This window comes from Ornithorhynchus anatinus, chromosome 2, assembly GCF_004115215.2.
Source record: "Ornithorhynchus anatinus isolate Pmale09 chromosome 2, mOrnAna1.pri.v4, whole genome shotgun sequence".
NCBI lineage: Eukaryota > Metazoa > Chordata > Mammalia > Monotremata > Ornithorhynchidae > Ornithorhynchus > Ornithorhynchus anatinus.
The window spans coordinates 132,481,744-132,764,283 of record NC_041729.1 but is presented as its reverse complement, the minus strand read 5'-3'; the positions used below and the strand labels follow the sequence as shown (position 1 = coordinate 132,764,283).

At 43.2% G+C, this 282,540-nt stretch overlaps 2 protein-coding genes, 1 long non-coding RNA gene and 3 other non-coding genes across 7 annotated transcripts; 2 read left to right on the top strand and 4 right to left on the bottom strand.

Moving 5' to 3' along the window:
• Positions 1-2,828: 2,828 nt before the first annotated feature.
• Positions 2,829-2,917, bottom strand: TRNAY-GUA. Its single transcript is given in 2 exon segments — positions 2,829-2,864; positions 2,881-2,917. It is a non-coding gene; the product is annotated as a tRNA-Tyr (tRNA).
• A 3,200-nt stretch (positions 2,918-6,117) lies between these two features.
• COMMD6 (COMM domain containing 6) lies at positions 6,118-21,365 on the top strand. Its single transcript, XM_029048523.2, has 3 exons — positions 6,118-6,253; positions 19,922-20,074; positions 21,076-21,365. The coding sequence occupies exons 1-3, from the start codon at positions 6,170-6,172 to the stop codon at positions 21,124-21,126; spliced, it is 288 nt and encodes a 95-aa protein (XP_028904356.1). The 5' UTR covers positions 6,118-6,169; the 3' UTR covers positions 21,127-21,365.
• A 31,446-nt stretch (positions 21,366-52,811) lies between these two features.
• TBC1D4 (TBC1 domain family member 4) lies at positions 52,812-271,969 on the top strand. Of its 2 annotated transcripts, XM_029058003.2 has the most exons (21): positions 166,197-166,294; positions 169,238-169,834; positions 170,881-170,970; positions 176,630-176,734; positions 180,478-180,610; positions 187,088-187,179; positions 188,253-188,363; positions 189,208-189,327; positions 203,604-203,678; positions 206,433-206,659; positions 208,611-208,778; positions 227,492-227,652; positions 232,113-232,322; positions 233,385-233,387; positions 240,703-240,861; positions 242,268-242,426; positions 249,987-250,231; positions 253,023-253,182; positions 259,528-259,697; positions 268,112-268,288; positions 271,198-271,969. In XM_029058003.2, the coding sequence occupies exons 1-21, from the start codon at positions 166,259-166,261 to the stop codon at positions 271,429-271,431; spliced, it is 3,432 nt and encodes a 1,143-aa protein (XP_028913836.1). In that variant the 5' UTR covers positions 166,197-166,258; the 3' UTR covers positions 271,432-271,969. The 2 variants fall into 2 exon arrangements, with proteins under 2 accessions (XP_028913835.1, XP_028913836.1); XM_029058002.1 differs by lacking the exons at positions 166,197-166,294; positions 208,611-208,778 and adding an exon at positions 52,812-53,187.
• On the bottom strand, positions 245,877-246,014 carry LOC114809633. The gene has a single exon (XR_003757409.1). It is a non-coding gene; the product is annotated as a small nucleolar RNA SNORA7 (small nucleolar RNA).
• LOC114809912 lies at positions 263,279-263,416 on the bottom strand. The gene has a single exon (XR_003757683.1). It is a non-coding gene; the product is annotated as a small nucleolar RNA SNORA7 (small nucleolar RNA).
• Positions 271,970-274,752: 2,783 nt separating the features above from the next.
• LOC114809058 lies at positions 274,753-275,664 on the bottom strand. Its single transcript, XR_003756816.1, has 2 exons — positions 275,286-275,664; positions 274,753-274,933 (listed from the first exon to the last, which is right to left on the bottom strand). It is a non-coding gene; the product is annotated as an uncharacterized LOC114809058 (long non-coding RNA).
• Between the last annotated feature and the right edge of the window lie 6,876 nt (positions 275,665-282,540).

Below are 282,540 nucleotides of genomic sequence, written 5' to 3'. Positions count from 1 at the left end.
AGGAGAGTACAACACAACAATATAATAGACACGTTTTGTGCCTACAACGAGCTTACAGTCCAGAGGGGGAGATAGACATCAATATTCATTTAATTGTGTTTATTAAGCGCTTACTGTGGCAGAGCACTGAACAAAGAGCTTGGGAAAGTACAATACAACAATAAAGACTGACAATCCCTGCCCACAGAGAGCTCAAATATATAAATTAATTGCGATTCTGTATGCACGTGCCATGGGGCTGGGCGAGGGTGGTGAATAAAGGGAGCAAGTGAGGGTGACACAGAAGGGAGTGGGAAAAGAGGAAATGAGGGAAGGCCTCTTGGAGAAGATGGGCCTTCAGTAAGTCTTTAAAGGTGGGGGAGAGTCATTGTCTGTCGGATTTGAGGAGGGAGGGCGTTCCAGGCCAGAGGCAGCACGTGGGCCAGGGGGCGGCTGGGAGACTGGCGAGATGGAGGCCCAGTGAGAAATTTAACACCAGAGGAGCAAAGTGTGCAGCCTGGGTTGTAGAAGGAGAAGAGCTAAGTGAGGTAGGAGGGGACAAGGTGATGGACTGCTTTAAAGGCTATGGTCAGAAATTTCAGTTTGATGTCAAAGGGGATGGGCAACCACTGGAGTTTTTTGAGGAGTGGGGAAATATGTCTTGAACGTTTTTGTAGAAAAATGATCCTGGCAGTTATGGATTCCCCTTCCCCTTCCAGTTTCATCCTATCTCCCTCACTCCTAGAACGAGTCTACACTCACTGCCTCGAATTCCTCAACTCCAGCTCTCTCCGGACCCCCTCCGATCTGGCTTCCGTCCCCTCCACTCTCCCGAGACTGCTCTCTCAAAGGTCACCCATGACCTCCTTCTTGCCAAATCCAGTGGCTCCTATTCAATACTAATCCTACTTGACCTCTCAGCCGCCTTTGACCCTGTAGACCATCCCCTGCTCCTCCACACCTTATCTCAACTTGGCTTCACGGACTCCGTCCTCTCCTGGTTCTCCTCTTACCTTTCTGGCCGTTCATTCTCAGTCTCCTTCGCGGGTTCCTCCTCCCCCTCCCATCCTCTAACTGTTGGAGTTCCTCAAGGGTCAGTTCTTGGCCCTCTTCTGTTCTCCATATACACTCACTCCCTTGGTGAACTCACTCGCTCCCACAGCTTCAACTATCATCTCTACGCAGATGACACACAGATCTACATCTCCTCCCCGGTTCTCTCCTCCTCCCTCCAGGCTCGTATCTCCTCCTGCCTCCAGGATGTCTCTGCCTGGATGTCTGCCCGCCACCTAAAACTCAACATGTCTAAAACTGACCTCCTTATCTTCCCTCCCAAACCATGTTCTCTCCCTGACTTCCCTGTCACTGTGGACAACACTACCATTCTTCCCATCTTACATGCCCGCAACCTTAGGATCGTCCTTGACTCAGCTCTCTCATTCACCCTCCACATCCAATCCGTCACCAACACCTGCCGGTCTCACCTTCACAATATCTCCAAGACCCGCCCTTTCCTCTCCATCCAAACGGCTACCATGCTGGTACAAGATCTCATAACATCCCGACTGGATTATTGCATCAGCCTTCTCTCTGATCTCCCTTTCTCCTGTCTCTCACCACTCCAGTCTATTCTTCATTCCGCTGCCCGGATCATCTTCCTGCAGAAACGCTCTGGGCATGTCACTCCCCAACTTAAAAACCTCCAGTGGTTGCCTATCGACCTCCGCTCCAAACAAAAACTCCTCACTCTAGGCTTCAAGGCTCTCCATCACCTTGCCCCTTCCTACCTCTCCTCCCTTCTCTCTTTCTACCGCCCACCCCGCACGCTCCGCTCCTCTGCCGCCCACCTCCTCACCGTCCCTCGGTCTCGCCTATCCCGCCGTCGACCCCGGGTCACGTCCTCCCGCGGTCCTGGAACGCCCTCCCTCCTCACCTCCGCCAAACTCTCTTCCCCTCTTCAAAGCCCTACTGAAAGCTCACCTCCTCCAGGAGGCCTTCCCAGACTGAGCCCCTCTTTCCCTCTGCTTCCCCTCCCCAACCTCCCTCCCCCCACCCTCTGCTCTTCCCCCTCCCCTCAGCATTGTGCTCATTTGTATATATTATTTATTACTCTATTCATTTGGTTAATGAGGTGTATATCTCCTTGATTCTATTGATCTTGATGATGTTGTCTTGTTTTTGTTTTGTTCTGTTCTGCTTTGCTGTCTGTCTGTCTCCCCTGTTTAGACTGTGAGCCCATCACTGGGCAGGGATTGTCTCTATCTGTTGCCGAATTGAACATTAGAGTGCTTAGTACAGTGCTCTGCACATAGAAAGCGCTCAATAAATACTACTGAATGAATGAATGTATATATGAATATATCTATAATTCTATTTATTTATATTGATGCCTGTTTACTCATTTTGATGTCTATCTTTCCCCTTCTAGACTATAAACCTGGTGTGGGCAGGGATTGTCTCTCTTTATTGCTGAATTGTACTTTCCAAGCGCTTAGAACAGTGCTCTGCACACAGTAAGAGCTCAATAAACACGATTGATTGATTGAATGAATGAATAAATATGGTTGAATGAATAATAATAATAATGTTGGTATTTGTTAAGCGCTTACTATGTGCAGAGCACTGTTCTAAGCGCTGGGGGAGATACAGGGTAATCAGGTCATCCCACGTGAGGCTCACAGTTAATCCCCATTTTACAGATGAGGTAACGGAGGCACAGAGAAGTGAAGTGACTTGCCCACAGTCACACAGCTCCCAAGTGGCAGAGCCGGGAGTTGAACCCATGACCTCTGACTCCGAAGCCCAGGCTCTTTCCACTGAGCCACGCTGCTTCCCAAAATACTCCGAAGTCCTTCGAGCCGGAATCAAACCAGCGACCTAAGGATGACCGAGAGGCAACCACTACAGTCCTCCGCTCTACCAACTGAGCTATCGAAGGCTCCTGGTACAGGGTACATGTACATGCACATGGTAAGTGCTCCACAAATACCAATGATTAATTGATTGATATGTAAAATTGGAAGTGAAATCGCTAGCCCAAGCACACAGAGGAGTGACGGAGCCAGGAATCCCCTCATTGTACCTCGATCTCGACAGATAATTACTTTGCCCCACTTCAAAGCCAATCGTGAGGCACATCTCCTCCAAGAAGCCTTCCCTGACTCAGCCCTCCTTTCCTCTTCTCCCCCTCCCTTCTGCACTGCTCTTGCTTCTTCATTCATCCTCCCTCCCATCTCTGCTGCACATATATATATATATATATATATATATATATATATATATATATTCTTTCTTTATTCATCTCTTTGTTTATATTAGTGTCTGTTTCCCCTTTCAGACCGTGAGCTTGCTGTAGGCAGGAATGTGTTTGTCATTATATTGTACTCTCCCAAGCGCTTAGTACAGGGTTCTGCACACGGTTAGTGCTCAATAAATACTATTGAATGAATGAAAGAAGAGAAAGAAAGATTAGAAAGAATAGAAAGAGAACAATAATAATAATAATGTTGGCATTTGTTAAGCGCTTACTATGTGCCAAATACTGTTCTAAGCATTGCGGTAGATTCAAAGTAATTAGGTTGTCCCACATAGGGCTCACGGTCTTCATCCCCATTTTAGAGATGAGGAAACTGAGGCCCAGAGAAGTTAAGTGACTTGCTTAAGGTCACACAGCTGGCAAGCGGTGGAGTTGAGATTAGAACCCATGATCTCTACTGCCAAGCCCGGGCTCTTTCCACTGAGCCACGCTGCCACCCCAAGGAAAAGAAAAGGAAAAGAAAAAAAAAAGAAAAGGATAAAAAACGGAAAAGAGAGAAAGAAAGAATAAAAAGAACAGAAGGAAAGAATGTAAAGAGAAAGAAAGAGAAAATGAATGAATGAATGAATGAATTAGTGAATGAATGATGGAATTAATAATGAATGAATAATAATAATGTTGGTATTTGTTAAGCGCTTACTATGTGCCGAGCACTGTTCTAAGCGCTGGGGTAGACATAGGGGAATTGGGTTGTCCCACGTGGGGCTCACAGTCTTAATCCCCATTTTACAGATGAGGGAACTGAGGCACAGAGAAGTTAAGTGACTTGCCCATAGTCACACAGCCGACAAGTGGCAGAGCTGGGATTCGAACTCATGAGCCCTGACTCCAAAGCCCGTGCTCTTTCCACTGAGCCACGCTGCTTCTCCACATAGTAAGCGCTCAATAAATACTATTGAATGAATGAATAGGCCACTGCCTGAATAATGAATGAATGGATGGATGGATGGATGAGTGAATGAATGATGGAATGAATAATGAATGAATGGATGGATGGATGGATGGATGGATGGATAGATGGATGGATAGATGAGTGACTGACTCAATGAATAATGAATGAATGGATGGATGGATGGATGAATGAGTGAATGAATGATGGAATGAATGAATAATGAATGGATGGATGGATGGATGACTGACTGACTGATTCAATGAATCATGAATGAATGAATGAATGGATGAATGAATGAATGAATGAGTGAATGAATGATGGAATGAATAAATAATGAATGGATGGATGGATGGATGAGTGACTGACTCAACGAATAATGAATGAATGGATGGATGAATGAATGAGTGAGTGAATGAATGAATGAATAATGAGTGAATAATGAATGAATGGATGAATGTTGGTTGGTATTTGTTAAGCGCTTACTATGTGCAGAGCACTGTTCTAAGCGCTGGGGTAGATACAGGGTATTCAGGTTGTCCCACGTGAGGCTCACAGTCTTAATCCCCATTTTACAGATGAGGTAATGGAGGCACAGAGAAGTTAAGTGACTTGCCCACAGACACACAGCTGACAAATGGCAGAGCCGGGATTCGAACCCGTGATCTCTGACTCCCAAGCCCGGGCTCTTTCCACTGAGCCACGCTGCTTCTGGGTGAATGAATGAGTGAATAACTGACTGACTGAATGAATCATGATGGATGGATGGATGGATGGATGGATGGATGGATGGATGGATGGATGGATGGATGAGTGAATGAATGACTCACTGACTGATTGACTGAATAATGAATGAATGGATGGATGAGTGAATGAATGAATGATGGAATAAATGAATGAATAATGAATGGATGGATGAGTGAATGAATGAGTGAATAATGAATGAATGGATGGATGAGTGAGTGAATGAATGAACATTGAATGAATGGATGAATGAATGAGTGAATGACTGACTGAATAATGAATGAATGGATGCATGAGTGAGTGAATGAATGAATAATGAATGAATGGATGAATGAATGAGTGAATGACTGACTGAAAAATGAATGGATGGATGGATGGATGGATGGATGGATGGATGGATGGATGAATGAGTGAATGAACGACTCACTGACTGATTGACTGAATAATGAATGAATGGATGGATGAGTGAGTGAATGAATGAATGATGGAATAAATGAATGAATAATGAATGGATGGATGAGTGAATGAATGAGTGAATAATGAATGAATGGATGGATGGATGAGTGAGTGAATGAATGAACAATGAATGAATGGATGAATGAATGAGTGAATGACTGACTGAATAATGAATGGATGGATGGATGGATGGATGGATGGATGGATGGATGGATGGATGGATGGATGGATGGATGGATGGATGAGTGACTGACGGACTGACTGACTTGCTAACTGACTGAATGACTGACTGACTGACTGACTGAATGAATGAATGAATGAGTAGAAAGGCCGGTCCTTCTGGCTCCGAGGCCCGGACTGGGCGGGGCTCTGCGCGCGGGCGGGGCACGGGCAGCGCGGCGAGCGAGCGCCCCCTGGCGCGGCGGGCGGGCAGCGCGGGCGGGGCCGGGGTGGGGGGGCGGGCGGGCGGAGGCTGCGCCCCGGGCCGCGGTTCGGACGAGTCCACCGCGCGGCGGGGGCGGGGGGGGGGCGGGAAAGCGGGCCGTGGGCACGGGGAGGCCGGAGTGGCCGGCGGGCCGCCGGACCCGCCGACGCGGCCTCCGTCCTCCTGTCGTGCGCTCTCGCCTCTGCGCGCGGGGGCCGGGCGGGCGGGGCGCGGGCGGCCCGGCGGGTCCGGCTCCCCCCGCGGCTGCCGGGCCGGTGGAGGGGCCCGTGCGGAAGGAGCGGCGGGGGAGGGAGGGGAAGGGGGGCGGACGGACGGGCCCAGGGAGTCGCGGCCCGCAGCCATGGATGCGCACAGCCCCGCACACGGCCCCGCACACGGCCCCGCACACGGCCCCGCACGGACCCCGCCCGGGGCCGGGAACCAGGTCAGCGCCGCCCGGGGGAGGGGCCGGGCCGGCGGGGTGGGGGGGGGGGGAGGAGGAGGGGAGGGCGCCGGTCTCCATGGCGACGGGCGGCTCCGCATCCCCCCCGGCTGGCTGACCCCGCTGACCCCGGGGGGGGACGGGGGGGAACGGGACGGGACGGGACGGGGGCAGGTTGGTGTCCCTGTGGGTGTCCGTCCGTTCCTTCTGTCCGGTCCTTCTTGTCCGCCTGTCGTGTCCTTCTGCCCGTCCGGTCCTTCTGTCCGGTCCCTTCTGTCCGCCCGTCCGGCCCCTCTGTCCGCCCGTCATGGCCTTCTGCCCGTCCGTCGGTCCTTCTGTCCGTCTGTCATGTCCTTCTGTCTCTCTGCCCGTCTCTGTCCGCCTGTCAAGTTGTTCTGTCCGTCCGTCCGGTCCTTCTGCCCGTCCCTCTGTCCTTCTGTCCGCCCGTCCGGTCCTTGTGTCCTGCTGTCACGTCCTTCTGTCCGTCCGTCGGTCCTTCTGTGCTTGCGTCCGTCCGTCCGTCCGTCCGGCCCTTCTTTCCATCCGTCTGTCCGGCCCCACTGTCCGCCTGTCAAGTTGTTCTGTCCGTCCGTCCGTCCGTCCGTCCGGTCCTTCTGCCCGTCCCTCCGTCCCTCTGTCCGTCCGCCCGGTCCTTCTGTCCGTCCCTAGGTTCGGCCTTTCTGTCCGTCTGCCCCATCTTTCCGTCCTCCCGTCCATACGGCCTTTCTGTCCGTCGGTCAGGGCCTTCTGTCCGATCCTTTGGTCCGTCCGTCCGCCTGTCCGGTCCGTTTGTCAGTCCGGCCCTTCGTCCGTCCATCCGTCCGGCCTTCCTCTCCGTCTGTCAGGTCCTTCTGTCCGATCCTTTGGTCCGTCCGTCAGTCGGGTCCTTCTGTCCGTCTCTCCGGTCCTTCTCTCCGTCTGTCATGTCCTTCTGTCCGTCTGTCGGGTCCTTCTGCCTTTCTGTCCGTCCGGCCGGCCCCCTGTCTGCCTGTCAAGTTCTTCTGTCCGTCCGGTCCTTCAGCCCATCCCTCTGGCCCTCTGTCCACCCGATCCTCCTGTCTGTCCGTGCGCCCGGTCCTTCTGTCCGTCCATAGGTTCGGTCTTTCTGTCTGTCTGCCCATCTGTACGGCCTTTCTGTCCATCTGTCCGGTCCTTCTGCCCATCCCTCTGTCCCTCTGTCCGCCCGGTCCTTCTGTCCGTCCGTAGATTCGGCCTTTCTGTCTGTCCGTCTGTACGGCCTTTCTGTCGGTCGGTCAGGTCCTTCCATCCGATCCTTTAGTCCGTCCCGTCTGTCCTGTCCGATTGTCGGTCCGGTCCGTCTGTCGGTCCGTCCGGCCTTCCTCTCCATCTGTCAGGCCCTTCTGTCCGATCTTTTGTCAGTCCGGTCCTTCTGTCGGTCCGGCTGGCCGGCCGCCTTCTCCATCTGTCAGGTCCTTCTGTCCCATCCTTTTGTCCGACCGTCTGTCCGTCGAGGCCTTCTCTCCGTTTCCCCGGCCCTTCTGCCCACCCGTCCGTCCGCTGGAGGTTGGGTCCCCCCCGCCGGGGCCAGCGGCACAGACCCCCAGGAGCAGAGCAGAGCAGAGGGAAGGCGGTGCATCCTCTGGCTGTTGTAGTGTGCTCTCCCAAGCGCCCAGTGCGGTGCCTCGCACACAGTAAGCACCCGGTGACTATGATGGAAGGGAATGGATAATAATAATAATGATAATAATGTTGGTATGTGTTAAGCGCTTACTATGTGCAGAGCACTGTTGTAAGCGCTGGGGGAGATAGAGGGTCATCAGGTCGTCCCACCTGAGGCTCACAGTTTTAATCCCCATTTTACAGATGAGGTGACTGAGGCCCAGAGAAGTTAAGTGGCTTGCCCACAGTCACACAGCTGACAAGTGGCAGAGCCGGGATTCGAACCCATGACCTCCGACTCTCAAGCCTGGGCTTTTTCCACTCAGCCATGCTGCTTCTCTATGAGAGGGAGGGGGCCGGTGCCGTCCGGCCGGGTCCCGCCCGGCTGCCCATGGCCTGGGTGGAGGAGCCCCCAGGGGTCCCGGCCTGGTCCGGTCCATCCCAATCTCCCCACTTGGGGGTCCCCGGCCCGGAGGGGGCGGCCCTCGGCTTGCCGAATTTAGGGGGCCGCGGGGACTCGTTCCAGAAGCCTCAAGGAACAAGGTGGGGCTCCAGAGGTTGCCCATGCCCGGTCATTTTGGACTGCAGGTGGGGTCCGGCCGAGGCGGCAGGCTGGCTCCAGAAGGGGCATGAACTATTCCCGTGGGAAGCAACGAGGCAAAGTGGCGAGAGCCCAGACTTGAGAGTCTGCTATGTGACCTTGGACAAGCCCCTCAACTTCTCTGTGCCTCAGTTACCTCTTCTGTACAATGGGGATTAAGACCGCAAGCCCCACGGGGGACAACCTGATAGCCTTGTATCTACCCCAGTGCTTAGAAAAGTGCTTGGCATATAGGAAGCGCTTAACAAATACCATTACTATTCCCCTTTAAGCCGTGGGGAGACGTCCTCCATCCCACCAGACGTTCACCACACACATGTGGTTTTTGGGGATCACGGCCGGGCTGAATCATGGAGTACATTGCTGTGTCACTAATATTTTCCAGCTGCCTTCCTGCTCCAAGACTGGAGCTGCTACTGGCAGGAAAGAGAAAACCCAGGAGGTCATAGAGCATCGTCTTCCAATTAAACGACAATTTTGCTCCGTCACTGTGAGCCACGATTTTTTGGCCAAAAGGACAATCTTGCTTTCATTTCTGGACTCGGGGCCCTAAATCAGAAAGGGAACAGCTCCGGCAACTAACGGGAACGGGGTATTGTTGGCACAGCCCGTCCACCATCCTAAGGCGCAAAACAGTCATTCGGTTGTGTTTATTGACCGCATACTGTGCGGAGCACTGTACTAAGTGCTTGGGAGAGGATATCACAGCACATTCCGTGCCCACAGTGATCTTAATGGTCTCGAGGAAATCTTGGGGTCTGTTTCTGATGCAGGCTTCAGGTTGGAGAGGTTCATTCAATTGTATTTATTGAGCACTTGCCATTTGCCGAAAGAATACTGTACTAAGCACTTGGGAGAGCACATTATAGCAATAAACAGGAAACATTCCCTGCCCACAAGGAGCTTACAGTCTAGAGGAGGTTTTCTGGTCTCAACTCAGGGTCAGAAGCAGACCCCGTTGTCCCCAGTTTCTCTAGCAGTTCCAGACTCAGAGTGGGTACTCACTATTTTTGACTCAGCTCTCTCATTCACCCCACATATCCAATCCGTCACCAAGGCCTGCCAGTCTCACCTTTACAATATCGCCAAGATCCACTCTTTCCTCTCCATCCAAATAGCTATCGTACTGGCACAAGCTCTCATATTATCCCAGCTGGATTATTGTGTCAGCCTTCTCTCTGATCTCCCTTCCTCCTGTCTCTCCCCACTCCAGTCTATTCTTCATTCTGCTACCCTGATCATCTTCCTGCAGAAACGCTCTGGGCATGTCACTCCCCTCCTTAAAAACCTCCAGTGGTTCCCCATCAACCTCCGCACGAAACCAAAACTTCTCATTCTGGGTTTCAAGGCTCTCCCTCACCTTGCCCCCTCCTACTTCTCCTCCCTTCTCTCTTTCTGCTGCCCACCCCGCAAACGCTCTGCTCCTCTGCCGCCCACCTCCTCATTCGCGCCTATCCCGCCGTCGACCCCTGGGCCACGTCCTCCCGCTGTCCTGGAATGTCGTTCCTCCTCACCTCCGCCAAACTAACTCTCTTCCCCTCTTCAAAGCCCTACTGAGAGCTCACCTCCTCCAAGAGGCCCTCCCAGACTGAGCTTCCCCTTCTTCCTCTGCTCTCTCTGCTCTCTCTCCCTTCCCCCCTTCACCTCCCCTCAGCTAAGCCCCCTTTCCCTCTGCTCCCCCCCTTCCCCTACCCTCAGCACTGTGCTCATTTGTATATATTTTTATTACCGTATTTATTTTGTTAATGAGGTCTACATCCCCTTGGTTCTATGTATCGTCATTATGTTGTCTTGTTTTTGTCCGTCTGTCTCCCCCGATTAGACTGTAAGCCTGTCATTGGGCAGGGATTGTCTCTATCTGTTGCCGAATGGTACATTCCAAGTGCTTAGTACAGTGCTCTGCACATAGTAAGCGCTCAATAAATACTAATGAATGAATGAATGAATGAATGAATACTTTTAATCTGGCTCTCCTTTCTGAGTACGCTCGTTGTGGGCAGGGAACGTGTCTACCAACTCTTGCCATATTGTTATATGGTACTCTCCCAAACGATTAGTACGATGTTCTGCACACAGGAAGCACTCAATAAATACAACTGACCACTACAAAATGCAAGTGGAAATTAGAAAGCTAAAATAATCCTATAACCCATTGGCAGTAAAAACCAGTATAAACAGGAATCATAAAGTGGTGGTCAGGCTTCCAATACTGTCTAGCTCTTACAGAAGGAGTAAGGAACATGGACATTTTGATTTTTCTTTTTCCTAATATGATTGGTGAATTTTCTTTTTCCTGGGTCTATCTCAGATCAGTAAGTGGATTAAGCTGGTAAAGGTTATCCCTGAAGCAATTTCTGAACCCAATTTAAATACCTCCCAATAAAGGTGATCTGATACAATTATATTAAATCATGACAATTAAATATTATTTATAAATCATGTCAAGGAACATGGCAGGAGATTGTCCTATGCAAAACAATATAAGGAAGATCTAGGTACCTATTTTGAAATGGACTGTGGGCTGGACAATCACCAAATGAAGCACAAATGAAAATAAATTCAAGGTGGAGGCAGTATTATGGCATCAATGTAAATAAATACTTGCATCATGCATTCTCTTTCTCTCTGGTTCTCTTGTGTTGGGGAAGGAGTAGAGCATCCTCTCTTAATTTGATTTATTCTTCATTTATTAATGTAAATAAATACTTCCATCATGTATTCTCTCTCTCTCTGTATCTTGTTCTCTTTCTTGTGTTGGGGAAGGAGTAGAGCATCCTCAGTTGTGTTTAGACAGGAAAGGTCATGGAGAAGGCGGGTTGTCAAAAAATGTTGATGTGGGGGGAGAGGGGGAGGGTAGAAGGAGTTCCTGACCGAAAAGAAGAGTCTAGATACTGAGGAATTGAAGGTAGGAAGGACAGTGTTTCTAGGGAGAAGTTGCAAGTCAAGCCAGAATCAGCTGCAACTCAGCTCCAGGGCATGAAAAAATCCCAGGAGGGCTGTTGCGGGGAGGTGGCAGAGGGTGTTGTTCCCTATCCAAGGGGAACTGGCCCCTGCTGGAGGATATCTGCTGGAGAAGCAGTGTGGCTCAGTGGAAAGAGCCTGGGCTTGGGAGTCCGAGGTCACGGGTTCGAATCCCAGCTCTGCCACTTGTCAGCTGTGTGACTGTGGACAAGTCACTTCACTTCTCTGTGCCTCAGTTAAGTCATCTGGAAGATGGGGATTAACTGTGAGCCTCATGTGGGACAACCTGATGACCCTGTATCTCCTCCAGCGCTTAGAACAGTGCTCCGCACATAGTAAGTGCTTAACAAATACCAACATTGTTATTATTATCTCCTTGGTCATTCTCTCACGATCCCAGACGGGGAGCCTGGCATCATCGGTGGCTGGTTGCCAGCCCCTTCCCTAATGAAGGGGTGGTGGCTGTGGTTCTGGCTAGAAAAAACAGAGTGGTCTAGTGGATAGAGCATGGACCTGGGAGTCAGAAGGACCTGAATTCTAATCCTGCCTCCACCACTTGTCTGCTGTGTGACCATGGGCAAGTCACTTCACATCTCTGGGCTTCAGTTACCTTGACTGTAAAAACGGGAATTAAAGACTGTGAGCCCCAGGTGGGACGTGAACTGTGTCCAACCTAATTAGCTTGTATCAACCCCAGTGCTTAGTACTGTGCCTGACACATAGTAAGTGCTTAACAAATAATACCATTTTTTAAAAAATCTTTTCTGACTTTCAGTATTGGGTGCATGGACACGGGATGGCAGCTGGAGTCAGCAGATCCAAAGCGGTGTTTCTGTGAACAGCCTGGATATTGCAGTTAGTAAGAGACTTTAGAAGGTTTGATAGCAAGATTAGAAAAAAGGAAAATTGACACTAGTCCCAATCCTTAAGATAGGGGAGTAGCAAGGAGGTCAGGGAAGAGATTGTAAAGGTCCGCGCTAAAGATCACCTGGGTCAAGACCAAAGGTTGTGTGTGAGAGGGGAGAAAGGGCTGGGATTGGGAATAGTTGGTGATAGACAGCTGGGGGAGAATACGGGTAAGTGAAAAAGACAAATGTTACTTTTGGGTGAAAAGGTAGCCTTTAAGCAATTTATATGAACAACAAGGAGAGAATTTGAAGTGGGAAATAATTTCTGTCTTCATAAATCATTGACCTTTTTTCTAGGATTGGAAAATCTTTGTGGTTATTAATTGTAACAATATGTTACACTCAGGCAAACAAGACCTTTAGGAAGGTTTTTAAAAATTATTTTAGATTTGGGTTGAACGGCCCCTCCTTTTCCCCACACTAATTCCTCAAAAGTCTATTTCCAGAGCTGTACTGCAGTAGGGGCTTGGGATAAACAGAATAAGGGCATGACATGTTCGGTGCCCAAAAAGAGCTTGCACTCTAACAAGAGAGATAGACAAAAAGATTTTCAACTCAAGCGGTCAACCTAAATAATTAAGTCCACTTGCAATCATGAGGGCACTTGGATCTGTGACCTGTTTTGCCTTCCCCTCAACCCCGCAGCACTTATATCCCCCTCTTTCCCTCTGCTCCCCCTCTCCTCCCTCCCCCCCTGCTCTTCCCCCTTCCCCTCCCCTCAGCACTGTGCTTCTTTGTAGATATTATTTATTACCCTATTTATTTTCTTAATGAGGTGTATATCTCCTTGATTCTATTTATCTTGATGATGTCTTGTTTTTGTTTGGTTCTGTTTTGCTTTGCCATCTGTCTCCTCTGGTTAGACTGTGAGCCCGTCATTGGGCAGGGATTGTCTCTATCTGTTGCCGAATTGAATATTTCAAGCGCTTAGTTCAGTGCTTTGCACATAGTAAGTGCTCAATAAGTTCTATTGAATGAATGAATGAATATCTTTAAAGTTTGTATTTTCAATTATTTATTTCTATTAATGTCTGTCTCCCCCTCTACACTGTATGCTCATTTTGGGCAGGGAACATGTCTGTACTTTCCCAAGTGGTTAGTACAGTGCTCTGCCCATGATGAGTGCTCGGTAAACACCATTGATTGATTTGAGGAAGGATGGAAATTTCAAAAGTTCCAAAGTGCTAGAGTTGCCTCTTTACTTAAATATTATGCTGTCTTATACTGAAACTTGAGCTTTTAAATATTAACAGTGTGCATTTGGACATAAGCACAGAGTCTGCTTCTTTGCCACTGATCTCAAGAGATTTCAGTAAATATTTGTAAAAATCAGATAACTGCAGAACCATCAATGGTATTTATCGAGCATTTATCCTGGGCAGAGAACTGCACTAAATGCTTGTGAGCATACAAAAGGGTTAGCAGATATGACCCCATCCTCCAGGAACTTACAGTGTAAGGCAGAAGACATCATCTCTGTGCCTACTTTCACAGACCTGATTGATATTTCGTATCACTTCAAAACCCTTAAAGACTTCTATGTCATTTTATAAAACTATGCAGAACCATCAAAGTGGGGATCCGTGTATTCCACTACAATTTCATTTCAACTCTCTTCTCTTTAGCTTTAAATAGTAATAATAGGCAGTGAAGGAAGTAAAGGCCCTCTGTGCCTTTATCATTAAGGAGCTTATACCCCTCCTAAGCACCAAGTCGAAGTCCAAGTTTTCTGTGTGGAAATAGTGCAGAGGAATCCGCTGAGGGACCAACTCCCCAGGATATCCTGCCAAATGGACAGACTGGTGGGGGCAGACAGGGATCATTTTTCTCAAGACCATTCAGTCTGCATCTCTCCACTTGTTTTATGCTGTCGAGACATGTCTTACCCATCGCGACTCCATGGACACGTCTCTCCCAGAGCTCCTCACCTCAATCTGCAGTCGTTCTGGTAGTGTGCCTGTAGAGTTTTCTTAGTTAAAATACAGAAAGCGTTTACCGTTCCCTTCTTCCGCCCTTTCAACTTGAGTGTCCGCCCTCGACTCTCTCCCATGTGGCTGCCGCCCAGCACAGGTGAGTTTTGACTCGTAGCAGATTGCCTTCCACTTGCTAGCCTCTGGCCAAGTTAGGAATGGAATGGGTAGGCCTCTGCATGACTCTCCCTCCCGAAGCCAAGACTTGGAGAGTACTGCAAGGATCCTGAGAGGATCCCCACTACTCAGGAACCTCCAGTGGTTGCCCATCCACCTCCGTACCAAACAGAAACTTCTTACCATAGACTTTAAAGCACTCAGTCACTCAACCTCTTACTCTACCTCCCTAACTTCCTACTATAACTCAGCTTGCACACTTCACTCCTCTTAACATCGACCTACTGTCCGTTCAGTCTCATCTGTCTCACTGCCGACCCCTTGCCTGCGCCCTCCCTTCAAAGCCCTCCTAAAATCATACCTCTAATCAATCTATAAGTGATATTTATTGAGCACTTACTGTGTGCAGAGTACTGAACTAAGCTCCTGGGAGAGCATTCATTCAATCATATTTATTGAGCGCTTACTCTGTGCAGAGAACTGTATTGAGCGCTTAGCACTGTACCAAGCGCCTGACAATACAGCAGAGTTGGTATATGCAATCCCTGCACACAAGATGTTTATACAGTCTACAGGGAGAGACAGACATTATAATGAATTGGGAATAGGAATAATGGTATAGGAATATTTACATAAGTACTGTGGGGCTGAGGTAAGTTTCAAGATGTGGCTACACAGCCACATTCAAAGTTGACACAGAGGGGAGGGTAGATAGAGAAAATAAAGCGGTTAGCGTGGGAAGGCCTCTTGGAGGAGATGTGACTTAGGAGGAGGATTATTAATAATGATGGCATTTGTCAAGCTCTTACTATGTGCCAAACACTTTTCTAAGCGCTGGGGTAGATACAGGTATTTGTTAAGTCCTTACTATGTGCAAAGCACTGTTCTAAGCACTGGGGGGATACAAGGTGATCAGGTTGTCCCACGTGGGGCTCACAGTCTTCATCCCCATTTTACAGATGAGGGAACTGAGGCACAGAGAAGTGAAGTGACTTGCCCAAAGTCACACAGCTGACAAGCGGTGGAGCCGGGATTCGAACCCATGACCTCTGACTTCCAAGCCTGGGCTCTTTCCACTGAGCCACACTCCTTCTTTAGGGGTAATCAGGTTGTCCCACGTGAGGCTCACAGCCTTAATCCCCATTTTACAGATGAGGTAACTGAGGCCCAAAGTCACACAGCTAAAAAGTGGCGGAGCTGGGTTGAGACCCCATGACCTCTGACTCTCAAGCCCATGCTCTTTCCACTAAGACACACTGCTTCTTTAGGAGGGTTTTAAAGGTGGGGGCGAGTGGTGGAGAGGTCCTTTCTGACTAAGCCCTCATTTCCCCTTTTCCTCCTCCCATGAGCAACACCCCCCTTATTAATAATAATAATAATAATGGCATTTGTTAAGTGCTTACTGTGTGCCAAGCACTGTTCTAAGCACTAGGGTAGATAAAAGCTAATCAGATTGTCCCACGTGAGGCTCACAGACTTAATCCCCATTTTATAATAATAATAATAGTAAAAATTATGGTATTAATAAGCACTTACCATGTGCCAAGCACTGTTCTAAGCACCAGGGTAGATACAAGGTAATTGAGTTGTCCTACGTGGGGCTCACAGTCTTTATCCCCATTTTACAGATGAGGTAACTGAAGCCCAGAGAAGTTAAGTGGCTTGCCCAAGGCCACACAGCTGAGCAGTGACGGAGTCGGGATTATTCATTCAGTAATATTTATTGAGCGCTTGCTATGTGCAGAACACTGTACTAAGCGCTTGGAATGTACAGGTCGACAACAGATAGAGACAATTCCTGCCCAATAACGGGTTCAACTCATGACCTCTGACTCCCAAGCCCGGGATCTCTCTACTAAGCCATGCACTTTATATTCATCCCATCTCCATCTGCACAGCACATAATAATAATAATTATGGTATGTTCATTCATTCATTCATTCAATAGTATTTATTGAGCGCTTACTATGTGCAGAGCACTGTACTAAGCGCTTGGGATGAACAAGTCGGCAACAGATAGAGACAGTCCCTGCCGTTTGACGGGCTTACAGTCTAATCGGGGGAGACGGACAGACAAGAACAATGGCACTAAACAGCGTCAAGGGGAAGAACATCTCGTAAAAACAATGGCAACTAAATAGAATCAAGGCGATGTACAATTCATTAACAAAATAAATAGGGTAACGAAAATATATACAGTTGAGCGGACGGGTACAGTGCTGTGGGGATGGGAAGGGAGAGGTGGAGGAGCAGAGGGAAAAGGGGAAAATGAGGCTTTAGCTGCGGAGAGGTAAAGGGGGGATGGCAGAGGGAGTAGAGGGGGAAGAGGAGCTCAGTCTGGGAAGGCCTCTTGGAGGAGGTGATTTTTAAGTAAGGTTTTGAAGAGGGAAAGAGAATCAGTTTGGCGGAGGTGAGGAGGGAGGGCGTTCCGGGACCGCGGGAGGACGTGGCCCAGGGGTCGACGGCGGGATAGGCGAGACCGAGGGACGGCGAGGAGGTGGGCGGCAGAAGAGCGGAGCGTGCGGGGTGGGCGGTAGAAAGAGAGAAGGGAGGAGAGGTAGGAAGGGGCAAGGTGATGGAGAGCCTTGAAGCCTAGAGTGAGGAGTTTTTGTTTGGAGCGGAGGTCGATAGGCAACCACTGGAGTTGTTTAAGAAGGGGAGTGACATGCCCAGATCGTTTCTGCAGGAAGATGAGCCGGGCAGCGGAGTGAAGAATAGACCGGAGCGGGGCGAGAGAGGAGGAAGGGAGGTCAGAGAGAAGGCTGACACAGTAGTCTAGCCGGGATATAACGAGAGCCCGTAATAGTAAGGTAGCCGTTTGGGTGGAGAGGAAAGGGCGGATCTTGGCGATATTGTAGAGGTGAAACCGGCAGGTCTCGGTAACGGATAGGATGTGTGGGGTGAACGAGAGGGACGAGTCAAGGATGACACCGAGATTGCGGGCCTGCGGGACGGGAAGGATGGTCGTGCCATCCACGGTGATGGAGAAGTCTGGGAGCGGACCGGGCTTGGGAGGGAAGATGAGGAGCTCAGTCTTGCTCATGTTGAGTTTTAGGTGGCGGGCAGACATCCAGGTGGAGACGTCCCGGAGGCAGGAGGAGATGCGAGCCTGAAGGGAGGGGGAGAGGACAGGGGCGGAGATGTAGATCTGCATGTCATCTGCGTAGAGATGGTAGTCAAAGCCGTGAGAGCGAATGAGTTCACCGAGGGAGTGAGTGTAAATGGAGAACAGAAGAGGGCCAAGAACTGACCCTTGAGGAACTCCAACAGTTAAAGGATGGGAGGGGGAGGAGGCTCCAGCGTAGGAGACCGAGAATGATCGGCCAGAGAGGTAAGAGGAGAACCAGGAGAGGACAGAGTCCGTGAAGCCAAGGTGAGATAAGGTACGGAGGAGGAGGGGATGGTCGACAGTGTCAAAGGCAGCAGAGAGGTCAAGGAGGATCAGAATGGAGTAGGAGCCATTGGATTTGGCAAGAAGGAGGTCATGGGTGACCTTAGAGAGAGCAGTCTCGGTAGAGTGGAGGGGACGGAAGCCAGATTGGAGGGAGTCTAGGAGAGAATGGGAGTTAAGGAATTCTAGGCATCGATTGTAGACGACTCGTTCTAAGATTTTGGAAAGGAAGGGTAGTAGGGAGATAGGACGATAACTGGAGGGGGAAGTGGGGTCAAGAGCGGGTTTTTTTAGGATGGGGGAGACGTGGGCGTGTTTGAAGGCAGAGGGGAAGGAGCCCTTGGAGATTGAGTGGTTAAAATAGAAGTTAAGGAAGGGAGGAGGGCAGGGGCGATGGTTTTAAGAAGGTGAGAGGGAATGGGGTCCGAGGCGCAGGTGGAGGGGGTGGCACTTGCGAGGAGGGAGGAGATCTCCTCTGAGGATACTGCAGATACTGTATCTGGATACTGTATAGGATACTGTATGTGTTAAGCACTTACTGTGTGCCAAGCACTGTTCTAAGCATTGGGGTAGCTGTAAGGTAATTAAGTTGGACAGAGTCCCTGTCACACATGGGGCTCACAGTCTCAATCCCTATTTTACAGATGAGGTAACTGAGGCCCAGAGAAGTGAATTGACTTGCCCAGGGTCACTCAGCAGACAAGGGTTGGAGCCGGGATTAGAACCCACAACTTCTGGCTCCCAAACCCATGCTCTTGCCACTAGGCCACGCCACTTCTCTATGTACATAGATACATAGCCTGTTGCTCTGCCATTCTCCTATATGTCACTGATTTTAATTTCAATGTCTGTCTTCCTAACCCTCTAATAATAATAATAATAATAATAATAATGATGATGGCATTTGTTAAGCGCTTACTATGTGCAAAGCACTGTTCTAAGCACTGGGTGGGGGGAATACAAGGTGATCAGGTTGTCCCACGTGGGGCTCACAGTTTTAACCCCCATTTTCCAGATGAGGTATCTGAGGCACAGAGAAGAGAAGTGACTTGCCCAAAGTCACAGCTGACAAGCGTCAGAGCTGGGGTTAGAACCCATGACCTCTGACTCCCAAGCCCAGGCTCTTTTCACTGAGCCACGCTGCTTCTCTCGTGGGCAGGGTTTGGATCTACCAACTCTATTGCATGGTACTTTCCCAGTAATTTAGTAAATACCATTGACTGATTGATTAATATGTCTTCCCCTCTAGACTGTAAACTCCCTGTGGGTAGGGATCATATCTATCGACTTTATTGAATCATTCGCTCCCAAGCTCTCAGTACAATGTCCTGCACCTAGCAAGGGCTCAGTAAATTCCGTTGCTTGATCGATTGACTGCTCAGTTGATGAAATATCAGTCTCTGTGCCACCGGACCTCTACAAAGCCCAGCTACACTGACCCGATGGATCAGATTGCAGCACCGACCTCAGATCGGTCTGTCCCAGGTGCCCTAGAGGACCAACGTCCGCAAACCAGATTCATTTGTGTTCCCCTGCAGCTTCATTGTGCTTTGCTCTCCGGGGGTGGGATCCGTGACCCAGCTGTGCCCGAGTTTATTGAATTTCTCATCTTCTGCCTCTTCATTCAAAAATGACAATAATCAGCAACCTAACGAGGTTTTGTACCCTAGGTGACAGTTTAGCCTGGGGGAAAAAGCACGGAACTGAGAGTGAGTGGACTTGGGTTCTAGCCACTGCCACTGGTCTGCTGCGTGACCTTGAGCAAGTCGCTTAACCTCTCTGGGCTTCGGCTTCCTCATCTGCAAAACAGAGATGAGAAAGAGTGTAAATCCCGAGTGAGATAAGGATTGGGTCTGTTTTTGTTAACTTTGTACCTGTCTCAGCATTGAGCATATAGCGCTTAATAAATGGCAAAATTAAACCTCAGACGAGGTTATCGCTACAGTGACAAGAGAGAACAAAAACCATTTGTAGGCCTGAGAGTCGAGCCAAACATTCTTGGAAAGCCATCGCGGCTCTGTGGAATCGATGAGATGATTAAAGCAATGTTATTGATCTCGGTCCTCTTTTATTCTCTGTTTGTGTGTCTGTGTTTTGTTCCAGCTGATAGATATTCAATGGAAACTGGGTATGGCTGTGAGTTCAGACAGCTGCAGGTCCCTTAAGTACCCTTACGTCTCAGTGACGCTAAAGGTAGCGGATCAGTCCGGCCAGATAGTAAACAAGTCCTTTGAAATGACAGTTCCACAGTTTCAGGTTTGTAATTCTAACATCGGTTTCTCCGTTTCCTGTAGAACAATGTTGCTAAGCAGACTAGAGCAGACAGGGAGAAAGAGAGGAATGCCCTCGCCACCATCCCCTCCCTCCACACCCCCTTTACTCCCCCGGGCTCACGTTCACTTGTGTGTGGCAGCGGTGCAGTCAGGGGAGCGTGAAGAGGTGATCGTCGACCTCTTGGGTCTGCCCTCGTTGGGCCGTGAAGCCCGTCAGGAAGCTGGATCTTTCTGCCCTGTCTGAGCTTAGCTCCCAGAGGGGCTTCTCTGTCCCCAGGGCCCAAGTGGAAGGTAGAGAACACACTGCCGCTCCAGCGAGCGGCAGCAGGCACGATCACCCACGGCTGCCTGGGGCTTGCCTTTCCGAAGCCAGCAAGGGAAGCAGAGCCGTAGATTTTGGAACTTAAATTCCCTTAGGTATTTCTTCAGAGGGTCCCATGCTGACATTTTCCTGTCCTCCTTCCTACTTAGACCGTGAGCCCCATGTGGGGCAGCGACCAGGTCTGACCTGAGAATCTTGTAACTACCCCCGTGCTTAGCACATAATAAGCACTTAACAAATATCTCTTTTTGCTTTCTTTTTTTTATCTGCCCAGCAAGAGATTTCACATCCCCGTTCGTGCTATACATTTTTGTTCACCCCCTATTCCTGTTGGAATTTTGGTTGACTGCAGTTTCAAGGGGCTTTTTTGGAGTGGGCCTTTTTTTTATTTGTTTTATTGTTTTGGGATATTTTTTTCCTTATACAAATCTTGAAGCCTACCCACTCAACTAGAACCCTTGATGCAACCGCAGACTGAATCAAGGATGGTCTGTTTATAGACTATTTAAATCAGAATCTGGAAGGAAAACTTACATTTAGCGCTAGAGTTAACCTTTGAACCTTTTCACCAGTTGGGATATTAGGAAACTTAAAAATTTAATTGCTCAATGATTGCAAATTATAACTAGCTAATTCAATTTCTCTTTCTTTTAATCCCTCAGAATTTCTTCACCCAATTTAAGGAAATGGCTGCTATTCTTGAGACAGTGTGAGAACAACTGGCTTTGGTTTAATCTCTGTAACATTTTACAAATGAACTGCTTCATTTGATGAAAAGAAGCTCTTGTAGGATGAAAGGCTATTAGCTTCATGAAAAATGTATTTTTTTTAAATTACAACAGATTCTTCTAATGAAGGCTGATCAAAAAGTCCAGCCTACTAATGATATAGCCACCTTAGTGTAACCCAATTTTATCCTTGAATAAATGTTGGAATTGCCTTGTCTGCTTTAGGTGGGTGATCGCAACAACTCCTACAATTCCCTTTTTTATTTCAGATACAATGGAGTGTTGATTTCAGATACATTTTTGGAGCTTGGTTTTGATTGGACAGGTGTTCTGTGGTAAGGGTATTATGTGCTGAAGACGGTCAACTGAAATTTGCCACAGGGCGTTAGGTCCCAGGCCTAGCAAGTGGTCCAGATCGCCCAGCCTCCCTGACCAGGGTCAATTGAGAGAGGAATGGCTTCCTTTGCCAACAGAGGTGCCACCCACCCACCCATGCCCTCCTAAGAGCAGAGCGAGAGGAAACAACCCATGGAAACCAGCGTTGAGCCATGCAACTGCCCCTTGCCAGTTCTCTCTGAGGTTCAGCCGGAAGCATCTTCGTGTGGTAATGTATTTCTCTCTGTTGGAGCTCTACCAGGGACCTAAAGGAAGCTAAACTGTGTTAATTTGATCTTATTTGGGGGTATTATACCACGCACTTTTTTTCCTACCTATTCCAATAGCAAAGTCCTCAAGGCAGCACGCGGTCTGATCTCACCACGTGGCGTGTAATTAGATCCTCAGCCTGGTCCTGACCATCTTGAACCTAGAACAGCACTTATTAAAGTGCCCGGCACATAGTAAGCACTTAACAGATTCCATTTAAATCATTCATTCAGTTGTAGTTTTTGAGCACTTACTGTGTGCAAAGCACTGTAATAAGCACTTGGGATAGTACAATACAACAACAGATACATTCCCTGCTTACAAAACAAAATCCTCAGGGGCTGTTAAAAATACCTTGAAAACCTATCAATCAATGATATTTATTCAGTGTATACTGTGTGCAGAGCACTGTACTAAGCACTTGGGAGAGGGTGTAGTGCAATAGATTTGGTAGACATGATCCTTGCCCACAAGGATTTTACAGTCTAGAGGGGGAGATAGACATTGAAATAATTTACAGGTAGAGCATATTCTCTCTTGTGAAGCAGAGTGGCTCAGTGGAAAGAGCACGAGCTTGGGAGTCAGAGGTCATGGGTTCTAATCCCAGTGCCGCCACTTGTCAGCTGTGTGACTTTGGGCAAGTCACTTCACTTCTCTGTGCCTCAGTGACCTCATCTGGAAAATGAGGATTAAGACTGTGAGCCCCACGTGGGACAACCTGATCACCTTGAATCCTCCCAGCACTTAGAATAGTGCTTTGCACATAGTAAGCGCTTAACAAATGCCATCATTATTATTACTATCTTTTCCCATTGAGATTACTGATTGACTCCCAACTTTGCTTCTGCCTGATATGGGAGTTTGGTTCAGTCATGCCTGCTGAGGCTGGTGGGAGTTTATATCAAGTCCAAGGTGGTCATCAATTTTAGCCTTATTCTGGAGGTTTTCAACAGAACTGTCCTAATTTCCCTCCAGCAAAGAAAAAGATGCTGTGGAGTCTACGATGTTTACCTTAAGCTAGACATGTCTGAAACAGAACTCCTTATCTCCCCACACAAACCCTGTCCTCCCCTGACTCTCCCATCACTGTAGATGACCCCACCATCCTTTCCGTCTCACAGGCCCGTAACTTTGGCACCATCCTTGACTCCGCTCTCTCATTCAACCTGCATATTCACTAAATCTTGTCAGTTCCACCTTCACAACGTTGCTAAAATCCATCCTTTCCAACCAAACTGCTACCACATTAATCCAAGCAATTCTCCTATCCCGCCTTGATTGCTGTATCAGCCTCCTTGCTGACCTCCCAGCCGCCTGTCTCTCCCCACTCCAGTCCATATTTCACTCTGCTGCCCGGATCATTTTTCTACCAAAACGTTCAGTACATGCTTCCCCACTCCTCAGGAACCTCCAGTGGTTGCCCATCCTCCTTTGCATCAAACAAAAACTCCTCACTATTGGTTTTCAAGTACTCAGTCACCTTGCCCTCTCATACCTCACTTCGCTACTCGCTTACTTCAGTGGAGCTCATACACTTCCCCCCCGTATTGCTAACCATCTCACTCTACCTCGCTTTTGTCTGTCTCGCTGCCGACCCCTTGCCCACGTCCAGCCTCTGGCCTGAGACACCCTCCTGCCTCAAATCCAACAGACAATTACTCTGCCCCTCTTCAAAGCCTTACTGAAGGCATATCTCCTCGAAAAGGCCTTTTTTCCCTAAGTCCCCCTTTCCTCTTTTCCCACTCCCTTCTGCATCGCCCTGGCTTGCTCCCCTTAATAATAATGTTGGTATTTGTTAAGCGCTTACTATGTGCAGAGCACTGTTCTAAATGCTGGGGTAGATACAGGGTAATCAGGTTGTCCCACATGAGGCTCACAGTCTTAATCCCCATTTTACAGATGAGGTAACTGAGGCACAGAGAAGTGAAGTGACTTGCCCACAGTCACACAGCTGACAAGTGGTGGAGCCGGGATTTGAACCCATGACCTCTGACTCCCAACCCCGGACTCTTTCCACTGAGCCACGCTGTTTCTCTATTCAGCCCCCCTCCCAGACCCACAGCACTTAAATATATTGCTGTCTCCCCTTTTTGACTGTAAGCTGATTGTGGGCAGAGAATGTGTCTGATTATTGTTACATTGTACTCTCTCAAGTGCTTAGTACAAGGTTGTGCAAACAGTAAGTGCTCAGTAAGTATGATTGAATGAATGAATATAAAAATTCCTGTAACATATGGCAGTACAGTGAGTAGTGCAATTAACTGCCAAATATCTGTAACTGGATAATAATAATGATATTTAAGTGTCAAGTCCTTTTCCAACCTCTGGGATAAACACATGTTTTTCAATTTGGATGCAGTCCTTTTCCCCACAGTCTGAGAGAGAGAACAGGTATCTAACCCTCATTTTACAGATGAGGAAACTGAAGCACAGAGAAGTGAAGCGACTCATCCAAGATCACACAGCAAGCAACTGGCCGAGCCAGAATTAGAACCCTGGTCCTCTGACCCCCAGGTCCGTGCTCTTTCCACTGGGTCACGCTGGATCAGTGGCCAGTGTTCACACTCAGATTTGCCGTAATTGATGTTTTCAGTTGTGCATTTTGGCTAGACTGTGGTTAGGGAACTGGGGAACATTCTGTCGACAGCGGGAGTCTGTCCAAGCCCGGCAAGTTCGCGGTATTGGAGATGCAATGTATGCAAAAGCAGTCGGCAGCAGCACAGGTGAGTATTGTAGCGGGAGTTTTCCTAAATGTGGGGTTCTGCCAGAACATAACCCTCCTGTTACAGAAGAAATTGGTGTCCTGAAGATTTCCAAGCAGTTCTTACAACTGCTCAGAGCAGATAGGCTTCTCCTGACGGCAGGCAGATGGTTCACTAAGGAAGGATTTGCACCCGCATCCCCCACAGAACTATTGTTGTGTTTGAAGTGATAGAAAGTCACAGCCATGTGCAGCCTCTTCCACAGTATTTAGTGAGTAGCTAGCATGTGCACTATGTGCTGGTTGGTCTTGCCCTTAGAAGCTTACAGTCGGATTCTAGAGATCGGCAGGTACAGTGTCATATAATAAGTAAAAGTATAGGAGTTAATAATAACGATTATTATTATTATGGTATTTGTTATGCATTAAGTATGTGTCGAGCACAGTTTCAAGCGTTGGGATAGATCCAAGTTAAGTAGGTCAGACACAGTCCCTGTCTAGTGGGGCCTTCAGGTCAGACACAGTCCCTGTCTAGTGGGGCCTTCAGTCCAATGAAGACTGAACAGGTATTGAATCCCCCTTTTATTGTTGAAAAAACTGAGGGCCAGAGAAGTTAAGTGACTTGCCCAAGGTCACACAGAGGGCAAGTGGCAGAGCCAGGGTTAGAACCAGGTCCTCTGACTCCGAGGCCCATGATCTTTCCGCTATGATAAACCCAAAACTAGGCAAGTAGTAAATAAAATTGATAACCCTGAGTGCTAAGTTATGATGTGGGATGTGCTCAGGAGAATGGGGATTCAGCAGAGAATGGAGAAAATGACCTTTTTAAGGAGGGTTTTCAAGGTAGAGTAGGATGCGGTTCGGTGGCTTGATTGATGAATATGAAAAAAAGGATACTTGCTTCATGTTCACAAAGTTGCCGTTTACTGTGGTTGTGCCATTTTGGGTATGTTTGGTGGGTCGTGTCTGTTGGTCATTTGTCTGTTTTTTAGACAGATTGTTGTCTGCGGGGTACCAAAATGATAATGGAGGCTTTGACATCCCATCCGATTTTCAAGACTGAGCCTCCCAGCATCACAGCTCCACTGCTAGTTCTGTGACTCAAGCACAGTGAATCTGTAGGTTTGGGTTGCCAGTGTTCATATGGACTGGGAGGAGAACAAAAAGGCCCTGGAGCAGGTTGGGGGGTGTCCAGGAGTCCCACCAGGGAAAGGCTCACGGATCGCTCGCAATCGGCGAACTTCCCCAAAATGACGTATCGTGGGCTATCCTGAGTTCATTAATCATAGGCAACATATTTTTCAAGGAAACCTTCATTTTAGAAAACTTATTGGTCAATTCTCCCTTCGGTGGCTATTGAATGAGGATTTTATTACCCGTGTTGGATAGTTACTAAAGGCCATCTCTTTTGTAATCATTGCGCGTGTCCGACCCTGCTGCACAGTATGCTTGAGATCTGATTTCAAAGGTCAATGAGGTTACCTTTCATGCCAATTGTTTTGGGGGTGGGGGGTGGGGAGGACAGTAATATATTAGGGACATTCTACAGATGGCGATCCTAACAGTCTCCCAGAGTTGAAGGAAACCAAAGGAATTTTTCTTATGAACATCTCAGTTGAGTTGATATGTGTCTTCAGAAACCAATTAAATGATTGATAAATGCTATTTGCCCATTTGGCCATTTCCATCCTTTGTAAGAGATTGTTTAAAGTGATTGAACAAGGACTTTTGTATATTTTTTCTTATCTACTATTCTTTAACCAACTTGCCTTTAAAAAAAACACAATCAAAAGCCACTGGGTTAAAATTACTGTAAAGGTGCATGCTTTCCTCCTTTTGATGAACTGATAATCCCACCAATATTCCTAGAAACATACTATGCTAAATTTCACCTTCCACTACTAAAAGTAAACTGAAGTGTGATTTTGTAGAAACAGCAGCCACCAGGTTAAGTTGACATAGGATAATGAAGATAGTGGTAATAATAACAGTAATAATATTTGTTAAGCGCTTACAATGTCCCAAGAACTGTACTAAGATAATAAGTTGGTATTTGTTAAGCGCTTACTATGTGCAGAGCACTGTTCTAAGCGCTGGGGTAGACACAGGGGAATCAGGTTGTCCCACGTGGAGCTCACAGTCTTCATCCCCATTTTACAGATGAGGTAACTGAGGCCCAGAGAAGTTAAGTGACTTGCCCATAGTCACACAGCTGACAAGTGGCAGAGCTGGAATTCGAACTCATGACCTCTGACTCCAAAGCCCAGGATCTTTCCACTGAGCCACGCTGCTAATCAGGTAGATAATCAGGTCAGGCACTGTCCTATCCCACATGGGACTCACAGTCTCCATAGGAGGGAGTACAGATGTTTAATACCAATTTTAATCAGAGATGGGGTTATTAAAGCCTAATGAGGCTTTTTCCTTGGAGCATCAACTTTGGGGCTGTTTATATAATCCCAGAGTTGGGCCAACTTCAGCCATCTGGAATTTAGGACAAACAAAGGCAGATATAGGGTTCAATACTCACACCAAGATGAAGTTGAAAGTTCTGTGGAGGCCCCGGCTACTATGGCAGAACCAAATTTCCAAACCAGACATGATGAAAGTTGAGATTTGATACCTAAAATTGAGAAAAGATTACAACAGAAAGTGCTACACTTAAGATTTACAAGGTCTTAGTTAAAGCCAATGAGGGTCAAGGCCATCAGGGCCAAGCTGAAGATTTGACTGACAGATGCAAAGTTCCTGCCCAAGCTTTGCAGGAGAGAAAAGTTGGAAAGGGGAGTTTGCCCTTAAATACCCCACCAGTTGAGTTACTAATCAAATTCACTTACTCCAGCTTCCATTTTACGCCAGATGTAGCTTAAGTAGTAATAAATAAATTACCATATGAAGATCTCTTCTGTCTGGGTCTCGGAGAGCTGGCATGAGCACACATCCATCAAGAGCCGACTCCCTAACTTCCCTTCTCCCTGTCCCGTTTTCCCTCTCCCTCTCCCTTACCACCCACTCCCATTCCAGGTGGGGCACAGCTTTCCACAACTTGCAGATGAGCCTCCTCCTCCCAGAGCAGTCCAACAACTTCAGTGTCAGCGACCTCGTGGTCTTATGGGGATTGTCCATTTTCGAGTAAGGGCATCTGCCCTTCACCGTCCCTCCCTCCCCACTCCTACCCTCATGAGGAAAAGAGGAATAACAGCAAACCAAGAAGACCTATAAACAGAAGTGACTGCTAAAAGCTGTAGAACAAGGGAGACCAATAGGAGGAAGAAAGAGAGAAGCAGCGTGGACCAGTGTAAAAAGCAGAGGCCTAGGCATCAGAGGACCTGGGTTCTAATTCCTATTCTACCGTTTCTCTGCTATATTTTTGCTGGGCAAATCATTTCACTTCTCTGTTCCTCAGTAATCTCATCAGTAAAAAGGGAATTAAGACTGTGAGCCCTGTGTGGTATAGAGACTGTCCAACCTGATGAACCTGATTTTACCCTAGCACTTAGTACAGTATCCGGCAGAAAGTGCTTGACAAGTACGATTAAAAAAAAAAGACTCCTCCTCTGAACTCAGCATGGAAAGAATTGTGTCTGTGTACATACATCCACATCCTTAGGCTACGGGACTAGAGGATACACATATATGAATAAAAAACACATACATGTATATCCACAGACAGAGATCTCAGACTGGAACACCTAGAAAAGCAACCACAAGGAATATTCATCAGACACCTGCACAAAGCCATAATGATACCTTGACTGCAGCGCTTTCACATTACTTATTTCATTTTTGTCCTCACAGCATTCTTGCAAGGTAGGGAAAGGCAAGGATTATCCCCATTTTGCCGATGAGAAAACTGGCACATAGGTTAAACGATTTGCCCAAGGTCGTAAAGAAGGTCATTAGTTGAACTCCAGATCCCTCTGGACTGTGAGCTCGTTGTGGACAGGGAATGTGTCTGCTATATTGTGCTCTCCCAAGCACTTAGTACAGTGCTCTGCACCCAATAAGTGCTCAATTGTCTCCAAATCCCAGACTCATTCTCTTTCCACTGCATCCCCCATGCCTCGCATTGGCTCAGCAGTAGGGCCAGGGCAGGTAAGAGAACAGAAGGCAGACTGCAAAGAGCACACATGGGAGAAAATCCGGAAAGAGGAAGAGAAAACAAAAGGGAAAGAAGAGAAGAAACTCATCATCTTTTCCAGGCAAAAAAATGTATATTCTGAAGGTAAGAGTTATAACTGCAACCCAAGCATTGAGCATTTTGTCGGCTACATGGTGGTAGTCCAATAGCGTTGGACTGCTGGGTCCTTTGAGTTCCACACATAAAAAAGTGCACATCTAAAAAGCTGTCCTATTTTCAGACACCTAATATACAAGTGTATTGTCTAATTGTGGACTTTGGTCTCTTCCCTTAAAGTCCCTTAAACCTTGGACTTGAAACAAATAGGCTACTAATAATCTACTCCAACTGGTACCCTGAACTGCATAGAAAGGCTGGGGTGGTTTGGGGTTGGGGCGGAAGTCTGTGCCCCAGTCTGACATGGGAGGCATCTTCTTAGCTTTCCAGCCCAACTCCTTTCGGAGTCCAGAGCTGCAAGGGAAGTAGAAGATGTTTGGACCCCTTCACTGAACTTGGAATAGGGTTCAGGGGAGCCCTCTCCATCCCATTTGCAGTTGATAAAGGCGACAGTCACATTCCCCACTTGTCTAAAATTTTGTCAATTCCTGCACGAGTATTTGCCGATCGATTCATCTGTCTCATTCAGTGATAATAATAATGATATTTGTTAAGCGCTTACTATGTGCCAAGGACTGTTGGATGCACTGACCCACATATTCAATCTGTCTCCAAATCCTGTATGTTTGACCCGTAAAACATTCTAAAGTCTGCCCTTTCTTCTCCATTGAAATCAATCAATCAATGGTATTTATTGAGTGCTTACTGTGTGCAGCATATGGAACTAATCACTTGGTTTGGAGTCGGGGCCCGGGGGTGGGGGTGGGTGGCAGTAGGAAGGTACAATGTAACTGAGTTGGTAGACATGTTCCCTGCCCACAGGGAGTTTTACAGTGTAAAGTGGGGGGCAGGCATTAAGTTGCAGATATGTACATAGGATATCACTCCTCAACTCCGCTAACCTCATGCTCCACCTCACCTCATCCACTCACCAACTCAGACACACATTTGATCTCATCATCTCTAACCACTGCACATCTCTACCCTCACCAACTCTAAAATCCATCTGACCATAACCTCCTCACTTGCCTCCTCTCCCATACAACTCCTCACTGTAAGTCTGTATTATTTCCCCACAGAGATCTCCTATCCCTTGACCCCATCCAATTTTCTCAACTCATCATGCCCCACTTAGCCTCCATACCCAAACTACCTTCCCTTGATGACTAAATTGATGCTCCCGACACCACCCTCTCTGCTGAACTCAACTCACTGGTTCCCCTGTCCCTTCATCAATCTTGTATGCTAACCCACAGCCCTGGATCACCTGCATCGTCCACCGCCTTCACTCTTGTGCTCTAGCTGCAGGGTGCTGCTGGCTGAAATCTAAGTATCGGGCTGACTTTGTCCACTTTAAGTTTATCCTTGCATGCTTAAACCGTGCCCTTTCCTCTTACTGGCAAAATTATTTCTCCACCCTTATTGACACTCATGCCCATTGTTCTCACCAATTCCAGACATTTAATTCCTTCCTCAGGCCCCTTGTTCCCCCGCCTCCCACTTCCCTTGCCACCAGTGATCTGGCCACTTACTTTATTAAGAAAATTGACACTATCAGTCATGAACTTCCTAAAATCGCCCGTTGGTCCTCAGTCGCTCCCCACTCTAGCCTCCTCTTCAACTCTCCCATCCTTCCCAGCAGTTTATAGGAGATCTCCTGCCTCCTCTCAAAATCCACCCCCTCCACCTACACATCCGACCCCATTGCTTTGCACCTTATCAAAACTCTTGTCCCCTCCCTTCTTCTATCCCTAACAGCCATCCTCAACTGTTCTCTCCCCTATGGCTTCTTCCCCACTGCTTTCAGCATGGTATTATGGATAGAGCATAGTCCTGGGAGTCAGAAGGTCATGGGTTCTAATCCAGGCTCCTCCGCTTGTCTGCTCTGTGACCTTGGACAAGTCACTTAATTTCTCTGGGCCTCAGTTATCTCATCTGTAAAATGGGGATGGAAACTGTGAGCCCCATGTGGGGCAGATATTTTGTCCAACCCAATTTGCTTGTACCCACCCAGCGCTTAGTACAGTGCCTGGTACATAATAAGCACTTAAATGCCATTATTATTAATTAATGCCCATGTCTCTCCTATCTGAAAATAAAAACCTCCCTTAACCCCATGGCTCCCTCCATTTATGGCTGCATATCCCTCCTCCCATTCCTCTCCAAACTCTTTCAGCAAGTCTCAAATTCCTCTCCCCCAATACTTTCCTTGAACCCCTCCAATCTGGTTTCTGTCCCCTTCACTCCACGGAAACCATCCTCTAAAAGGTCACCAAAGATTTCCTCCTTACCAAATCCAATGGCTTCTAGTCTATCCTAATCCTCCTCGACCTCTCAGCTGCCTTTGACACTGTGGACCACCTCCTTCTCCTGGAAATATCCAAGTTTGGCTTCACTGACACTGTCCTCTCCTGATTCTTTTCTTATCTCTCTAACCTCTCATTCTCAGCCTCTTTCACTGGCTCCTCCTCTGCCTCCACCTCCCCACCCCCGCAACTTTGGGGATCCTTCGAGGTTCAGTTCTGGGTCCCCCTTCTAGTGTAGATGGAGACTCCCTTGGAGAACTCATTCACTCCCATGACTTCAACTACCACCTCTATGCGGTTGACACCCAAATCTACATCTCCAGTCCTGATCCCTCTCCCTTTCTGCAGTCTCACAATTTCTCTTGCCTTCAAAACATCTCTACCTGGATGTCTTCCCATCATTTCTAGCTTAACATGCCGGAATCAGAACTCTTTATCTTCCCACCCAAACCCTGTCCTCCCCGTGACTTTCCCATCTCTGTAGAAGGCACCACCATCCTTCCTGTCTCACAACCCATAACCTTGGCATTATCCTTGACTCCTCCCTCTCATTCAACCCACATATTTAATCCATCACCTTCACAACATCACTTAAATCCACCCTTTTCTCTCCACTCAAACTGCTACCATGTTAATACAATCACTTATCGCAACTCTGCCTGGATTACTGCATCAGTCTCCTTGTTGACCTCCCAGCCTCCTGTCTCTCTACACTCTAGTCCACATTTCACTCTGCTGCCCAGATAATTTTTCTTTAAAAACGGTCAGGATGTATCTCCCCACTCCTCAAAAAACTCGAGTGGTTGCCCATCCACCTCTTGCATCAAACAAAAACTCCTCAGCTTTGGCTTTAAAACAGTCAATCACCTTGCCCTCTCCTATCTCATCTTGCTACTCTCCTACTACAACCCAGCCCCCACACTTTGCTCCTCTAATGCCAACCTTCTCATTGTACCTCCATCTCACCTACCTCACCACCAACCTCTCACCCACATCCTTCCTCTGGCCTGAAATTCCCTCCTGATACAAATCTGACTATTGCTCTCCCCCCCTTCAAAGTCTTACTGAAGGCATATTTCCTCCAAGAGGTCTTCCCTGACCAAGCTCTCCTTTCCTCTTCTCCCTCTCCCTTCTGTGTTGCCCTGACTTGCTCCCTTTATTCATTTCCCTTATCCCAGCCCCACAGCACTTAGGTACCTATCTATGATTTATTTATTAATATTAATGTCTGCCTCCCCATCTAGACTGTAAACTCGTTGTGAGCAGGGAATGTGTCTCTTAATTGTTATACTGCACTCTTTCAAATGCTCAATGTGGAGCTCTGCACATAGTAAGTGTTCAATAAAAAATATTGAATAAAGGAAAGGGGCTTGGGGTGGGGTGACTAGCAAGTGCTTAAAGGGTACAGATGCAAGTACACAGGTGTTGCAGAAGGGAGAGGGAGAATAAATCAGCTGTTCACTGACACTCCCCCACCCCCATGTCCTTCTCCCCACTACAACTCTTCACTCTGCCGCCCAGATCATTTTTCTAAAAAAATGTAAATTCACATCTCCCAACTCCTCAAGAATCTCTAGTGGTTGCCCATTCATCTCCACGTCAAGAAGAAACTCCTTACCATCACCCAATCAGCTCAGCCCCTCCTACCTTAACTCACTGCTTTCCTGCTACAACCCAGCATGCTCATTTAGCTCCTATAATGGCAACCTACTTGAAATACCTTGATCTTGTCTATCTCACCACTGATCCATTGCCCATGTCCTGTCTCTGGCCAGGAACATCCCCTTCATATCTGGCAGACTATTGCTCTACCCACTTCAAAGCCCTATTAAAATCACATCTCTTCCAAGAGGACTTCCCCAACTAAGTCCTCATTTCTCTTATCCCCCCTCCCTTCAACACCACCTCTGCACTTGGAGGTGTACCCTTTAAACACTTGACATTCACCTCCCCCTCAACCCCACAGCACCTACTTGCATATCCATAACTTCTTTCCCTGTCTTCTCCCCCCTCTAGACTGTAGTCTCTTGTTTTTTAATGGTATCTTTTAAGCACTCACTATTTGCGAGGCACTGTACTACATGCTGTGGTAGACACAAGATAATCACACTGGACACAGTCCCTGTCCTACACTGGACTCACAATCTTAATCCCCATTTTACATATGAGATTACTGAGGCCCAGCAAAGTTAGAGAAGCAGTGTGACTTAGTGGAAAGAGCATGGGCTTGGGAGGTCATGGATTCTAATCCCAACTCCACCACTTCTCAGCTGTGTGACTTTGGGCAAGTCACTTCACTTCTCTGTGTCTCAGTTACCTCATCTGTAAAATGGGGATGAAGACTGTGAGCCCCACGTGGGACAACCTGATTACCTTGTATCTACCCCAGCAATTAAAACAGTGCTTGGTATATAGTAAGCGCTTAACAAATATTATTAATATTATTATTATTATTGTCATTATTAAGAGACTTGCCCTGGGTCACACAGCAGACAAGTGGTCGAGTCAGATTTAGAACCCAAGTCCTCTGACTCAAAGGCTCATGTGTGGTCTTTTCATGCGGCTATCTACGTTCCTTGTGGGCAAGGGGGGACATGTATACTAACTGAGAAGCAGCGTGGCTCAGTGGAAAGAGCATGGGCTTTGGAGTCAGAGGTCATGAGTTCGAATCCCAGCTCTGCCACTTGTCAGCTGTGTGACTGTGGGCAAGTCACTTAACTTCTCTGGGCCTCAGTTACCTCATCTGTAAAATGGGGATTAAGATTGTGAGCCCCATGGGGGACAACCTGATTCCCCCGTGTCTCCCCCAGCGCTTAGAACAGTGCTCTGCACATAGTAAGCGCTTAACAAATACCAACATTATTATTATTATTACTCTCAATTGCTTAGTACAGTGCTCTGCACACAGCAAGTGCCCAATAAATGCTATTCATAGATCAGCTGATTTGCCAGATATTGGACAATTCGATATTTTTGGAGTGGCTAGATAGTTGATGCTTTAATAACAATAGTAATAGTGATATTTGCTAAGTGCATTACTCTGCACCAAACACATCCTGCAAAATGAAGCTTAAATATCTGCTCTTCCCACCCCTTAGACTATTAGCCCTTTTGGGAAATAGACGGTGCCCAATCTGATTGTCTTTTATCTAACCCATTACTTGTTACAGCAGTTGGCATGTAGTAAGTGCTTAACAAATACCATTATCTTCATTGTTGTTGTTAATATTATTATCATTGTGTTGTTGTTTAGAGAATCAGGAAAAGTTAGAGATGAGGGCAATAGCTATAATGACATCATCCATTCCTTTGCTTTATAGTTGCTTGGTATCAATCTTTCCTCTCCACTTCTGATGGCATCCTTCTCTGACCTCAAACACACCCTATTAAATAATAATAACTGTGCTATAGTTTTTTGATAGTATTTATTAAGCACCTACTATGTGTCAGGCAATGTAGAAGGATTTGGGTAAATTTCTTCAGCACTTACGATATGCCCAACTACTGTACTAAGCACTGTAGTAGGTACAAGATCATCAGGTAGAGGGCCAGGGATCAGGTCTTCCAAGGGGAGGGCAACGAGATCAGCCATCATCTCAACACTGGGCAAGGAGATCAACCCTCAACTTGGCAGGGGGCAAGGAGGTCAGCTGCCATCTTGGCAGAAGGTAAGGAGAGCAGCCACCATCTTGACTCATTCCTGGTTCCAAGGGTCAGGCAAGATAATTATGGCTATCTTCCCAACCCAAAAGCTGTAGAGGTCAACCTAATGGCATCACTCCCATGGTTTGAATTCTGTGGAGACCATTGCCTCCCTCTTCCCTACCCCCACCAGAGCTTCCCATGGAATGGGCACCTAGGATCTCGACTTTGGTAGGCTGAGATTCCCTGGAGATCAATCAAGGGTATTTCAAGAAGTAGTGTGGCTCAGTGGAAAGATCCCAGGCCTGGGAGACAGTGGTCGTGGGTTCTAATCCCAGCCCCCACCACTTGTCAGCTGTGTGACTTTGGGTAAGTCACTTAACTTCTCTGTGCCTCAGTAACCTCATCTAGAAAATGGGGATGAAGACTGCGAGCCCCACAGAGGACAACCTGATTACCTTGTATCCCCCCCCAGCATTTAGAACAGTGCTTGGCACATAGTAAGCACCTAATAAATACCATTTTTATCATTATTCTACTGAGCATTTAGTATGTGACTTCAACTAAGCACTTGGTAGAGTACAATGCAACAGAGTTGGTAGACATGATCCCTGCCACAAGGAGGTTCCAGTATAGAGAGGAGTTTACAGTCTAGAGATGAGTAGTCTTGCATAAAAGCTTCAACTTCAAGGATCTCTTTGCTTAGCTCATTCCAGGTTTTCCAAATCTGCTTTGGAACAATTCATGTTGGCAGATAAATTGCAATCTTCCTTTATTATTCTGCAAGATTGGCTTTGATTTCAGCTCTCTAAAGATTGTGATTTTTGTCATTCTTACTTTAGTTTTTTCTGTGTAAACTCAAGTCAGTGAGAAGGTGTTCATTAACATGTAGCCGAGGGAAAAGGAAATAACCAGATTCATTGAAAGACTGTCATTCATTTCTAAAGTAAAAAAAAAAAATCATATGCTAATCAACAGAGGACATAGTCAGCCTACTGTCTTCCAAGAGGAGTGAGCCTTAAAAGCAATTTTTACCTTGCAACATTCATTCATTCAATCATATTTATTGAGCACTTACTGTGTGCAAAACACTGTACTATGCGCTTGGGAGAGTACGATATAACACCAAACACATTCCTGCCCACACGAGTTCATGTGAATGCAACAGTCTAGAATGTGGTCCTGAGAGTCAGAGAACCTGGTTCTAATCCTGGCTCTGAGACCTGGCCGCTGTTTGACCCTGGGCAAGTCACTTTACTACTCAGCACCTCAGTTTCCTCATCTGAAAAATGAGGATTCAATACCTGTTCTTCCTTCTGCTTAGATTGTGGGCAGGCGCAAGGCCCGGACTGATAGTCTTGTATACACCCCAACATGTGACCCATAGTAAGAACCTAACAAATACCACTAGTAGTATTATTATTAGGTGTCCCCAGAAGCAGAATGTAACTTACAAGAAAAGGAAAAGCCAGTACAAAAGAATATGCATGGTGGTTGCCAGAAAGAAAATTTGGCACCTGTTCATTTTCACATCTCATAAAATTAAAGAATTTTATTATTACTCCAAACACAATTAGATGCTTCAGATATAGAAAAGAGGGTGATATGCTTTTCAGTCACATGATTTTCCTGAGACTATGATATATAATTTATAATGGAGAATATTATATTACAGAGAATAGGATAGAATGTTCCTGGATACCATGAACAAAGAGATGAAGCTCTAAAGGGTCATATTTCAAGAGGACTTATTAGAATGATAGTTTGAAGGATAGATTAATGTACTAGCCATTACATTAAATCCATACTCATTCATTAATTGAAGGAGAATTATAATACTGACAGTTGAGAAAGGAGTAGATATTTGGTGTGAGAAGAATTATCATTTTTGTTAAGCACTTCCAATGTGCCAAGCACTGTTCTAAATCTTGGGGTAGAGACAAGACAATCAATCAGTTGTACTGTTCACTAACCATATGCAGAGCACTGTACTAAGTATTTGGAAGAGTACAATATAACAGAGTTGGTAGATATGTTCCTTGCTCCCAACGAGCTAAATCCCAAACAATTCCTGCCCACACGGTGCTCACAGTCTAAGTAGGAGGGAGAACAGGTATTGAATCCCTGTTTTACAGTTGAAGAAACTGAGGCACATAGAATTTAAGTGACTTGCCCAAGGTCACGCAGCAGGTAAATGGCAGAGTCAGGATTAGAACCCAGGACGTCTGATTCAGAGAGTTTCTCCCACTCTTTTGCCCCTTTCATAAAGGCCATTTTATTCTGCTACTGGACAGTGTGCAATATACAGACTTTGCTAGTTAGAATGAGTCTTCCTGGTCTAAGGGGAAGCTTTTTTCTCATCCACGCCCAGGAAACCATATGTCCCCAGGGCAACAGGAAGAATGAGAGCTGCATTTATAAAGTATTGTTAAGTCTTTGATAGAAGAGATGCACAAAATATAACACTCTTTACGTCCATCCGTGCATCCCCTACCACTGCTAATCGCATATCAGCCAATAGTGATCATCTAATTTCAAGGCAAGACATTGCTCATTATGGCACCTAGGAATTTTAATGATACACTTATCCCTCCGTGTTTCTAAGGCATTTGTCCTGATAGAAGAAAATGTGCTTTCATTTATTTCAACAAAGCCCAGAAAATGTGAAATATTTCAAGATTCATTAACTCCTCAGAAGTCAACTTAATTGTAACAATAATATTTACAAAATATTAAAAATATCAAACAATGCTATCATTCCTCAGAATGTAGCATAGAAAACACCTAAAGAGCAACTTGTTCCAGGCCAACACCTTTACTCCCACTCCCTCCTGGGAGGTCCCAGCACACGTCTACACGTCCAGGGGCTGATCATATGTTGCCTGTAAAACTGACCTTTTATAGCATTTATCTAATCCCTCCTCCTCCATGTCCTTGGTTCCTGGGCTGTCAGTCAGTTCCCTCAGCCAATCAGTTGTCCTCTCCATTATTCAATTGTATTTATTTGAGCACTTACTGTGTGCAGAGCACTACACTAAGGGCTTATTAGCATCCTCTCCTCCTCCTCCAAATGGAGCACACAGTCACTCTCCTTCCTGGGATTCTGCTCTCATCTAGCTGGGGTCCGTAGTTTTTGCTCTAAGCAGAGCAGAAGGGCTGGGCTCAGTTGCCCACCAGATTCCTGAATGCGGGGGGCTTAGAGATGGGGAGCTAGAGGGTATGGTAGGCCCCTGGGTAGGGTGGGGCTGAGCTCTGTTTGTTTTATGGTATTTGTTAAGCACTTACTTTGTGCCAAGAACTGTACTAAGCGCTGGGGTATTTACAAGCTATCAAATTGGACACACTGTCCCTCTCCCACATGGGGCTCGCAGTCTTAACCCCCATTTTACAGATGAGGTAACTGAAGCTCAGAGAAGGGAAGTGACTTGCCCATGGTCCCACAGCAAGCAAGTGATGGAGCCAGGATGAGAAGCCAGGTTCTTCTGACTCCCAGGCCTATGCTCTATCGATATCGTTGCTTCTCTGCCCACCACTTGACTCCAAAAGGTGTGGGGCAGGGGAGAAGGAAGTTAAGGGGGAGTTGAAACTGGGGCTCCAGTCTCACTGTACTCCAGTCTCCAAGGAGAAGAGGCCAGGGGATGCCAGCCCCCTAGATGCCAAGGCTCCCCGCGTGTTTCCACCCATGTCACAAACACAGGTCAGCCCAGCCCCACCCCTGGCATGACATCCTGAGTTCTAAGCACAGGGACAAAAGCACCATCATTCCTGCTAGAGTCCCAGACCTTGCGCTGTCCACTGACATCATTCGGACGCATCCCAGGATGGCCAGATTACCCCACTTCTCCCCTTGGCCATCACGGGCACACTCTGGGCCAGACTCTTGGACTCTGCCCCGCAATGAGACTAGCACAATTCAGGTAGATAATAATGTTGGTATTTGTTAAGTGCTTACTATGTGCAGAGCACTGTTCTAAGCGCTGGGGTAGATACAGGGTAATCAGGTTGTCCCACGTGAGGCTCACAGTTAATCCCCATTTTACAGATGAGGTAACTGAGGCACAGAGAAGTTAAGTGACTTGCCCACAGTCACACAGCTGACAAGTGACAGAGCCGGGAGTCGAACCCATGACCTCTGACTCCGAAGCCCAGGCTCTTCTCACTGAGCCACGCTGCTTCCCCAGCCACGTGCCCTGACCCCTCCACCCTCAATAACAGGCAGGGGCATCATCCAGACAGAAACTATCAGCTTGGGTAACAATTAATAATATTTATACTTGAGAGAGTACAGTGAGATTAGACATTGATCAATCAATCAATGGTATTTACTGAGCACCTACTATGAGCAGAGCACTATACTACGCACTTGGAAGATTACAATGGAAGAGAGTTGGTAGACATGTTCTCTGCCCACAGCAAGCTAGCAGTTTGTTTTAGAAAAGTGATCCAGGCAGCAGAGAGAAGCACAGGCTGGAGTGCAGAGTGATAGGAGGCCGGGAGGTCAGCGAGGAGCAGATGTAGTAGTCAAGGCAGGATAGGATAAGTGCTAGGATCTGCATTGTAGCAGTTTGGATGGAGAAGAAAGGGCAGATTTTGACAATTGTGTAGTTAGAGCTGGCAGGAATTGGTGACATTGACATTGTGTATGTGGGTTGCATGAGAGAAACGAGTTGAATCGAGGATAATGCAGTGGTTACAGATTTCTGAGATAGGGAAATAAGTAATATCATCTGAGGGTAGGGTTTGGGTGGGAAGATAAGTGGTTCTGTTTTGGACACGTTTAGTTTGAAGTGCAGGCAGGATGTACAGGTAGAGATGTCCTGAAGGCAGGAGGAAATGCAAGACTCTAGAGGAGACTGGGGAGGTAAACTTGGGAATCATTTGCATAAAATTGGTGGTTGAAGCCATGGGAGAGAGCCATAGAATGAGTTTTCCAAGGGAGAGGGCGTAGCTTGAGAATAGAAGGGGACCCGGAAATGAGCCTTGAGGGACCCTTCCACTGTCAGGAAGTGTATGGCAGAGGAGTCTGCGAAAGAGAATGAGAAAGGAAGGAGCAGTCAGAGAGGTAGGAGGAGAACCAGGAGAGGACAGTGACAGTAAAGCCAAGGTTGAATAATGTTTCAAAGAGAAGGGAATGGTCTAGGATGAATAGGATGGAGAGGAGATCATTGGATTGGGCATGAAAAAGGTCACTGGTGATCTTAGAGAGAGCAGTTTCTATGGAGTGAAGGGGCTGGAAACTAGATTGGAGGGGATTGAGGAAAGAATGGAGGAGAGAAAGTGGAGACAGCAGGTATAGAAAAGTCTCTGAAGGAGTTTGGAGAGGAATGGTAGGAGAGAAATAGGGCAATAACTGGAGGAAGTCACTGGGTCAAAGGAGGGGCTTTTTTAGGAGAACATTTTTGAAAACAGTGGGAAAGAAGCCATAGGAAAGTGAACTGTTGAAGATGACAGTCAGGGAAGGGAAGGGGCAAGCGTTTTAAAAAGGTGCGAAGGGATGGGGTCAGAGGAACAGGTGGAGGGGGTAAATTTTAAGAGAAAGTGGGAGATCTCTTCTTGAGGTACTGAATTTTGAAGGTGGGGGTCAGAGTCCGGAGGTCTCTGTGGGGGAACAGGACAGATTTGCAGGGGGTGGGTATATGGGGAAGAGAGCAGGTAAGGAGAATGTGATCTGATAGAAGAATTTCAGAATTAGTGAGGGGAGTGATTATACAGTGATTAAAGTTGCCGGACATCAAGCATGTTGGTGGGTGGGTGAGGTGGGGTGAAGAAGGAGGTCACTGGAGTTGAAGAGTGAGAGGAAGTCGGTGATGGAAGGGTAGTCAGGGACATCACATGAATATTGAAGCTCCCAAGGATCAGTGTAGGAATGGAGACAGTGAGAACAATAATAATTATAATAATAATAAAAAATTGTGGTATTTGTTAAATGCTGACTATTTGCCAGGCACTGCCTCAGCTTGGGCTGACAATCGAATGAGGAGGGAGGAAAGTTATTGAATCCCATTTTACAGATCAGATAACTGAGGCACAGAGAAGTTAGGTTACTTGCCCAAGGTTACATAGCAGACAGGTGGCAGAATCAGGATTAGAATCCCTTTTATTTCAGGCCTGTGCACTTTCCATTAGGTCATGCTGCTTCTCATATCATATCTCCCAAGAATTTAGTACATTGCTCTAAACACAGTAGGTGCAAAATAAACACTGCCGATCGATCAACCAGGAATCAAATTTTGCTCACCCTCTCTTCATAACCACTTTCTCCCTTTTCTCCTTTTTCCCCCAAATTTGAAAGGCTACAGGCCTCTGCCAGGTGGATAGTAGTTTTGGTCTCCCTTTTGCTCCTCTCTCCTCCTCCTCCCCCAACTCTCTTTCTTGTCCTTTGTTAAATCTCAGAACCTCAGCCTTACTGCCCCTCCCTTCACCTACTAGTTTTAAAATGCAACTGTTCCCAAGCTCTTATTAGACCTCATCTCCCTGCCATCATTCCCCAATTATAAGGATCAAGGTTCTTTGTCACTGCAAGTAAAAACTGTTTTCTCTCTCCCTCTCTCTCTCTTTCTCCCTTTCTCTTTTTCATTCTCTCTCCCTTCCTTTCTCTGTCTTTCATTTTTCTCCTCCTCCTTCTTTCTTCCTTTCATTGTTCTTTCTTCTTTCTCTCTTCCCTCCACCCCCTTCTCTCTCTTTTACTGCTGGCCGTCTTCTTACAGAGTTCTCTTTCTGCTTGGGAGGTTGGGGTAGAGTTAGAGACTATAGCTGGACTGTCCAATACTTGATGCATTTGCACCAGAAAATTTTCTGGTCAACAGAATTAATCTCATGGCCCAGGGGGTTCAAGGAATAACACGTTTAGGGAACAACTAACATTCTGGAAGAGGAAGAGTGATGAGGGAAGAAGAATGTCTTTGAAGTATATTAGAAAAAGAGGGTAGTCTCAAAAAACAGGTGTCATAAGGGACTTCTAAAGACCTGTGTACTTAAACTATAAAAAAGAGTAGCCTCTCCAAGCCTTCAGAGAAGAGTCTAGAAAGATTAGGAAAGCAGAATAGCCCAATAGAAAGATCACAGACATAGAAGTGGAGGACCTGGGTTCTAGTCCTGGCTCCACCACTTGCCTGCTATGTGATCTTGGACAAGTCACTTCACTTCTCAGTGCTTCAGTTCATTCACCTTTTGAATGGGGATTCAATACCTGTTGTCCCTCCTCCCTAATCTGTGAGTCTCGCTTAACTCAGGAACTGTGTCCAAACTGATTATCTTGGATCTACTCCAGTGCTTGACACACTGTGAGCATTTAACAAATCCCACTATTATTAGTAGTAAGAGGTTTATTGGATTATGGGTGAGCAATTTGCTTTAAACAAATCAAAGTTTTATAGAATAGCATTAGCTATCTGAAGTTTTCCCCCTGGAATCCACCCACCACCCACCCCAGCTCCCAAAGACCCACCAAATGCTATTATAGAGGAAATTTGAGAGAGATGCACCCACTGCCCCCAAAATGAGAAACAGAGATAGACTGTAAGCTCATAGTGGGCAGGGAACTTGTGGTATTCTACTCTCCCAAGTGCTTAGTATATTGCTCTGCACACAGTGAGTGCTAATAAATGCCACTGATTGATTGAGAGGAGACACAAGACAAAGAGCAGGGGTTAAGGTCAGAAGTCCCAATAAGGTTTGCAACCTAAAAAAAAAGTAAGTAGAAATAGGTGTAGATAAAGAGAGAGCATAACATTAGCCTCAAAGATACCATTGAAGGGAAGTTGAGGAATGAATCCAATCATATGGTACCAAAGAGGGTAAATGAAGGAAAAATTCATGGGCAGAGAGAATACTCAGGCCTGGGGTTTCAGAAAGGTATATAATTCAGTGGATCAGTAGGAATGGATATGAAATTGGTGGCTTTGAAAAACATAGACTATTAGAGTTTTGGTAGGTAGTTAGTTTTCTGAAATTCTGAAAGGTGGATCAATTGAAATTTCCATAAAGTCTTGCTGCTTGGAACCCAGTTAAACACTCTGGTTTTCTTGAAAATTGTCTGTTTATGGGTAAAATACAAGGTTAGGAAGAGAGCTGTTTTGTCCTACATCTCTTTGAGGTCTACTTCTCTATTTAACACAGCAGGATCTGAGCATCACCTCATAGGGAAGAGATAATCAATCAATCCATCAGTGGTATTAGGATTAGTATAAAGTGGAAGTCATTGGATTTTGCAAGAAGGACTTCATTGGTGACTTTTGGTAGCTGTTTAGATGGAAAGAAAGAGGTAGATTTTCTCTCTCTCTCTGTCTCTATTACTATTATAAAAGGAACAACTGAGGAGCAGCATGGCCTAGTGGAAAAAATGAATAAGCCTGGGAGACAGAGATCCTGGTTTTTAGTCCTGGCTCTGCCACGTACCTGCTGTGTGACCTTGGGCAAGTCACCTTACTTCTATGTGCCTCAGTTCCCTTAACTACAAAATGGAGGTCCAATTTTTGTTCTCCCTCCTACTTAGACTGTGAGCCCCATGTGGGACCTGATAATTTTGTATCTACCCCAGCACTTAGTACAGTGTGTGGCACAGAATTAGCTCTTAACAAATACCACAATTAGCTCATTGTAGGCAGGGAAAATATCTACTGACTCCATTATTTTGCACTCCCCCAAGCATTCAGTACAGTGCAGAGTAGTCAGCACACAGTAAATGCTCAATAAATACAATTGCTTGAATTATTATTATAATTATTTTATTCATATGTATGCAGGGCATATAAATCTATCTTTCATATTAGAAGGTGACACAACTGACTCATTCATTCAACTATATTTACTGAATGCTTACTGCATGCAGAGCATTATACTATGTGCCTGGAAAGCACAATTCATCAATAGAGGCACCAGCACCTCTCTGGCCACACCGCGCTTACCATCTGACCATCTCTGCCCACACTGGGCTTACAAGTCTGGGGGGGGGGGGAGACAGACATCCAAACAAGTAAACAGGAATCAATATAAATAAATAGAATTATAGATATATTTGTATATGCCTAGGTGCTGTGGGGCAGGGAGAGGGGGAAGAGCAAAGGGAGCAAGTTGAGGTGATGTGGAAGGTGGGGGGAACTGAGGAAAAGGGGGGCTTAGTTTGGGAAGGCCTCTTGGAGGAGGTGAGCCTTCAGTAGGATTTTGAAGGTGGGAAGAGTGATTTGCAGATTTGAGGAGGGAGGACGTTCCAGGCCAGAGGTAGGACTTGGACCAGGAGTCCAAGGCGGGACAGATGAGAACGAGGCACAGGGAGAAAGTTAGCACCAGAGGAGCGGAGTGTGAGATGTAGGAAAGAAGGGAGGTGAGGTAAGAAGGGGCAAGGTGATGGAGAGCTTTGAAGGCCATCATGAGGAGTTTTTGTTTGATACCAAAGTTGATAGGCAACCACTGGAGGTTTTTGAGGTAGGGGCTGACATGCCCAGAACGCTTCTGTAGAAATATAATCTGGGCATGAGACTGAAGTATGGACTGCAGTGGGGAGAGGAAGGAAGTTGGGAGGTCTGAAAGGAGGCTGATGCAGTAATCCAATTGGGATAGGATCAATGACTATGATTTGGATGGAGAGGAAAAGGCGGATCTTGGCGATGTTGTGAAGGTGAGACCGGATTTGGTGACAGATCAGAGTTAAGGATGACACCTAGTTTGCAGACTTGTGAGACGGGTGTGTCGGACCATCTATGTATGCAGATGTAGCCGAAAAGGCAGAAGTGAAAGTTGATTACTCTGCCAAATCATTTCTAAACAAACTGTCTTTTAACTGCAGGATTAGGCATGGTCCTCTGGTAGGCCAGTTGTGACGCAGCCAATGTTTGGCTCTTCGTCTAGTTAGAGTGAGCAGTGGATCTTCAAATCGGGCTGCTCAGGCACTTGTGTTGTCCCCAAAGGAAGCTGGTGCCTCATCAATAGCAGTGGCAATAATATTTATTAAGCACACACTGTGTGTAGACCACTATAGTAGGTGCTGGGGAAGGAGACATGAGTGAGAATTAGACATGGGGCCTCCCGGGGCTCAAGATCTAAAAAAGCTGGGGAATGGTTTGGTGATAGACACACTAGGAGAGATAAAATCAAACATAAATATAAATACAAATTTGTTCTTATAAATACAAATATAAAATATAAAATATTTTATATATAAATATAAATACAAATTTGTCTGTCTCCCCCTATAGACTCTAACCTCCTTTTTATGGTATTTATTAAGTATTTACTGATTAGATACACGTTAATCAGGTTGGCTATTATTTAGCAGTAATTATTTAGTAATTTTTTATATTAATGTCTCTCTCCCCCTCTAGATTGTAAGATCACTGTGGTCAGGAAATGTGTTATAGTATTAAATTGTACTTGAGAAGCAGCGTGGCTCAGTGGAAAGAGCACGGGCTTTGGAGTCAGAGGTCATGAGTTCAAATCCCGGCTCGGCCACTTGTCAGCTGTGGGACTTTGGGCAAGTCACTTAACTTCTCGGTGCCTCAGTTCCCTCATCTGTAAAATGGGGATTAAGACTGTGAGCCCCATGTGGGACAACCTGATTCCCCTGTGTCTACCCCAGCACTTAGAACAGTGCTCGGCACATAGTAAGCGCTTAACAAATACCAACATTATTATTATTATTACTTTCCCAAGTGCCTAGTACAGTGTTCTGCACACTGTAAGTGCTCAATAAATATGATTGATTGATAGATTCTCTGTGTCTATGGCTGTATGTTTGTGTCCATCTCTTACCTCCCCCAGGCTCCCCACTATTTTTTTTTTTTGAATGGTATTTGAAAAGCACTTACAGTGTGCCAGTCACTCTTCTAAACATTGGGACTGATCCAAGTTAATCAAGCCGGATGCAGTCTCTGTCCCATAGACCATTTTATAGATGAGGTAACTGAAGCACAGAGAATTTAAGTGACTCACTCAAGGTCACACAGCAGACAAGTGGCGGAGGCGGGATAAGAACCCAGGTCCTTCTGACTCCCAGGCCCAGGCTCTATCCATTAGACCACACTGCTTCTCTAACCAAAGGGAGACAAGTACAATTGATTGATCCGTGTCTTGAGATGCCTATTTGTATAAATAAGACTTGTTTAGTGGTAGGAAGGAGAATCCCGTCAGTAGATTGTGCTTCAGTTGTTTTTTTCCAATGGTGGTGATGGAATGAGCAGAACCATGTATACTTTCTCTCCCAGCCGACCTCTGATTAGCTGTGAACATAGCAAGACAAGTGGTCTAAGTTAGGGGTGCAATCTGCAGAAGTAGGACAGGGTATTATTATCATTAGAAGGACTTAGTTAAACACAGCGTTTGGAAGCCCATTCAAGTCACAGGCAGAAAGAGCTAAGAGTTAAGGATGTAGATTCCACTTTTCTGAGTCATGCTGGGAATACTTACATTTGATTTGTGTTGGAACTTAACATCTTAGTCCTAAAATCTGAGGTGATTTTAGATTATATTGATTATATGTTCAGGAGTATTTTTGTGAATTTTATGACCTTTCTCTCTACCTGTATTAAAACTGCAGCTTGAAAAACCCTCTCGAGCCTTAACCTAGTTATTTTTGCTTTTCTTTAGCCTGTCAAAACCTGAAGATATAAATGCTCCATAATTGCCTAGAAGCCAAAAAGTGCCTGAATTTGTTTTAAAAAAAATGATCAAATCTAGAACATAAGTGAAGTCTTGGTAAATGGGATTGTGAAAAGTTATGTAATAATATTTAGAAAAGAAAATGAGGCAATAGTAAAGGTAATGGATTCTTAGCTCTCCCACGCTATGGAGCAAGACAAATAAACCCAGAACACTTGGTGAGTTTTCATTTATCTAATCAAAATGGTCTCAGCAGGATATCAGATAGATGTGATTTTCAATGGAGGGTGAAAACCCTTGCTCTTTCTATCAGCTTGGCAGGGAATCAGTCTGTTATATTGTTATAGTGTTATAGTGTATTCTCCCAGACAGTACAGTACACTGCACACAGTAAGTATAGTTGATTGCTATAGTAATAATAATTATGGTATTTGTTAAGCACTTACTATGTGCCAACATTCCAAGTGCTTAATACAGTGCTCTGCACATAGTAAGCACTCAATAAATACTATTGAATGAATGAAAGCACTGTTCTAAGCGCTGGGGTAGATACAAGGTAATCAGGTTGTCCCACATGGGGCTCACAGTCTTAAGCCCCATTTTACAGATAACTGAGGCACAGAGAAGTGAAGTGGCTTGCCCAAGGTCAGACAGCAGACAAGTGGCAGAAATGGGATTAGAACCCAAGTCCTCTGACTCCATATCACTGATCCGGAGCCAATTTAAACATTACAAAGTCCCTGTAGACGGTAAGCTCCTTGTGGGCAGGGAATAATAATAATTGTAGTATTTGTTAAGCGCTTATCATGTGCCAAGCACTATTCTAAGCGCTGGGATAGATACGGGGTAATCAGGATGTCCCACATAGGGCTCACACTCTTAATTCCCATTTTACAGATGAGGTAACTGAGGCACAGAGAAGTGATGTGGCTTGCCCAAGGTCACACAGCAGACAAGTAAGTCGCGGAACTGGGATTAGAACCCAAGTCCTCTGACTCCCTATCACTGATCTGGAGCCAATTTGAACATTACAAAGTTCCTGTGGGCAGGGAAAATGCCTACCAACTCTGTTATACTGCTATATTGTACTCTCCCAAGAGTTTAGTACAGTGTCTGCACACAGTAAGTGCTCAGTAAATATGATTGATTGATTGATGCAGATTAGAGGGTTTAAAATCATAGACTGTAAGTTCCTTGTGGGCAAGAAATGTGTTTTCCAATGTTTAGTACACTTCTCTGCACAAAGGAAGTGTTCGATAAGTACCACTGATGGGCTGATTTGATAGAGCAAAGTCTATATGGGAATGAACTCCACCAATCCTGCTTTCCAGGATTTAGAGAGGTGAATCAAGCAGCGTCTTCCCAATGGGTTTAACAGAAGATAACTTCTAGTCATTTTGATTGGCATTCCGTCAATCACTTGGAGACAGACACTCTTCTTGCCTGTCCCAGTGGTTCCTAATAATTCCTTGAAAACGTTAACAACACAGGGCTGATCCTTGGAGCTTCTTGGATGGTATCCCGATCTTCCTAAAGTCTTTGTTGAAAGTGAGCAACCCCTCTCCTGTTCTCTGTCTGCTGAGCAGGTCCTAAGAGCCCTCTCCTACACTACAGAGTTTAAGATTGTACTTTGCAATGCCTTCGACGTGTCCGGTCTGCTCACCCTACTGGAAAATAACCCCTTTACAGGTGGCAGCTACGTAAGCGTCCCATTACCTGTTCTGTTCCGTATTTTGCCTGGTGAAGGTGGGTTGCTCCAGACGGTGCCACAAAACAGGTCGTCTGTCTTCAATCCAGGACTTCATGTCAGTTATACTGCCTGCTCTTTGATGTTGAGAGTAGCTTATAAAAGTTGCTGATGAAAGTGCTAGAGAAGCCAGTTGTGCCTTCTCTGGTGGATCCATATCTTGTAGCCACAGAAGAGGTTACTCAGCTTTCTGGGAGCTTGGACATTAACTTAGCTTTAAAGACCTGAAGTTTGGTGTGATGCTTAAAACACAGTTTGGCCAAATGTTGTTTAACATTCTGGTCTCCTGGATTCAGTTTTATTATTAATCATCAGCATCAGCATCATCTTGTCATGTCTGATGTTGTTGAGTCGCGTCCGACCCACAGTGTCACCATGGGCACATCTCTCCCAGATCGCCCCACCTCCATCTGCAATCATTCTGGTAGTGTATCCGTAGAATTTTCTTGGTAAAAAATACGAAAGTGGTTTACCATCGTCTCCTTCCGGGCAGTCAACTTGAGACTCCGCCCTCGACTTGCTCCCATGCCGCTGCTGCCCAGAAGAGGTTGTGATATTTGTTAAGCACTTACTATGTGGTAAGATCTGCGTTGTTGGATAGTAATAGTATTAAGTGCTTACTGTGTGCAGAACAAAGTATTAAGCAGTGGGAAGGAGTATCAGGTGGATGGGGCTTACCATCTAAAGTTTGTTATTTCTCTGCCTACTCAGGCATCATTCGCTAAGGGACCCACTGGAAGGGACGGTTTAATGTAGCATTTGGAAAACTGTGCTTCTGGCTAGAAATGCTGTCATGCTTATAGCTGTGGTCTCTATGGAGATTGGTAACACTCGGTCAAGCATGAGATTTGCTCAGCTCATAGGATGGGGAACCGAGGCCCAGAGCCCTTCCCAGACTAAGCCCCACTTTTCCTCATTTCCCACTCCCTTCTGCTTCATCCTTTGCATTTCCAACTTCCCAGCACCACAGCACTTATGTACCTAACTGTGATTGTATTTATTTGTATTGAAGTCTGTCTCCTCCACTCTAGACCGTAAGCCCATTATCGGCAGGGAATGTGACTGTTTATTGCTGAATAGTACTCACTGAAGCACTCAGTACAGTGCTCTGCATACATAAGCACTCAGTAAATATGATTGAATGAATTTGGGTATTTACCATCCACACAACCTTCATTTGGTCATATTTAATCATTCAATCGTGCTTATTGAGCACTTACTGTGTGCAGAGCACTGTACTAGGCGCTTGGGAGAGTACAATATAACAAATACAGACACATTCCCTGCCCACAGTGAGCTTACAGTCTAGGGAACAGACATTAATAGTAATAAATAAATTACAGATAGGTATCTAAGTGCTGTGGGGCTGGGAGGGGAGAATGAATAAAGAGAGCAAGTCAGGGCAACGCAGAAGGGAGTGGGAGAAGAAAGGAGGGCTTAGTCAGGGAAGGCCTCTTGGAGGAGATACACCTGCAGTAAGGCTTTGAAGGCAGGGGAGAGTAATTGTCTGTCAGACTTGAGGCGGGAGGGCATTCTAGGCCAGAGGCAGGGTGTGGGTGAGGGGTCGGCGGTGAGACAGGAGAGATCAAGGTAGAGTGAGAAAGTTGGCATTAGAGGAGCAAAGTGTGTGGGTTGGGTTGTAGTGAGGTGAGGTAGGAAGGGGCAAGGTTGTAGCGAGGTGAGATAAGAGGGGCCAAGGTGACAGAGTGTTCTAAAGCCAATGGTGAGGAGTTTTTGTTCGATGTGCAGGTTGATGGGCAACCCCTGAAGTTTCTCGAGGAGTGGAGAAACCTGTCTTCAACGTTTTTGTAGAAAAATGATCCGGGCTGCAGAGTGAAGTATGGACTGGAGTGCTTAGTACAGTGCTCTGCTCTAAGAGCTCAATGCATATTGATTGATTGATCGATCTATCTGCACCAATCGACTCTCAGTTTTCAGCTGTTGCACCACTTCCCGAGGCTTTGTTTTCTTGTATTCTTAAAATGCTTCCTTCGTCTACTTTGACTTCAGTTTTGGAATTTCAACTGAGCACACAGCAGCTTTTGGGTTTCCTAGTGTTGTCTATTTTCTTCACAAGTCACTCCTAGCACAGGTATGTTGAAGTGAGCATAGCTTCACTGCTGTTTATCAGACCAGACCTCTCCCCATTTTAAAGCCCACCTAAAAGCTCCTCGCCTCCAGGAAAGGTTCCACTACTAATTCACCACACCCTAGCTGTGTCTTCCTAACACACTTATTAATTCTGTATTTTTTCTTTCCTCAATTTACATACTTATGTATATTTGTTTATTCAATTGTCAGTCCGGGTATTTCATCGTGACATAAATCATCCTTTCAGATTTGCAGGTGGAGGTGTCCGGTGGGGACTCCCAGCATTTCAGTATCTGGGTGTAGATACTGATCCCCAAGATCCCCAAGGGTTTAAGCCCCCAGGACCCAATCTAACTGCTAAAGAAAAAGCCCAGTAGAATAATAACAACAGGAAATGAGCCATCAAATAATATTAACCAGCGACAGTATGAATCGTCCTTTATTTTTGTCACCTACATTTCGTCCATTCATTGTTCGATATTTCTATTCCGCCCACGAGTCGGGGGCGGTGCCTCCTGGCAAGAGATATGAGAAGCAGCACGGCCGAGTGGAAAGAGCACAGGCCCGGGAGTCGGGAGACCCGGGTTCTAATGAGGACTCTGCTGCTTGTCTGCTGCGTGACCTTGGGCAAGTGCTCTGCACATAGTAAGCCCTCAATAAATACGATTGAATGAATTTAACTTCTCTGTGCCTCAGTTATCTCGTATCAGATGGAGATTAACGCCTCCTCCCCCTGACAGACTTGCGAGCCCTATGTGGGGCAGGGATGGTGTCCAACCTGATTATTTTGGATCGGTGCTTGACACCACGTAAGCGCTTCACATAGACTATTCAACATATATGATATAGAATACATAGGGTTATAGGCGGTCACTGGATTGAAAAGTGAAAATCGACAGCACAGATCATAGTTTCATTTTGCTAAAATAACCCCACAGGTCGGAAATACCCTGTCCGGGAAGGGGGAGTGCGCCGGGGGGCACTGGGTACCGGCAAGGACCGAGTGGATCCGTAGGTGTCACACTGGGGAGGAGGACGCCCCCGAAGGGCCCGGGCCTGGGCCCTGGGCGCGATGCTCCCCCGGTGAGCGAGCGGACGGACGTTTTGGGCTCCAGGGGGCAGCAGAGGAGCCCGCCAGGGCCCAGACTCCCTCCGGCTTCACTCCCCACGGGGGCCGGGACCGGCCCACCCGGGACAGCCACCCGCCGGCCGGGGGGCCCCTCCTGGCACCCCACCACCCCCATCGGGAGGAGCAGGAGGAGAAGCAGGAGGAGAGGAAAAGCAGGAGGAAAAGCAGGAGGAGGAAAAAGCGGAGGAAAAGGAGGACGAAGAGGAGAAAAAGGAGGACGAAAAGGAGGAAGAGGAGGATAGAGAAAAAGGAGGAGGAAAAGGAGGGGAGGAGAAAAAAGAGGAGGAAAAGGAGGAGGAGGAGGAAAAGGAAGAGGATAGAGAAAAAGGAAAAGGAGGAGGGAAAGGAGGAGGATAGAGGAAAAGGAGGAGGAGAAAAAGGAGGAGGAGAGGAAAAGGAGGTAAAGGAGGAGGAGGAAGAGGAGGAGGAAAAAGAAAAAGGAGGAAAAGGAGGAGAAGGAGGAGGAGAAGGAGGAGGAAAAGGAAGAAGAGGAGGAGAAGGAGGAGGAAAAGGAAGAAGAGGAGGAGAAGGAGGAGAAGGAAAAGGAGAAGGAGGAGGAGGAGGAAAAGGGGGAGGAAGAAGAGGAAAAGGAAGAGGAAGAGGAGGAGGAGGAGGAGGAGGAGGAGGAGGAGGAGGAGGAGGAGAAGGTGGCTCTCCCTGCTGCAGAAGCCGTTTCTCTGGTGTCAGATCCCTCCCTGCTCCTGGACAGGAGAGCAGGAGGCAAAGAAGGAGGGGGCAGGGGAGGAGGAGGAGGAAGAAAAGGAGGAGGAGGAGAAAGAGGAAGAGAAGGAGGAGGAGGAGGAGAAAGAGGAAGAGAAAGGAGGAGGAGGAGGAGGAGGAGCGTGGGCCCGGCCACGTTTTATTTTGTTATTTTCCATCGGGAGAGTTTTCGCAGTCCTCCCTTCCCCGAAGGGCTGTCAGCGCGGCGGGCAGGCTGCCCGGTGCCCGGTGCCCGACCTCCCCGGGGAAAAGGCTATCCCGGAGGAAAATCCCGCCCGGCTCCTCTCCTCCGCCCGCACCGCGCCGTGCACGGAGGAGTGGAAGGAGCGGCAGCTGTAACGGGAGCCGCAGCCGGAGGTGCAGGAGGGTCTGGAGCTGCAGAGGTGCAGAGGGTCTGGGGACAAGTTAGGTGGTCGGGCAGACGCGGGAGGCGCGCCGGACCCGGGGCCCGGGAGGCCGAGGGCCAGAGGAGGCGGAGGGCAGAGCTCCAGAGCTCCCGGGCCCAGGAGGAGAAGGAGGAAGAGGAGGAGGGCCGCAGGACCGGCCGGGCTCAGCGAGGGTCCGGGCAGGGGATCGCGGCCGGCAGCCAGCGGGGCCATGGAGAGAAGGAGCGGTGCACACCCGCTGGAGCCCGAGGCAGCCCCGCAGCAGCAGCAGCAGGAGGAGCAGGAGGCAGTCCTGCAGCAGCAGCAGCAGCAGCAGGAGCAGGCAGTCCTGCAGCAGCAGCAGCGGCAGCGGCAGGAGCAGGCAGTCCTGCAGCAGCAGCAGCGGCAGGAGCAGGCAGTCCTGCAGCAGCAGCAGCAGCAACAGCAGCAGCAGCAGCAGCAGCAGCAGCAGCAGCAGCAGCAGGCGGCCCCTCCGTCGGAGAAGCGGTTCTGGCTGTGGTACGTGGGCTGGTCCTGTCTGGACCGGCGGACGACGCTGCCCATGCTGCCCTGGCTGGTGTCCGACATCCGCCGGCGCAGCCAGAGGCCCGAGGCCGGGGCCCGGCGGGTCCTGCTGCTGCTGGCCGCCCCAAACCTGCGCTGCGTCCCCGCGGAGCCCCGCGGAGGAGGAGGGGACCCCCCGCCCCACGGGCCCGCCGTCTTCATCTTCGACCACAAGGCCCAGCACATCGCCCGCTTCATCCACAACAGCCACGACCTCACCTACTTCGCCTACCTCATCAAAGCCCAGCCGGACAACCCCGACTCTCCGATGGCCTGCCACGTCTTCAGGGCCACCGACCCCAGCCAGGCCAGTGCCGGGGGCCTCCGGGGAGGGCACCGGGGAGGGCACCGGGGAGGGCACCGGGGAGGGCACGGGGCTGGGGCCGGGGCTGCTGCCCCATCCCTCCGGGGAGGGGGCCCGCAGGGAAGCCCATCCCTCCACCTGTCTCCAAAGTGCCCCCGACCTCCCTGTGCGGCGGCGGCGGCAGGTGCCGTACCAGCGGCTGCAGCTGCAGCACCAGCCGTGTGGAGCGAAGACAGCGAAGAGCTGTCAAAGCTGGCAACTTCACACCTCCTCGGGAGCGCACGTGGTCTACCGGGCATAGCCCCCAGTGGAACCCGGAATCCCCAGTACAGGGGACCCTGGGAGGGGCAGGGGGTTGGGGCCAGGGTGGGGAGACGGAGAGGGGGCCCGCAGGTAAGGCCAGGTGCCTCCACGTGCCTCCCAAGTGCCCCCGACCTCCCTTTGCAATAGCTGCAGCTGCAGTAGCTGCAGCACCAGCCGCGTGGAGCAAAGACAGCGAAGGGCTGTCAACTTCACACCTCCCCAGCAGCGCACGTGGTCTACAAGGCATAGCCCCCAGCGGAACTCAGACTCCCCAGTACGGTAGACCTTTGGAGGGGGACGGGATTGGGGCCGGGGCGGGGAGACAGGAGAAGCACCCCAACCCTCTGGCGAGGGGGGCCGCAGGTAAGGCCATCCCTCTACGTGCCTCCAAAGTGCCCCCGACCTCCCTTTGCAGCAGCTGCGGCAGCTGCAGCACCGGCTGCGTGGAGCAAAGACAGTGAAGGGCCGTCAACTTCACACCACCCCAGGTAGCACACGTGGTCTACAAAGCATAGCCCCCAGCGGAACTCGGACTCCCCAGTACATTAGACCCTTGGAGGGGCACGGGATTGGGGCCAAGGCAGGGAGACGGGGGAAGCGCCCCAACCCTCTGGCTTGGGGGCCTCAGTTGAGGTCACCCCTCCATGTGTCTCCAAAGTTCCCCTGACCTCCTTTTGCAGCAGCTGCAAGAGATGCAATAACAGCAGATTCAGCTGCAGCACATGCAGCAGCTGTAGCACCAGCTGCGTGGAGCAAAGACAGCGAAGGGCTGTCAACTTCACACCTCCCTGGGTGTGCACATGGTCTACAGGGCATAACCCCCAGCGGAACCCAGACTCCCCAGTACAGTGGACCTCTGGGGAGGGGCCCGCAGGTAAGGCCATCCCTCCACATGCCTCCAAAGTGCCCTCGAGCTCCCCTTGCAGTAGCTGCAGGAGGTGCAGTAACAGCAGCTGCAGCAGCAGCACATGCAGCAGCTTGGAGCAAAGACAGCGAAGAGCTGTCAACCTCACACCTCCCCGAGAACGCTCGTGGTCTACAGGGCATAGCCCTCAGCAGAACCCGGATTCCCCAGTACCATGGACCCCACCCTGCTTCCTTTAGGGTTAAAGAGGAGGGCAGGGCAGGGGATGAGAGAAGAGGCTGAGGAGCCGGTCCTTACTGTGGAGTCTTCTTTTGGTGGCAGCAGTGATTGTTACCTAAACTGGGAATTGCAGGCTGCCGTCATTCAGGACTGAGGGGTCTGTACCCAAAGTTTCCCCCGCCCCGGGAGGGAAAGTGATAGTGTCAACTCAGATCAGGAAACCCGGGGCTTCTGTTTTCATGTTGCAGAGAGCAAAAGTTGGCCGTGTATTCACCATCAGTTTCACACGTCGCAGTATCAGAGTTCATGTCCCACACAAGTAATAATTATAATAATGATGGTATTTGTTAAACGCTTACTGTGCCAAGAACTGTTCTAAGCTCTGGGTTGGATACAAGATAATCAGGTTGCCCCACGTGGGGCTCCCAGTAACTGAGGCACAGAGAAGTGAAGTGACTTGCCTAAGATGTCACACAGCTGACAACTAGCAGAGCTGGTATTAGAACCCACCACCTCTGACTCCCAAGCCTGGGCTCTTTCCACTAAGCCACTCTGCTTCTCTGAAACATGGTCAGTTTCTTCCAACATTCATAAAGGACTGGGATGCTCTGAAACGAAAGATGTTTGTTTTCCCCGATCTTAATTAAGGTCGTTAATGAAAGAGATCAGACCAGTAAAGAGATAGTAAAGGTAAGGATTTTTCTTTTCTTGAAATGCAGGTTCATCTTGAGGCGTGTAAGATTTGCAGGATGTAGTGGCAAGCATTTCATTTCTTTGAAATAATTAATTATTTAAGCTATTCAAAGGGCTGCCAACTCCTTGGAGGCCTCATGCAATATAAGTATTTATAAATAACTAAAATCTTGCACCTGTGGTCCCACGTGTCACTGGGAAATGATACTGAGATGAAAAGGATATAGTTAAGCAATGTATTGGCCGATTGTTGTTTTGTCCTTCTCTTCCTTCTAAAGACTTGGTCAGCCTTTCTTAGGAAAGTCCTGATGCTTTATTGAAGACATTAAATAGATTGCTTTTACCTTCTAAAAAAGTTTACCCGGTTTTAAAATGTAAAGCAATTCTGTTGCCCACCTCATAAATTACAGTGGAATTGCAGTGAACAAACAAAGTGGGGATATAATTTTATTCCAAAATTCACATTCTTTAGTCCATTTGGGAAGGGATTGAACAGTATGTCTATTATATTAATGCAGGAAGGATGGTCGTTGTTTATCAGAAACTCTTGAATGTGGTTAAGGGTTTCTGACCAATCAGTATTCATCCACTGCAGTTCTCCCCCCAACCAAAGGAGGACAGAAGGCTTAAGGAGGCCAGGATAGACTTTGGGGAAAAAGAAATCATGGTATTTGTTAAGCGCTTACTATGTGCTGTGCACTGTACTAAGGAGAACTCTGGTCCCCATAGCTGGATCCTTCTTTTCCACAGGCTTTCTTGGTTGGGCTCTCTCTGGCCACCCTCTCTCCCTAAATGCCACTCCCCCACGTCACCTCTCTTTCCCCCTTCTAAACCTGCCCATTAGATTGTAAACTCCTCAAGGGCAGGGATCAAGTGGTCCTTTCCTTAGGGCATTCAAGATACACTTCTCTGCACAAGTAAGCCATCAAAAAATGCTGTTGATTGATTCTGACTTCTCAGAGCCGCCACCCTAATTCCCTAACACTACCTCTGTGATCCTCAAGGCCCGGCTGACCATTACAGGACCGATTCGAATAACAAACTTTTCACACTTTGCAACTGATTTTTCTGAAGCTGTTCTTTTTGTGGTGTTTCACACATGTTGCAGTTATTTTTAATTTCTTTCCTGTTGATTATAGGAGCTAGGGCAAAAGGGGAGGGTGGATTAAGAACGTGAAGGACAAGTGTATACGTTTGGCCCTTTAGGTGTGATACATTAAATTGAAGGCAGTGCCGGGGTTTTTTTGCCCACATAAATCTCTTCAAATGCAGTCGAGTCATTTCCGACCCTCAGTGACTCCATGGACACACCCTCTATAGAATGTCCCATCTTCTATCCAAAAGTCATTCTGGTATGTGTAACGATAGAGTTTTCTTGGTAAAGTTACGGAAGAGGTTTACTGTTGCCTTCTTCCACACAGATCGATGTTTTGATCCCTTGATCGTCTGCCTTTGTCTCTTTCCCATTCCGTAGCTGCCCAGCACAGCTGAATCGACTTTGTCTGATGCTTCACCTTAGACCTTTTCATTATGTGTACCCCTATACGGCAGAGCTCTAATCCTACGCAAACTCTCCTGCCACAAAAAGGGGTCGATTCATGGGAGAGTACATAAATCTACATGAAACACTATTTATTTTATTCTTATAAGGAGAAAGCGCTGATTTGTTCATATTTCACATGCATAGTTAAATTACTGTTATGAAGCAGTTAATGACGATTAAATATATAATCGTAATCAGTTAGATATTGAGAGCCTATTAGTCACATGGCACTCTACAAAACTTAAGCTCGAAGTACATATTCCTTGCCCACCTCAAATATTATATTTACCATCTAAAACTGTAGGCCGCCTAGACAACATTGATGCCTGCTGTGTCTCTATGACTGCAGTTAAACGTGGCTCTCTAACAATTCCTCATTGGAAATTATGTTCCCCTCTCCTCCAGAACCTCCAGAGGTTGCCCATCCACCTCCACATCACAAAGAAGCTCCTTACTATCAGCTTTAATGCAGTCCATCACCTTGCCCCCTCTTACCTCACCTTGTTATTCTCCTACCACCCAGCATGCACACTTCGCTCCTCTAGTGCTAACCTTCTCACGGTACCTCGATCTCATCTATCTCGCTGCTGACCTCTCCCCTAGTTTCTGTCTTTGGCCTGGAACGCTTTCCCTCCTCATATCCCACAATTACTTTTCCCCTCTTCAGAGCCTTATTCAAGGCACATATCTCTCCCAAGAGGCCTTCCCTCACTAAGTCCTCCTTTCTTCTCCCACTCCCTTCTGCGACACCCTGACTTGCTCCCTTCATTTTTCCTCCCTCCCAGCTCCACGGTATTTATGTACATATATGTAATTTATGTATATTAATCTCTGTCTCCCCCTCTAAACTGTAAGCTCACTGTGATCAGGAAACGTGTTGGTCTATCATTATATGGTACTCTCCCAAGTGCTTAGTACAGTGCTGTGCACACAGTAAGCACTCCATAAATACATTGCCTGACTGATTAGTGATCCCCAGTCATCTCGGGGTTTGGAGTCAATGATGAACCATTGCTTCAAAGATTGATGAATGCCCAGAGTAGGTGACGTCTGGACAGAGGAACCGGCTTTCTTTGCATAGGTTTGCATAGGTTGGAGAAGAAATCACAACCAAACCGGGTGGAGATGGGAAACTGGAGAGGCTTCCTTGGAACAAAAACTGTTATTCTGCCTCCCCCAGCAACCCAGACAAACCTTGAAAAGCAGCACTTCCTTCCCACCTCCCTCTCACCCCCTCCACCTCTCCTGTGGCCTGGCACTGTCATTGTATGGATGGCCAGGCCCTTGGTGACAATCTGTTTTCAGAATCTTGGTTTAGTCACATGGCCGGATCATGTGCTTACCTAACCCTGGGAATGCCCTTGATCAGTATTCCTTAAATCATAGCCTGGCCCAGAGCCCTGGGCTGTTTAACCTTGCCAGTGGAGACGTGGCCAAGTATTCACCAGCATAAATGTTTAAAAGAAAACCTTATACAGATTTTCCTTTTTTTAAAAAAACCCACCTCATTTGTATATTTCTGGTCTTGCTTAGGGTTGTAGTGATTGTAATATAGATAAAGTCCCTATTAGATGCAAAGAACTGTATTAAACCCTGGGAAAAAGTTGCATGGATTTAAATGAAAGTCACTAGCCCTCAAGGGACTCATAATCTACGAAGGAGGAGGGTCGGTGAGGAAAAGGAGAAACAACAAAAAATAGGAAAACAATGTAAAAAGATAACATATACCCTAGGAGTCGCAGTTTCAAGCTCCTCACCACCCATTTATTCATTCATTCACTCGTATTTATTGAGCACTTACTGTTTGTAGAGCACTGTACTATAAGTGCTTGGAAAATACAATTGGGCAACAGATAGAGACAAACCCTACCCAACAACGGGCTCACAGTCTAGAAGGTGGAGACAGACAACAAAACAAAGCAGGTAGACAGGCATCAATACCATCAAAATAGATTAATAGAACCGTGCATAGAGACACAGCAATAGAGCAGTATATATGTACAAATATATACAAGTTGTATATATAAGTGCTGTGGGGAGGGGAAGGGGGTAGAGCAGAAGGAGGGAGTTGGGGGAATGGGGAGGGGAGGAGGGGCAGAGGGAAAGGGAGGGCTGAGTCTAGGAAGGCCTCCTGGAGGAGGTGAGCTCTCAGGACTTTGAAGAGGGGAAGAGAGATAGTTTGGCAGATGTGAAGAGGGAGGGAATTTCAGGTCAGAGGTAGGACATGGGTCAGGGGTTGACGGTGGGACAGGAGGGAACGAGGCACAGTGAGGAGGGTCGCGGCAGAGGAGTGGAGTGTGTGGGCTGGGCTGTAGAAGGAGAGAAGGGAGGTGAGGTAGAAGGTGGCAAGGTGATGGAGAGCTTTGAAACCTAAAAGGACAGCTCTTGTGTATATATGTACATATTGTTCTATTTATTTTATTAATGCTGTGTGTATATCCATAATTCTATTTATTTATATTGATGTTATCGATGCCTACTTGTTTTGTTTTGTTGCCTGTCTCCCTCCTTCTGGACTGTGAGCCCGTTGTTGGGTAGGGATTGTTTCTATTTGTTGCCGAATTGTACTTTCCAAGCGCTCAGGACAGTGCTCTGCACACAGTCAGCACTCAATAAGTACAATTGAATGAATGAATAACTGTTTCAATCGGGGGCTTTTCCTGAGCACTTACTGTGTGTAGAATACTGTACTAAGCATTTGGGAGATTACAATAGAGTAGGTAGACACAATCTCTGCCCTTGTTCAGAGTCCAACCGTTACCTTAGCCACCGTTGCAAGAATCCCAACACCAGTATTCTGAAATTTCAGAAGGCCTCGGGCACCCTGTCATCAACGCTCTGCCATAGTGGAGAGGAATCACGATGGGGCCTGGAGCATGGTGGCAGTTTATGAGGAGAAATGGTGGAGTTGTAGTGAGAATGGGAATGCTATGATAGCCATCTGTGGGTGTTATTTTTTTAATAGATTGCTGATTAATTCTTTGGGATAAAGTAGAACATTAGGTTAGGGAATTTGGATAAACTTCCCATGAGGAAATGAGATTCCTTGGTAAGTATTGACTTGAGGAGATTGAAAATGGTGAGTCCATATTTAACAATATCCTCTAGGGAAATGTCTCTACACCTTCCCTATCCTTTGAGAGGATCTGTTAGCTCTGCTGGTGCCTTGGTCCTAAGTGGGTCTACCAGCTCTCAATCTAACAATCAATCAAAGGTATTTTTTGAGCACTTTCTGGGTGCTAAGCACCATACTAAGGGCTTAGAAGACTACAATACAAGATGGTTGGTAGATGTGATGATCCCTTCCTTCTAGGAGCTTACATTCCAATCTCATTTAGTTTTCAAATGTTCTGCTAGGAGAGTCCAATCTAGTTCTGGCTCCTGACCCCCTAGGGCTAGCATGGACCAGCGTGGGCCAGCACAAACACAGTTGAGCTCAGTCGGTGGTGCAATTGAAAATCGACTCGTACTGAAATGGGTGGCGGGGTTGAGGAATTGTAAAGAAGTCACTTGTCCTGTCCCCGGGCTGGAGGCTCTACATCCTCAACCAATCAATCAGTGGTATTTGAGTGCTTACTATGTGAGAGCACTATGCTAAGTGCTTGGGAGAGTACGAGGCAACAGAATTAGCGGTCACATTCCCTGCCCTTAGCAAGCTTACAATCTATTCAAAAGAGCGGGAGCAGCCGGAGCCCAGGCTGGATTCCGCGGTGTCGGGGAGAGGTCCACTCCTTGATTCATAGGCACCCAAGGCTGGGCAGGGGCAGTCAAGCGCCGCGTCACCAAGGGTGTCAGGTCCAGGGGGCTCTGCATCTACAACGCCCCCAAAGCAATGTGCACTTGCAAACTGTTCAAATCTGAAAGGGTGGCCAAGCCCTTGTTCTTTTACGAGGCCCTTCCTGGTCCGTTTCTCCTTCCTTCCAGCCCTGCAGCTCTCCCACCCATTTTTGGGGTGGGCATTGTGGGCTGGGAATGTGTCTGTTTATTGTTATATTGTACTTTCTCAAGCTCTTAGTATAGAGCTCTGCACACGGTGAGCACTCAGTAAATACGATTGAATGAATGAATGATGTTGAAGCCACCGGGCAGCCACTGACTGGCTACTGGATTTGTGTGTGTGGTGGTCCCTGGCTGTAACCTCAGGGGGTGCTCCCCAAGTAAGAGTAATAATAATAATAACTGTACTTGGTAAGCTCTTACTATGTGCAAAGCACTGTTCTAAGTGCTGGGGTAGAGAGAGGGTAATCAGGTTGGACACAGTCCCTGTCCTACAAGGGGCTCAAAGTCTGAATCCCTATTTTAAAGATGAGGTAACTGTGGCACAGAGAAGTTAAGTGACTTACCTAAGGTCACACAGAAGATAAGTGCCAGATCTGGGGTGAGAACCCATATCCTCTGACTCCCACGCCCGTGCTCTTTCCAGTAGGCTACGCTGCTCCCTTGTGTGGGGCTGCCCTCTCAAGGAAGGCCATACCAGCTTCCATTTTAATCTGAATTCATGTCATGTTTGGTTCCCTCTTCTTACAGCCCGTGCATGGTCAGAGCTGAGGATTAGGCTGGACTTCACCTACCACCTGGACCACCACCCCAATCCTCATGCCAGTCTAGGCCCCGAAGGTGTGGATTTTGAGTGCATGTAAAAACATGGCCTGAAGTGGCCTATCATTTAGAAAACTTAGCCGCAGGGATGAGTAATACCAGGTCCTCTCAGTAATGCTGAGAAGCTTATTTATTTTTCTCTCATGTTTGTTTTTCATCACTTTTTTTGTATGGCTCGTTTGGAGTGAATATGTAATGTCACTGGTGATACTTTATGAAGCTGGATAGCATTGTTGCTTCACTCTGCTGCCTGGATCATTTTAAAAAAAAGTTCAGCCCACTTTTCCCCACTCCCTAAGAACCTCCAATGATTGCCCATCCACCTCTGCATCAACCAGAAGCTACCTATCATCAGTTCTAAAGTAGTCAATCAGCTCATCACCTCCTACCAACTCTTCTGATTTACTACCACAACCCAGCCCTCTCGTTTCACTCCTATAATGCCACCCTACTCATCGTACCTCCATCTCGTCTGTCTCGCCACCGACCTCTTGCCCATGTCCTCCCTTTGGCATGAAGCCCCCTTCCCCTTGATTCACAACAGACCTATTAAAATCACATCTCCCTTCTTCATCACCTGTACCCCTGGATCTATACCCCTTGAGCACTTGATCTTTGCTCCACAGCACTCATGTATATATCTGTAAATTATTTTAATGCCTGTCTCCTGATCTAGATTATAAATTCTTTCAGGGCAGGGAGCCTGTCTCCTAACTCCATTTGAATTCCATTCTCCCAAGTGAGCACGTTCTCTACAGTACTTTGCCTGCAGTAAGCGTTCAAAAAAATATCATTGATTGATTGGTTGATATAAATCCATTTTATTTCATTAAAAGGAAAAAATGACCTGCTGCATTCTAAGCTTCTCCTCTCTGGAAAATATGGGATAGTTCAGAAGAGATTCCCAGGCCAATATCTGGGTGTTTCAGAAGGTGACAATAACAGTGCTACCTCTGTGTTTATTGCAGGAGCTCTTAGTCTATGTTTATAAGCCTTCGGGGAAATTAAAAGCAATGATGACCATCATTCAACAGTTGACTATGCAAAACCCTAAATTTCTATTTCTAAATGTTAGAATAATGTGGGTACTTTACAAACCACACACACAAACATATCGGTAGTTGTTAAAACATTTACTTTGCTTATACTTCTGTATATAGTTTCTGAAGCTTTCAAGACACTGCTTTCAGAGATCATTTGTAACCAATGTTCACAGAATTACCATCAAGCATTTTCAGTGGCTTAAGCTGCCATTTTAAATCCGTTTTTGGGCAATATGCCCATAGAAAAGGTTTCTGAGTACTGTTCTTCTGCCTCTTGCTAAATATAAATCGTCAGTCACTTTTGACACACATTTCATATTGTTTAGAAGAAGAGGATAAGTTAGGGCCTAGGTTAATGTCCATAGTTGTATCATCCATCACACTGCTTGCTATTTGGTTGGTATCATTCTTTCCTTTCCAGTTCAGTTATCTCACATTCCTCTCTACCTTCAAACACTTCAAACACACCCATATCTCCCCTGTCCTAAAAATAACTGTCCCCCCCCCAAAAAAAACCCTTCCCTGGACCTCACTGAATGTAACAATGATAATAGTATTTTTTAAGCACTTACTAAGTGCCAAGCACTGTGCTAAATTCTGGGATAGATACAATGCAATCAGATCAGGCATAGTCCTTGTCCCACATGGGGCTCTCAATCAAAAGTGGAGGGAGAACAGGCATTTAATTTTCGTTTTACAGATAAGGAAACTGAAGCACAGAAAAGTTAAGTGATTTTCCTAGGTCAAAAAGCAGACAGTTGACAGAGCTGGGATTAGAGCTCAGTCCTGTTCTCTTTCCACTTTACAACACTCTTTTCTAGGTATTGCCCCATTCCCGTCCTCCCTTTCAGTCAGTCAATCAGTGACAGACTGATCCCCACCTCATCCCCTTCTCCTGGAAACACTATTGAGACTTGGTTTTTCTGACACAGTTCTTTCCTGGTTCTCCCCTTACTTCTGGCTGATCTTTGGCATTTTTTTCTGGTTTGTCCTCTGCCTCCCACAGTGGGTGGTCCATCAATATCCTGATCCAGTTCTCCTCTTCTCAATTTTCACTCACTTTCTTGGGGATTTCAGATGCTCCATGACTTCAACTATCACCTCTAGGTGAATAGCACCCAAATCTACCTCACTAGCCTTGATCTCTCTCTTCTTGCATTTCTTTCTCACTCCAGGACAGTTCTTCTTGGATGTCCTCTCAGGACTTTGGTTTCAATATGTCAAAACACTGAATTCCTCATCATCTCTCTTAAATCCCCTTCTTCTCCCAACTTTTCCATTGCAGTCAACAGCCCTACCATTCATTCATTCATTCATTCATTCAGTCATATTTATTGAGCGCTTACTGTGTGCAAAGCACTATAGTAGAGCTTGGAAGAGTACAATATAACAATAAATGGACATATTCCCTATAGTCTAGAGGGAGAGACAGGAATTAATATAAATAAATTACAGATATGTATGTAAGTGTCATGGGGCTGGGAGGGGATGGCAGAAGGGAGTGGGAGAAGAGAAGAGGAGGGCTTAGTCAGGGAAGACTTCTTGGAGGAGGTGTGCCTTCAATAAGGCTTTGAAGGTGGGGAGAACAATTGTCTGTCATATTTGAGGAGGAAGGTCGTATCAGGCCAGAGGTGGCTTGTGGGTGAGATGTTGGTGGTGAGATAGATGAGATCGAGCTACAATGAGAAGGTTAGCATTAGAGGAACAAAGTGTGCGGGCTGGCTTGTAGTAGGAAAGTAGCAAGGTGAGGTAGGAAGGCGCAATAATCTTGACTTTTTCAACTTCCATTTTCAGTCTGTCTCCAAATGAATTCAATTCTTCCTCCAAAGCATTTCTAATTTCCATCCCATCTTCTCCAGCCAAACAAAGTCTATGCTGACACAAGCACTTGTTATATGCTGAATCAGTTTCGTCACAGATTTCCCTACCTTCAGGCCCTCACCACTCCAGTCCATTCTTCAGTTTGCTGACCAGATCGTTTTCCTAAAATATTTTCTGCACATCTCCCACACAACCTGCAATGGTTGCATAGTCCTCTCAGCACCAAATGAAAACTCCTGAACATTGTCCTTAAAGCACTCTATCAGCTCCCTCTCTTTTGCCTATTAATCCATTCTCTAGTCCCACTACACCCAAGACAGCATGCTTTTTTCTCTGAAGTCAACCTACTCACTATCTCTTGTTCCCATCTGTCCCACTACCAACTTCTTGTTCACATTCAGTCCTCCCTGGCACCGTTTCCCCTTTCACCTCTGGCAGACAGCTGCTCTCCCCATTTTTAAAGCCCTACAGAAATCACACCTCCTCCTGGAGGCCTTCTCTAACTCATCTCTCATCTCCCCACTGAAAATACCACTGTACTGTAAATTGTCACATCAGATCTTTCGCATCACCAAAGAATGTGGTTGTTCACCACCCGGCCCCCACCCATAATAGCACTTATCTACATATTGTTGTGTTCTATTACTTTCTACCACCTCTAATTTATACTAGCATTTGTCTTCTCCATGAGATTGTGAAGTTTTCGAGTTCAGGGATCATGTTTCCTAATTCTAATGGATTCATCCAAGGATTTAATTTCATGAGAAGCAGCGTGGCTTAGGGGAAAGAACATGGGCTTGGGAGTCGTAGGTTATGAGTTCTAATCCCAGATCTGCCACTTGTCAGCTGTGTGACTTCGGGTAAGTCACTTCAGTTCTCTGTACCTCAGTTACATCATCTGTAAAATAGGGATTAAGACTGTGAGCCCCACATGGGACTACCTGATTACCTTGTAACTATTGCAGTGCTTAGAACAGTGCTTGGCACATAGTGCTTGACAAATACCATCATCATTATTAGCAGCATGGCTCTGTGGAAAGAGCACGGTTTTGGGAGTCAGAGTTCATGGGTTCGAAACCTGGCTCTGCCACTTGTCAGCTGTGTGACTGTGGGCAAGTCACTTAACTTCTCTGTGCCTCAGTTACCTCATCTATAAAATGGGGATTAAGACTATGAGCCTCATGTGGAACAACCTGATTACCCTGTAGCTACCCCAGCCCTTAGAACAGTGCTCTGCACACAGTAAGTGCTTAACAAATACCAACATTATTATTATTATTATTATTATTATTCATGATCTGCACATAGTAGATAATAAAGACTGTGGATTGATTTCCACTTCCAATCTTCTCCCTTCACTTACCTCCTCCGTTTAATATCCAGAACAATCACAGACCATCCATACACAGCAATGATGGACTATGAGAAGTCCCCGTTCATGCTTTTCTCATTTTGAAGCCCTGGGCAAGACCACAGGGTTAGGATGGGAGTGGAGCTAGGGATCTTAGGAGAGTTTTGGTTGCCCTGCTGACCCTCAGCAGCAGCAGAACAATCATTGATTTCCCCCAGTACTCCCATAGGAACAATTAGAACTTCTCAATCAATTGATCAATCAGGCACTCAATTTATTGAGTACTTACTGTGGTCAAAGCTTTGTTCTAAGCACTTGGGAGAGTACAGTCTGATAGAGGTGGCAGACATGTTCTTTAACCACAAGGAGCTTACAGTCTAGAGGGGAAGTCAGAATTATATATAATATGTGTATATTATATATATATATATATATATATATGTATATGTATGTCCTGTGGGGCTAAGGGTGGGGTAATATCGAGAAGCATGGCTTAGTGGCTATTCATTTATTCATTCAATTGTATTTAATGAGCGCTTACTGTATGCAGAGCACTATACAAGAGCTCTAAGATCTTGTACTAAGCTATTGTACTAAGCACTTTATTAAGTACAATACAACAATAAACACTGACATTTCCTGCCCACAAAGAGCTCAGTCTAGATTGGGGGAGACAGACTCCAATACAAATAAATAGAGCACAGTCTTGGGAGTCAGAATGAGCAGGATTCTAATCCCAGCTCTGCCTCCTGTCTGCTCTGTGACCTTGGGCAAGTCACTTAACTTCTCTGGGCCTCAGTTTCCTCATCGGTAAAATGGGGATTAATAATAATAATAATAATAATGTTGGTATTTGTTAAGCGCTTAACTATGTGCCAGGCACTGTACTAAGCGGTGGGGTGGATACAAGCAGATTGGGTTGCACACAGTCCCTGTCCCACGTGGGGCTCACAGTCTTCATCCCCATTTTACAGATGAGGTAACTAAGGCCCAGAGAAGTGAAGTGACTTGCCCAAAGTCACACAGCTGACAAGTGGTGGAGCTGGAATTAGAACCCATGACCTCTGACTCCCAAGCCTGGGCTCTTTCCACTGAGCCACACTGCTTCTCTCAACAGATTAGAATAGTGAGCCCTATTTGGGGCAGGAACTGTGTCCAACCTGATTAGCTTAAATCTATGCCAGAGTTTAGTAATAAACACTTAACAAATATCATGAAAAAAGTGATTAAGGTATACAGATCCAAGTGCATAGGTGTCACAGAAGGGAGAGTGAGTAAGGGAAATGAGGGCTTAGTTAGGGAAGGCCTCTTGGAGGAGATATTATTTTAAGATGGCTTTGAAGGTGGGAAGAGCAGTGGTCTGTCAGGTATAATAATAGTAATAATAATAAAAATAATAATTTCTTAAGTGCTTATTATGTGCCCAGTCCTGTACTAAACTGTGATAGATAGAAATGAGACACAATCCCTGCCCCCGTATCTCATAGTCTAAGTAGAAGGGAGAACCGTTATTGAATCCCCATTTTACAGCTGAGGAAACTGAGGCAGAGAGCAGTCTTTCATTCACTCATTCATATTTATTGAGTGTTTACTGTGTGTAGAGCATTGTACTAAGCTCTTGGAAAGTACAGTTCAGCAATAAAGAGACAATCCTTGCCCACACCAGGCGTACAGTCTAGAAGGGGAGAGGCAGACATCAAAACAAGTAAACAGGTATCAATATAAATAAATAGAATTATAGATATATACATAAGTTCTATGGGGCAGGGAGAGGGGGCAGAGTAAATGGAGTGAGTTGAGGCGTCGGAGAGGGGGAGCTGAGGAAAAGGGGAGCTTACTTTGGGAAGACCTCTTGGAGGAGGTGAGCCTTCAGTAGTGCTTTGAAGAGAGGAAGAGTGATTGTTTGGAGGATTTGAGGAGAGAGGGCATTTCAGGCCAGAGGTAGGGTGTAGGCCAAAGGTCTCCTGTGGGACAGGCCAGAACAAGGCACAGTGAGAAGGTTAGCACTAGAGGAGCAGAGTGTGTGTGCTGGGCTGTAGAGGGAGAGAACTGAGGTGAGGTAAGAAGGGGCAGGGTGATGGAGAGCTTTGAAGCCTATAGTGAGGAGTTTTTGTTTGATACGGAGGTTGGTAGACAATCACTGGAGATTTTTGAGGAGAGGGGTGACATGCTCTGAATGTTTCTGTAGAAAGATAATCTGGGCAGCAGAGTGAAGTATTGACTGAAGTGGGGAGAGGCAGGAGATTGGGAGGTCAGGAAAGAGGCTGATGCAGTAATCCAGTCGGGATAGGATGAATGATTGTACTAATGTGGTGGCGGTTTGGATTGGGCCAAAAGGGTGAATCTTGGTGATGTTGTCAAGATAAGTCAATAGATTTGCCCAAGGTCATACCGCAGGCAAGTGACAATCAGGACTAGAACCCAAGTCCTCTGACTCCCAGGTCCGAGGTCTTCAGTGTAAAGAACAAATTGTTGAAAAAATATATACATTCAATTTTGACAGAGCAAAATGGCTAATGTTAGCAGATGGAGAACTGAATGTAGACATTTTGAAATAAATCCTTTACAAAATGGGAGTAACCTCCTTCCTGCATATTTAGACACTATAGTATCTAGTTTGAACGTGCAAATTTTACAAATGCCCACAATGGCCAATCACACAAAAAGGAATTTATGCAAAATGAAAAAGGGCTAAACTAGTTACTAGTTACTAGTGTACTAGTAACTAGTAACACTAGTAACTAGTAACTAGTTACTAGTACACTAGTTAAAATGTAACATTCAAAATATTGTATCTCATAGTAAAGAGATACAATATTTTGAAACGGATGGACTAGACTTCTCATTACATATGAGCTAATCCACCCAAAATGCTCCCCCATGTTTATGACAAGCAAAACCTTTTTTGAACAGATAATGCATACTTGGTGATTTTCAACTTCATTAAACAAAGTCTGTAAAAATTTTTTACCTCATCTGTAAAATGGGGATCAAGACTGTGCGCCCTGTGTAGGAAAAGAACTGTGTCCAACCTGATTAACTCTTATCCATCCAATGCTCAGTACTGTGTGCTTGGCACAAATTAAGTGCTTAGTAAATACTATTATGAATAACACAGAAAAACTCCATCAGGTGCTATCGCAAACTCCCCTGGATTTTTCTTTGCTTTTGTAGCTTTGAATGTTGTAGTAGCTAGTTGAATATCTCTGATCCCCATGTATAATTCAAGAAGATCATCTGCCTTTTTTATTAGCTTTATCTTCGGTTTCAGAGGGCAGTCCTTCCACTGGGACATGTGTTTTAGATTTCAGATAAAGCATTGCTTTTCCTTTAGAAATTTTCCCTTCTGAAGAATTTCTACCCTTTGCCTTTGGCTCTATTTCCAAGACTTTCTTAAGTTTTATCAGGTTCAGGGTGAACAACTGCTCCTTGGCCAGAGGGAGGATGTCAGCAAAGAGTTGGTGGTGAGATAGACAAGATGGAGGTAGAGTGAGCAGGTTAGTATTGTTGTTGTTGTCTTATGCTGTCAAGCTGTGCCCGACCCATAGCGATGCCATAGACACCTCTCTCCCAGAACTCGGCACCTTCATCTGCAATTGTTCTGATAGTGCACCTTATCTTCCCTCCCAGACCTTATCCTCTCCCTGACTTCCCTGTCACTGTGGACGTCACTGCCAACCTTCCCGTCTCACAGGCCCGCAACCTTGGTGTCATCCTTGCCTCAGTTCTTTCATTCACCCCACACATCCAATCCTGCCAATGCCTGCCAGTGCCTGCCAGTCTCCCCTTCACAATATCGCCACGGTCTACCCTTTCCTCTCCATCCAAACGGCTACCTTGCTAGTACAAGCTCTCATAATATCCCGACTGGATTGTTGTGTCAGGCTCCTCTCTGATCTCCCTTCCTTCTGTCTCTCCCAGCTCTAGTCTATTCTTCATTCTGCTGCCCGGATCATCTTTCTACAGAAACACTCTGAGCACGTCACTCCCCTCATCAAAAATCTCCAGTGGTTGCCTATCAGCCTTCTCATTTCTCACAGAAATTCCTCACTCTTGGCTTCAAAGCTCTCCATCCCCTTGCCCCCTCCTACCTCTCCTCCCTTATCTCCTACAGCTCACCTCGTACACTCCGCTGTTCTGCCGCTCACCTCCTCATGGTCCTTCGTTCACTCCTGTCCCGCAGTCGACCCCGACCCACATCCTACCGCTGTCCTGGAATGCCCTCCCTCCTTACCTCCGCCAAACTATCTTCCCCTCGACAAAGCCCTATTGAGAGCTCACTTCCTCCAGGTGGTCTTCCCAGACTGCGCCCTCCCTTTCCCTCTGCTTCTCCTCCCCTCCCCGTTCCCCCGTCTCCCGCCCCTTGCTGTTCCTTCTTCCCCTCCCTACAGCACTATGCATATTTGTATATATTATTTATTACTCTTTTTATTTTGTTAATGATGTGTATATATCCATGATTCTATTTATCTTGATGATATTTACACCAGACTACTTGTTTTGTTTTGTTCTGTTTTGTTGTCTGTCTCCCCCACTTAGATTGTGAGCCTGTTGTTGGGCAGGGATTGTCTCTACAGGTTGCCAAATTATATATTTCAAGCACTTAGTATAGTGCTCTGCACATAGTAAGCGCTCAATAAAAATGATTGAATGAATGAATGAGTTTTAGAGGAGCAGAATGTGTAGGCTGGTTATTATAAGAAATCAGCCTGACTGATTTTGAGTCTTGTGGGAGTCTTTTTTTTCATTTTTTTTTTTTTTTGGCAATACTGGGAAGGGAGAGGGTCCGTTTCCTTTTACCCTTCTTTCCCAGTCCTCCTTCTCCACTTCTCCACTCCTCCCACAACCTGAGATAGAGAGATTGTGGAAGGAATGAGGCCTATTTAGATTGTTGCCACACAAGGGAGTTGGAATAAGGACATGTGACATGTACTCCTAGTTCTCTCCCTGCCAAGCTGGGACACTGCCATACCTCCATGCCTGCTATGTCTGCCCCTCTCCTGGCACACTACCACACAACTTCTCTACTTCCACACTCCTTTACCAGCTGAAGAACAGCCTGAATCTCCTCTCTTCACCCCAGTGCTTAGTACAGAGCCTGGTATATAGAAAGCACTTAACAAATACCACATGCAAAGAAACTCAGGGTACATCAGAGAGAATTCAAATAAAAAATCAGGGCTTCCAAGTAGCTAAACTTAATCCCATATTTACTTTGTGCTGTTGGCAGAGATGCCTTATGTGAACACTCCTTTCAACTGGCTGTTGGGTAGTTTCTTTCAATGTTCAAAGTTCAGGGTGGGAGTATTAAAAGAATACTGTCATTACAGAGGCTTGCTTTCATCTTAACCTCTCATATGGAGACTCATTAATTTACATATCTCCCTTCTTCAAGAGATTCCATTCTGATAGGCATCTTTAGAGAACCATATGCTGGAGGAAATATATTATTCTAAACCACAAGTTTTTAATGCTTCTCAGAGAAGTAATACTTCATTGTGTTTGAGGATAATACATTCATTCAGTCGTATTTATGGAGCACTTACTGTGTGAGGATAATCCCATGAGTGAACTAGGGAATACTTTTTTTTTATGGGAAAATAAAATTTTACTTGAGTAGATTCTAAGAAACAGCCACTTTTAATAGGATGGATGTACATGGTTTTAAATTATGAATGTATATTACTAGTTGTTTCTATGGGAGTTTTGACTATTATATGTTGGGAATACTTTTTAGTAGATCATCTGCTTGGTTGATCTGTAGGCCTCTAGTTAGACATAAGTTATAGAAAATTTAAATCCTGGTTATCTGTCACAAAATATTGTATCAAGACTAGACAATTACTGAACAAAGTCAAAGCAAAATAGCAAGTCGAACAATTATCCAATAATGAGGAAAGCCAGCTTGGGAAATAAAGTCATGCTGTCAGAAAAGTAGTTTTTCTTTTAGCCTGAATTATCTGGATAATTGTCTCCCTTGCACAATTAATTCTACCTGGGTGGTCACAGCCTAAAGGAACATAACAGAAATCATTTTCCCCAGGTGTACCCCTTTTAAAATGAGAAACAAGATACTGGGGTTTGTTTCAGTGAAACAGGCAGGATTAGCAGGAAGGAGAGGGAAAGATTTGCTTAAACCATAGTCTTCAGAGTGTAGTAATATGTATCTAATGGCAGTTTAACTGATTGAAGCTGCCTTGCTTACACTTTAATGTGGGTACAATAAAATCCAAAGATCCATTCCTCACAAGTAATTCTGCTGGGTTCTGAATAGACTCTGTAGTTTCTCTGATGACTGGAAGACTCCACAGGCCAGGGGTCCTGTGGAGGGTAGGAGTTGGGAAGGAGCCTCCTTGAACCAAAGTTCCCCAATCCCTAGCCTGGCTCTGCTTCCTATATGGGGCCAGGGGAACAGGGGGCAGCACCCTGGAAACAGCAAAGAGATACAGATGTCAAGACTGGAGCCAGCTGGAACTCCTAGAGAGAAGAGAGAAAAGCAGAAGGCAGAGTTGTTAATAATAATAATAACAATAATTATGGTACTTGTTAAGTGCTTACTATGTGCCAAGCACTGTTCTAAGTGCTGGGGTAGATGCAAGTCAATTAGGTTGGACCCAGTCCCTATTCCACATGGTGTGCACACTCTTAATTCCCATTTTACAGATGAAACTGAGGCACACAAAAGTTGAGGCACACAAAAGTTAAGTTACTTGCCCAAAGTCCCACAGCAGACACAGTCCCTGTCCCACATGGTGCTTACACTCTTGATCCCCATTTTACAGATGCAGGAACTAAGGCACAAAGAAGTTAAATAACTTGCCCCAGATCACACAGCAGACACATGGTGGAGCCGGGATCAGAACCCGGCTCCCGTCTCCCAGACCTGTGCTCTATCCATTAAGCCACACTACTTCTCATAATAACTGTGGTATTTCTTAAGCACTTAGAGAAGCAGCGTGGCTCAGTGGAAAGAGCACGGGCTTTGGAGACAGGGCTCATGAGTTCGAATCCCAGCTCTGCCACTTGTTGGCTGTGTGACTGTGGGCAAGTCACTTAACTTCTCTGTGCCTCCGTTCCCTCATCTGTAAAATGGGGATTAATACTGTGAGCCCCATGTGGGACAACCTGATTACTCTATGTCTACCCCAGCGCTTAGAACAGTGCTTGGCACATAGTAAGCGCTTAACAAATACCAACATTATTACTATCTGAGAAGCACTGTACTAAGCACTGGGGTGGATACAAGCAAATAAGCACAGAGGATGGAATTTAGGTATTGAGCTTTCAGGGAGTGGAGTGGGCTGGGTAGACACAGATTAAGGTAATGAGCATCCCGTTTACTAATTGTGGAATGGTATTGGTCAGGAGAATGGGATGTCAGCGGGGAGCAGAGGAAGATGTAGAGGAATTGTCTATGCTGGCTGGTGGGGGGCGGGGTGTGTGTGTATGTGTATGTGTGTGTGTGTGTATGTGTTGGGGTGCAGGGGTGGATAGGCATGCTAGGCAACTGTGGAACAAATGTCTGTTTCCCCCTCTCATCTATAAGTTGGTTGTGGGCAGGGAATACGTCTGTTTACTGTTGCATCCTTCCAAGAGCTTAATACAGTGTTCTGCACACAGTAAGCACTCAATAAATACAACTGACTAAGTGATGAGATGCCAACTCCCAGAAATCATTAGTGGGAGAGACAGAACTTTGGGATGGACCTTAGGCTGGGATGGACCTTTAGGCTGGTGCATTTTGTTGTTGGAATATTGAATGCTTCATTTTACTTAGTTTTTCAAACCAATCTCTCAAGGCCGGTACTCATTTTAAATGGATTACCCTACTGAAGAGACATTTGGTTTTATGGTTGACACAGCATTCAGACTATGTGTTGTCTTTAACAACTTCAGTCATGGGCAGTTATCAAAGTAATAATAATTGTGGTATTTGTAAAGTACTTACTATATCCTCAGTGCTGGGGTAGATACAAGATCATTAGGTCCCACATGGGGCTCACGTGGGAAGTAGGAGAGTAATTGATTGATTGAATTCCCATTTTACAGGTGAGGGAACTGAGGCCCAGAGAAGTGAAGTGACTTGACTGAGGTCACACAGCAGGCAGGTGGTGGAGCTGGGATTAGAACTCAGGTCCTCTGATTCCCAGGCCTGTGCTCGTTCCACTAGTCAAACGCTGCTTCCCTAAAATGCTATTACGAACGTAAATGCTGGTGTATGTGTGTTCATACTCATGTGCTTAGTTGGGTACATTTTTATGGCCTAGCGGAAAGAATGTGGGGCTGGATGTCCGAAGACCTGGGTTCTAACCACAACCCTGCCAAAGGCCTGCTGTGAGACTTTGGGGAAGTCATTTAATCTCTCTGAGTCTCATTTCTTCCTAGGAGAAATGCAGACCAGATACTTTGTTTTACCTCTTAGATTGTGAATCTTTTTTGGGTCATAAATTATGTTTCATTTGATCATCTTGTATCTCTCTCAGCTTTATTGCATTTTTTAAAAGAGTGAATTTTGAAGGAAGGTGAAACTGCATCTACTGTACTCTCCCAGGAGCTTAGTATGATAATCTGCACACAATAAGTGCTCAGTAAATACCACTGATTGATCATAATGTATGTCAGTAATAAGATAAACCTATATATTTACTTTTTTGTCCTCAGAAACAGGTGTGACTTTTTTCATTTTTTTAAAAAATACTTTTAGAATTAGCTTCACTTCTTAGGAAAATAGCCCCAAAGAATCCAGAGTTCACATTCAAATTTGATTCTCTGGAAGGTATTCTTAGGAAAATAGCCCTAAAGAATCCATAGTTCACATTCAAATTTGAGTCTCTGGAAGGTATTTTATTAACATTTTATAACAAAAAGGGAGTCTTGCTTTTGTTAAATTGAGCAGGGTAGCTACAGAAAAAATCTGATCACCTGCCAGTGGAGAAATAGAAAGCAAACACTAGATTGCTGTTCAACCACCCCAACACCTTTTAGTTGAAAGTCCACTGGAATCAAGGACAAGAGAGCGAATCCGGTCACTGGATGCTTTGTTTGCATGCAGTTCCTTTTTTATAGTGAGCCTTATCGAATGAAATTAAGATATGCCTCCCAGAATCAATGAGCCTGAGGAACGGGTCAGGGCCTTATTGAAGACATTTTGGCAGTGCATGTGGAAGAATTTTATTCTTAGAATCTATTTCCAGGATTAGATATCCTGCATATTTTAGGGTAAGGCTATCTGGGCAAGAGCCTGGGAAAGACAATGGAGCCAAGTATAGACTGTGAGCTCTTCCCTCTAGACTCTGAGTTTCTTGTAGGAAGGGAATGAGTCCATCAACTCTGTTATAGTACACTCCCCCAAGTGCTTAGGAAAGTGTTCGTCGCACAGTAAGCATATGGTAATTATGATTGACTGATCTCTCATTCTGCTCATTCTGTCTCTGTGCATGTTCACGATAATGATGGTGTAAAAGCAGTAGGAGAGGAAAAGGAATTTGCATGCTCTCCCTTCACATTCCATTTACATTAACAAAATCAGGCTATATTCTTTCTTCTAGATTGGTTTTAGTAAAGTTGGGAAATTGCTGTAAAAACCAATAGCAGTACACATACACCCACAGATATACACTTCTACTTCCAGTTGTACATGTACACTGACTTGTTAGGTGAAGCTATGAGTTATTTTCAGAGGAAGATTTTAGCTGACAACAGTCCCACTTGGCTGATGGCCTAGTTAAAACAAGGGGCACCATAGCATTTAGGAGAAGATGTTTTGTCAGCAGGGTTTGTGTAGTTTGGGTGGTAATTATTGGATTTTAAAAAATCATGTGAATAATCAGGTTTGCTTTTAGTTTTTAGAAATACCCTACAATCCCATCTCTTCCAGGAAGGCTTTCCTGACTAACCTCTCATATCACCATCCTATACTCTCTCTCCCTCCTGTGTTGCCTGTTAGACATTTATCCCATCCCCACCGCACTTATGTACGGATCCTTATATTCTGTTGCTTCCCTTGTTGTAATTGATTTTAATGTTGCTCTTCCCCCACTGGATTGTGAGGTCCTTGAAGGAAGATATTATGTGTTATTGTACTTTCCCAAATTCTTAGTTCAGGTCTCTGTACACAATTAAGTGTTGAATAAATGCCACTTTTCGACTAAGTAATTGAACTGCTGAACCATTTTTTTAGTTGGTAGTTCATCTGCCTGAATGTTTCCTTTTGATACTAAGTAAGAAGTGGCAATGATAATAGCTTAAATACCATTATTAAGCACTTACTATGTTCCAAGCATTGGCCTAGCCATTGGAGTAGATGTAATCCAGTCAGATCAGCGACAGTTCCTGGCCCACCAGAGACTCACGGTCGAAGGAAGAAGCGTAACTGGTATTGAATCCCCATTATACAGATGAGGAAACTGAGGCACTGAGGAGTTAAATGACTTGCCCAAGGTCACACCACAGTTAAGTGACAGAGCTGGGGTTGGAACTCAGATCCCTTGGATTCTAGGCCCGTGCTCTTTCCACTAGGTGAGTTTCGAGATTTGGTTAGGAATTCGGCTGTGTTGTCTCTGTGGAAGAGATGGGAGGGAAAGAGAAGGTCATTCCTTGGGATGCTACAAAAAGTCTGATTAGTTTGGACTGGCCTAGCAAGTAGCTGGCCTGTCTACTTGTTTTGTTTTGTTGTTTGTCTCCCTCTTTCTAGACTGTGAGCTCATTGTTGGGTAGGGATTGTCTCTCTCTGTTCCCAAATTGTACTTTCCAAGTGCTTAGTACAGTGCTCTGCACACAGTAAGCACTCAATAAATATGATTGAATGAATGAATAAGACCCCTCATTCTAGTCCACAGATGGTATATTACTTTTATCTACCCCAGCCTTAGTACGGTGCCTGGCACATAGTAAACGCTTAGCAAATACCACAATTATTATTATTATTATATTCGGAGTGCTTACTGCGTGCAGAGCACTGTGCTAAGCACTTGGGAGAGTACAGTATAACAGAAGTGGTAGACATGTTCTCTGCCCACAGTGAGCTAGCTTACAGTCTATAGGGGAAAACAGACAATATAAATAAATAAATTATGGATAGGTAGATAAGTGCTGGTGGAGCCGAGGTAAAGGGTGAATAAAGGGTACAAATCCAAGTTTCTGGGCATATCCCTGCTTGGCTGCTAGTGGGTGGTTAGTTGTGTATCCAACCGTAAAGGCCTTCAGTATAGTTTTTATTTGATAATTGCCTCTTGCTACATTGTCAGATTTGCTACTGCTATTTTCTTTCTCTTGCTTTGTACTATAATCCTTTTTCAGTATCTCTTCCAAGGGTTACAGGGAAACATGTCTTCTCTTCCTATTGTACTTTCCCAAGTGTCTACCGCAGTGTCTTGTGTATCCAGAAGGCTCTCCTTAAATACCATCACTGCTGTTGAATGCTATGTTGACCTGAGTTTAATCCATTACCATGGGAAACTCTGCTTCGGCTGTGAGCTCATCAGAAGCACATATAGCATCGGGTAGGAACCCAAAATTGATCTTCCTCTTTTGCGGGGCCTTCCGCACTATTGTGAGGGGAGCCAATCTCCACCTAGAATGTTCCAATGGCTTCTGGGAAGTTAATGGGACAAAACCAGTCGCTCTTCCTCCCAAATCCTTTTTTTTGAAAGGCTTTTAAAGAACACAGTCTCAGCTGGCTAACAGTCTCCCAATTGTCCATCTTTGCTTCAGTGCGTCTTTTTCAAATGTCTCTGCTATCCATCCTGTTTATAGCTCATCATAGAGCAGTGTAATAAGAATTCTGTGGAGTATGCATTTTTCTTCTGTGTTCCACTTATTCAAGGTGTGATGCGAGGCTGCTGGTCTGATGGTGTTCCACAGTTCCTTACTGTTTGTGCTCCTGTTTTGTCATTTGATAAACATTGCACATCGGTGCCCTGGTGGAGCTGTGACAAAAGTCCGACCAGTGTCAGTGGGGCTGGGAGGGAGGGGAGACCTAACCAGAAGACACTAATCAATCCATTGATGGTATTTATTGAGTGCTTTCTGTGTGCAAGCACTGTATTGCCTACTTGTTTTGTTTTGTTGTCTGTCTCCTCCTTCTAGACTGTGGACCAGTTGTTGGGTAGGGATTGTCTCTATCTGTTGCCGAATTGTATTTTCCAAGCACTTAGTACAGTGCTCTGCACAGAGTAAGCACTCAGTAAATAGGATTGAATGAATGAATGAATATATTAAGTACTTGGGAAAGTACAGTAAAATAGAGTTGGTAGACAGGATCCTTGCCCACAAGGAAATAAGTAAGCATTCACTTGTACCAAAAGGTAAATTATTTGTGAAAATTTATTTTGAGAACAAAAAAAATAATCCTGTTAATGTTTGAGTCAGAGATATATAAGTGAAGGATTTGAGCCAGATTCTTGTTTACCTAGTTCCACCCAGCTGACTGACTTCAAAGGGAACTCCAAGAATACAAAGGATATTGGGGTCTGCTTGAGACCAAAAATCTAGGCCAAGCTGTTTGTTTACTACCTGCTATTGAAATGTAGTTTGCTGATAGGAAACGTGCCTTTGCCAATTGCCATATTGTTCTAGAAATTCGGTCAAACCTTTCTGTAAAATATGGGAATATGAAAAGAGAATGATCTATTTGTGGAAATAAAGGGTGTCAATTAATAGGAATGCATGAATGTATTGATAATTGACAAATGGCTCATATTCCATAGTCAAGGATGGGGTAGGAAATAGGCAGCTTTAATCTAATGGAAATCAATCAATAAGGCAATCATATCTATTGAGTGCTTATTGTGTGTAAAGCACTATACTAAGCAGTTGGGAGAGTACAGTATAACAGAGTTGGTAGACACATTCCCTGCCTACAATGAGCTTACAGTTAGAGGGAGAAACAGACATTAAGGTAAATAAATTATGGATATGTACATAATCATAATTTTGGTACTTTCTGAGTGCTTACTGTGTGCCAGGCACTGTACCAAGGGCTGGGGTGGATACAAACAAATCAGGTTGGAGACAGTACCTGTCCAGGTGGGGCTGAGTCTTAATCCCCATTTTACAGACTAGGTCACTGAGGCACAGAGAAGTTAAGTAACTTGCACAAGGTCACACAACAGGTTTAGAACCCAGGTCCTTCTGACTCCCAGTGCTGTGGGCCTGATAGAGGGATGAATAAAGGATGCAAATTCAAGTGCAAGGGTGAGGCAGGAGGGCTCATCTTGAATATATTACTTGGCTCTCTGTATTTGCATGTGTATTGCTTATTTAAATAAAAGAGGAATTATATGTAAAGTGGCTTATTGCTTCTGACCATTGGTTAAAGTAGGGAATTATTAATGACTGTCTTTTAGATTGTATGAAAGCATTTTTTGAAAGCACTTGATACATTTGAAATTCCTAGAGCTCATGTTGATAGTTTGCCAGAGAGTCAGGTGCTGGGCAAACTCCCTGTCTTGGCAGGATGGATTCCCCCCCCAGGGTGCCTGGACAGAGGTGGGTGGCTGAGCAGCTCCTTCTCAGGGCACCAAGCTGTCTCTGGAGCTGTGGGAGAGCAAATTAAATCCATTACTGATATTTACTAAATGAGCACTTACTCATGCAGAGCACTCTACTGAGCGCTTGGGAGACTATAATAAAACAAAGTAGGTGGACACGTTCCCTGCCCGCCTAGACTGAAAGCTTGCTGTGGGCAGAGAATGTGTCTGTTATACTGTTATATTATACTCTCCCAAGTGCTTAGTACAGTGCTCTGCACACGGTAAGCACTCAATAAATAAGATTAACTGACTTCCCTCAGGGAGTTTACAGTCTAGAGGGTGAGACCCATTTTGTGGAGACAGAAGAGATCGAGGACACAGCGCTGAAGAAAGGTCTTTGTCCTTTTACCTTCTCCCTCCCCACTTCTTCACTTCCTTCTCCCCTTCCTTCCTCTTTCTCTTTCCTGCTCTTCCCCTCTCTCTCTTCCATTTCTTCCACTTTTCTTTCAACCATACCTTTCTCTTGCTCTCTTTTGCCTCTCTCTTAGTCTATCTCAGTCTCTTTCCATATCTGTTTTTGTCACTCTCTGTCTCTTTCTGTAACTCATTTTGCTCTGTCCCAAATTCAACCTCACTACCATTAGTAAAAATTGGCATTCTTTCAAGCTGCAGCCATTTCAGCTGTAACACAAGTTTTTATCATTAAATTTGGATAGAGCGGGATGGGATAATAGGGATGGGATAATAGGGGTACACAGTAATCACTACAGGCATGTGAATTGATTGACTTGTCAGGTACCTGCTTAAGTCAACAGGACAGGATAGTCTGGAAACTATTTTCAGTCTTTCATTATCCTTTTTTGTGGTACTTGTTAAATGTTTATTATATGCCAGGCACTAAACTAAGCTCTGGGGTAGATACAAGACAATCAAGTTGGACATAGTCCCTTTTCCACATAGGGCTCACAGTCTAAATCAGAAGGAGAAGATTTAATCCCTGTTGTACACATGAGGAAAATGAGGCACATAGAAGTTAAAGTGATTTGCCCAGGGCCACATAGCAGACAGGTGGTGGGGCTGGGATTAGAACTCAGGTCTTCTGACTCCCAGGCCATGCTTTTTCTGTTATTTCAAAGTAAGGAATTGCAAGTATTTGAAATTCATTGTTTTTTAGACATTGGTGTCTTTGAAGCAAAAAAGTTCAATAGTTGACACTTCTTATGGTTAAAACTTGAAGTAAATTAAACTCTTTAAAGCCTTTTCACATGCATTCATTCATTCATTCTTATTTATTGAGTGCTTACTGGTTGCTGTGCTGAATTAGGACCTGGGTTCTAATTCTGGCTTCGCCACTTGTCTGCTGTGTGACCTTGAGCAAGTCGTTTAACTTCTCTGTGGCTCAGTTACCTCATCTGTAAAATGGGGATTAAGACTCTGACACTATGTGAAACAGGGACTATGTCCAACCTGATTAATTAATCTTATTAATTTATATTTACCCCAGCACTTAGTACAGTGCTGAGCAATTGGTAAGCGCTTAGTAAAATGCCATTAAAAAAAATCAGAGCGGCGTGGAAGGAAATACTGTCAACTAATTAAACTAATTCAAGTTTAAACTTGAATACTGCTATCTTGATAAAGAGCGTGTTATAACAATATTAATGGACTTAAGCATTTAGTATCCACCGCGAACTGGGGTGGATACACAATCATTTAATCTAATAATAATAATGTTGGTATTTGTTAAGCGCTTACTATGTGCCGAGCACTGTTCTAAGCGCTGGGGTAGACACAGGGGAATCAGGTTGTCCCACGTGGGGCTCACAGTCTTCATCCCCATTTTACAGATGAGGTAACTGAGGCACAGAGAAGTTAAGTGACTTGCCCACAGCCACACAACTGAAAAGTGGCAGAGCCAGGATTCGAACCCATGATCTCTGACTCCAAAGCCCGTGCTCTTTCCACTGAGCCACGCTGCTTCTCTAATAATGTTGGTATTTGTTAAGCGCTTACTATGTGCCGAGCACTGTTCTAAACGCTGGGGTAGACACAGGGGAATCAGGTTGTCCCACGTGGGGCTCACAGTCTTAATCCCCATTTTACAGATGAGGGAACTGAGGCCCAGAGAAGTTAAGTGACTTGCCCACAGTCACACAGCTGACAAGTGGCAGAGCTAATCTGTCTCTGTCCCACCTGGGAGCCATATCATAGTTTGACCTGATTATCTTGTTCTTAGTTCAGTGATTAATACATAATAAGCCCTTAGCAAATGTTATTATTATTATTATTTTTGGGATTGTAATATAAGTGAGGGAGATGTATCTCTCTCCCTTGAGCTTATCCTGAAGATCTTCCACTCCTTCGTGTGCTGACTGAGCTTCTGAGGACTCACAGGCCAGTTTGGAAATGGGCCTGAATTTGAGGGAGCTGGTATGAGTTGGCAGTGCTTTTTTGCCATCAACACAGTCGTCATGGCTTTGTGCCCAGGTGCCATCCTCACCATACAGTTCAAATCGCCAAATTGTTAGTGAGCAGAGTGGAATAGAGAAGGTCAGGACCTAAAGGACTGCTTCTTTTGCAAATATTTCCCCAGTTGGAGCAGGTGCAGGCCTGTTTTAGATGGAGAAAAAGGAAATTGGAAGAGGTTCCCTCAGTTGCTGTGATGAGAATACAGCATGGTGTAGCAGAAGAATGCCCATCTGGAATCTAGGGAACCCAGGTTTAAGTCTAATTTTTTTTTAAAGTATAGGTTAGGGCTGACTGTGTGCCAAACACTGTTCTAAGCACTGGATTGAACACAAGTTTATCAGGCCAGGTACAGTCCCGGTTCCAAATGGGCCTCACAGTCTAAGTAGAGGGAAACCATGTGTTGACTCCTCATTACACTTGAGGAAACTGAGATCCAGAAAAGTTAAGTGACTTGCCCAAGACACAGGCAGGCAAGTGGTGGATTCAGGATTAGAACCCAGATCCTCTGACTCCTAGGCTGATGCTTTATCCACTAGGCCGGGCCACTTCACTGATCCCTACCATCGGGACCACTGTGTGACCTTGGGTGAGTCAATTTCCCTTTCTGTACCTCAGTTTCCTCCTCTGCACAATGCGATGAGAATATCTGCTCATCTGCCTATCCCACAAGGTTTTTGAGGGCAAACGTGAGATAAGAAATTTGAGAATTCTTTAGAAATCAAAGCGCTATTCTGAAATGAAGGTGTTATTCTTCTGCCTTTGGGAGCAGGAGGTTGGTGCTTAGTAAGCATTCATTCTTTGTCTTACCAGGCAGCCTCTGAATCCTGATCCCATTGAGCTCACACCTCTCCCCTCCCACCCCTTAATTCGGGGCGGCTTCTGGGTCAGGTGAGCTGCAGTGCCCGGCAACCTTGAGACTGTAAACTCGTCCTCTAGACTGTAAACTCATTGTGCGCAGGGAATGTGTCTGCTTACTGTTATATTGTATTCTCCCAGGTACTTAGTACAATGCTCTGTGCATAGTAAGTGCTAAATAAATACGATTGACTGATAAGCTCCAAGGGGCCACATTACAGCATGTGAAATATTCACAGGGTGTCAGGGAACTTGCTGAGATTTTGAGTCCTGTGAACTCCCTGTAATGAGAGTACCTTTCTGACACGGATGTTTGAGATGGATAGCAAGGCCAGAAACTGGTGGCTTCAGGAAACAGCATGGCCTTGTGGAGAGAATACAGGCCCAGGAGTCAGAAGACCCGAGTTCTAATTCGGAATCAGCCACTTGTTTGCTCTATGAAAGTGGGCATGACACTCAACTACTCTTTGCCTTTGTTTTCATCTTCTGTTTTTGCCTTTGAATTTGTAAAATGAGGTTTCTATAACTGTTCTCCTTTTATGTGGGACCCGTGTGGGACTGAAACTCTCTTTAACCTGATTAGGCTGTAATTTTTTTATGGGGAGGGCAGTGTGGCCTAGTGAATAGACCATGGGCCTGGGAGTCAGAAGGACCCCGGTTCTAATCCCGGCTCCGCCACTTGTCTGCTGTGTGTGACCTTGGGAAAGCCAGTTCACTTCTCTGGGCCTCAGTCACCTCATCTGAAAAATGAGCATTAAGACTGTGAGCCCCGTGTGGGACATGGACTATGTCTAACCTGAGAATCTTCTATCTACCCCAGTGCTTAGTACAGTGCCTCGTGAATGGTGAGCTGAAATGACAACAGAAGTCCTTTAAAGAAGCAGTAAAGCAAAACCTCAACTAATGTGGCATGTCCCTGGGTATTTGGCCGACATTAGAGGACAGGTCAATCTTGAGTGCAGCAATCAGAAATTTGGTAACTATCTTAGAGCGGGGAGTTGGGGAAGATCAAAATGTGAAGAGGAAGAAACTTAAACACCGCCAGAAGGTGGAAAGGAGTCAGGCTTGGGAAAAGGAAGTAGGAAGCTCATTGTGGTCAGGGAGTGCGTCTCGTCATATTGTACTCTCCCAAGAACCTAATACAGTGCTCTGCCCACAGTAAGTGCTCTATAAATACAATTAAATGAATGAATGAATGGCTGAGGACCATGGGGAGGGGCAGGGAGGGGCACATACAGAAATTCTCTAGCCATTCACCCATAGGAAGTTATTAGGAGCCTTAAGCTTTGTGAATGCATGCTTTTCCCAAGTGGATTTTTGTTTCAGAAATAGGAGTATTGTATTGTACTCTCTCAAGTGCTTATAGTATAGTACTCCGCACATACTCAATCCATCATATTTGTTAAGAGCAAACTGTGTGCAAAGTGGGAAAGTACGATATAACAGATGGTAGTCACATTCCCTGCCCTCCCACATTAAGTGTTTAATAAATACTATTGAGGTGTACCATAGGGTTTTAAAACTTCACTCTTGGGAGACAGGGAGAGTGCCACTGTCTTTTTTTGTATACTCATAGGGTCTTGGTACCCCACTCAGTAGGTACTCAGTTCATGCCACTGATTGATTAAAAGTCCATTTCTGTCTCTCTCCCCCGGCCCCTCCCCAGTTACAAGCATACAGCTTCCCTCAGCATTGCAAATTCCACCAACATTAGAGGGCAGCCTAGTCTAGTGGAAAAAACATGGCTCTAAGATCATTCAGTAGTATTTATTGGGTGCTTACTGAGTGCACAGCAGTGTACTAAGTGTTTGGGAGAGTACAACAGAGTTGATAGACATGTTCACTGCCCAAACTGAGCTTACAGTCTAGAGAGGGAGTCAGAATTCCTAGATTCTAGTCCCAGTTCTTGGGCAAGACACACAACTTCTCTGCCCTCAGTCGCCTCATCTGTAAAAGTGGGATAAGATTGATTGTGAATCCTGGATGGGACAGGGAAGGTATTCACTCTGACAACCTTGAGTCCTCACTAGTGCTGAGCACGTAGAAATCATAATTATATAATTTTCTCAGGCTGCTGAGACCCAGGCAGCATCACTAAAAATTTTGGGGCCATGCTAAATAATTGGAGGAGGTTGGCTCAGGGTTAGGGTATAAGGGCCAAGGTTGATGCTAAGTGCAGTCTGACAAGAAGATTGATATAATCATAATTTTGCTTTCATATATGAAGGAAGCAGCTTGTCCTTGAGGCTGAACAACAGTTGTCCTTGCTTTCTATCCTGTGTTCATGATAAGGGTTGGTGGTAGAATCTGGATATCATTGGTCTTTGGAGCATAAATCAAAGACTATCCAGACCAAATGGTTGGCAGCACATCAAAGTGTTCATCGAGGTCCAAATTTAATGTTAATGAAGAAATAGAAGGAGGGAAATCACTTTGATGCTCTCAAAGAGGGTTTAGAATTGCTCTCCCATATCTTTGTTTTATGTGGAAAGCAGCAAAATTTCATTTTAACAGGATGCCTGTGAACAGAAATACCTTTTTTCACAAAGCAGAGTTGGTAGGTAATAAGTACTGAGGATGCAAAGCTCCTGGATGTAGCTAAAACTGCTTCTCTTTATTACTTATACTGAGAGTGGTTGGTTGTTTTTGGGTGTTTTTTTTTTTGGATTTACAAGAAGCCCAGATTCTGCTACAGTTCTTTTGTTTTTGGAATTACATTGCCATTTTTCATTTCTCTAGGAAACACACAAATTCCCAGTGCTTGGCCTTGTGGGAGTTGAAGAAAGATTTTTACTGTTATTTTTAGCCAGTCATATGCTTGGCCGATAGTCAAAACCACTGTTACTATACAAATATTTAAAATTTGTCAATCACCTTTCCCCCTCCTACCTTGCGTTTCTGAAGTCCTACTCTCCCCCAGCCCACACACTTCATTTCTCTAATGCCAACCTACTTGATATCATGTATTTCACCATTGACCGCTTGCCCACATCCTTTCTCTGGCCCGGAACTCCCTCCTTCTTCATATTTGACAGATGATCCCTCTCCCCACCTTCCAAATCTTATTAAAAGCACATCTCCTCCAAGAGACCTTCCCTGTCTAAGCCCTCATTTACTCTTCTCTCACTCCCTTCTGTTTCTTTCTTGCCCTTGGATTGTGAACCCTTTATTCATCCCCTCCCTCAGCCCCACAGCTCTATGTGCATATTCATAATTTATTTATATTAATGTCTGTCTCCCCCTCTAGACTGTAAGTTTGTTGGGGGCAGGTAACATGTCTACCAACTTCATTACATCGTTCTCTCCCAAGTGCTTAGTAAAGTGCATACAGTAAGTGCTCGGAAGATAAGATTAATTGATTCCTTGATTTAACAGAGAAGATCTGGGAACGTCATCTGCTAGAATGAAATGAAAACTGACACTGTCATTGGTAGCTCCATATTATTGTTATTATTATTATCCATTTTTCAGTAACAGAAATGTGATTGCAACCTGCCTTTGCAATACCACCAAATGAGTGTGGTTTACTGGAGTTTATATTTGTGAGGATTGACTTTGAGCCAGTATTAAATTGCCTAATTTACTGAGTGGCTCAGACTAACCCGTTTTGCAAGCATGTAACCAGCCGGGAGTGGAGGGGGTCTTTTCTTGGAAATCTTGTTTGAACTGGTCTTCCTTCCCTGAGCTCTTGTTGAAAAAACTTGGAAAAACTTGGCATCTCAACCAGTCTTCCATGTGCACAGATAGATGCTCAATTCCCTTAACATTTTATTTTAGACCTAGGAGTCAGAAACTATTCTCTGAGCTCTAGGGTTGGTGTGGGGTCAGATGTGGGGGAGAATTGGAGAGTCGGTTTTCTCTATTATTTATATCAGTTTTCTTATCGTAGTGAGTTGTTTGTGTCTACACCTCCCCTAACCACACAATTTTAGACCTTGAAAGCAGAAACTGTTCTCTGAGCACTCGGGTTAGAGGAGAGAATTGAAGAGTTGTTTAGTTATTTATTTAGTTTTCTCTGTTGTTTACATCAGTCTTCTCACTGTGGTGTATTTGTCGGTTTATGTTTACCCTTCACTGTAGATAGCACCACCATTCTCCTCGTCCTCCGAGCACCTTGACATTATGCTTAACTCATCTCTCTCATTCAATCCACATATTCAGTCTGTCAACAGATCCTGTTGGTTCAGACATCACTAAAATGCGCTCTTTCCTCTCCATCCAAACTGCTTCTATGTTAATCCAAGCATTTATCCCACCTTTATTACTGTGTCAACCTCCTTGCTGACCTCCCTGCCTCCTGTCTCTCCCCACTCCAGTCCATATACTTCACTCTGCTCCCCAGATAATTTCTTCACAGAATCATTCAGGCCACGTTTCTCCATTCCCCAAGAACCTCCAGTGGTTGCCCACCCACCTCTGCATCAAATAGAAACTACTTACCATAGACTTTAAAGCATTCGATCACCTCTCTGATTTCTTACTGCAACCCAGCCCACACACTTCATTCCTTTAATGCCAAACTACCTTGATTTCGTGTATCTTGTCACCAGTCACTCACCCACATCCTGCCTCTGGCCTGGAAAGTGGTTCCCCTTCACATCCGACAGACATTCACTCTTCCCGCCTTCAAAGCCTTTTTAAAAACACATCTCCTTCAGAGACCTTCCCTGACTAAGCCCTCAATTTCCTCTTCTCCCATTCCCTTCTGTGTCACCTTCGCACTTGGATTTTCACCCTTTATTCATCTTTTCCCTCAGACTCACAGAGCCTGTGTTCTTATTTGTAATTTATTTATTTGTGTTACTGTCTCCCACGGAGGTTGTGGGTAATGAATGTGAATTTGTGGTAATTTTTAATTGCTCACTATGTGCTAGGCACTGTTCTAAGTGCTGGGGTGAATACAAGCAAATCGGGTGGAGAACAGTCCCTGTCCCATGTGGGGCTCCCAGTCTCCCTCCCCTTGTTACAGGTGAGGTAACTGAGGCATAGAGAAGTGAAGTGACTTGCCTAAGGTCACACAGCATACAAGTGGCAGAGCCGGGATTAGAACCCATGACCTTCTGACACCCAGGTCCTTGCTGTATCCACTACACCATGCTGCTTCTTGTACTTTCCCAAGTGCTTATTATAGCATGCTGCACACAGTAAGTACTCAATAAGTATGATTGATTGATTGATACCCTTTCCCCCCCTCAAATTTTAAACTACCTAAGGAAACTATTGTATGTTCATTTTCTTCATTTTTGATTTCCACAATTAACCAATAAGTCAGTGGCATCTATTAAGTGCTTACTCTGTGTAGAGCACTGTACTTAGCACAATACAGCAAAGTTTGTAGACATGTTCCTTGCTCCCAGTGAACTTACACTTTAGAGAAGTGTTTAAGCACTTACTATATGCCAGGCACCCTACCAAGTGTTGGGGTAGACTGACAGACAAGTGCTCACGCCGCTCCCCCCGCAAAGCCTTTTTGAAGGCACATCTTCTCCAAGACTGTCTGAAACTAAGCGTCCCCTTTCCTCTTCTCCCACTCCCTTCTGCATCATCCTAACTTGCTTCCTTTGTTCTTCCCGGCTCCCAGCCACACAGCAGTTAGGTACATACCTGTCATTTATTGATTTGTATTGATGTCGGTCTTCCCGCCCACCGCCCCCACCCCCAGACTATAGGCTCATTGTGGACAGGGAACGTATTTGTTTACTGTTGTACTTTCCGGAAGCAATTAGTACAGTGCTCTGCACACAGTAAGTGCTCAAAAACTATGATTGAATGAATACAAGATTGATGAACTGTTCTACACAGTACTCATGGTTTAATAAGGAGGGAAAACAGGTATTTAATCCCCAGTGTACAGATGAAGAAAACGAAGCACAGGGAAGTTAAGTGACTTACCTAAGGACACACATCAGACATAGAGACAGGATTAGAACCCAGAGGTCTTGAGGAGTTTTCACTAGGGCACAAGCTGCTGATAACAGATATGACTAAAAACACCTCAAGCTCCTCTAGAAATACCACTTTCCATTAGAGCACACTGCTGATAAAATATATGACTAAAAACACCTCTGACACCCCTAAAAACACCACATTCCACTAGGGCACATGCTGCTGATAAAAGATATGACTAAAAATGCCTCTAAAGAACCAGCAGTCCCCTCCTTTCTCACTCACTCAATCGTGGTATTTATTGAGTACTGTATGCAGAACACTGTACTAAGTGTTCATTCATAAAGCGTATGTTTCTGTGCATAATAGTAGTTGATACTTTCAGAGTGTGGTGGCATTTTTGACTTGGGCTCTTGGACTCATGGCCTTTCAGAAATATCCACCTCATTTCTGATTGCTGGTTACGAACTTAAGAATGGGTCTTGCTTAAATGGTCCAATTGCCCAGTTGTTTCCACTGAACATCTTGGTTCAATTGGTTATGGCACTATAAGGGTTTCTTACCAATTAAAAATTGCATGGCAAAGCCTTTCCTCCAACTTCTTAACAGTTATCCAACATATTTGATTGTGGGTTCTCAGGAGTTATTGTCTGAGAGGCCAATTTAGCTACACATCTTTATCCAGGCAACTCCATATCTCAGCCGGTAACATATGACCTCACCCGTAATGAGATTTTGGGAGTGCAGCTGTAAAGTGAACGTCAACACCAGTATGAAAAGCAACCCTGCTTTCCTTAGGTTAGATGACACAAGTATTGTGATTCTTCATTGAGAAGCAAACTGGCTATTTGAGATTTTGTTAAATGAATTTCCTCATTCATATAAATTTCCTCATTCATGAATTCATGAATTTCCTCATTCATATAAAGGAATAAGTGACTTATAAAGTGAGTTGTCTTAGCCCTCATCTCTGTGCAGCAGTTCCTGTATGCTCTAATAATAATAATAATATTAATATAATAATAGTAGTATTTGTTAGGTGCTCACCAAGCACTGCAGTAGATAGTAGCTACAAGATAATAAGATTGGACACAGCTCCTGACCTAAATAGTGTTTACAAGAGGTTCACATTTTACAGAGGATAGAGAATAGCACAGATAAGTTAGGTGACTTGGCAAAGGTCATACAGCAAACAAGTGGCGGACCTGGGATTAGAGCCTTGGTCTCCTGAATCCCAATCCTGTGCTTTATCCACTATTCAATAGTATTTATTGAGCGCTGACTATGTGCAAAGCACTGTACTAAGCACTTGGAATGTACAAATCGGCAACAGATACAGTCCCTGCCCATTGATGGGCTTACAGTCTAATCAGGACTTTCCTCAGCTCCCACGCCCTCTGCGTCTCTCTGACTTAATTAATTAATGAAAGTATTTGTTAAGCGCTCACTATGTGCCAAGCTGTTCTAAGCGCTGGGAGAGATCAAGGTGATCGGGTTGTCCCACGTGGGGCTCACACGGTCTTAACCCCCATTTTACAGATGAGGTCGCTGAGGCCCAGAGAAGTGAAGTGACTTGCCCAAAGTCACCTGGCTGACAAGTGGCAGAGCCGGGATCAGAACCCACGACTTCTGACTCCCAAGCCTGGGCTCCTTCCACTGAGCCATGCTGCTTCTCTGACTTGCTCCTTTGCTCTTCCCCCCCCGATCCCCAAAACACTTATGTACATGCGTGTAGTTTTCTTTACAGGTATTGATGTCTTTCTCCTCGACTCCAGATGCTGAGCTCGTTGTGGGCAGGGAATGTCACAGCTTGTTATACTGTACTTTCCCAAGCACTTAGTACAGTGCTCTGCACACAGTAAGTGCTCAATAAATATGACTCAATGAATGAAATCAGTGGAACTTCTTATGCACTTACTGGGTGCAAAGCACTGTAATAAGCCCTTGGGAGAGGACAAGAGGGGGATTAGACATCATCCCTGCCCTCAAGGAGTTTACAATCTAGCGGGACCCGCCAGATGAAAATTTGGTCAGACAAATGCTTTCCTTCACTGCCGAACCCTCGCCCACGTCCTGCCTCTGGCCTGAAGTGCCCTCTCCATATCCGACAGACGATCACTCTTCCCACTTTCAGAGCCTTATTAAAAAAGACCTTTCCTCCGAGGGGCCTTCCCTGACTGAGCCCTGACTTCCTTTTCTCCCAATCCTTTCTGCATCGTCCTTAAACTTGGATTGGCACCATCTATTCACTCCTACTCACCCCTCCCTTAGCTCCCCTGCACTTATGTGCCAGTCCATAATTTAACTTATCATACACTTAGTACAGTGTTCTGCACACAGTAAGCGCTCAATAAATAAAACCGACTACTTGGCTGATATTGTCTGCCTAACACTTCATTACCTATCTGAGAATGAGCAATATGAAACAGTCAAAAAAAGGTCACATTGTTTCTCATTTCTGCCTCAAAAATATACTATTCCAATAACTGGGACACCAGAGCAGCTGCTTTCTGATGAGGGGCAGGAGAGTCGCAGGAAAAAATGGTTCAAGGATACCTTGAAGCGCAATTTGTAGGAAGGTTTCCTGGCCTTTGCTGATTAAAACCGCTTTTCCATGACTCCCTCTCCGCATTGTCCTTGCTGTTAGATCTGTATCCTTTGGGCATTTGGTATTCACTCCACCCTCAGCCCCATAGCACTTCTGTAAATACCCCCAAATTATATGTATATTATATTATAAATTATATATAATTTATGGGTATGTACAGAAGTGTTGTGGGTTTAGACTGTAAGCTTATTGTGGGTAGGGACTGTGTCTCTTCACTCTGTTATATCGTATTCTCCCAAGCATTCAGTACAATGCTCTCCATTCAGTAAAAGCTCAATAAATACCACTGATCGATTGATTGTTGGGAAATAACATCCCTAGTCAGCCTATGCTGTCATTAAGCAGTAAGCTCTCAGTAAATACGATTGAATGAATGAGTATGGTTCAAAGATTATACTAAACTCACAGTGTAAAGATCTTCAGGGAGAAATTATTGCCATCAACCTAATTATACCCCCATATGTCAGGTGTTTTCTCTTTAATACCTTACAGTCCCCTAAAGGCAACCTGGTTCACAGGCACATACCATCTGGTGGCTTTTTGTTTGCATTTTAGGGGTGGAAGGGAAGAAGAAAGAAATGGAATTGTATACCCACACCTTTCCTTTGTGTTCGTGCTCAGGGAAAGTTTCTGCTAATTCTATTGTACTGTACTCTCCAAAGTGCTTAGTACAGTTCTCTGCACATAGAAATCTCTCAATAAATACTATTGATTGATTGATTGGATCATACGTTTTAGATTTAAAATCATACTTGGTAGGTATTGGGGAAAAATGAAAAATAAATGGATTTACTAAAAGTGTACTCTGAGATATACTTTCCAATTGAGAAGTTCTTTGGATAAAACTGCACATTCAAACCCCAAGATTCTTGGGATAATTTGAAAACATAGGTAAAATTTTAAGAAGTTGGGCAAGAGTTGAAAATAGCATTCTGGAATACAGTTCATATCGTATCTGTTAAGGATTGTTGCTATTGCGTAAAACATATGGTTTGCTTATGTCTTGTCCTGGATTAAGGAATATAGTAGAAATCAATAATGAACATTTCCATTTCTCTTAGCCCTTTTTCTCCAGTGAAATTCCAAACCCTCGCTAGATAACTTAATAGCTTAATAGAGAAAATGGAAATCTCAGTAGAAGGATCTCTTATTTTGATTGGCTATGACAAGTAGGGAGTTTTGGAAATATGGAAAGTGGAAACAGCATTGCCTAGTGGATAGAGCATGGGCCTAGGAGTCAAAAGGATTTAAGCTGTAATCCCAGCTCTGCTACCTGTCTGCTGGTTGACCTTGGACAAGTCACTTCACTTCTCTGCGCCTCAGTTACCTGTAAACTGAGGATTAAGACTGCGAGCCCGTTGTGGGACATGAACTGTGTCTAACCTGATTATCTTGTATTTACTCGAAGGAACACATAGTAAGCACTTGAAAAAAAGTTTTTTGCACCGACACTTTTCTAAACAGAAAGTGCCAATTCCTAGTGGGTTAACTATTCTGCAAATATCCAAGAGGCAGACAAAAAAGGAAAAACAAGAAGCACAACACCTGCAAATTTAGCAAATTCAATCACTAAATGATGTAGAATGACTGTTCTTAATTGAGCTCTTTCAGAAACCTGGCAGTATGTTCTGATGATATGGCAAACATACATTAGAAAGTATTATTTTAGAGTGCTCTTATTGTCTTAGAAATGAATCCAAGAGTGGTGATTGACCTGATGGTTGGGGTATGAGGCCTTATGGGTGGGAAGAATGAGGCATGAAGACTTGTGAGTAAGGCGAAATAGATAGCATCAGTTTTCTTAGGCAGATAGCCTCTTCCCGCTGCCATTATCGCTGTTTTGGTCCAGCCCCCTCTACCCAGATTTGCTTTGGGCATGGCAGAGAGCCGCAAACCAGGGGCATGAGTGTGGGGAAACATGGCGACTCAGTAAAAAATTACGAAATAAGCTTTGAAAAAGACAATATTTGGCCCGGTTACAGGAGGTTTGTTGACCTGCTATGTGGTGGAAGGAGCATGGAGAAAGGCTGTGGACTGAGTCAGGGTAAGGGAGTGTATGTTTGGGGTGCAGGGAGGAGGAAAAGGAAAACTGAAGTATATGAGTTGGGATAAAGTGAACCAGGGCAGGAAAGGGGCAGGGAGATTTACTGCAAATCTGCAAGCCCAGACACCAAAGAATAAATATGACGGATTACTCTGCACATTGTAAGCACTGAGTAAATATCACTGATTAATTGAAATCAGCCCTCCTTAAGGTATACTCATTTAATAATTTCCCAACAGATAGCTCATCATCATTGCTATTTGAGTGCTTACTATGTGCAGAGCACTGTACTGAGCGCTCGGGCGAGTATAGTACAATAGAGTTAGCAGACATGTTCCCTGTCCACAACAAGCTTACAGATTAAACAGGAGGATAGAAATTAAGATAAATGAATAATTTATAATAGATCATATCAAAATATGCTTCACTCACAGACTTAAGACAGAGGTCTCGGTATGAGATTTATTTATCATTTTATTGGGGCTAGATTCTTCTTACCGTCTACATTTTGCCTCTTTCCTGTGTAGAAGCTTCCACTATTTGATTTATGTTGTTCTGGCTTGCCCGCCCTTCACCGCACCCCAATATGACAGTGGCTAAAAAAAAATTTCATTTTTAGGATTATAGCGAGTCACCCAAGCAATTGTGTGTAAACTTGAATAGTCCACCGAGACGATTCAGGAACTTAGTTAGGCTTCCCCCTCTGCTCTTTCCTGGGATTGGCACCCCCTTATTGTGGCCATTAGCTCTACCCCCTAGCTTTTTGGACAAGGTGGGCAGCCCTATTTAGCTTGCCCCTCCCAATGAGCCAAATGGGAGTTGGCTGGAAGTGGAGCTGCCAAGATGGTGGTTCTAATGATAGTGGGAATAGCATTGATTAAGCACCTCTGGACAAACCACTGGATTATCAGAATACAAGGGTGGAAATTAGACACTGTCCTTGGCCTTCAGTGGGTTCACACCCAAGAATATAAGGCAGGAAGAGGAAACTGGAGACAGATCGGGGTGTTGAAACAGTACAACACTACAGAACATAAAAGACAAGGACACGTACAAAATAAAGATCAGTAGGATACTATATATTTATGTATTTATTTATATATTTATATTAATGTCTGTCTCCTCCACTAGACTGTGAGCTCGTTGTGAGCAGGAATGTGTCTGTTGTAATATTGTACTCTCCCAAATGCTTAGTACAGTGCTTTGCACACAGTAAGTGCTCAATAAATATGATTGAATGAATGAATGAATATTATGGCTAAGGAAGCAAAATGTGAGAAGCAGCATAACCTAGTGGATAGAGCACAGGTCTAGGAGTCAGAAGGACTTGGGTTCTAATCCCGGTTCTGCCACTTGTCTGCTGCATGACCTTGGGCAAGTCGTTTCACTTCTATGGGCCTCAGTTCCCTCATCAGTAAATTGAGGATTAAGACTGTGAGCCCCATGTAGGACCGGGACTGTGTCCAACCTGATTACTTCATATCTATGCCCCCCCCCATGCTTAGAACAGTTCCTGGCACATGGTAAGCACTTAACAAATACCATAAAGCAAACAAAATTTCAGGCTCCTCCTGGTTTAGAGTCCACCAGTCACAGTTGAGGTCATACCAGCCTTGCTGAGTTTTTTATGGAGGCCTCAAGTTGCTTCTTCAATAATTACATTTTATACATTCATGCGAGCTCGTTGTGGGCAGGAATGTGTTTGTTGTTAAATTGTACTCTTCCAAGCGCTAAGTACAGTGCTTTCCACACAAGAAGCGCTCAATAAATACAACTGAATGAATGAATGCATAGCGCTTAAGACCCTCATTTTAAAGCAGGATGAATAAATTCAGAATCAAAGCAAGAAAGCAAGCACTTTAAAATCAATCATGTGAAACGTTGCCAAAATGCACTAGGATCTGCTCATTCTTGTCAAGTCTCATTTTCTTTGCATCTCGAGCAGTCCTTGTACTGACATGTCAAACCTCATCTCATAAATGATTCCCAGATGCCACAAACATTTTGATTCAGATACTGTTTAGGATCCAGTAAATCTGAGTGTACACATTCTCGATCATCATTTTCAGCAAAAATGTGGCAGACCCAGGGTTGGGGTTATTAAGAGGGATATGAGATGACAAAGTCTTTAGACTGAAGAATTGCTTCTATTTCACCTGTTACAGGGACGGGGATGTGCTCTAGCAAAACCCCATGTTAACCAAAACTCATCCTGAAAATTCACCTGTGCTTGATAATAATAACTTTGGTACTTGTTAAGCACTTTCTATGTGCCAGGCACTGGGCTAAGCCCTGGGTGGATACAAGCAAATTGGGTAGGACACAGTCGATGATGGTGCTCACAGTCTTAATACTCATTTTAATGATGAGGGAACTGAGGCACAGAGAAGTGAAGTGACTTGCCTGTGGTCTCACAGCAGACAAATGGTGGAGCCGGATTAGAACCTAGGTCTGTGTGACTCTCAGGCCTGTGCTCTAACCACTAGGCCATGCCTGCTCACAACTGTTTCTTCCAATATTATGTCACACTGTCCAATATTATGTCAAGCGCTTAGTACAGTGCTCTGCACATAGTAAGTGCTCAATAAATACTATGGAATGAATTGTATCCAAACAAACTCACGTTGTTGGAAGAATCTTCACTAAATCCTTGACAGCATTCTAGCCAAAACTTGTAAGGAAAACATTAATGGAATGCTTTTAATTTCTTTCATATTTACAAAAAAGCAGAACCATTTGCTCATAATTGTTTTGAGTGATTATCAGCTCTATAGTATATTGACAGTAGCGCGGCTTAGTGGAAAGAGCCCGGGCTTGGGAGTCAGAGGTCATGGGTTCGAATCCTGGATCTGCCACTTGTCAGCTGTGTGAATGTGGGCAAGTCACTTCATTTCTTGGTGCCTCAGTTCCCCATCTGTAAAATGAGGATGAAGACTGTGAGCCTCACGTAGGACAACCTGATTACCCTGTATCTACCCCAGCTCGTAGAACAGTGCTCTGCACGTAGTAAGAGCTTAACAAATACCAACATTATAATCATTATTATTACAAACTACTAAATATTGCACTTAATTTGAACTATATGAGGTGATTCTGGGGCTTTTAGTTCTAAATGCTTTTAGTTCAGATGTATTTATTTTTATTTCCTCCGCTTCTTTATCAGACCATCATTGGGCAAGGGGCAGTTTAGGAAGCAGAATTCAGTGACAAGCACTATTTTTATGGTGTGGATGAAAATATTTGGTTGATATAAGCAGACTTAGATTGTGGTTAAAGATTCGCTGGGGCAGGCAAACAGTCATCGGTTTTATTATTAATCCAGAAAGCCATGGTGACTCTGAAAAGTGTTGAAGAATCATCTACATGTCTCTGTCTTTGATCGTGTGCCTCTGAAACATAGTCACCAGTATATCATGGCTCATAAATTTCACAAAGACTTTCAAAGATGATTGCAGCCTATTAGAAGAGTTTTCCAGTGCATCGAAAACCTAATCTAGAGAAACAGCATGGCTAAGTGGAAAGAACATGGGTTTTGGAGTCTATTTTTATGTTATTTCTGCCTCCTTGTTTCGTTTTATTGTCGGTCCTCCCCCCTTCTAGACTGTGAGCCCATTGTTGGGTAGAGATTGTCTCTGTCGCTGAATTGTACTTTCCAAGCGTTTAGTACAATGCTCTGCACAAAGTAATAATAATAATAATGTTGGTATTGGTTAAACCCTTACTATGTGCCGAGCACTGTTCTAAGCGCTGGGGTAGACACAGGGGAATCAGGTTGTCCCACGTGGGGCTCACAGTCTTAATCCCCATTTTACAGATGAGGTATCTGAGGCACCGAGAAGTTAAGTGTCTTGCCCAAAGTCACACAGCTGACAAGTGGCCGAGCCAGGATTCGAACCCATGACCTCTGACTCGAAAGTCCGTGCTCTTTCCACTGAGCCACGCTGCACTCAATAAATACGATTGAATGAATGAATGAGTCAGAGGACTTGGGTTCTAATCCTTGCTCCTCTGTCTGCTGTGTGACCTTGGGCAAGCCACTTAACTTCTCTGTGCCTCAGTTACCTCATCTGTGAAATGGGGAATAAAACTGTGAGTCCCACGAGGGACAACCTGATTACCCTATATTTACCCCAGCATTTAGAATAGTGCTTGGCACATAGTAAGTGCTTAATAAATACCATAATTATTATTATTATTAATATCTACTAAGAGGCAGTGTGGCATGATGGAAAAAGAAAGAATGGACTACGAGTCAGAAGGCTTGAGTTCAGAAGCAGCATGGCTTAGTGGACAGAGAACGGGCCTCAGAGTCAAGGTCATGGGTTCTAATCCCAGCTCCACCCCTTGTCTGCTATGTGACTCTGGTCAAGTCACTTCACTTCTCTGGGCCTCAGTTACCTCATGTGTAAATTGGGGTTTGAGACTATGAGCCCCATGTGGGACAGGGACTGTGTCCACCTCAATTTGCTTGTATACACTCCAGTGCTTAGTACAGTGCCTTGCACATAGTAAACACTCAAATACCATAATATTAATTATAATCATTATAATTAAGACCCAGCTCTGCCATCGACTCAGCCTAAATGACCTTAGGCAAGTCATTTAATTCTCTGAGCCTCGGTGTCCTTATCTGGTAAAATGGGGAATGATAAACTGTGAGAACTAGGTGGGGTGTGGACCATGTCCAATATCATAACCTTACTTCTATTTTAGGATTTAGCAAATAGCACTTAATCAATGCTATAATTATCAGCTGCCTGATTTCTCATCACATCCTAAGCTTATTAACAAAGAATAGGTTGAAATCGACTAAAGGTGCTTTATCCTGATGGTGATGGGAAAACAGTAAGCCAGGATACCTGTCAGCTCTTCTTTCGAGACTGGAAGCTCTTTGCGGGCAGGGAATGTGCCTGTAAGTACTCACTAAATATGGTTGACTGACTGGCTTCACCACTCTTTGCCCATAACCTGGGGAGAAACCTCTGGATCTTGATGAACTTACATAGACAATCAGTCAGTGAATTTGTGCAGAGACTGTGCCAAGCACAGACAAGAGTCTCGTGGTTTGTTGTATTTTCCCAACCACTTAGTCTAACATATTGCATGCAGTGAACATTGATAGATGCCATTACCACTCTATCTGAAATAACACTCACAGTTATCTGAATGATGCCTAACAACTGCCAGGCAACAGAAATACATCATATGTGAAATGTACTAAATTTACATGCTTTATTTAATCATCCTCCAGAATACAATTCATAGTAGACAATTTCCTTCCTTCCCTTCTACTCTAAATCAGGGAGAGAGATACCAACAATATGGAAAATGTAATGAAGAGGAAGTCATGCCTGGATTAATGGACCTTGGTGCCAAGATCCATGTAAACAGATTCACTGATGTGTATTCAACACCTTTTTTAAGGTGTATCTGTTTTCTGCTTCTGCTTTGTGATTCAAGTTATAGCAGCGGGGAGAGGAAGCCAGGAGGAGAAAAAACGTATTCCCATTTTGGATTGAATGAATTGATGCCATTAGTAATAAAGTATTACTCTCTATTTAGAGTAACTGTGGAGAGGACTCAAAAATGCACTTATTCGGCCTTGTTCTTCAGAGTGTTCCCATAATCCTATTTGTACAGTAAATAAACAGGAGAGAGGTGTTGAGAGAAGTTCAACAAAGCCGACTGATGAGCAGAGACAAAGAAGGCCTGAGAAGTGGTGATAAATTAACTAGCCCTCTATTTGTTGATTCCTGGCTAAGGACTTATTGATCTAAGCTATCTGCTTTAAATTGATGAATGAATTTCCTCTGTTTTGAATTTGCAAATATTTATATCAGTAATAACTGTTAATGCCCCTCTCACGGTCGCACCTGGAGAGTTTCCAGTACTCTACCAGTCTCGACTATGGGAGGGAGAGTCAAGCAGAGGCCTGTCCATTCCATTCCTAGCTTGGGCAGTGGCTAGAGAGTGGATGGCTAGAGAGTGGAAGGTGATCAGCTACAAGTCAAAACTCACCCATCCTGGGCAGCAGCGGCATGGCAGAGAGTTGAGCGTGGAGACTCAAGTTTACTGTGCGGAAGGTGGCAATGGTAAACCATTTCTGTATTTTTACCAAGAAAATTCTGTGGATAAACTACCAGAATGATTGCAGATGGAGGTAGGGCGTTCTGGGAGCAATGTGACCATGGTGTTGCTATGGGTCAGAGGTGACTCAACAGCATAAGACAAGAACAACTGTTAATAATTGCGGTACTCATTAAGTGCTTACTATTAGCTTACTATTACTATAAGCCTGGCACTGTTCTAAGCGCTGGGGTAAATATGAGTTAAGCAGGTTGGATAAAGTACCTATCCCATGTGGGACTCACATTCTTAATCACCGTTCTACAGATGAGGTAACAGGCCCAGAGAAGTGAAGTGACTTGCCAATGGTTAATGCCAGACATGTGGCAGAGGCAGGATTAGAACGCACATCCTTGTGACGCGTAGCTCTATCCACTAGGCCATGCTGCTTCTCAGCATGGCCTTATTGAGCTTTTCGGTTGAGTTTTTCACTCTTATTTCTTCAAAAATGGAATTAAAGGCAAAAACTAATGAATATCAAAACTATTCATGTACCCAGGCAGATCCTAAGAACTAGAACATATTTTTCATGTGCTTTTTGCCTGTCTTTGTCACCTTCTTGTCTGTCTGCCTTTCAGCCTTGTCTTCTTTCAACACAGTTTTCTGGGCTCCTTCAGGCCCAGTTTTATTGCTACCTCTCCTGCATCCTCATCCTATGTTTTATTCCATTGACGGAGCTAAGTATATTTGCTGAATTGTTCTCTGATTCCCCCATTCATTGTTCATGTTCCAGCTAGTACAGGCCGTTGGGCGTCTGGCAGCATAACATGTTTGCGGGGGAAGGGGAAGGAAGAGTAGGCCAGCAGCCAGGGGTTTACTTGTTGGGGAGGGGAAAGCGCTTGCACAGTTGGTGTGCAGTCTTTTTTTTATGGTATTTGTTAAGAACTTACCATGTGCCAGGCACTGTACTAAGTGCTGGGGAGGATACAAGCAAATTGAGTCCCTGTCCCACATGGGGCTCACAGTCTCAATCCCCATTTTACAGAGAAGGTCACTGAGGCACAGAGAAGACAAGTGGCTTGCTCAAAATCACAGAGCAGACAAGTGGTAGAGCCGGCTTTAGAACCCATGACCTTCTTACTCCCAGGCCCACGCTCTATCCGCTTCGCCATGCTGCTTCTCTGTGTCCTGAGGGCACGTAGCCTAAAAATGAGGTATGACCAGGGACTGGGCTGAAGATAGTGGCCTCTCACAGTTAGACCTAAAAAAAGGATATCCAGACACCTACATGCATGCAATCATTTTGGAAGGGGATTTTCCAGCAAGTGCTAGTTACAAAGAGTGCATTGATGGTTACGTTATGGCAGTGGCTGTGGACCCAATACACAGTGGAATCAGGGCAGGATTAACTGGGATACGACCGGTTTACTCTTCATGAACACCAAGGGATTTCTCCAATATACTCCCTGCTTCCATTAAGTGCCACAGCTGCTGACACTACTATGACCAAATGACCTCTCAGCCTTCCCCTTAGGATGAAGCTAGGCAGCAAAATTTCACATATTCTCTCTGGTTCTTTCTTTTCTTGAAGTGAGGCCTGTAACTCAATAGGCTGCATCAATACTTCTAACTCTTTTGCTTTGCAGCCTGGTCTTTAGCCTCTTCCTAATCCACCTTTTCCTCTCTCTGCCACGTGTCTGCTGTGTGATCTCGGACAAGTCACTTCACGTATCTATAAAATGAAGATTAAGATGGTGAGTCCCACGTGGGACAAGGACTGTCTCCAACCCGATTTGCTTGTATCCATCCTAGTGCTTAGAACAGTGTCTGGCACACAGTGAGTGCTTAACAAATGCCATAGTTATTATTCTGAACTCTGCCCTGATATCGCTCGCTCGCTTTTCTTTCCTAATGCAATCTGTAACTGTGCCCTATACTGTAAGTGACTGTGCTGGTGGCCAGGTAAGCAGGTAGAGTAGGGCTGAATTATAGCATACATGACAGGGATGTGTGTTGAGGAGCATTCTTCTATGCGCTACTGTGTTTGTTTTGTACTATGGGGTGAACCTGAGTGCCTATGAATGAGGTTTGTAGATGGTCAAAGAGGGGTATGGGAGTATGTGCTTGGGATCAGAGCTCCAGTATTTTTTGTGGACTTACACAAAACTTTGTGTCCCTAAATAATTTTGAGAACTATCTGCAATTTGCCTTATGTACAAGTTAGCAGTCTGTGGCTTAGATAGTAGAAAGTGTAAATTGTTTTGCAGATTTGAAAGGAGGTTAGCAACATTGGGAAAGTCTCTGAGGGGAGGGGAGTTTTGTGCGAATCTTTAAGTGATGGATATCTTTATCCATGTTATTAATTTATATTAAAACTGCTGAGAGAAAGCTAGAAAAAGATTCTCAGAAGATGGAATAGAGCAGTTGATCTTAATTCTCAAGAGTAGACAGATGTGTCAAGAAAACAATGAAGAAGAATTGAGGCTTTTTCCATTCTGTGTTTCTCCCCGCCCCCAAACCCCCTTCTCACTTTAGTATGGGGAAAATGGAATCTAGTTATTGGTTTCTAGCTAGCCTTTCCCTAAGGGAAGTCCTACACTTTGAATTTTATTACTTTCAGATTATGGCAAATTCACAGTTCAAGAGTCCTGAGAATTCTGCAGCTGTGGCTCCACATCCATTTGGGAGCTCTGGGAATGCTGATCAAAATACCAATTAGGGAGGAGATTTGGTAAATGTAATCATCCATTTGATGGGGGCTACAGTCACCAAGTAATGAACCCCAAGTTTTTAAAGGGTGAAAGATAAATTATCCCTAATAAACTGGGCTTAAGTAGAGCCAGGGCTTCAGCGTGAAGGATAGTGATATAAAGCGATCCTGTTTACCTTTTGACCCTGGATGATTTCTCAAATATTGATTGAGATGTGTGCATCAACTCTATACTGAGGATAAAAACATAATTCATCAATACAGTTACACAGATTAGAATTGACCCTGATGGATTTTTTTTTTAATGTGATTGTTAGTGAGTCCTGTAATACACAGTTATATAATGGAGCATAATGGAGTCTGCAGTTTTCTATGGCATGGTGTATTTTTAGATTGGACAGATTACTCGGAGATGATGAATGCTACCATTATGGTGTTTGTGCCAGCTGCAAATAAGAAATGTATTTATTTTTCTTACTCACTGAACCTCGAAATTGTCTGTCCCAGGGTCTATCCCTTGCCCACATCCTCCTTTTGTCCTGGAACTCCCTCTCCCTTCACATGTGACAGATCATCATCCTACCCATCTTCAAAGCCCTACTAAAATCATATCTCCCCCAACAAGACTTTCCTGATGTCCTTTCCATCATCTCCCCACCTACCACCACAGCATTTAGGTACGTATCTTTATACTCTGCCATTTCCCCTATCTGTAATTTGTTTTGATCACTGCCTCCCCTTTAGACTTGTGGGGAGAGTTCATGTTTACCAATTCGTATTGTACTCTCTCAAGTGCTTAGTACATAGCATCAGTAAATACCATCTATTGATTACACTCTTCTTTTAAGTTTGGAGTTAGCCAGTACATTCCGGTATCATGAGGACCTTTTAAAAGCACACACACACACACACACACACAATCAGAGAACTGAGGACTTATGAAGCCCTCTCTGTTTGTTTACAGACTGTATACACCATTAGTATGCTCTGTAGTGAAGAATCCAGGCAATATCAAAACTTCAGTTTACTTAAAACCGAGATATGTTTCCACAAATGCAGAAAACCATACTAAACAGTCGAGAGAGTACCATAGAGTAGGTAGACATGCTTTCTGCCCTCAAGGAGCTCATAATCTAGGAGAGAGACGGACATTATAAATAAATTACAAGTAGGGGTGCACCTGAGATTAAGGGTATATCTTAAAGTGCTGTGGGTGTAGGGTTGAGGTGAGTACTTAAATACTCAGGTGGTACTGTCTCAAATATATGAGTAATGCAGTAGAGTGCAGGGGAAGTAAAATGGGGGAGGTGACACTAATCAGGGATGACTTCCTGGAGGAGATGTAATTTTAGTAGAGTTTTGACTATGTGGTGAGTAGTTGTCCATTGGATGTGAAGGGGAGGGAATTGCAGGTAGCAGGGAGGATGTGAGCAAGGTGTAGACAATAGCGTGGCGCAGTGGAAAGAGCATGGGCTTTGGAGTCAGGGCTCATGAGTTCGAATCCCAGCTCTGCCACTTGTCAGCTGTGTGACTGTGGGCAAGTCACTTAACTTCTCTGTGCCTCAGTTCCCTCATCTGTAAAATGGGGATGAAGACTGTGAGCCCCACGTGGGACAACCTGATTCCCCTGTGTTTACCCCAGCGCTTAGAACAGTGCTCGGCACATAGTAAGCGCTTAACAAATACCAACATTATTATTATTATTATTATATATTATAATTATTATAATAATAATGTTAGTATTTGTTAAGCGCTTACTATGTGCCGAGCACTGTTCTAAGCGCTGGGGTAAACACAGGGGAATCAGGTTGTCCCACGTGGGGCTCACAGTCTTCATCCCCATTTTACAGATGAGGGAACTGAGGCACAGAGAAGTTAAGTGACTTGCCCACAGTCACACAGCTGACAAGTGGCAGATCTGGGATTCGAACCCATGACCTCTGACTCCAAAGCCTGGGCTCTTTCCACTGAGCCATGCTGCTTCTCTAAGACAAGAGAGATGAACCATACCATTGCAGGCTCAGCTAGCTACTTTAGTTTCTGAACCCTGGGCATATTCTGGTCTCCCAGGGGGTTAAGCACTTAGTATAGGGCTCTGCACACAGTAAGCACTCAGTAGATACGATTGAATGAACGAACCTAGGGCCACTTGGCAACCATTATCACTGTTGTCCCACTACTAAATCAAAACTGGAACTAACCACTGGATGGAACTAGGGCTACGGTTCTGGAATCCTGTAGTGTGGGGGAGGACTGGAACACGCAGCAACAACAGTGGGGTGACGACCCAGCCATCAGTGCTCCAGGCATGATTAGAGTTTAGTTGGCCAGCCATGTTGTCTGGAGTGCCACCATCTAGCATGTGTTCTGGAGCTTGCAGGTGCCCATTATATTCTACAGGGCTGGTTCCTGTTGCTTTTCACTAGGCCAGAATTTGGTTCTCATATAGCTTGTTCACTTTCACATAGTTAGCGTTAGTATTGAATGACTGGAGGCAGCTATCAGTGAAACCAGTAGAGGATAGAAAAGCAGGTCATCCACATAGGCCTTATCCTGGACTGTCCTCCAGGTGTGTCTCTCTGGCACTCGCCAGGTTTAAACACCATTAAGGGACCAAAACCGGTTTCCCTGAGCCTTGGGCAAACCCTAACTTTCCTTGTCTCCTTTGAAACCCAATAGCCCGGCCCAGGATTCCTTGCCTGGACGGCTACTGATTCAATCTCTGGTAATCTTACCACTAGTGCCAAGTCCCCAAACCACTTCATCCAGAAATGATCCTTCAGTGAAATTTGGGGATCATTCCTGGATTTCCTACATCTAACACAGGGGTGTAGGGACCAAGCTTTAGACCTATTGGATGGGCTACTAAGGGGGCTGAACGGCTAAGCCGTTTGATCATCCTGAGCACAAGGGAAAGGCCTCCCCTCTGTCCTCAGAGTTCTCCCACCTCTACATATCTTTACAGAGATGTGTCTGTTTTAGAGTAACACTGCTCCTGGGGTGGGCAGGGACTAGTGGTGGTGGTGGTTTTCACTGGCTGAGGCAAATACCCAGTCCCAGGACAGTGAGGACGTATCTTTTGGTGAGGACGTATCTTTTGGTTTTTCTCCTAAAGCTTCTCCCTCCAAAGACTTCATTCCCTGCTCTAGTTGACTGGAGAACCCAACTTCCTTGGCATTTTATTTCATAATAGCCAGTCAAAACTGAGGGCTTGGTGAAGACTTCCAGGTAGTGATTTATTATTGATAGAATTAACAAGCTAGAAGCCTGCCTTCAGCTTCAAGGCTCGCTCTATCATCTATCTATCTATCTATCTATCTATCTATCTATCTATCTATCAATCATCTGTCTATCTATCCTATATATCTAATCTATCTATCATCTATCATCTGTCTATCAGAAGCCCATTGATAAATGTCTCTCTCTCTCTTCATATATATATACATATATAGATATATGTATATATACATATATATACAAAGGAACTTCCTCATGCATGTTGAACTACACATATAAATATGCTTCAACATGCATGAGGAAGTTCCTTGATAATAGTAATAATGATATTGTGATATTTATTAAAGTGTTTACTATGTTATAAGTACTATACTTAGTTCTGGGATAGATATACAAGCTAATCAGGACAGACACAGGCCCTAAGGGGCTCACGGTGTAAAGGGATAAGGAGAACGGGCATTAAACCCCCATTTTACAGATGAGGAGATTAAGCACAGGGAGGTTAAGTGACTCGCCCAAGGCCACACAGTAGGCAAGTGGCAGAGGATTAGAACGCAAGTTCTCTGACTCCCAGTCCCATGTTCTTTCCACTAGGTTGGTGGTCTTCTACTGAGAACATAAATAGTCTTGATTAGGTCTCAGTGACTACCCAAAGGACATTTTGTCAGGCATAACTTGTATAGTAATCTCCCAAGCACTTAGTACAGTGATCTGCACACCATAAGCACTCGATAAGTACCACTGATTGATTGATAGCTTGAGATGGTTATTTTTGTGAACATATATGGTGCAAATTTAGTCTTATATACACAGTGGGAAACTTGTTCTACTTCCCCCTATTATTTCCCGACTGGACTTGCATTTTCCAAAATCAGGGGTCTGGGTGGTAGATGAACCCACAACTCAATACCACCAGGATATGCTGGGCAGTAGAGGAACTGCCCCTCCTATCCTCATGCCAGTGGGACTCACATCGGCCTCTACTGTACCCCAGGAAGGACTGGTGGCAGGAAGAGCCCTGTGTTGGAGAGAAGCTGATCATGCCCTCCCCTGCCCCAATTCCCCCTCTCCCCTCCTTAGGCCCTGGCCTAGCCCAGGAAGGACTCTGACATCAGCAGTATCTCAGGCCCATTAATGGTCCCCTATCACAGTGGCTCCAATCATATAGGAGCGAAGCTGTCCACCTTCCTTCCCTCAGGCCGTCTGGACTTCCATCAGCCCCTGATCCAGCCCCAGAAGGACTCAAACCCACCTTGACTTGTTTATGGTATTTGTTAAGCTCTTAATATGTGCCAGGCACTACTCTAAACGCAGGGGTAGATACGAGGTAATCAGGTTGGAATCAGTCCATGTCCCACATGGGGCTCACAGTTGTAATCCTCATTTTATTCATTCATTCATTCAATAGTATTTATTGAGCGCTTACTATGTGCAGAGCACTGTACTAAGCGCTTGGGATGAACAAGTCGGCAACAGATAGAGACAGTCCCTGCCGTTTGACGGGCTTACAGTCTAATCGGGGGAGACGGACAGACAAGAACAATGGCACTAAACAGCGTCAAGGGGAAGAACATCTCGTAAAAACAATGGCAACTAAATAGAATCAAGGCGATGTACAATTCATTAACAAAATAAATAGGGTAATGAAAATATATACAGTTGAGCGGACGAGTACAGTGCTGTGGGGATGGGAAGGGAGACAGATGAGGTAACTGAGGCCCAGAGAAGTGAAATGACTTGCCCAAAGTCACACATCAGACAAGTGGCGGAGCCGGGGCAGGAAACCTTTCCCCAATTCCCAGGCCTGTGCTTTATCCCCTAGGCTACGCAGCTCCTCCAACTTGCAGAATGTTGCAGAAGTCTAACTTGACTTCTCAACTTACAGAGTGTTGGGAAGAAGATGTTTCTTGCAGTGTCTTTTGAACTGAGCCATGGAGAGACCAAAAGCCTGCTCCTCCAGCCAAAATGCCTTATTACTTATGTTGCATTTTTTTGTCATCATTTCCTCTTATATTTTTGTGTCTTCATCCTTCCTCATGTGCCTTTCTCAGACCACCCTCCCTTCCCCTTACTCTTACGTAGTGAATCTAATGAAGACTGGTATTCCTCCATGTACTTTTTCCTCAGTGTTTAGTGCTTTGCCCATAGATGTAACTTAATAATTAATATTACTACTATTTACTACTACTTTTTACTACTACTTGATTAGTTATAATTTTTCCTTTAACAGTTTCGATCATGTATTGTGAGGGGCAGCATGGCCTAGTGGAAAAATCATGGGTCTGAGAGGCAGAGGACCTGGGTTTTAATATTGGCTCTGCCCTTTGGCAACTGAGTGACCTAGAGCAAGTCACTTAATTTATCTATGTCTCAGTTTCCTCATCTGTAAAATGGGGATTAGATGCCTTTTTTCCCTCCAACTTAGATGTGAGCTCCACATGAGTCAGGGACTGTGTCCAGCCTGATTAGTCTGAATCTATTCCAGTGCTTAGAAAGTGCTTGACCTATAGCAAGCACTTGAGAAATATAATAATAATATATAATGTTAATGGCACTCATGTATAATGTTGCATTTAAAGACGATAAGAAGGTAAGCCCTCATTTCTTCTTCTCTCACTAACTTCTGTGTCAACTTTGTACTTGAATTTACACCCTTTATTCACTCCTCCCTCAGCCCCACAGCACTTATGTTCATATCCTTAATTTATTTGTATTAATGTCTGTGTCCTCCCCTAGACTATAAGCTTGTTGTGGGCAGGGAGCATGTCTACCAACTCTGTTATAGTATGCTCTCCCAGGTTCTTGTAACGGTGCTCTACAGGCAGTAAGTGCTCCATTAATATGATTAATTGAGTGATTACCTTGAGAAGGTGGAGTAGTGATTTATTTAAATCCCAAATCCACATATTTTTCCATTTTGGAACATGGTGAAGTCATTTTCTCTCTTTTTGGGGTCACTGAGGTCCAAATGAGAGGAAATAGGTTTAAGCTAGAGTCAATTGGATTAAGGTGAGTTAAGGAAGGACATGTCACTCTTTCCAACTGTAGGGTTGAATTCCTAACAGTAGCAGTTCAGATAAGGTTCCCACCGCCAATCACGGTGGCCCCCAATTCCCATGAATGCATAAGGAAGAAGTTCCCTACAGCAAGGCTTCTTGAGATTTTGAAAATAGGATAAACTACTTTAGGGCGGTGTAGGAGCAATCCTGCCTCAAGGCAGAGATATAGTCAATGAACTCATAGTGTCTGTTCCAGCCCTATCTTTCTATGATTTAATTACTCTAGTGTCTTTGGCTTTGGCTGTATTTCTAGTTGGATGACTCAGTCGATCATTTGGCAAGTTTTCTTCACTTGTAAACTATGGTCTCTCTTCAAAATAATAAGGAAAAGGAAAGATCTGTGTCTCTTAATAAGATTGTAGTAATTGCTCAAGCTCCATAGAGATACTTCAACAGTTTTAACTAGTGTCAGTCTATTATTAATTAGTTATGGCATTTATTGAGAATTTCCTATATGGCAAGCACTGTGCTAAGTGCTGGAACACATACAAAATAAAAAATTCACACATGGTTCCTCTCCTCCACGGAGAATTCCTGCCCCACCAGGTTGGAGAGGATAAGGACAGTAAAATGATAGATAAGCAGTCACAGACAGTCAGTCAATGAATGGTATTTATTGAGTGTTTTCTACAGAGCACTCTACTAAGTGCTTAAGACAGTGGGAACAATTTAAAAAATGTAAGACTTAAGAAAAAGAAAGGACCCAACTGGTAGATGAACAGGTCAACAGTGCTTGGAGAGGACAGTCTTAATGTTCTTTCACTACAGGCCGGAGCTTTAGTTCCAAACTGTTGACTGCTGCCCTAGCATTTTCACAGTTGGGAATGCAGGCTGCCCCGGAGCGGGTCTGACTCTCGGATCAGGTGGGTGGGAGGGGAAACGACACTTCCAGGCACGGGGCACCTCTGGTAGATCCCCGAGCTCATAGTGGGTCCCGACATCCACCCAATAAGTGCTCACTAAATGCCACTGATTGCTTGGTTTATAGATTGCCCGCCATGGTCAAACATTAGCTACAGTTATTCAGTGAAGGTAGTTTGATTCATTCATTCATTCATTCATTCAATCGTATTTATTGAGCACTTACTGTGTGCAGAGCACTGTAGTAAGCACTTGGCTTTCTCTTGTAGGCTGTAAGCTCCCCGTGGGCAGAAACTGCATCTCCCAACTCTATGATATGCTCCCAAGTGCTTAGTACAGTGCTTATGTGCATATTTTTATACTCTGTTACTTCCAGCTGTTATTTACTTTAGCTTCTCCTTCTCGTGCTAGATTGTAATGTTCTTGAGGTCAGGGATCTAATCTTCTGCTTCTGGTTTATTATCCCAAGCACTTACAACTATCACCCCCAACCTCTGTGTAAAAATCCAACCACACAACTCCCTCCAGACCTTTTTCACAAGAGTGCAGACTTAAGTGCTTTTTAAATATTTTGGCAAATCGGTTGCTCTTGAATAACAATAATGAGTAAATTAGTATTGATAACCAGCTGACATTTTTCCATTTAATTAAAAATGTTGTTCCAGCTCATATTTTGTAAAAAAAAAAAAGAACTGTTCTTTAGAAATTCAAATTAGTCTTTGAAGGCTTTGAGTTTACATTTTTTATGTATTTGCTTCTCTGAAGTCTCCCACAGTTTATCCCCATAATGGGCATACAGGAGACAAAAATATACTGAAATTCACAAAATGGTTCAAAGAGCCCTAAGAGCAGGTATTTATTACTTTAAGTGTTTTTGTCTTATCAAGCCTGCACTTAGCTGCAATTTATTTATTTGTATTGAGGTCTATCTGCCCCCCTCTAGACTGTAAGCTCATTGTGGGCAGGGAAGGTGTCTGTTTATTGTTACTCTCCCAAGTGCTTAGTACAGTGCTCTACACATAGTAAACGCTCAATAAATACGATAGAATGAATCAGTCTGTGCCATTTATAAAAGCAGCAAAGAACTTAGTTGGATTTCTTTTAGAATGGCACTGAACGATGCACACCAGTTTTATGCACTTCCAATTATTTGAACTTCCTTTAACCATCATTGTAGAAATGCTGATAGTCATTCCTCAGATATTTGGAATAAATCTCTTGTTAATCATTCGGCTTCCTTTGGTAGATGCGTTAGTCTTGCATCCATAATTTGACAATCTAGAAGTCATCTCTCTTGGAGATTAAGGCTAGGTGAGGTGAAACTTTGGGTACAGACATGTTTCTGTGAAGTGTGACATTTTCTCCAAAGCATGCCCTATGAACCACTTTTTCAATAGGATTAAGGAGTAGAGGTACGGTGATTAGCTAGCAATTGAAATAGTACCTGGTTTTTATCACAGTGGGTGAAATTCAAGAAGGATCATTGAGAACAAAAAAGCTCTGTAAGGCTAAAATTTGAATTGAACTATTGAACTTCACATCTGTTTGTTCCCAGCAAAGCGGCTACTTGCCATCTGGATGCCAACTCCCAGTCCATCACACAGCAAGGCAGCCCCAGATGGCCACATCTGCTTTTTAGTAGATACAGTTAGAGTCACCAGCACCTGCTTTGTGGCCCATCTCAAACAGGCTTTCCAAGGCAAGACTGTAAATCTTTATTGTAACCCACTTTTTCCATTAGTTGTCAATCTTGGTTAGGTAGACCTAAGAAAGGTAGTAGAATTATTTTTTTAAAAAAGGAATCATTGTTTATCTGTAGGTTCAGTGTAGTAAAGACATTAAACCAGAAGCAGAAGCAGAGTGGCTTAGTGAAAAGCAGCATAGCTTAGTGACAAGAGCACGGGCCTGGGTATCAGAGGACCTGCGTTCTAATCCCGGCTCTGCCACTTGTCTGCTATTTGACCTTGGACAAGTCACTTGACTTCTCTGTGCCTCAGTTACCTTGTCTGTCAAATGGGGATAGAATCTTCCTCACTTTGGGGGCTCTTTGTGGGACAGGGACTGCATTTTTTTTTAATGATATTTGTTAAGTGCTATGTGTCAAACACTGTTCTAAGTGCTGGGGTAGATTATCTTGAATTTTGTACACTAGTTTGGGGTTACAAAGTAGAGCCTAAGCCACAGGTCCACTCTTTGAGGTTCAATATACTGCGATTCTTATGAAGTTCCAATTTCCATTGTGACCAAATGAATGCCAGCAGGTTAAAGGATATCATTTATTAAGATCTCGTGGGTCTTTTGCTCTTACACATTACATTTTAATTTTGGAAACTGTCCCCTTGGCTTTTATCTCCGCTTCACTAGAACCGTCTTTTGTAGACGGTAAACTATGAAACCGTCAAAATAAACTGTTTGTTTTCATTGGTTTAGAACCATGCTTGAGTCTATACCATGCAGCTTTGGGAACAGATTAAGGGCTTTTGGTGATCGTGATGATAGACAGATAAAAGGGGCATTTGTAACTGTCAAAAGTTGGTGTTTTAGATCATTTTGTGTGTGTGTGTGTGTGTGTGTGTGTGTGTGTGGTATTGGTTAAGTGCTTATTCATTCATTCATTCAATGGTATTTATTGAGCGCTATGTGCAGAGCACTGTACTAAGCGCTTGGAATGTACAAATCGGTAACAGATAGAGACAGTCTTTGATGGGCTTACAGTCTAATCAGGGGAGACAGACAGACAAGAACAATGGCAATAAATAGAATCAAGGGGAAGAACATCTCATTAAAACAATAGCAAATAAATGGAATCAGGGTGATGTACATCTCATTAACAAAATAAATAGGGTAATGAAGATATATACAGTTGAGCGGACGAGTACAGTGCTGAGGGGATGGGACGGGAGAAGGGTAGGAACAGAGGGAGGGGGGGAAAATAGGGTTTAGCTGTGGAGAGGTGCAGGGGGGGGTAGAGGGAGCAGAAGGAAAAGGGGAGCTCATTCTGGGAAGGCCTCTTGGAGGAGGTGAGCTTTAAGTAGGGTTTTGAAGAGGGGAAGAAAATTAGTTTTGTGGAGATGAGGAGGGAGGGTGTTCCAGGACCGCAGGAGGACGTGGCCCAGGGGTCGGCGGTGGGATAGGTGAGAATGGAGGACGGTGAGGGGGTGGGCAGCAGAGGAGCGGAGGGTGCGGGGTGGGCAGTAGAAAGAGAGAAGGGAGGAGAGGTAGGAAGGGGGCAAGGTGATGGAGAGCCTAGAAGCCTAGAGTGAGAAGTTTTGTTTTAGTGCGGAGGTCGATAGGCAACCACTGGAGGTTTTTAATAAGAGGAGTGACATGCTCAGAGCGTTTCTGCAGGAAGATGAGCTGGGCAGTGGAGTGAAGAATAGACTGGAGCGGGGAGAGAGAAAGGAAGGGAGATCAGAGAGCAGCTGACACAGTAATCTAGCCGGGATATTACAAGAGCCTGTAGCAGTAAGGTAGCCGTTTGGGTGGAGAGGAAAGGGCAGATCTTGGCAATATTATAAAGGTGAGACCGGCAGGTCTCGGTAAGGGATTGGATGTGTGGGGTGAACGGGAGAGCCGAGTCAAAGATGACACCGAAGTTGCAGGCCTGAGAGACGGCAAGGATGGTCGTACCATCCACGGTGATAGGGAAGTCAGGGAGAGGACCGGGCTTGGGAGGGAAGATGAGGAGCTGCTTACTTTGACCCAGCACTGTACTGAGCGCTGGTGTAGCTACAAGGTATCAGGTTGGACATACAAGGTATCAGGTTGGACACAGTCTACATCTCACATGGGGCTCCTAGTCTTAATCCCCATTTTACAGATGAAGTAACTGAGGCCCAGAGAAGTGAAGTGACTTGCCCAAGATCACACAGCAGACAAGTAGTGGGACTGGGATTAAAATCCAGGCCCCCTTCTGACTCCCAGGTCCGTGATGGATCCACTAGGTCAATAGGCTAATAGGCCACGGGTTTATGACAATTCTCTTTCTCTAATGTTCTCATGGAAATCATTCTAGTTTAAATATTATTTTGGCTATTTATATTAATTCAAAATGACCAGTTTTGAAAGTTTTCTCATCTCTCTTGCACAAATTTGCAAACTGGCTTAAATGAGGATAAAGATCACTCACAGTAACCAGAAAAGACACTAATAGTCCAGAATAAGAATATTTCAGAGCAAGTGGATAAACCCGAAAATCCTATGGCAATCAGAAGTACATGTTAAAATGGATTAAGTGTAGGTACTTAAAGTCCTATGTTCCCAGAATCTCACAAAAGTAAAATAGGCAGTCCTGTCACATGACTTCTGAATTGTGTTCACAGCAGGCAGAGAGAGGTAACAACTGCAGCTGTATGTAAATAACATTGGTTTAATCCTTGATTAAATACACTTCTGCTAATTTAAAAAGCAAAACATTGTAACCAAATAAGTTCAGGTACCAGCTGCCAGAGATAAAATGACTAATATTCCTTTTTGAAACGTAATGATTGTATTAAGCAACAGGAGACGCATAATTGGAGAAATAATAAGAACCCTGACCCAGAATGTTCGGTTATACATTGGCGATTGGCATTTTAGAATACAGAAACATGGGTATGTGTGCACATGCAAGCAGTCTATTACTGTAAAGATGATTAAATTGTTGAGTTTACAAAATATGATAAAGGCATTCTGATACTCTTGCTGAAGAAAATAGAGGCATTTGGTTTCACATTTTGTTACTGCTAACTAATCTTTAGGTTATTATTATTACTATTATTTTTATATTTGTTAAATGCTTACTATGTGCCAGGCACTGTGCTAAGTGCTGGGGTGGATACAAGCAAATCGAATTGGACACGGTCCATGTCCCACATGGGGCTCACAGTCTCAATCCCCATTTTCCAGATGAGGCAACAGAGGCCCAGAGAAGTGAAATGACTTGCCCAAGGTCACACAGCAGGAGAGTGAGGGAGCCAGGATTAGAGCCCATGACCTTCTGACTCTCAGGCCATGAGGTATCCACTACGCCGTGCTGTAATGCATGATGTTATCTGGAAATAGCACTTGATCATGAAGGGACTATTTTAATGGATGTGGTTCAGATGAACTAAGGAAGCACTTGAAGCTAGGTACGTTTTAGTTTGTGCCACTTTGGTGGGAGCTGAGAATTGCTCTGCCGCCAAAATTAAGTTGCTAGGCAACCTTGAAGGATCAATCTCAAACCCTGTTGGTGTCAGGTTACCTCAGTCATGCTGGGGTTTCAGATTGGGCCACAGTGGATTCATAATACTAATAAAGATAATTATCATGGTATTTGTTAAGCGCTTACTATGTGTCAAGCAGTCTTCTAAGCTTTGGGATAGATACAAGCTAATCAGTTGGAGGACCCAGTCCCTGTCCCACATAGGGCTCACAGTCCCCATTTTACAGATGAGATAACTGAGGCCCAGAGAAGTTAAACCCATGGTCACATAGCAGACAAGTAGCAGAGATGGGATTAGAGTCCGGGTCCTTATGATTATTACCAGGCCCATGCTTTATTCACTAGGCCCTGCTTCTTCCCTGGGAATCATGGAGGGATTTAAACTAGTTGGCTTTGGCTCCTAGTTCAGAGTTCCCAGAAATGGCCACGGGGGCCTGGCACCAAGGACAGAGATCCTATTTACAAATGGCCCCATTTAACCTCATTCTCCTGAAATTTCTGCCTCTTACTATTGCTGCGTTCTTTTACAAGCAATGGCAATTATCTGTTGGACCTTTTTTTTTAACGGTACTTGTGAAATGCTTACTGTGTGCCAGGCACTGAACTAAGCCCTGGGGTAGATGCAAGATCATCAGGTTGGGCACATGGGAGTCACAGACTAAGTTGGAAGGAAAATAGTTACAGACTTTAATAATAATAATAATAATAATAATAATAGTGGTATTTCTTAAGTGCTTACTATGTGCCGGGCATTGTACTAAGCACTGGGGTGGTTACAAGCAGATCATGTGGGACACAGTCCCTGTCCCAAGTAGGATTTACAGTCTCAATTCCCATTTTACAGATGAGGTAACTGAGGCCCAGAGAAGTGAAGTGACTTGTTCAAGGTCACCCAGCAGCCAAGTCGCAGAGCTGGGATTAGTACCCATGACCTTCTGACTCACAGGCCCGGGCTCTATCCACTGCAAGGTGAGGGAAATGAGGGACAGAGAAGATAAGTGACTTGCCCAAGGTCACCTAGCAGACAGGTGGGAGAGCCGGAATTAGAACCCAGTCCTCTGACTCCAAGGCCTATGCTCTTTCTACTAGGACTTGCTTCATAGAAGTCAAATTGCATCCTCTCTTTCTCTCTCCCTGACCCACGCTCCCTATTTCCTTCCTCTTTCTCCTCATTAATCTTGGATCACTATCCTTACTGCTGTGGAATTCCTTGCTCCCTTTCTCCATCTCTTAACACTGTTTCTGCAACACATGAAAAAAGATATTTATTTCATCAGTTTTATTTCCTTTTGTTCTCTTTAGTAATGTACTGTTACTAATACTTTTACAAAGAGTTTACTTGTAATCTGCATCTTTTTAAAGTATGCTCTGCATACAAATAAATCTGCAACCACATAAATTGGCTGCTTTTGACTTTGTTTAGCATATCTGGACTTTATGTAATTTAAGTATTCAAGTCACCCTTAAGGTTTACTAACATTTGAAGTTGAGCTTACAGTCTTCAAATTAGGGTTGCAAAATTTTCCCAAGCAGCTTCCATCTTGGATTCTAGGAAGGTAGCATCTTAGACCTTAGGTAATTTACAAATCTCTTATTAGTCTATGAGAAGTTAAAGATAAATATACTACTTGGCAAACTTCTGAATAATTTTCTTTCAACTCTTTTTTGTCATAAGAACTTTGGCAACTTCACACTATCTTCTGGAAAAGTTTGTACAGTCTCTTTCAGAAACATCTTTAAAAGTTTGGCATTGTGCATAAATCCAATTGATTGGGTACACTACAATTTTATTTATGATGAAGTAAGTTGGCCACACTCTTTGAATCCATAAGCCCATTAAAAGTTTTTTGCTTAGAGTTTTAAAGTCAATTTAAGATTATGTTTATGCTTCCAAAATTTCCAAACATGAACTTATAAGAAATTGAAACCATTATCTCTCCTCAGTAGAAATTTGGACCCCAAAATGTATTAGTGGGGATCTCATTAAAAAATGGCATGGTAAAAGTCTCTGAAAGTCTCTGAACATCTCAGTAACAATTCTTCATTTTCCTCATCATCATTATTATTTTGGGGAGGGAGTTTGGTCTATAGAAATACAATGGGATTGAAAATCAGGAGACCTGGGTTTTAGTCCTGGCTCCATCACTTGCCTCATCTGTGACCCTGGGGAATTGGACCTGGGTTCTAATTTCAGTTCCACCACTTGTCTGCTATGTGACCCTGGCAAATCACCTAACTTTTTTATGCCTCAGTTACCTCACCTTTAAAATGAGGATTAAGAATGTGAGTCCCATGTAAGACATGGGACTGTGTCCAACCTGATTACTTTGTATCTACCCCAGTGCTTAACACAGTGCTTGACAAATAGTAAGTGCTTAACAAATACTACAATAGTAATACTATCCATTATTTTTGTTATTCTCTCTCCCTGTTACCCCAACTTCCTCGGCTGTAAAAATGGGGTAAAATCAGTATTCACTCTTTTTGGACTGTGTGCCCCTGCCCTGCTGGGCAGGGAATGTGTTTTATCTGATTATCTTGTATTTATAGCAGTACTTAGAACAGTGCTTGGCACAGAGTTAATGATAAATAAATAAATTGAATACCAGTAATTACTATCATCACTATTGTCATCATTATTATCAAACTGGTTTATTGAGTATTCTTCCATGCAAGGAAAAAACAAACAGCATTAAGCAATTTTGTAGAGTTGCATTTCCTTTTATTTGCTTACTGTTTTGAGTCAAGCTGCCTGGTGCATGATCCAGTTAAACTGACCGAAGCAGTTCCTTCTGGCAAATCTACTTGGCCTAGAAAGGCAAGACATTATGTTGTAATAGCGTTGCATCATAGGACAGAGTTTTTCATGAAAGACAAGTCTCTAGGAACATGCTTTTAATCACAGACTGCAATCAAGAGCAGCCCATCAACAGGAGGCTCATGGGATTTCAGTGCAATGTATTTTGATATTTTATATTTTCTCCTTCGGGCCTGTTCTGCAACTCTGCACAGAAGGATTTATGGAAACTGCTTGACTTTTCTGAAGAGAGTTAGAAAATTAAGATCTGTTTTTTACCAATATCTCTAATCCTGGAAATACAGAACGTCACTGTCTCCTTCTAACAAAGAAGGGTCTGTAAAGGCCAGTATCTTTCCAACTAGAAGTTATAATTTAGGAAAGAAAAATAACAAGCTTGCCTTTGCAACTGAATTGATGAGGGAGGGTAGCAGAAAAGGAAATGGAGAACTGAGAAACAAGTAAAGGGAAACTTCAAAAGAAAGAGGTCAAAATCAGAGGAAAAAATAATTGACAAGCTACAGAAATGTAAATCACTTTACCGATTCTAATAAGTTATGGGTGAAGAAGGAACTCTTGTGAAGTACACTTATGAACTTCTAAAGAGTAATACAATTGATTGTTTTTTGCAAAGTGACTTTTCAGTTGATTAGAAAGCAAAGTCCCCCTTTACATCCAGAGACCCTTCTTCCATATTTAGGTGTTTTTTTTAATCTTTAAGCAGATCATTTATACTTAAAGCAGGAGACACCAGCTCCAAAACTGGAGCTGGGTATCTTGTTTAATTGTGTTTTTTCACTCAAAAGCAAAAGTGACATGAAACTTGGCCATTTTAGGGGAAAGCAGATTAAGGGGGAAGGGTCAGGATTAGAAATAGAATGAGGCCTGAAGGGAGAGAGGAGGAAAGGAAACTGGGGGAAGGACAGAAACAGGAGAAAGGGGAGAATTAGAGAAGGAAAGAGAGGTGGGTTCACACAGGATCAGTGTCATCACATCTGCACCAGTAGCATACTGGTGGATGGCAATGGTGTTCAGGAATAGTGATCCCTCTGGGCAACAGAAGCAACAGCCAAACGTAACAGAGGTGAAAGTAGCATAATAATAATAATAATAATTGTAGTATTTGTTAAGCACTTACTATGTTCCAGCCACCGTACTAAACACTGGGGTAATACAAGCAAACCGGGTTGGACACAGACCCTGTCTATTTAGGGGATCACAGTTTTACACCCCATTTTACAGATGAGGCCCAGAGAAGTGAAGTGACTTGCCCAAGGTCACACAGCCGACAAGTGGCAGAGCTGGGATCAGAGCCCAGGTCCTTCCGACTCCCAGGCCCGTGTTATATCCAGTCGGCCAAACTGCACTGGTGTCCTAATCCACCCTAAAAGACTCTGCAGAAATCTGCAGAACCCCCTGATGCCTCTCTCGTTCAAAGCCATTGTGTTCTCTTCCCCAGCCCCAAGAAGCACGAGACGTGGCAGCTTGAGCCGAAACTGAGGGGACTGGGATTGATAAAATAAAATTTACAGACATGAGTGTCCAGTGCTGGGCATGCACCAGGAAAGTGCAGGCTAGCTGAACACTACACTACCCAATGGAAAACTGGACAAAGGGCAACCTCCGCCCCCCCCTCGAAGACACCTCAGGGACCCTGACATGTTTCCGGTGTCTCGAGCCTCCTAGATCTGGGTAAGGCAAAGAGTAAATGGAGTCGCCAATTCTCAGACAGAGTCCGTAAATTAGGAAGACTTCCAGGCAAGTCAGGGGGCTTGCAGGAGGATCCAAACTGGGATTTATTAAACCCTACTAGGTGCCAAGCACTGTCTTAAACCCTGGGATTGTTACAAAATAATCAGATCAGGCACAGTCTCTGCCCCTCATGGGCCTCACAGTCTAAAATATATTTCTGTTTCAACTCCTGTTGAAAATAGCCCTGTCTGACTGCAAAGAATATCCTCTGATTCATGTACATTATGACAAGAAACAGTCATTATAACGTCCACATTTGTTGCACTGAAGATGAGGAGAAAAACATTTCCACATTATAAAAATGCGACTTTTGAAAGGATGTTTGTTATACCCTGCACAGATACAGCTATTGAATCTGGAGCGACTTTTACGGCTCGCTATCTAAGCGGGTTTTCTAGCTAAAAGAAAACAGGAAAAAGAATAAGCTAATAATGAAACTGGTTGAAGCATGCTATGGAAAATAGCCCCTCTGGCAGTTCTTAATGCTTTTGCACATCTAGATTAAATTGCCAGGAAGATACATAATTAGGGCTAACACCAGCATTTATTACAATACTTTAAGCAGACAAAAAGGCAGGCTTTACTGTGTAAATTATAGTATGCCAACATGTGTTTGGTGTACTAGACCGTAAACTCCTTGTGGGCAGGGACCAAGTCTACCAACTATTTTATGGTACTCTCCCCAACGCGTAGTGCAGTGCTCTGCACACAGTAAGTGCCCAATAAATGCCATTGATTGATTGATGGATTTGACCATATACCATTAATAGATCAGCGATAGGTCTGAAGAAACTGAGTCATTTAACACAGTAAACATAACAGTGCTTAACAGTACAAGGCTCTGAACATAGTAAATGTTTAATAAGTACTACTATATCTTTGACTCATTGCATCTCATCATCGGAAAAATATAGTGTCTTTCTAAAATCTGTTTGTTTGTCCTCCCCAGTATTTCTTGGATCTGCCCTTTCCTCAGCACAGTTACCTCCCCTGCCCTAGTTAAAGTCCATGTCATCAAAAGGACTGTCCATCAGTCATATTTTCTGAACCAGGGCTATTTGATTTGGGGGAAGTGTTTCTCACCTTCTCACCATGCCTCAATCTTCCCATCTCACCGCTGACTCCTGGCCCACATCCCACCTCTGGCCTGGAATGCCCTCCCTCCTCAAATCCACCAGATAATTACTTTCCCCCCTTCAAAGCCTAACTGAAGGCACATCCCCTCCAACAGGCCTTCCCAGACTAAGCCCTACTTTTCCTCATCTCCCAGTCCCTTCTGTGTCACCCTGACTTGCTCCCTTTGCTCTTCTCCTTTCTGTCTCCCTACAGCACTTATGTATGTATATATCTGTAATCTTATGTACCTGTATTGATGTCTGTTTATTTGTATTGATTTGTATTGACGTTTGTCTACCCCCGCCCCCTCCCAACCCCTTCCCAATCCCTGGACTGTGAGCTCATTGTGGGCAGGGATTGTCATTGTTTACTGCTGTATTGTACTTTCCCAAGCGTTTAGTACAGTGCTCTGGACACAGTGAGCATTTAGTAAACATGATTGAATGAATGAATAAATGGTTCAAGGTATGGAGCCACTCATTGAACCAGATCAAAGCCCATGAATTCGCCAATGGAATGTTGCACTGGCTTTCTGGCTAGGTCCAGTAGGGGGGCGTAAAACCCACCGATGTGTGATACCTTGGATAACCCTAAGTGCTAATAATAATAATAATAATGTTGGTATTTCTTAAACACTTACTATGTGCAGAGCACTGTTCTAAGTGCTGGGGTAGATACAGGGTAATCAGTTGTCCCTCGTGAGGCTCACAGTCTTAATCCCCATTTTACAGATGAGGTAACTGAGGCACCGAGAAGTTAAGTGACTTTCCCATAGTCACACAGCTGACAATTTGGGAAATTGGGAAAAGGGCAGAGCCAGGATTCGAACCCATGACCTCTGACTCCCAAGCCCGGGCTTTTTCCACTGAGCCACGCTGCTAAAATGGTATATTGTTGTTCAAGCTCTTTCTTCAGTTCATTATGACTGCCTTGAAAGAAACGTGTAACGTGATCGCAGCAAAAGCCAAAGATGTTTTTATCAACACCTAAGTGCTTTTTTACACAATAATTCTTTTGCTCTACTCATTGTTTACAATATTGATCAAGATGTTTTGGTTCACTGTCTTCATCTGCCTACCTGAGTTCAACCACATACTGTACCAAATCTGTTTAAATCCTTTAAAATAATCCTTGAGTTTAGCAACTCTCTTCATGTACTAGCCAAACAGTAATTTTCTCAAGGCTTAACATAATTATTATATGTATGGCATTTCCCCTGGAATTTTGTGTCTTTCCTATGACATTTTCCTGATTTACTGTTTTCTCAAAAAAGATTCAAATAACGTCTCTGTAATTGAGATAGTTTGCCTCTGATCAAACAGCTTGTTGTGGGCAGGGAATGTGTTTTTTACATCATTATATTGTACTCTCCCAAGTGCTTAGTGGAGTGCTCTGCAAATAGTAAGTTCTCAGTAAATACAATCGACTGACTGACTGACCAATCTATTCCTATCTATTTATTTGCCCTATGTCACTGTAACTGTGGTATCTACATGTTCAGTTAAATCATATAGAGTTCACAGGAGCCACAGCTGATTGGTTCATACAGGGTTATGGTCATTTTCCTGATTTCAGTCCTCTTTTGACCTCTTTTTTGTGCTATTTGTTAAGCTCTTACTATGTGTCAAACATTGTTCTTAATGCTGGGATAGGTACAAGTTAATTAGGTCAGACAGAGTCCCTGTCCCGCATGGGGCTCACAGTCTAAGTAGGAGGGGGAACATGTATTGGATCCCCATTTTATGGTTGAGGAAACTGAGACACAGAGAAGTTAAGTGACTTGCCCAAATTCACACAGCAAGCAATTGACAGTCAGAACTCGAACACAGGCCCTTTTGACTCCAAGGCCCATTTTCTCACCACAAGGCCATGTTGCTCTTCAGTTCTCAAGCATGATTCGCCTTTAAGATGAAAATATTTGATCCCTGTTCCTCCAGGGTGTCAACTTTCTTCCTGATAGGTAGCTAGTTAGAAATTTTTGGAGGAACATTCCTTCTTTAGGACCACTAAGGGAAGATGTAGTTCATTGCTCCATATGGTAGACATACACCCCTGAAATGCACAGTTCTCTCTGGGATCAGAGGGCTGATACTGCACTTAAAGTGCCTAACTAGGAGGACATTAATTTAAATTCTGGGAGAACTGGGCTTATTAATCAGTCAGTCAATTGTATTTCATGAGTGCATCCTGTCTGCTCTAGACTCTAAGCTTCTTCTGGTCAGGGAACATATCTATTAACTCTTTTATATTGTAATCTCCTAAGCATCAAGTTGCTCGTTTCTGCATAAAGTAAGCCCTCAGTAAATACCTTTGATTGATTGATTAACGCAGAGCAAATACTAAGCACTTAGGAAAATCTAACTCAAATGTCTCTCTTTACCATGAGTATTTTAGTTTATTCATCTCACCATTAATAACAGTATTTTCACACCACACTAGCTTCCCAAATATTCAATTACATAGAGGAACATAGAATCTCCTCCAAGAGGAGATGTGCCTTCAATAAGGTTTCGAAGGGAGAGTCAAACCTTTGGGAGAATATAACACAAAAGAGTTGCTAGAGACATTCCCTGCCCACAGTGAGCTTAAAGCCTAGAGGGGAGTTAAATATTAATACAAATAAATACATTGTGGATATGTACATAAGTGCTGTGGGGCTGAGCATGGGGTAGTATAAAGGGTGCAAATCCAAGTGTGAGGGCAGCAGGAAATGAGGGCTTAGTTGGGTGAGGCCTACAGCAGAAGATGTGTATTTAATAAGGTTTGGAAGGTAGGGGAGAGTGTCTGCCAGAAATAAAGTAGAGGAGGGACCCAAGCCAGAAGCAGGACATGGGCGAGGCGTCGGCGTCAAGATAGACAAGATGGAGGTGGAAGTAGGTTGGACAAGATGGATGGATGGAAGTAGGTTGGCATTAGAGGAGCAAAGGGTGCAGATTGGGTTGAAGCAGGAAACCAGAGATAGGCTAGGGTAAAGTGATGGAGTGATTTAAAGCCAATGATAAGAAGTTTCTGTTTGATATGGAGGTGGATGTGGAAGTTCTGGAGGAGTGGGGAAACACGGACTGAATGTTTTTGTAGAAAAATGTTCTGGGCAGCAGGGTGGAGTATGGACTGAAGTTGGGGAGACTGGTGGCAGGGAGGTCAGGAAGGAGGCTGGTGCAGTAATCAAGGTAGGGTAAGGTAAGTGGTAGCAGTTTGAATGAAGAACAAAGGGCGAAAGTTAATGGCTTTAGCAATCTGAAGCACTCTCTCCCCTGAAAGAAAAAATACGTTTTTCAGAACAGTTGGCTTAATGCAGTCTCCCTTCTCCTTTCCAAACCACACTACAGCTGAAACCCACAACTGGTGATGAGAATTCACAGAAACCAGTCCTTTAGAGCTTTTCCTTTAGCTCTTTCTCTGATGTTGGGAATGAATCTATGTAGAAGTCAAGACTTTTTTAGTTAAGAAATTAGTCTCAACAGGCTTTATCCCTTTTTTTTGCCTTAGGAGATGAGTAATCATAATTAACAAGGAGTTGCTGGGAAAATATATTAGTTTCCCTCATAAAATGTCTCTCTTTTCATGGACCACTGAGAAAGTTTTAAGGTTGAAGTGGTAACAAGCCTGTGATCTTAACTAAATGCATGCATTTTTAGGCCAAGGTCCAAGAACCAGGATATAGGAATATTGTGTAAGACTTCAACAGTTTTATGTTTGCCCAGTGGTGGAATGTAAAAGGGCAGACAGGAGCATAGGCCAGATAATGGCTTCATAACGTCACTTATATTGCAACAGAATGTACCCTTAAACTTCAGAACAGTTTCTTAAGCAACTACCAATGGGATCTCTAAAAATTGGTTGCCTACTGATAGGACATTTACCTCCAGTTCAGATGTGTAGACTGTGAGCTCTTCATGGGCAGGGATTGTGTCTGTTGTTGTATTGCACTCTCCCAAGAGCTTATTCATTCATTAATTCATTTAATCATATCTATTGAGTGCTTATTTTGTGCAGAACACTGTACTAAGTTCTTGGAAAGTACAATTGGGCAACAAATAGAGACAATCCCTACCCGTCAATGATCTCACAGTCTAGAAGGGGGGAGACAGACAACAGAACAAAACAAAACAAGTAGATAGGCATCAATAGCATCAATATAAATAAATAGAATTATAGATATATAATAATAATAATAATAATAGTGGTATTTGTTAAGCGCTTACTATGAGCCAAGCACTGTTCTAAGCACTGGCGTAGATAGAGGGTAATCAGGTTGTCCCACGTAGGGCTCACAGTCTTCATTCCCATTTAACAAATGAGGTAACTGAGGCAAAGAGAAGTTAAGTGACTTGCCCAAGGTCACACAGCTGACAAGCGGCAGAGCCGGGATATATGCACATTATTAATAAAATGAATAGAATAATAAAATAATAAATATGTACATATATACACAAGTGCTGGGGGGGTGGGGGGTAGAGCAGAGGGGGGAAGTAGGGTGATGGGGAAGGGAGGAGCAGAGTAAAAGGGGGGCTCAGTCTGGGAAGGCCTCCTGGAGGAGGTGAGCTTTCAGTAGGACTTTGTAGTGGGGGTTAAGTGTGCTAGTTAGTATAGTGCTTTGCACACCGTAAGCACTCAATAAATCTGATTGAAGGAATATATAGTGCTTGCATGTGACTTTTGGGGTAATATAAATTTTGGTAAGATTTTGGTACACATAAGAATCTATGTTATTACCATAGATTATTATGATTGCTAATATAATATTTAATATTGTTAACAAATAAGCACTTAAGACTAATAATGAGGTCGCAATTATTAGAACAGTCTTCTCAAAAAACAGTGTAACACATGGCATAGTGGATAGAGTACAGGCCTGGGAGTCAGAAGGTTGTGGATACTAATCCGGGCTCTGCCACTTGTCTGCCGTGTGACCTTGGGCAAGTTGCTTCACCTCTCTGGGCCTCAGTTACCTCGACTGTAAAATGGGGATTGAGACTGTGAGCCTCATGTGGGAAAGGGACTATGTACAATCCAATTTGCTTGTACCCACTCCAGTGTTTAGTACGGTGCATAATATCATTGTTATTATTATTATTATTCTCTCCTAAAATAATTTGCATTTAGTAACAGTTTAATGAATAATCAATCCATCGATGGTATTTATTGAGCCCTTACTTTGTGCAGAGCACTGTACTATGCACTTGAGCATTGTCCTGAGACAGGGTGGGAGAAAGACTATAATTGATTCACATCCCATTCTACAAAAAGGCACCTTTCCCTAGAATATTGGAAATCTGTCATTATCTAATATTAAGTTGAAGTGGGCTTTAATCACCCTATTCAAGTCCATCAAAGGTGGAGGGAGATAGGAAGAGAGGTGTTTAAGTCAAGGTAAACTGTGTAGTGTTGTCTCAGAAGTGAGAGTCTTCAATAAATTAGCCTTAAAATTAAATAACACTATTGTAAAAGAATCCTGAAAGAAAAGCATTATAATGGGGGTGGTGCTTAATCTATATCTAAATATAATTCTACTGATAGCTACATCCATACACTACATACTCTGGTAACGTGGCAAGGGTGACATTCTTGAAAAATCTTGTGTTAAGGAAAGCTTACATTCTGGTTCTCATGCCTTGACTTCAGAGATAAACATGCACACAGTTGTTTTTTTCCTACGTCACGTTACACTCCCTCCAGGCAGATAGGTGTTGTTTGGAACTGCATTCCCTAATTCTACAGAAGTTTTCTATCTGAACAAATGGTAAGCATCTAGATATAAAACTGCATGTAAGATGGCAATGTGAGGCTTTCCAGAGACTTTCTTACAATAATGAGTACAGTACTTTTTAGTAATTTATTTATTTTAATGTCTGCTTCCCCTCTAGACTGTGAACTCATTGTAGACAGTGAATGTGTCTACCAACTCCACTGTATTGTACTCTCTCAAGCAACTAGTATAGTACTCTGCAAACAGTAAACAATAAATACCATTGATTGATTGATTATTCATTAAACTGTTTATAAATGCAAATCCTTTCAGGAAAAAAATCAACCGTGTTGCACTTTTTTCTTTGGGAAGATGGCATTAATAATTGCTACCTCATTATTAGTCTGGTAGGTTTGAGGAAAGCTAAATACTTTGTTTTGAAATCATTTCTCATGCTCTGAAGCTTTTTTAAGTAAATGTATGATATTTACATTGGCTTGCAGTATTGTTTTTATGTCCTGCTGTGTCAAGTGATTTATTTATTTTTTTGAACAAACCATTTCCATTTTCATTGATAAATTGTTCCTTAGGAATTATACAGTTTGGGTAAACAATAATGCACTTTAAATACTGATATATCCATCTATTTGGAATAGTGGAAGCTCACTGAATGAACCAACCCTACCTATTGGAGTGTCTAGAGCACGAATCTGGGAGTCAGAAGGTCATGGGTTCTAATCCCGGCTCTGCTCGCTGGTCTGCTGTGTGACCTGGGGCGTCACTTCATTTCTTTGGGCCTCAATTACCTCATCTGTAAAATGGGGATTAAGACTGTGAGCCCCACATGTGACTGGGACTGGGTCCAACCTGATTTGTTTGTATCTACTCCCAGCACTTAGTACAGTGCCTGGCACATAATAAGCGCTTAACAAATGCCACAATTATTATTATTATTATTTCTTCACTTTTAACAAGTATTAGAATGATTTTTATACATTTTAAACAGATTACACAGTCTCATATAACTTCTCCCCCATTCAGATCTACAGACTCAGCCGCAATGCTCCCACTGCCCCTGGCCTCCATCCATCTGTGCTGGGCTGACCCCTTGCTCCCTCCTCCCTCCTATGTAACCCAAGCAGTGTGTCCTAGTGGATAGAGTATGGGCCTGAAGGTCAGAAGGAACTGTGTTCTAATCCCAGCTCCGTCATCTGCTGGGTGACCTTGAGCAAGTCACTTCACTTCTCTGGGCCTCAGTTACCTCATTTGTAAAATGGGGATTAAGATTAGAAGCCCCAACAGGGACAGGGATTGTGTCCAACTCGAGGATCTTGTATGTACCCCAGGGCTTAGAACAGTACTTGACATGTAGGAAGAGGAAGTGCTTAACAAATACTGTCGTTAATACCATTCCCCAGTGGCAGTTGATGGTGGCAAAACGCAGGAGGTGGGAGGGAGGTTAGGGGGTGGCAGGGGGGAGTCACATGGCTACAGAAGGGGCGGGATACCTCCAGTGGGCCTTGACAGGGGGTGGTGACAGCTCCTGTGTAGGTGCTCTCATACATTGATGGAGGCAGCATATAGGCTCTGTGCTGAGAAGAGTAAACACTGTCTGCTCCCTGATCCTGGTACCCAATGCTACCTGATGGCAGAGGTCCAGGGGGGCCAGTCAGGCAGTAAGTCAGTCGATTGTATTTTCTGAGTGCTTACTATGTGCAGAACACTGTACTAAGCACTTGGGGAAAGCACAGTACACAAGAATTATCAGACATATTCCCTGCCCACAACGAGCTTACAGTTTAGAGGGAAAGACAGACATTAATCTGTGGAAATAAATTACAGATATGTACGTAAGTGCTGTGGGGCTGGGAAGGGGGTGATGAATAAAGGGAGCAAGTCAGGGCGATGCAGAAGGGAATCAACCGATGGTTTTTAGTGAATGCCTACTATGTGAGGAGTGCTGAACTAAGCATGTGGGAGAGTACAATAGAGAGTAAAGGTAGACATGACCATGACCTTGAGGATCTTACTATTTCCTGTAGGAGCTTACTGTATTAAATACCTGGACGTTCTGATAAGAAGCAACTTATCTTTTCACCCCTGCTGTCTTGTATGTCTTTTCAAGTTGGGTCTTTTGCTCTGTGATTATAACCTGGACTTGTTTTTCTCTCTCTCTTTCTCTCTGTGATTCTCTGCTTCCTTGTCTGTCCTTCTTTTGATTTTCTGCTTCTTCCTTTATCTCTGAATCTTCCTACTCCGTGCATCTAGGGACTAGGCAACAGTGTAGTCTATCTGTGTGTGTCATTGTGCACTTGCCTTTCCAGGATCTAAATTCCTCCTTGGCATGGAGGTAGGCCAGACACTGATGTCTTTGGCTTATTGTTTGTTTGAAGTTGGCTCTGTAGCTCTTTGTCTTTTTGACTGAGGCAAAATGTTCTTTTGCTACTTTGTTTGCTCTTTCTGTGGAGGTTAGAAATGAAGGGATAAGAAGACCGACTCTTTTATTGTGCTTTCCTACACATGCTCAAAAGCTGTTTTATCGATACTTTAAGGTCATATAGAAGGATTTGCTGATCATTTTAAGCGGCATCTACACACACATTTCACAGTCAGTAATACCACCTTCAAACATGAAACAAGGACCACTGTAGGTAGATTGATTCTAAGGATTTCTACATTTAGATTAATATCATTCTCATATTAGGAGAATCCTAGCATTTTTAGGACAAGATAAGCTTTCAATACAGTTCTTTCATGCTAAACTTTTACTTTTTTAAGGTAGGAAATGTATAATTGGAAGCTAAGTCTGAATTTGCTTCTGCATAATCCAATCAATCAATCCATGGTATTTATTGAGTGTTTACTGAGTGCAGAGCACTGGACTAAGGACTCAGAAGAATATAATACAGTGGAGTTGGTAGACAAGAACCCTGCCCATGAGGAGCTCACAGAAAGAGCTGTCGAGAAAGCCAATGCTGAATTTGGGAGGTGGAGGTGAGCCAGGTCTGCAAGCTGCAGGCTAGCCAGCCCATCTTCTGTAGCACCATTTTGGGATTAAGTGACAGTCCTCTCCACATTTTGTACCAATGTATCTGCTACTCTATTCCTTTTTTGACATCTCACTGTTCCTGAAAGTGGCATATTGGAAAATGCAAGAGTAAGTGGCCACTCAGTGATTCTACAAATGAAGTAGGTTAGAACATGCCTCAAGTGGAGAATAAAGAATAGATCAGAGAGAAGTCGTTTCTCCTCTATAATTAGTGGTAATTGTTGTGCCCTTGAGAACTCTGAACTGGAGAGTGATGTTCTGTTTTGTCAGGCTAGAAATTAGACGTTTGACAAAAATTATCGTGTCAGGCTATTGTGACCATCGGCTGCTTGGGGGTGCTCTTCACTGTCTCCGTTGTCTCCGATGTCGACCAAACTCTGTTGTATTGGACTCTTCTAAGTGCTTCATGCAGCACAGAGATATTTGGCGTGCCTTCTTTACCCTAATTCAGCATAGGCTTCTGCTCCAACAGCTCCTTTCCCTCTGAACGCCTTTTAGAATGTTATTTGGTATTTCCACTAGACCAGGAGAAGCAGCACAGTTTAGTGGAAAGAGCACTGGCTTGGGAGTCAGGGGCCATGGGTTCCAATCTCGGCTCTGCCACATGTCTGCTATTTGACCTTGGGCAAGTCGCTTCACTTCTCTGCCTCAATTACTTCAGCTGTAAAATGGGGATTAAGAGTGTGAGCTCCATATGGGACAGAGACCGTGTCCAACCTGATTACCTTGAATCTACCCCAATGCTTAGAATTGTACTTGGCACATGGTAAGTGCTTAACAAATACCACAATTATTATTATCAATATTGTTACTATTAAGTGCTTTCCTGTGTTCCAGAAGTTCTGGGTTAGGGACAAGCTTGTCAGATTAGACACAGTCCGTGTCCTACGGGGAGCTCACAGTCTTAATTTCCATTTTACAGATGAGGTAACTGAGGCACAGAGGAATAACTTGGCCAAGGTCTTGGGCAGGAATTCAGGTTGACCAAATCTATTATATTGTTCTCTTCTAAGTAATTAGTAGAGTGCTCTGCACACAGTAAAACTCAAAACATCCCATTGATTGATTGAAATTTTATGCTTCATTATTCCTTTGATAGTTTGCATGGAGGAAACGAGTGACTGATTCATTCATTCATTGTAGAAGCAGCGTGGCTTAGTGGAAAGAGCCTGGGTTTGGGAGTCAGAGGTCGTGGGTTCTAATCCTGGCTCCACCACTTGTCTGCTGTGACTTGGGCAAGTCACTTAACTTCTGTGCCTCAGTTCTCTCATCTCTAAAAGGGGGATTAAGACTATGAGCCCTACGTGGGACAACTTGATGACCTTGTATCTATCCTCAGTTCTCTCATCTCTAAAAGGGGGATTAAGACTATGAGCCCTACGTGGGACAACTTGATGACCTTGTATCTATCCCAGTGCTTAGAACAGTGCTTGGCACAGAGTAAGTGCTTAACAAATACCCCCATTATTATTATTATTATTTAGTTTTACACCATACATCCTCAGATCTCTCCCAGTGAGCAGAGAAGACTGACCTAGAATAAGGGTGAGTGATTTGCCTTTGCTTTCTCTCTCCATTCTTTCCTTGGTGCCGTGTTTCCTACCACAATCCTTGGATTCATCCCTGGCTGAGGAATCATGAAAGGATGGTCCCAGGAGACAGATTGGTTTGGGAAAATCAGTAAAGGAAGCAGAATATTGTCACCTAGTTAGTGTTCCTTGGAATAGGGATAGAGGAAACCATTTTATCAGCTACTGCCATACACCAAATCCGTTCTCTAGACTGAAAGCTCATTGTGGGCAGAAAATGTGTCTACCAACTCTGTTGCATTGTACTCTTCCAACCATTTAGTACAGTCAGTCAGTTTGGTCAGTCAGTCATATTTATTGAACACTTTATTGTGTGCAGAACACTGTACTAAGTGCTTGGGAGAGTACAGTATAACAACAGACACATTCCCTGCCCTTGGCATGCTCTGCACACAGTAAATGCTCATTAAATACCATTGATTGATTGTCCTAAAGAGAGTGTATTTCAGGTGTGTCCAATCAATTCTCCATCTGTAACTTCAATAAATTTCTGTTTCATCTTGCAGAGTCTGGTCTGCTTTGTGGTCTTGGGCAAGTCACTTAACTTCTCTGTGACTCAGTTCCTCATATGCAAAATGGGGATTCAATTTCAATTTAGCCTGTGAGCCCCATGCGGGAACTGATTATCTTATATCGAGAAGCAGTGTGGTTTAGCGGAAAGAGCACAGGCTTGGAAGTCAGAGGGCGTGGGTTCTAATCCCATCTCCACCACTTGTCTGCTATGTGACCTTGGGCAAGACACTTCACTTCTCTGTGTCTCAGGTCCCTAATCTGTAAACTGGGGATTGATTGTGAGTCCCACTTGAGACCACCTGATTACCTTGTATCTACCACAGCACTTAGAACAGTGCTTGGCACAAAGTAAGCGTCTAACAAATACCATTATTATTATTATCATTATTGTATCCATCCCAGCACTTAGTTCAGTGCTTGGCACATAGTATGCGATTAACAAACACCACTGTCATTATTACTATTATTATTTAGATTGAAAAAGCTTTTCTTGAATATTCTCAACATGAAAATACTGCCCTTAAAATGTCTAACTTCAAAACATGTTGAGATACAATAGGCCTAATCTTCCCCTTCAAATCTGTAAGGGCAGTAGAATCAATGTCAGTCAATTGTATTTACTGGGTGCTAATTGAAAGATGAAGCAGGTATTTCTCATGAAGTTAACTTACAATGTTTATGATACACTGGATCTTTCCAAAGAGGAGACATTCTGGGCCCGGGACCAGTTTCAAATTGTCAGGTAGAGTGTGTACATTGAGACCCCGCTCTCTTTCAGCATGGTGCTCACTGATTTGTGGCTTCTGTATCATCTCTCTACATCAGTGGCATTTATGAAAACTCCCTTTGTTTCATAAATATGAGCTTTGTTTCAGGAAGTAAGGTCCCTTGTTCTGCACTTCAGAGAGCGGTTGTACTTTTCTTTGAATTGGATGGAGACGTACTCTGGGTTTCAAGGACCTTCCTCCTCCTCCTTCAGTCCATGAGGTAACATTGTGTATGGTTGCAAAGAAAAATCCTTTTAGGTCAAGAAGTTCTGTAAAGGGCCATTTAGCCACCAGGTAGTGATCTTTGCCAAGCAAAACAGATCTTCTGCTGATTCACTGCTTTGGGTGAAGAATAAAGCATTGTTTCTAAATCCAACATTTAGCCAACCTCTCCATACTGTCACTTGATTTTTTTTTTTGTGGTATTTGCTAAACACTTACAATATGTCAAGCCTGTTCCAAGCACTGGGGTGGATATGAGCAAATTGGGTTGGACACAGTCCTTGTCCCACAAGGGGCTCACAATCTTAATCCCCATGGCTCAGTGGAAAGAGGCCGGGTTTGGGAGTCAGAGGTCATGGGTTCGAGTCCCTGTTCTGCCACTTGTCAGATGTGTGACTGTGGGCAAATCACTTAACTTCTCTGTGCCTCAGTTCCCTCATCTGTAAAATGGGAATTAAGACTGTGAGTCTCACATGGGGCAACCTGATGACCCTGTATCTAACCCAGCGCTTAGGATAATGCTCTGCACATAATAAGTGCTTAACAAATACCAACATTATTATTATTATTTTACAGATGAGATAATTGAGGAACTTAGAAGTAAAGTGATTTGCCCCAGGTCACATAACAGACACATGGTGGAATCGGGATTTGAATCCTGGTCCTCTGACTCCCAGGCCCGTGCTATTTCCACTAGGCCTGGCTGCTTCCAATGGTACTTGATTGTACCATTGAGGGTGTTATCTAAATCAATGTTTTTCCAACTTGGCATTGAGATTGAGCTCTAGATTGCTTTTTCCAGGTCCTGAGTGGTTATGCAAGCTGCCTGGCACTGTCAGCAGTGAGAGAGAGAAAAAGCTTGTCCACACTGATGAGCCCTGTGACCCCAACAGAAGCCTCAGAGCACAAAGGTTCTGGCCCAAGCTGCTGAGGGAATTTCTCCTCAGCCCCTCCTGCACTGGGGTGAAGCTCTCAGTGAACCAATAAACTTTGGATCTTTGGTGCTGTCTGTTGGCATTCATTCATTCATTCATTCAATAGTATTTATTGAGCGCTTACTATGTGCAGAGCACTGTACTAAGCGCTTGGGATGAACAAGTCGGCAACAGATAGAGACAGTCCCTGCCGTTTGACGGGCTTACAGTCTAATCGGGGGAGACGGACAGACAAGAACAATGGCACTAAACAGCGTCAAGGGGAAGAACATCTCGTAAAAACAATGGCAACTAAATAGAATCAAGGCGATGTACAATTCATTAACAAAATAAATAGGGTAACGAAAATATATATAGTTGAGCGGACGGGTACAGTGCTGTGGGGATGGGAAGGGAGAGGTGGAGGAGCAGAGGGAAAAGGGGAAAATGAGGCTTTAGCTGCGGAGAGGTAAAGGGGGGATGGCAGAGGGAGTAGAGGGGGAAGAGGAGCTCAGTCTGGGAAGGCCTCTTGGAGGAGGTGATTTTTAAGTAAGGTTTTGAAGAGGGAAAGAGAATCAGTTTGGCGGAGGTGAGGAGGGAGGGCGTTCCAGGACCGCGGGAGGACGTGACCCAGGGGTCGACGGCGGGATAGGCGAGACCGAGGGACGGCGAGGAGGTGGGCGGCAGAGGAGCGGAGCGTGCGGGGTGGGCGGTAGAAAGAGAGAAGGGAGGAGAGGTAGGAAGGGGCAACTCCTAGACTGAGGAGTTTTTGTTTGGAGCGGAGGTCGATAGGCAACCACTGGAGTTGTTTAAGAAGGGGAGTGACATGCCCAGATCGTTTCTGCAGGAAGATGAGCCGGGCAGCGGAGTGAAGAATAGACCGGAGCAGGGTGAGAGAGGAGGAAGGGAGGTCAGAGAGAAGGCTGACACAGTAGTCTAGCCGGGATATAACGAGAGCCCGTAATAGTAAGGTAGCCGTTTGGGTGGAGAGGAAAGGGCGGATCTTGGCGATATTGTAGAGGTGAAACCGGCAGGTCTTGGTAACGGATAGGATGTGTGGGGTGAACGAGAGGGACGAGTCAAGGATGACACCGAGATTGCGGGCCTGAGAGACGGGAAGGATGGTCGTGCCATCCACGGTGATGGAGAAGTCTGGGAGCGGACCGGGCTTGGGAGGGAAGATGAAGAGCTCAGTCTTGCTCATGTTGAGTTTTAGGTGGCGGGCCGACATCCAGGTGGAGACGTCCCGGAGGCAGGAGGAGATGCGAGCCCGAAGGGAGGGGGAGAGGACAGGGGCGGAGATGTAGATCTGCGTGTCATCTGCGTAGAGATGGTAGTCAAAGCCGTGAGAGCGGATGAGTTCACCGAGGGAGTGAGTGTAAATGGAGAACAGAAGAGGGCCAAGAATTGACCCTTGAGGAACTCCAACAGTTAAAGGATGGGAGGGGGAGGAGGCTCCGGCGTAGGAGACCGAGAATGATCGGCCAGAGAGGTAAGAGGAGAACCAGGAGAGGACAGAGTCCGTGAAGCCAAGGTGAGATAAGGTATGGAGGAGGAGGGGATGGTCGACAGTGTCAAAGGCAGCAGAGAGGTCAAGGAGGATCAGAATGGAGTAGGAGCCATTGGATTTGGCAAGAAGGAGGTCATGGGTGACCTTAGAGAGAGCAGTCTCGGTAGAGTGGAGGGGACGGAAGCCAGATTGGAGGGGGTCTAGGAGAGAATGGGAGTTAAGGAATTCTAGGCATCGATTGTAGACGACTCGTTCTAAGATTTTGGAAAGGAAGGGTAGTAGGGAGATAGGACGATAACTGGAGGGGGAAGTGGGGTCAAGAGCGGGTTTTTTTAGGATGGGGGAGACGTGGGTGTGTTTGAAGGCAGAGGGGAAGGAGCCCTTGGAGATTGAGTGGTTAAAAATAGAAGTTAAGGAAGGGAGGAGGGCAGGGGCGATGGTTTTAAGAAGGTGAGAGGGAATGGGGTCCGAGGCGCAGGTGGAGGGGGTGGCACTTGCGAGGAGGGAGGAGATCTCCTCTGAGGATACTGCAGGGAAGGATGGGAAAGTAGGGGAGGGGGTCGTTGGGGGGGGAGGGGAGAGGCGGAGGGGTGACTTTGGGGAGCTCAGACCTGATCGTGTTGATTTTCGTGAGGAAATAGGTGGCCAGATCATTAGGGGTGAGAGATGGGGGAGGGGGAGGAACAGGGGGCCTAAGGAGAGAGTTAAAGGTCCGGAACAATCGGCGGGGGTGACGGGCATGGGTGTCGATGAGGGAGGAGAAGAAGCTTTGCCTGGCGGAGGAGAGGGCAGAGTTAAGGTGGGAAAGGATAAATTTGAAGTGTGTGAGGTCGGCTTGGTGCTTGGACTTTCGCCAGCAGCGCTCAGCAGCTCGAGCATAGGAGCGTAGGAGGCGGATGGAGGAGGTGATCCAGGGCTGTGGGTTAGTGGAGCGAGAGCGGCGGAGGGAAAGGGGGGCGAGAGAGTCGAGATGTGTAGAGAGGGTGGAGTTGAGAGCGGAGACCCGATCGTCGAGAGTGGGAAGAGAGGACAGGGCGGCAAGGTGAGGCGAGATGCTATTGGAAAGACGGATGGGATCGAGAGAGCGGAGGTCTCTGTGGGGCAGTAGCGAAGATTTGCAGGGGGAGGGAGTGTGAGAGATGAGGCAGGTGAGAAGGTTATGGTCAGAGAGAGGGATTTCAGAGTTGGTGAGTGAGGAGATAGTGCAGCGGTAGGAGATGACGAGATCGAGGGTGTGACCGAGTCGGTGAGTGGGCGCGGTATGGTGGAGGAGGAGGTCGGCAGAGTCGAGGAGGGATAGCAGGCGGGCGGCAGAGGAGTCGTCGGGTACATCCGTATGGATGTTGAAGTCTCCAAGGATCAGAGTGGGCAGAGAGAAGGAGAGGATGTTGGCATTGATGACTGCTCTTAATTGGACACATAAACATTAGTATTTCCAGTGTCCATAGTGAGACAAGTGCTGTATAGAACACAGAAAATAAATGGCCCCAAGACCAGATGTAGGTTGTGGCCTCAGCACTGTCGTTTTGGGTCGTTTTAAGAGAAGTCAGGGCCCTGGGCTGGCCCTTCTAATAGGGCCCCCTTCTCACTTGTCAGTCTGGCGGCAGAGATGTAGGGAAGCTTTGGACAGCCGCAGCGGAATGGTTCTAGGGGACGTTGAGGGAGAGGGAGAGAGAGTTACTGTAAGCTCCTCCCCTAGGCGGTAAGCTCCTTTTGGGCAAGGAACATGTCTACCGACTCTTATATTGTATTCTCCCCAGCTCTCAGTACAGTGTTCTACACACAGTAAGTGCTCAATAAATACCATTGATTGGTTGATTGATTAAGAAGGGGAGGAGTAAGGTGGACCCCCACCATGATTGTATGACATTTCCTAATGTAACTTTCTTCCCCACTCCCTCTCCATGCTTGGCCTTGTGACTTCCTCTTCTGAAGGCAGTGGTGACAGTAGAGTGGAATGGGGAGGGAGAGGGGTGATGGGGGTAGCTCTCTTCTCCAATCAAAGTGAGGTAAACACACTTAAACAGCTCTCACCTCTACATTGCTTGAACATCAAAGGCACTTTCATTCACTATCAGCTTTATGGACTCCCTTGACCAAGGAAACAGCAAGATTCCTCCAGGATGAGGAGAGCTGGGGCAGGCTAATTAGCACCTATTTGTGTTAATCACCAACCTCTGCTGGATGGCTAGCTGAGAAAAGTGGGGAGCAGCAGAGGCAGCTGGAATTTTAAATGAGCCCCTGGGACATGCAGGCTCCTCAGTTCTGCCATCCCTTTCCCTGAAATTTCCCTTTGAGGGCCGGACAACCAGCCTCTACTGCCTTCCCACAGTCCTTTGAAGAGGAACACCATCTCTGTCTGCTGTGTGACCTTGGGCAAGTCACTTCACTTCTCTGTGCCTCAGTTACTTCATTTTAAAATGGGGATTGAGACTGTGAGCCCCACGTGGGACAGGGACTGTGTTCAACCCGATTTGCTTGTATCCACCCCAGTACTTAAAATAGTGCCTGTCACTGTAAGTGCTTAACAAATACTTTGATGATGATGATGATTACTATAATATGGAGATTATGACTGAGAACCTTGCGGGCCAACTTGATTAGTTTATATCTACCCCAGAGTTTAGTACAGTGCCTGGAACATAGTTGGGAGAGTGATGGTCTGACTTACATGGAGCAGGAGGAAGTTCCAGGCTAGGGGGAGGATGTGGGAAAGAGGTTGGAACAGGAACGGGGCACAGTGAGTTAAGCTGGCGCTAGAGGAGCGAAAGTGTTTTCATTTGACTTTTGGCTTAGAGGGTGAGGCTTCAGAAATCTTTACTTCCCCATTCCTGATTTCTATTGCAGGGGGGACTCCCAGCTCTGCCATTTGCTACCAGTAAGCCAGCTAGTGTCCAGCTGGCTTGATGCAGGTATCCAGGCAGAGTAAACAAATCAGATGCCCTGCATTGGTTGGGACAGTCCTGGATGTTTAGAATCCCATGTTAAAATTCCGGTTTGGGTCGAGGTGGCAGGAGGGCCCCATATGCTTTGGCAGGGACAATGGAAATTAAGGAGTGAATGAGAGGCTATACTGTAAGCTCATTGCCCACCAATTCTAAATAATATTGTATTATTACAATATAATAAGTATTTGTATTGTGCTCCCCCAAGCACAATAAAGTGCACAATAAAGCACAATAAAGCACAGCAAAGTAAAGTGCTCTGCACATAGTAAGTGCTCAGTAAATACCATTGGATGATTGATTAATTGAGGCAGCCTATTGCTGCTCCTACTGCCTCTGCTTCCTCCTTCTACTTCCCCCTCTTTCTGCTTACTAGGATGTTTCTTGGAGATTACCAACCCAGATAATTCCAGTTGTCCCTGAAATCCCAGGATGTAGCCAAAAGTGCTCTTCACCATTCCTTTATCATTATCCCCCTATATCTATTTATTTTGGTATCTTTTTCACTCTATTGCCATATCTCAATATCTCTCAATATCTCTCATCTTTCATCTCTTTCAGTATTACTTCAGACACATGTCTGTCACCACTCCCGTCCTCCACGTTATAGTTTTAGATTGTGAGACCCCAAGGGCTAGGGACCCAGTTTAATTTCCACCTTTGTACTCCTCCCAGGCCTTAGTATATGCTCTGCACACAGCAAGTGCTTAATAAAAATACTATTACTACTATTACTTTCCCTGGCTTTATCTTCTCTTTCTGTTTTTGTGTCTCTGCCTTTCCTATCTTCCACTCCTGTGACCTTGAGGTCTAAATTCCTTGTCCCTTCATCCCCTCTATCCCCCACCTAGTTTCTGAGTATCCTATTTCCCTGTGGTTTTTTGAGCCACCCCAAATATGATCATTTTAGGGTGGTCTTAAGGACCCAAGAAGTGGCATGGCCCTGTAGAAAGAGCAGTGGCTTGGGAGTCAAGAGAGCTGGGATGTAATCCAGACTTTGTTACTCATCTGCTGCTTCTCTGGGCCTCAGTTTCCTCCCTGTAAAACAGGGATTAAATACTTTTTTCCCTCTCCAAATTGAGATGGACTCCAGTATGGGTCAGGGACAAGGAAAAGGCACTAAAAGATGCAAAAATGAGGGACTCCTGTTTTCCACCCCCTGCCCCTTCGTTTGTCCGGGGGCTGTGTGAGAGACTCCCTTTGTCAGTGTTCTGCACATACTAAGCTCTCAATAAATGCTTTTGATGATTTCTATCTGATCCATTCTTAGCCCTTTATCACCCCCATCACAAAAAATTTCATTCCATGAGACCCAAACCCCCTTTAAACTCCAGAAAATATAGTCATTTTCAGTTAGGATTAGTAGGGAAAGTATATTTTGAGTCATGCACTAGGGTGAGCCAGAGCATTGAAATGGGGGCTTGCAGTTCAAGCCAAGGACTTCACTGTTTCTTAAGTTAAGCTAAAACCATCTTCCAGGGTCCAACAGATTCCAAGAGATTAATTTTTTTATCTTTAGGCAACAGTCAGGGTGAAGAAGAGGAAGTAAATAACATGGCAAAGTAGTAAAGTTGTAAAGAGAGAAGGAAATTCTGTTTTTGATGATCACTGTGGGTGTTTTGAATTGTGTTTTCTGGACTGTGGAGCAATCAAACTCTGTGTGTGTGTGTGTGTGTGTGTGTGTGTGTTTGTATCAATCACTAGTATTTGTGAGGACTTACTGCCTGCAGAGCACTACTAAATGTTTGGGAGAGTACAGTACAATGGGAGAGAGAAAGAGAGTGCATGCAAGCTCCATTCAGATGTTCAGATATCAGTTGGACAGAAGCATATCCTGGCACCCATGAAAACTTTTTGATAGGACATGGATTTCAGAGAAAGAGACAAATTCACCTTTTCTATACCATAAGATAGGAAAAAGGTGAAGCAAATATGCAACTGTTCTATTGTCATGATTTTTCAGTGTAGGATTTGTAGGAACTGAATGTGTGGGAGTTTGGCCTATGTGAGAGTCATTGTTACAAAAATGATTTGCTTTGTTGGAAGGGAGGCATTCAGAGCAAAGTGTCAGAGCTGGAGCCAAACTCTGGACTTGTGTATTTTAGCAGATATTGCCCTGATTGCTTCACTGAGCTGCTATTGGGCAAGCCCACGTTTCTCAGGTTCTGTCAGTTTTCAAACCAGGTGTGCATAGGTGTTACTGTTGGATATGTACTCTGAAAAAGATTATGAAAGAGAAAGAGTTCACTGCTTCCTCTAACAAGGAGCTGAAAAACTGAGGTTACGAATGAAGAGAAGTCAAGGGCAGTTGTGAGATATACACGGGCCTGGCTGAGAAATATGTAAATACCTGGTCAGACAGACACAGGGCCTGAGGGAGAAATATGTATACACCTAGTCAGTCAGACACAGGGCCTGAGGAAGAGCTATATCACATCTGTTAGTATAAGAATATATTGAATTGTTAAATGGTGAACTGAATTTTGTACATATTTTGTATTGATTATGCATTGACTAATGCTGAAATAGGGTTATTTTTTCCCAAAAATTGAGATCAGGATTCAGTATTTCTTCTAATGTAATGTAATTCAACTTCATTATGACTATTAAAAATTTTTGAGACATTATATGTAAAAAATTGAATACTAGTAGAATAATCTCTAGAAATTACTGGGAATGGGAAAGAAATAAAGATCCCTAGAAAAACAGTTTGGCTTAGTGGGAAGAGCACAGGCTTGCGAGTCATAATCCCAGCACCTTCACTTGCTAGCTTTGTGACCTTGGGCATGACACTTAACTTCTCTATACCTCAGTTTCCTCATCTGTAAAATGTGTATTAAATTCTGCCTCAGCCTCTTGTCTGCTGTGTGACCTCAGGGAAGTCATTTAACTTCTCTGTGCCTCAGTTTCCTCATCTGTAAAATGGGGATTAAGACTGTGAGCCCCACATGGGACAACCTGCTTACCCTGCATCTACCCCAGCGCTTAGAATAGTGTGTGGCACATAGTAAGCATTTAACAAATACCATTATTATTATTATTATTATTATTATACCTGTTGTACCTTCTTCTTAAACTGTGAGTCCCATGTGGAAAATGGAATGTGTCTCATCTGCTTATAGTGTTTCAACCCCCTTGCAGTGCTTGACACATAGTAAGCATTTAACAATTATTATTATTTTTAGCCCTAGAAAGACACAGGCAAAAAAAAATCAAATTCAAGGAATACCATTTATGAACAGAATCACTCATGCTTCAACTGAGATTAGGAGTAAATAGGAGTCAAGAACAATTGTCACTTGGATTCAGGGCCTGAGGGAGAAATGTGTATTCACCAGTAGTCAGAAAGATACAGGGCCTGATGGAGAGATATGTTTTCATCAGTAGTCAGATGGACACAGGGCCTGAGGGAGAAATAACAATTAATAATAATTATGGTATTCGTTAAGCTCTTACTATGTGCCAAGCACTATTCTAACTGCTGAGTTAGATACAAGTTAATCAGGTTCATTCATTCATTCATTCATTCATTCATTCATTCATTTTGATTGAGAGCCTAGTGTGTGCAGAGCACTTTACTAAGTGATTGAAAAGTTCAACACAGCAATAAAGAGAGACAATCCCTGTCCACAATGGGATTACAGTCTAGACAGAGGCGGAGGTCGGGAGGGAGACAGACAACAATACAAGTAAAATACAAGTAAATAGGCATCAATATAAATAGATTATAGATATATACATATGTACATAAGTGCTCTGGGGTGGGGAGAGGGAAGAGCAAAGGGAGAGAATCGAGGTGACATGGAAGGGAAAGGGAGCTGAGGAAAAGGGAGCTTAGTCTAGGAGGGCCTCTTGGAGGAGGTGCGCCTTCAGGGGTTGGCAGTGAGACAGGTGAGATTAAGGCCCAGTGAGGTTAGCACCAGAGTAGCAGTGTGTGTGGGCTGGGATTCATTCATTCATTCAGTAGTATTTATTGAGCGCTTATTATGTGCAGAGCAGTGTACTAAGTGCTTGGAATGTACAATTCAGCAACAGATAGAGACAATCCTTGCCATTTGATGGGCTTACAGTCTAATGGGGGAGACAGACAAAAACAGTAGCAATAAATAGAATCGGGGGATGCACATCTCATTAACAAAATAAATAGGGTAATAAAAGTATATACAAATGAGCAGATGAGCACAGTGCTGAGGGGAGGGGAAGGGAGGGGGGAGGAGCAGAGGGAAAGGGGGTGAAAGGGGGCTTAGCTGAGGGGAGGTGAAGGGGAGGGCAGAGAGGCAGCCGAGGGAGCAGAGAGAAAAGGGGACGCTCAGTCTGGGAAGGCCTCTTGGAGGAGGTGAGCTCTCAGTAGGTGAGGCTGGGATGTAGAAGGAGAGAAGAGAGGTGAGGTAGGAAGAGGCAAGGTGATGGAGAGCTTTAAAGCCAATAGTGAAGAGTATTTGTTTGATTCAGAGGTTGATAGGCAACCACTGGAGATTTTTGAGGAAGGGGGTGACATGCCCTGAATGTTTCTCTAGAAAGATAATCTGGGCAGTGGAGAGTGAAGTATGGACTGAAATGGAAAGAGGCAGAAAAATATGGAATGCTTCATGAATTTGCGTCGGACTCAGTGGACACAGGTTGGACACAGTGTATACACCAATAGTCAGAGGGACATAGGGCCTGAGAGATATGTACACATCAGTAGTCAAATGGACATAGAGGGTGAGGAAGAGATATATATGGGAGAGGTATGTTTGCACCACTAATCAGCCACATGATCTCACACCATTCACTCTGACTCATACATTCAAACCCACACACCACGCACAGGCAACACTCTCTCTCTTAATCTGACACGCTCTCTCAGCCACATCCCAGGACTCGCGTTCACCCAAGTAAATACCCTGGCTACTAAGCGGCAAGGAGAGAAGTAAGAAAGGGGAAATAAGAATTTAATAGCCGTCACCACTACAATTGCTGACTCTCCAGAGTTTCTTCCTGTGGCCCAAGGCCACGAAGACAAGAAGCTTGCGAAGCCAGGATTGTTGTTGTCCTGGGAGACTATGCTTTCTCGTCTTATCTTCTTATGCCCATTTCTCTCTTATTTTCTGGTCCCCCATTACTGCACCCTTGAGAACTGGAGGTGGGGCTGAAGGAGAAGGTGGTCATTGGTTTGGTTTATCAGACATCTTGGTGTTTGCTTCCTTCCAACAGTCAGTCAGTCAACTGTATTTATTGAGCGCTTACTGTGTGCAGAGCATTGTACTAAGCACTTGGGAGAGTACGGCATAACAATATAACAGAAACATTCCCTGCCCACAAGGAGATTACGGTCTAGAGGGGGAGACAGACCAGCTCCACATTAGTATGAGACTATCTAGCATAAAAGAGGGTGGCTTATTAAGTAGGCAGATTTAGGAATGTTGTTAATTACCTCACTGTGGCCTTCCAAGTGCACCTTCCTTTCCATGCCAAGCCTACCCTAGCACATTCATTTTATTTGAAGAGGCAGAACCAGTGAGATGGTGAGCCTGGCATGATTTTAGATAAAATAGACAAAGATTTGTGTCTTGGTGTTAAAAAGTGAGGACTAAAGGTCAAAGATAAAAAAGCCAGGCCATGCTAAAATATTATCAACAATTACCAGAGTATCTATACACACGCACACACATATAAAAACACTTTTAATTGCGTGATTTAAATTACTGCCAACCCAGACTCCAGCAGGTAGATTTATTCTCTGTTTGCTAGAAACTGATACATTTGTAGATCTCATCCCCGATGACCTTATTTGAGGCAAATAAATATTCAAGCCAACACAAGCCTCTCTAGTTTTCCTATATATTTGAAGGTGACTCTGTAGATAATGAACTGTAGGGGGTAGCTGAAACACATTGTTCCCTGCATGTAAATTTAAAGTTTGTTCCTTGATTTGTAGTTTCAGCTGCTGCTTGTAGAGACAAGTGTTTTTTGCAACTTTGTCTCTTGAACTCATGGTCTTCCTAGCATATTTACTCAAGGATAGTCACATGCAAGTTTTATTTGATGCTGCATGTTTTTTCCCCAGATTTCAAAGCTTTATTGTGGCTGTCCCATTTCAGCTCATTGTAAAGTGGTTGCTTGGGTAGCCCGTCGACATTCAGTCTTCTCACCGTATATATTATAACTGAGCCTTTGATGCATCAAGCTTTGCTTCCATTCTAGCTGTGCTCGTCAGGATCTCTTAGTTGGTGATTTTGCCTTACCATTTAATGTTGAAAATGCCTGATTGGTAGCTGACACTGATGTAACTCGTCAAGCACCTTAATAACTGTGGTATTTGTTAAGTTCTTACTATGCATCTAATACTGTTCTAAGCACTGGGGAAACTACAAGGTCACCAGGTACCACATGGGGCTTATACTGTAAGTAGTAGGGAGAACGCTTATTGAACCCCCATTTTACAGATGAGGGAACTGAGGTATGGAGAAGTTAAGTGATTTTCCAAGGTCACAGAGCAGGCAAGTGGCAGAATCAGGATTAGAACCCAGATCTTCGGACTCCCAGCCCTGTGCTCTTTCCGATAAGCCACATTGTTTCTCTGCACGTTGATATGATGTTTCTAATGGGTCCAGGTCTTGCAGCCCCACAGATTATAGATGTTCAATGTCCTGTCAGATGTTTCCCTGTTGGCCTCAAGATATTCTGATGTGGATTCAGTTTTCTGTTTCTTCATCATTCAGAGCCTCATTATCAGTGTGTGGACTAGGTAGCATAATTGTGGTGAATAATCCTGAAGTTTAGGCCTACTTCATTTTAGAAAACAGAAACATGTTTTAGAAAACGCTCATAAAACTGTCAATGTTTTAGTCTTTTGAGTATACTCTCAATATTCTCATTTAACAATAAATTATATTCTGTGGGTGAACCTGAGCTTTTTTTTTTTAATGGTATTCGTTAAGCACTTATTATGTGCCAGGCACTATACTAAGCATTGGATAGATACAAAATAATCAGATTGGATAAAGTCCCTGTCCCATATGGAGCTCACAGTCTCAAACTCTGTTGTACAGATGGGATAACTGAGGGACAGAGAAGTTAATAATAATGTTGGTATTTGTTAAGCGCTTACTATATGCAGAGCACTGTTCTAAGTGCTGGGGGAGATACAGGGTAATCAAGTTGTCCCACATGAGGCTCACAGTCTTAATCCCCATTTTACAGATGAGGAAACTGAGGCACAGAGAAGTGAAGTGACTTGCCCACAGTCACACAACTGACAAGTGGCAGAGCCGGTTTTTGAACCCATGACTTCTGACTCCCAACCCTGGGCTCTTTCCACTGAGCCATGCTGCTTCTCTAAGTTAAATGAGTTAAGTGACTTACCCTAGGTCACATAGCAGAAACGTGGCTGACCTGGGAATAGTCCTTTGACTCCCAGGCCTGTACTGTGTCCCTGTCTCACACGGAGCTGACAGGCTTAATCTCTGTTGCACAGATGAAATAACTGAGGAACAGAGAAGTTAAGTGATTTGCCCCAGGTCACACAGCAGAAAAGTGGTAGGGTTCTAATCCTCTGGTCCTCTGACTCCCAGGCCTGTACTGTTTCCATGCTGCTCCTCTTTCCTGTTAGTAACTAATCAATCAACAAATTGGTCATATTTTATTAAGCACTTACTGTGTGCAGAGCACTATACTAAGTGGTTGGGAGAGAACAATACAACAGAGTTGGTAGACATATTCCCTGCTTACAATGAGCTTTCAGTCTAGAAGGGATACGGGTAAAATACGGATATGTACAAAAGTGCTGTGGGGCTGGGGCATGGGGGTGGGTTGAGTCAAGGGAGCAAATCCAAGGTAGCGCAGAAGGAAGTAGGAGAAGAGGTAATGATGGCTTAGTTGGATAAGTCCTTTTGGAGGAGTTGTGCCTTCAATTGTTTTGAAGGTGGGGCGAACTATAGTCTATCATTTATGAAAAGGGAGCCCGTTCCATGACAGAGGCAGGATATGGGCAAGAGGTTGGCAGTCAGCTGGATGAGATCAATATACCATGAGTAGGTTGGCATTAGAGGGGCAAAGTAGGTGGGCTGGGTTGTAATAGGAGAGCAGCGAGGTAAGGTTGGAGGGGGCAAGGTCAGAATGAATGAATGAAGTGCTTTAAAGCCTGTAGAAAGGAGCTTCTGTTTGATGCAGAGGTGGATGGGCAACCACTGGAGGTTCTTGACGAGTGGGGAAATATGGACTAAACGTTTTTGTAGAAAAATGATCTGGGTAGCAGAGTGAAGTATACACTGGAGCAGGGAGAGATAGAGGCAGGGAGGTCAGCAAGGAGGCTGATGCAGTAATCAAGGCAGGAAAGGAGAGAAGCAGCATGGCTTAGTGGAAAGAGCATGGGCTTGGGAGTCAGAGGACATGGATTCTAATCTTGGCTCCGCCACTTATCTGCTGTGTGGCCTTGGGCAATTCACTTAACTTCTCTGTGCTTCAGCTACCTCACCTGTAAAATGGGGATTAAAAGTGTGAGCTCTACATGGGGCATCCTGATAACCCAGTATCTACCCCAGTGCTTAGAACAGTGCTTGGCACATAGTAAGCACTTAACAAATACCATGGTTATTATTATTATTATTAAGTGCTTGAATTTACATTATAGCAGTTTAGAAGGGCAGGAAAGGACAGAGTTTTGTGGTTTTTGTGAAGGTTGAACCTACAGGATTTAGTGACAGATTGAATATGTGAATTGAATGAAAGAGAAGAGCTACTAAGCTATTGGAAAATAAAAATACCCTTATTCCCTGGAAAATACTGCACAGTGGTTCTATTATCCTTTCCCTTTCTTTTCCTCCCTCTCCATGGAAATAATCAAAACATAAAAGCAGTTTCGTGGTAAACAGCACCTGTGTCCACTGGAAAGAAATTGCTGCTCTAATGCCTCACCATAAAGAAATGACCTGGTCTGGTGATTGTCTTGGTCAACTTTTGGTGTCGGGATGAGGGACTGGCTATTTATATTTTTCTAACTCAGAAAACTCAATGGAGAATTCACCCTTTGCATGGTCATTAGACTGAAAGCTCCACTAGACTGTAATCTCACTGTGGGCAGAGAATGAGTCTACTAACTCTGTTGTATGTATTCATTCAGTCATTCATTCATTCAGTGGAATTTATTGAGCATTACTGCATGCAGAGCACTATTAATCACATGGGAGAGTACAATACAACAATAAATGGACACATTTCCTGCCCACAGTGAGCTTACAGTGTCTGTGCTGGGGGGAACGATGACAGACATTCATATAAATCATAGATATGTGCATAAGTGCTGTGGGACTGGGAGGGAGGAAGAACAAAGGGAACAGATCAGGGTGATGCAGAAGGGAGTGGAAGAGGAGGAAAGGTGGGGCTTATTCTGGGAAGGCCTCTTGAAGGAGATGTGCCTTCAATAAGGCTTTGAAGCAGGGGACAGTAATTGTCAGATTTGAGGAGGGAGGGCATTCTAGCAGAGGCAGGATGTGGGCTAGGGGTCAGTGGTGAGATAGGTGAGATGGAGGCACAGTGAGATGGTTAGCCCTAGAGGAGCAAAATGTGTGGGTTGGATTGTAGAAGGAGAGAAGCGAGGTGAGGTAGGAGAGGGTGTGATGATGAAATGATTTAAAACCAATAGTAAGAAGTTTTTGTTTGATGCGGAGATGGATGGGCAATCACTGGAGTTTTCTTAGGAGCGGGGTGACATGTTCTGACCATTTTTAAAGAAATATGATCTGGGCAGCAGAGTGAAGTATGGACGGGAGTGGGGAGAGCAGGAGGCTGGAAGGTCAGAAAGGAGACTGAAGCAGTAATCCAGGCAGGGTAGGATGAGTGATTGTGGTCGCAGTTTGGATGAAGAGGAAAGGGAGGAATTTATTGATGTTGTGAAAGTGGGGCTGACAGGATTTAGTGATGGATTGACTATGTAGGTTGAGTAAGAGGGAGGAGTCAAAGATAACGCCAAGGTTAAGGGCTTGTGAGACAGGAAGGATGGTAGTGCCTTCTCCAGTGATGGGAAAGTCAGGGGGACGACAGAGTTGGGTGGAAAGATAAGGAACTCTGTTTTGGATGTGTTAAGTTTGAGGTGATAGGAGAACATCCATGTAGCGATGTCTTGAAGACAGGAGGAGTTGTGATACTGGAGAGGGAGAGAGATCAGGACTGGAGATGTAGATTTGGGTGTCATCCGCAAAAAGGTGGTAATTGAAGCCATGGAAGTGAATGAGTTCTCCAAGGGTGGATGTGGATGGAGAATAGAAGGGGACCCAGAACTGAACCTTAAGGGTCCCCCACAGTTAGGGGGTGGGGGCCAGAGGAGGAGCCTGTGAAGGAGACTGAGAATGAGTGGCCAGAGAGATGAGGAGAACCACTACACACAGTAAGTGCTCATTAAATATCATTGTTTGATCAGAATGGACAAAGCAACCCTTTGAAATTTATTGCTTGAAAGTAGCAGCAGCAGCCATAACACGAGGTCAGAGGAAACAAATGAACACTTAGCTACTGAGAACATGAGCCAGAGAGGTTTAAAAACAACTCAATTTATAAATTAAAATAGGTTAAATACCCTTCCCAATCAAATTAAAGTGCATGCAAAAATAAATGTGCCATTGGCTCACTTACCAAGATTACATTTACTTCTACTGTGGGTGGTAAGCTTCATCCCTTTGATAACCCCACCCCAGGTTCCATTGCTTGCATTGAAATTTCTGATAATTCACGGGAGTATGAAAGGGTTTAAGACACAAAACATTCCCATGTGTCTTATCTACCATTCTAAAGGTATTCTCTATATTTTTTATGTCTTAGACCTCTTATTCATCATGCTTCCTTCCTCATCATTATCTGTTCTTTTCACAACAGTATTCATTCTTTCTGGTTTTCATGATTCTTTTTATTTTACAGAAAATGGAATCATTTTGATTTACATTTCATTCACTTTCCCCTTTTTATGTATGGGTATAATGCTGGAAGCTCTGTAGCATTGCCTATGATAATAACAATCCAGGGAATGAAGAATATTCTCTTTTTTTTTTTAAAAAAAAGATTGATGTAACCTTTAGACATGAGTGATGTACAAAGTAATCCTCAAAGGAGTTGGGAAGCTACATTTTGGGACAAACTAAGTGCCTTTAGCCTTCAAAACAAAATTCTGTTTTAAAACTGTGCACATAAATGCAGTATTATTTATTTTCTGGATTCAGTCCAGTTAAGCCTAGTGTTGTACTGCCAACAACTTGTTTGATTTATCATTGGGTTGAGTAGAGACTATGGATTCAACACAGCAACTATGTACTGTATTTTGTTTTTAAGAGTAGCTCGGGCAAAATAGCTTTCTCCAGGATTTGAAATGTTTAATATAATTGCATTTATTGTATTGTAATTTTAAAGTAAACATGAATGAATGTTCGACGTGTGGGTGGTTTCATTTGCAGTATGCAACTTTAAGCAACCTTAATCTCTGCAGAACTGATTTGTATAGCCCAATTTTGTCACTGTCTTTTCAGGTAAGTCAGTGATAATAATGACGCTATTTGTTAAGCACTTACTATTTATGAAGCACGGTATTAAGTGCTGGAGTGGATACATCATCGGATCCCACGTGGGACGCTCATTCTAAGCAGGAGTGAAGACAGGTACTGCAGATTAGGGACCTGAGGCACAGAAAAACTAAGTGACTTGCTCAAGGTCACACAGCAAGCATGTGGCAGAGCTGGGATTAGAACCCAGGTCCTTTGGCTCCTAGGCCTAGACTCTTTCCATTTGGTCACACTGCCTCTGTCCTGAACTCCCTATTCGGGCACTCTCCTCCACCCCACCCCTTAGGACGTATCTTCAAATGATGTTGCTTCATTTCACCCGTAAATTATTTTACTGTCTGTCTCCCCTGCTGGTTTGTAAACTACCTGAGAGCAGAGATCATGCCTCCATTGAACGCTCACCCATATCTTTTGCTATTCCAGTAGCAACATCCATTGGTATTCCAGGCTTAAACTACCTCCAGTCCTGTTCCCTTTCCTCATTTCCATCCCAGGATTTTTTGTGGTTGTTGTTATTCATTCATTCATTCATTCATTCATTCATTCATATTTATTGAGTGCTTACTGTGTGCAGAGTGCTGTACTAAGTGCTTGGGAAAGTACAATATAACAATAAACAGACACATTCCCTGCCCATAACGAGTTGGTATGATCTCTGGTCTCTCTCTCATTGCTTTGTATCTTTTTAGAAGGCACATACAGCAAAACTGGGGTCAGTTTGGAAGCTCTCATGCTGTCACCAGGTCTTTCAAAGTTGTTTATCACTGGAGAGTTGAAATCCGTAGTCTAGTTTGGTTTGAAGTCTGTCAGGAGAATTTAAAGAGTTACTACTGTGTAGGCAGCACAGCTGTTGACATTCTTCCAGAGGAAGAACAAGATATCATCCCTGCTACCCTTCCATAGAAAGTGGCAACTTGTCAACTGCTCGCAGTTGACAGTTTTAAAAAAGAAAGAGATTAAAAACCCCTGGTTTTTTCAGTCAACTATCAGCTTTCTATGTTTACCCTCCAACACAGGATTGTATATCAGTCTAAACCCAGTCAAATCCTAGTTGCTTTACTGCAGTGAGTAAAGCATTCCCAATAATGAAATAGAAAATGAATAGTATTTGCATTCCCAATAATGAAATAGAAAATGGAAAAATAGGAATATATAAGACAACAGAAATAAAATAGTAGTTATATGATTTAGTAGCAGTGTAAACTTTTTGGTATAAATATATGTGTGAGGCTTTGCTCTAGCTATTTTGTCATTTGCTGATTTTGTATTTTGAGTCCCTATGTATAATCTGTTTACTCTGTGATTATGCTAGGTTGGAGCATGACAACTTTTTTTCTGCAGGCGAGGCAAAAGAAAATGAAATAAATGATCAGTTAGTCTGTAAAAAGCCGAATAATTTATGGCCCTTTTATGCCATGGTATCATTATGCCATGTGGAGTGTGGTGAAGTGTGGTAATGTCATTGATCAGATTGTCTCCTGATCTTCCAAGATGGCCACTGGTTGGGACATTCATATTGACTCCCATACCAGAGAACTCATCAAGATGGTTGCCTCACATACCCAGTCTCCTCTACTCCCTACTCTTCCCAGAGAATGCTCCTTCCTGCAGCTTCTCAAAATGAAGGAATCCTCTAAAAAGATTTGCCATTTTTTTTCTGTCTATTTATGAGCTGGGTAGCTGCAGGGTTTGGGGAGTTGCTTGATTCAAAGAGCCGGGACCTTCGAATGGCTAAGAGCTGTTTTCACCCTGTTATCTGGTGGAACATGGACCTGCCTCATAGGCTCTCCCCAAGGCTCTCCCATTGTAAGGGGCAGAGCAGCTCAGCTACTTCCTCTCCAGCTTCCTACAAAGCTTTTTGCTATGCACAACAAACTAACGGTGTTCTCCTCATGCTGCTGAGTCGAGGGCTGGACATCTCTGTTGGAGTGCCAAATTTGATTCCAAGAAGAGCTATATTCATTCATTCAGTCAGTCATTTATTGAGTGCTTACTGTGTGCAAAGCACTCTACTAAGCACTATATGTGAAGTCATAGGTTCCTGTTCCCTGCCCTAGCATTTGGCATGGTGTTTCGCCCTTGTTAAGTGACTAATGAATTCCATTATTACTACTACTAATAATAATAATTGTGGTATTTGTTAAGTGCTTTCTATGTACTAAGCGCTGAGGTGAATGCAAGTAAATCAGTTTAGACACAGTCCCTGTCCTACATAGAGCTCACAGCCTTAATCCCAATTTTACAGATGAAGGAACTGAGGCCCAGAGAAGTAAGTGATTTGCCCAAGGTTACACAACAGAACAAGTCATGGAGCAGAAATTACTACATCAATAATAAGAGATCTCTGGGCCTATAGCACAAGGTGCCCCTTTGCGGTTTGGAAGATGAAAGTACACTCTGGATAATTAATTACTGGATTTATCCAAAAAATCAAATTTCAAAAGCTTGATAGAAAACAGAAATTTCAATCATAAAAATTTTCACTTTATTTCAGCAGCCGACATTTTCCTTAAGGCCTAGAATTGTATCAATGGTGAGATAGGACTCAGACTAAACCCCCCTTTTCCTCAGCTCTCCCTCCCCTCCCCATTGCCCCGACTCTCTCCTTTTGCTCTACCCCTCCCCGCTGCCCCACAGCACTTGTGTATATATGTATATATCTGTAATTATATTTATATTAATGTCTGTTTACATGTTTTAATGTGTATATATCTATAATTTTATTTATTTATATTAATGCTTTTGATGCCTGTTTACTTGTTTTGATGTCTGCCTCCCCCCTTCTAGATAGTGAGTCTGTTATGGGCAGTTACTCTCTCTGTTTCTGAGTTGTACTTTCCAAACGCGTAGTACAGTGCTCTGCACAGAGTAAGCGTTCAATAAATACAATTGAATGAATGAATGAATTAATTAATGAATAGCAGCAGCATGGTCTATTCGATAGACCAGCCTGGGAGTCAGAAGGACCTGGGTTGTAGTCCCAGCTCTACCACTTTTCTGCTGTGTGACCTAGGGTGAATTGCTTCACTTTACAGGGCCTCAAGTAATGTCATCTGTAAAATGGGGATGAAGGTCGTGAGCTCCATGTGGGACATGAACTTTGTCCAACCTGATTATCTTGATTCTATTCCGGTACTTAGCGCACTGCCTGGCAGATAGTAAGTGCTTAAGAAATACCATTAAATTAAAAAAAAACCAAAAAGGGGCATACTCCAGGTTTTAAAACTGTTGGTGAGTTTGTGGATGGATCTAGGATCGTCCTTAGCCTCTGGGGTTATTGAAGGTCAAAAAAGTGATTACACCCATTAAAGTTAGCACGTATTAAATTAGTACGAAACGATCCTTTCTCAACAAGATCCCTTCAGATCTGAATGTCCATTTTGGCATCAGTGTAGGTAGCTGTAACAGTGTGCAGAAGACCTATCTTTGGCAGTACATCACAAAGATCTTACTGACACATAGATTGAATTCAGTAGTGCTTATTTATTGCATGAAAGTGTCAGGAGTGAAAGGTTATGATTTAGTGGATTCTATTAGATGACTTTTTGAAAAATGACATATATCAATCATATTTATTGAGTGCTTACTTTGCCCAGAGCACTTCACTGAGCACTTGGGAGAGTACAATATGACAGGGTTAGGAGACAGATTCCCTGCTTACAACAAGCTATCAGGCTAAAACTTGGTAAAGGAACAAACCAAGTTATTAATCAAGAAGCTCATGTACCTTAAGCACATCTGAAAGCTCAATTCTCCCAATGTTTATGAGTTTGTGCCCTGAGGTAATTAGGCTCTTTGGGAGGAGTATGAACTTTTTCAGATCCTTAGGGATCATTTTGTCCATTGCTAAGATGCCCTGATGGTTGGAAAGAGTTAATACTTCTCCCAAAGTGCATAATTTATTCCTGTTATATACGTAAGCATGAAGAATTTTCCTGTCATTATAGATTTTCCCTAAGGGAGTACTTTTACATATACGTGCACTTAAATACTTCCACAGTTGCCAGTATAGAAATATTCAGGGGAATCATCGATATACATTAATAAACCCCAGATTCAATAGACTTTAATGGAAGTTGTCACTTCAGTAAGAGTGTGTGTTTTTCAGGCTTAAAAATAAGATTATGGGGGTAGTTAGTTTAAATTTAAAAATTTTCAACACTTTGGGGATTTAATTGAACTTTATTTTATTTATTTAATTTATTGAGAAGCAGCATGGTGTAGCAGATAGAGCATGGGCCTGGGAGTCAGAAGGTCATGGGTTCTAATCCCAGCTCTGCCACTTGTCTGCTGTGTGACCTTGGGCAAGTCACTTTACTTCTCTGGGCCTCAGTACCCTCATCTATAAAATAGGGATTGAGACTGTGAGCCCCTCATGGGACAGGGATTGTGTACAACCCAATTTGATTGTATCTACCCCAGTGCTTAGTACAGTGCCCAGCACATAGTAAGTGCTTAACAAATGCCATAATTATTATTATTATTTTAAGATTCACCTACAGGAACATCTTCAGCAAGTGTTCCTTTGATAAGGTTGTTCCTTGAGAGTGAGACTGCAAGCTCATTGTGGGAAGGGAATGTGTCTGCTTAATTGTTATCTTGTACTCTCCCAAGCTCTTAGTACACAGTAAGTGTTCAATAATACAATTAAATGAATGAATGAAAATGGCCTCTCAACATTACATTCATTCATTCATTCAATAGTATTTATTGAGCGCTTACTATGTGCAGAGCACTGTACTAAGCGCTTGGGATGAACAAGTCGGCAACAGATAGAGACAGTCCCTGCCGTTTGACGGGCTTACAGTCTAATCGGGGGAGACGGACAGACAAGAACAATGGCACTAAACAGCGTCAAGGGGAAGAACATCTCGTAAAAACAATGGCAACTAAATAGAATCAAGGCGATGTACAATTCATTAACAAAATAAATAGGGTAACGAAAATCTATACAGTTGAGCGGACGAGTACAGTGCTGTGGGGATGGGAAGGGAGAGGTGGAGGAGCAGAGGGAAAAGGGGAAAATGAGGCTTTAGCTGCGGAGAGGTAAAGGGGGGATGGCAGAGGGAGTAGAGGGGGAAGAGGAGCTCAGTCTGGGAACGCCTCTTGGAGGAGGTGATTTTTAAGTAAGGTTTTGAAGAGGGAAAGAGAATCAGTTTGGCGGAGGCATCTATGTATAGGCATACTCAACAGTGATGAAGCAAGGTTGCTTAATTTAGGGGTTTAATTTAGGACATTAACCCAAAATGTGAAATATCCAAATCTGGCTTTCGAGTTAAGGGCTCAGTTTTGCAGCAAGAATGATGATCCAAGAAATGAGCAAAAATTAACCACAGGTATCATATACCAAAGAAAATTCCATACCCTTTATATAGAGTTATTCAGTCACACAGTCCCCAGAAGAAAAGTCAAAATAAAATATACATATGATTCATTAAAAAATAACCAAGCATTCTAGATATCCTGTTCCAAAATAAATTCATATTTTACTGTGATCAGTGGAGTTTTAAACATTTCACCATAAATACATTTTTTACTCCATAAAATACATTTAAGTCCATTTTATCAGTGTAAAGAGAAACTGAAGAAAACTAAAAAGTGTTTTGATGGGGGATTTAACCCTCATTTAAAAAAACAAGATTCATATGTAGAAAGCAGATTAAATCGGGTAAATTCATAATAGTCCATAAACTCTTCTGTAATGAATGTGTCATCTTAAAAGATACTCTGATTAAATACCCATAATACATTTTAAAGAGATAAATGGTGGACATGCCCTAATACCCAGATTTATCACCCAAATCCTTAAGCTGGTGGTTTGAATTCAGTGTTTTTCAGTGTTTCAGTGTATAAATCTGCTAGACAGCGTTGAACCAACTTGATCATCTCATGATAAATTTAAATACAAACTCATGATAACAGGAACACCCATGGGTTTTCAGGTTATGTGCTAATGTGACTTATGAGGTTTTTTTCAAAATAATCTTGCCTGCCTACTTAAGTAGTTCATAGGCCTCTAAAAAGAATCAAACTGATTAATAGCCAGAAAGGGAAATAATTTGTTACTTATACAATGTTTTCCCTTGCCAGGAATTACTTGTTCATGGTTCTTTGAAACAACTGTGCTCTGACTCATTGGTCCTTAGTGCTTTCACTGTGCCATGAGCACTGTGTTGAGTGGAATTTGCTGTAACAGTATTAGAGTCTTTGATCTGATCTGCTGCCAATCAATCACTCATATTTTTTGAGTACTTGTTGTGTGCAGAGCACTATAATAAGCGCTTGAGAGATTACAATATATTATAGTTGATAGATTCTCTTCTGGCTGTTAATCAATTTGATTCTTTTTGGAACTCTCTCAACTACTAAGTAGGAAGGTTAGATTATTTTAAAAGAATCTCAACTATTATATTAGTTAGAAGTTGGTTGGCTGTGGATAAAACTTTTAGTAGATAGCCCAGAAGATAAGTCTGGAGCCTTACAGATGGTTTCAGAAGCTGGAAAAATGATATCGGGTCACCCATTCATGTCATAGATCTGGAAGCAGTGAAGCAGCAAGGCAAGGTAAGGAGGGAAGTAGTATTTGCTAGCATGGTGTAGTGAATATAGTGGATAGAGCCTGGGCCTGGGAGTCAGAAGGTTATGGGGTCCTCCTCTTGTCTGCTGTGTGACCTTGGGCAAGTCACTTCACTTCTCTATGCCTCAGTTTCCTCATCTGTAAAATGGGGACTAAGACTGTGAGCCCATGTGGAGCAGGGACTGTGTCCAATCTGATTTACTTGTATCCACCCCAGTGCTTAGTACAGAGCCTGGAACATAGTAAGCACTTAGCAAAACTAGAATTATTATTATTAGTGGAAAGAGCATGGGCCTGGCAGTCAGAGCACCTGGGTTCTCATAGCCCCACCACTCTGCCGAGACTGCTCTCTCTAGGGTCACCCATGACCTCCTTCTTGTCAAATCCAATGGCTCCTACTCCATTCTAATCCTCCTTGACCTCTCTGCTGCCTTTGACACTGTTGACCATCCCCTCCTCCTCCACACCTTATCTCACCTCGGCTTCACGGACTCCGTCCTCTCCTGGTTCTCCTCTTATCTCTCTGGCCGGTCATTCTCGGTCTCCTTCGCAGGCGCCTCCTCCCCTCCCATCCTTTAACTGTTGGAGTTCCTCAAGGGTCAGTTCTTGGCCCTCTTCTGTTCTCCATTTACACTCACTCCCTCGGTGAACTCATTCACTCTCACGACTTTGACTACCATCTCTACGCAGATGACACGCTGATCTACATCTCTGCCCCGTCCTCTCCCCCTCCCTTCGGGCTCGCATCTCCTCCCGCCTCCGGGACATTTCCACCTGGATGTCTGCCCGCCACCTAAAACTCAACATGAGCAAGACTGAGCTCCTCATCTTCGCTCCCAAGCCCGGTCCTCTCCCAGACTTCCCTATCACTGTGGATGGTACGACCATCCTTCCCTTCTCTCGGGCCCGCAACCTCGGTGTCATCTTTGACTCGTCTCTCTCGTTCACCCCGCACATCCGATCCGTTACCGAGACCTGCCGGTCTCACCTTTACAATATCTCCAAAATTCGCCCTTTCCTCTCCACCCAAACGGCTACCTTACTGCTATGGACTCTCGTTATATCCCGGCTAGACTACTGTGTTAGCCTTCTCTCTGATCTCCCTTCCTCCTCTCTCGCCCCGCTCCAGTCTATTCTTCACTCCGCTGCCCGGTTCATCTCCCTGCAGAAACGTTCTGGGCATGTCACTCCTCTTCTTAAACACCTCCAGTGGTTGCCTATCAACCTCCACTCCAAACAAAAACTCCTCACTCTAGGCTTCAAGGCTCTCCATCACCTCGCCCCTTCCTACCTCTCCTCCCTTCTCTCTTTCTACTGCCCACCCCGCACGCTCCGCTCCTCTGCCGCCCACCTCCTCACCATCCCTCGATCTTGCCTATCCCACCGTCGACCCCCGGGCCACATCCTCCCGCGGTCCCGGAATGCCCTCCCTCCTCACCTCCGTCAATCTAATTCTCTTCCCCTCTTCAAATCCCTACTTAAAGCTCACCTCCTCTAAGAGACCTTCCCAGACTGAGCTCCCCCCTTTTTCCCTCTGCTCCTTCTACCCCCCCTTCACCTCTCCGCAGCTAAACCCTCTCCTCCTCCCCCTCTCCCGTCCCATCCCTCAGCACTGTACTCATCTGCTCAACTGTATATATCTTCATCACCCTATTTATTTTGTTTATTTTGTTTAATGAGATGTACATCACCCCGATTCTATTTATTTGCCATTGTTTCTATGAGATGTTCTTCCCCTTGACTCTATTTATTGCCATTGTTCTTGTCTGCCTGTTCCCCCCGATTAGACTGTAAGCCCATCAAAGGGCAGGGACTGTATCTGTTGCCGACTTGTTCATTCCAATCGCTTAGTACAGTGCTCTGCACATAGTAAGCGCTCAATAAATACTATTGAATGAATGAATGAATGAATGAATGAATGAATGAATGAATACCTCATATGTGACCTTAGACTCATGATTGAACCGCTCTGGGCTTCTTTTCCCTCATGTAAAGTAGGGATAAATTCCTGTTCTTCCTTGCCATATGTGACTCATTCATTCATTCAGTTGTATTTATTGAGTGCTTACAGTGTGCAGATCACTGTACTAAGTGCTTGGAAAGTGCAAATTGGCAACAGATAGAGACAATCTCTACCCAACAATGGATTCATAGTCTAAAGGGGGGGAGATAGACAGCAAAACCAAACCCAACAAGTAGACAGGCATCAATACCACCGAAATAGATAAATAGAATCATAGATATATACACATCATTAATAAAGTAGAGTAATACATATGTACAAATATACACAAGTGCTGAGGGGAGGGGAATGGGGTAGAGCAGAGGGAGGGAATAGGGGTGATGGGGCGGGGAGGAGGAGCAGAGGGAAGGGAGGGCTCAGTCTGGGAAGACCTCCTGGAGGAGGTGAGCTCTCAGTAGGGCTTTGAAGAGGGGAAGAGAGTTATGTTATGTTGGTATTTGTTAAGCGCTTACTATGTGCCGAGCACTGTTCTAAGCGCTGGGGTAGACATAGGGGAATCAGGTTGTCCCACGTGGGGCTCACTTTTTTAATCCCCATTTTACAGATGAGGGAACTGAGGCACAGAGAAGTTAAGTGACTTGCCCACAGTCACACAGCCGACAAGTGGCAGAGCTGGGATTTGAACTCATGAGCCCTGACTCCAAAGCCCGTGCTCTTTCCACTGAGCCACGCTGCTTTTTGGAGGATGTGAGAAGGGAGGGCATTCCAGGCCAGTAGGACATGAGCCAGGGATCAACGGTGGGACAAGTGAGAATGAGGTACAGTGAAGAGGTGAGCGGTGGCAGAGGAGCGGAGTGCGCAGGCTGGGCTGTAGAAGGAGGGAAGGGAGGGGAGGTAGGAGGGGGCAAGGTAATGGAGAGCTTTGAAGCCAAATCTCATTGTTACTAATAGCCTCATCTGGGATGGGGATTATGTCCCACCTGATATCTACTACAGAATTTAGTACAGTGCTTAGCACATAAGTACTTAAGTATTAGTATTATTATTTTATGTACTCTCCCAAATGCTTAATACAGTACTCTGCACATAGTAAACATTTGATAAAAACCAATGACTGATTGACTGACTGCTGATGTGCTTACACAACATCAACCTTGCATCTGTGGGGATAGATTTTCAGACAGACCCTGGGTCCTGGTTAGAGCAGAATATCTTTTGTGGGGGGGAACAGTTCTCAATGGAAAATATATATAAAAAATCATATTAAAACTTTTCCTATTAAAATATACCTATAAACGTTTTTCAATTTTTATTTACATCCTACAACCTATATAAACATATTACGTCACTGTAATCAATGCAGTAGGATTGTCCTTGCATGACTTTGGCAGTCTGGATGCGATTTGTAATGTGTGTTGTAATAGCCCCACCTGCTATGTGACCCCATGCCAGTCATTTTACTTCTCTGTACCTCAGTTTCTTCACGTGTGAAATGGGGATGAAATACCTGTTCTAACCTGTGAACCCTGTGTGGGATGGGCATGGTATCTGATTGTCTTGTTTAATGTTTAGCCCTGAGCTTGCCTTCATTGTGGCTGCTGCCTCCAAATTACACAGCTCAGATTCTGCTCGGGTCTATACACTAACTTGGGAGGGGAACGCAAAAGCTGAGAAGTGAAGTGACTAGCCCAAAGTCACAGAGCAGAGGAGTGGCGGAGCTGGGATTAGAACCCAGGTCCTTCTGACTCCCAGGCCCATGCTTTATCCATTAGGTCAGGCTGCATCTCCTACCAGTCACGAATAATATATATGTTAATACAAAGGTTGCTGGAAAACATTTAGCAGTTTCTAGGGTTACTCTTCACACATTCTTATTGCCTAGGGACTGATTCAAATGGCAGCTCTTTGCAATTGGCCTGGCATCTTAAAGGCAAAAAACAGCAATTAAGCAATAACAGCTTTGCTGCTAAGGCTAAAAGAAATAAAAGAAAAAGAGGGTGTGCATATCCAAATATGCTCACCTATCATTGCAAATCTTCAGGACAGTTAAGCAAAGCATAGGAAAATAAGTAAAAACTAGAATGTATTCAATTTCTTAAGCCCACTGCCAAATTTATACTTGGACAGGAGCAGTGATAGTAATGATAGTGGTATTTATTAAGTGCTTCACATGTGCAACGTACCATACTAAACTAAACATAGTCTCTAGAACAGAATATGTGGGTAAAAATTAGACAGGGTCCCTGGGCCCCAAGGGCATCATAATCCAAGAATAAAGGGAAACGGGACTCATGACAGACACGTGAGGAAAATATAAAACAATCAGAACACAGAAGCAATAAATAGAATTATAGATATATACAAATCATTAATAAAATAAATAGAATAATAAATGTGTGAAATGTTTTGAATTCAATTTGCGTACCTATGAAAATACTGAAGTTAATTTTCAAAGGGCATCTTTCTCATCGTATTCAGCAGAAAAAGTTGTGGTAACATAATAGAGTACTGTCTAATTTTTGTTAGATATGTCATTATATATTCTAAACTCAGCTATCATGTAAACTGAGTAGATGTCATTTAATTCTAAATTAAAATGCCTTTAATCAATCAGTGGCATTTACTGAGCACTTACTATTTGCCAAGCATTGTACTAGGCCCCTGAGAGAGAACAATATGGTAAAGTTGGTTAGGCACATTCCCTGCTCACAGCGAGTTCACAGTCGAAAGTGGGAGTGAGGTATAAAAGTTGATTACTGATGGAATGGGAGAGTACAGTGTTATGTACTTAAGTACAGAAGAATGTTCCCTGGTAAACTCTAAACTGTATGTAAGTGCAGTGGAGCTTGGGGTAGAGTGACTATCAAAAACCCGATTTGCTCATATCTACCCCAGTGCTTAGTACAGTGACTAGCACATAGGAAGCGCTTAAGAAATACTATAGTGCACAGTGAATAGTACATAGAGAAGCAGCATGGCTCAGTGGAAAGAGCATGGGCTTGGGAGTCAGAGGTCATGGGTTTGAATTCCGGCTCTGCCACTTGTCAGCTGTGTGACGGCGGGCAAGTCACTTCACTTCTCTGTGCTTCAGTTACTTCAATTGTAAAATGGGGATTAACTGTGAGCCTCATGTGGGACAACCTGATTACCCTGTATCTACCCCAGCGCTTAGAACAGTGCTCTGCACATAGTAAGCACTTAACAAATACCAACATTATTATTATTATTATAGTGAATAGATAACATATGGGGGAGAGCAAATGGGAGAAATGAGGGCCCTCTTGGAGGAGGAGTGATTTTAATAAGGCTTAAAGCTGGGTAGAGGGTGGGATGTTGGATATGAAGGGAGAGAAGTTTCAGGCCAGAGGCAGGACACAGACGAGAGGTCTGCAAGCAAGAGAAGCAAGGTTTACATACAGATTTCAATTTGTGTTAGAGGAGCAAAATGTATAGGTTGGGTTGTAGTAATAATAGTAATAATAATCATGGTATTTATTAAGCCCTTACTATGTATCAGGTACTGTTCTAAGTGCTGGGGTAGGTGCAAGATATTTGGGTTGGACACAGTCCCTATACTTCCTAGGACTCAGAGTCTTAATCCCCATTTTACAGATGAGAGAACTGAAGCACAGAGAAGTTAAATGATTTGCCCAAGGTCCCACAGCAGACGTGGTGGAGCCGAGATTAGAACTCATGACTTTCTGACTCCCAGGCCCGTGCTCTATCCACTAGACCATGCTGCTCGAGGTAAGGTTGAGGGTGTGATCTGATTGAGTGCCTTAAAGCTGATGGTAAGGAGCTTCTGTTTGAATGGGAGGTGGATGGGCAACAACTGAGGTTCTTGAGGAGTGGGAAAATGTAGACTCAGCTTTTTTTAGGAAAAATGTCTGGGCAGCAGAATGAAATATGGACTGGAGCGGGGAGAGAAAGGAGGCAGGGAGGTCAGCGAGGAGGCTGCTGCCATAGTCAAAGTGGGATATGATAAGAGCTCACATCAGCGTAGATGGATGGAGATAGAGAGGATGGGGTGAATCACTCTATTAATCTATTCAAATCAGTCCAGATACTGTAAAATTTGAGGAGGCAACAAAGGAAGGTGTTAGAAGCCCAATGTAAACTTTGCAGTACTATATCAAAGTGAAAACGTGATGGAAGAAATGCCAGAATTAATATTTAATAACATTTAGCAGCCTGATAAAAAGGTAACAAAAAGTATTACAATGGGGGAATTGTATGTGTCTTCATTCCTCTTTAAACCTCTTATTTTTAGCACTTATTTATCATTATTATTATTATTATCAATCACTATTTGCCATTCCAGCCACGGGAGGGACACAGTAAGGACTATGTAAGGGCTCATGAAGTAATAAACTAAATTCCACCTTCTTTGAGAAGGTCTGAAATTTTGGCTTTGGGGCATTTGTATTGGGGCATTTGGGGCATAGGGACAACAGAGTGGAGCAGGGTGATATTCACACCTTTATCCTTAGTGATCACACTGATGAAACTTTTATTATTATGAGTCATTTCCGATTCATAGCGACTCCATGGATATACTTTCCCCAGAAAGTCCTGTCCTCTTCCATAATCTGCAGCATTTCTATTGGTTCTTCCGTTATCGTTATAGTCTCTATCCATCTAGCTGCCGGTCTGCCTGTTCCATGTTTTCCCTGGACTTTTCCTAGCATTAGGGTCTTCTCCAGAGAATTAGTCTTCCTGATAATATGTCCAAAATACGCGAATCTAAATTGAGTCATTTGGCCTTCCAAAGACCACTTGGGTTTAAGGTGAAACCTTTCAAAATAGGGGGCAGCTGAGTGTGATCCGAGTGTTTGCAAGTGGGTTGGCTATCTCTATCAAAGTTACAATTATTTTCATTCATATAAATTAATCTACAGTGCATTAGGGTGCTAATTATTAGGAATGTTATATAAGGGAAGGCAATAAGTTTTTTTAATACAATTGAGAATTATTTAGTAACATTTTATCTCGATGTTGGAGCCTCTGTTTATGGTCTTCTTGAATTCTCACTGAGTTCCGATCCATCTTTTAGTGTCTACCAGGGAATATCCTTCCCACTAGTGCACATTCTTACAGTTTGAATCTTTCTGCCCTGTTGACAGCAGATTAGCTTGACAGTTGAAGGAACAGCTGACTCTGACATGCAAATTGCACGTGATATTTTAGGGCCCTCCTTAAATTATGATTTTTTAATCTGGTTAGCGTTGCTTCCGACTGACCTTGTGTACATAGAAGTGGTCCCCCTAGTGTTTGATTGCTGAGTAGAATACAGTAAAATACAGTACTTTGAATATTTTTCGAAATAAGCGCATCTGATTGCCTCAAACTAGAGAATAATTTAGATAGCAGAAACACAGTTAGTTAATTTAAACCTTAATCTTAGATTATAGATGCCTAAATGTTCAGGATGATTTATTTGGTTGGACACAGTCTCTAACTTTAGCTCTAATTACATCACAACATGAACACATTTTTCTCTCTTGGAAACCCCTCAACAGTATCACAGTTGTAATTAGAAATCCTAATCTAGAGTTTCAGTGCCGCGAAGTACCGAGAAGTAATTCTTCTCTTCCTGGTAACCAAAATCTCTTGTGCTAGTATCGGTAATTTTTGGAAACTAATTTTTTTTTTGAAATTAGATAAGAAATGATATATCTAAAAATAAAATTGATGAAAGGATCTCATCTTTATAACCATAAACCTCACCTAGTTATTTTAGGGACATAATAGTATCTTATTTTACAACCTCAGCGAGAGAGGTGCTTACAGTTTAAACTTTAGGGAGTTGTTGCATGTAAGAAACTATTAATTCATCATGTAATAATAATAATAATATTAATGGTACTTAAGCGCTTACTATGTACCAAAATGGGTGGTGGGATTACAAGTTAATTAGGTTGGACACAATCCCTGTCCCACATGGGGATCACACTCTTAATCCCCATTTTACAGATGAGGTAACTGAGGCCCAGAGAAGTTAAGGGACTTGCCCAAGGTCACACAGCCAACATGTATCAAGGCATGTCCATCTGACTCCCAGATCTGTGCTGTATTATCAAACTCATGATCCTTAGGTGACTTCCTTTGGGAGTGATATGAGCTTTACTCTGTGTTGAGAGTTCCAGACATGCAGGAGGACATTGTAATGGATGCTAGGAGAGCATACCAAAGAGGTAAAGATAAGGTCCCTGTCCGCACAGGTCTTGTTACATTCATGAATATACCATTATAGTAGAGTGAGGAAAATAAATGCACGTAGTCGACTGAAGTGAATAAGGAAATGACAAAATGGTGATAAATTCAAGAGTGCCGAGGTGGCGGATGGAATGATGGGACTGGGAAGATTAGAGTTGAAGAGATTAATTAGAATATTCTCCATGAGAGGGTGACTCTTTGGGAGGTCTTTCCAAGAGTTTGAAAGCTTACTTGAGGATAGAAACAGTTAACGTTGTAATAGAAGAGAAAAGTGTGAACATGTATTCAATCCATGGTATTTATTAAACACTTCCTGTGTGCAGAGCACTGTAGTAAGCGCTTGGAAGAATATAACAACATAGCATGGTAGACATTCCCTGCCCATAAGGAGCTTACAGTCTGGAGGGGTATTGTACTTAGTCTGTACTCCGTTCAGGCAAAGTACCGTAATTAATTCTGTGGGAATTTTCAAGGGAATATAATATTTTGGCTCTTTTAACCTAAAATTAGTCAAGTAAATCTTTTACTCAATTTTCTGACTGGAGAATATAGACTGGCTCCATGGCGTGCTTCAAAAGCAAGTCCTATTTTTCACTCCAAGCTTTATACTCAGCTCGGTGTGCAGTTGATCATTAGTCCCGAGCAACAGGAAATTGTGTGTTGGAATCTCAGTTACCATCAAGGGTCCACAAAGCAGAAATAGATCAAGGTTTAGTACATAATCTTCATCATCTCTCCTCCTAGATGGGACTAGAAAGGATTAAGGAAGCCGTTGCTCGTTGTAGTTCCAAGACCAACACATTAAAAAGCGTGGAAATTGGTTTAGGTATTTGGTAGCCAGGGCTTCTGGGGAGAAAGCCAGTGTGACTGAGTGGTTCTGCTTTTTGTAGACTGAAAGACCCCCAAAACAGTTCTATTACTACCTCACACCTGACCGCCAATGGGATCTTGGAGAAAATTGACTCTCCGTCTTTCTTCACCACGATCTAGTTTAAGACTCAAGAGCCAACTAACCTCCTAATGTTTCTTTTTTTTTCTGTGAGTGAAAGACCCAGTTTCACTGGAAACATTTTAATAAACTAAAAATTGGCAGGTTCACACAGTCTTCTAAGTACACTGGGAGTAGTCCAAGTGCCAAAAGAAATACTTTCTTTTACTGTGAAAAGCCCTCTAAAAGCAACCTGTGATGGAAAGGGTTTTGTTAACTAAAGTAAAAATTGAAAGGAAGTCTCCTTTTTAAAGAGCAATTTTTCTCTTCTTTCCTTTTTTTTTTTGTGTTTAGATTGACATAGGGCTGTCTATTCCATGCTAATACCAAACTGGAGTCCTTGTGTTTTCATGTCAGGCAAAATATGGTCAGTGAAGTTTATTGATGATTTATGGGTGAGCTGAGTCTGCTCTGAAATTTATAAAATCTTCAGTAATGAACCCTACAATACCAGTTTCTCCCATTTTTCAATGGTACAACTTAAGTGCTTACTATGTCCCAAGCACTGTACTATGCGCAGGAGCAGGTATGAGATTATCAGGTCAGACATGGTCCCTGTCCCACATGAGACCCACAGCCTAAGTGCAAGTTAATAATAATAATTATGATGGTATTTCTTAAGTGCTTACTAAGTGCCAGGCACTGTACTAAGTGCTGGGTGAATACAGGCAAATTGGGTTGGTTACAGTCCCTGTCCCACGTGGGGCTCACAGTCTCAAACAGATGAGAAGTGATTTGCCCAAGATCTCACAGCAGACAAGTGACTAATCTCCATTATTATTTTAATAGTAAGAATGATAATGATTCTATTTGTTAAGCGCTTACTGTGCATCAAGCATCATTCTAAGCACTAGGAGAGATACAAGATAATCAGGTTGGGCAGTGAATGTGACTGTTTATTGTTATGTTGTACTCTCCTAAATACTTAGTACAGTCTCTGCACAAAATGCTCAGTATATGTATATACGGGCATTTCAATATATATGTATGAATGAACAGTCCTTGGGGCTGACAGTCTTAATCCCATTTTACAGGTAAGGTGACTGAAACCCAGAGAAGTGAAGTGATTTGCTCAAGGTCACACAGCAGACATTTGGCGGAGCCAGAGTTAGAATTCAGGTCCTTCTGACTTCCAGGCCTGTGCTCTTTCCTTTAGGCATTGCTGTGAGACACAGAGAAGTTAAGTGACTTACCTTAGGTCGTAGAGCGGGGAAGTAGCAGCATCGGGATTAGAACCCAGGTCCTCTGACTCCCAGACCCAGGGTCTTTCTACTAGGCCACGTTGCTTCTAATTAATTAAAAATGATTTTTTAAATTAAAGATCAAAAGTAGGTTGTTAAAAGAGTCTCTGTAAACAACTCTATAAATCACTTAGTCACATGGGACAGTTGCCGGACCGCTTCCCTGCTCCCAAGAGCTCCCCTGATTTTCCTTTCCCACAGTCTTTCTTTTTCTTCATTTTCTGTATTTTTGCACCAAGAATAAGAATATTCAAAATAGACTTCCATAAGGAATCAGATATTTTCATAACAACATCGGAGATGCCATAGTTCTGCCTTTTAAAATGCAATACCAAAGGTACTTTGCTTTTAAATGGGTTTGAGGAGGTTTGAAACTGATTCTTGTCTAAAGATTTATTGAAATGTACGGAGAACATCATGAAAAAATAAGTTTTCCTAAGAATTTACTTAAGCCACGACTAATGTGTTCCTTTCCCGCTTAATCGGTGCCCGACATCTATTGTTGGCTAATATTAACAACACTTGAAAGTGAAGGGGATATGGATTTAGTGCATTTTTTAAAAAGACATTCAAGGATGTTACTGTTCCAATCCTGAACAATCCTTGTATTTCCTGTATTAAGAGTCAGGAAACGCCTGGCTTTTGAAGCAGTAGCGGTTACTGTTAGGAAGCTTTGCAACTGGCTCCAGCATGAAGATATGGATTTCAAGAAAAGCAGGGAAATCCCTGACCCAAATCCCTTTCTCTAGGAAAAATAAGATTTCACAATAAGTGTAGAAAGAGATTCATAGTCTTTGCCTCTTGAGAGAATGGATCCATTTTTCCGCTGGATTCCTGAACAAAAGGTATTTTAAAATTTGTGTTCTTATTCTGTATCTGTTTATGGTGTATTTTAGTGTTTTTTTAATGAAAACTTCAATTTATGGGTGATATTTTTAGAAGCAAGTTCAGCTTATGTGATATTATCAGGTCTTTTGGTGTTCGATGATTTAGCGGTGCTTACGAAATAATGCTAGGTCTGACAGCAGTACTTCTGGGAAACCCATGTCTGTGCAGTGAGGCAGTTTTCTTCTGGAGGAAAGACTTACTGTGGAGGCTGGGTTTTTTTTATGGTATTTGTTAAGTGCGTACTATGTGTCAAGCACTGTTCTAAGTGCTGGGGTGGACATAAGATAATCAGGTTGGGCATAGTCCCACCTAGGGCTCAAAGTCTTAATCCCCATTTTATAGATGAGGTAACTGAGGCACAGAGAAGTTAAGTGACTTTCCCAAGGTCACACAGCAGACAAATGGCGGAGCTGGGAGTAGAACTCAGATCCTTCTGACTTCCCGGTGCGTGCTCGATTCTTGACAGAACAACAGTAGTATGTACCAACAAGAGATATCTCTCCCGAATACCAGAAGCTATGGAAATATGAAATTTGGGTTTAACTACATTGTTTATCATGTTGTTTAGTGCTGAGTATTGGAGTTGATCACAGACTATATTTGAGGAAATGGGTAAGCCATACCATTTCTAAATTTGTAATTCTTAGTGTTCAGTTCTCCTCCAGTCAAAGGGCTTGTGAAATCAGGCCCATAGTGGCAAAGATGTCAGAAGTTGTATATTTACACACCTCTGCCTAAGCAGCCCCCCAGAACTGATTGTAGATGCTCTTTAGAATATATATAATGCAGTTCATTGTGAGTACTTGGCTTTTACTCCTTCTTTGCATGTATCTCCAGTTGATGGACATTGAAGGGAGTGTAAACTTTTAAATTTTCTAATTGTCGAAGGGGCTGATCTTTTCAGTGACTTTTCCCGTGACATGAGGATTGTCCACAATTTGAATGATAACGTGGCTTAGTGGATAGACTATGGTCCTGAGTTCTAGTCCCAGCTCTGCCGCTTGTCTGTTGTGTGACCTTGGGCTAACTACTTAATTTCTTTGAGCCTCTGGGGATTTAGACTGTGAGCCCCATGTGGGGCATGGATGGCATCTAACCTGATTAGCTTGTATCTACCCCAGCACTTAGAACAGTGCCTGGCACATAGTAAGTGCTTAACAAGTGCCACAATTATAATTATTATTATCATTTAAAAGTATTGTGGAGATCTATCATAATAAATGATGACCTTCAAAGTACTAGCAAGCTTCTACAGTTCCTTGAGTTGTTTTTTTGGCAAGTCCTATTGCACCTTGTCGAGCATGAAATATTTCTTTTAAGCAGGGGTGGGAGTTTCTAGGATACTCATGAGAAGGATTGTCTTATTATTATTATTATTATCTTATTATTAGAAGCAGCGTGGCTCAGTGGAAAGAGCACGGACTTTGGAGTCAGAGGTCATGGGTTCGAATCCCAGTTCTGCCACTTGTCAGCTGTGTGACTGTGGGCAAGTCACTTAACTTCTCTGTGCCTCAGTTACCTCATCTGTAAAATGGGGATTCACTGTGAGCCTCACGTGGGACAACCTGATTACCCTGTATCTACCCCACTGCTTAGAACAGTGCTCTGCACATAGTAAGCGCTTAACAAATACCAATATTATTATTATGCCGTCGAGTCGTCTCCTACCCATAGTGACACCACGGACACATCTCTCCCAGAACACCCTGCTTTCCATATGCAGTCATTTTGGTAGTGTAACCATAGAGTTTTCTTGGTAAAAATGCAGAAGTGGTTTACCATCGCATCCTTCCGTGCAGTAAACTCTAGTCTCTGCCCCAACTCTCACCTGTGCTGCTGTTGCCCAGCACAGGTGAGTTTTGACTTGTAGCAAATGGCCTTCCTCTCGCTAGCCACTGGCCAAGCTAGGAATGGAACATACAGGCCTCTGCTTGTCTCTCCTTCCCATAGCCGAGACTGGTAGAATATTGGAAACTCTCCAGATGTGACCCTGAGTGGAGGTTAGAAGGTTCACATTTATATAAAATATGTGATAAATTATTTATATTAATGTTTGTCTCCTCCACTAGACTAAGCCCGTCAATGGGCAGGGACTGTTTCTATCTGTTGCCGATTTGTACATTCCAAGCGCTTAGTACAGTGCTCTGCACTGTAAGCGCTCAATAAATACTATTGAATGAATAGATACTATTGAATGAATGAGCTCATTCTGGGCAGGGAACATGTCTGCCAATTCTGTTGAATGGTACTCTCCCAAGTGTTCTGCACATAGTTCTGCACATAGTTCTGCACATGCACAGAACAATGTTCTGCACATAGTAAGCACTCAATAAATTCCACTGACTATGATGATGATGAAAAGAATATATCAGGGCAACATCATCAGCTTTAAATGTAGTAAGAGTGTGCAACTAATTAGAGATGAGAGATTAAGTTGAGAGAGACTTTAGAAATGATGGTATAATGGGGTATAGTCGAAGATTTGAATTCTAAAGATAAGCTTCTGGTGGTGGAGAACATGTTTACCGCCTCGAATTGTGCTCTTCCAAGTGCTTAGTAGAGTGTTCTGCACTCAGTAAGTACTCAGTAAATACCATTGATTGATCGATTAACTAATTGAAAGGGTACAATTTTAGGTTTCTAATCTAGGGGACTGGTGTCATTGAATGAACCCCTTCTGTAGGAAACTGCTTGTGTCTGCAATGATTATTTTATCTGAACTGTAGCTGGTGTATTAGACATTTGGTTGTTTTCATTTTATCATTTTTCTAGTCCAAGCCTAGATTTTGATCTCAGACTTTATCTTTCAGACTGAGAATTCAGTTTCATTTAATGGTTTCAGTTGGAGTGAAATTGGCTTCTGAGTGCCCAACTGATACGAAGATCTTGATTCTTTTCAGGTTCCCGATGTCATTAGCAGTATAAGGCAGGCCTCTAAAGCTGCCCTGAAAGAGGACGCCAAGCCCAGTAGAGACAGCGAAGATGCCTTTTATAACTCGCAGAAATTTGAGGTCTTATATTGTGGCAAGGTGACTGTGGCCCACAAGAAGGCCCCGTCCACCCTGATAGACGACTGCATCGAGAAGTTCAGTCAGCATGAACGCCAGCGCTTGAAGGTCCTGGATGAGCAGCGCAGCACGGATTCCAGCCACGACCTCGCCCTCTCGGAAGGGGACGCGCCCGTCTCACCAGCGGATAGTCCATTCGAGGAACTGGATGGCATCATCTTTGCCACTTCCGCTTCCGCGGGCCCCTCAGCAGGGGCCAACCAGACCAACCTGGCTGGCTCTCGGTCCTGCTTCCCCGAGCGCATTTTGGAAGACTCGGGTTCCGATGAACAGCAGGAGTATCGGACCCGCTGTAGCAGTGTCACCGCCGTTGTGCCGAGGAAGGTCCATGAATCCAACTCCAAAACACACCCGCGCAGAAGACACGCTAGTGCTCCTAGTCACGTGCAGCCTTCGGACTCCGAAAAGAACCGGACGATGCTGTTTCAGGTATTTGCTGGGTAACCAGGGTCAGAATTTGTTTCTATAATATAGCACTGCCTTCGTTGCTTAGTCTCCAACAACAGCTTAAACCACACCCTCTCTTTACCATTACCCATCTTTGCAGAATTAGGATGAAGAAATTGAAAGACAAAAAAAGGAAACAGGGACAAATGATGGGGGGAAAATTTGAAAAAATTCTAGGTTAAGTCTAAGTCAGTGCTTATAAACAGTGATATATTATTGGCCACAAATTGCTTTTCTCTGATGGATTTGTTTGTCATCATGGTGAAAGATGAAAAAGAGGGAGGCATGAAATGTGTCAGATAATATTGGGTGCTTACAGAGGCTCCCATCTTAAAGGGGAATTGTCAAAGGGAGTGTGATGTGTTGAGTTGGGCCATTGTTTGTTTGTGTTACACTTTGGAGGCTAATTTGCTTTTGTCCAAATCCCTTGGGTTCCATTGACAGTAGTCTGAGTTTGGACTTCCCTAACTGTTTGATTCACCACACTTGACTCCAGATTGGCCAGTGGCGTTTGACGTATAGAAGAAATAACTCTCTTTGCAGGAAAACAGTGCACTGTGGAAAGAAGTGTCAATCAGTTTTTGTCTTTTCAGGCACACATGGTGAGGAGATCATCTTCAATAGATCAGCTTTTGTAATAAAAGACATTTGTATCTATCTCTCTCTCTACATCTCCCTTTATATCCATCTCTGTCACTCTATTGCTATCTATAGCTATATAAATATACAGCTATCTACCTATCTATCAATTAGTCATATTTATTGAGCACTTACCAGGTGCAGAACACTGTACTAAGCGCTTGGGAGAGAACAACAAAAAAATATAACAAACGCATTCCCTGCCCCCTGGAGAGATATCAAATAGTGTCTGAGGAACTATTGGAAACCATACCTCCGCCTCCCATTGTATCGGAAACACCGTCACTCACTTTAATGCTCACAATTTATCAGACCACCTGGGTTGATCTTCTATAAAGTAAAAGGTTTGAGTTCTCTGGCAGTAAAAGTTTTTTGCTTTTATTTTCAAGGTTGGGCGTTTTGAAATTAACTTAATCAGCCCAGATTCTAAGTCGGTTGTGCTTGAAAAGAATTTTAAAGATATCTCCTCTTGTTCTCAGGTATGTATATGAATAATTAAACAAATAGAAGGACTTACTACTTACTAAGTGTAATTAGATCTGAAAATAACTGGGCCAACAAAAAGATTTCTAATAGACTTCTAGTGTTAGACATTTTTACATTTTAGTCTTCTTGTTTAAAAGAGGTTGGGTTCTGAGGTTTCTCAGGCTGGGGCCATCTGGTACAGGGCTTGATCTTTATGGATTGGAGAAAACAGGAACCTTTTGTATAATAAAGCACCTGATTTTTACTTGCAGCTATGCTTATCAGTTTACACTCTTCCTGGCCCGAAGAAGAAAGGAAGAGTGCTCAGTCAGCCTATGTTGCCCCAGTGAGAAATTTTGAATCGGGTGTTTAGAATCCCCCTACAAAGTGTCTTTATTTTCATGTTGTCATTTTTGCATCATGTGAAATATATTTTTCTTTTTTAAAACTGTTTGCTTCTGAATGATAAATGGGATGGCCATTTCAAATTACAGTGAGACTTAAAAATGTGTTTAGATTCAAAGAGGTAATAAATAATAATAATAATAATTATTGTGGCATTTGTTAAGTGCTTACTATCTGCCAGACCCTATACTAAGCATTGAGGTGGATACAAGCAAATCGGGTTGGCTCACAGTCTTAATCCCCATTTTATAGATGAGGTTACTGAGGCAGAGCAAAGTGAAGTGACTTAATTGTCAAGGACACATAACAGCCAAGTGGCAGAGCTGGGATTAGAACCCAGGTTCTCTTGACTCCCAGGTCTGTGCTCTATCCATTAGGCCACACTGCTTCTCACTAGAGTTAAGGTAATCAGAGTTAAGAACCCTACACAATCATTTCATAGAAAATATATTGGAATCTGTGGGGATGGAAGTAGTAGAAGAGCTGAGCACAGTCTCAAAATCAATGCGAGAGGAGCTCTAAGGATTCAGTTTACAACTGCCACTATTAGGCCTTCTCTCAGTTGGGTCAGGCCAGTCAGCGTTGGCACCGGAAGTTTATGGTCTTGCCATAATCTTCCAGTATCAGCTAACTTTTGGGGAAGGAAATAGCATTAAGGCCTGTTGCTTAATCAACAAATCAGCAGTGTGTAAATGTTTCTCTTGCTTGGTTATTTTCCTCAGAAATTTGTGTGTTTCTATGGGCAGGCTTGTTTTTGGAAGATAAATTTTCAAATGAAAAATCTGGTTCTGGCCCTCTCATGCAACTGATAAGTACCTGACTGAGTGCACAGTTGATGCTATGTGGGTTGGTGCCAGACAGATAAGAGCAGCCTACTTGAATTATATACCACTGGTTCTTTCTCTGAGTCCCAGTGGGACCCTAGAGGTTTGTCTGCCTGACCGCAGCAAGCTTTTCAGTTTTTACCCCGTTCTAACTTTGATTCTTCTGCCTCTTTGAGCGGTCATCGGGGTTGTCCCCTGAGTCCGGGCAATCTGGTGGTAGGGATAAGAGGAGACTATTTACAGCCTCCAATTCAAGACAGGAGGAATGAAATGAGTGAACTCTGGCTAACATGAGGAACATTCATTCCTTCATTCATTCAGTTGTATTTATTAAGTGTTGACTGTGTGCAAATAATAATAATAATAATAATGATAAAAATACTGTTATATGTCAAGTGCTTACTATGTGCCAACCACTGTTCTAAGCGCTGTGGTAGATACAAGTAATTAGGTTGCCCCACATGTGGCTCACAGTCTCAATCCCCATTTTACTGATGAGGTTACTGAGGCCCGGAGAAGTGAAGTGACTTGCCCAAGATTACACAGCAGACAAGTGGCGGAGCTGGGATTGGAACCCATGACCTCTGACTCCCAAGCCTGGGCTCTTGCCACTAAACCATGCTGCTTCCAAAGCCCTGTACTAAGCTCTTGGGAGAGTACAATACTGTAACAAACAGACACATTTCCTGCGCACCACAAGCTCGCAGTCTAGACAGTGAGACATACTTTAAGATAGATAAATAAATGAATGAATGAATGAATGAATGAATAAATAAATAAATAAATAAATAAATAAATAAATAAATAAATAACAGATATATATCTCTATATATGTGCTGTGGGGATGACGGGGGTGAATGAAGGGAGCAAGTCCGGGTGATGCAGAAGGGAGTGAGAGAAGAGTAGAGGAGGGCTTAGTCAGGGAAGGCTTCTTGGAGCAGGTGTGCCTTCAAAAAGATTTGAAAGTAGGGAAGAGCAATTATCTGACATGAGAAGGGAGGGCATTCCAGGTCAAAAGGTAGGATGTAGGGGGAACAGACAGAGACCCAGGCCTGGGCCAAACTGCTTATCTTCATGAGCCCAATCTGCCACTTTTCAGGATGTTTAGACTCCAGAAAGATAGACTATTTAGGCAGCAAGCCATCTCCAGGAAATCAAGTCCCAGACTAAGCCTCCCTTTTCCTCAACTCCCCCTCCCTTCCGCGTCATCTTGACTTGCTCCCTTTGCCCTCCCCCACCATCCCTTACGTATATATCTTTATATTTATAATTCTATTTATATTGATGTCTGTTTACTTGTTTTGATAGCTGTCTCCCCCCTTCTAGACTCTGAGTCTGGTGTTGGCAGAGATTGTCTCTTGCTGAACTGTACTTTCCAAGTGCTTAGTACAGTGCTCTGCACAGTAAGCACTCAATAAATATGATTGAATTGGATTAAAAAGTCCCATTATTTCTGCAGAGAAGCTGATGAACACCACAAACATTTTTAGCCTGCAACACTATGTCTCTGTCCATACAAACCATTCCAGTCACGTTAACGATTTCTGAGAACCTACCTCCCACATGGTATTTTTATGGTAGAAGAGAAGGGAATATTAATCCCTTAGCATTTGACCTAATAGTAATAATAATATTGATAATGATGGTGGTATTTGTTGAGTGCTTACTATGTACCTAGCACTGTACTAAGCTCTGGGGTGTATACAAGATGATCAGGTTGGACACAGCCCCTGTCCTTCATGGGGCTCACAGTCTCAATAGGAAGGAGAAGAGATTTTGAATCCCAATCTTACAAGTGAGGAAACTGAGTCACAGAGAAGTTAAGCAACTGGCCCAAGATAATACAGCCCAAGGTCAAAGTAGTGGAATTAGAATTGATTCATTCAGTCATATTTTTAGAATGCTTACTGTGTGCAGAGCACTGAACTAAATGCTTGGAAAGTACAATTCGTCAACAGATAGAGACAATCCCTACCCAACAACAGGCTCACAGTCTAGAAGCGGGGATACTGATAACAAAGCAAAACAAGTAGGCAGGCATCAATAGCACCAATATAAATAAATGGATATATACACATCATTAATAAAATAAATAGAATAATAAATATGTACAAAGATACACAAGTGCTAGGGGGCAGGGAGGGGGTTAGAGCAGAGGGAGGGAGTCAGGGCAATGGGGAGGGGAGGAGGAGCAGAGGAAAAGGGGGGCTCAGTCTGGGAAGGTCTCCTGGAGGAGATGAACATTCAGTAGGGCTTTGAAGGGGTGAAGTGTGCTAGTTGGCGGATGTGAGGAGGGAGGGCATTCCAGGCCAGAGGTAGGATGTGGGCCAGGGGTCGACGGTGGGACAAGTGAGAATGAGGCACAGTGAGGAGGTTAGCTGTAGAGGAGCAGAGTGTGCGGGCTGGGCTGTAGAAGGAGAAAAGAGGGGTGAAGTAGGAGGGGGCCAGGTGATGGACAATTTTGAAGCCAATAGTGAGGAATTTTTGCTCGATAAGAAACGTTGATAGGCAACCACCGGAGATTTTTGAGGAGGGGGGTGACATGCCCAGAGCATTTCATTAGAAAGGTAACTCAGGCAGCAGAGTGAAGTATAGACTGAAGCGGGGAGAAACATGAGATTGGGAGATCAGAAAGGATGATGATGCAGTAATCGAGTCGAGATATGATGAGAGACTGTATTAACAGGTAGCAGTTTGGATGGAGAGGAAAGGGGGGATCTTGACGATGTTGTGCAGGTGAGACTGGCAGGTCTTGGTGATGGATTGGATGTGTGAGATGAATGAGAGGGCGGAGTCAAGGATGACACCAAGTGTGCGGGCTTGTGAGACAGGAAGGTTGGTAGTGCTGTCCACAGTGATGGGAAAGTCAGGGAGAAGACAGGGTTAGGGATGGAAGATAAGGAGCTCAGTCTTGAACATGTTGAGTTTTAGGTGGCGGGCGGACATCCGGGAGATGTACTGAAGGCAGGAGGGAGGGAGAGAGAACAGTGGAGGAGATGTAGATTTGGGTAGGTCCCCTGACTCCCAGGCCCGTGCTCTTTCCACTACTTTATTTTTATGGTGTTCGTGCTTAATATGTGCCAGGCACCCTACTAAGTGCTGGGGTAGAAACAAGGTAATCGGGTTGGATACAGTCCCTGTCCCACATAGGGCTCACAATCTTAATTCCCATTTTATAGATGAGTTAACTGAGACCCAGAGAAGTTAATTGATTTTCCCAATGTCACCCAGCAGAAAACTGGCAGAGCTGGGTTAGAATTCAGTTCCTATGACTTCCAGGCCTGTGCTCTTTCTATAAGGCCATGCTGTTTCTCTAATAATAGTTGAGGTTTTTGTTAAAGGCTTTACTAAATACTAAGCACTGTACTAAGAAGTGGGATAGATAGATACAAGATAATCTAATGGGACACAGGCCCTGTTCCACATGAGACTCCCAGTCTAAGGGAAATGGAGGATAGGTATTTCATTCCCCTTATATAGTTGAGGAAACTGAGTTACAGAGAGGTTAAATGACTTGTCTATGCTAAAGCAATAAAGAAGCAGCTCAAGGATTAAAACCCAGGTCCCCTGTTTCCCAGCCCTGTGCTTTGGGAAATGTGAATCACACATAAACACCCACAGGTAGTACATATATATAGTGACCTAGTGGATAGAGCATGGGCCTGGAAGTCAGAAGGATCTGGATTCCAATTCTACCTCTGTCAATTGTCTGCTGTGTGACCTTGAATAAGTCATTTCACTTTTCTGTGAAATGGGAATTAGGACTGGGAGCCTCAAGTGGGACAGAGACTGGACCCAATCTGATTAGCTCAGTAGAGTTTATTCCAGCAGTTAGCACAGTGCCTGACACATAGTAAGTGCTTAACAAATACCATAAAAAAATGAGTTGCTAAGAAATGGTGACCGTGTCTGGTTTTTCTAATTCATATTTTCCCCAGATTTTAATACAGCACTCTATAAATTAATAAATTCTTAATAAATTCTACTACTACCACTAAAGTAAATTAGCATGTCTTAGTGGCAAGACCATGGACTTGGGAGTCAGAGGATGTGGGTTCTAATGTCTCCTCCACCACTTGTCTGCTGTGTGACCTTGGGCAAGACACTTCACTTCTCTGTATCTCAGTTACCTCATTTGCAAAACGGGGATTAAGACTGTGAGCCCCACATGGGACAACCTGATTACCTTGTACCTGGTACCTGGTAATCAGGTAATCAGGTACCTGGGTACCTTGTACCCAGTGCTTGGAACAGTGCTTGGCACATAGTAAGCACTTAACAAATACCATAATTATTACTATTATTGTTATTATTATAAATGTTGAAAAAACAGAGTAATATGGGTATTCAGCTTATATTCAGGGAACTGAAAATTTTAATTAATCAATGTAGTTGTTTAAAAAAGATAATCAGAGAAGCATTGCATTTCTATTTCTCCTCCCAGGGTATTAAGCAGGTTGATCACTTTGGATTTATATGCCGAGAGTCTCTTGAGCAAGGACTGAGTCAGTATGTTTGTTATGTGTTCCAGTGTGCAAGCGAATCCTTGGTAAGTAACATTGGTTGCCTTGCACAATCTCCTAATCATTAGCAGTGGTATTTATTTGAGTGCTTACCATGTGCAGAGCAGGGTACTAAGCACTTGGAAGAGTACAGTACAGCAGAGTCGGTAGACATATTCTTTGACCACAGTGAGCTTACAGTCCTAATATCAGAAAAAATCCAGCAGGTTCCTGCTGCCAGCCTTGAGCCACAGGGAAGAACAAAGAAAACATTTTGCAAGCAAAGTGCTTAAAAATTCCAATAGAAAAATAAGAAACAAAAACCCCACAAAGAAGGTTGCTAGAAGGTACACTTTTTCCTATGCTTTGGAAATCCATTCACTTGGAAAATCTTCAGTCGAGTGTCATTTGGAACTAAAAATGTCCTAAAATGAGGAAGAGGGAGAGCGATTACTGTCCCTGAGAGCATGTTGAAAGGTGTAATTCCTGTTGTTTATTCTTTTTACATGGTTCACCTAGTCTCAGTTTTAGCTGGCTTAGGCTTCCCTCTGTGAGGGAAGGGGTCTGGACCATTGGACCCCTAGAAGTCTCTTTCAGCTTTACAATTCTGCCATTCTAAGAACTATTTGGAATGTAGTGAAGTGCCTTTTGGGTGGGCTCTAAGTTTAATATGATAATGGTTAAGAGAATTCATAGAAATTCTGAAAGAAGGTGTGTGCTTGAAACGAGGAGATTTAAAAAACCAACAATTTCAAATCCATACTGAATAGTGTAAGCAGGTTTAAAGGAGTAATTCAATAAGAGAGGCACTGAAAAGATCTTCATTCCTTGTAGTAAGGATTATGCCACCCTAAATTGATCGGCCAATTAATCATTCACATTTATTGAGCACTTACTGTGGGCAGAGCATTTGTACTCAGCGCTTGGGAGATTACAGTATCTGTTTCCTGCCCACTACGAGTTTACAGTCTAGAAGATGCCATACAAGTTGATTTCACTTCCTTTGGGAGCTTCTTACAGTGACAAAATGAGAATAAGTTCAAGGAGAGGGCTGAACCCTCATGGAAGATTCAAATTAATCATATGACCGATCTTTCAAATCCTTAAAACAGAAGGCATATCGGATACCAGAAATCACTGTGCATATATATGTAATTTTCTGGGCTTCCTGAAAAAAGAAAGTACTCTGAAGTAAGAGAAAATGACAGTCCAATGTATAACACTTTTTTCTTAAATCCTATAACATTTGCTTTTTGAATTGTGACTGAAAGCAATTTGTACTGAGAGAGTTTCATATCACATTGAATTTCCTTATAGAAAAATCATGGTGAATTTGATTCAGAATTAGGTTTAAATCCAATTTTTGAATGATTACTGTGGGCAGTGTCAGCACATTAAGGTTTCCGTAATCCAATGCCTCAACTGCTCTGATGTAGAAGTAGATTAAGTGCTTTAAATACCACCTTATCCTTAGCAAGACCAAAGTGAAGAGGAAAACGATTCTAAAAAAAAGATTGTGCATGAAACATGAACGCTAGTTTCGAATATCAAAGAGGGTGGTGTTGTGAGGAATCCTTATCACTTCGTACCCCACCATGCCTGCTTCAGAGTTTGACCTTTCCCAGTCCTCCGGAGTGTGGGAAAGCCACACTGTTCTATTTGTGGTGGTGTCACAGTGATGACAGGGCCACCAACTGAAGCCCGCTTAACAATAAGTAAAGATGAGCTGTTGTTGGCCTCGAAGTAGCAGCTAGGAAACGGGATGGCTGCATTCAAATCCCCTGAGCCAAATGAGTGAAAGAGCAAGAGAGAAATCAGCTGATGTCTGGAATTGCTGACCCACTGGTGAGATTCAGCCCTTAGACAATGCCTGTGGTACTTGTCAAGGGTAGAGTTGTGTTAATTCAGACACCTTCGCCCACATAGAAAAATAAGCATTTAACTTGTCCGGATATTTTTTTCTAAAGGAGTAGCCCATTTGAAACAAATTATTTTTGTTCAGGAGCTGTGGTAAAATATAAATGGAAAATTTAAGAGCAAATTTACATGCAGAATCTCCCATTGCACATCCACGAAGCTCCCAAATCATGCAGTGTGTGAAGCGAATGTCCAGAGTGTCGCAAATGAAATGTGGCATTTAAACTTTTCTCTGGAAATTCACATCTACCAAATGAACTATTTAAAAAAAACTCTCTCCTCCCTCTGACTTTTTGATCACTGTAGAAAAGGCCATAATCCTTCCTGCGTCACAAGCCCTCAACCGTGGCATTATATTTAGTTTGTTTCTCTCCTTCATCCCACATATTCAGTCTTTAAATCTTGTTGATTTTGATCTCCACAAGATCTCCAGAATTCACTCCTTCCTCTCCATCCAAACTGCTACTACCATACTGGTTCCAGCACTTGTCATATTCTTTTTCTGCCACATCAGCCTTCTTGCAAACCTCCCTGCCTCCAGTCCTTCCTCTCTCCAGTCCACACCTCACTCTGCTGCCCAGATCTTCTTTCTAAAAAAAATGTTCTTCACACATCTCCCACTCCTCAAGTGCCTCCAGTTGTTGTCCCTTCCTGTCTGCTTTAAGCAGAAACTCCTCACCATCGGATTCAATGTACTCAATCAATGTGTTTCCCCCCTTTTTTATCCTCGCTCCTCTTACACTACAACCCAGCCCACACACTCTACTCCTCAATTACCAACATACTCACTGTCTCTCACTCTCACCTTACCTGTTGTCAACCCCTTACTCAAGATCTCCCTTCCCTCTCTGGCAAATCAACACTCATCATATCTTCAAAGCTGTACTGAAATCAGTCCTTCTTCAGGAAGCCTTCCCAGACTAAGTTCTCATCCACCATCCTTTTCTTCCCCTGCCCCTGCATTGCTGTCCCATGCGCTCAATGATAATAATTACAAATTTTGGTATTGTTAAGCACTTACTATGTGCCAGGCACTGTTCTATGCGCTGGGGTAGTTACAAGATAATTAGGTTGAACAGAGTCCCACATAGGCCTCACAGTCTTAATATCCATTTTACAGATGGATATTAAGACAACTGAGTCACAGAGAAGTAAAATGACTTTCCCAAGCTCACACAGCAGACATATTGTGGTGCCGGGACTAGAACCCATGACCTTTTGACTCCTAGGCCCGGGCTCTATCCACTAGGCCATGCCCCTTAAGCACTTAGATCTATCCTCCTATCCCCACTTCCACAAAACATACAAGCATAAGTATATACATAAGTGTATAGCCTTGTATTTAGTTGTTTCCATTCATTCAATCATATTTATTGAACATTTACTGTGTGCAGAGCACTGTACTAAGCTCTTTTCTCCTGTATTTTACCTGTTAGACTGAAAGCTCCTTGTGAGCAGGGATTGCATCTACCAACTGAACTGTACTCTTCTAGGTGCTTAGTAGAGTTTTGTACACAAAGTAAGGGCTCAATAAATAACTTTGATTGATTGATTGGCCAGTATCTGTGTGGTTGGTTCTATTGATTAGAGAGCTATATTCAAACAGTCTCACTCACCAATACTTATAGACATATATATGTCACTTTCTTGAATTTCTGTCTCTGTTCTCAATAATCTAACTTCAACTCACATGTGTCTCTTCTGCTAATGATCAAATCAGGAGACATCTTACATTTGTCTAATGACCAAATTTCCACTGTTTGGGATTGTTGATGTCAGGAGGACCTGTATTGTAGCGTGTGCTTTTTATTCAGGAGCCCAACTGGAATAAAAAGCAATTTTTGATAGGCTTATATGTTGTTTCTTCCCTTAGGTGGATGAGGTAATGCTTACCCTGAAGCAAGCCTTCAGTACCGCGGCTGCTCTGCAAAGTGCGAAAACCCAGGTTAAACTGTGTGAGGCTTGCCCCATGCACTCCCTGCACAAACTCTGTGAACGGATTGAAGGTAGAGTAGTCACTTGACCTTTCTCCCGTATCCTGCCTCTGGCCTGGAACACTCTCCCTCTTAATATCTGACAGAAAATTGATCGCCCCCTCTTCAAAACCTTGAAGGCACATCTCCTCCAAGAGGCCTTACCTGACTAGCCTTCTTTTCCTTATCTCCCACTCCATTCTGCATCACCCTGACTTGTGCCCCTTATTCATAGCCCCTCCCAGTCTCATAGCACTTATATCTGTAATTTATTTATTTATTTATTAATGTCTGTCTTCCCTCTAGATTGTAAGCTCATTTTGGTCTGGGAATGTGTCTGTTTATTGTTATATTGTATGCTCCGAAGCACTAAATACAGTGCTCTGGACACAGTAAGCACTCAATAAATATGATTGATTCAGAGTTCACTGAGGAAGCACTATGCAAGTTCCTACAACAGTAGGTCTTGGTTCTTTTTAGAATTGAGAGCCATGCTCAGGAGAAACGTAGCCTTATAAAGAAATCATATGATTCCAGAAAGCAGGTTTCACTATATATGCACCCAGTAAGCACTCATAAATATGATTGAATATATTCCCCAAAGTGTCTATAGAAAAAAGCAATTACAATAATTTACCATTTTCAGTCTTAAAGGTCTGCCAGATAACTAAATGCAATAGCTTATCTTTAGAAGACTGGAAGCTCTATAATGTGCTAACATGTGCTGGGAGATGGGTGATCAGAACTGCCTCAGCTCATTTTTCCTTGTTGTCTGTTTCATTGTGATAATCACCCCTTAAGGACAAATGTACCAGGAGTGGAGGAATCTTAGAAGAATTTCTTACTGGGCTAACACCTCTTTAAAGCACAAGTTAGAAACAAAATAATAATACCTTGAATTTATTTTTCCAAGGTTCTTTCACATCAGTTATCTTGTTTAGCCTAATGTCATCCTTTTGGTATAGTTAGTATTTTCTTCAATTTCCATATAGCCACAGAGAGGTTAGATGATTAGGTCAGTAAAAGAGCTGGGATTAGAATCTAGGTCTCCTAATTCCCCAAATCATATTCTGTTTGCTAAACTGCACTGCCTTCATAAAGAAAGGGTTAGGTAGAGAAGAGATAAAGACTCAAGGGAATCGGTAGCTTGTGAACACCTGTAATCTAGGCAGTGACCAAGAACATAGGTTTTATTAAGCATGATCTGTATCCAGTAAGAGCATATCATTTTGCTATTATCTGCCAATACCAACTAGGTTTTATTAGATTGGGGATTGGGAAATCTTGTGTTTCAGTAATAAGAGGCTCAAGGGAGAGTGTTAATTAAAAGAAAATCAAAATCTACTGATAACAGAGTATTCAACATTAAATTTGTAAAAGAACATGAGATTGGATTCTGCCATAGTTATATAATATAATAATAATTGTGGTACTTGTTAAGCACTTACTGTTTGCCAGATCATGTGCAATGTGTATTCTGCTAAGTGTGGAGCAATTACAGTTGGACACAGTCTCTGTCCCACAGGGGCTCACAGTCTAAGAGGGAAAAAAGGTATTTATTTAATGCCCATTTTTCAGATGTGAAAACTGAGGCACAGAGAAATGAAGTGACTTGCCCGAGGTCACACAACAGGACAGTGATGGGGCCGGAATTAGAACCTGGGTCCTCTGGCTCCCAAGAGTGAGCTCTTCCCCTACCCCAGGCTGCTTAGCATCAGTTGTGAAGCCTTGACAAACATGACTGTGATGGACTTGTTTAAATATTACTATTTTGTGAAAGATAAAATCCTACCTTTTTTAGGTTTTCCTAAAAGTTCTTATTGTCATATCTCTCTAGTAATAATAATGTTAATAATAATGTTAGTATTTGTTAAGCGCTTACTATGTGCAGAGCACTGTTCTAAGCGCTGGGGTAGGCACAGGGGAATCAGGTTGTCCCACGTGGGGCTCACAGTCTTAATCCCCATTTTACAGATGAGGTAACTGAGGCACAGAGAAGTTAAGTGACTTGCCCACAGTCACACAGCTGACAAGTGGCAGAGCCGGGATTCCAACCCATGACCTCTGACTCCAAAGCCCGTGTTCTTTCCACTGAGCCACGCTGCTTCTCACTGGAGAGTGGATTCTCTACTTTGTCATATAGAGGAGATTGCAAACTGGGCTTGTTCATCTGAAGCTTCTCCACATCACAACACCCATAGTTCAAAACAGCACCTCTCGACCTAGACAAATACTAAGGCTGTTTCTCCTGCTGATAGTTAGGTTTTCAAGCATTTTTTAATATTCTTTGTAATCCATCCAATTTTCATACTGTTAGCTAAGTGCCATTGAGAATTGAGTGAATTATAAATCATTATTTAGGGTAGAAAGATCAATATCTGTTCTCTGGATCTCCACTCAGTAAATTTACATACTTCTGTCATTTTGTTTCCTCTTTTTCTTCCATTTATTACCCATTTCTACTATTTGGGTTTTATATATCCTCCTTTGTGTTTCTGTTTATTTCTCTTCTTCTCATCCCCCCCACCTCATTAAATTGCTTGAGAAAAGTACTTGAACTGCATAAAGGTTAGATACTTCTTCTCTTTCCCTTTCTTTTTTGTTTTTTAAAAGTATTATCCTCCCTTTCTGCCTGCCCATATACGTATTAGCATATGATGACCAGGCCTGCTTTTATGTTTGGAGACACACACACAGACACATACATTCAAATTGAGCCATACTGATCGACTTATGGTCAACAGGCATGCTCACTAAATTCCTGAACTGAAGTGTGATCAGTGCTGGGAAGAACACCATCCCTGCTAATGCATGGGGTAAACTGATGTTTGTCTTTCTTCAGGGAGTGTGCTTGATAGATAGAGAAACAATGTGGTCTGGTGGAAAGCACACAGGCCTGGGAGTCAGGGGTTTTGAGTTATAATCCTGGCTTTACCACTTGCCTGATGTAGTACCTCGAAGGCAAGTCAGTTCTCTGGGCCTCAGTTTCCTCATCTAGAGATGGAGATTCAGTATCTGTTCTCTCTCCCACTTAGAGTGTGAGCCCCATGTGGAACAGGGACTGTATCCAACTTCATTATCTTGTACTAACAGTGTGTAGAACAGTGCTTGGCACATAGTAAGCATAATGATTATGAGGGTGATGATGATGATTCTTATTATTTCCAAGTCTGTCCCCTTCCCTTCCGTTCCCACCAGAGAATGGGGTAGGGAGAAGACCCTTCAGAACATTGGGAATCTTGTATGAAGGACCGCTGTAGGGCACGGAAACGGGGAGGATCACGGTGTTGTCAGATGTGAGGTAAAGTGCTGTGGAGGAGAGGATTTGGTAGGGAAGATGAAGAGTTCTGTTTGGCCTTACAGAGCTTGAAGTCCTGGCAGACATCCATGTAGAGATGCCCTGGAGGCAGGAGGAAACGTGAGATTGCAGAGAAGAAGAGAGGTTAGGGATGGAGATGTAAAGTTGGGAGTTATCCACATAGAGGTGGTGGTTAAAGCTCTGGGAATGGATGAGCTCCCCAAGGTCATGCTTACACATGGAAAATAGAAGGGGACCCAGACCAGAGCTTGGAGGACAGTCACAGATCAGGGTGTGAGACAGAGGAAGAGCCCAGCAAAGGGACAGAGAGGGAGCCGCTGGAGAGTAGAAACAGGAGAGAACTGTGTCAGAAAAACTAAGGTCGGAATGTTTCCCAAAGAAATAATAGTGAAGAATAGAGTATATTTAACTTGGCAAAGAGGAAGTCATTGGCATCCCTGGAGAGACCTGTTTCAGTGGGGTGAATGAGGCAGAACCCAGATTCTAGACGGAGTGGAGAAGAGGAAGTGGAAGAGGAATGGAGGCAATGGGTGTACATCTCCAGCCCCCATCTCTTTCCCTCTCTGCAGTCTCCTCCTATCTTCAAGACATCTCTACTTGAATGTCTTCTTGACACCTCAAGTTTAACATGTCCAAAACAGAACTCATTTTCCCACCCAAACCCTTTTCTCCCCTCACTTTCCCGTCACTGTAGATGACACAACTATCCTTCCTGTCTCACAAGCCCATAGCCTTCACATTTATCCTTGATTCCTTTCTCTCATTCAACCCACATATTTAGTTCATTACTAAATCCTGTCAGTTCCACCTTCAAAACATCACTAAAATTGGCCCTTTCCTCTCCATCCAAACTGCTAACCAAGTTAATACAAGCACTTACCCTCTCCCACCTTGATTACTGTATCAGCCTCCTTGCTGACCTCCCAGCCTCCTGTCTCTCGCCACCCCAGTCCATACTTCACTCTGCTGCCTGGATCATTTTTTTACCAAACATTCAGGACACTTTTCCCATGGCTCAAGAAACTCGAGCGGTTGCCCATCCACCTCCGCATCAAACAAAAACACTTCACTGTTGGCTTCAAAGCAGTCAATCACCTTGCCCCCTCCTACCTCACCTTGCTCCTCTCCTACTACAACCCAGCCCACACACTTTGCTTCTCTAATGCCAACCTTCTCCCTCTATCTCAAACAAGTCTATTTCGCCGCTGACACCTCGTCCAGGTCCTGCCTCTGGTCTGGAATGCCCTCCCTTCTCAATTCTGACAGACAATTACTCTCCCCACCTTCAAAGCCTTATTATAATGGCACATCTCCTCCAAGTGGCCTTCCCTAAGCCTTCCTTTCCTCTTCTCCCACTCCCTTTTGCGTCACCCTGACCTGCTCCCATTATTCATCCCCGTTCCCAGCCCCACAGCACTTTACTTACATATCAGTAATTTATTTATACTAAGGTCTATCTCCCCCTCTAGACTGTAAGCTCGCTGTGGTCAGGGAATATTTCTGTTCATTGTTGGTCTCACCTTTATAATATTGCCTAGATCCACCATTTCCTCTCCACCCAAACGGCTATCTTACTGGTACAGGATCTCATATTATCCCAACTGGATTATCGTGTCAACCTTCTCTCTGATCTCCCTTCCTCCTGTCTCTCCCCGCTCCAGTCTCTTCTTCATTCCGCTGCCCGGCTCAGCTTCCTGCAGAAACGCTCTGGGCATGTCACTCCCCTTCTTAAAAACCTCCAGTAGTTGCCTATCAACTTCTGCACGAAACAAAAACTTCTCACTCTGGGCTTCAAGGCTCTCCATCACCTTGCCCCTTCCTACCTCTCCTCCTTTCTCTCTTTCCACTGCCCACCCTGCACACTCCGCTCCTCTGCCACCCACCTCCTCACCGTCCCCCGTTCTCGCCTATCCCGCTGTCGACCCCTGGCCCACGTCCTCCCGCTGTCCTGGAATGCCCTCCCTCCTCACCTCTGCCAAATGAATTCTCTTCTCCTCTTCACAACCCTACTGAGAGCTCACCTCCTCCAAGAGGCCTTCCCAGACTGAACTTCCCCTTTTCCCTCTGCTCCCTCTGCTGCCTCTCTGCCCCCACCTTCACCTCCCCTCAGCTAAGCCCCCTTTCCCCCCCTTTCCCTCTGCTCTTCCCCCCTCCCTTCTCCTCCCCTCAACACTGTGATCATCCACTCATTTGAATATATTTTTATTACCCTATTTATTTTGTTAATAAGATGTACATCACCTTGATTCTATTTATTGTTATTGTTTTTGTCTGTCTCCTCCAATTAGACTGTAAGCCCATCAATGGGCAGGTATTGTCTCTATCTGTTGCCGAATTGTACATTCCAAGTGCTTAGTACAGTGCTCTGCACATAGTAAGCACTCAATAAATACTATCGAATGAATGAATGAATAAATTTTATATTTAGTACCTTGCTCTGTACACAGTAAGCACTCAATAAATATTACTGAATGAATGAATGTGCAAGCAACTTGTTCAAGGACTTTAGATTGGAATGGGAGGAGGTGAATAGAGGTAATAACTGAATGATGCAATAGGGTCCATAAAGGGCATGTAGTTTAAGGGCAACATAAACAGGAATAGGAAAGAAGCCATAAGAAAGTGAATAATAATTATATTTATTATTCTGGTATTTGTGTCAAGCATTGTTATGAACACTGAGGTAAATCTAAATTAATCAGGTTGTACACAGTCGCACATGGAGTTCACAATCTACGTAGGAAGGAGAACAAATATTTAATTCCCATTTACAGTTGAGGAAATGAAGCATGGAAAAGTGAAGTGACTTGCCCAGGGTCACACAGGAAGTATAGGCAGATCCAGGTTTAGAACCCAGGTCCTCTGATTTCCAGGCCCATGCTCTCCCCACCAGGCCACACTGCTTCTCATGGATGGTTGAAAATGGCTATCAGAGAAGAAAGATGGGTGGGTAGAAGGTGGGAAGGCATGGGTTTGAGGTGTAGGGGAAAGGAAGAGGACAATTATGAAGGTAGATGAGAAATCTTCTCTTGAAAGATGGCCAAGAAGGATGGTCCAGGGTCCGGTCCCTAAAGCTGAGGAGTCGTGAGTTGGTCAGATCCCTTAAGCCTGCATAGGGTATAGAGAGAATATGAATTTCAAGTCATGGTCCAAGGATTTTGTTTATATGTTGCTTCATAATTTCTCCTAAGGTCTTTACCCACCTAGAGCAAAGTTGGTGATCCAGAGGCACCTGTCATCCCTGACGGATAATGAGCAAGCAGACATTTTTGAACGAGTTCAGGTAATAGTCAATGATACTTGTTTTTGTCTTTGTACTTTGGTGGACCTGTTCTCCCCAAAGCACATTATAAAATTAATTGCATAATAATAATAACAATAATAGTGGTTTGTTCTGCTCTCACTATGTGCCAAAGATTGTGCTAAGCATTGGGGTAGATATAAGTTAATCAGGTCTCACATGGAGAACAGATGAAGGAACTGAGACACACAGAGAAGTTAAGTGATTTGCCCAAGTTCACACAGCAGGCAAATGGAGGAGCCAGAATTAGAACCCAGGTCCTCTGACTCCCAGTCTTAGGCTGTTCCCAATGAGTCCGGCTGCTTCTAAATAAAGCCACCTTTCATCTATTCCCATAAGGGGCCTGCATTTTCAGTGGGTTTAGGATGAAATGTAGAATACCCTTGCAAAGGCTATTGGCAATCTGGGGAACAGAATTCCCCTTTGCCCAGTCACAAAAAAGGGCTAGAGAATTGAGGCAATGGGTCATAAGGGTTCCTCTCCCCTTACACCAGCCCACTGTGAGGTTGACAGATGATAGCTGAACTCATTAGGTTTAGAAAGGAACGTGGTTCTGCATTTTTGTTCATAGGGAAATTCGCTTCCTCCCATCTCAGATTCCAGTTCTGTGAGTCAGCTGGATGCTATGCTTTGCAAGACCTTTATTGATTTACCTTACAAGAAAAGTTAATTTTTTAGGAAAACAATTTTTTTAAATTTTCTTCCTGACCAAAGTTTATTATTATTATTCCTGTTACTACTACTTATCACAATAATAATTTGGGTATTTGTGCCAAGTAAGTGCTAGGGTAGATAGAAAATAATCCAGTCAGACACAATCCCTGTCCTTCAAGGGTTCTCATTCAAATGGGGACTTGTAATAAATATTTAATACCCATTTTTACAGATGAAAAAACTGAAGGCTAAGGACTCTAAATGACTTGCCCAAGGTTATTCAGGAAGGAAGAGGTGGAGTTGGGATTAGAACCCAGGTTCTCTATCCCCCAATCCCGAGCTCTTTCCAAAAACAGTATTCTTTTTGAACAGACCACTTATTTATAAATTCACCTCAACAGAAAATGAAGCCAGTCACTGATCAAGAGGAAAATGAACTAGTGATCTTGCACCTGAGGCAGTTATGTGAAGCCAAACAAAAGACCCATGTCCACATTGGAGAAGCCCCATCAGTAAGTATCTTCTGATTGGCTGTGCTTGTATCTGTATGGACTCCTCCATTCTCTATTTTGAAGAGGCTGTATTTCATCTCTAGTAATTCATCTACAGTAATGGAACTGTAAACCCACAGACACTGCTGTTACCTTCTAGTTTACTATATATTTTTCCTACCTAATCCACTGTATTTGAACTGACATACCATTCTAAATAAAGGGAGAATTGAGCCCATAATGTTTGTCACCCACATAGTGAGAGAAATATAAGCTTTACCCGCAAATAATATAGTGGATGCGGAAGAGTATCCTCTTTATTGTAAGCACCAGTCTCTCTGTGCCCACAGTTTAGTGATTTTGTGAACACTTGGTGTATTCTCTTATAGAATCATTTAAAAGGAAAAACATTCCATTTGATTGTAAAATTTGAGCTAGACAAGTCCCATGGGAAATAGAGGTAAAAACCAAATGTATTCAAAGATCCAGCACCTAGCTCCAACAACCAAGGTGTAGTCAGTCATTATGTGTACAAATTGCTGAAAAGACAACCATCATACACAGACACACACACACACACACACACACGCATGCGGCGGATCTTCATTGCTTACATCTTCAAAGAATTTGATCTCTACTCAGCGCGTACAAATATACACATTCATGAATCTGAGCACTATATTCTATTGTGTTCAGAAACAATTTAAAATATATCATTAGTACTCAAACTAATCACTTTGTTGATTTTCTGGAAAGTGGGTGGCAAAGTTAGATAAAATGATAGGCACATGTGAAGAAGCTCATTGCACTTCTCTTAGTCATCTTGGTTTTCCAAATTGAAAATATGTCCTTTTTCTTTCTGCAGAATACATCTAGTAATACAATTCCTGAAAATTCAACAAGCAGTGGCAGATTCAAACTTGACATCCTGAAAAACAAAGCTAAGAGATCTTTGACTAGCTCTCTGGAAAATATCTTCTCTAGGGTAAGATTGACAACTGAGATACAAGAGTTTTGCCAGGTTTGGCTGAATCATGACTCATTGTACTGTATTGTATTTTCTTCTGCTTAGATTTGAGGCACACTATTTTAAATGTTCAATTTGCAAAGTTAATAGTTTTCTAATATGCTCTTAAAAAAAGGTTTGGGTAACTATTTCGATTACTATACTCTGTTAGTTATAATCAATCAATCAGTGGGATTTATTGAGCACTTCCTATGTCCAGAGTGCTGTACTAAGCACTTGGGAGTGTACAGTACAGCAGAATTAGCAGACATGTTCTCTGCCCATAATACACGTACGGTCTAGAGGGAGATCATCTATAGAATTAGACTGTTGGTGTCAGAGGCATAAGAAAGGGAAAACAGTATTATAGCTTGACCTTAACATCTCCTCATTGCCTTTTACAGTAAGTAATAATAAACAATCGATGAAGCAAGCAGTGGTATTGAGTGCTTATCATATGAAGAGCATTGTATTAAACCCTTGAGGCAGTACAGTACATTAGAGTAGGTATAGATATTCCCAGTGTCAACTTCAGGTGGTGACCGAGTGAATTGGTGAGATTGCCAGTTCTTTTTATTATTATTATTTTTGTTAATAATCACAATAGTAATGATAATATAATATTTGTTAAATGCTTACTAGGTATATAGCACGTTTACACATTATTAATTTGTGCACTATCTTTATTCCATTGTGTTCAAAACCAATTTAAAATATCCTATTAGTACTCAAAAACACTTTGTTGATGAGTTGCTGGAAAGTGGGTGGCAAAGTTAGGTGAAATGGTGTACACATGTGGAGAAACTTCATGCTTCTTCAATCAGCATCTTGGTATTTCAAACTGAAATATACACAGCACAGGCGTATATAGACGATATGAGAAGCAGCATGGCTTAGTGGAAAGAGCATGGGCTTGGAATCAGAGGTCGTGGGTTCTAATCCCAACTCCGCCACATATCAGCTGTGTGACTTTGGGCAAGTCACTTACCTTCTCTGTGCCTCAGTTTTATCATCTGTAAAAGGGGGATTAAGACTGTGAGCCCAATCTGGGACAACCTGATTGCTTTGAATTTACTCCAGTGTTTAGAACAGTGTTTGGCACATAGTAAGTGCTTAACAAATGCCATTGTTATTATTATTGTCAGGTCCCATTTGAGGGCCACAGTCAAAGTAAGAGGAAGAGCAGGTATTGAGTCCCCACACTGTAAGCCCGTTCTGGGCAAGGATTGTCTCTATTGCTGTATTGTACTCTCCAAGTGTTTAGTACAGTGCTCTGCACACAGGAAGCGCTCAGTAAATACGATTGAATGAATGAATGAGTGAATGAATGAATTTTGCAGATGAGGGAACTGAGGCACAGACTGCCCAAGGTCACACAGCAGAAAAGTGGCAGAGTCAGGATTAGAACCCAGTTCCTATTATACCCAGACCCATGTCCTTTCCATTAGGCGATGCTGCTTTTGATTTCATAGTATGCAGTTAAAAACAAATTATATTCCGGGGAGGAGCAATGGACTCTATTGTCCCCTGGGTGGGGTATAATGCACCTGTAGAGGGAGGAGCCACATATGAGGACATTTGAAGGCAGCACAATGATTTTACTCTCCCAAGAAATTAGTACGGTGCTCTGCACACAGTAATTGCTCAATAAATACAATTGACTGACTAACTGACTGGGGTCCACATCCCCCCTAGGGTAGGTGAAGCCAGGCTGGGCTCCCGCATGCCCCTACTAGTGCGGCTCTTAAGGATATGCTGGCAGTCAGTCAGTCAGTCGTATTTATTGAGCACTTATTGTGTGCCGAGCACTGTACTAAGCACTTGGGAGAGTACAATAGAACAGTATAACAGACACAATATAATTTCTTCATAACATCCTGTCTTCTGCCACAATCTGCAACCTTTCTGATGTTTCTTCCGTTATTGTGGTATCGGCTCTATCCGTAAAATGGTGCCTCTTCCACTTTCTCCCTGGACTTTTCCTAGCTTTAGTGTCTTCTCCAGAGAATTAGTCCTCCTGATGATGTGTCTGAAATAGGCTAATCCAAGTTGAGTCATTTGGCCTTCCAAAGACCACTTTGGTTTAATTTGCTACAAAATCCATTTGTTTGTTTTTCGGGCAGTCCACGGTATTCACAAAAGCCTTCTCCAACACCACATTTCACAGGAATCAGTGTTCTTTCTATTCTGTTTTTTCACTGTCCAGCTTTCGGATCCATACATTGTCACTGGAAACATCAGGTCGGGAGACCTTAGACTAGCCTTCCTTATTCCTCAGGGATTACGGGCTAGTCCGGTGTCTGAAAGGAGGGGAAGAAGTGAGCCGGGATCCTCGCCATGCCTTCTGGATAGGAGTCCACTGGATACTTCACAGAAGTTGGCAGCATTTCTAGGAAGCCTGGGAATGTGTATGGTGGCTCCTTTGGGCATGGAATGTATCTACCAACTTTGTTGCATTGTACTCTCCTAAGTGCTCTGCACACAGTAAGCGTTTAGTAAACACCACTGATTGATTGATTCTGCCTTTGTATCAGGCCCGCGCCCTATAATGGCAGAATGGAGGATAGTAGGCAGTGAGGCAGATCTGCCCACTGCCCAGAAAAAGGACCACCATTCTTTGCAGGTGACCTGGTCAGATACGTAATCCACACTATAGTACCAAAGGAAGCTAGATTTCCTCCCATAGGCAGGTGTCAGATACCCTTTCTTCTCCAAGCACCAACATGAACAGAAAAAGAGATTTCTCCACAATATCATTTGCCAGAGGGGCATCAAAGCATTAGGCCTGGATAATGGATGTAACCAAGAGTGGTTGTCAACTCACGGGGTAAAGGACTGTTTACCTCTTCAGATTAATGGTTCTCAGATAGAGATTTCACTATCCAACAAAAGGCAGCCGCAGGCTTTCCCAGCCCGCCCTTACACATGTTGATGATCTTACAGGAGCACTTTGCCAACATGATCAGAGCACATTAATGAACTGCAGTGGATAAGAAGTCTACACAGCTATGGATGGTGTGCCAACATGCAGCACACAGGTTGATAGTAATGTCCAAATATGGAAAAGTAATCAGGCCACAAGGTAAAACTAAACAGCACTGTTCTGCTCTTACTCAGTGAGTGTGCCATCCCCGTTTTTCATGTTCCAGGTAAAAGAAAGACTTCCTCCTATGAGCTAAGCAAACACGACTCACTGACTTAATCATAGTGTAGCAAAAGGACAGAAAAAAATATATATCTCACCAGCAATGCCTTGGGCCAAATTATGGGCTGACCATCTCCTTCTTCAGGCTCACAGTGACACTATGGTATCCATGACCCCTAAACCCCAAAGCTTTTGTAGAAGAAATACCCCTTTAACAAGTCTTTAGGCAAATTACAGCAGTTCTGTTCGCATGAGGAAGTCCATCTCCAAGCACCAACATGAACAGAAAAAGAGAATTTCTCCACAGTACCATTTGCCAGAGTGGCATTAAAGGATTAGGCATGGCTAACCATTCATGTCCCTAAGAATGGTTGTCGACTCGGGGTAAAGGACTATTTACCTCAAAACTAATACAATAATTCCAGGTCCACTTGAACAACAAGGGCCTTAGAGAAGTCAGTGCCTTGTGAAAATCATTATAAGGAGCTCCTATGACAGAAGTTGGGGTGCCAAATTTGAAGATGACCAAAGCTGGAGTCGCCACCAAACCAAAGGCCTTAGTGAAACAGTCATCTGTATCTGGGTTGCGTAGTAATTGGGATTTCTTGAAGTGAATGGAACTGTGGCTCTGAGCTGGGGAGAAGGGACTTTCTGTTTGGGCGAGGTCACCGGAAGGTACTATCCTGCCTCTCTCCCTATCCCTCCCATTCCCAATTGTCCTGCCCCTAAAGAGGTTTAAAGGACTTAGACTTTGATGGAGCCGGCCGGGTTCTGCTGCATTTTAATCAGAGTATCTTTGGAGGAGTTTGCCAAATAGTAGGATCTCTGTCCAGAGGGATGCACGTCCTCTGTGGAACCCACTGCCGATCCATCATTAGTCCTTTCTGCCACACCTACATCCTCGGGTAAACTCCACTCTCTGGTGATTCACTTTTGAATGAAAAGAATGATAACAGAAATGGGGAATCACATTTATTCCCTCTGTGTGTGTGTTTCCCTATATAATAAAATATGTAGATATAGTATAGTGTGCGTGTATACTATCATATGTATGTGTATGCATACACATGTACACACACATACACACATATTCATACATGTACATACATATATACACTGTACATATTTACATACATATACATACATATTCATACATGTAAATACATATATACACTGTACTAAGTGCTTGGAATGTACAATTCGGCAACAGGGACAATCCCTGCCCAATGATGGGCTCACAGTCTAAACGGCTCACAGTATATATATATATATATATATATATATATATATATATATATATACATGCCCCTACACGTGTTCACATGTATACAACCCCCTCACACATATCTGTGTACACATGTATATACCCCTCCACACTCACACACCCATGTACACATATATAGATCCACCACTTCTTGGATTTGGTTTCTTTTGAGATGGGATTTGATGGGGTAGGGCTGGGTCAGTCTAGTTCTTGATTTAACTGTATTTGTTAAGAGCAAGGGCCTCTGGGAAGTTTGGGCCTCTGATTTTTGACTTTTGTGGAGCTTTGGATTTTACAGCTTCAGGCACGAACTCAAATATTTATGGGTACAAAGCCAAGCATTGTATCAAATTTATGAGCAGTTTAAAGTCTTAAAACTTGATCTCGAGCTGATGTAATAGAATTTAGATAAGGTGCTAGAGGGTTACAATTGAGAAGCAGCGTGGCTCACTGGAAAGAGCCAGGGCTTTGGAGTCAGAGGTCATGGGTTCGAACCCCAGCTCTGCCACTTGTCAGCTGTGTGACTTTGGGCAAGTCACTTAACTTCTCGGTGCCTCAGTTCCCTCATCTGTAAAATGGGGATTAAGACTGTGAGCCCCACGTGGGAGAACCTGATTCCCGTGTCTACCCCAGCGCTTAGAACAGTGCTCGGCACATAGTAAGCGCTTAACAAATACCAACATTATTATTATTATTATTACAGGAAATGTAATGTAATAATTCCTTTGGAAGAGAGTGGTTGGTTTGGAGAGTTTTCCATGTTTGCATAGCACCAAAGTACATTTTGATACTTGGCATTTCTTTGTAGCTCAGAGGGCTTTCAAACCATTTGTATAAGTCCTTCTTAGCTCTAACCCCTGTCCTGTCAGATCAGTTACAGGGTGACTTTTGACATCTTACGTGGAGGAGAACAGATACTCAGACGTGGTTAACGATGCCCCATGCTGATCCATTGGAGGAGTTTTGGCTGGAAATCAGAGTATATACCTCCCTGTTCAGGACTCTCTCATTTTCTCCCGGAGGCTTGAAAATCAATAGACTTTATAAATTAGTATGCTGGCAAAAGTTAGGGATGGTCAGAAATTACAAGCTACTTTGCAAATCCATAAACATTCAGAATGTTTAGTCCACGACTCCCACTCCTCAAGAATCTTCAATGGCTGCCCATCCACCTGCACATCTAACAGAAACTCCTTACCATCAGCTTTAAAGCCCTCAATCAGCTTGTCCCATCCTGCTTCACCTCACTAATCTCTTACTACAGCCCAGCCCGCACACTTCATTCCTCTGATGTCCCTATCTCATCTTTCTCGCTGTCGACCCCTCGCCCACATCTTCCCACTGGCCTGGAACTCCCTCCCCCGCCATAAATGCCATACCACCACTCTTTCCACTTTCAAAAGCACAGTTAGAGTCACATTTTTTCCATGAGGGTTCCCTAATGAGCCCTCTTTTTCCCAGTCACTCTTCCTTCTGCATCATCTATGCACTTGGGTCTGTGACCTTTGGACATTTGATATTTGCCCCACTCCCAGCCCCACAGCCCTTATGTACATCTCTTTAAATTATTCATTATAAATTACTCATATTAACGTCTGTCTCCCCCTCTAGACTGTAAGCTTATTATGGGCAGGAAATGGGTCTGCTAATTTCTCTTACATTGTACTCTCCCAAGTGCTTTGAACTATATTCTTCAAAAAGTAAGCACTCAATTCCTACCTTGACTGGCTGAGTGATTGATCTATAAATGATTATTTTCTTCAGCAATCATGTACATGCAAGCATTCTTGAATCACTTAATCAGTGGTATTTATTGAGCATTTTATTTTGTGCTGAACATTGTACTAAGTGCTTATGATGACACTTATGCTTTCATTATTAAAGCCTTAAATATATGTTCTACAAATAGGGAAGGCTTGCCAGAGAGTACAGTTACCAAGTAGAAATAGGGTTTGGGTTAGGAAACAGAATTTAATAATAATTCGGACCATTTGTTATGTGTAGTAAAGGAGGGAGTGTGGCAGAACCTATACATTATAAGCTCATACTTGGAAATGGAGTCTTGTTTTCCTTCCATGTGGTTTATTTATAAAGGGGTATTGTTTTTTGATTTGGCTATCTTTAGCTGCTTCTCGCCCAATTTTGTTAACGACCTAAACCTTTTTCCATTGTCTCATCAGCTATTCATTCATTCATTCAGTCGTATTTATTGAGCGCTTACTCTGTGCAGAGCACTAAGCGCTTAGAAAATATAGTTCAGAGGAGCAGCTGATTGAAGACCAAGGTTAAGATAACCTGGTTGACCAGTGCCCTCCTTCCCTCTTTTCCCAGTCCCTTCTGCCATTACCATTAGTCCATTCAACTTAAAAAAGTCATGGACCAAATACTGGTACTTTCAAACAGCAATGGGAAGCCTGTCTTTGGGAATACTCACAACATTTCATTTGGGAACACTGTTTTGGGAAATAGAGCATCTGAAAGCTGAGAATACATGAAATAGTATTACCTAGTTCAATGTTCAGCACATAATAAAATGCTCAGTAGATACCACTGATTGATTAATTGATTCAAAAATGTGTGCATGTACATGATTGCTAAAGAAAATAATCATTTATAGATCAATCGCTCCCTGACCTGTTCCCTTTATTCACAATAATAATAATAATTGTGGTATTTGTTAAGTACATATCATGCACCAAATACTGTTCTAAGTGCTAGACCAGATACAAGGTAATCAGGTTGTCCCACGTGGGGCTCATAGTCTTAATCCCCATTGTACAGATGAGGTAACTGAGGCCCGGAGAAGTGAAGTGACTTGCCCAAGGCCACATAGCAGACAAGTGGCGGAGCCGAGATTAGAACCCATGACCTTCTGACTCCCAAGCTTGTGCTCTATCCACTATGCCATGCTGCTTCTCTATTCATCCCCCTTGACAGCCCTATAGCACTTAAGTACGTATTGTAATTTTATTTATTTATGTTAATGTCTGTCTCCTCCTCTAGACTGTAAGCTCCTTATGGGCAGGGAATGAGTCTGTTATATCGTATTCTCTCAAGTGCTTAGTACAGTGCTCTGCACACAGTAAACACTCAGTAAATACAATTGGCTGACTAATCGACTGAGTGACCTACCACTGTACTAGGTGACTTTACTACTGAAGCCACCTTTTTCTGGATCAGACCTGGTTTTGCCTGGGAGCCCTCCTAAATAGAGAGCAAATCTATTTTGGTGGAGGAGCTATGCTGTGAGCTGCACCCCAAAGGTTGCCAAGGCCTGTAAATTTTGTAACCTAACAAGGTCTTGCCCTATGCCAAACAATTCATTCTGTGAATTGGAAACCAGCCAGGTCATCACTGTGGGTCACGTAGTCAGAAAGATTTATATATTTCCAGGCAGGCCAATTTTCTTTAGGTTATGTAGAAGCAGAGTGACATTCCATCGTGTGGCTGACCCCACGATTACTACCATTTTTAGATACTAGATTAGTCTCTATAGCTAACTATAGCTGTTTATATGAAACCGGAGTACCTTTAGGAATGCAGAGTTGCTTACTAACAACTCGAAGTTGATACAAGGAGAACCCTTTACTTGCCTCTTGTATTACCAAATTCCTAAATGGAAGAACTTACAAAGCTATTTATAGCAGGGTCAAAGTATATTTCATGTATCTTCAGCTTTCAGATGCTCTATTTCCCAAAATAGTGTTCCCAAATGAAATATTGAGAGTGTTGTGAGCATTTCTAAAAGACAGTCTTCCTGGTGATCTTTGAAAGTACCAGTATTTGGTCCGTGACTTAAGTTGAATGGACTAATGGTAATTGCAGAGTACAATTCTGGCTTGTGATTCTTGCTGGCAAAATCTGCAAACTAAAGACAGAAATGTAAAGTGTCTGTGTCTGAAGAGTGGTTTTTGAGAGATTGCGGAAAACAATGTAATTGAACCATCTTTTTTTTAGGGGCTTTCTTGAATATTTCTTCAAATGTTCTATAGCTCTCCCTTTTCAAAAATTCTTACTACATAGAACTAAAGTACAGTATGTATGATACTGATTATACTTCATTTTTAATTTACAAGTGGAGATGGAAATAGCGGGTTACCAACCTTTAGTTAAGAATACCTCACATACTTGTAGATTAAGTGCAGCTCTGCCTTATCTTTTCCATTTCCTTTAACCGTTTTACTTGGTACTGATTTTTCCAATCCATGATCTTTTTGACTCTCCTCAGAACTTACTACAAGTTCTCCCCCATCCTTGTCCACAGAGCATAGTTTTCTAGTAAAGTGTTGACCAGCTGAGAGGAAGAGGAGCTCTGCTTATGAGTCATGTATAAATACGTGTACTGATATAGACAGCACTGGGCTAGATCTTACAGACGCACTTCTGACTCATAATCAACTTTGTGTCAACCTTGACCTTTATATCACTTTTTACTGCAATTTGCAAACAACCCATCCTTTCCTTCTTTGCATTTTGGGGTTGGTTTTTCCCTCCAGAGTGAGTGCTCTGCCGTATGTTTCCTGAACCCTTCCTTTTGTTTCTGACCATCTTTCTGATTTGTTAAAGTCAGTTTGAATTCTCACCTGAACCTTCCCAGTGCTGCTTTGTTTCTTTCCCCAAACAAATTAAAGAATGCACTCTATATGCATCATAATAATAGTATTTGTTAAGCACTTACTGTGTGCCAGCTACTTGTTCTAAGCGCTGAGGTAGATACAGGGTAATAATAATAATGTTAATGCTTATTAAGCACTTACTATGTATGTGCCAAGCACTGTTCTAAGCACTGGGGTAGATACAAGTTAGTCAATAGGGCTCACACCCTTAATGCCCATTTTCCACATGAGTAAACTGAGGCCCAGAGAAGTGAAGTGACTTGCCCAAGGTTACACAGCAGACATGTGACAGAGCCGAGATTAGAAACCATGTCCTCTGACTCCCAGGTCCATGCTCTTTCCAGTAAACTATGCTCATCCCCTCCATCTCTCCTCATTCTCCTCATTCCCATCTTTCTCTTCTTCCTCATCTCCCTTTCGAAAATCATCCTCCTCTTTTCATCTCCCCCTTTCACCTTTCCCATTTTCCTTTCTCTCTCCCCTTTTTCCTTTCTCCCTCCCCTTTTGCCTCTGCCTCACCTCTGTCCTGTGATCAAAATTAAAATTGCCTACTATTAACCTGATTCTGTAGTAATTCATTATGGACTGCTCATCCATGAATTTATCAAAACCCATCTTGAGTATGTTGATGTTTTTGGCAAAATTTTAGCACTTGATAATTCCCAAGTAGTCTCCTATCCAAATAATAGTAATGTTAACAGTAATAATAATTATGGTGTATATTAAGCTCTTACTATGTGGCAAATACTGTTCTAAGCACTGGGGTATGTACAAGTTAACCAGATTGGACACAGTCCCTGTCCCATGTGGGACTCACACTCATCCCCATTTTTATAGATGATGTAACTGAGGCACAGAGAAGTGAAGTGACTTGCCCTAGGTTACACAGCAGACAAGTAGCAGAGCCGGAATTAGAACCCAGAGTCCTTCTGACTCCCAGGGCCGTGCTCTATCCACTAAGCCACACAGCTTCTCTACGCATCCATCACAAGCTGGGAGGGATTAAGCCTTGAGATCCTCACCCTTCAATCAAACAATCAATCATATTTTTAATGGTATTTCTTAAGGGCTTACTATGTGCCAGGCACTGTGCTAAGTGTTGGGGTGGAGACTAGAAAATCAGGTTAGACACGGTCCATGTCCCCCATGGGGCTCACAGTCTTAATTCCCAGATAAAGTAACCGCAACACAGAGAACTAGGCAAGCCATAGGTCCTATTTGATTAGAACTTACTATTCAATACAGTCGCATTTATTGATCGCCTACTTTGTGGAGAGCACTTTACTAAGCACTTGGGAGAGTACAATATAACAATAAACAAACACATTCCCTGACCATAGTGACTATGAGTCAAGTGCTGTTCTAAACACTAGGGGGATATAAAAGTTAATCAGGTTGGTTACAGTCCCTTTCACATATGAGGCTCAGAGTCTTAGTAGGTGGGAGAACAGGTCTTTAATGCCCATTTTGCAGATGACACAATGCGCAGAGAAGTTAAGCGATTTACCTGAGGTTACATGACAGGCAATTGGCAGAGCCTGGATTAGAACCCAGATCTTCTGACTCCCAGCCCCTTGCTTTTTCCAGCAGGCCATGATGCTCTATGCAAAACACCGTATTAAGTGCTTGGGAGAGCGCAATAAAGGAGCCACATTCCCCTCCTTCAAAGAGTTTACAATCTAGCGGAGAAGACAGATATAAAAAGGGAAATCTTAAGAAGTCCAGCTATCCGAACCTTCCGAGTGTTCTAATGGTAGAGAAGTTAGTTCCTATGTGGCCACGCCCTTGGAAGCGGGCCTCCTCGGCAGTGGCAGGACCTTGGGATCATGGGGCTTTAGCCAACCCCTGTTTGTTCTGTGTCCAGGGTTCGAGTCTCTTCCTGGCACAGTGGACAGGCAACGGGTCAGGGAGGTGCCCCTTGGTAGAGCCCAGAGTCCTGACCCCAGGGAACTCTAGACAGAGTGGTCTTCACCAGCTATGCAAGTGTGTGAATCCTTCACCGTTTACCAAGTGTAAAGGAAATGCTAAGCTTCTTAAGCTTCCCGGTGACCTTTTTGTATCTGATTCCATCAGTTAAAAGCACAGGCCACTTCTGGTGACTGGAGGACCTTACTGCCACTCTGCTTGTTGAGATACAGCTACAAGGTGTATGTGTTTGTGTGTAATTGTGTGTGTAGTTGACAAAAGTGACAGCAGGATTTTTCAGGCACAGAACATCTCTAAGCCCCTATGGCTGCTAATCTGACAGCCACAGCAGTATTTTCCAGAGGTTTCCTGAGAAGTGGGGCACTGGCATGCTGAGTCTCAAAGTCTGTCTGCTTTGCGGGATGCAGAAAACAGGGGGCGATGGGGTGGGGGTTGTAATGTGGGGGTAAGGCCGGACAGCTGGAGGAAGCGTGGCTCACCATGGCCCCGGCTGCCACCATGATGCCTGGTGGATCCATGTACATGGGATCGTCTTTTGTTTCCCAGAGGCAGTTTAGTGTTTCTTTGTTTGCCTTAGATAAATGCTGTTGACAGTGAAAATGATGGTCTTCCAGATATCACATTTCAAGGTACATTCAGTCTTCACTCTGCTACCAGATCATCTTACTGAAAAAAATGTTTAAGCCTCATCTCCCCATTCCTCAAAAACTCTAATTTTTTGCCATCCATGTACACAGTGAAAAGAAATTCCTTACTGTCGGCTTTCAGGAACTCAATAAGCCCTTTTCCTCTTATCCAACCTCACTGATCTCGTACTACAATCCAGCATGCACACTCTGCTTCTCCATCATCAACTTTCTCACTGTACCTCAAACTCATCTCTCTCGTCACCGACTTCTTGCTCACATTCTCCCTCTGACCTGGAACTCCCTCCCCCTTCATGTATGACAGACCATGACTCCCCACCTACAGAGCTCTCCTAAAATTACATCTCCTCTAAGAAATCTTCCTGGACAAGACCCTCAATTCTCCTATTCCCTCTCTCTTGTGCATCACCTATGCCCCTGAATTGTGCCATGTAGGCCCTTGGTATTCACCCCGCCCCCACCTTAGCCCCACAACACTTGTATACATATCTTTATGCTCTGGCATTTTCCCATCTGTGCTTCGTTCAATGACCGTGTCCTTATCTAGACTGTAAACTCAAAGTCAAGACCGTAGACAGGGGTTAGTTCTACCAACTCTATTGTATATGCTTTCTAAAGCTCTCAGATCAGTGCTCTGCACATAGTAATCACTCAATAAATAACATTAATTGATTATGAAATGCTACGATTCTCATTAGTATTATTAATCGTAGAATTACAATGAGTGGGGAGAATTGGAAATCAGTCTCCATTGCCACATCTGTTCTCACTTTTAAATCACTCCCGCTCTTTCTTTTCTTTGCTCTTTAACCTGAGGGGACACCTCTCAACCTGGTAAGTACTCCCAGTGACCATTTCCTGGGGATCAATCAATCAATCAATCATATTTATTGAGTGCTTACTGTGTGCAGAGCTGTGAACTAAGCACTTGGGAGAGTACAATATAACCGAGTTGGTAGACATGTTCCCTGCCCACAGTGAGCTTGTAGTCTAGAGGGTGATACAGATATTAATATAGATGAATAAATTAAAATACAGATATGTACATAAGTGCTATGGGACTGAGGGAGGAGTGACTAAAGGGTGGAAATCCAAGTACAAGAGCAATGCAGTAGGGAATAGAGAAGAGAAAATAAGGGCTTGGTCAGCAAAGGCCTCTTGGAGGAGATGTGTTTTTAATAAGGCTTTGATGGTGGGGAGACTGAATGTCTGTTGGATATGTCTGTCTCTCTGTCTCTCCCCACTTCAGTCTATTCTTCACTCTGCTGCCTGGATATAGGTACATATTTATTCTATTTATTTTATTAATAATGTGCATATATCTATAATTCTATTTATTTATATTGATGCTATTGATGCCTGTCTACCTGTTTTGTCTTGTTTTGTTTTGTTGTCTGTCTCCCCCTTCTAGACTGTGAGCCCATTGTTGGGTAGGGATTGTCTCTATCTGTTGCCGAATTGTACTTTTCAAGTGCTTAGTACAGTGCTCTGCCCACAGTAAGCGCTCAATACAGTTGAATGAATAAATATGAAGAGGGAGGGAGTTCCAGGCCAGAGGGAGGACGTGGGCGAGAGATCAGATAGATGAGATCGAGGTTAATAATGATAATAATGATGTTGGTATTTGTTAAGCACTTACTATGTGCAGAGCACTGTTCTAAGCGCTGGGGTAGACACAGGGGAATCAGGTTGTCCCACGTGGGGCTCACAGTCTTAATCCCCATTTTACAGATGAGGTAACTGAGGCACAGAGAAGTTAAGTGACTTGCCCACAGTCACACAGGATGAGACTGGTATTCTGGATCTAAAGTTTACTGATTCTGGTGGAGAACAGGATGAGGGAAATGTACCTGGTATTAAAGATAATAATAATAATAATGTTGGTATTTGTTAAGCGCTTACTATGTGCCGAGCACTGTTCTAAGCGCTGGGGTAGACATAGGGGAATCAGGTTGTCCCACGTGGGGCTCACAGTCTTAATCCCCATTTTACAGATGAGGGAACTGAGGCACAGAGAAGTTAAGTGACTTGCCCAGAGTCACACAGCCGACAAGTGGCAGAGCTGGGATTCGAACTCATGATCTCTGACCCCAAAGCCCGTGCTCTTTCCACTGAGCCAAGCTGGTTCAATGGGTAGGGTGGTATTAGAGGAACGAAGAGTACAGGCTGGGTTGTACGAAGAAATCTGGGAGGTAAGCTTGGAGCGGGTGAGGTGATTGAGTTCTAAATTGTTTCTGTTTGCAGAGGTGGATTCGCAGCCACTAGGAGTTCTTGAGGAGTGGGGAAACATGGACTGAATGGTTCTGTAGAAAAATGCTCTGGGTATCAGATTGAAGTGTGGACTGAAGTGGGGAGAGACAGAAGTCAGGAGGATCACCAAGGCTGATGCAGTAATCCAGACCAGATAGGATCCAATGTGGTAGCAGTTTGGATGGAGAGGAAAGGGCAGATTTTAGCTATGTTGTGAAAGTGGGACCGACCGGACTTGGTGATACACTGAATATGTGGGGTAAAGGAGAGAGATGAGTCGAGGATAACTCCAAGGTTATTGGCTCATGAGACAGGGAGGATGGTGGTGCCGTCTACAATCACTGGGGAGCCAAATTCATATTGTTTAAGACTGCAGAGAAAAATTGCTTTTCCTTATTTTCCTGCAGGGAGCAAGCAGAATGAGAGGTCGACTTGGAAGCATTGACAGCTTTGAACGCTCTAACAGTCTTGCTTCAGAGAAGGTACCTGATCGGTCCAAATAAAATGTTGCCGATTTATTGCTGGGGATTACAAGGAGTTTATTATATCACTGTAGACTCAAAGCGGCTTATTAAATCATTTTGATCTAATAATACAGCTTCAATACTAGTTTATCTAGTCTCTTTTATTTTAATAACAGATATGTTTTATTTGGACTTGTTATAAATGACATTGTTCATGATGACTGAATGTTAACAAACTGCTATCTTTTCCTGCCTTTCAGACCTAATTTCTAGTCTGTTTTACCATCTAATTCTCCCTTTCACAGGGATGATATAAATTATAGAGCCAAAGAAAGAAAGCTGATTCTCTGGCTTCCCTTCCATTTCTAAACCTTCACTATCCTTGTCCTCCGTTCTAGGTCTCCTACACTTTTGTTTTACATTCACTCTCTCTCTTTAGTATGGTATTTGTTAAGTATTTACTATGTGCCAGGCACTGTACTAAGCTCTGGGGTACTTATAAGCTAATCGAATCAGACACACAGTCCATGTCCCACTTGGAGCTCACCATCTGAATCCCCATTTTACAGATGAGGTAACTGAGGCACACAGAAGTGAAATGACTTGCCCAAGGTCACACAGCAGACACTCTCTAGGGGAACTCAACCATTCACAGGAATCCTACTATCACCTCTTTGTAGATGACTCTCAAACCTCAGCATGACCTCTAACCTTCTTTGTAATTTCCATATTTTCTCTTGCCTCCAATAGATTTCTACGTGGATGTCTTGCTGTCACCTTGGACTCAACATGTCTAAAACTGAATTTCTCCTCTTTCCTCCTTAATGCACTTTCCATCTTAACTTTCAATAAACATCAGTTCTCTCCCTGTATTAGAGATTCTTGGAACCTTAGTATCATTCATACTGTTAATCAATCAATCGTATTTATTGAGGGCTCACTGGGGCAGAGAACTGTAGTAAGTGCTTGGGAGAGTAGGATACAAGACTGTGAGCTCACTGTGAGCAGGGAATTTCACTCTTTATTATATTGTACTTTCCCAAGTGCTTAGTGCAATGCTCTGCACACAGTAAGTGCTCAATAAATACGGTTGAATGAATGAATGAATGAATGAACAAATCAACAAGCACATTTCCTGACCTAACAACCTTACTGTCCTTTGCAATCACTTTAATCCACTGTTAAATCCTTCCAAATCTTCCTTTATAATATTTCCCAGGTCTAGCCCTCCCTTTTCATTCAAACAGCCATCAAACAGGGGTCAGGGTCTCATAATTTCATGAGTATATTATATACCAGCCTCCTTGCTAATCTACCAGCTTCTAACCTCTTCCTTCTTAAGTCTGTTTTCCACTCTATTTCCGGGAACATCTACCTAAAACACTGCTAGGTACACTGTTCAAAAGCCTCCAATATCATACTGTTTCTTTCTGCATCAGGTAGAATCTTCATACAATTGGATACCAAAGTTCTTCATGAGCATTTTTCAGTTTATGTATGTATTGGCTGTCTTCTGTTACTCATCAAGAGTAGCAGAATCAGCATGGCCTAGTAGATAGAGAACAGACCTGAAAGTCAGAAGGATCTGGGTTCCAATTCTGGCACTGCCACTTGTCTGCTATATGACCTTGGGCAAGTCACTTCACTTCTCTGTGCCTCAGGTACCTCATCTGTAAAATGGGGATTAAGACTGTGAACCCTGTGTAGGATGTAGACTGTATCCAAGCTGATTAATTTATATCTATTCCAGCTCTTAGAACAGTTCTGGGCACATACTAAGTGCTTAACAAATACCATTAAAAAAAAATCAGCTTTTACTTTTCCTAAAGTCTTCCTAAACTCCTTCTCAGTAAAAATCAATGAATATTATTTGCTGAGCACCTATTGTATGGAAAGGACTGTGCTAACCCTGGGGAGAATGTAACTGAGTTAAACGGCTCCCTACACCATAAGTGTGAATAAACACTACTGCTTGAAGGATTGATTAAAGTAAAAAGCAACAGTTACAACCAGGAAAATTTAAATTCAGAAAAGAAGACTTCAAAAAACATTTTATAACCCTAACCAAATTGGGGATGCTACTAGATAGATGAGCCTTAAGCCATGTGATCATTAAGTTAAAAAGCTTTGCTAAGCAGTGACCATATTGTACAATATTAAAGCTAAAACCATCTGAATAGGGAGATGATAATGTAATGTGAGCTGCATACCGACATTTCTAGCTTTTCATTTATTTCCTGTTTTTCAAGCTTTTCAATTTGCCTTGGGCTATATGTTGTTGGACAGTGACTTCCCCAGGAGAGGACACATAACAGATTTTATGATCTTATTTTCCTGGAGGTATTGCTAGAGTTGAACAATCAGGCTGTTTAAAGTTGTTTTGACAGTACAGGAAACAGGCAACTGATATGTCGAGGAAATTAGCACACACAGTGCAGAAACTCCGCCCTGTTTTGGTCATGATCTCTTTCATCTTTCCCCTGACAATCAAAAGTCCAGAGCTACAGCACTTTTTCTAGTCAGCCTGCCTGACAGAAGACTATCTTTCTCCTCTTCGCCTATTTCGGGGACTGTGCTTTATCAGAACAGTGGAACAAAAGGATTTGGATAAGATACTGATGAGGAGCAGAAAGCAGTTTGAATTAAAATTTGCTTTGGTCATGACCCAGAAGGAAGAAGAGCCACTCTTTTTACTTTGAGCCACGAGGTGGGTCAGGTCAGAGGGATGCTAATGAGGGAGGAAGGCCTCACTCTTTGCCGATCTTTCCTCAGGACGGTTCGCCAGCAGACTCCCCTCCAGGAACTCCGCCAGCTTCCCCGCTCTCCTCAGCTTGGCAGTCATTTCCCGAAGAGGAATCAGATTCTCCCCAGTTCCGGAGACGGGCACACACTTTCAGCCACCCACCGTCTAATGCCAAGAGGAAGAACACTGCGCAGGATGGGCGGGTTTATGGTGTGCGCTCTCCTCTTCTGAGACAGAACTCTGTTGAACAATACAGGTGAGATGAGACCGATCTGGGTCTACACTGGACCTCACCAGTTGGGATAAAAGATGCTTTTAGAAATTTACATCTGCCTCTCTATCGCTAAAGCAAGTGATTATATTGTAGGACACTCCTAATAGTATCTTTAAGCTTTCTAAAATCGTGAACCTTGAACTCTTACTCTTCCTAGGTCCTTGGGGACATTATCCAACAATCTGATAAGCCAGCAGAACGAGGTGTTTAAAATATGCAAACAGCATCTTCTAGACTGTTATCAGATGGAGGGGAAATAGATACTTTTTCTAATGTCATAGGTGTAAAAGAAGAGTAACTTTTAAATAATTAATTGATCCCAAAAGGCATTTTCATTTTTAAAAAACTCTAATGATGAAAGCATCTCAGCAGAGGTCACACTGAAAATTCCTCAAGTTGTTCCTTAGAGTTCTCTTTGAAAGGTAATTTGTTTGAGGCCGAAGTAAATTTGAAAGTTAGATTAATGATCCACTTGGGTCAATGAATAGCTACTATTAAAAATCCAGGCAAACCAAAATTACTTGGGGCTTCCTAGCTCCATTTATTTAATCTTCCAAAATAGCTCCCATCAAGTTTTTTTGTCAGCTCTGGTCTTTTCTTAAATCAAGAAGCCATTCTTGAATCCTCTCTCCCGTCGGTTGAAATTGTTTCCACTATAAGCAGTAAGGAGAGATAAAGATGGTTTATATTGCCTTTTCAGTTAATTAGAGGAAGTTGTTGAAAAGTAATAGAAAAAACAGCCTACATTTCCCTCTTTCAAGTTTCCCTTCACCACCCTGCCTTTACCTAAACTGCTATATTTTGTCACTTAAACTGAAATCCATAAGATATTGTGGTGAAAGAACCTGCCTTTTGGAAACAAAATTCTCATTTTACCTATAGCAGAAACTTTACATCCTATTTTAACTCTTTTAAAAGTTATTACCCCATGACAAAGCGGTTTATTTCTGAAACACATTTGTTAATTAAAATTTGAATGGTTGTTTTTCCTGATTCCTCTTCCTTTCAAGTATGGGGGGATATGTGTGTGTGTGTGTGTGTGTGTGTGTGTGCACCCGTGTGCTCAAGCACAACTGCACATATTTTTTTCATATGAGATTGGGGAATAAACTGAGTTGTAAAATGGATTTTCCTAAACATCAGCCTTGTGTTTGAAAATGGTTCTGATTTAAGTTTTACTCTCAAGCCATCTTATTGTCTGAGAACAGGAAACAGTAGTGATTAGTTATTTATAAACTTGCTGACTTCAGTCTTTGCAGCCTTCCCCTAGAAATCCCTGATTGACTTGTGTTGTTAGCAAGTTTCCAGTCAAACAATTTCAAGGCTTACTATTACATTGCCTTTTCTTTCATTGCTCTTCCCTTCAAAAATGCTTACATCCAATGTGCTTAAACCTTTATGACCAATCAATATATTCTCATTTCTAGTTGCGTGGATTATTTTAAAATTTAATCTAGGATCTCTTTCAAGGACTAAATGCTATCATCAGATTGAATTTAATAATAAGTAAGGAAAATATTTGGAAATATGTGCTTATTAAGCTTGGAGTTATTGTTGAACCCAGAAACAACAAAATAAGTTACTTCTGCATTTCAAGAAAATTAAAATTTGAATCTTAGAAGCATGGATAACCTGTTTTTCCTCTTGGAGCTAGTTTCCTGTAATTATTTACACTTCCTCTTGAAGTTTTCCTTGCATGTAAAAATACACAGTTTTTAAAACGTGAAATTGTTAGAACTCTTGGAGGACAAACCTATTCTGCTTCTATGAGGAATTCTTTATTCCAAGGAGTGAATCAGGAATATTAGATTTGTAAAACTGCATGTTACCTTTCCATGTTCAATCCAGTTCCGTGCTTTTCCCCCTTAAACTGCAATTGATATCAAGTACCTGATGGCAAGATGTTTTTCTCTGCTGTGTTTTCTACACTCAGCCCCCGCCTAGCATCTCGACGCATTCAAAAGGGGAGTAAATCTTCTTCTTCCAGTCTTCCAAGTCTTCACACCTCCTTGTCTGCCCCCTCCTTCTCTGCCCCCTCTTTCCTGAAAAGCTTTTACCAGAATTCAGGTAGACTGTCACCACAGTATGAAAATGAAATAAGGTGAGAGCAGTGCCTTCTGTCTGCAAAAGAAATATTTCTGCAGTGCTGCTGATGTACTAATGTGTGCTATTGAAAACAAGCTAATAAGGTTTGGAGTGGAATTTATGTGTCATATATCGTGATGGTCTCTTCTAACTTACTTAATAAATCTCTGATCTGATTCTATGTTATCTGAATGAAAGATAATTTTATTCATTGAAGAATTATTCAAACCTGTCTAGCAGAGTGTTGCTGCTCACTGAATGTAGTTTTCCTAAAAGAGCCTCACCCTCTGAAGTGTGCAAAAGCATCTCTAAGAAACTCACTGGCATGCTTTTTTCTAAAAGTTCATTAGAAATTGTGAAAATATGTACAAGGTCATGTTTTCATATTTAAGAAGAATTTCACACTTTCAGAGAGCAGGGAGGACTTTCTTGTGTATTGGAGAAATCAATAATAATTTTGTCCAACTGGAAAGGAATGCTTTTTATATTTGTTTTCTTCAAATTTATAGTAAGAACAAATATTCATTCATTCATTCATTCATTGGTATTTATTGAGCACTTACAATGTGCAGAGCACTTACTAAGCTCTTAGAAAGTACAATTTGGCAACAAAAGACAGGTGATATGAGTGATAACTGGCAAAGGATTGATTCTGGACTTTTTTTCCTATTTTTTCTTTGAGATTATGTAGTGAATCCTGTTGGCCACTCATGGATTTTTGTTTGTGGAAAATGAGTGCTATTTTAGGGGTAATAATAATAGTAGCTGTGGTATTTGCTAAGTGCTTACTATCTGCCAAGCACTGTACTAATCACTGTGATGGATACAAGATAATCAGGTTGGTCACAACTAAAAGGTTAAATTAGTAAAGCATCATTTTCCAGTTTGAATGTGGCTATGTTAAGGTTAATACCACTTCTCTGAACTCCATTTGCCCTCCATGTGTGGAAATATTAAAGGGGAAGTATATAGTAATCATTTTTAATGCTTCAGTATTGAATGCAGTTTGTTAAACCCTTTCCAATTCTGTTCTAGTTTGTGCAAGCTGAACCGCAAGGTTAGCTCCAAGGGTATTTTATCCTGAATAAAGTTCAGGCTTGGGTGATTCCAGAGAATCTCCGTGCAGCTATTTCTATGCTAGCTAGCTATTAGCCAAAAATAAATGCATACATAAATCCATTAACCCAGAGCCTTAGGGGAGAGAAAACTGTCATATATTCAATTTTTCAATTGTTACCATAAATGTGCAGGGTCTGGGGGTACCCTGGCTTCTTCTTGAAAAGGCAAAAATGCCAGAAAGTTCCCACTTAAGAAAATCTCTTAGCAGGAATCATAAGCTGGCTCAGGATGGGGGTTAGGAGAAAGAGGCTCAGCAGTCCAATCCCATTGTTTTTAAAAATGATGATTAAAAATATTTAAATACTTAGTGCAATGCTCTGCAAACAGTAAGTCCTCCATAAATACCAGTGGATGCTTATATATATATATATATATATATATATATAAATAAAATGTGTGTGTGTTTTATATATACATATGTATATCTCTGCATATACATTTGTATATATATATATAGTGAAAGAGAGAGATGTCTTTGGTATTTGAGGAAGACACCACAGATGGTGAAAGTCACATATGATTGCTTGTGTGGCAGGAAAGGGTAGTGTGGAAATCCTGGCTCCCAGCCACATATGACACACAGTTGTCCCTTATTGTGTTATTGTACTTAATGTATGTAATGCCTAGAACAGTTTTCTCTTTTGAATGTCAAGAGTTCCAGCAATGGGCTATAACAGTTTCTTAGTTGTCAGGTTTGGTTGCAATATTAGCATTAAATAATCCTATCAAAATATTAATGATCCAACCCAAGAAACAAGGTGTAGCCCGACTAGTAGGGCAGTTAGTAAGTGCTCAATAAATACGATTGAATGAATGAATGAAGGTAGAAGGGAGGAGATGGCCCCTGCCCTCCCTCCCACCCTGGCCCTGCCCTCAAGGATCAGGGGAGTAATGAGCCCTCATGACAATAGGGAGACTGTGGTCAGGGCCTGGTGGTAGCCACAATGAGACAAAGAGAGGGTCGTGATTTAGGGTTGATAAGTCCTGTCCAACCCCTTCATCATCCAAATTCACCCATGCGAATTTTCTGCTATCCAAAAAACTGTCGAAGTAGTATTGGGATTTATTTAACGTTCACTGAGTGCAATCCATTGTTCTAAGCCCATGGAATGTCAGTCAGTCAGTCAATTATATTTATTGACTGCTTACTGTGTGCAGAGCACTCTATTAAATGCTTGGGAGAGTACAATATAACAGACACATTCCCTGTCCACAGTGAGCTTTTGCAACCCAAGGTGGCAGACCAAGACCCAGCCCTGTCCCAAATGACTGACTCACTGGCTAAATAAGCAGAGCCCTGGCTGGGCTTCTCTGTTCCATTGTTCCATGAAGATTTGGATAAAAAATTACTTATTGAGCACCTGCTGTGTGCTAAACACTCTCTTAAGTACCTAATACAGTACAACACAAGTCACCAATATTTACTTCTCTCAAGGACCTTATAGTTTAAAAAGAAGCCTGCTCTAAACAGGCATGGCTAGGGTGTTCTTAATGCTAGCCTCCTCACTGGGCCGCCGTCTCATCTTATCTTGCTGCCGACCACTTGCCTACATCCTGCCTCTGGTCTGGAAGGTGCCCCCTCCTCAAATCTGACAGACAATTATTCTTCCCCCCTTCAAAGGCTTATTGAGGGTACATCATCTCCAAGAGGCCTTCCCTGAGTAAGCCCCCCTTTCTTCTTCTCCCACTCTTTTCTGGGTTGCCTTGACTTGCTCCCTTTATTCACCCCCCATCCCCAGGCCCCCAGTATTTATATACATATCTGTAATGTATTTATTTGTATTAATGTATGTCTCCCCCCTACCCCAGTCTAGACTGTGAGCTTGTGGTGGACAGGCTGTTTATTGTTGTATTGTACTCTCCTAAGTGCTCAATACAATGCTCTGCCCCCAGTAAGTGCTCAAGAAATACCATTGAATGAATTACTGTGCAGAGCTCTGTACTAAACGCTTGGAAGAGTACACTGCAGCAGACTTGGTAGACACATTCCCTGCCCACAGGGAGATTGCAGTCTAGAGAGTGTTTACCATCTAGAGTGGAAATAGAGTCATTCTTGTTCCTTTCGAGGGAGTTGGTTGAGCAGTTGTGAGAAACAACATGGCATAGTGGATAGAGCATGGGCCTGGGAGTCAGTAGGTCGTGGGTTCTAATCCCAGCTCCACCCCTTATCTGTTGTATGACCTTGACTTCACTTCTCTGGGCCTCTGTTGCCTCATCTGTAAAATGGGGATTGAGACTGTGAGCCCCATGTGGGACAGGGACTGTGTCTAATGTGATTTGCTTGTATCCACCCCAGAGACTAGTACAGTGCCTGGCACACAGTAAGCACATACCAAATACCACAATTATTAATTATTAGTATTAAGAAGGATCCCCGGGGCTCCCACGGAGAACTGCTTGGACAAAATATGGCTGGATAGAAGGCAGCCCTTAACTAGGTGCCCATTAGAGAGTGACCATATAGTGACTGGAACAGAGTGTCTCCACTTCCTCTTGACCCCTTGTAGCTTGTGCTAAAATTCCAGAGATGTTAGCTTAACTGGGCTGAAGCTGAATCTGTTTTTGCAGATGGAAGAAGTCATGTGGCTTTACAAGAGATTTTTTAAAACTCAAACCACCCCCTAGGTTTCTGGTCAATTTTTTGCATTTCTGAGCCCTTTAGCCACCAAAATAATAATAATAATAGTGGTATATGCCAAGCAATAGTTGAGGATGAGATATCCTCAATTACAGCACAATATCTGGTCAGTCCTTTTATTTTTTTTCCTGGTATTTGTAAATGCTTACTATGTACCAGGCACTTTACTATGCCCTGGGTTGATACAAGCTAATCAGGTTGGAAACAATCCCTGTCCCACATATGGCTCCCAATCTTAATCCCACTTTACAGATGAGGGAACTAAGGCACAGCAAAGTTAAGTGACTTGCCCAAAGCCACACAGCAGACAAGTGGTGGAGCTTGGATTAGAACCCAGATCCTTTGACTCCCAGGTCCATTCTCTCTCCCGTCGGCCATGCTGCTTCTCAGGTTTTATCTGGACTAAAAACATTGAGTGTTACCGTAGCCAACCAATAATATTCACTAAGCGCCCAATCTTGTAGTACACTTTACTGGGATATTTGGAAGTGCTTACTATGTAATAAGCACTGTCCTAAGCAATGGGGTAGATACAAAAACAATCATGCCAGATATAGTCCCTCACAGTCTAAGTTGGAGGGAGAAGAGGTATTAAATCCCCATTTTACAGATGAGGAAACTGAGGTCCACAGAAATTAACTGACTTTCCAAGGTCACACAGCAGGAAACGACAGAACCGGGATTAGAACCCAGGTCCTATGACTCCCCTAGCCACACTCTTCCCACTAGATAGAAAAGTGCATTAGAGAAGCAGCATGGCCCAGTGGAAAAAGCATGAGCCTGGGAGTCAGAGGACCTGAGTTCTAATTCTACTTCTGCTAAGTGCTTGGTGTGTGACCTTGGGCAATTCACTTAACTTCTCTATGTCTGTTCTCCCTTCCATTTAGGTGTAAGGCCATGCGGGTCAGGGACTGTGTCCAACCTAAATATCTTGTATCGCCCCAGTGCTTAGAAGTTATTTTGATTTACCCCTCGTCTCCCCAACTCCATCCCTGTTGCTCTGGCAAAATGTCTATCTCAGTCATGCCCTGTCTCTACTGCTCTGCCTCACTCCCTCCCCCTTCCCTACCACCTTCCACAAATACCAAGATCCAAATCTGCCTGCTGTTTCTTACAAACATTGAGAAATGTGTGACTGGAGCCAGGTATAAAACCATTTTAAATAGGATGGCAAGAGTTTGGTTCTTGTTCGCTCTAAGCAGAATTAGCTGGAGGGTTGATGGGGCCTGGGGTAGCTGATGTCACGTCTTCTAGACTGTGAGCCCGTGGTTGGGTAGGGATTGTCTCTATCTGTTGCCGAATTGTACTTCCCAAGCAGTTAGTACAGTGCTCTGCACATAATAATCGCTCAATAATTACAACTGAATGAACAGTCTTTGCCACATAGAAAAATGATCCTTTACCAAAGGAATGGGAGAGGACATTAGAGATATAAAACATCATCCCTACCTTCAAGATGCTTGCATTTTAACAGGGAACAAAGACTTAAATGCAAAGGAAAATAGACTTGAACTAGAAAGTTGAATTCTTAATAGAAATTTCAAGCTGCATACTCTTTGCCCAAGAAATGTGCTTAAAAATAGGTTTTTCAAAATTTGTGATGAAGACCTATATCTATTGTGTTCCAATATATTTATTGAAAATCCTGGACAGTAATGTGAATTTTGATCTTTAAACTTTTACCCTTGACCCTAAATTTTATGACAGAAATAAAGGTGTTTTGGAGTGGGATTGCTTCTTCCAACTCATATTGTAGTCTCCCAAAATGCTTAGCAAAGTGCTCTACATGTAATAAGCACTCAATAAATTCCATTGATTGATTGATTCAAATATTTTTCCACTGTCAGGTTCATAAATCAGTATTCAGGCAGGAGTTTAAAATGGAAAATACACATTTTTCTCTTCTTTGTTTTTGAGCTACTCTTTTGACCAAGCTTTACGGATTGACTCAGCATAACACAGATGCGTATTGACTGTAGAACAGTTGAAACAGTTTAACTCAGGAAAGATTTCTGTCTGACAAAGCTCCACAAAACTGCAAGGTTTTAGTTCTGGTTGGGCTGATGAACAGTGGCTTTATTATTATGCCATAAATGAAAGGAAAAAGAAAAATTCAAGTCTCCTTACCATATTTGTCCTCTGCAACGTCTCACTGAATATTAAAAGAGAAATCATGTCTATGGCTTTGTTGTGGAAAGCTGTAGATTTTATCAGTAAAGTGTTTTGTCAGAAATGCTTCCTGCATTTGATTGTCAGACTGTAGACCCTAGACTACAAGCTCCTTGTGTTGTATCATTCTCTACCAAGCACTTAGTACAGTGCTTTGCACACAGAAAGTGCTCAATGAATGCCACCGATTGATCGATTAAGACCAGTGGTGATGAGTCTCTGCCTGATGTGAAAGTGGATGGACAAACAAAGGTGGTTTTTGAAGAGTGGGGAGATCCAAATAGTCAAGGTTTTAGAAAAATGATCCGGGCAGCAGAAGAGAGAGGCTGGAGACAGGGAGATTGGTGATGAGGCTGATGCTGTAGTCGATTTGGGATATAATGCATCCTTGGTTTAGCATTTTAGCTGTGTGGATGGAGAAGAAGTGGGGTTGGGGTAATCCAAGAAATGTTTTAATTCATATGGTGAGATGTAGGGGTTCAAAGACTGTGAGAGCTGCAATGTGAAGTTAAGGGCTTTTGAGAAGGGAGGAAGCAGTGTGACCTAGTGGAAAGAATATGGGCATGGGAATCAGAGGAACTGTATTCTAATCCCAGGTCCACCACTTGCCTATGTGACTTTGGGCATGTCACTTAAATTATCTATGCCTAGCTTTCCTCATCTGTAAGAATGGGGACTAAATATCCGTTGTACCTCCCCTGAACCTGTGAGCCCCATGTGGGACGGAGACTATGTGCAACCTGTTTATATTTTAAGTGCACTGTACTAAGCGCCTGAGAGAGTAAACTATGACAAAGTTGGTAGACATTTTTCCTGCCCACAAGGAGCTTTCGGGCACTCCATCAGTACTCTCTACCCACTTCTCTCCCACTGAACCTCAGCTCTCAATTTGCATCTCACAAGCTAGCCTACTCATTTTGTCTCATTCTCATGTCTCTTTTTTTCATGTTATTTATGAAGTGCTTACTATGTGGCAGGGACTATACTAAGTGCTGGGGAAGGTACAGGATAATCGGGTTGGCCACAGTCCCTGTCCCACCTAAGTCTCACAGTCTTAATTCCCATTTTCCAGATGAGGTAGCAGAGGCACAGAGAAGATGTGACTTTCCCAAGGCCACATAGCTGACAAGTGCAGGAGTTGGGATTAGAACTCCCAACTCCCAGACCCATGCTTCTCCCAGTAGATCACGCTGCTGACTGTGTTCTCACATCCACCCTTCAGCCTATAATCACTTCCCACTTCACATTCATCAAACCACTATTCTCCCCATCTTCAAGAAAATATTGAAATCACATCTCCTCCAGGAGGCCATCTCTAATTACTTTCTTCCACCCCATCACACCCTCATCCTGCCAATTGCATTCTTCTGCATCACCTAAGCATTTAAGTACATTCATTTTTTTATTGCATTTGTTAAGCATTTTCTATGTGTCAAGCACTGTACTAAACGCTGGGGTAGATATAGGCTAAGCAGGTTGGGCACAGTCCATCCCACATGGGACTCATGGTCTTTATCCCCCTTTTACAGTTGAGGTAACTGAGACTCAGAGAAGGAAAGTGAATTCCCCAAGGTCACACAGCAGATAAGTGGTTGAACTGGGATTGGAACTCAGGTCCTCTGACTCTCAGGCCTGAGCTCTTTCCACTAAGGTATGCTGCTCTCACCTTCTGCCATACTCCCCCTTTTCATTTATGCACATATCTTTTTTAATTGATTGTTTCCCCTACTTCTAATTTATTTTAATATTTGGCTACCTTACCAGAATGTAAGATCCTTTTCCAACTCTGTGGAACTGGGGAAAACACTTAGCAGAGTGCTCTGCCCAGAGTAACCATTCAGTGAGTACTATTGTTTGATTGATCGTTTTAATTAGCTAACCATCTTCCTCTGCATCAAGTAAAAATCCCTACCATGGGCTTCTTCAAGGCATTCCACCAGCTCTTCCCATCTTACATATCGTCTCTTTTCCCGGTACACCTCCCAAGCTCACCTTACAAATGTACTTCACTCTACCCTCTCCTCTATGATCCCTGCTTCTCCAGCCAGGAACCCTCCTTCCCCAAATCCACCAATCCTCAGAGCTCCCCACTCTCAAAGCCTTCTTAAAATCCCCTTTTCCCCTGGAATTCTTCCTTGACTAATTTCCAGTTCCCCAGTTAAATCAATCCAACACTGCCTGTAGTATTCTGTTAATAATAATAATAATAATAATGATAATAACAATAATTATGGTTTTCATTAAGCACTTACTATGTTGCAAGCACTGTTCCTAGGTGGAGCTCACAATCTGAATCCCCATTTTACAGAGGAGGTAACTGAGGCACAGAGAAGTTAAGTGATTGCCCAAGGTCACACAGCAGACAAGTGGCATTCCCAAGCGTTTTTATACATGCATTTGTATACCTATACATATGTATGTATAAATTTTTTAAAAAATACAAAAATGTACAAAAATGTGTATGTATGAGAAATAGCATGGCTTAGTGGAAGGAGTACAGTCCTTGGACTCACAGGACCTGGGTTCTAATTCAGACTATGCCAGTTGTCTGCTGTGTGACTTTGCGCAAGTCACTTAACTTCTGGGCCTCAGTTTCCTCATCTGTAAAATGTGGATTACAACTACGAGCCTTATGTGGGACAGGGACTGTGTCCGACCCGATTATCTTGTACTTACCCCAGTGCTTAATAGAGGGCCTGACATATATTTTGTACTACTTCCTGTTTATAGCCTTTTTTATGCTATGTGTTAAGCTGTTAGTATGTCTGAAGCACTATATTAAGCATTGGGTTAAGTGCAAGATAATCAGGTTGGACATAGTCCCTGTTCTGCTCTAAATAAGAGGGAGTAGGATTTAATCCCCATTTAAATCCCCATTGAGGTAGTTGAGGCACAGTGAGATTGAGCAATTGGCCCAAGGTCACACAACACATTAGTGTGGCGCTGGGATTAGAATTCAGGTCCTCTGATTCCCAGGCCCATGCTCTTTCCAATAGGTCATGCTGCTGCTTCTTGTTGCTTTGCAATTTTAGTCATTTTTGTCTATCCACCTCATTAGCCAGTAAACCTCCTGTGGTTAGTAATCATAGCATGGCTTAATCATCATAGTACTATTTATTAAGCACTTACTCTATGCTAAGCATTGTGCCAAGTGCTGGGGTAGATGTAAAATAGATTGGAGCCAGTCCTTGTTGCACACATGGCCCGTAGTCCAAAAGACAGGGACAGCAGGTTTTTTAATTCCATTTTACAAATCAGGAAACTGAGACACAGAGAAATTACAGAATAGGCAATCGGTAGATGCTCTTTCTACTAGACCACTTGGCCCAGGTATATTCTTCAAAGTCCTTACTAAATAATAACAATAATTATTATCATTATAATGGTTTTTGTTTAGCACTAACTATGTGCCAGGCACTATACTAAGTGGGGCAGATGCTAGATAATTGGGTTAGACACATTCCCTGTCCCACATAGGGCTCACAATTTTAATCCCCATTTTGCAGCTGAGGCAACTGAAGCACAGCAAAGTTAAATGACCTGCCCAAGGTCACACAGCAGACAAGAGGAGGAGCTGGGATTAGAACTCAGGTCCTTTGACTCCCAAGCCCATTCTCTTTCCAGTAGGCCATGCTGTTTCTCAGTGTTTCATTCTCTATAGGCATACAGCGGATTACATACATCATGATGATGATGATGATGATACAGTCAACCAAATTTGTATAACAGGATTGGCATTCCCTGTGCACAAGGGGCTTAAAGTCTAGAGTAGTAGACAGGCATTACTATAAATAAAGTATAGATACGTATATAAGTGCTGTGGGCCTGAGGTTGGGGTGAATAAAGAATAAATATCCAAGTGCAAAATCCAGGGATTTAGAAAAGGAGGCTTAGTTGAGGAAGACCTCTTGGAGGAGATGTGATTTTAATAAGGCTGTGAAGGTGGGAAGAGTGATTGTCTGTAGGATATGAAGGGAGGAGTTCCCAGCCAGAGGCAGGATATGTGCAAGGGGTAGGCAGAGAGATGGACAGGATTGAAGTACGGTGAGTAGGTTAGTGTTTGAGAAGTGAAGAGAACATTCTGGTTTGTCGTAGAAAATCTGCAAGATATCTGCAAGAAACCTGCAAGGTAAAATAGAAATGGGCAAGGTGATTGAGTGATGGTTAGCAACTGGGATTTCTTGATGAGTGGGGAAATATGGACTGAATTTCTTCTAGAAAAATGAGCCAGGAAGCAGAGTGAAGTATGGACTGAAGTGGGGAGAGAGACAGGAGGCAGGGAGGTCAGCAAGGAGGGTGATACAGTAGTCAAGGCGAGATAGGATAATCCATCAATCAATCAATCAATCATTCGGATCAATATGGTAGCAGTTTGGATGCAGAGGAAATGGTGGATTTTAGTGATGCTGTGAAGGTAGAACCAACAGGATTTGGTCACAGATTGAACATATGTGTTGAATGAGAGAGATGAGACGAAGATAACGCCAAGGTTACAGACTTGTCTGTGGCGATGGGAAAGTCAGGGGGAGAAATGCCTTTGGGTGGTAAGGTGAGGAGATCTGTTTTGGACATGAACTAATTCCTGCTGGCCTGATTGGAAGGGGAGAGAAGGTGGACAGGGTGACAATCAGAACTCCTGCAAAGGCAGTATATTTTTCAAGCCCACTGTGGGTGGAAAGTCTGTTATATTGTGCAGACACTGTACTCGCCCAAGCGCTTAGTATGGTGCTCTGTCCCCAGTAAGCGCTCAATAAATACAATTGAATGAATTCATGAAGGCCCCAAAACTGCACCACCAGTTGGCTTTGGGAGCTGTGGCAGGGAGAGACCAATGTAAAGTAGTATCCCTTTTACGTCACTCTGACTTGCTCCCTTTATTGAGCACTTACTGGGTGCAGAGCACTGTACTAAGCACTTGGGAGAATATACTACAATGATAAATGGACACATTCCCTGCCCACAACAAGCTTAGTTTATTCATCTCCCTCTTCCCAGCCCCTAGGTCCTTATGTACAGATCTCTAACTTTGTTTGTATTAATATCCATCTCTCCCTCTAGGCTGTAAACTCTTTGTGGGCAGGGAATGTGTCTACTGTTCCCTTGCAGTCTCCCAAGCACTTAGTACACGGTTAATGCTCAATAAATACGATGGACTGAGTAGTAGCAGTTTAGCAGAAGCAGGTGGAGAGGCGGTCAATGAATTATTTGATTGATTTATTGATTGATTGCATACTTATCGAGTGCCTCTTGTTTTCAGACCACTGTACTAGTGCTTGGGGGAGCACAGTAGGAGAAAGTCATGATCCTTTCCTTCAAGAAGCTTACAGTCAAAAGAAATGCTAGTTATCCTCTCCAACCAATGTGCTGCTGTCCCTATATCTGTTGCTGCTGCTTCTTCAGTTTTCTTCCTGGCGAAAACAGCTTGCAAAAACAGCTGTGCCCGAAATATTCTGGGAATCGCCCAGGGAAGGAACAGCAGCAATCAGTGTAAAGCAACAGGCTGAGGAGGAAAGCAGCAGGGGAGGGGCCCTGGGTGAGTATTTCGCCATGAGCGTGTTTGTCATTTGTGCCTGCCTTTCCCTTTCTTTCATTCCTTCATTCTCTTTGCCTCTGTCTTTCCCACCTTTAGGACCTTTTCTTCTCTAGCCCCAGCCCCATTCCATTTCCCGCTCTGGAAAGCGTGGAGTGTTAGTATAGCATTGGTGCTCCAATGTGAAATCAGGGAAGGTGGAATATACAAATGCATCAGGAGACAAGACTTAGTCTTGTATGGGGACTTCTGGCCTTCAGTGTGTTTTGTAAATGAATATTTCTTAACTTGGCTTGGGAATCTATTTTTCATTTCAGAAAACCAATTATAATTTTATAGCGTGAGTGGGGAAATGTGTGACGGTATACTCGAGAATTCTGTTGGGGAGATTTATTTGTTTTTCTTGGAGGTTCATTAGCTCTTATGTCACATAAATCAGCCACTGCTCTGGCCCAGCACCCTTTTCAGTGCAGTGTGGAGAAAGGGCCCTGGACTGGGAAAGGCACAGGGAGATAGTGTGGTAAAAAGGTGACACCCCCTCCCCAAGACCTCTTTTTTCTGTCTAGTTTCTGATTCACCTCACAGCAAGTGGTTTTTGAGCAACGGATCTCACTGGCAAGATGACATCAACTCTTCAATACTAATGACATGTTAGGAATGGGGAGTTTTTTTATTCTCCAAGTTTTGCCATCCATTTGTACATCTATCTAAGAGGTAAGCCGTAGTTGGACAAATTTTTTTCTGAATATATCTTGTAAATAACATCTTTTTTCAGTGAATTTTTGCAAGCAGAATTAGGAGGGAAGGCAGGATACCTTATAAGCTTTTTGACATGGTCATCATACTGAAGAGTTACTAGTGGGCTGGAAATATATAAATCTCAGTAATTGGACAAAGCATTTTCTAATTAAGTCTTTTGCAAGTTTTAAAAAATTCAGACACTTAGTTTAAAAGTGTTTTCACTCAAGAAGCAAACAGGACTTCTCTTAGTGGTAGAATGGAATACAAAATAAAGGGAGAAAATGATCATGGCTCGAGACGTTTACTCAAGAAGGCAACATGGTCTAGTAGAAAGGGGAACTGAGATCTGTTTCCTTCCCTGCCACTTTTGCTGGGTAGCTTTGGAGTCCCTTTTCCTCTCTGTGCCTCAGTTTCCCCATGTGCAAATGAGGTTAAGATGCCTGCTCTTCCCATCTCTTAGATTATGAACCTCATGTGGGACAGGGACTGTGTCTGATCTAATTATCTTGTATCTACCCCAGTGCTTGGCACAAAGTGAGTATGCCACTGCCATTTGTTATTGTTATTATTGTCACCATTTTACTACTGTTACACTGAGACTAAATTTTCATTAAGCAGATGGGCAGTTTCAGAGTGAAAACAGTTCTGTTTAGTCTTGGGCCGTTGTGAGCCCATTGTTGGGTAGGAATTGTCTCTGTTGCTGAATTGTATTTTCCAAGCGCCTAGTATAGTGCTCTGCACACAGTAAGTGCTCAATAAATATGATTGAATGAATGAATGATGATCCAAGAAGCAGTGTTATCACTTACTCTAAATGGGTGGTTTTGAAGGAAAATTTTGGTGAGACAACACTTATATTCCTGGGATAATGTGATCATCATGTTTGGGATGTTGCATCTTTTAAAAACGAGGTTCATATTAAAACTTCAGGATTGATATGTGCAAAATTCATGTTCTGTTAAAAGATATTCCTGGTCTCTTGCTATTCAATTAGGTCTCCAGGCTCTTAGAATATGTTCTTCTGGGATCTTATGTCTGTCTTCCTTTCCTCACTAAACCCACCCAGGAATCCTCCAGTTGCTTCAAGTGGCAACAATGCCTACGATTGAGATACAGAATTCTCAACATTGCTTACTTTTTATTTTTCACATTGCTTGCCACTCTACAAAGTAGACTCTGAGACTACCCAAGTGCCAAGTTGCTTTAAGTAAGAAAAAGGGGAAGTGAAAGCCAAATTGTAGTTTGAAAGAAAATAGAGAAAGCAACAACAACAACAACAAAAAGACCCTTGGTATGAACAGTTGTGATGATAAGCTATTCCTGGGTCAGTGAGAATGAAGGAATTTAAAAACACAACCTTACACACAGGCACACAAATTCATAAGCAATTATAATGGTTTAAATTCTTGGCATTGCCATCTTGGAAGGAGAAATTGAAAGAATCTTCCTGATTTTAGACATTTAGGTAGCTGAAGAGATACTTTTAAATACAATAAAATGAAACTAACCCACAGAAGCTGTATATGTTTTCTAAATAAGGGCTACTAAAGAATTCCCAATTTCTGATCAGAATGCATTTGTTGGAGAATTCATCAGCCTTTCAGAGGATTTAATGGAGATTATTTTGTAGGCTGTAATTCAATCATAATTTAACAGATGCTCCCTTATATAAATTCATCCTTTCAGTAGAATAGTTTATTTTATAGGCTTAAAACAATGTATAATGGTAAATCATGACTAACTACCAACTCTGTTATGTACTCTTTCAAACACTTAGAAGAGTACTCTGCATACAGTAAGTGCTCAATAAATACCATTGATTGATAATAAATGACAGTCATTCCTATACTATTTAGTTTTGTTTCATTTACTAGTCTATATAAAAGGTGAAACAAGGGAAAACAAATGGTAGTATTGAATTGCTGCTAGACCAGTAAGAGAATAGTCTTTTGATTGTCTGTTATGTGACATGTTTTAGGAACAGCTGTTTACATACAATAATTGTATGGCAGCTATTTCATTTTTCTTGAGACTTTTCATTAGTACTTGTCAAACCTAGGGAGAGAGATCATCAACTGAATTGGTTGGAATAAACATTTCTGGAATTTAGGGACCATTGAAACTCCTTTTTTTCTCTGTTATTGGAGTTGCTGCTACTAGGCTGTTGTTAAGAGAACAAGACCACACTTGTGCTATCATTTTAAATATACCCTACATAGTTGCATTTCTACCATTCCTGTCTTGTCCTTTAATCTTACTCTGTGGTCAAATTCAGATTTACTAACTACTAGAAATTTTCATCTCAAGAAATTAGACATCCCTATTTATTAATATTTAAAACTTCAAATGGCAGGAAGAAATCTAAGCCATTACTAAATAGAAAGTTGTCTAATAGTGAAAAAATGTAGCCAATTCATTTCTTTGTCTTATGCTTGTCCTTAGATCAAAATTTATTGTCCCTGGACAAAATACATTGTCATTTTGAGGCTGTGTTAGCCCATCTTTATCACAGAGTCTGACATGAACTTATATGTGCTTTTGGCAAAACAGTGAAAAGTCAGATGCATTTGTTCAGAGCTATTTGGATCACAGAGTAAATTCCAGCAACCTTGAAAGAGTAACTTCGGTTTCCTCCAAAAGGAAATAAAGCTGGCTTCAAAAGAGGAAGTCATAGACACTGTATTTACTCAAAATTACAGGGGGTTTTGAACAGCCAGGATGTCACAGCCAGAGTTACGGTATACCTGTGTGTTTGTCAAAACAAGTTTAGATGTTCAGAGATGCATACTGTAAGCTCATTATAGGCAAGGAGTGTGTCTGCTAATTCTGTTGTATTGTATTCTCTCAAGTGCTTAGTACAATGCTCTGCACATACTAAGTCCTTACTAAATGTGAGTGATATATATGTATGTACACATATATATGCATATACATATAAAAACCTGCTCTATTAAGTGCCACTCTACAGAAATCAAAACTCATGACTTGCTTATTTCACTTAGAATCCACTCAAAGACTACTTCATGTTTGCTCATTACAAGGAAACTCAATACTTTCTACAGAAATGATAGAAGGGGAATTCACCAGAAAAAAAAAAATGAGTCACATTTAAAACTGAGCAGAATATTTCAAACTGTATCAGTTCCATCGACAGTACTGGAGATATTGATATTTCAGCACACAAATTCAGTGAATCAACACAACTTGACAGTGACTCAGGTTATTAGTGTAAAAGTTAAGAAACACTTAAAATCAAATAGAATTCGGGGAGGGGCATGGGTAAGTATATGTCTCTATATTAATGTCAGTCTCCCCCTTTAGACTGCTAGCTTGCTGTGGGCAGGTAAAGTGTCTACCAAATTGTTTGTATTGTACTCTCCCAATCACTTAGAACAGTGCTCTGTGCCCAGTAAGCACTCAATAAATATCATTGGTTGAGATAGAAATTAACACCTCAAATGAGAATCCCAAAGTGTATGCTTCATTTGTAATAAAAATTGGGGATGTAGAGGTTTTTTAATGGATAATGAAAGGTATAAAAATTTGAGATCCTATTTTTGTTTCTAGTTGGCTTCATGTTCTCAGCGGTGGGGTTGAGTTCTCTGTGTCGTTTGATCACTAATTTGCAGTCATTCAGTCATATTTATTGCACGCTTATTGTGTGTGGAGCACTGTACTAAGCACTTGGGAGTGTTGCATAGTGGATAGAGCTCAGGCATAAGAGTGAGAAGGTCATGAGTTCTAATCTGCCCTGCCACTTTGCCACTTGTCTGCTGTGTGACCTTGGGCAAGGCCCTTCACTTCTCAGTGCCTTGGTTACCTCATCTGTAAAGTGGAGCTTGAGACTGTGATCCCCTCATGGGACAGGGACTGTGTCCATACCAATTTGTTTCTGTCCACTCCAGGGCTTAGTACAGAGCCTGGCACTTAATGCTTAACAAATACCTCAATTCTTCTTCTTTTTATTATTATTGGAAGAGTACAATATAAGAGTAAACAGACACATTCCCTGCCCACAATGAGCTTATAGTCTACGGTGATCTGCTCTGCACATAGTTAAGCAATGATAGACTGATTCTCTTAGGGCAGAATCGTCTAGTCTGATGTCATCGCAGGTGCTCTGTTAGTTACTGAGGCCAGGGTTCTTTCAATGCTGAAATGCTATTCACTCTTTAGCACTCTTCTTTATATACAAAAAATAACAGTTCACAAATAGTATCAGACAAACCCATTTACGTCTTGACGATTAGCCCCTCAGCTACAGAACTTCTTCCTCAGCCTCCTTAGCTGCAACAGAAAGGGAGACATGGGAGGGGTTTGGAAGTGTAGTCTTTCTGAAAATCAATCAATCACTCGTATTTATTGAGGGCTTACTGTGTGCAGAACACGGTGCTGAGCACTTGGGAGAGTACAATATATCAGAGTTGGTAGACGCATTCCCTCTCTTTAATGAGCTTACAGTCTAGAGGGCGAGACAGACATTAATAATAACGTGGCTTAGTGGCAAGAGCTCGGGCTTGAGAGTCAGAGGCTGTGGGTTCTGATCCCGCCTCCGCCACTTGTCTGCTGTATGACCTTGGTTGAGCCTCAGTTACCGCATCTGTAAAATGAGGATTAAGACTGTGAACCCCACATGGGACAACTTGATTACTTTGTATCTATCCCAGTGCTTAGAACTGCGCTTGGTAATTAGTAAGTGCTTAACAAATACCATAATTATTATTATAATAAATTACAGATATGTACATATGTGCTGTGGGGCTGAAGGTGTAATGAATAAAGGGTACAAATCCAAGTGCAGGGGAGACACAGAAGGGAGAGGGAGTAGGGGAAATGAGGGCTTAGTTGGGGAATGCCTCTTGGAGGAGATGGGATTTTAATATGGCTTTGAAGGTGGAGAGCGTGATGATCTGATGGATATGAAGAAGGAGGGAGTACCAGACCAGGGCAGGGGGTTGATGACGAAGAGAGACAAGATCCAGAAACAGTGAGTAGATTGGCGTTAGAGGAGCAAAGTGAGTGTGCAGAGTTAGGGAAGGAAATCAGTGAAGTAAGATAGGACCGGGCCTGCAAGATGATTGAAATATTAAAAGTCAGTGGAAATAAAGTACAGTGGTGATTTGCAGCAGTGGCAGTGTGAGGTAGCTTTGGTCAATTTTCATTCTCTGACACCTGTGTAGTTGTACTCTAGAAAAATGAACTCCTTTGACCCTTAACTGAACATCATCATCATCATCAATGGTATTTATTGAACGATTACTGTGTGCAAAACACTCTGCTAAATATTTGGGAGAAAGAACAAAGTTGATTATTCGTGGGTTTTCAGTTGCTTACTTTTATGACCTTCTGGATTTTATTATGTCTTCCTAAATTATGAATGATATATTCACTGGAGATCAAATGTAGCTTTGGTGAGTGTAAACCTTCTTACCCAGTAGGTTTAATTTAGGTAACATCAAATCTCTGTAATTAGTTTTTTTGTGATATAGTCCAACATTTTTGTTTGCTACTACTAAAGCGCTTAGAACAGTGCTTGGCACATAGTAAGTGCTTAACAAATATCAACATTATTATTATTATTATTATTAAAAACACTGACAATCACCAACATATTTAAAATGTCTTGACATTCCATCAGAGATGTATTAAGACCTACGCAAGAGGAAAGGCCTCATCCTCTCAGCCCTTCCTCTTTTCTAAATGGAGCACAGGCGTGGGAGCCAGAAGGACCTGGGTTCTAATCCCAGCTTGGCCACATGTATGCTGTGTGACCTCGGGCAAATCACTTCACTTCTCTGGGCCTCAGTGACCTCATCTGTGAAATGGAGATTAAGACTGTGAGCCCCATGTGGCACAGGAATTGGATCCAACCTGATTAACTTGTATGCATTCCAGTGTTTAGAACAGTGTTTGGCACATAAGAAGCACTTAACAAGTACTATTATTATTCTTATTACTACTCTTATTAGGAGTTGGCTATCTGTTTTACAACTTGAACAAAGCTGCTGCCTCCTTGATAAATGCAGCCCGTCTTCAGAAAGGTCACTCACTCAAGAGCCTGTGACATCATGAAAAATACATAGTTTATCTGGCTTTATTAAGTGAACTATGGAATAAGCAAATAAATAAGAGAGATTTTAATTTCTGAGTTATGGGACCATGTTCGTAGACTGCTTTGGTATGTGGCTGATATTCCAGGGTCATTCATCTGGGCTGAGACTTAGGCTCAGGGTTTGGGTTGCCTAATATAGAGCTCAGCGTGGTCTAAAATCCAGAGGGGTCTGTCACGGCCTTCGTTGAGCTGCACCTGGCTTAGCTTCCAGAAGAACTCTTTGTCATTTAAGTGAAGGACAAACAACCTAGCAGCCTGGGAGATGCCTCATATCCAATCTCAGCTAGGCGTAAGCAAAGTAAGTCATGGCCCTAGCCTAACAGAGTGCTAACTGGTGCATGTCTTGGGCGACTTCTTGGCTTTCAGTTCTTTGCCTTCCTAGGTTGCTGCCTAACCTGACGTTTGTTTTGTTTCCCGCAGTGATGGGGAGGGCAGAAAGAGAACTTCGTCTGTCTGCAGCAATGAATCCATAAATGCCGGAGGGATCACTGTCACCCCTCGTCGCATCTCCTGGCGCCAGCGCATTTTCCTTCGGGTGGCCTCGCCCATGAACAAGTCTCCCTCAACGATGCAGCAGCAAGGTTTGGCCTCACTAGGGAGAACTCCCCTTGGGCAGTCTTAGTGCCGGAAGGAAATGACTGCATTTGCTGTAGAGAGAAACTCCCGCAGGTGGCAAGCAGTCTGGATCTGGTGTTGGATTTTCAGAGAGAATGCTGTCGTGGAGTGATGGTGGTGGGGTAAACCATAAATGACTCTTGGTCTAACTCTGAAGATTTTAGGACCGAGGGCTTGCATGGGGGGAATTGATTACAGTGCTAGTGGTTTGTATGGGGCCACATTACACCCTGAAGGTTGGCATTGTAGAGAAGCAGGATGGCGTAATGGATAGAGCACGGGCCTGGGAGTTAGAAGGTCATGGGTTCTAATCCCTGCTCCGCCACTTTGCTGTCTGACCTTGGGCAAGTCACTTCACTTTGTGCCTCAGTTGCCTCATCTCGGGATTGAGACTGTGAGCCCCACATTGGACAAGGAATGTGTCCAACTTGATTTCCTTGTATCCACCCTAGTGTTTAGTACAGTGCCTGGCACATAGTAAGCACTTAACAAGTACCATCAATATTGTTTATTATTAACGTTGTGTTATTATTATTATCCCTAATAATAATAATATAATACTGGTTAAGAGCTTGCTATGTGCCAAGCACTGTTCTAACCACTGGGGTAGTTAGCAGCTTAGACACAGTCCCTGCCCTATATGGGGTTCACAATCTAATTAGAAGGGATTTAATCTCCATTTTTCAGATGAGGAAACTGAGACCCAGAGAAGTTAAGTGACTTGCCCAAGGTCACACTGCAGACAAATAATGGAGTCAGGATTAGAACCCAGGTCCTCTGACTCTCAGGTCCGCGCTCTTTCCATGAGGTCACGCCACTTCTCTCTTCGCCCTGGGAGAACAGGTGCTACAAGTCGGCAGGCAGGAGTGCTGCTCGTGGTGAAGTGCCGGTGAGAATTTTACGTATGAAAACCATTCTGGCTGAAGTGAGCACAGCACATCACTGGTGCCATGCTATAGCACCACAGACTAACAGATGGCCGCTTTTCTCAGTAGTCCCACTGAGTCCATCCACTGCTGTACAGGGGGTTTTCAGTCAGAATCCTTCACCACCGATGACATCGCTCCAGCAGGCATTCCCCTATCTCTGGCCGTTTTGGTCTCCCCCATTGTGCCTTTTATGGTGAGGTGTGGGTTGACCTTCAATAAAGGAATTTTTGGAGAAGGCAGAAGGAAAGTCAGGAACGGAGTTCTCCTCCAGATCCCTCTTTGCCACTAGGCAAATGGGCTTTTGGGAGGATATCGTCAGTGACGCTAATATCAAATTGTGGTAGGGTATTTTTCATCGTGTGTTGTCATTGGTGCTATGAGAAACTTACAGAGTACAATTATGCTGCCTACTAATTTTATTGGTTTAGGAAAATAGGTAACAGATCATCTGTCAATGAATGGTTTTTAGCTATTTGTTCATTAGAAATAAAAAGGGAGAATATGTTGAAAGTTTGAAACGTGCTTCAACTGACTAATCATAAAATTGTCAGTATCAAATGATAAGCCAGTGACCAAATTTTTCCATACTAGATTATAAATTTGATATGAGCAGGGAACGTACCTGCTAATTCTGTTGTGGTCTCCCAGGCACTTAGTACAGTGCTCTGCACAGAGTAAGAGCTCAATGAGTACCATAGTTTGACTGATTTACTGCGTGTTTTATAATATACAGAAGACACAGTTCACCCCCTTTAGTATTTCAGATATTTTAAACAACAAAATGTCCTGTCTTTGCATAGCTAGTTCAGGAAATATTCTCAGTTTATGTGCTGTTGAAACGATAAGTCAGTTTGGGAACATGTGTACCCACTCTTTTGTATTCATTCATTCATTCAACAGTATTTATTGAGCGCTTACTATGTGCAGAGCACTGTACTAAGCGCTTGGGATGAACAAGTCGGCAACAGATAGAGACAGTCCCTGCCGTTTGACGGGCTTACAGTCTAATCGGGGGAGACGGACAGACAAGAACAATGGCAATAAACAGCGTCAAGGGGAAGAACATCTCGTAAAAACAATGGCAACTAAATAGAATCAAGGCGATGTACAATTCATTAACAAAATAAATAGGGTAACGAAAATATATACAGTTGAGCGGACGAGTACGGTGCTGTGGTGATGGGAAGGGAGAGGTGGAGGAGCAGAGGGAAAAGGGGAAAATGAGGCTTTAGCTGCGGAGAGGTAAAGGGCGGATGGCAGAGGGAGTAGAGGGGGAAGAGGAGTTCAGTCTGGGAACGCCTCTTGGAGGAGGTGATTTTTAAGTAGGGTTTTGAAGAGGGAAAGAGAATCAGTTTGGCGGAGGTGAGGAGGGAGGGCGTTCCAGGACCGCGGGAGGACGTGACCCAGGGGTCGACGGCGGGATAGGCGAGACCGAGGGACGGTGAGGAGGTGGGTGGCGGAGGAGCGGAGCGTGCGGGGTGGGCGGTAGAAAGAGAGAAGGGAGGAGAGGTAGGAAGGGGCAAGGTGATGGAGAGCCTTGAAGCCTAGAGTGAGGAGTTTTTGTTTGGAGTGGAGGTTGATAGGCAACCACTGGAGTTGTTTAAGAAGGGGAGTGACAGGCCCAGATCGTTTCTGCAGGAAGATGAGCCGGGCAGCGGAGTGAAGAATAGACCGGAGCGGGGCGAGAGAGGAGGAAGGGAGGTCAGAGAGAAGGCTGACACAGTAGTCTAGCCGGGATATAACGAGAGCCCGTAATAGTAAGGTAGCCGTTTGGGTGGAGAAGAAAGGGCGGATCTTGGCGATATTGTAGAGGTGAAACCGGCAGATCTCGGTAACGGATAGGATGTGTGGGGTGAATGAGAGGGACGAGTCAAGGATGACACCGAGATTGCGGGCCTGAGAGACGGGAAGGATGGTTGTGCCATCCACGGTGATAGAGAAGTCTGGGAGAGGACCGGGTTTGGGAGGGAAGATGAGGAGCTCAGTCTTGCTCATGTTGAGTTTTAGGTGGCAGGCCGACATCCAGGTGGAGACATCCCGGAGGCAGGAGGAGATGCGAGCCTGAAGGGAGGGGGATTGTATTGTATTCATCCACACATTTAGTACAGTGCTCAGCACATAGCAAGTGTTCAATAAATAGCACCCACTGATTGATGGAGTCTTAAAACATTTTGTTCACTGGATTGCTATCAGCAGGATCTACAAAGTGCCTACAGTGTACACAATAATGAGCAAATCATTTGGGAATATAATCATTTGTGGTCAAGGAATGGGTCGTGAGCAGGTGACAAGTCTACCAGTTCTGTTGTGCTATACTCTCCCAAGAACTTAGGGCAGTTCTCTTCACATGGAGAAACAGCATGGTTCAATGGAAAGAGCACGGGCTTGGGAGTCAGAGGTCATGAATTCTAATCCCGGATCCACCATTGTCAGCTGTGTGACTTTGGGCAACTCGTTTAACTTTTCTGTGCCTCAATTCCCTCATCTGTAAAATAGGGATTAAGACTGTGAGTCACACATGGGACAACCTGATTACCTTGTTATCCTCCCTAGCGCTTAGAGCAGTGCTTGGCACATAGTAAGTGCTTAGCAAATACCAATATTTTTATTATTATTATTATTATTATTAAAAGCTCAGTAAATGCCATTGATTGATTAGTTAAGATTTGACAGAGTGCTTTTCACACAGTAAATGCTCAGTGAGTGATTGATTGAATGAATGAATGAATGAAGTAAAAGACCTGCTTCTTGTCCTTTTTTTGTGTGGAATTTGTTAAGCACTTACCGTGTGCCAGAAAAGCACTGGCTAATCAGATTGGACACAATTCTTGTCCTACATGAGGCTCACAGTCTTAATCCCCATTTTTCAGATGAGGTAATCGAGGCACAGAGACAAAAAGCGACCCTCTCAGGATCACACAGCAGAGAGGTGGCAGAAATGGGATTAGGACCTAGGTCTTCCTGACTCCCAGGACCGTGCTCTAACCAATAGGCTACACTGATCCTCGAGAAGCATGATGTGTTCTTTAGTAGCTTCACTGCTTCATTCCTAATGTATTTAACAGTCAAAAGTTTGGCTGCAACCTATTCCCAGTCTTCATCCCTGTGGATTTTGCAACCCTGTATTAGAAGTATGGTAGAAGTAGAGAACTTCATTCTCAGGGGAAACCCAATACTGTCAGAACCGTCTCTCGTGTTTCTAGATAAATGTAACATTAGTCATGCAGAAAGGTAAAGAGGAAGTGGTCAATTTATGCATGCATTTGTTTCACCGTAAGAAGGAAGTGTTGTAGGGGAATTCAGTTCACCAAATGTACTGAAATCATTGAGTCCAGAAATTGTCTGAAGTATTGCCGAAGAAGTAGGCTTCTCTGGGGAGAAAGGCAACCGTCGCAGCATGTCGTCAGAGAAATACGAGGCTGTCTTCATTTTAGAATTGGTGTTTTGGGAGTCAAGTTGACAGTGAAGAAGACATAATATTATTTGACATTTTTCAGATGGACTTGACAGGAACGAGCTCTTGCCTTTGTCTCCTCTTGCTCCAACGATGGAAGAGGATCCTCTCGCTTTATTCCTCCCTGATGAGGATGTCCCTGAGAAGGCTGGCGGAAAACAACATTCTGAAGAGCTTAGGAGTTTATGGAGAAAAGCTATCCACCAGCAAATCCTCTTGCTTCGAATGGAGAAAGAAAATCAGAAGTTGGAAGGTCAGCCACTAGAGGTTAAAAAAAAAAAAAGCTTTCGGTGATGATATTCATGTCATTTGAAGGCAGCAATTCAACATCTACATTTTGCATAGATATAATCAATTGCTGTTTTTGGGTTTGAGATATTCTAGTGAGAGAAATTTGGAGAGAGGCTTTAGTTCAAGAAATTTATATTTGGTCAAATAGATCATGTTCTCTTTGAGGCCCCCCCCCCAAATATCGTGATTTGTGATGTACCCCCATTTTTGAAATTTTAATTTGGGAATTTACTATTTACTCCATTTTCAAATGGAGAAAGAAAATGAGAAGTTGGAAGGTCAGCCATTCAGGGTTAAAAAAAAAACAACACTTTTGGTGATGATACTCATGTAATTTGAAGGCAGCAATTCAAAATCGACATTTTGCATAGATTTAATCAATTGATGTTTTTGGTTTTGAGATATTCTAGTGAGAGAAATATGGAGAAAAAGCTTTAGCTCAAGAAATTTACATTTGATCGTATAGATCATATGCTCTTAGAGCACACCAAAAAATATCGTGATCTGTGATGTGATCCATTTTTGAAATTTTAATTTGGTAATTTACTAGGTAAAAATGATTCTCCAAGTTTACAGGCCAGTTTAGAATAAAATATTTTGGAAGAAAAATGGAAGAATGTTTTGCTTGATCTTAATGGAGGAATACTGTTCCCTCTAATCCAAACTGAATTCTTCTCCTTTTTGTGTGGTGTTTTACAGTTTGTCAGTTAAAACACACACACCTACACACACACACCAACTCATTTTCTAAATTCCCCAAAGATGTGATTAACTAAGCTATTTTAGGTACCATACTATCTCTCTGGTTTTACCGTGCTCAAAAATAGTGATATCTTTGGAATGTATTGTGCTCTCCCTCTAAGAATTCATGTAATTCACTCCTGGGAGATAGAGCTATTTCCAGGAGGCTGCTCTGGCAGAACCAACCATGAGAAAGTCAGGTAGAAATGGGACACAACCACTTTTCAATATTATCCTCAAATATGTTTGTGCTTAGAGGATACAGCAGGGGCCTGGGAGTCAGAAGGTCCTAGGTTCTAATTCTGCCTCCACCACCTGTCAGCTGTGTGACCTTGGGCAAGTTACTTAAACTTCTCTGGGCCTCAGTTACCTCATCTGTAAAATGGGGATTAAGAGTGTGAGCCCCATGAGGGACAAGGACTGTGTCCAACCTGATTAATGCACATAACCCCTAACAAATATCATTATTATCATTGTTTTTATTATTATTGATCTTTTACACAACTGTGTTTATTTTCCCTCGCAAAACTTTCCCTGTCACCTTAGGGAACATTTTTTGCCTTCCCTCTCAATCAGTTTCCTTGGGTGGATACATCTACTAGTTAGCAGGAAGTGGGTTCATGAGTTTAAAAAATTGAAATTTTGGAAGCTTTGCCCTCCTCACCCTGAAATTGTTTCTTGGCAGAAGGTAGTAAACCTTGCCCTCAAATCAATCAATCAATTGTATTTATTGAGTGCTTACTGTGTGCAAGGACACTGTACTAAGTGTTTCGGAGAGTCTAACACAAAAATATAACAGACAGTCTCTGCCCACAATAGCCTCCACTTTGGAGTGAGCATGTCCTACCGAAGTCCATCATGGTTTGCAAGATTTGAAAGGTGAATGTAATTCTTGGTCATTTGTTCACCCTGGAATGATAAATCCATCCAAATCTTTCCACTTGAATACTTCTGTAAATGCCTCAGAGAAAAGGAACATAAGCTAATGACTCGCTATTTAACCACTAATGATATTTACTTTTTTTTATAAGTTAAGGCTAGCTCGCAAATCAAAATATCTGAAAAATAGTAGAAACTATCTTGTGGGAAGAAAAAAAAATCCCTCATGAGCTAAAAGTTCGAAATTATTTAAATTCATCATATGCCATATTTTTTTCTGGTCCTTTAAATGAACAATGTTAAATTTGTATGCCAATGATAATGGAGATTTGGTTTAATGGATAGTCAATTAGATTATTGGTCTGAAGGGGCTCAGTAAATTGAGAATGTATGTTGAAGCAAATAAATTGGATTTGATTCAAAAGGAATATAAGCATTTTAAAATATTTGACATTTAGAATGTGAATCAGAAAAGAAAGTGTCAAGTGTTAGGGGCAACATTATTATCTTTGTATTCATTTTCTGACCGTACAGGTAGACATTGAAATAAGTATCCTGAAACGGTGACATTCTAGTCAACACAAGAGGTTTTTGTGTATATTCGTTTACAGTTGTTCTTATAAAGTGATATGCCAGGTCATTTCTGTTATTAGAGCTATTAAAAATCTGGCCATTTCCTTAACTTTCTGATGTATGAATGGAAATACAAATGCATTTATAAAATAATCCAGGAGCTAATCTATGTTAGGAAGCCATCTAGTGGTAGCAAAATTCTCCTTTTGTAAAACTATTTTAATCTGAATACTGTTGCTATTTTGTGTGACTTCATCCCCCTTCTTCAACATTGCTAATGTTTTTTAAAGTTTTAAAAGACTAAGACTATTTAGCTGTTTTCACTACATTGATAAAACAATAACGTTTTATCCTAATATTGTTTCTTGTGCTGTCGAGGGGTCTTGACTTATTGACAGAGATTTGTTTTGCAGAAGGTAAGGTTTTTCAAGTAATCAGTTGCTTATGAAGGCGTTTTTTTCAAGTGGCTGCAGTCCTTTGAAATGTATTTGTAGTTCATTTGAAAGCTGAAGCTAAGTAAAATTTTATCTTTTTCTACCTCCCTTATTTAAACCTTATTTAACCTTATGGGGAATAAGCAAGTCTGTCTCTTGTATGTTTGTAAGACATTAGATGTTGACCTAATTTTGGGGCTCTTATTTCAATCCCATCATCTTTGTGATCATGTGAGAAACTTGGACATTCCAAAATAACGGATTATTCTCTTTCGGTTTTGTTCTAGCTTTCTCTTTTTAGAGCTATTTTTAAAACATATGACTAGTGAAACCAATTACTAGGCAGAATAATAATAATAATTTTGGTACTTATTAAGTGCTTACTGTGTGCCAAGCATTGTTCTAAGCACAGTGATAGATATGTTAATCAAGTCAGAAACAGTCCCTTGTACCACATGGGGCTCACTCCCGTAATCCCCAATTTACAGATGATGTCGGTGAGACTCAGAGAAGTGAAGTGACTTGCCCAAGGTCACACAGTCGACGTGTGCCGGAGCCGGGATTAGAACCCAGGTCCTTCTGACTCCCAGGTCCATTCTCTATCCACTAAGCCATGCTGCTGACTTTCTTGCTAGAGGGAAAAAGTCGATTTTCACAGACGTTTTAGGAAAGATTTTTCAGCAGGACTAGAGGAAGAAGGCTCTGCACAGACCAGAGATGGCTACAAGGCTCTTCAGCCCAGAGTGGGTGACGAAGTAGGGTCTTCATTATACTCTCTCCCTCCATCAACTGCAGGTGCAGCCTCCTTGTGAGTTAAAATCCTGCTCCAGGGCCAAAAGGCCGTGGGACCTGGGCTGGGATGGCCCATGAAGATGGCAAAGAGATTCTTGTGACTAAGAGCGTTTATTGTTGCCTTCTTGGCTATATTTCCCCTGCCCTCTCACACAGCTCCATCTTGCAGTTGCCTCTATTCATTTCTTCTGGCCTTTGGAGCTGAGAGAGGGAAAACCCCTGGCTGGCTTTCAGGAGTTGTATCCAGTGACACTCCTGGGAAGGTCCTGTGGGTGTGATGACAGATACAAGGATCCAGTGCTAGTTTGGATGCACTTAAATTTAGACTCACATGATTTGTAGTACATATACCTAGTGCCAGTTTGTATGTAGACTCAATCACCCAATCAATCAGCATGGCTCAGTGGAAAGAGCCCGGGCTTGGCAATCAGAGGTCATGGATTCGAATTCCGGCTCTTCCACTTGTCAGCTGTGTGACTGTGGGCAAGTTACTTCACTTCTCTGGGCCTCAGTTACCTCATCTGTAAAATGGGGATTAACTCTGAGCCTCACGTGGGACAACCTGATTACCCTGTATCTACCCCAGCACTTAGAACAGTGGCCTGCACATAGTAAGCACTTAACAAATACCAACATTATTATTATTATTATTTATTGAGTGCTTAATATGCTGGTAAATATGATCCACCACAAGACTTTACAATCTAGTGGCTAAGACAAACATTAAAATAAATTACAGGTAGAGGGAAAGGCAGAGTAGAGGGTTATGTACTTAAGTACTGGGGGGGATGAGTATCAAAGTGCTTAAAGGTACAGACCCAAGTAATAAAAATTGTGATATTTGTTAAACATTTACTATGTGCCAGGCACTGTAATAATAATAATAATGTTGGTATTTGTTAAGCGCTTACTATGTGCCGAGCACTGTTCTAAGCGCTGGGGTAGACATAGGGGAATCAGGTTGTCCCACGTGGGGCTCACAGTCTTAATCCCAATCCCCATTTTACAGATGAGGGAACTGAGGCACAGAGAAGTTAAGTGACTTGCCCACAGTCACACAGCCGACAAGTGGCAGAGCTGGGATTCGAACTCATGAGCCCTGACTCCAAAGCCCATGCTCTTTCCACTGAGCCACACTGCTTCTCCTGTACTAAGTGCTGGGGTGCATATGGGCCAACTGGGTTGGACATCTGAAACTCAATTCTGGATCTCAATCCGCATTTTACAAATGAGGTAACTGAGGCACAGATAGGTGAAGTGACTTGCTCAAGGCCACACAGCAGACAAGTGGCAGAGGTGGGATTACAACCTGTGACCTTTTGACTCCCAGGCCCATGCTCTCTCTATGATGCCATGCTGCTTCTCTATATAGACAGTGCAGCAGAGAGGGTGAATTGGTTTTGGGGAAAAAGAGGTTAGAGAAGATGTGATTTTAGTAGGGATTTGAAGATGGGATTATTGGTGGATGTTGGATCTGAAGGAGGAGGGAGTTTCAGAGCAGAGGTAAGAGAAGCAGTATGCTCAGTGGAAAGAGCCTGGGCTTGGGAGTCAGAGGTCATGGGACTCTGCCACTTAACTGTGTGACTTTGGGCAAGTCACTTAACTTATTTGTGCCTCAGTTCCCTCATCTGTAAAATGGGGATGAAGACTGTGAGCCCTACATGGGACAACCTGATGACCTTGTATCCCCCCAGCGCTTAGAGCAGTGCTTTGTACATAGTAAGTGCTTAAGAAATACCAGTATTATTATTATTATTATATGTGAGAGAGCAAGGGGTTGGCAAAAAGATAATATTGAGACACAGTTAATAGGTAGTTGCTAGAAGAGCAAAGAACGAAGAGTGTGGGCTGGGTTATGGTAGAAGAATAGCCAGGTTAGGTAGGTGGGAGAGAGCTAATTGAGTACACTCACATGAGACGCAGCTTAGTGGAAAGAGCATGAGTAGGTCTGGGAGTCAGAAGGACCTGGGTTCTATTCCTGGCTCCGCCACATGTCTGATGTGGGACCATGGGCAATCACTTCCCTTCTCTGAGCCTCAGTTCCCTCATCTGTAAAACAGAGATTAAGATTGTGAGCCCATGTGGGATAGGGATTGTGTCCAACCTGCCTAACTTCTGTCTATCCCAGCACTTAGAACAGTGCTTGGAACATAGTAAGTTCTTAACAAGTACTGTTATTATCATTATTATTATTATTTGTGAGACTGTCTGCCTTGCTAGCACACACTGGACAAGGAATACACTCATTACCCCCCGCCCCCAGTGCGCTCAAAAAGAATAAAGGGGGTGGGAGTTTGGCCAGGATACAAGGAGAATTTTGCAAGTCTTACTAAAAATGACTGAAATAATTCCCAGATGGAAAGATGACCAGAAATTAATATTTAATTAATATTACAACTGGAAAGAATAAAAATGGGGACCGAAACAGAGATGTATCAGTTGAGCTATAAAGCAGCGCTCACATACACTCACAAACTGATCGGTTCCAGGGGCCTTATGTTCAGGCCAAGTTCCCCTTTACATATTTGCACTTTACTCTAAAGCTTTTGCTCCAAAAAGGAGTGGAACGACAAATCCCCAAAGTAAGTTTTTATATTCTTGGCCTATTTTGTCATGGATATTCGTTAAATAGAGAGAAAGACAAATCTCACCATGTGTTTCAGGAAGGGCAAGACAGAGAGCAGAGAAGATTTGGAATCTGAGTCCTAACTGATATAGGATCTGCCTCAGCATTAGGCAGAGCTCTTTTTTGAGACAAATCATCCAGAGAGCCCCAGTGTACACTGGGAAGTGGACAGTGCTCTGCACACAGTAGGTGCTCAATAAATATGAATGAATGAACGAAACCATCTGGGTTCCAATCCCAGCTCTGCCACTTACCTGCTATGTGACCTTGGGCAAGTTACTTTACTTCTCTTTGCTTTAGTTCCCTCATTTGCAAAATGGGGGTTCAATTCCTGTGTTCCCTCCTACTTAGACTGTGAGCCCCATTTGGGACCTGATTATCTTATATCTACCCCAGTGTTTAGTACAGTGTTTGGCACATAGTAAATGCATAGCAAGTGACAAAATTATTATTATTATTATGATTTGCTCCTTTAGATTGTAAGCCGCTTGAAGGCAGGTATCATATCTGCCAACTGTATTTGTTGTGGGCAGAGAATGTGTCTGTTTTTGTTACATTGTACTTTCCCAAGCGCTTAGTACAGTGTTCTGCACACAAAATAAGTGCTCAATAAATACAGTTTACCAACTATTGTGCTCTTCCAAGTGAGTAGTACAGTGTTCTGCCCAAAGAAGTCCTTCAATAAATTCCAATGATTAATTAATGGAGTGAGACATTTAGTACTTTCCTTTCCTTCTCTACAGTTCCCTTGCCAGACCTAGAAGTAATAATTGGAGCTTTTATTAGGTGCTTACTATGTGCCAATCACTGTGCTAAGTACTGCTGTAGATACAGGAAAATCATATCAGATGCAATCCCTCTCCCACATAGGACTCAGAGTCTAAGGGTAAGGGAGAAGAGAAGCAGCATGGGCTAATGGATGGAGCATGGGCATGGGCATGGCATGAATTGTACTTTCCAAGCGCTTACTACAGTGCTCTGCACACAGTAAGCGCTCAATAATTATGATCAAATGAATAAATGGGAGTCAGAAGGTCATGGGTTCTAATCCCAACTCTGCCACTTGCCTATGTGACCTGGGGCAAGTTACTTCACTTCTCTGTGCCTCAGTCACCTCATCTGTAAAATGAGGATTGAGACTGTGAGCCCTAAATGGAGAAGGAAATGTGTCCAACCCGATTTGCTTGTATCCACCACAGCACTTAGAACAGGGCATGGCACATAATAAGTGCTTAACAAATACCAGAATTGTTATTATCATTATTAATAAGAGGTGTTTAATTCCCACGTTAAAGATGAGGAAACAGAGTAATGGAGAAGTTAAGTAACTTCTGTAAACCCTATTAAAGTGTGAAAGCACATGAGCTAGCCAAAATAAACTGGCTGTGACAGCCATTTAACAATAGGTCCTTGGATATATCATCACTTCCTTCTCCCCAGAATGTGTGATGTTGCAGTGTCATAGTGGACGCCACTTCAGGGCCTATGTTTAGCTCCATCCATAAGTGTAAATCGTGCCACATTGATTGTGGATGAAGAATGTCTCAAATTCCCACTACTAATAATAATTGTTATTATTATTATTATTGTACTTGTTAAGCACTTACTTTATGCCAAACACTGTTCTAAGTGCTGGGGTAGATACAAGTTAATCAGGTTGGACACAGTTCCTGTCCTACATGAGGCTCACGCTTTTAATCCCCATTTTACAGTTGAGTAACTGAGGCCCAGAGAAGTTAAGTGATTTGCCCAAGGTCCCACAGCAGGCAAGTGGCAGATCAGGGATTAGAACCCAGATCCTTCTGACTCCTAGACCCATGCTCTAGCTACTAAGCCACGCTGCACTGAAGTTTATAATAAGCAGTAGAAACAGTTGTGAGTACGGACAGTGGACAGGACAATCTCTTTTATGTAAGCCTTATGAATACATCTGAAAATTAATGCTTTTCTAACTGGGAAATGGGATATTTATGGGCTCTGCATGTAAATATAATCCAATTCTCAGGAATGAACATTCTGGAACATAACACAGAAGTGGTATTGCTCCTTTTCTTGGTTAAACAATGGCAACATCTTAATGCTATATAGGAAGCCCTTTTTATGACATTCATGCTAAAAGTTTTCCATATAGAAAGTTCAAGCCTTTGGTGCCCTCTTTTCCCATTTATTCCTTAAGAGGTTTTCTCATTTATGTCATTTTTTTGTGACTGTACCCTTGAAAGCATTAGAAATACTTTCTTGTAGTTTTAAAACAAATGTTTTTAGTCTGACAACGTTGGTATTATGTTATCTTTTAGCAAGTAGAGATGAACTACAATCCAGAAAAATTAAATTGGACTACGATGAAGTTGGTGTGTGTCAAAAAGATGTTCTAATATCCTGGGATAAGAAGTTATTGAACTCCAGAGCTAAAATCCGATCTGACCTGGAAGATATTCATACTACCCTAAAAGAAGGTATCAGGAGTCACCACATATTTTCCCACTGATTTCTCTTTGAGCAGTTTGAATCCAGCAGGGAATGAATAGAAATCTGACTTTATCAAACAAGAAAATTTGATGCTTACCATGCCTAAACTTATTTTTCAATCTAAAATACTCTGGAAATAATGTTTATTCTTCAATAATATTCCACATGTGAAGTTTAATTCTTATTATACTGCTGAACTGTACTTTCCAAGTGCTTAGTAAGTACAGTGCTCTGCACGCAGTAAGCACTCAATAAATACAATTGAATAAATGCATGCATTTGATGAATTGTGATTCATTTATTCTCTGAATTGTATTTTTTGAGTGCTTATTGTGTGTGAAGCACTGTACTAAGTGCTTATGTTAAGGTATTTGTATATACTCATCCAGCTACTCATAAATATCAGCAAAATCCAGACTGAAAGCTGACTTGGAATGGGGTGATCAGTTATTTTTAACACCTTTCAGCAACTCCAAATTCTGTGCTTCCAGAGAACGAGGGACAATGGGCACTTTTTCTGACCAGTTCTTGAAATTCCATTTTTTTCCCAGACCTCACTGGGGTTGAGTCATTTTTAAGCCTCTGAGAATCTTCTTGTTGGAGTGACACTGATAGTTCTGTGACAGCTGAATTGTGTTGTCACAGCTTTCATTCGGAAAGCCATTTTTTAAAAATCCCATTTAACCTTAAAGGAGGTCAGGGCAAGTCAGTCACTTGGTCATATTTACTGAGCACTTACTGTGAGCAAAGGAGAGTACAATCTAACAATACCACAGACACATCCTCTGCCTACATTGAGCTTACAGTCTAGAGGGGGAGACAGACATTAGTATAAATGATGTTGTCTTGTTTTTGTTCTGTTTTGCTTAGCTGTCTGTCTCCCCCATTTAGACCGTGAGTCCATCATTGGGCAGGGATTGTCTATAACTATTGCCGAATTGTACATTCCAAGCACTTAGTAAGCGCTCAGTAAATAATATTGAATGAATGAATAAAATTACAGATATGTATGTAAGTGCTTTGGGTCTGGGACGTGAGATGAATGAATAGAGCAAATTTAGGCTGCACAATATGTGGGCAAGAGAAAAGAATGAAGAAAGAGAAATTGTCTGGGTGACAGCATCTTTGATAAGGAGATTCACACTGGGCTTGCTACTGACAACTAAAAAACCCCATCCCATTATTCCTTAAGCAGCTCAGTGTTACTTCCTGGAGTGGATTGAGGTGACCCCCAGGTGCTTACTAGATTCTTTGGGTTTGCTTAGTTGGTTGTGATCCAAAGCTTTGTGTGTTCCCATACAATTGCAATCGTAAGACAACATTTTGTACAGCATCTCTGAGGCCACCTTATTCTAAAATTCAAGCTTCTCTTTGTTTTTCTTCTTAACTTTAGGGGTTCCCAAAACCCGACGAGGAGAAATTTGGCAGTTTCTAGCTTTACAGTATCGTCTGAGACATCGGTTGCCAAGTAAACAGCAACCACCAGATGTTTCCTACAAAGAGCTTTTGAAGCAGCTCACCGCTCAACAACATGCCATCCTTGTAGATCTAGGTATGTGGAACATTTTGATTAATATGTTCTTGAAGTTTTCACATCTTTATTTCAGTATTATCAGAGGTTATGTTTTTGGGTTTGAGGGAGAATGCGTGCCTGGGAAGAGCCAGCTTTCTGTTTCTTTTGGCTTCCTCTTTAACTCTTAATCAAGAGAAGTCTGGAAGAAAAGGGAAATTGAGAATCTGCATGTAGAGTTTGGAGAGTCACATGATCTGGCCACACAAAGATAATTCCACTTGCTTATCAGGATGTCTGATCTTTCTCCTGCTCAAATGTCATTATTGTCTATAGATAAGTCAGCAGGAAATTCATAATAATAATCAATACTTTGGTATTTGTTAAAATGCTTATTATATGCCAAGCACTGTAGTAAGTGCTGGGGTAGATACAAGATAATTAGGTTACCCACAGTCCGTGCCCCACATAGTACTCATAAACATAATCCCCACAGATGAGGCCTAGAGAAGTGAAATGACTTGCCCAAAGTCAAGTCAAGTAGCAGAGTTGGGATTAGAACCCAGGTCCTCCTGACTCGCAGGCCCATCCTTTATCCATTAAGCCATGCAGCTTCTCATAAGATAAATGCCCCATACATAGGTAATCTTTTCTAAGAGGATCTCCCTCTCCCGATGATCTAAACAGTAACAATTTCACCACCTGTTGCGGGAACACTTTCCTTGAGTGTCCTTTGTTTTGATGCTAATATGTTCCAACCTTCTCCTTGAGCACTTCCAGGGATGAGCAGATTGACCTCCTTGGACTGATGCTGGCATAGTTTGGGCATTTTGCTCCTCTTAATTTGCAGCTGGCACATCATGTGCTACCAGACCATTAGTAATGATTCAGGGACAGAGTTACTCTCAGGTTATTCTAGGATGCTTTTCTTCAAATTCTGGGAAGAGGGAATGATGAAGGCTGACATTTGAACCAAACAGCTTGGGAGTCAATCAGTCAATCAAGCAGTCATATTTATTGAGGGCTTTCTGGGTACAGAGCATTATACTAAATGCTTGGAGGAGTAGCAATAATAATAATAATGATAGCGATAATTGTGGTGTCTGTTAAGCACTTACTAAGTGCCAGACACTGTAGTAATAATTACAGTATTTGTTAAGTGCTTACTATGTGCGAGCGCTGTTCTAAGCGCTGGGGTAGATGCAAGATAATCAGGTTGGACACAGTCCCTGCCCCACATGGGGCTCATAGTCTTCATCCCCATTTTACAGATGAGATAACTGAGACCCAGAGAAGTGACGTGACTTGCCCAAGGTCACACAGCAGACAGGAGACGGAGCCAACATTAGAATCCACCTCCTCTGACTCCCAAGCCTGTGCTCTTGCCACTAGGCTGTGCTGCTTCCCTGTACTAAGTGCTGGAATGGATTGAGTTCGACATAGTCCCTGTCCCATATGAGGCTCACAGACTTAAACCTCATTTTGCAGATGAGGGAATTTAGGCACAGAGAAGTGAAGTGACTTGCCAAAGGTCACAGAGCAGACAAGTGGAGGAGTAGGGATTAGAACCTAAGTCCTCTGACTCTCAGTCCTGGGCTCTAAGTACTAGGTCATGCTGCTCCCCAATAGAATATAAGAGAGTTGGTAGCTGTGTTTCATGTCCACACTGAGCTTTTGGTTTAGAGGGGGATATAGATATTATAAAAATATGTAAATTTTGGATATCAATTGATCAGACAGTCACGGAAATTTATTGATGTTACTTGAGAAGCTTTATGGTTTAGTAGAGAGAGCACAGGCTTGGGAGTCAGAGGATGTGGGTTCTAATCCTGACTACGCCACTTGTGTGCTGTGTGATCTTGGGTAAGTAACTTCACTTCTTTGTGCCTCAGTTACCTCATCTGTAAAATGGGGATTAAGACTGTGAGCCCCACATGTGAGTACCTGATTACCTTGTAACTACCCCAGTGTTTAGAACAGTGCTTGGCACATAGTAAGCACTTAACCAATACCATAATTATTATTATTATTAGTATGACTTGAGCATTGTACTAAGAGTTTGGGAGAGTGCAGTACAACAGAGTTAACAGACACATTCCCTGCCCACAGTGAGCTCGCAGCTTAGAGGGAAAATTGTCCATCAAGAAATTGACTGGAATTGCGTGTGAGAGAGAAAAAAACAAATGTAATAAATTGGGAAGGGAAATGACTTCAAATAATATGAATGACCCCACTTTCAGGATACTATACCCATTAATGTGTGTGCTTGAAAAAAGCTGAATTGGAATTAACAGTTTCATATAATAATAATAGTAATTATTGTACTTCCTAAGCACTTACTCTGTCCCAGACAGTGTTCTAATTGCTGAGGTAGAAACAAGACGATTGGGGTGGACACAATCCCTGGCCCACATAGGGATCAAAGTCCTAATCCCCATTTCCCAGATGAGGGAACTGAGGGACAGAGAAGTGAAGTGACTTGTCCATGGTGACACAGCAGACAACTGGCAGGGGAGGATTAGAACCCATGACCTTCTGACTCCTAGGCCTGTGCTGTATGTACTAGGCCATGTTGCTTCTCGCTGGGTATGCACAAAGACTGCCCCTGTGTTGATGGGTTTCTCTTTGCAGCATCTAGTACTTTTTTGCTTTAGATTTTGAATTTTCATGAATGCCTTGAATCTTCTATTCATAACCCCCTCGAAAGGAAAAACAAAACAAAAGGCACTCTCCTTTCTTGATGTACATTATGCCAGGCTGGTTTCTCCATCTCAGTTGTCTCGCAACATTCAGCTCTTACGCTGCATTGTCAAAAGATGCAGTGACATGCAGTCCTTCACTGGGTCTTTAAAGCATTTCTTCTGCCCCTTTGCTTGCACTTTTCCCATTTCACAACATCATCATGCAGGAATCATATCGTCAGTCATTTTCCTTCGATGTTCTGACCGGTGAAGCTTTGGGGATCCTGCTTTTCCACTTGATGGCACACAGATAACAGTGCTGGAATTTCTCCACAGGACTCACAATCCTCTTGGAGGTTGTTCAGCACTACAGTTCTCTAGACCTTCGGCTCGGTGAAGCTCGGTGGCATTGTAAAGCACTGCCTGACACACTGACCTTCTTGCTTCTGTTGTCTACTTTCCTTCCTCTTTTTACATTATGACACCATCGCCTCAGTAACCAAATTTCATGCTTGCATTCAGTTCCATGTGGTCCATGTGAAGGTCTTTGGTTGGGTATCATTTCTCTAATGCAAGCTGGTCTTGACTTGTCTTATACCGTCGAGTCGTTTCCGACTCGTAGCGACACCATGGACACACCTCTCACAGAATGCCCCGCTCTCCATCTGCAGTCGTTCTGGTAGTGTATCCATAGAGTTTTCTTGATAGAAATACAGAAGTGGTTTACCATTGCCTCCTTCCGCGGAGTAAATCCTAGTGTCCACCCTCGACTCTCTCCCATGCTGCTGCTGCCCAACATGGATGAGTTTTGCCTTGTAGCAGATGGCCTTCCACTTGCTAGCCACTGCCCAAGCTAGGAATGGAATGGGTAGACCTCTGCTTGACTCTCCTTCCCGTAGCCAAGACTGGTAGAATACTGGAAACTCCCCAGGTGTGATGCTGAGAGGGATGCAAGCTGGTATATCACCTCAGTTGTCTTCACCTAAACCATCAGTCCACAGAACTGATGCTTGAGCCTAGAAGCAGACAGCCACAAAACACAATCCCTAAATGGTCGTTTCTGGAATTTTGGGAAATATTTCAAGCCTATTAAATTGGAGAGTTTCTCAGAGGATCAGAAGTGTATTCTCTTGGCAGTATCCAGGGCACTTACTGTGAATGGGAATGGGATTCCAACCTAGCCCTCCTTATTCCATTGATGGTAGGAAATGGGCCAAAAAGGACATCCTCAATTCTGACCCAGCCAGCTATTCAACCATAGAGTCCTGTCAGGATTTTGATTCATTTCTTAGCAAGTGCCAGAGCTGTGGTACACTTTTGTTTGGTCCCTAAATACTGCAGAGAAGTATTGAATTAGATTCTTACACTTCTTTTGATGTGCTGTGAAGATTCTGGCCTCACTGCCATTTGGGGAATAAACAACTAACGTGATTCCCCCAATGTGTGCTTAGGCCATTGCCAGGAATGGAGAACAGAAAATACTATGGTCGTTTGTTCACTTTAATCGTTAATCTCTCTTCTGGAAGACAATGATGGTGACATTTTTACGAACCTACGGAATCTCTTCCGTGTTCTACGTGCTGAAGAAAAGCTTGTGCCTGAGAGTATAGAGTGACTTTTGTCTATGCTTCTAGAGTTAGGCAGATATTCCATCAGGTCCAGGTGTTTATCAATTTTTTAATAATAATTATGATTACTGTGGTATTTGTCAAGTGCTTACTATGTACCAAGCATGCTACTAAGTGCTGGGGTGTGTATGAGCAAATCGGGCTGGACCCAGCCCCGTCCCACACTGGGGCTCACAGTCTTAATCCCCATTTAAGAGATGAGGTAACTAAGACATAGAGAAATGAAGTGACTTGTTTTAGGTCACACAGTGGACACGTGGTGAAGCTGGGAGTAGAACCCAGTTCCTTCTGACTCCCAGGCCCTTGCTGTTCCACTGTGATGGTGAAGTCCTGAAGAGTTGGAAAGCTGCCATGTCTTCATATGTAGATGAGTTCTGAGTGCTTTGTAGGGGCTCGTCTTTGATGTCAAGGGAAGGTTGAAGTCTCATTTTTATCTGAAAGTTTCTTTCATCTGTGATGAGGGTGGAATCACTAAGCCCTCCTTTCCTTTTCCCTCACTCCCTTCTGTATCACCCTGACTTGCTCCCTTTATTCATTCCCCCTCCTAGCCCAACAACTCTTATGTACATATTTGCCATTTATTTATATTAATGTCTCTCTCACCCTCTAGACTATTAGTTGGATGTGGGCAGGGAATTTTAGACTGTGAGCCTCTTGTTGGGCAGGGATTGTCTCTGTTGATGAATTGTACATTTCAAGCGCTTAGTACAGTGCTCTGCACATAGTAAGCTCTCAATAAATATGATCGAATGAATGAATTTGTCTGTGTATTGTTATATTATACTCTCCCAAGCGCTTAATACAATGCTCAATAAATACGATTGAATGAATGAATGAATGGTGCCGTTATTGTAAGGACAGACATAGGAGACTTCTTTCATGAAGTATAGTCATGCTTAAGTTTTCTTACAAAAGTTTGAAAAGATTTCTCAAAGCATTTGACATTAAGGAGGTGTTTTTCAGGGCATATTTTGGTGCTCAAAATGGTAGCAATGTTGAACATTGGAAAAAATTCATTAGATATTATGGAGCTGTCAACTAAACAGCAACAGGTTAATCTTATTCAACCAGTGTGCAATTTTTTTTGTAAATACTCTTCAAGTACAAAGGATAATGTGTGTGTGTGTGTGTCTGTGAGAGAGAGAGAAATATCAACACTACATTTTTTTTAATTCTCGAAAAAAGGGAGATAATTCCTGGAGAAGTCCTATAAGGAATATCAAAAAATGCATCAGAAACCAAGTGGAATTTAGAAAGGTTCTTTACCACGTGGAACACCTTCCATGTTGAAAAATCAGAATGAGCCTTAGCAGCATTACCTTAGAATTCTCCCCAAGACAAAATTTTTATGGGTAGACTAGGGAAATCTGGACAGCTTAAGTGTGTCTGAAGGACTTCCACGTTGAAGGGGAGTCAGCTCTCTTTAGTCTCCCCTCAGGATCAAACATGAGAAAACCCAGTTTCGCAGATGCATGACTTTAAAGCTTCTTCCCCATCAGTCATCCAGAGCCTGAGAGGAAGAGGGTGCAGAGGGCTGTTAGTCACTTCCTCTTTCTTCTTGGTATCTCTCCTCAGACTCCATTTTCTATGCTTGTCCCACATTAAGGATATGATGTTGTTTATGGAGAAGAGCAGATGTGGGGTTCCAGTTTTTGTCTGAATGAACAATTCATTGTTCATTTATTCATTCAATCATATTTATTGAGAGCTTACTGTGAGCACAGAACTGTACTAACTGCTTGGGAGAATTCAATAGAAGAGCATACAGACACATTCCCTGCCCACAATGAGCATTCCTGCTGGTTTCCTCTTTTTATGACTTTTGCATTGTATTATTGTCCTACTCGTAGTTTAAATTACTATGAATGCATGTGAAGGTACAGTTCAAGCTTTGGTAAAGATATTGCATAGAGATTTTGTAATAGGTATCCTTAATGTTTGATGCAGTTTTGGCTTCTTAGTTATTCCATATGAATTGTCTAAAATATCCCTCCAAACATTCTGTGCCAATGCCAGTGTCTGGTTTGGATAGACCATTAATCTATTCCGGTAATAGTATTGATTGTGTTCTTCTGACTTGAGGTTTGAAATAGTTTAACAATTTTGAGGGCATTTCTCCATGAAGTATTTAATTTTCCTGTTATACTGTTAGCTCCTGTAGGCACAGAAAGTGCCTACCATCTCTGTTATATTGTACTCTCCCCAGTGCTTAGTAAAGTGCTTGTCACACAGTAAGGGCTTAAAAAATGTGATTGATTGATTTTTTTAAGCTTTACATGATGGGAGAGCAATTCTGTAAGGTCCTTGGGGGCAGGGATGATTTCTTCTATGCCTGTTGTATCCTCTTACACAACTACAGTGCTCTGCACACAGTAGATATTCAATAAATGCCCCTGCTGCTGCTGATGAAACATAATAAACTTTTGTGGATTGCAGTTCATAAACATGTATGCTGTCATTTTTGAAATTTAACAATCATATATAATTGAGATTCCTTTAGTCTACATGGTTATTATTTTTACCAATTTAAAAAATTTGCACTGTGATCATGAAGCCACTTTACAGTTTGCTTGTGATTTATAAATCTTGTGTTACATATGGACCAGATATAAGTAACTGATGCCCTATAGTGTATCACTTCCATGCTTATGCACTGGTTACATCCTTTTTATTATCTTTTTATTATCTTTTTCTCTTCTTTTCTCTCTTTTCTTTTCCTACTCTCCCCTCAATTCTTTTCTTTTCCTTTTCTTCCCCTTTGTTTCCCCTTCTTCCCTCTCCCATTTTTTAAGTCAACAGTGACATGTTCTGAGTCCATCTTAGTGGCACCGAAGGATAAGTGCCAGGTGAAAATACTCTGATTTGGGTAAATGCCAGGTGAAGACACTGTCTGACCTGTACAGACACTGCCTAAATGCTACTGAGTAGAATGGGTCAGCAATATCAGGAGAGATATGAAAAGTTAGTTACTCACTGACTTAAAAATGAATAGAACATAAGCTCCTTGAAGGTAGGGATTACATCTTCTATCTCTGTTGTCCACTCCTAAGGGTTTAGTTCATTCATACTATTGTATTTATTGAGCACTAAATGTGTGCAAAGCACTCTACTAAGTGCTCGGCAAGTACAATTCAGCAATAGAGACAATCCCTGCCCACAGTGGGTTCACAGACTAGAAGACAGTCTAGTTCAGTGCATCATAAACATGTAATTCCTACTACTGATTACTTGTTTGAATGAATTACAACAATATTGCTCCCTCCTCTCTCTTTCTCTCTCCCTTTCTGTATTAGGAAGAACATTTCCAACACATCCTTACTTTTCTGTGCAGCTGGGAGCAGGACAGCTGTCTCTCTTTAACCTCCTCAAAGCCTACTCTCTGCTGGACAAAGAAGTAGGTTATTGCCAGGGAATCAGTTTCGTGGCAGGAGTACTCCTTCTGCACATGAGTGAAGAGCAAGCCTTTGAAATGCTGAAATTCCTCATGTATGACCTCGGCTTCCGTAAACAATACAGACCCGACATGATGTCACTACAGGTGAGTTGTCCCTTCCTGTGCAATTATAACAAGATCCCGATACCGAAATTACTTGGTGGAAACCCACCTCTGAATTTCTACTAGCTAAAAGAATTTGGTGGTGCTACTGTAACAATATTACCTAGGATGACAACATGGCCTAGTGGCAAGAACCTGGGTTTGAGAGTCAGAAGATGTGGGTTCTAATCCCAGCTCCGCCACTTGTCTGCTGTGTGACCTGGGCAAGTCACTTAACTTCTCTGTGCCTCAGTTACCTCATTTGTAAAATAGGGATTGAGACTGTGAGCTCCATCTGGGAGAGGGATTGTGTCCAACCTGATTTCCTTGTATCTAGTGCTTAGAACAGTGCTGGCACATAGTAAGTTCTTAACAAGTACTACTATTATTATTATTATCTAGATATTATAAAAAGATAGATAAGCACACTTCTTGTTAAGCTTAGGATAAAGTAGCCCAATCATCTGATGTTCCTTCTACTTAGCTCCTTTTTAAGAAGAACCTAGTGTTATTTAATAAGCATGTGTACATTGTCAGTATGAAACTGGGTTCATGATAAGTGCTCAGGAAATGCTTGTTGGTTCACTGATTCTTGTGTAATAGAAGAAGACTCAGTAAGTACAAGCCACGTATCAAACAAGTTCTCATTTTTAGCCAATTAAAACCTGCTTAGAACCACTTTGAGGTCTTAAGAAGATTCTCTTGAAAGTCCCCTTGATCTCAAGCAGATTCTCTTGAGAAGCAGCGTGGCCTAGTGGAAAGAGCATGGGCCTTGGAATCAAAGGTTCTGGATTCTAATCCCAGCTCTGCCACTTGTCTGCTGTGTGACCTTGGGCAAGTTACTTAACTGCTCTGTGCCTCAGTTCCCTCCTCTGCACAATGGGGATTCAATACCTGTTCCCTCTCTCCTACTTAAACTGTGAGCTCCATATGGGATCTGGTGATCATGTATGTACTTCAGCACTTAACAGGGCTTGGCTCATATTAAGAGCTTAACAATACCCATGTATCAATCAGCCAATCAATCCGTAATATTTTATTGAATGTTTCTGTATGCAGAACATTCTAATAAGTATTTGGGAGAGTACAGTAGAGTTAATATGCTTGATCCCTGTCCTCAAGGAGCTTACAGTTTAATAGGGGAGAGATGCACTAAGTTACATTACAGGTCAGGGGAAGCCATAGACTTTTAGAATGTGTACACAGTGCTTTGGGGGTGGTTGACTAACCATCTGCTTAGAAGACGCATAAATTCTGAATGGAAGCTGGTGGGGTTGTGAGGAAGAGAGATGAGAGCTTAATCAGGGAAAACATCCTGGAGGACACATGATTTCAGAATGGCTGTAAATCATTCAATCAGTCGTATTTATCTAGTACTGTTCTTATGAATGCTTATGAGAAAGGGCCAGGAGTTCCAGGTTAGCAGTAGGAGAGATGAAAATGAGGTGCAGTGAGTAGATTAGCTCGAGAAGAACGAAGTGTAGTATGAGAAGGGTGATAAGTAGCGAGGAGAAAACTGTTTGAGTGCCTTGATGGTTAGGAGTTTTTTTCTGAGAGGAAAGGATGGGTTTCTGAGAAGTGAGGAGGCCACGCGGAATGATATTCTAGAAAAGTGATCTGGGCAACGGAGGATTATTGAGTGCTTACTGGGTGCAGCACACTGTACTAAACATAGAGTGAATAGAGGAGAGGCTGGAGGCAGGAAAGTTTGCAAAGGTTCTGATATAATAGTCGAGTTAGCATTTGTCAAGTGCCTGGAGCAGCTTGGTTCGGGTAGAAAGGAGCATATCTGCCTTATCTCTCCTAATCCTTCGTTTTAAATTTAGAACTCTCTTCAGCTTCTCTGGGCTGCTGGAACTTCCAGTTCAAAAATAGGTTTAGATGTTGCCGAATTGTACATTCCAAGTGCTTAGTACAGTGCTCTGCATATAGTAAGCACTCAATAAGTACAATTGAATGAATGAATGTGTGTGTGTTTGTATGTGTGTATGCACCTGCATCCATCTTCTGGTCTTCCTGAATTCTATGTAAATGCTTATTTACTAAATGCTTTTTCAGGCAAGGTTTGAATGGACATTTGGGTGATCAAGAGGTAGATCCTGGCTACGTTGTAGAGGGGCCCGTCAAACGGCAGGGACTGTCTTTATCTGTTGCTGACTTGTTCATTCCAAGCACTTACTACAGTGCTCTGTACATAGTAAGCGCTCAATAAATACTATTGAATGAATGAATGAATGAAGAACCATTATTTGGCGACAGAGTGACTATGGGGTTAGGAAGAGAAAGAGGAATTAAGGATAAAGGGTGGATTGGGACTAAAGATATTTTAGGGTCAAGATATTTTTGAATTATATTACAAGCCTTGGTTTAACAGTGGTCCAGGCCCTACTATTCAATTCAGACACAGATACAAATACAAGCGAATGGTCACGCAACTTAGGCAAAGAATGTATTTCCAGTCACAGTTGTCCTCCTGGATGGCATCATCATCTGCATCACCTTTGGATTCTGAGAACAGCTATAAAGAATACATCTGTGGAACTGAACCTTTTCATGTGTCAGTAGATGAGCTCTGATGCTTCACTGTAAGGTCCTTAGCTAATCAATGCCTACCTCAAAAATGGTAATGCTCTCGGGATCACCAGAAGAGAATAACTAATGGCAGTTATTTTTAACCAAATTATAAGTAAGCCAAATGATATAGAATATCTCATTGCTTAAATAGTAGCAATAATCTCGGTGAAACCATGGTAAATTATGACTTATTGTATTTTCTTCTCCCAATCAATTTTAGATTCAGATGTATCAGCTGTCAAGACTTCTCCATGACTATCACCGGGATCTCTACAATTACCTGGAAGAAAATGAAATCAGTCCCAGTCTTTATGCTGCCCCTTGGTTCCTCACACTGTTTGCTTCTCAGTTTCCACTAGGATTTGTAGCCAGAGTTTTCGGTAAGAGGTTCTAACACTTAGTCAACTGAGGAGATTGTATTCAGAAGAATATTCCCAGTGCAATATGTCCCTTGTCTTTCAATTAACCTAAACGACTTTCATATACTGCCTGCCATTGATATTTTATCCATCCAACTGACCGTGCTCTGGTATGCCTTGGAAATCACTTAGAGAGTCGAAATGAGAGGAGCCCAAATGTTTGAAGGGGTGGATTTGGCTATTAGACATCTTATTTTCATGAACAAACTCTCAGTGAATAGTTTTTCGGAGGATGCTGCAGATCTACTCCTCTCTTAATGCTTGTTTGAATTTAGAGTTCTTTTCTGCTTCTTCATACTTCTGGAACTCCCTATTACAAAAACAGGGCTAGGGAAGGAGGGTGTGGAGGGTGTGTGTGTGTGTATGTGTTTGCACTCCTAACATCTAAACACCTGGCTACGTGGACTCTGTGTGAATTCTTATTTCCTAAACAGTTTTCCAGGCAAGATCTTTAAATGGACATGTGGGTGATATTTATCCATACTCTTTTGGTTGGGTTTATCTTTATCTTTGGCACCAGACCAGGTAGAAAGAATTGAGTGGCTCAGCTTAGGCTGATCACCCAGCCCCCAGTGGAGCACAGCAAATCATTGCTGGGGCAGGCATGTTTGAGTGGTGGAAAGCAACTTTCTTCTTCTTACTACTCAAAGAAATTGAACTGGAAGGGGGATGACTTCCATGCCATTGCGACACTCTTCATCTCAGTCATGTTTAGTTGTTTTTTAACATGACTAGTTAGGTTTTCATTTTTTTGGCATTAGAGGATTGGGTTGTATTCATTTTCAAGGACTATTTGCATACTCATGCCTTTCAGGAGGCATGTGCCTGGGATTAATTGCCTGTAGGCAGTCAACCAGCCATCTGGCAGCAAAATAAAAGCCAGCTTTTCTTCCAACTCAGCAGTGGATTCACGTACCTCAAGAGCCGCGCTTTAGGAACTTTCTGGAACCAGGCAGGGTGGGCACAAGAGGGGCTTTGACTTCTCTTGAATAACAACAGTGGTATTTATTAATGCTGACTAGATGACAGGCACTGTAGTAGATACATCATAAGCAGATCAGACAATCTCTATTTCCCATAGGGCTCACAGAGGAAGTGGGGAGGGAGAACAGGTGTCAGATTCTTAATTTTACAGATGAGAAAACTGAGGCACCGTGGCGTTAAGTAATTTGCCCAAAGTCCCTCAGCAGGGAAGAGGCGGAGCCACTATTAGAACACAGTTCTCCAGACTCCAGGCCTGTGCTCTTTCTTTGAGAGCCTGGAACCTGGAATTGCTTGAGTATCCAAAGCTGCTAAACTATCCTGAGGGTGGTAACAGGAGGGGACACTGTTCTTGCTAGGACAGATGGGGAACTGGGGCCGGATTAGAAGTCAGGCCTTTTGACTCCCAGACCCCTGCTCTTTCCACTAGACCACACTGCACTGCTTCTCTAGCGTGGCTCTAATTGAATCTGTGGTTGGGTAATCTGATGATTTTTGGTTGAACACAGCACTGTTTTGACCTAATCAGCAGCTCCTGCCGGGTAATTTAATGAGAAATTATGATTACCTAGTACTAGAGAAAGCACTCCTCAGAGACGAGGTTAAATCTACTTTTTTATCCCTGCTGTACTTTATTTATTCCAACTCGACTAAAGAAAAGAACTGCCCCCCCCCCAGCTTCTGCCCTTCTTTTTTTGTGTAGGAAATTTCAGTAACATTTCTCTGTATTAACCCATGACATCTAAATTTGTCACCATCATTGATAAAAATTATGGGGATGATTTTATTACTTTCTTCCATAATAATAATACCTTGTATTATTGTGTGGAGTACATTTGTTTTTTCAAAATGTTTTCAAATCAGTCATCTCCCTTTATCTTCAGGGTATGTCTGTGTAACTGGGAGATGCATGTAGTATTAAACCCAGTTTTTCAGATAATATAGCCTATAGAGGTTAAGTGACTTTCTCTATTTCCCACAGTAGATCAGAATGAGGACCTTAATATATCATTCTGTGAACCATTTCACTTCTTATTTCTTCTAGCTTCAGTCTTACACCAGGATGACTTCTATTAAGATATATATATAATATGTTATATATATGTAATACATCGTATATATATATATATATATTTATATATATAAAGATCTGAGGTTCCCCTGTGAAAAACAGATGTCATTACACTGGAAAGAACACTGTAGCACAAATTTTAACTCCAAAAAAGTGACTCACAGGAGGTTTGGGTAAATCTTTGGATGAGGGGTTCCCAATAATAATAATAATAATACCAACTAATGTTGGTATTTGTTAAGCACTTACTATGTGCAGAGCACTGTTCTAAGTGCTGGGATAGATACAGTGTAATCAGGTTGTCCCATGTGAGGCTCACAGTTAATCCCCATTTTACAGATGAGGTAACTGAGGCACAGAGAAGTTAAGTGACTTGCCCACAGTCACATAGCTGACAAGTGGAAGAGCCGGGAATTGAACCCATGACCTCTGACTCCGAAGCCTGGAGTCTTTCCACTGAGCCACCCTGCTTCAGTGTACTCAAAAGAAAATTAAGATGCATAGAGATAAAAGTTAGGGATGTTAGGTGTCTTAGTAATTAGGATAGACCAGGAAGACAATCAATAGATCAATCATATTTACTGAGTGCTTACTGTGTGCAGAGGACTGTGCTAAGCACTTGGGAGAGTACAGGATAATAATATGACAGAGTTGGTAAGTCACTTTCCCCTGCCCATAAGGAGCATGCTAATTTCTCCAAAGGTCCTGTTGACACAAAACACTGGCTTAGGTCAACAATCTGGTTTGTCATTGTTTGTGTTCCTGTGTTCTGTTTATGTCACTGGAAATTTTGGGAGTTGTGGTGCTCATAGCCTCTAGGGTAAGAAAGAGCAACCCAAATGATTTCCATTCCAACCAGCCAGCAGAGATATTGGTAGTGCATGGACTCTTCTAGAATTCATCATTAACCGCAAAACAAGGGCCTGCCCAGGCTGATATTACCTCAGAACTGCAGAGTCCAAACCCCTAACCAAACAGGCTGATCTGGATTCACTTTCAGGGTATACTCTTGCACACATTCAGTGATCTCAGTGAGCTAGAAGTAATAGTTGGCAAGAAGCAGCATGGCTTAGAGAAGCAGCGTGGCTCAGTGGAAAGAGCCCGGGCTTAGGAGTCAGAGGTCATGGGTTCTAATCCCGGATCAGCCATTTGTCAGCTGTGTGACTTTGGGCAAGTCACTTAACTTCTCGGTGCCTCAGTTGTCATCTGTAAAATGGGGATTAAGACTGTGAGCCTACGTGGGACAACCTGATTACCCTGTATCTACCCCAGTGCTTAGAACAGTGCTTGGCACATAGTAAGAGCTTCACAAATACCAACATTACTATTATTAGAGCATGGGTCCGGGAGTAAGAATGACCTAGGTTTTAATTCTGCTCCACCACTTGTTTGTCCTGTGACCTGGGACAAGTCACTTGGTTTACTTCACCTGTAAAATGTCTTACTTGTTTTGTTTTTATGGTATTTGTTAAGCGCTTACTGCTTAACACTGTACTTTGTGCTATATATAAGATGTTCAGGTTGGATGCAATCCCTGTCCCACACGGGGTTCACATCTTAATCCCCATTTTCCAGATGAGGCACAGAGAAATTAAGTGACTTGCCCAATGGTGGTGCCAGGATTGGAACCCAGGTCGTCCAGCCCCATACCCTTTCCACCAGTCCTTACTGCTTTTCAAGTTAAGCCTGTGAGCTCAGTGTGGGACACGGACTGTGTCCGACCTGATTAGCTTGTATCTATCCCAGTGCTTACTTCAGTGCCTGCTCATAGTAAGCGCTTAACAAATACGATTAAAAAAACAGCAGCCCGCCAGGGCAAACAGTTTGTCTAGTGGATGATCGGAGCCCTGCCGAGATGCTGAAATTCACTTCACCTGGAACCTTTGAGAAGTTTCAGGTTCCTAAATGACCTTGTTCAAATTTTTGCTGGCCTGGACCAGATCCACAGTACTAAAGGTCAGTCAGTCAGTTATATTTATTGAGTGCTTACTATATGCAGAGCACTGTACTAAGCACTTGGCAGAGTACAATAGAACAATAAACAGACACATTCCCTGCCCACAGTGAAAAGGTCCTGATGCTTGCAGAGATCTGGCACCCAGAATCATACAGACCCCGTTGCCATTTCCAATCCCACAGCATCTTGACTGCAGCTCCAGAAATCCATTCCATCACTCTGTGTCCCTCAGGAGGCTTAGCCTCTTGGTGGGAGAGTAGGAGAATAATAATAATAATAAGGCACTGTTCTAAGAGCTGGGGTAGATAAACGCTAATCAGGTTGGAAACAGTCCTTGTCCCACATGTGGCTCACAATCTTAATTCTCATTTCACAGATGAAGAAACTGAGGCCCAGAGAATAATAAGAATGATAATGATGGTATTTGTTAAGAACTTACTGTGTGCCAAGAAGTGAAATGACTTGTCCAAGGGCACACAGCAGACAAGTGGTAGAGCCAGGTAGAGCCAGACCTGTGCCCTGTTCACAAGGCCACACTGAAGGGAAAGGCTTAGGGGAGCAAGCCAGGGAGATACTTGATTGGCTTGAGAGTCCCTGCTGGGGTCACTTAGAGTGGAAATACAACTAAGGGCCTAGAAGTGTGACTGCCCTCACCAAGTAGGCTAGGTTGGCATGAAGGCCAGAGAGTGGCATCCAGGGCAGAGCTCTCTTGAAGTGATACCCTTTGGTGTGAGTGAGGTAGATGTTGTCAACCAACTCCTGTTATGGTGACAGGCTGATGAAACAATTCTTGCTGGCAGTGTATAATGTGTCTGTTACGTTATTATATTGTATTCTCCTAAGCACTTAATACAGTGATCTATACACAGTAAACACTCAATGAATATGATTGACTGCCTGAGTTAATAGGTTTATCTAGTACCTAATACCTTCTTCATTTCTACTTTAGCCTGAAACACAGAAATCAAAGTCAGAAGGAAGGTATCTGGTTGTACCCATGTTTGAAAGTATTTTACAAAAGAATAACAATAATAATAATAGCAATAATGATTGTGGTATTTGATAAGCATTTACTATGTACCATTCATTCATTCATTCAATAGTATTTATTGAGCGCTTACTATGTGCAGAGCACTGTACTAAGCGCTTGGAATGTACAAATCGGTAACAGATAGAGACAGTCCCTGCCCTTTGAAGGGTGTACAGTCTAATCAGGGGAGACGGACAGACAAGAACAATAGCAATGAAGTACCAGGCACTGTTCTAAGCCCTGGGTGAGATACAAGGTAATTAAGTTGGAAACAATCCCTGTCTCACATGGGGTTCACAGTCTTAATCCCCATTTTCCAGAAGAGGTAACTAAGAGAAGTGAAGTGATTTGCCCAAGGTCACAAAACAATCATGTGGTAGATCCAGAATTAGAACCCAGGTCCTCCTGACTTGCAGGCCCATGCTCTAGCCACAAAGCCACATGGAGTGTTGACATCCATTACTGTCCAATAGTCAATCAAAACAAAGTGCAGATTGCGGAATAGTTCAAGAGAAAACGCGTGAACAATTTACTCCACCTGGCTACAGGTGAGGTAAAGGAGAGAAAGGAGGGGGTTGCTCCAGCCTCACCCCCCCAGATGCTGTTGAAGAAGGCCTTGGGAGAAAAAAGCAACTGCATCATTTTTAGTCTTTGTGTTTCCTGAGCACTTTTTGAAGTAGTGTTTGTTGCTCTATTTTCCCATAGAGGAACTGTCTTTTACATTTTGTCTAAAAGTTCTTATTCCTCAGTTCCTGATGCGGTAGAGTCTGTACAGTGAGGATCGATTGTGAGCCCCATGAGGTACAGGGACTGTATCGAAGCTCTTAACTTTGTCTCTATGCAGTAGTTACCATATAGTGGCTGCTTAATCCCCTCTCAGGGTCGTTCCTGGAGAGTTTCCAGTACTCTACGGTCTTGACTACAGGAGGGAGAATCAAGCTGAGACATATCACTTCCAACCCATCCCTAGCTTGGGCAGTGGCTAGCCTGGAAGACAGTCTGCTACAGGTCAAAACTCACCTGTGCGGGGCAGCAGTGGCAGGGGAGAGAGTCGAGGGCAGAGACTCAAGTTTACTGCATGGAAGGAGGCCATTTAATTATTATTCTTAAAAAGAACATTGTAGGTGAAAAAATGGCATAATGAAAAGCTTATTCTTCAACTTGTCAGCTGGACTAGCTTCCAATAAATATTCTTAACCAAAATCATTAACCTATACAGCATTTAGTCCAGTTACAATAATTCAAATTATTTTTCTATTTTTTTAGACATTATTTTTCTACAAGGAACTGATGTCATATTTAAGGTGGCACTCAGCCTGCTAAGCAGTCACGAAGCGCTTATCATGGAATGTGAAAACTTTGAAAGCATAGTAGATTTCCTCAAAAGCACTCTACCTGATATGAATACATCTGAAATGGAAAAAATTGTTACCCAGGTAAAGCTCATATGTGTATTATTTCTAAATGACATGAAGGAAATACAAGTCTGTTGTGCACAAAATCACAATTTTTATTTATTTAAGGGTTCTTCTTGAAGGAATTCTACAGCTTGTCAGCTTTGATCTTGAAAAGACAGTAATTTTGGGGAGAATAATGGAATCAATCAATCATATTTATTGAGTGTTTTCTGTGTGCAAAGCACTGTACAAAGCACTTTGGAGCATAAAATATAAGTTATTCAGTTGGAAACAGTGTGACACCTATTAGACCCTACTGAGGTTTTTTCCTCCAGAGAGTAAAATTGGGGTCACTTTGCTAACAGTCAATGAGGTTCAAAATCAGTCATCCTGTAATTAGTTTGTTTTATGTATTTGTTAAACACTTACTTTGTGTCAAGCACTGTCCTAAGAGCTGGGGTAAAACAAGTTTATCGGGTTGGAACCAGTCCCTTCCCACAGGGGACTCACAGTTGAAGTAGGAGGCAGTAGTGTTTAATCCTCATTTTACAGTTGGGGAAACTGAGGCACATGGCAGTTAAGTGACTTGCCCAAGATCACACAGCAAGCATTTGGCAGAACTGGCAGGAGAATCCAGGTCATCTGACTCCCAGGCTCATGGTCTTTCCACTAGTCCATGTTGCTTTTCTTTAGTGCTACTAAAGGGAGTTATGGAATTAGGAAATTCTACCCAGGATCCAATTGCTGGGGAGATAAAAGATAATCATGCCCCTCATGGGGTTCGCAGTCTAAGAAAGAGGAAGAACAAGCATTAAATCCCCATTTCGCGGATGAAGAAACTGATGCGTAGGGAAGTTAAGTAACTTGCCCAAGGTCACATGGCAGGCGAGTGGAACTGGGATGAGAATCCTAGGCCTCTGACTCTTAGACTGTTGCTCTTTCCACTAGGTCACACTGCTCTAAAAGTGTACCCAAACTGCATCCATATACTATCCCTAGCCACAATGAAGAATGACTTTCCTAAGTTGCCTTGCCACTTTGCTGTGGATACTCAAGGATTAGACTGGATGTCGCTCATGAATGGGCCTCTGGCAGGGAGTCACATTGTCATCCAACTTTTGACTTGTGTGGGCTGGCAGAGAAAGAGAAAGAGAAGCAGGAGAATAAGTGGGGAGAGTTGGAGCGGCTTGAGGATAGCCTGCAGCACCATCCCAGGAGTAGCCCGGCCCTAGGGACAGCGAAGATTGCAGCAGAACTTTGATGCATTGGACTTGTATCCACACAGAAGCACTAATTAATTCCCAGTCCCAACCTGCAGGGCATCTGTGCGTTACTCTGGGAAAACGGCAGGACTGCAGGCCTCCAATGGGACCGTGCATTTTAAGTGGTGAGAAAGAATGGGATCCAAGACCCATTCATTCATTCACTCAATCATATTTATTAAGTCCTTACTGTGTGCAGAGCACCATACTAAGTGCTTGGGAAAGTACAACACAGCCCAGTGTGGGCAGGGATTGTCTCTATTACTGAATTGTTCTTTCCCAGTGCTTAGTACAGTGGTCTACACATAGTATTCACTCAATAAGTATGATTGAATGAATGAACAATAAACAGTGACAGTCCTGCCACTCACAGTCTTTTGCAGGGAGGCAGACATCGGTACAATAAATAAAATTACAGATATATACCCAAGTGCTTTGGGGCTGGGGTTGGGGGGAAGAGCAAAGGGAGCAAGTCAGGGCAACGCCGAAGGGAGTGGGAGATGAAGAAAAGTGGGGCTTAGTCTGGGAAGGCCTCCTGGAGGAGGGGACGTGCCCTCAAGAGGGAGGAGAGTAATCGACTGTCAGATTTGAGGAGGGAGAGTATTCCAGGCCAGAGGCAGGGTGTGGGCCAAGGGTCGGGGGCGAGACAGGTGAGATCGAGGCACAGTGAGAAGGTTAGCACCAGAGGAGCGAGATATTCAGGCTGGGTTGTAGAAGAAGCAGTGAGGTGTGGTAGGAGGAGGCAAGGTGATGGAGAGCTTTAAGCCGAAGGTGAGGAGTTTTTGTTTAATATGGAGTTAGATAGGCAACCACTGGAGATTTTTGAGGAGTGGATGACATGTCCTGACGTTTCTGTAGAAAGATGACCTGGGCAGCGGAGTGAAGTATGGAGCAGAGTGGAAAGAGGCAGGAGGTTAAGAGGTCAGCAAGGAAGTTGATGCAGTAATCTGCAGAGAAGTAGCATGGCTTACTGGAAAGATCACAGGCTTGGGAGTCAGAGGACATGGGTTCTAATCCCAGCTCCACACTTGTCTGCTGTACGACCTTGGGCCAGCCAATTAACTTCTCTGTGCCTCCGTTACCTTGTCTGTAAAACGGGGATTAAGACTGAGATCCTCACGTGGGACAATCTGAGTGCTTTGTATCTACCCCAGCGCTTAGAACAGTGTTTGGCACATAGGAAGCGCTTACCAAATACCATCGTCATCACTATTATTTAATCTAGGTGGGATAGGATGAGTGATTGTATTAATGTGGTAATGGTTTGGATGGAGAGGAAAGGGGGGATTTTAGTGATGTTGTGAAGGTGGGACTGACAGGATTTCGTGATAGATTAAATATGTGGGTTGAATGAGAGTGAGGAGTCAAGGATGATGCCAAAGTTATGGGCTTGTGAGATGGGAAGGATTGTGGTGCCATCTATATTAACAGGAAATTCAGGGAGAGGACAGGGTTTGGGTGGGAAGATAAGGAAGATCTGTTTTGGACATGTTAAGTTTGAGGAGACAAGAGGACATCCAAGTAGAGATGTCTTGAAGGCAGGAGGAGATGAGAGCCGGGAGAGGATTATAGGAGTCGGAGGCAGAGTTCCTCTTCAGAGATCCTGAGGAAAGAAGATGGTGAGGGCATGGCATGCCTGCAGACTATTGAAGACAGGAAGTTAGCACTGTTGTTAATCAACTGGTTTGCAAGGTCATTGCAAAGTCATTTGTTAGGTTGGGAGATGGTAGGAGGTGGAGGCTTCAGAGGAGTAATAGAGATCTGGATTATCTGCAGAGAGTCACAAGCAAGAAATTTAATGAACATTGAGAATTGGTTTGCTGGTGAAAGGGGAAATTTGTAGTGACAGAGATTGGCTTGATTTGGAGATTTCTGCACAGGAACAGAAGTGGAGGAAGTGGGTGGTGGGAATAACCCAGGGTTGGAGGTTAGCTGACTAATAGTCAAGTGAAATAGAAAGGAGAATGACCTAAGCACTGTTTTCTGTGACCCTGGCCTTTTGTATATTATTAGTAATGACAATTTTAAAATGAGGATAAAAATATTGGCAATTTTCCCTAATCAATCAATCAGTGGTATTTATTGAGTACTTTACTATGTGCACAACACTGTTCTAAGTGCTTGGAAGAGTACTTGTGTCTTGTGCTGTCAAGTCGTCTCCGACCCATAGCGACTCCATGGACACATCTTTCCCAGAATGACCCATCTCCATCTGCAATCGCACTGGTAGTGTATCCATAGAGTTTTCTTGGTAAAATTACGGAAGTGGTTTACCATTGCCTTCTTCCATGCAGTAAAAATGAGTCTCCACCCTTGCTTCTCTTCCGGGCTGCTGCTGCCCAATACGGGTGAGTTTTGAGTTGTAGCAGATGGCCTTCCACTCGCTAGCCACTGCCTTAGCTAGGAATGAAATGGGTAGACCTCTGCTTGACTGTCCCTCCCATAGCCGAGATTGGTAGAATACTGGAAACTCTCCAGGAGTGATCGTGAGAGGGGTGGGAGAGTACAGTACAACAGAATTAGCAGAAACGTTCGCTGCCCATAATGGGTATACATCCTAGAGGGGAAGACAGACATTAATATGAATAACTGGAGCAATCTTAAAGGTTTTAAAGTTTTCATCGTATCCTTGTGGGTTTTAGAAGCCCTCATAATATTTCACATAGCCAGTTAGGAGGATGTAACAGTGGTACTTTTTGTTACAACTGGCATAGTAAGATTGTAAAGTATTAGCTGTAGACTCTAAGGTCCTTGTTGGCAGGCATTGATCAGATATGCCAACTCTATTGCATTGTAATTTCCCAAGCACATCCACCAAACAAGCACACTTCCCCCCTTTCAAAGCCCTACTGAAAGCTCATCTCCTCCACGAGGCTTTCCCAGAGTGAGCCCCTTTATCCTCTGCTCCTCCTCCCCTTGTTTTGTTTTGTTGCCTGTCTCCCCCCTTCTAGACTGTAAGTCCATTATTGGGTAGGGATTGTCTCTGTTGCTGAATTGTACTTTCCAAGTGCCTAGTACAGTGCTCTGCACACAGTAAGTGCTCAATAAATATGACTGAATGAATTGAATGAATACAGTGGTCTGCACATAGCAAGCATTTAATAAATACCACCTATTGATTGATCACCACAGACAAAATCTTATTGCGTTGCATAGGGAATTTGGGATTAGCATCCAGTTGGAAGCTGTGACCAGGGATACTGGCAAATCTGAGCTCTCCTTTCTTCCCACAGCCATGGAAATCTGGGAAGTAGAACTGTTATCTGTGAGTCAAGTTATAGCATTGATTTCTGGGTGTGGTCAGGATAGCGACAGTGCCCCCAAAATTTATAATGGCAGAGATTGGCATGATTTGGAATTTCTGCACAGGAACAGAAGTGGAGGAAGTGGACAGTGCTATTACCCCAGGGTTGAAGCTTAGTTGATTAATAGTCAAATCAATTAGAAAGGAGAATGACCTAACCATTGTATCATTTATTGTCTTTCTTGTTTCCAATAATGTTTTCTCGATGACTCAGATTGCTTGTTTTATGAAGATTTGGCCAATCAAACACCAAGATTCCTTTCAGAAAGCTTGCTGTGGATAGGGAATGTGTCTTAGTACAGTGCTCTGCACATTTTAAGCACTCAATAAATATGATTGATTGGTTGCTTGATTGAAAATGAGACCTGCTGTCTGTAGAATAGTCAATGGATAATCACGTTGAAAAATTTTAATAGTTAAATCTTTTTATCTTGTAGCAATCATTTATTTCAATAGTTCCTAGGAAACAGTTTGGAGTTTGTTCTCAAAGAAGTCTGAAACAAGAATTCTATTTGTGTTCTTTGGCTTCAGAATAGCTGTTGTAAGCAAGACTAAGCAGCCTCAAAATATGTGGTATAATTGTGTTTGTGTGCCACTATCTTCCTCCAAAATAAGCATTATAAATGAAACAAGTAGTGGCACTAAGCCATTCCAAATATCATTGAAAATAAATTTTGGTGATGGAATTCTTTCTGCCCTCACTCTCTCATCAAATGATATTCCTTTCTTCTACAAAGTCTTCCCCAAAAGTTACCTCATTTGGGGGAATTCTCTGATAAAGCCCCACCTTCCTGGTCAAGTTTTCAGTCAGCATCCTTAATGCTCACATGCACATGTTCATCCACACTTTATTTTATTGTCTACATTTGTTTTTAATGTTTGCTTCTATTCTCTCATATAGTTCCAAACTGAATGCCTCATCTTCCCAATCAAACCCCCTCCCACATCTGACTTTTCCATCACTGTTGACCACACCCCCATTCTATCCTTTGTACAAACCCACGACTCTGGCTTATCTCTGACTCACCCAGCTCCCTTAACCCACATATTCAGTTTGTCACCAAATCCTGTTGATTCTACCTTCACAGCATCTCTAGATGCTTCTTCTTCTAGATGCTTCTTCTCCATCCAAACTAGTGTCATGCTGGGCCAAGCACCTACCATCTCCCATCTCAACTACTGTGTCAGCTTATTCCTGAGCCCCATCCCTCATCCTTTTCCATTCTCCAGTTTGTACTTTGTTGTCAATCTCATTTTTCTAAAAAAATTGTGCTGCACACATTTCCTCACTCCTCAAAAACCTCCAATTGTTGTCCACCCATCTCTGAATGAAGCTGAAATTCCTTACCATTGGCTTTAAAGGACTCACAAACTGGTCTATCCCCCTGCTGATCTTCTCTCTTCTCACAATACAACCAGGCCTATACACCCTCATCTTTGGACACCAACCTGTTCTCCAGTCTCATCTCTTTCACTGTCGACCCTTTGCTCACATCTTCTCTCCTTTCTGTATCTCCCTCCCAGTTCATTTGCTCATTTATTCATTCAATCGCATGTATTGAGTGCAGAGCGCTGTACTAAGCTCTTGGTAGAGTAAAATATCACAATAAACAGACGCATTCCCTGCCCAAAAGACCACATCACCAAAATCAGCCCCTTCCTCTCCATCCAAACTGCTACCACATTAATGTAAGCACTTATTCTATCCCGTCTTGATTATTGTTTCGACGTCCTTACTGACCTCCCTGCCTCCTCTCTCTCCCCATCCCAGTCCATACTCCATTCTGCTGCCCAAATCATTCCTTCAAAAACATTCAGATCATGTGTCCCGATTCCTCAAGAAACTCCATTTGCCCATCCACCTCTGCATCAAACAGAAACTCCTCACCATTGGTTTTAAAGCACTTCACCACCTTGCCCCCTGGTATCTCACCTCGTTATTTTTCTTCTACAACCCAGCCTGCACTCTTCATTCCTCTAATGCTAACCTTCTCACTGTACTTCGATCTCGTCTATCTCACCACCGACTACTTGCTCACATCCTACCTGTGAGGTAGGGAAGCCGTACCTGGGAAGCCTACCTGGGAAGCCCTCTCTCTTCATATCAGACAGATAATTGCTCTCCCCCTCTTCAAGACGTTATTGAAGGCACATCTCCTCCAGGAAGCCTTCCCCAAATAAGCCTTCCTCTCCTCTTCTCCCACTCCCTTTTATGCCGCTCTTACTTGCTCCTCATTCATCCTCCCTCCCACCATCCCCACAGCACAAATATATGTATCTGTATATATCTGTAATTTATTGATTGATCTATTTATATCTATTAATGTCTGTTTCCCCCTCTAGACTGTGAGCTCACTGTAGGAAGGAATGTTTCTGTTTGTTGTTATATTGTACTCTGCCAAGTGTTTAGTACAGTGTTCTGCACACAGCACTCAAATAAATATGATTGAATGAATGAATGAACCACTGTATTCCCCTTCTTCCAAGTCCTATTAAAATCAAAATTCCTTCAGGAAGGCTTTCCTAACTAATCTCTCATCTCCCCACCCTATTTTTCCTGCCTAAATAAATTGTGGTATTTGTTAAGCGCTTACTATGTGCAAAGCACTGTTCTAAGTGCTGGGGGATACAAGGTGATCAGTTTGTCCCACGTGGGGCTCACATTTTTAATCCCCATTTGACAGATGAGGTAACTGAGGCACAGAGAAGTTAAGTGACTTGCCCAAGGTCACACAGCTCACTAACGGCAGAGCCGGGATTAGAACCCGTGATCTCTGACTCCCAAGCCCGCGCTCTTTCCACTGAGCCATGCTGCATCCATCATCCATGTTCTTGAGTCCATACCTCCTAAGAATTAGGTACTTATCCCCTTTGCCACAGCTCTTTGTATGTACCCTGATATTGTCACCACTTCTGTCTATAATTTATTTTTAATGTGTGTCTCCTGACTAAACTGTAATCTCTCTTCTGAGCTGTAAACTCACTGTGGGTAGGGAACATGTCTACCAATTCTGATATTCTGTAAGCTCCCAAGAGAATAGTACAGTTCAGTACTCAGTATTCAGTAAGAAGCAGCATGGCCTCATGGAAAGGGCACAGGCCTAGGAGTCAGAGGTCATGGGTTCTAATCCCAGCTCTGCCAATTGCTTGCTGTGTGACCTTGGGCAAGTCATTTAACTTCTCTGATCCTCATTTCTCCTGTTCTTCCTCCTACGTAAACCATGAGCCCCATATAGGACAGTGACTACATCCAACCTGTCGGAGAAGCAGTGTGGCTCAGTGGAAAGAGCACAGGCTTGGGAGTCAGAGGTCATGGGTTCTAATCGCAGCTCTACACTTGTCAGCTGTGTGACTTGGGCAAGTCATTTAACTTCTCTGTGCCTCAGTTCCCTCATCTGTAAAATGGGGATTAAGACTGTGAGCCCCACGTAGGACAACCTGATCACCTTGTATCCCCCCAGCGCTTAGAACAGTGCTTTGCACATAGTAAGTGCTTAACAGATACCATAAACAAACAAACAACAAACAACCTATTCACTTGTATATACTCCAGTGCTTAGAACAGTGTTTGAAACATAGTAAGCACTCAACATATTCCATAAAACATAAGTAAATACCATTAACTGATTTGAGGGCAGGTGTCTTTCTACATACTCTCATATACTTTCCTATTTGCTTAATAGAGTTCTTTGCAGTCAGTCAGTCATATTATTGAGTGCTTTCTGTGTGCAGAGCATTATGCTAATCACTTGGGAGAGTACAATATCAGAACTGGTAGACGTGTTCCCTCCCCACAACGAGCTTACAGAAGCTTACAGCTAGAGAAAGAGGATGTTAATAAGTGCTAATAGCAGAGTCCCACATTAACCACTCTGTTTTACTGGTAGGTTTTTGAGATGGAGATCTCAAAACAGCTTCATGCCTACGAAGTGGAGTACCACGTACTTCAGGACGAGCTCCAGGAGTCTCCAAACTCTTATGATGACAGGGAACCTCTTGAGAAATTGGAGAGGGCCAATAGTCAGCTGAAGAGGCAAAACATGGATCTGTTAGAAAAACTACAGGTAAGAGGACTTAATAGCTCAATTTGGAGAAACCAGTGAGAATTCTTTTATTGCTTTACTTTATCCTATATTTCTATAAATTCCAGAAACTAGAGTTCCAGAAATGAAAAAAAAACTTAACTCCAATTAAATCTGTGGGAGGAAAGATTTAAGTGAATAAGATTTCTTTGGCTAAATTGCCACCACTTCACTGATGATTGGTATCTTTCTTTCCTCTAAAATACTTCCTTTTAATCCTAGCTCAAATGAGCTAAAAAGGAAAGTACTATGGCCTGGTGGTAAGAGCAGGGGCCTGGAGTTCAGAGGACTTGGGTTCTAATCCTGGCTCTATCACTGGCCTGCTGGGTGACCTTGGGCAAGTCATTTAATTTTTCTGTGCCCCAATTTCCTCATTTGTAAAATGGGAATTTAATTATACTCCCTCCACCTTAGACTGTGAGCACCATGTCGAACAGGGTCGGTGTTCAACCCGATTATTTTGCATCTATGCCAGCATTTAGGACAGGGATTGACACATAGTAAACACTTAACGAATTCCACAATTATAGCTTGGCCCTGGATCACTACTTGAACTCTTGCTGGCCCAAGTTTGTTTCTGCAAATCCCACATCTTCAGTTGGAGTCAGAGACCAAGGGAAATGGCATTGTTTGTCTCAGATCTTACCCTTATAACCTAGAACTGCAGTTGATTGCAGACCTTAGACTCCTCTATACAATAGGCTTGGTGTGGGCAGGGAACATGTCTACCAACTCTGTAATATTGTATTCTCTCAAGCACTTAGTATAGTGTTCTGCCTACAGTGAGCAGTCAATAGATACCATCTATTAATTGATTGATTGGTTTGGGCCTCTCAGCTCCCTCCATGACCTGCCTAGACCTTGCCAGCAACCAAGAGTTAAAGGGGCAGAACAGAACTGCTGTTCTCTTACCTGTCCACATGGAGTTTCAATCCCTTTAGTTTTGAGTCCATAATAAAGAAGATAATTAATAATCATGGTATTAGTTAGCAATTACTCTGTGCCAAGCAGTGTATTAAGCACTGGAGTAGATACAGGATGTTCAGGCTGGACACAGACTCTGTCTACATGGGGCTCATCCTAATGGGAAAGGAGAACAGGTATTGAATCCACTGAGGCATGGAGAAATAAAATGATGGCCCCAAGGTCACACAACAGACAAGTGGCGACACCGGGATTAGAACTCAGGTCCTCTGATTCCCAGACCCATGCTCTGTCCACTAAGTCATGCTGCATGCCACTAGGCCACATAGTTCAAAGCAGGACTGGCTTTAGGTTACGTCCCTCATCTAGGTATGAACGGGAGTGAGAGTGAAGTGGAAATGAAGAGGGTAGCCATTGCTGGGAGCGGCACTCTGCCCAGGAGTATCAGGATGGGGACTGTGTCCAACTGTATTTGCTTGTATCCATCCCAGCGCCTAGTACAGTGCCTGGCACATAGTAAGCGCTTAACACATACCATAATTATTATTAATTATTATAATTACTGCAGTGGTGGATGAGGAGTAGCCCCCAAACTGGAAGCCCTTGAGAGAAATCTCTTAGATTTCTGAATCTTCCACAGCCCAACTTGAAGTCACCGCTGGTGGCTCTGAGAGGCGACAACCCTGGGGTCGAGTGATGGCTAACTGCCACTGTGGAGCTCACTGGTGGGGGGGGAGAAGTTGGGAGGGAGTTGAGGGGTGACCTGGCCCTACTGATTCTCTTCTGAGAGACCAGGTCCTCCTCACTGCTCACAGCCCCTCCTGGAGCCAGCAGAAGCAGTCAGGAGGAGTGGGATTTGGGGGTCCTCTGTGGTTTCCTCCAGAGCCCTGGTTTAATCAATTTCTTCCCTCTTGCTCCAACCTGCAGTCACTTAATATTAGCTTATTCCTACTTCACCATGAACTCGAGTGAACAGTGGTGGTAGTGTTAAAAGACATGGTTGTGAGAACATTGCTTTCTTCTCTCAAGCAGTCTGTATTCCCTATTCAGAATATATCCAAGAGACATTTGAGGCATCAAGATGCAGTGTCTCAGAGGAAAGAGCACAGGTCTGGGTATCAGATGACCTGGTTCTAATCCCAGCTCTACCACTTACCTGCCGTGTGACCTTTGGCAAGTCACTTTAGCTGCTCCATGTCTCCCATGAAATGGGAGTTAAATGCTCATTATCCCTCCTTCTCTGACTGTGAACCGAACTGTGTTCGACATGATTATCTCCTATTCACCCTGTAGACTGTAATCTCCTTGTGGGCAGGGATCATATCTTCCAACTCTGTTGTATTGTACTCTCCCAGGCGCTTAGTACAGTGATCGGCACACAGTGAGCACTCAATCATTACCTTTGAATGATTGATCAACCCCAGCTTTAGGTGCATAGAAAACATTTAACAAATGCTATATCATTATTTTTATTATCTAATGAATTTCTCTGTAGTAAGAGAATTAGATTTGTGTGTCTTCCTTCTGCAGCTTCTTCCTTAGTGCAGGAACTAAGCCAATAGATCCATAGCTGAAGGTCACCCCAGGTTGAGGGATGACTGAAGAGGAGAGTGATAGGTGTGCATAGGAATGCTGTCATCGATTGAGCTACGACTCTGTTCCACTCTCTACCCGACAACTCTAACAGCTACTCAGTATGCTAGACAGAGAGACAGGTAGCAGAGGGAGAAAGAGGACAGGAGTGCCGCTTTTGTATAGCCGTACATCAGTGAGAGGAAATAGGGTAAGAGAAGGTTATTGTCCTCTCAAGCTAGGTGTAAGGAGAGTAAGGGAGGTGGGTGAAAAGAAAATACTCTTCCTTTCACAGCTCAGGGTTCCAGAGAGGTTAGGGAGAATTATCTTTATATCTTATTCAGCTCGGATGGCGACTTGGTGACTCTTAAGACCTCAATGATCTCTTTTAACAGGCGGCTCACGCTAAAATCCAGAGCTTGGAGTCCAACCTTGAGACTCTCTTGACTAGAGAGAATAAAATGAAGACCTTAATTCGGTCCCTGGAGCAGGAGAAAGTGACCTATCAAAAGATGGTGGAGCAAATCAGGAAGCACGTGCCAGTGGACGCGCTAGCCGGCTGTGAACTGCTGCTGAGAGAAGTAAACTCGAATCCAAACAGTAAAACAAAGACAGGAAACAAGCCATAATTTAAGAAGCGGCACCTCAGCAAGCAAGGTGTCAGCTACTAGGAGAAGGGATAGCGTGGAAGCCGCTGAACAGACTTAAGGAAACTGAGCTAAGGGCACTGTGGAAAGCTGGGGTTACTCCCTGTGTTGTCAACTGTTCCAGGATGCAAATCTCAAGCTCTTGAAAACAGACTGGCTGTGAATCTGTGTCACAAAGGGAAATCCAGCATAAAAATCAATATTTAGAGTGATTTTTTCAAGTCAAAACTTTGCTGAGTCGTTATGGAGGGAAGGCAAGGTGAAACATGAATGGTCCTTTTGTCTTTGTAGTGAAACGAGGATATCATGTCTTTATATTTTGAAAACTACTTGAAAATATGAAATGAATGTACTTTTTTCTCCAAAGAACAGCACGTTTCACAATTTTTGTGGAAAAAGTCTGTGTAAGTTTGCGTGTGTCTATCATCGATTCTACTGACATTATGTATACATAATGAAAGTGACTGTGGCTGACAGTCACTCTGATGTGGCTTATAAATAGGGATTGTGTTAGACTTCATTTTCTGCCTTCTATGTGCCAACTAGCATGTTGCTGTCACCTACAGAGTGAACCCGGGCAGGCTTTTCTAGAGAGAGCTTCCTGAAATCTGAGTTTAAAGATACAGTCACAGGGATTTTCCATCTTCCTCCTACAAGACATTCAGAGGGGATATTTGGTACCTTCAAGCGGGCTTGAGAAGAAACAACTTTCTCTCTAGTATCAGCCTTGGTTTTCTGCAGGGGCCAGGATGTGCTAATATTTCATTTCTTTTGCCAAATCCAGGAGCTTTTAAATCTTACTCAAATTTTCAAAACTGTAGCGTGCTAAGGTGAGTTTTTGTTTAAGTCAATTTGGGGGAAAATGAATTGATTGTAGCTGAGAGCTGGAAATTCTGACTTGCAGCTTTAACAGCTCAATATGTAAATGTGCCTCTTAAGGGAACTACAGGTGTGTGTTGGATGTGGAAGAGAATTAACGAGTTTTCAAGTCCTATGAACCTTTTTCATGTGAGGAGTGTGTACCTGTGAAAGGCAGTAGAGAAACATGATGCAACGTTTTTGTTTTTGTGTGAGCCTTCTCAACACTGCTGTATCATAGTGTTGCAAGTAATCTCACCAGGAGGATGGAGTGAATTTGGGCTGTTTTAAAAGTCCACCTTATGATGCACAGTATATTAGAAGACATTGAAACCCAAGGTTTTGAAGAGGTGGAAGGCATGTATTTGGATTGTATCTAAATTGTTTCATCAGAGTGTCATCCTAATGAATCATGTTACAGTAGTTACGTTTGCTCTATTTCAGATGATTTGTGCTGTGGTAATTTTTGTATAGTTTTGCCTCAGTAGAAGGGAAATGCTGAGTGTAGTTGCTTCGAGACACCTGCCTTATTAAATCAGGCATAAAAGCAGTAGAGGCCAATCTGCTAATTTGTCTTTATATGGAGAGATTTTCCACTCCCTTTGTATTCAAAAATACTATAATTGGCTGAGTAATGTCTTATTTCCCCTGATGCCATTATTTACATGATGAGTTTGGAGCAGCATGACCTTGTAGAAAGAGCACGAACCTGGGAGTCACAGCACCTAGGTTCTAATCCCGGCTGTGCCGCTTGGCTGCTGTGTGACTTTGGGCAAGTCATTTAACTTCTCTGTGCCTCCGTTTCCTCATCAGCAAAATGGGGATTCAATACCTGTTCTTCCTCCTTCTTAGACTGTGAGCCCCACATGGGATCTGATTATCTTGTGTCAACCCCAGCGCTTAGTATAGTGCTTGACAGATAGTAAGTGCTTAACAAATAACAAGTTATTATCATTATTATTATTATCATTAGAGGGTGTTAGTTCAGCATTGCTGAATTGGACTGCAGAGTCAACACATTAAAGTAAGCCTCCATTATAAAAGGCTTTTGTCTTAGGCAGGCTGGCCTAGAGCTCCAGCCCTGGGAAACTGCACTTCTCATGTCCAGAGTGCAGTGGGGCTCTGGCTCAGGTCTTGGATTTGGGGGTTTTGAAAATTGAAAGTTGCACAAATTGGGCCCTGCCCTCTATGTTTCATCTCTATCAAGTGAATGTAGCATCCGGGTAATGTCCAATAAATGCCTCTGCTGCACTTGTTTTTTCCTTTTCTCTTGCAAAGCGAGGTTCATGATGAGAGGCTTCCAGGAGGACTGCCAGACAGTTTGTGTGAAATTTGGTGAGATTTGCCACAGTCAAGCATTTAGGACTTCAATTATCCACGCCAGTGCTATTCTTTGCTAATGGAAATAGGCCCAGCATGGATAATTGAAATCTACAGGATATTAAAAAAGCCCAATTGTACCAAAGTACTTCAATTTAAGCCCCCAACCTTTCATCTAAATGGGGAGTAGGAAACCAGTTTGCATTTGAACTTCTCCCAACCCATGCCTTAGTCTCTGAATGAAATGAAGTTTATTAGGAAAATGGCTATGCTTCAGGCTGCAGTGACAAACAGCTCCCAACAATTGGGAATTGACCAGCAGTGACCAACAATGATAAGACCGATGATGGATTTATTTGCCGTGTTCTTTTAGAGAGCTCCAAGAGCAGGTTATCAGTCAATTTTAGGGAAACTTAACCCGATCTATTATATTTTTCCAAGTGCATAATGCAGTACCTTGCACCCGGTGGGTGCCCATTAAATAAGATTTCTACCACTATTTCACCTCAACTGCTAAAATGCAGTCCTTACAGGGAAGAAATACTGCCACTGTTAACATTAACTGGCAGTAAATTCTCTACTCAGAGAAGACACTTAAAATCAAGTTCATTTTCAGAGTCATTTATCTGAACGTATCTTCTTTGTCCAGTCTACCATCTAGCTGAGAATCATGCTGTATCATTTTAGATAAATAAAATAGTTCTGTACATTTATTTTTTAAATCAAAGGCAGTCTTTGCAACACTTGTGAATTAATGTGTTTTTATAAACATATTCCCGTTGTATGTAGTTCAGATTATTTTTCCATAAATTGTCCCTTAGATCAGTCGGCATCAGAGTTCAGGGATCCATCTAAACTAATACAAATCTGAGCATTTCTTAAAGTCTTGCCAATGAACATGCTTTGGGCCCCTTTAAATGTGGTTTTGTTATGTATCAGAAAGCAACAGTAGAAATATCTGGACCTATAAATATATTGTACTATAAATATAGATAGATATGATGTAGTGACTCTACTGATCATGAGCATTTACCAGCAAGTTTGAGCCAGACTGTTAAGATTTATATATGACCAAAGTAATCTGATCACTTTCCTATCACCGATGGAATAAAGCAGGATTATGCATTCAATTTTGGCCACTTAAGTCTATTCTACATAGCTATGACTGAAGAGGCATCAAGGAATCTGGAAGCTGGTGTCAGAATACAATTCCGATCCTCTGGAAAATTCTTCCATCTCAACAGGCTGTGCATCTTTGAAAATCCATGAATCAATCATTCAGGATTCCTGTATACCTGAATGTTTTCTGGAAGGACCCAAAAGAGAAGATAAGCATACGATTAGAAAGTATTCCTGATAAGCATATTTCAGTGTTCCTGAAATCAGCAGGACATTATGTTCTAGTATTTCTCTTGCTCGCTGCATCTCTCTGTCTCTGTCTCTCTCAGTCTTTCTGTCCCCCCTCTCCATTTCTCTCTCTCTCTCTCCCTCCCTCTTTCCCTCTAGCTGTTCTTAATATTTGAAAATAATTCATTCAGTCATCATTATGGAGCGCTTACTGTGTGCAAAGTATTGTACTAAGCGCTTGGGAGAATACAGGGCAATGGACAACAAGATCCTTAACTTTTCTGGGGTATGGCTGAACACTCTTCCAGCACCTGTAGAACGTGAATAACTGCTTCACATTGCACCATTCACCCCCTCTTGGCTGAGGATTTGGTCTAGGTTTCCTCTTCCATTTTCACATGAAGAGGTTCTTTCCATGGCATTTATAACTTGAATGGAATTACAGCAGGATCATCATCATCTTCTTCTAAAGATAAAGAACCCTCTAAGAGAGAGAGGGTATTGCAAGTTTAGAGGTGTTAAAGTGTCCCATCACCAGCTTCCAGGTCTCTTCTTGTATCTTCAAGGCTAGCTCCAAAACACAGTTTTAGTGGAGCTGGACCATTCTATTTATATGAGGAGAAATAGCTGAAAGGGAAATTTTACAATTCTTTGAGGTAGCATGATCTTGTACTTTAAATCAATTTTTAAAATCTAGGATATTGCTATAGAAATAAAAATAATCAGTATTATCTAATGAATTCTGTAATGATGCTTATATTTTCTGTATAGTTAAAATTTTGAAGTCCCAAACAACTGTTCATTTGTTAAACCATTATTTCAGCAGTAGTTGAAAATGTCATAAATTCAAGTTTTAGCAGAATTGAAATTACCTGAATGGTTTTCAGGCATAATCATTTCAATTAAATACACAATTTGGACTCTAGGTAACAAGAAATATTAGTTAGGTACATTGAAATAGGGCAGTTTGGATTTAAAATTTCATAAGCTTAGTTTTATTAATTTTAATTGACTTATTGATGTACTACTTTGCAAGAGAGAACACAATAAACTAGTCTCACCAGAATCTACAGCGGGGAATGGAGAACATTCATTTTTTGAGGATAAGGGATTTATTAATTGGGCACTAACGCTATGTTTAGGAAAATCCTTGGATGTTGGGGTGGCTTGCTGTGTTGAATATTAAGAATGAAAGATGGGATTGGAATGCCATTTTGAAAATAAATGGACTAAACAAGTGAAACTCAGCAACCGGTACAAGAATTGGAAATAGAATTTAGGGTTCTGCCTTTCTGGATTTATTGCCAACAAAATACTGTTTCCTACCATCAATAAAAGCCAAGTTGAAAACCAGGTATAAGGTTCATGGTAGTCTATTGTTATTATATCACCAGTCAAACTAGTGTTCAAGGGTGTGAAACTGCACCATGTAGGATAGTGCAAGTTGTCGAACGCCTTCAGCAATCAGTGTTTATGGATTCAGGATTAGTTTTATCATGTCGAAAAGCAGTGTGGCAAAATGGATAGAACATTGGCCTGGAAGTCAGTAGGTCCTGGGTTTTAATTCCAGCTCTGCCACTTGTCTGCTGGGTAATGTCACTCAGCTTCTTAGTACCTCAGTTCCCTCATCTGAAAATGGGGATTAAGACTATGAGCCCCATGTGGGACAGGGGCTGTGTCCAACCTGATTATCTTGTATCTCTACCAGAGCTTAATACAGTGCTTGGCCCCTCATAAGTGCTTAACCAATATCATCTACCACTCACAGACACCAAGTATTGCCCCCTCATAGTTTTTAAAAAAGTGTTCCCTCACATTCATAACTGCACTTCATCTGGGGTGAGGTCATTTCGAGAAGCAGCGTGGCTTAGAGGGAAGAGTTTGGGCTTGGGAGTCAGAGGTCATGGGTTCTAATTACAGCTCCGCCACTTATGAGCTGTGTGACTTTGGGCAAATCACTTAACTTCTCTGTGTGTCAGTTAGCACATCTGTAAAATGGGCATTAAGACTGTGAGCCCCATGTGGGACAACCTGATTACCTTGTATCTACCCCAGCACTTAGTATAGTGCTTGGCATATAGTAAGCACTTAACAAATTCCATCATTATTATCATTATTATTATTATTAATAACTGCCATGATTAAACAAGTGATCCCACCAAGTTGTCCCTATGATGAAAGAAATGCAAGTAAGAGAAAAAAAATGGAGCATTATCGTCTTGGTTCCACTGTTTTTGCCTTTAGCCTTTATTGATGTTTAAGGAAATCATGACCATTCACATAGTACTGTAGTTCATGAAACTTTCAGGGCTTATATTGGGTGGGGTTTCAGATCCAGGACATTGGATATAGTTAAAAAGATAGGCCTGATTTGGAAACATGATTTCAGTGTGGAAAGGAGGAACTTTCAGTTTAATAAACCCTTGGAAATGCTGAAAAAACAAATTCTTCTGGCTGGCGACCCACTATACAAGAAAAGTTGATATATTTATGGAGAAATCATTCACTGTACCCAAAGATTAACAGGCTAAAATTAATCAAAGTAATCAAGACATCTTTATATCTCAAGAACTGCCACAGGCTCTGAACTGTAAATATAAATCTGTCCACTGAAAATACACAGATTGAGAAGTAATGTTGGAATATAGAATAATGTATCCCTGGAAAAAAATAAACAATTAGGAAACAGTGAGTAACTGATAGTTCAGTTTTATGAATTCAAATGAAAACTGATTGTTTCTGGATTTCTGGAAACATTATTCAGATGTATTTCCAACTCTGTTTTCACACTAGGATAGATTATGAAATATAGATATCCAAGTCCAAATTGGTAATCCATACCGGGTTGAAAGATGTAGACTTGAAAGACCTCTATGCTTTGCTTCCCTGTCCAAAACAGCAATCTCAGCGAGGATGTTGGCATTTCTCCAACCTGCCCTTTGTGGATTGGCCAAGAACTCATCTCCATATGGGGAGCTCAGAAGTCCCCTAGAGGATGCTCTCAAAGTCAAGTCAGCCAGTCAATTGTATTTATTGAGCACATACTGTGTGGCACTGTACTAATGTAATGATAGACCCAATTCCTGCCTACAATGGGCTTACAGTTTAGAGGAAACTTAGAGTCTCGAAGGAAATGATAAGTGGAGAAAAACCAATAGAGATGCAGACATCTCCAGTTGGGTTGTGGTGTTTTTCTTTTTTGAGGGGGAAGGGAGTAACAGACTCTGGGCTCTTCTGGAACTAGTAAAGAGGTCGTTAGTTGGTTTGCCTATTAAGCCTATGTACCATCCTTCAGGAGTGCAGTTGCCTTTAAGGAGACATCTCCCAAACAAGATTAAAAACTCTTTGGGAGGAGAGGGGAATAGTATCTCCTTATTCTGCTCAGGACTAAGCATGACCATAGATTGCTCTGGAACAAATAGAGCCTAGTGGATAGAGCATGGGTCTGAGAGTCAGAAGGACCTGAGTTCCAGTCCTGACTCTGCCACATCGTGTCTGCTGTGTGACCTTGGGCAAGTCCCTTAACTTCTCTGGGCCTCAGTTACCTCATCTTTAAAAAGGGGATTAAGAGTGTGAGTCCCATGTGGGACAGGGACTCTATCCAATGTGATTAACCTGTATCTATCTCAGTGCTTAAAACAGTGCTTAGCAAACAGTAAGTGCTTAACAAGTACCATTATTATTATTATTATTATTATTATTAATAAAAAAATTCCCTGCCCACAACAAGCTTACAGTCTAGAGGGGGAGACAGGCATTAACATAAATAATTACAGATATGTACATAAATGCTGAGGCTCTGGGAAGAGGGATGAATAAAGGGAGTAAGTCAGGGTGACACAGAAGAGAGTGGAGAAGAGAGGAGAGGAGAGCTTAGTCAGGGAAAAACCATTGGAGGAGATAATAATAATAATAATGTTGGTATTTGTTAAGCGCTTACTATGTGCCGAGCACTGTTCTAAGTGCTGGGGTAGACATAGGGGAATCGCGTCGTCCCACGTGGGGCTCACAGTCTTAATCCCCATTTTACAGATGAGGGAACTGAGGCACAGAGAAGTTAAGTGACCTGCCCACAGTCACACAGCCGACAAGTGGCAGAGCTGGGATTCGAACTCATGAGCCCTGACTCCAAAGCCCGTGCTCTTTCCACTTAGCCACGCTGCTTCTCTAAGGAGATGTGCCTTCAATAAGGCTTTGAAGCGGGAGAGAGTCGTTGTCTGTCAGACATGAGGAGGAAGGATGCTCCAGGCCATAGGCAGGATGTGGGCAAGAGATCAGTGGTGAGTTAGATGAGATCGAGGTACAGTGAGAAGGTTAGCATTAGAAGATTGAAGTTTATGGAGTGTCTTGTAGTAGAAGAGTAGTGAGGTGAAGTAAGAGGGGGCAAGGGGATTGTAGCAAGACAACTTGCTACAGTATGCCTCCAGCTTGGAGCGCTGAGGCTGAAAGGAACCTCCACATACAGACATAGATTTCTCAGGTGAGCAAATAGGAATAGTGATGAGGGGAGGTTTCCAAGGAGATCTTGACAGTACCCAGTCCCCAGTCCCTGTCCCACCGTCACTCTGACTTTGACAGTCGGGGCAGATTATTTGGAGAATTATGGGAAAGTGTTTCTCTCCTCTTCCCACATGACCCTCTCCAGTGTCTGTGGCTCACTTTGGGTGGTTGGATTAAACAGCCAACTAGAAGAGGAGAATTTGAAGGCAGGCCTAATAACACCAAAAATCTGGTTACTTGAGTCAACAAAGTGGGACAGGAATAAGGTCAAGAGGGCAGAGAAAGGTCGGGAGAAATGTGACGAAGGAAAGAGGAGAATGAGAAAAAGGGAAAGGCAAGATGAAAAGACTGAGGGTATTTCCCAGAACCAATGTCCTTTTTAAAAAATGGTATTTATTAAGAACTTACTATGTGCCAGGCACTGTTCTAAGTGCTGGGATAGACACAAGATAATCCAGTTGGACACAGTTCCTGTCCCACATGGGGAACCCGTCTTAATCCTCAATTTACAGATGAGGTAACCAAGGCAAAGAAATTGAAATGACTTGTCCAAGGTCATAGCAGACAAGTGGCGGAGCAGGTAATAGAGCCCAGGTCCTTCTGACTCCCAGGATTGTACTCTATCCACTAAGCACTCTGCTTGTCCTCTGCCACCCCACACCAAGCGTGGCGCAGTGGAAAGAGCACGGGCTTTGGAGTCAGGGCTCATGAGTTCGAATCCCAGCTCTGCCACTTGTCAGCTGTGTGACTGTGGGCAAGTCACTTAACTTCTCTGTGCCTCAGTTCCCTCATCTGTAAAATGGGGATTAAGACTGTGAGCCCCACGTGGGACAACCTGATTCCCCTGTGTCTACCCCAGCGCTTAGAACAGTGCTCTGCACATAGTAAGCGCTTAACAAATACCAACATTATTACCAAGAGCTGCTGCTGGTGCCAGAGGAGTAGGACCTCTACTATTCTGGAATAGGCCAGTGATGGCATCTTCTAGAATGTAATAGTCTAACACATGGCTGAGCTGAGGATGCCCAGGAATCAGTCACCAAGCAGTCAGTCCAGCCATAGTGATGTACTGGTTATTTCTATTTCTACTTCTTCTGCTTTAGGCCTGGACTCCATGGCCATGGGATTTCCCTCCTGCCACCCAGCCAAAGAGGGATCCAACTGGTCTCAATAAAGCAGACAGATTAAACAGACACATTCCTTGATTGTTCCCCTTTTGAATCTCAACTTTGTTCCCTCCCAACTCAGTCTTGACCCTCATGATCCAGCTCTGCCTCCTCTGAAATGCATTTCATCCAACGGTCAGCCCCAGCACTTAAAGCTCACTAAAGCCTCCAACCACGTCAATAGACTACCCTTGGATTTCTTGTTCCTCAAATCAACATCTTGGTCCTGGTATATGAACCCCCAAATATATTTTGACATTTCTGTTTTGAATTGAGTCCTGTCTTCATAATAAAGAGCCTACTAAGTGCCAAGCATTGTACTAAATGCCAGGGTAGCAACAGACCCTGTCCCACATGGGGCTCATGGTCTAATTTGGGAGAATAGGTACCGTATCTCCATTTTCTAGGTGAAGAAACTGAGGCCCCTAAAAGTTAACTAATAAGGTCAATGTTACACAGTAGGCAAATAGCAGAGTTGGGATTAGAACCTCTGAATCTCAGGTCCATAGTCTTTTCACAAGGTCGTGCTGTGTTTACCTCTCATGATGCTTACAACTCCTACACATATAATAATATTATTATCACTAATAAATAATTATGGTATTTGTTAAGTGCTTACTATGTGCCAGGCACTGTTCTAAGCATTGGGGTAAATACAACATAATCAGGTTGGACACAGTCCTTGCCTGTCCCACATAGGGCTCACATTCTTAATCCCATTTTACAGATGAGGCAACTGAGGACCAGAGAAGTGAAGTGACTTGCCCAAGGTCACACAGCAGACAAGTGGCAGATCTGGGATTAGAACCCAGGTCCTTGTGACTCCCAGACTTGTGTTCTATCTACTAGGCCAGGCTGTTTCTTCTAAACCCTTGACATCCTCTGATTTAAATAATAGCGTTTGTTATGTTCCAGTATTTAGTAATGTGTAATTTATTATGAACTTCATAGATATCTAAGGGCTGATTGAAATATTAAAGCTCAGGAGAGAGGTGAACTGTGCCTGCAGTCTATCCTATTGTTGCATTTTTTTAGGATTGCTGTAGTGGTTATTTCAAAGATGAGAGAATGTTCATCAACGAATGACAGCCACTGTAACATTGGATTTGGAAAATCTAAGAAGTGCAAAAATATATGGTTGTTTAGAGTTTAATTAAATTATTGCTAACACTGCTAAACCCAGTTGGGTTTAGCTTTCAAATGGTGACTCTGGGAGTACTTTTCAAATTGCAATCTAGTTTCCTTCAGTGAGTTCAGTGATCAGTTAGTCTGATGATTTTAGGATTCATATCCCCTTAAGATGGATGAGTAAAAGGGGTAGGGACATACATCTTGTAACAAGTTTTCATCCAATTTGTAAAAAATTAATTAGTTTTAATTGGAACCAAAGTGTTATGGAATTACGGTGTTAACATGGGCTAAACTGATTGGTATTATGAATGCAGCCACTAGATGTCAGCATTGATTCACATTTTTGGAACGGACTTTTTCTTAGGAATTCTAATAATTCTAATTCTGCAATGAAAGACTTGAAATTTGTAAAGTTTATCAAAATGATCACCCTGATTACTAAACCATGCCAGGTTAAATTCCTCATATTCCCTCCCAAACTTCTCCTCCCAACCTGTCTGGTCACTTGGTCAGACATCGTCCCCTCATATCAAGCCCACAAACTTGGCCACAAACTTGGCCTTAATATCCTCTTTCTCTTTCAACCTCAATTTTTAGACTGTCACTAAATCCTGTCAGTTTTTTCCCTCCAGTATTCAACGGCCACCTCATTGATCTAGAATTTGCAGTATCCTGACTACTATACAAGCTTCCTCATGATCTCAATCAATCAATCAATCGTGTTTAGTTAGTACTTAACGCATACAGAGCACTGTACTAAATGCTTGGG

Bases quoted from the DNA above. Each gene is read 5' to 3' on its own strand.
- COMMD6 (XM_029048523.2), top strand. From the start codon at position 6,170: ATGGATGCGCACAGCCCCGCACACGGCCCCGCACACGGCCCCGCACAC. The intron at 6,254-19,921 runs GTCAGCGCCGCC...GTTTTGTTCCAG, and splicing joins CGCCCGGGGCCGGGAACCAG to CTGATAGATATTCAATGGAA. The intron at 20,075-21,075 runs GTTTGTAATTCT...TTAATCCCTCAG, and splicing joins TGACAGTTCCACAGTTTCAG to AATTTCTTCACCCAATTTAA.
- TBC1D4 (XM_029058002.1), top strand. From the start codon at position 52,879: ATGCTGCCCTGGCTGGTGTCCGACATCCGCCGGCGCAGCCAGAGGCCC. The intron at 253,183-259,527 runs GTAAGAGGTTCT...CTATTTTTTTAG, and splicing joins ATTTGTAGCCAGAGTTTTCG to ACATTATTTTTCTACAAGGA. The intron at 259,698-268,111 runs GTAAAGCTCATA...TTTTACTGGTAG, and splicing joins TGGAAAAAATTGTTACCCAG to GTTTTTGAGATGGAGATCTC.